At 39.9% G+C, this 256,145-nt stretch overlaps 1 protein-coding gene and 1 pseudogene across 3 annotated transcripts; one reads left to right on the plus strand and one right to left on the minus strand.

Annotated features, from left to right (window-relative positions):
* Window positions 1-66,778: 66,778 nt before the first annotated feature.
* On the minus strand, window positions 66,779-221,345 carry EPHA4 (EPH receptor A4). Of its 3 annotated transcripts, XM_055380551.2 has the most exons (18): window positions 221,169-221,345; window positions 217,688-217,755; window positions 212,692-213,355; window positions 150,025-150,180; window positions 131,352-131,690; window positions 106,876-107,000; window positions 105,624-105,783; window positions 104,560-104,671; window positions 95,104-95,162; window positions 92,479-92,592; window positions 91,818-92,003; window positions 86,054-86,115; window positions 85,391-85,600; window positions 83,124-83,273; window positions 78,950-79,143; window positions 75,456-75,611; window positions 74,194-75,128; window positions 66,779-69,280 (listed from the first exon to the last, which is right to left on the minus strand). In XM_055380551.2, the coding sequence occupies exons 1-17, from the start codon at window positions 221,257-221,259 to the stop codon at window positions 75,014-75,016; spliced, it is 2,961 nt and encodes a 986-aa protein (XP_055236526.1). In that variant the 5' UTR covers window positions 221,260-221,345; the 3' UTR covers window positions 66,779-69,280; window positions 74,194-75,013. The 3 variants fall into 3 exon arrangements, with proteins under 3 accessions (XP_055236526.1, XP_063551308.1, XP_055236527.1); XM_063695238.1 differs by lacking the exon at window positions 66,779-69,280 and having other exon boundaries at window positions 75,034-75,128; window positions 75,427-75,611; window positions 221,169-221,319; XM_055380552.2 differs by lacking the exons at window positions 66,779-69,280; window positions 74,194-75,128; window positions 75,456-75,611; ... (10 more) ...; window positions 131,352-131,690; window positions 150,025-150,180 and adding an exon at window positions 202,451-209,342 and having other exon boundaries at window positions 221,169-221,319.
* Window positions 221,346-238,886: 17,541 nt separating this feature from the next.
* Window positions 238,887-249,299, plus strand: LOC101151396 (large ribosomal subunit protein uL14-like; annotated as a pseudogene).
* The last annotated feature ends 6,846 nt before the right edge of the window (window positions 249,300-256,145 follow it).

Genomic DNA, 256,145 nt, shown 5'->3' on the forward strand with positions numbered 1-256,145 from the left:
GGAACTCAGAGTCGTTGGGGGAGGATCGTCCAAGACCCACATTCCTACTCACAGTGATATGAAGTCAAAGTGACTTGTTAGCCTGGAACAAGGTAGCACTCAAGGTTCAGTGCCAGGGAAGGGTAAGGATGTCAGGTGGGTATGGTGGTAGGCTTTAGGGCACAATTGCTGGGCAATGAAGTATGATCTAAGGAGCAAAAATCAGGGTCACCACTGTGTCCTTAGAAAGGACACAAGAAGCAGGTGTCTCCTGGAAGCAGCAGCCAAGCCTTGTCTTTGAATGTACATGATCAGCCTTCAAAAGAAACACTCTGGGCTCCAAGGGGCAACAATAGTAGTAGACTGATTAGATTCTCATGCTCTCTGCTTCTCCTCCCATCCTTCCCCCTGTTTCTCTTCCTCCTCCCCCTAACTTCTACTACCTTTGGCACTTTAAAAAGTACCAAATATCTTTGGACTAAAGTTCCCAGTGTTCTTGAACTATTTTGTGATGGTAGACCCCATAAAGAAAGTACTAAATTTTATGTGAGTACTACAGTAGTACAAGTGAGCAAAGAAGCAAATAATTTTAGCTGGGCGCAGTGGCTCACACCTGTAATCCCAGCGCTTTGGGAGGCCAAGGCGGGCGGATCACGAGGTCAAGAGATTGAGACCATGCTGGCCAACCTGGTGAAACCCCACCTCTACTAAAAATACAGAAATTAGCTGGGCGTGGTGGCATGCGCCTGTAATCCCAGCTACTTGGGAGGCTGAGGCAGGAGAATTGCTTGAACCTGGGATGCGGAGGTTGCAGTGAGCTGAGACTGCACCACTGCATTCCAGCCTGGTGACAGAGTAAGACTCCGTCTAAAAAAAAAAAAAAAAAAAGAAGCAGCAGCAAATAATTTTAAAACATACAGAGGTGATTATATTTATACCTTGAGTCAGAAGAGATCACACTATTTATAATAGTGAAAGAGTTGTATACGTAGAAGACTTTTGAAAATAGCAACATTCTATACTAAAAATGAGAAGGTTTTTTTTTTTTTTTACTTTCAGTTTTTGCCTGTGACATTTACCCCAGACGCAGTATACTCCAAAATTGTCCCAGGTTGTCTGAAGGGCTCCCAGAAATGAACCTAGATCTAGAATAAAAATAAACCTTCTGAGACACACTTAGATTATTTCTTTTTGAGATAGGGTCTTACTCTGTTGCCCAGGCTGGTGCCCAGTGGCACAATCAAGGCTCACTACAGCCTAGACCTCCTAGGTTCAAACGATCCTCATATCTCAGCCCTCCGAGTGGCTGAGACTACATGTGCTCATCACCATGCCCAGCTAGTTACTGTATTTTCAGTAGAGAGGGGGTTTCGCCAGGTTGACCAGACTGGTCTCAAATTCCTGAACTCAAGTGATCTTCCTGCCTCAGCATCCCAAAGTGCTGGGATTACAGGCGTGAGCCATTGCTCCTGGCTGAACTCTCCTTAACTCTGAAATAAAATATTATGATGCAATGTTTGAGATAACTTTAGACTAAGTAAGGAATACTGTAAGTCAGTCAGCTCTGAGTTTGCATAACAAAAGCTATATCAAGACCTTTGTAACAATTTCCCAGTTCCTATGTAAAAAATAGTAGACAACCACCAGACACCAGTGGCCCCAGGGTCCTGCACCTCACCTCAGATGTGAAGTGGCTGCAACTCCTATGGGGCCAGGAAAGGGATTACACTTTGAGATCTGGACATTTCTGTTCTTAGCCAAGTTATTGGTCTTCAACCAGCTCCTCAGCTCCCTCCTCAAACTGAACCCACTATCCTTATCCAAGTTTCCCTGGCCACATTACACACACGACCTATTCCTTAGGCATCCATTACCTACCCAGCACAGCACCATTTCTCTTCCACGTGACAACATAACTTGAGTCTCCTTTTCATTTTGTGCTTTTATTGTTTTCTTTTCCTCACAACACAACACAACATGATAATCCAACAATTCTTCTCTCCCGTTTTCCATACCCATGATCATCAGTCATGCCTGTTTCCAAATTCCAATTTCTAAAACCAATTTTCTTTACCCTGCAAGGTGATCTAAAATTGCTACCCTGGTCTTCTCACTGTAGTCCACAGTAGTGCCTAGCATATATCATGTATTTCAAATAGAGTCACTCAGAAGAAAGACGATTATTTCGCATTAACTATTTTTCTTAATGAAACTAGTATGTATTTATTTTGTGCCATTTAAGAATATTCAGGCTTGCTGTGACACTAGACATCTTCTTTAGGAACATTTACTGCCTTCATTTTTCTCTCTTTTTAGTTGTACCTGATATTTCTATTATTCTCAATAATATTGAGTGCTGTATATTATTTACTTGATTCAGTTATATGCCATCTGGTTTCTTGTTCTACCAAAGAATTTAAGATGACTTACATGAATACTCAATATACAGCATTATGAAACAAATTTAAAATAAGTAGGGAAAAGTTTTTTTTTTTAAGTACAGATATAAAATAGATTTTTGGAATAAAGATAATATGAAGCTTTACACCATAAAAACTCATACAACTGTTCTGGGTGAATCACTAATTTGGCTCTCAAGTTCCTAGCTATCAGCTCCTAAAGAAAAGCCCAATCAGTTTAACAATTTATAATGTTTGTAAGAGAAATACAAAGGAGTCACTCAGAAGAAGCACAATTATTTGGGATGTTAAGACCAGACAGGAATCTCTCCCATGGGGGCCATTGAGAAGAGTCCAGTGAACCATAAGCCCATAGCAGGCTAACAGGGAGCACACAGAAGTTTCATTGGACATTTGAAGAAGGCTCCCTACTAAAAGCCTGTGGCACCTTTCCCAAGGACAATGGAGTGTAAACATCTTGACATGCCTTTGGTATGAATGATATGGTGCAGAAACACAGATCTGTGGTGACCTGACTTAATCTAGAAGTAAATATAGAGATCTAAAAGAACAGATGCAGTGAATAACTTCCAAGACATTTTCCCTGGAGATGGGTTTTCTCAGCTAAGTTTTGATGGGTGGGTGCCAATCACAACCAATGAGAAACCAGCCACTTGTCAGCCACTATATACATGATCTGAGATACTCATATCAACCCCAAAGGTGGGAATTATTATTCATATTATGTTGATGAGGGAGCTGGGATTCTGAGAAGTGAAATAACTGGCCCCAGGCTACTATAGCTAGAAAGTAAGGTGATGGGGATTTGAAGCCCAAGGCTTGGTTCCAAATTCATCTAATTTTTTTAATTACAAAAATTCTCACACATTCAGAAAGCTGTAAAGATCAATGTAACAAACAAATGAATACTCACCACCCATGCTAACAGATGTTAGCATTTTCCTCTAATTGGTATACCAATATACCAATTTCCTCCTCTTGGTGCTTCTTTGGTGTCTAAGAAATGGAACAGGCTAATAAGGATGGGAAGATTGCTTTTTTTCCAACCACACCAGCAGAGAAATTTCCTGGCTGCTGTCTTTTATAAATCTCTAACTGCCTTTGCCCAAAAATGGATTTGGTTGCATTATTTAAAACACATTGTGCTTTTTTTGTTGTTTTTTTCTTGGCTTACAGGCAGGCACAACTGGGGACTAAAACCTAAATGCTGCCCTGGAGAAGAAAAGATTCAGCTGTTGGCTCATCAGCCAACTTCTGACAAGAGTAGGTGCCAGTGTCCCCATCTCTATCTCTAAAGATCCCTTGAAATTCAAAACACAATGTGTGACTGGTCGATATTTTTTTCTTCAACTTGGCTGAACATGAATAAGACACATTGAGAGAATATTTATTTCAAAGGTACCACATTTTATGCAAGTAAATCTTTTCATATAAGTTCCATTGGGAAAATTTTTAATTTAAACAGTTAAAATGGGTTCAAGATCTCATACTCATGGGTATGTGTTGATTTAAAATATAATTTTCATCTTCTTCCACATCCATTCAGTATAAATTCTGGAAAGCCACAAAATGTAAAAGAAGTTTCCTAAACCAAAGATGGCCTAAATTTCAGAATAATAATTAAAAAATTTACTGTGATGAGGGGCTCATGATCTAGAGAAGAACAGTGGCAGACACTGAACAAATAAAAATATTATATATATATGCAAATATATACACACACAATATGTATGTGTGTAAATATAGATATTCATTCTCTTCAAATAATTGGTATAAAACTGGGCAAGGCTGCCTAGTTATTTGTTATTACATTTAAGTTAAAAAATGGTATATCTTTACTCTTATAACTTTCATTTGGACTATTATGTCTGAATCACCACATTTAAAAATTGTGATGGATATAATGACCATTTGAGTTAGCAGTCCTGAGTTCTAAGTTTTACGCTATTGGTATCCAGATACTACCAAGAAATATCAACAACCCCAAAGAAGTCAATTTACTTGTCAATATTTTATTCATCCATCTAAATAAATATTTGAAGTCCTTTGCTCTCTTCAGCCAAACTTTAAAGATTCGCACCCAGTTCAAATTTTTAAAATACTTCTTAAAGCTCTCCGACATTTTGCTTCTCTGACATTAAATAATTTTTGGACCCCTTTTTTATTCCCTGGCAGCCAGTAAATGCTTATACTTTACACGTAGGAATGATATACAGTGGCAGTCAGACATAGACTGCCTGAGTTTAGTGAAGCAGAGACATAAAACAAATACATGGATCTTTTGAACCAAAAATTCACATTTTTTTGTGATTGTGTGTTTCCTGAAAGTGTCAATTTAGAATCATAAATATTGGCAATTAGATGATCATTAGTGATCTTACTGATCGATTTTCCTTCATTTTTAGAAATTTACACTAAAGCCGGAAAGTTGAAGTGCTTTGTCCCAAATCATATGACATGTCCATGGGGATCAGCACTCAAAACAAATCCCTCGAATCTTCTCATCACTCCACGAAGCCTGTATTGGGTATCTAAATTTCTCAGGCAATATTTCTTTCCATCTTTTTAAAAATTTTTCTATGTTACCCTGTGTGTGGAGACAAAGCTTTGGCTCTGATGTAACCCAAATTGCAATGATTTTTTGGTAGCTGTTCAAAACAAATAAATATTCTTTACTAGTCAGGTTTATTTTTCTAGTTCTCACAGAAGCAGCCATTGCCCTCTTCTCTTTCTTTGACCCAATAAAAAGATAGTCAAACCAGGCCAAATATTTTTAATACCATCCCCCTAAAAAATAGTACACACATACACACACACACGTGTGTGTGCACGCACAGAGGGGCAACAAAATCAATTGTTGGAAAGCCATACAATAAAAGAGAGAAAAGGGAGCTTTCTGACAAGCCCAGTAAAAGTCATTTCATCACCAATTTCACACTCCTGAACTCTGGTTGATCTTGGTCTAACATCCTCCTATTACCATTTCTTGGTGTCCCCGCTCCAACTGGACATTGGATACCGAGCATGAAAATGTCCATTAAGGACACCATGCCTGTAATCAAATACTAAGACAATATTATCTCAGAGTGTACAGAGGGTATCATTTTCTTGCTCTTCTTAAGTATTCATAGCTAAATGATTTATGGGCACACAAATGGATATAATGTCCCATAATATATAACAGGACTAATATTTAATGTGTTTCTTTTTTACTTTGTTTGAATAAAATCCCCCAAAATACTTTTAGCAAATGATCATTAATTATGTGCATTGTCAAATGCTCTTGGGTTCTAATAAGCAGGCCTCAGAATTTACAGTCCCCAGCTTTCTGCTAGTGACCATAAATTCAAAGCGGGTGACGGCACTCAATGAAATACCCCCATCACCGGAACAGAAGCCTCAAATGGTTCACTTTTGGAAATATCATGAATTTTTTTCCAATGTCTATAGCATGAGTTGAAAATATCCCTTTGAATGTTAGTCTGAGGAACCTCTCAGATTATCTGAAGCTGTTTTATTTTTTTTAATAGAACTCTATGACCCACAAGAGCCAAATTTGGCCTTCAGCCTGTGGGTTTTCTCAATTGCTTCTTTTGGATAGATGGACTACCTGGGACAGAGGTAAAAACCACAGTCGCTTCTTGAGGACTATTTGTCACCAAATTTATTTTCCAAAAAATAAAAAAAAAAATTTTAAGGAAAAATGTTTAAATAGAGTTGCGACTTCATAGTTAATTTACTTAATCTTCAATGTCTTTGCAAATCCATTATGCACTTGGGATGTCAGAGGGGTCTACAAATTACCAAGTTGTTTGAAGTTTGCTGCTTTCTGAAGTGGCTTTGGTCATTTATTTTCATAGAAATGTTATTTCTTCAACTTACAAGGTATGTAATAGCAAGGTCTTTTGAGACAGCCGTCTGAATAGAAAATGATTATCCACATTTCTAAAGAAAGGTGACTTGTTTTTTATATGAAGTTCTCTACAGAGCATTTAGCATTTTAAGAATATAAAAAGACCAAACTTCAATTTTCGAAGTCTGTAAGCAGTGTCTATGTAAAAGAGAGAAATGCAGAGAAAATAAAGGAAAGATGTGCTGCTTTGACCTGAGGTGAGACAGAAAGAATGCAGTGTAGTCAGTGTTGGATTCTTCTAGTCTGAAACTCTCCGAATACTTTAGATCAAAAAAGAGCAACGTAAGAAGATACTATCACCTTGTTATTTGGATACCAGACTTGAGATTGAAGAAATATTTGGCTCTTCAGATTATGTGAGAATTAATAATCAAGTATGGCAAACTAGATACTTGGGTAAGTGACAAAGTGTGCCAAGATATTTTTTTCACTTGAGAAAATCTGTCGTGTAAGGGTTTAAAGTATCCAGCTAAGAACAGAAACATGTATACACTACCCCACCTTTAATATGTTGGGAACTGTATAACAGAGTATTAGTGAATATTGCCACTAGAAATTTCATCTAAATGATATATTTCTAGTCAAAGTCTCCAACGAAAACTATATATTGGTCTGTTTTCATGTTGCTGATGAAGACATACCTGAGACTGGATAATTTACAAAGAAAAAGAGGTTTAACGGACTCACAGTTCCACGTGGCTGGGGAGGCCTCACAATCATGGCGGTAAGTGAAAGGCATGTCTTACATGGCGGCAGACAAGAGAGAATGAGAACCAAGCAAAAGGAGTTTCCCCCTATAAAACCATCAGCTCTCATGAGACTTATTCACAACAGTGAGAGCAGTATGGAAGAAACCGCCCCCATGATTCAATTATCTCCCACCAGGTCCCCCCCAACAACATGTGGATATTATGGGAGCTACAATTCATAATGAGATTTGGGTGGGGACGCAGTCAAACAATATCAAACTAATACAAAAAGCAACAATACAATAAAAGGGAGAAAACACATGAAATGCAGCAATAAAAAAGGTGGGGAGAAGAGAACACTACCTGCCAAAAAGATTTGAAGAAAATGAATATGATAAAGAGTAAGATAAATCAATATAAGACCCCCAGATCCAAATGCAACAATTTTCAGTTGGAGAAATTACACCCATGGGGTGCAGAACATGACTTCCTTGATTCCCTGGCCAGTGTTCTCTCCCTTGTGCAGGGCTAAGCCTTTGTAGTGCTTCATTGTACTGCAAACCACAAATAATCTTGCCCCTTATGTCAAGCCTGCAAAACTTTGGCTAGGACCCAGCCCTCCAGCTTCTTTCCTGAATAACAGGCCTTTCCTGGTTCTGTCCAGGTATTGTTTTATCATGGGTATCAGCTTCACCCTAAAAGAAGAGATTCCTATCCCTGAAACAGTGGGAGCTCCTCTAATCCACAAGATACAGTTTACGCATATTTTCTTCAAAGACCCTCCCTAATGTGACAAAAGACTGCTCCTCCCATCCCAGGAAAGCAGCCTGCCCTGGTTTCTAAGACAGGCAAACCTGTTTCTTATAATAGGCAGGGCTATATTACCACGGTTTTCCCTCATCTTCAGCTCATCTGTTATCTGCTATTCCCTTTCTTTTTTCTTACTGGGGGCCAAAATAAGGAGTTTCCTAGTTCCTTGAAATCCTGTCTATTGTTCAGCCTTCTCTGTACACATTCAGGACAATTCTTGGGTATTTTAGGGAAGCTGCTTTTAGAGTCGTAGGTTAACCTTTGTTGCTGCTAATCTGCATTATTGTCTTAATATCTCACTTGGTTTTAGAAGGATCCTGTTAAAGTTATTTGGTACAGTAAGCCTTAAGGCAATGTCACCATTGTTATATATTTTTAAAAAGCATGTTGTTTCTGATCTCTTTGATGGGAGAAGTTATTTATTTGGGTTTGAGGTTGTGCTTTTGGAATGGGAAGAGGGGTTACGGGGGGTCAGGTGTCCCCATTAAGGAAGGAACTGTAACATTAAACAAGAGAACCAGAGCAGGATTTATTATTCTCTGAGTGATTCACCCTTCAGGAAGGAAATATTTGCCTCTCCTGGGCAGCGATTGGTTCATAATGTTCACAAATGAAACTAAGGCAGCGAAACAAGATTAAAACTAGGCCTCTCCAAATTTAGATATCCAAAGTAGTTATTTTTCTATTGATTTGTATGTTAATAATCAAGAGGTGTGTTGAAGAAGAATGGGTTGGGGAGGGCATAAGTAACTTCCAGGAGGAAAAAAAAACCCTAAAAGAAAGTAACTGTGAAGATAAGAAAGGAGATTTAAAATCAGGGTTTTATCTAGCTACCCAAGAAGCAGACAGCCCCTTTTGGTGTAAGTTCTTCAAATAGTGCTATCTGTCCACAAAGCTTGAAAATGTTAATTTGTTTAGAAGGATAAGATCAGAATGGTAATTCAACCCCTACCATGTGCACCCCAAAAGTAGCAACTCACCAACAAAAGCATCCCAATATTTTGGCAAGCAGTCACATCTGGCAATTTCATTAACCCACAAGTTTTTCACCTGGAAATGGATCCAGATGTTTTAGGAAAATTTCTATTGGATCTGAAAGTATCTGGATCTTTTTGGCAAAGAGCTGTTTTTAGACTGATATCAGACCCTTTAGTTACATCTACACGAAAGGGTCTAGGTTCTGTTTCTACGTGATTTAGACCCAAAGGAAAGGCAAAGAGCTTTTGTAATGTGTGTGTTCCATTCCGATGGGTCTGGAGACTGTTGCTCTGCTGACTCCTGCAGACCACCCATAAAAAGAAAGGAAAAATGGCCATCCCCAGACTTTAATGCAGAGCATAAAATTTTACTACTTTATTAGATACTATGTCCTCACAAAAATTGGCTATGTCCATTGAACTAAACTAAAAGAAACTTAGGTGAGTCAGAAAGACCCAACACAGAGAACGATTACACCTCACTTCTCACCTTTAGAAGGGATTATATTTACAACCCCAACCAATAAAATATACAACATTTTTAAAGTCCCCTAGAGGTGCAGATTCTATCATTATTATTGTCAGTCCAGTCTAGTTCTTATAAACCCTCAATGAAAAGGATATTGTGTTTATTTGGGGTTATTAGGCATTAACAGCCCACCTTCCCCACACCGTGGTCTCTGGGATATCCAGGAAGCAACGGTAGTAGGTTGCTCACTCCCCACCTTTCCCAAGTTTCAGGGCTGTCTGTTCCTACACTCCAGGATACAGGGTGATACTAGCTGCCACTGGCTAAATCTAATCCCATTGCTCAACTATTTGCTCTGCCACTTTTGGTGGTTAAAGTTTAGCATTCAAATCAAACTCGCATTTACAAGCTGTGCAACTTGGGACAAACCATGTAATCATTCAGTTTCTTCATCTGGAAAATGGTGATTATAACAGTACATACTCAACAGATAGCTTTAAGATGCAAACAAGATTATTTATGTAAAGTGCTTACCATGGTAAGTACTCAAAAATTGTTAATTATTCTAGTGTGTTCTTTAAAATGACCATCACTAATTCTTTCTTTATTCCTCCCTTTGCCACCTTGTCCTCATACCTCTAACTCAGACCTTTAGATCCTTGGCCATAAAACAGAGATTTCCCCATAAAATCCATTTCAGAGCAAATTATGCTATCTCAGAGCCGGGTTATAGTAACCTTGACATAGCCCTGAACTCAATCATTTAAGGTTAACTTTTTTTTTTTTTTTTTTTTTTTGAGACAGAGTCTTGCTCTATTGCCCAGGCTGGAGTGCAGTGGCATGATCTCGGCTCACTGAAACCTCCGCCTCCCGAGTTCAAGCAGTTCTCCTGCATCAGCCTCCTCAGTAGCTGGGATTACAGGCGCATGTCACTACTCCTGGCTAATTTTTGTATTTTTAGTAGAGATAGGGTTTCACCATGTTGGCCAGACTGGTCTCAAACTCCTGACCTTGTGGTCCACCCGCCTCAGCCTCCCAAAGTGATGGGATTACAGGCATGAGCCACTATGTCTGGCCTAGGGTTAACTTTTTACATTCCACATTCTCTTCTAGTTCTCAGAGCATCTCTATGATATGTAAAGAACCAATGTGATTATTCCCATATTACCAATGAGGCAACTGAGGTTCATAAGAAGTCAATAACTTATCAATAAGACCATACAAAAGATGTGGGGTCTTGCGTGCTGATTTGGATTTTATGTCTTTAAGCTTAAAGCTTCTTCCATCGCCTCACATTGGCTTGAAATCATATATGGAAATTCTTGTCCCCACACTAACTTGGAGTTCTGGCAAACATCAGAGAAGGAGGTCACAGAGGGCCAAGAGTGTGAGCAAGAGGTGGCTCTCACAGGTTGCAGAGGAGTTCTGGTGTCACTCAGTATATGCTGAAAGTTCCCTATTTCTTGGACTTTCCTCATTTGAGAAATACAGCCCAATAGCAGTCATTCCCAATTTCAAGCAGGCATAAGAATCATTTCATGAAATTTGATCAGTGGGTTAAGAACTGGGGCCCAGAGGTTTGATATTTAATTAACACTCTAGTAGATATTGATGTATGTGGTCCCATTTTCCCACTTGAACAGGGGCTGCTTGAGCCCTAGGACATTGGAATTCTCTATGCTTAGTTTCTCTTGGTAGTGACTACACTTTACTTCCCTTCTATCGATTCTGCACCTACTGAAGATATTTTTTCACATTAAATTTGCTGATTTTGTAATATGTATAGGCATAAACATCTGTATTATGTAGATCACTTTTCTGCAATATAGCAAGCCTGACAGTGTCATAAAAGAAAATTAGGGCAGTCTGGCAGGATTTAAGCAGCCACCAGTTATTTCTTCAGGTGGTTAAACCAGATTCATTATCTGTAGGGAACATTGGACGGGTCCTAAATTATTGCTATTTGTAATGGGGAGTTTTAGTTTATTATTTCTTAGATATATGGCTATAATAATATAGTACAGAAGATAGTAACAGACTTTGGTCATTTACAGTATTATAGAATTAGAGGAAAATTTAATTCAGTTCACATTCAAAATCCTTCATGTTTCAAACTTGTCTGGTTACAGCCTTATCCATTGTGCCTATCTTTGTGGACACGATTTTCACAAGCTTCCCTCTGAGTTCTTCAAAATGAACCATAAACTGGGAAGTCTTCTAAGCAACCTGAAGTCAAATATAAAATACAAGTCCCTGGAAGTCTGTGTGGATACCTATTGTGGGTGTCTGTATTTGTGTCTCTGTGTGTTAATGTATTATAAAGCATTAAAATAATATTAAAATGCCATCACAGAAATACCTGGGAAAGTTCTATTTGCTATGTGAAATACAGATCAAATGTCTGTATTTCCTATATCCTATGAGGCTATTTCATATGTGAAATATAGAGCAAATGTCTACATAATATAACACATGAAATACATATGTGTGATGTATACGTATGTATACACATATGTGTACAGTGGTATGCAGGTAAATGGTTAACTTGCTCTCTCTGGGGAAAGACGCTAGTTCATATGTTTGCCAATTTCCATGGTGTAAATACTCCTACCATGGCTAACTTAGAGCTACCAGCATGATGGAATGTGCACAATCCTTTCCTGAGCCAGCAGGAGTGGTCTCTATTATACCACTGTTATATACCTTTTCCATTTTCTCTTTGTCAAAAAGGAGGGTTTTTGACATAGAGGAGGTTTTAACTAGCTGACCTTGAAGATGTTTTAACATTTAACATTGTGCTTTCTCTATTTACGTTTATACACTATAATTAATTGTCATAGCTTGAGTAGGAAAGTAGGTGGTCCACGGTGCCTTTAATCCTCCTGAAACTACAAAGTTTATCAAAGTGGAGATTTAAAGGCCTCTACACAAATGTAGGGTTTCGAAATTCACTGCTTCTCCCAGGGTTTGTAATCCTATGGGATTGCAGAAATGGATTTTCAACTGGCCTATTTATTATTGCAATCACTTCTTCCTATCTGATCTGCATATTTTTATGTATTTTTTTCCTTCAAAATGATCTCCTTTGTTTCAGATGTTAAAATCAGAAATTTTATTCCATGCCCTACCAAAATGAAAAGGGGGACAAAAGTTAATTGTATCTGAACTGAAGTGTAACTGTGGCCCTATTAAAGAGGTGTAGTTATGGGCTATTGATCGCAGCGCACAGGAAAAGCTTGTCATGTAAAGTCAAGAGGTTAATGTAATTACAAGAATGGGCAGCAGGATCAGCTGTAGCCCAGAAGTGGCGAATAACTAAAAGCTGCTTTAGAGACACATAATGTTGTCAAAGCATAAATAATTCATCCTAGCATTCGAGAAGAAATTACTCCTCCGTTCCAGCATATTATTCAGCCATTAAAATCTTGCCTTCTAAAGACTTTTGATGTAGTCATATTTTCAGTTCTAAGTCATTCTGAGGCATGCCACCTTCATTAAGCCTTATATTGTGTAGTTTTCAAAGTATCAGAGAGTATGTGGAATAGATCCGCAATTTGTTTAACAACCACAGTACAGTTCAGATAAGAGGGAAGAAGCTGGGAGGATTTATGCTATTAATACATCCAGTAGCCAAGTAGGAACGAAGATTAAGTAATGTGGGGTAGAATTCTTTATTCCTGAGCTAGGCCAATTTCCGTTCACTGCAGTTCCTTGCTGGCATCAACTCCTTGCTGACCCAATCCCTAAAACATTTCTCCAGTGCCAAAAAAGTAGAAGAGGCGTGAGAAGTACTGACAAGTCTCACTGCCCTTCTTGTAAGTATTCTCACGTGAACTGTTCACTAGCTCTGATAAAAAAAAAATCCTCTGACAATATGGTTTGGAATTGAATTTGCTTTTCTTTGGTTGACATTGTTTTTCCTTCCATTTGTGCTTTTAGTAACAAAGTTTTGCATATCTATGGCAAATTGATAGCTGCAGGCCCCACAGAATCAATAGCCCCCTGCTATCTCTATAGTGGTCAAAACTATCATTTAGACCATGTTGTCCACAGCATGTAAAAGGCAGTACATGAAACAACTAATATAAGCATGGATATAAGCAAGAAATCCTATAACCAAGAGCAACTTTAGGGGACAAACGTTGTTTCTCTGTTCACCTCCAAATTCATTTCCTGTCCTTTTCGATCCTAGCCTCTGCCCCAAAAAAGTGAGTCAGGAACCTTGACCACTGACTTTTCTGGGGGGGGGGGGGGGTCAACTAGCTAGAGACACCAGCAGCTCATCTGAGAGCAGGAAGAACGAGGTGGGGGCATTTCTCCCCTGCTCCCTCTCTGCTGAGGTTCAGTTCTGGAGGTAGCTGTGGCCTCTGGAGCTTCTTTTAAAAGGCCTCCCTTCCATGGTCCCCGGTCTCCAAACACTTTTTCCATCCCTTGTTCTTGTAGACCTATGAGATTTTAGCACTACCACAGCCTGTTCGTACTTCTGCAGCTTTGATTGGCTCTTCATCAACAATCCTTTTATTGAAAGTCTCTGAAACTCTCAACTCAATGTGCTGTCCATGGTCTCCAAGAATCCTGACTGATACATGCAGCTAGGCAAGCCACAGGGGGATGAACTCTCCTTAGTACATTCTCTAGAACAGATCCCTTGTCATTAGTTTTTAAGTTGCTAAAACCATTGATCATGACAGTTGCTAAGACCGTAATAAAAAATTTAAAACTTTCAAGAAAGTAAATAACAAAACAAATAATAACAAAACAAGACTCTGAAACCTCAATTCAATGACCAACAAAAGGGTGGTGCCCCCTTTTTTTGAGACGGAGTCTCGCTCTGTTGCCCAGGCTGGGGTGCAGTGGCACAATCTCAGCTCACTGCAACCTCCACCTCCCGGGTTCAAGTGAGTCTCATGCCTCAGCCTCCGAGTAACTGGGACTACAGGCATGTGCCACCACGCCAGGCTAATTTTTGTATGTTTAATAGTGGCAGGGTTTCTCCATGTTGGCCAGGCTAGTCTCGAACTCCTGGCCTCAAGTGATCCACCCACCTCAGCCTCCCAAGGGTGGTGCCCCTTTCACATGCTAGGTCATATCACCAACCAGTCGACTGTCCTCCAACCATTCCTAAGGGCCTGTGATATCAGTGCAGCATCCATCCTGTCCATGTTAGAACTGGGCTATCCTGTGTCTTAAATACCAAGAAACTCACTCTCCCCACCAAAGGAAACAACTGCATATTCCACTTCTGGCTGAGCCCCAACCCATTGTATATGTCAACTCATTGTATATGAATCATTGTATACATTAAATATTGTATATTTCAATCATTAAAATGTTTTTTTCTGCTTTGGAACTAAAAGCTATGTACTTGTGGATTGTTCCGGGTTTAGGATTTGCAATAAAATGATGTAAACTTTGTATTAGGGAAGAAATAGAAAGTATTTATCCAAAATGACCGAGGCATTTCCCTTAACAGGGCTAATCAGCAAGGATATAACAGGCTGCACTTGGTCTTACATGCTGCCTAGGGACACTGCAGTTCTCTTTAAACTCTGCCAGGCTACTCCCCACAGTACTAGCAAGTATTTCCATGTAGTATCAGCACCTAGAAGTCATCCTTGATTTCCTTCTTTCCTTACCTCCATGCTCAGTCCACTTACGTTTACATCATATTAATGTCAAAAATATATCCCAAATCTCTCATTTATCTCTATCATCATCAATACCTTGTATAATCTACAATGATCACTCACCTGATTAATATTAATGGATAACCTTACTGCTTCCTTTTCACCTCCCTATAATCCCTTTGTACACAGAGCAGCTAGGCGGACGTTTCTAAAGCGTGGATTAGATGACCTCCCTGCCTCCCTCCTGTCAAAGCCTCCAATGTCTCCCTTGATCTGCAAGGGTCCCGAGGTAAACTTGCTGCTTCCCATTCTTGTCCCTTACCCTCATTATACACTAGCTTCACTGACCTTTCTCAGCCTCAAATACAGCTTCTTCCCACCTCCTGGCTTTCTGGTTCTTGTGTCTGGAACAATCTGCCACCAATCTTTACTTGGCAGCCTCTGTCTTGCCATTCAAATCTCAGCTCAAACACCACCCCCTCCAAGAGACCTTCCTGACCACACTCTTCAATGGCCCTCCCCTCCAGCTGGGCTCCATCACGTCTTACTAAGCAGCTTTTTTTTCTAGTATTTATCACTCTCTGAAATCTGCCATTTATGTATTTGTTGGTTTGTTTGTTTCTACCTGTCTTCTTATTCCGAATGTGAACTCCGTGAGATCAGAAATCCTGTCTATACTGTTCATTTTTTCCTCTCCAGTCATCAGAATGGCACCAGCACACAGTAGGACTTCAGGCAGCCTTTGTTGAATTTGATTCACTAGTCTACTGCAATAGAATAGGGCAAAATGACATGGCCTCATGTGTATCACTTTCCACCAAATACTATCAATTAGCTAGTTACCTTGTGCCCAAATTACTCTACCGCCTTCTAGTAGATATCAGCTAACCTTTAACCTGCTCTATTCAGTGTTAGAAAATGCTAGAAGACATATGATATGAAATTGCTCTCATTGTCAATGAATCCTTCATGAATGATTTTTAAAACTTTGGGCTAGGTGTGGTGGCTTACGCCTGTAATTCCAGCACTTTGGGAGGCGGAGGTGAGTGGATCACTTGAGGTCAGGAGTTCAAGACCAGCCTGGCCAACATGGTGAAAACCCGTCTCTACTAAAAATACAAACATTAGCTGGGCATGGTGGCACATGCCTGTAATCCCAACTACTCAGGAGACTGAGGCAGGAGAATCGCTTGAACCCAGGAGGCAGAGGTTGCAGTGAGCTGAGATAGCGCCACTGCACTCTAGCTTAGGTGACAGAGTGAGACTCTGTCTCAAAAAAAAAAACAACAACTTTGGTTCTTAGATGCAACATTAATCCATTAGTCAGGTAAAGAACATGGAATATAAAAATATAGAAATGTGACAAAACGAAGAAGAGGTAAAGAGAACCAAAAGAAGACCCTGACTGGGCACCTTGGCTCACACCTGTAATCCCAGCACTTTGAGAAGCTGAGACAGGTGGATCACTTGAGGTCAGGAGTTCGAGACCAGCCTGGCCAACATGGTGAAACCCTGTCTCTATTAAAAATACAAAAATTAGCCAGGCGTGATGATGGGTGCCTGTAATGCCAGCTACTCAGAGGCTGAGGCAGGAGAAGAGGCAGAGGTTGCAGTGAGCTGAGATTGTGCCACCGCACTCCAGCCATGGCAACAGAGCGAGACTCAGTCTCAAAACAAAAAAAAGAAGAAGAAGAAGAAGAAGAAGACCTGAAATCCAAGTCCTTTCCAGGATAAGCAAATGCTGTTCACACTAGACTCCTGGAGAGGGGCAACACTCTTTTTGTCACTGGGGGAGAAAGAGTATTACCCCTCTCTTTCTGAAAACTTCAAAATCAAAAAGTTGCTGCATACGATTAGAGATTTTCTGATCTTGCTCTCAGTGCATAACAGACTTTAATATATCAGCCAATGTAGAAAATTCAAAGGAGCATGATCTCTGCATTGGACATCCCTGTGGCACTGTTCACTAGGCCTTGAGCAAGTTATGTAACCTCATAAAGGCTATCTATTCTTATCTGAAGGTAATAAAGATGCTTATACTTGCCTACTGTTGTAAAGGCTGAGGCGAGTCTGATGAGCCACTGCCTGTGTAAGTCCTCTGTGACGTGTTAATTGATACACAAATGCTCGCTATTGCAATCACTACTGTTGCAAAAGAGCTAGAGAGATGACTTACAGAGACAAGTGGTAGAAATCTACACCAAGCCTTACTGGAGGATACAAACAATAGTCTCCAAGTGCTGAGCATTTAGAGAGAAAATAGGGAAGAGGGCATATACTTGTGGAGGGGTAGGAGCTGGAAGGGCTTGGTCTAGAAAGTTTTCATAGAGAAGATGGGGCTTGAAGAAAGATCTGAAGAAGCGGGAAGTCATTTAATACACAGAAAGAAGGAAGGGTGGTGTGGTGAACCACTGCCCAGAGATCAGAGATGCAAGAAAGTGAAGCAGGTGCAGGAATGCCAGGCCGGTTCATCCAACAAGACAAAAGCTTGCCATGTGACAAGAGATGAAATAAATTAACCAAGAGAGGAACTGAATGGTGGGAAGGCTTAAAACCCCAGGCTAGGAGATTGAGGCCAGCTCTGAAGGCAGATAAGGGCATTAACAAAGGAACATCCGGGACCACTGAAAATCCCAACACCATTTTACTGCAGCAACAGAAGAGCCATGCCTGGATTAAGGGAACAAGGGGACCCCCAGTGCCTGGATTAAGGGGACAAGGGGACCCCCAGTGCCTGGATTAAGGGGACAAGGGGACCCTCAGTGCCTGGATTAAGGGGACAAGGGGACCCCCAGTGCCTGGATTAAGGGGACAAGGGGACCCTCAGTGCCTGGATTAAGGGGACAAGGGGACCCCCAGTGCCTGGATTAAGGGGACAAGGGGACCCTCAGTGCCTGGATTAAGGGGACAAGGGGACCCCCAGTGCCTGGATTAAGGGGACAAGGGGACCCTCAGTGCCTGGATTAAGGGGACAAGAGGATCCCCAGTACCTGGATTAAGGTCGGGACAAGGAGACCTCCAGTGCCTGGATTAAGGGGACAAGGGGACAAGGGGACCCCCAGTGCCTGGATTAAGGGGAAAAGGGGACAAGTGGACCCCCAGTGCCTGGATTAATGGGACAAGTGGACCCCCAGTGCCTGGATTAAGGTCGGGACAAGGAGACCTCCAGTGCCTGGATTAAGGGGACAAGGGGACAAGGGGACCCCCAGTGCCTGGATTAAGGGGACAAGAGGACCCCCAGTGCCTGGATTAAGGGGACAAGCAGACCCCCAGTGCCTGGATTAAGAGGACAAAGGGACCCCCAGTGCCTATATTAAGGGGACAAAGGGACCCACAGTGCCTAGATTAAGGGGACAAGGAGACCCCCAATGCCTAGATTAAGGGGACAAAGGGACCCCCAGTGCCTGGATTAAGGGGACAAGGGGACAAGTGGACCCCCAGTGCCTGGATTAAGGGGACAAGAGGATCCCCAGTACCTGGATTAATGGGACAAGGGGACCCCCAGTGCCTGGATTAAGGTCGGGACAAGGAGACCTCCAGTGCCTGGATTAAGAGGACAAGAGGACCCCCAGTGCCTAGATTAAGGGGACAAGAGACCCCCAGTGCCTAGATTAAGGGGACAAGGGGACCCCCAGTGCCTATATTAAGGGGACAAAGGGACCCCCAGTGCCTGGATTAAGAGGACAAGGGGACCCCCAGTGCCTATATTAAGGGGACAAAGGGACCTACAGTGCCTAGATTAAGGGGACAAGGAGACCCCCAATGCCTAGATTAAGGGGACAAAGGGACCCCCAGTGCCTGGATTAAGGGGACAAGAGGATCCCCAGTGCACTTTGTCAAGTCAGGCTACCCCTGGAGAACTGGGTTTGTCTCAAGGGCCACATTTTAGAAAGGACATGGATTTCAAAGCACCCAGAAGAGGGTGACCAGTGTGGAGAGGCAACAGAAAATCCTGCTATGCAAGGGAGAATGGAAGGGTCTGGTTATGTGTAACTCAGAAACATCAAAACACGTGATATAGCTTTCTTTTCTGTTTGGGGTGATCTCAGCTGACTTCAAGAGATTTTTTAAAAGTTAAGACTTGGAGATTTTACATGATTGGGAAGTCTGAGAGGTATATGGAAAGCCCACTTACTTACCTGGAAGTCAACAGGCTTGGATTTAGTTAATTTTGCTCCCTGTTTGATCACCCCAAACCCTCTCCTGCTCCACCCCCGTTCCAACATTACTTACTTTCTAAGTCCTTAGTTAATTATTGTGTTAAAATAAAATCTGTTTAGAGTAGAAAATCCCTAAAATGTTCACATAACTAGCTAGTAGCAGAGGTACTAGAAATAGTCTAGTTATTTAAGCCTAGTGGTTACTTCAGCAACTAGAAATACAGATTAATCTTCCTCACTTGGACTTACCTAAAAGGATATACAACACAGTGGTAGAAATAGGAGGACTTTGTTGGTAAAAACTGGATAAAATAGTAAACACTTTACATTGCATTGGGGTCCAATTATCCAAGAGATCATACCACAGTCGGAGATTAGAAAATCTCCTTGAAGATGTGGCTTAGAGGGAGGACGGATGGGAAACTAAACAGAAAAATATCTCTCTCAAACTGTGCTCAACACAATCCCACTATTTCCGGATAGTCTTCTTTCTCTTCAGAGTATAAATCTTTCGCCTTTTACTATTTCTGGATGTTAAATCTATTATATCACAGAAGGAAAAAGAGGGACTTCTGTGGTAAAATAAATTTAGAAAACGGTAGGTTCAACAAAATAATAGAGCTTTCTCTATTGCAGGATTTCTCTGCACCTTTAATATGTCCAAGGGTTCTCTGACTCAATAAGGACCTTGTACAAAGCAGGTTATTTCTTTCTTTTTTTTTTCTTTTAACACAGAGGTGACCTTCCTCTTCACAACATTCCCTACCTCCTCCTGCAAGCATTTTAGAGGGAGTAGTGTTTGTCAAGCATTACTTTACAAAAACCCTGTAGAGCTCAGCTCCTGCATCGAGTGGTCCCAGTGGGGATGAGAAGAGTGCTTAATTCACCCCGTGGGGATAGAGCGAGAATCCCTAAATCAATCATCAAACACTAATTAAGCATTATTATTTGTCAATTGCTGTTGCAGACACAGAGAGTGAAATCTGCTATCACCATTCCCGGAATTTTTCAGGACACTAAAAAATATGCTAGGCACAGTGGCAAGCGTCTATAGTCCCAGCAAATTGAGAGGCTGAAGTGGGAGGGTCATTTAGGCCCAGGAGTTTGAGATACTAACAAAACAAAACTTGTCCACATAAAAAGATAAATAACTATGAAAGACTCTCCTATTTGCTAAGTGTCCAAAAGAGCTGACTGGTGTGGTGAGTATTTTAGGAGGTGGGAAAGCTTGAATTAACTTTGGCAGGCTGAAGAGGCTTCCCCAGGACAGCAATCTGGTGCTGTTCCTGAAAAGATGGGCAGGACCAGACCTGTTTATCAGGAGAGTCAGGCATTTTATTAATAGTAGAGAGAAGTGTGGCAGGTGCCAAGGGTATTGGGGGACATTGAAGAGTCAGTCTGGAAGTGTAAGTTCATCAGCAGTGGAGAATAATGCTGGATAAACCAAGGAGACAGGTTGATTATAAAGAACCGCGAATACCAGATACAGGACATTCGAGCCCTGCCACGTAGGCGGTGGTAAGCTGCTAAAATTTTAGACCAAGTATGCGATGTAATCAGAAAACTAATGTCATCATCAGATTCACAGAAAAAGACCAAAGGGGCCGACTACTCACCGGCTCCCACACCAAGGCAGATAACTTTTATTTCTGTTATCTACAGAGCATTTACTCAGTTCTAGAAGAAATTTAGGGAGGGGAATGAAAGGGGAGGTTCTGTTTTGTCTCTTTTTCTGGTAAATAAACAACCTTCTGATGGAGGAAGGGGCTCAGCAAACTATTTTTAGCCGCCTGCCAGCAGACCCCCGTGATAGAAGACACAGACGTGTTCTAATAAAAGATTCAGATATTCTTCTCAGCCAGCTCTGCACGCTGTTTAAGTAAACATTCTAAAAATAATACAATAAACATATACAACCAGGAGAGACAAGCTGTGAATTGCAAAGTGATTTAAAGTGCTTTCTGGTTCATTTTGGAGATTTCTTTGAATTTCAGCCAAGAAAAAGCCACCATCGTATGTAAGGGAAAGAGCCTTGAGGGAAGTTTGGAGAGACTTCTTCTTGAGTATTTTTATACAAATTGGATTATGACACTCAGAGTCTTCCCTTGCTCATCAGGAGCTGCTCCCTAAGAAAGAGCAGAGCAGGGTGGCCAGGAGCAGCATGTCACAGGCCCTCCACATCCACGTCATGCATCCTTACTCCGCCTGACCCAGAGAGGCATTTCAGTGCATGACTTTGAAGTTGAGGAAAGAAGATGGAAATAGAGCAGAGAAAAAAAGCTGTAGAGTGACCAGCCCTGCCTCATGCACACCCCAGCCTCATCCTTCCTCCTGCTCCGTCGCCAGTTGGCCCTGCCTGCCATCTGCTTTCCCCCCACCACCCCTCCCGCAGACGGGTCTCACTCTGTCACCCAGGCTAGAGTGCAGCGATGCAATCATGGCACACTGCAGCCTCGACCTCCTGGGCTCAAGTGATCCTCCCACCTCAGCCTCCCGAGTAGCTGGGACTACAGGCACACACCATGACATCCCACAATTTTTTTTTTCTATAGATACAGAGTCTCACTATGTCATCCAGGCTGACCCCAATCTCCTGAGCTCAAGCAATCCTCGCACCTTGGCCTCCCATAATGCTGGAATTACAGGTGTGAGCCACTGTGCCCAGCCCCTACCATCTGTTGCTTGATACTGTAGGACCATGGTCTAAGGAGCTCTCTGTGCCACAAAGACTTTCTCAGGTGAGGGTTGAGGGAAAGAGGCCAGCTAGGGTGCCAACGCCTTACTCTTAGGTCTAAATCTGTTAATAGTTCAACTATATTTGCAAGAGTTACTTAAAAACCTTTTTTTTTTCCTATTACTATCCCAAAGTATTATACCATACATTGCTTCCAGTGAAAATACTAGGCACTATATGGACAATTTTTTTTTCGTTTTCAAAATATATTCAAAATTTGAAGTTCTGGACTCCATGCTTTAGTTAAAACTAAGACTTAGATGATCCTTCTACTGACAAGTCTGGTTAGCAATAAAAGAAACAACAAAGAACTGCAATGGCTAGAAAAGTAAAATATGAGACATTCCAAAATTATTTTCCAGGCTCCTCTGCTGACCTCCTACAAAAACCTCCGGTTTCCTTGGAGTGCTAGTTAAAAACCACTGCTGCGCTGGCCTCCTGCTCTTTCTTACGTATGTAGCCAGCCTCCCACCCACAGAACCCAGCCATCCCGGCAAGTGCAAGCACTCAGCATTGCAAATGAATGCAATTAGATGGAACAATAAGTAAAAATAAAGTTCACCTAGAACAGACATGAGACAAATTTTCTGGAGTCACATCCCCCTTTTTAAATGAAATTGCTTTCCGCTGTCCCCTTTTGAAAGAAAAGCCTGGAAATCAAGCACTTTGCTTTTTCGGGGTTTTGCTTACTTTAAATGATGCAATCAATCCAGCCCTGCCTCAGATGACAGCGTGGGGTGACAACATCCAATCCCATCACCGGTCCTGCCAGCTCTATCCCACCAGAAGCCTGACCCTCCCCTGAAAACTCATTTACGGAAAAATACAATCAAGCAGTCTCCAAGGGGCTGCCCCCTAGGGAACTTTTGTGTCATTGCCTTGAGGAGAAAGAAATTCACCTTGAGCTGGAATAAACTGACATTCCCTACATGGTGTCATGTGCCTGATTGAATGCAGAGAAAAATAAATCCAGGCTGCCCAGCATCTCTCCGCTGATGGTTATGTGGGAGCAAGGAGGCAGACAGGAAGGCGTTGTATAGTTACGGCGCATGGCATTCATCTTTCTATGATGATGAATCAAGAGACAAAATATTCACTCTGTTAGAAACAAATTGACAAACCCAAGGTAGAAAACCAGCAGCTCATTATCATCTCAAAAACTGAGCAGGGGTTTGTGCAGGGAATAGAAGAAGCGGAGATGAGAACGCAAGGACACGTGTTCTCCCTGTAAGAGCTTGACAGAGCGAAATAAATCAGCCCCATTGAAGACACAAATCAGCCCCATTGAAGATACAAAGCAGCCCCCAGTGGGCAAGGGAGTAGGGGACTCTAGTTGCTCTCCCTGAAGTTTCCAATGTGTTTTTGAGGCTAGTCAACTGTGGAAGAACCCAGAGGAAAGATGGTCAGGATTGGAGGGGCTGCTGGGAACAACAATGAGCTCCTCTCGCCATGAGTGTGCAGGCAGAGTGCCAGCTGCATGTTGAGCAGAGCAGGGCAATGGATCCTGAAACCCAGTCCTGGCACCTCACAGTAGTCTCCAACCATAGCTAGTCCATGAGCTTGCTGCAAGGTGGATTAGCAGGGCAGATGATCCGGAAGCTGGCAAGAGTCAGCTGCCACCTGCAAGAGCCAATGTGTTAGAGCAGAGAGAGCAAGTTGCTCAAGGCGAAGAAGGAAGAAAGCTGAGAGTAAAGCCAGCAAAGCGGCCATCAGCCATACTGCACAGCAATGGACAGGGCAACCATGTGACTTCTTCTCCATCCAGGGATCTTTCTGGTAATAATTAGACTGGGCGCGGTGGCTCATGCCTGTAATCCCAGCAATTTGGGAGGCTGAGGCGGGCAGATCACTTGAGGCCAGGAGTTCAAGACCAGCCTGGCCAACATAGCAAAGCCCCATCTGTACTAAAAATACAAAAAAAATTAGTGGGCATGGTGGTGTGCACCTGTAGTCCCAGATACTTAGGAAGTGAAGTATGAGAATCACTTGAACTCAGGAGGCAAAGATTGCAGTGAGCAGAGATCACACCACTGTACTCCAGCCTGGGTTACAGAGCAAGACTCTGTCTAAATAAATAAATAAATAAATAAATAAATAAATAACGCTGTATAATTGAGTAGACTGGGGCTGTCCTGGCAAACCAGGATGGAGGCGTCACTCTAGTTATGGACAATGTCAGGAGAGAAAACGGGAGTGGCACCATTTTAGCCCTTCTTTCCCCTAAAGAACATCTAGGCTTCTTTCCCCATCCAACTCTGCGGTCCACGAAAGGAATAGAAGATTCTACCCCAACTGGGCAGCATCTGAGGTCAAAGTCAGCCCCACAAAGATGGAGATTCCTCCTCAAGTGGTGTGACACTGAAGCCACTCCCAAATGGAGACAGAAGGGTGGCTATTGGGTCAGACAGATTTAGGTTTGGGTCCAGACCGTGGCATTTACTTAACCTCTCTGAGCCCCAGTTTTGTCGCACCTAAAATGAGAAGTCGAGATTTGTGTGGGGCAAATGTGAGGATTCAAGAGAGAGTGTATGCTTACAAATACCAGTGTGGCTTGCGCAACGTCATGCTCTCTTCCAATCCCACGTATGCATTTACATGTATCATTTCTGTCAAGGCGGAGTGCCTGGCATCAAGCAAGTTTTCAAAATGTGTTGTTAGCTGGTATGATTTTTCCCTCTCCAGCTACGTTTTTGGTTCATAATTTGCACTACTGTGAGAAACACGGAGGACACAATCATGAGCCAAATACTGTCACTGACATTGCCCTAGAGGTCTTGTGATCAAATTATTTCACAATTAGATACACAGATACAAACTCTGATATATTATGTGGAGGAAAACTATGCAGGGTAGTGTGAAAGGGAATCCCAGGGTGAGTCTCCTTAGACTAGGCATTTGGAAAAGGCCTCAGAGGAGACAGCACCTACACACTGTGTCCCAAACCCCCAGGAGGAGACAGCCCTGGAGAGGTAGATAAGGACCCTCCAGGATAAGGGGAAGTGCGGGTGTAAATATCCTGACCCAGCAAGGACTGCGCACATTGGAGGACCCTGGGGAAAGATGAAAGCGGAAGGAGAGAGGAAGAAAGGAAGAGAGAGGACAGAGGATTGCCCCAAAGTGAGTCCCACCAGTGGGTAGTGGCCACACCATGGACAGCCTTGATAATTACTGACTCGATGCATATTTGTTGTGTGCCTTCTATATGCTTTTCTAGGCACCAAGCGTTCAAATTTAATAAAGCAGAATGCAAAGCCATTGAAGAGTTTGAAGCTCTGAAGATGCATGAAGCATGATCTATTTACTTTTTAAAGTATCCATTCTGGCTGCTGAGTGGCAAATCAGGGAGGTGGGGAAGAAGGAGGTGTAGGAACCAAATAGGAAACTCTAGCTGTAGTTTAAGGAAGAGTGGGTAGTGATGCAGACCAGGGTGAACTTGGTGGAGCTAAAGAGAAATGGATGGACTAAGGATGTATTTGGAGATGGTGCCAATGGGTCTTGGTGATACTGAGTGTGAGGAGGAAGAAAGGGAGGTATCAAGAGTAATTCAATACTTTAAGATTTGGACTCCTGAATACACAAAGACTGGGAGAGACCTAGGCTTGAGAAGATTAAAAGTGCTGTCTGGTATGTAAAATTTCAGATATTTGTCAGATAATTAAGTGGCTAACTCAAGTAGGCAGATGTGTATATGGATCTGAGGCCCAAAGAAAAGAGGTGGCCTAAATGTACATCACTGGGAGCAGTGGGAATATACATGTTATTCAAACATGAGGACGGATGCAACCATATGGAAACCCTGTAGAAAGAAAAGAGATCAAAACGTGCTAAAAATTCTAATTTCTCCATCCCATCACTGACCTAAGAGTTATTACAAAATAATAATATTTGTCACTTATCTTTTAAAATTCTTGTAAGAGTGAGTCTGTATCCTTCCTTGTTTGAGTAGTATCCTTCCTTCTTTGTTTTGTAAAGAAATTTAGACTTTTTCTTCATAATTTTGCTTTTGGTATAAAGTTTAGAAAGTCCTTGCCCACTACCAATGTTTTAGAACAAAATCCTAGCAACCCAGAAGTTTATTACAGCATTATTTATAATAGTAATTTTTATAAAAACTAGAAATAGCCTGAGCATATATCAATAATTGATTTGTTAAATATGTAACTTTACATAATAGAATGCTTTGCAGCCATTAAAAATGTGCCTCTATTTACCAACATTGAACCACCTCTATTACACATTTAGTGACAAAATAATATAAAATATAATTATAGAAAAATTTCCTTTTTGGAAAACTGTTTCCATATTAACAACTATATTTTTCTCTATTGCTGTTTCTTTCTGTAATAAAGGAGTAAACATTTTATTTATGTGTATCTTATCTCCCAATTAACTCTTAAGCTTTTATTTTCTCTTCATATATTACCTATTCAAGAAATTAATTAAATTTTATAAACATTAATAACTGATCACTTATGATTTTTAACATGTATACTACAAATAATGATGACTAACATTTGTTTAGTACATACTGTGTGCCAGAATTTGTCACAAGCATACATCAATACAAAAGAGTAGAGAACTGGTAACATGTACTTCAACAGATACATAATAAAGTTATCACTGCCCTTCGTCTAATTGGCAAGTCAGAAATTTGGCTGTTGACTGCCTTTAATAAAACTGTTCAGCTCTCTTCCTGGAGGCTATCAGGCTGGGAGCTTTCCTCCCTTTCATGGCCAGGGGCAAACATTTAAACAATTCAGTATTGACTTTGACAGCCTCCCTCTTGCCTTTTTGCTCCATTCTTCATGCTGTAGATATCCAGAAACAGCTGATTTCCCTCAACCTCAGATGCTCAATAGACCCTCAGAAACGCTATAGACCCCCTTCTCCCCCCTAATCCAGAGTTCTCATCAACAAATTCCCCTCTCTACTAGCAGTGAGAAGTCTTATTTCCTTTGCGCAGCTGGTCTAATCTAGAAATTATGGGGAAGGCAATTGGATTCAATTAATTTATTCTGAAGTATTAATAACTGACAGTCCTCTGACCTTGCTAGAGTTACTTGCATTGAAAATAAAATTAAGATGTAAAGGGTAGAAAACTCCAAAACCCAAATGGCTGTCATTGGTGGAATATTAACTAGTATGCCAACTGAAGTGAGCCGATCCATGCAGATATCCTTGGACAGTCTTGCTCTGGCTAATGGTCTACCTGAAGGTGGAGGCAGGAAGGCGGGTATCAGGACAAGGAAGGTGAGAGAAGGTAAATTCCTTTTGTTTGTGATGCTCTTGATTTTCATAGCTTTATCCTTTTCTAAAACCTCAAAACCAACAGATCCTCTAAGATCTTTCCATTTTGTCCTGTTTTGTTTTGAGACCATTTTCCCATGTTGGTGACAGTGAGGTTCTGTCAGTAGAAGAGCATTAGCAAGAGGACTGTGCTCCTTGTGCCTGAAAGTGCCTCTCCATGGGGAAGGTCAGGATGATGTGCAGCGCAAAGTAACCCCAAACCATTTCACCCATTTCTCCTCTACGTCCAACCTCCCATTTCCTGTCTCCAAAGAGTCTCACCAGATCCTAAGTTGGCCAGGCCTTGAGAAAACTGAGAAACCACACTGTCTTGGTCCAAAAAAACAGACACAGAGAGCTTACATTTTTCTCTTCCATTAACATTCAAGTATTTTAATGAATACCAGATTTTACCATTTGTTCCTAGGGGAGAATATTTGAGTTTTCTGTGGCTTATTTTATTTTTAATATTTAAAAATCTTTTCTCTCGATGAGGTATAACCATAATTGCATTTTGAAAAGTGGGCAGCATTTGGTTACTGGAATTGTTTTATGAATATGGTGACAAAAATTAACTTCATGTGTCTTTTGTAAGATGCTTTATCATTTTTTTAAATTTATCAAGACCAGAAGGTTTTTAAACCAACCTGGATTCTGTAACATGTGAATGCCAGTGCACAATGACTTATAAGAAGCCATTTAAGCAGATATATATATAGAAAAACTCATGTGCAATATAAAGGGTATTCAGATTGTTTCATCTAACCACAGAGAAGAACAAATCATCCCCAAAGTATAAAGTGGTTTAAAGACAGGGAATTGAAAACTAAATTTGAAGCTGACATCTTGACAGCCTCATGACCTAGTTTCAGGCACAGAGCTATACACGAGTGACAAACGAGGAAGAAAGAGAGGTAGACTTAAGGATCCGGAGTAAAACAAGAAAAAGAGAAAGAGGGTGATGTGGTGGAATGAGGAGAATAAAAGGCATCAGGAAACAATTAAGAATAAAATACTATAACAGAATATGGCAGGTAGACTGATGGTCTTATAGGTGTTCTTTGGTGGGTGGGATCAGTACGTAGAGAATGAATAGTATACATTTGAAAATTATTATATTTGTAAATATAAATTTACATTTTGTAATACAAGAGTGACTAATGCTCTGTCCACTAAAATGACAAGCTGGTGAAAACTGCAAGAGGGGAGATAAGTTTTATGTTAATTTTTTCAGCTAAAATAGCTAACACTAGGCACCACCAACATCTGTACATTTCTTTCAATTTCTGTGTTCCTGTATGGGTAGACATCACATTGGAGAAGATGAATCCCCAGGACTCTAATCTGGAGTTTGTGGTCAGTGGATCTTCTTTTTTCTTTTCTTTTTCTTTTTCTTTTTTTTTTTTTTTTTTTTTTTTTTGACAGAGTCTCGCTGTGTCTCCTAGGCCGGAGTGCAGTGGTGCAATCTCGGCTCCCTGGAACCTCTGCCTCCCGGATTCAAGTGATTCTCCTGCCTCAGCCTCCCAAGTAGCTGGAATTACAGGCACAAGCCACCATGTCCGGCTAATTTTGTATTTTTAGTAGGGACAGGGTTTCACCATGTTGGTCAGGCTGGTCTCGAACTCCTGACCTCAGGTGATCCACCTGCCTCAGCCTCCCAAAGTGTTGGGATTACTGGCATAAGCCACCGTGCCCGGGCCTCTGTGGATCTTCTTAAATCTGTGCCTTTCCTTTTGACATGGAGATGGTCTCAAATTTTGCTTTTTAATCTCAATGTCTTTGGGCTTAAGAGACAACATCAGCGACCCCCAAAAAACTAGAGGAAAGAGAAAGCAGACTGTGGTATTGCCTGGGGTTAGTAGCTAGTCTGTATTGCAGCTTTCAGCCGGACCCAGAGTCCCACTAGTTTTAAAAAGTGGTTCAGCAGAAAAGTACTATTTGAAGTTTTGTTTACTATTATGGGCAATTTCCCTGTGTGTGGGTGAGCCTCGTATACACTATCTACATGGCATCAACCAGTCAGATAAAATCTGAAGAATGCACTCCCTTAGGTAGGTATTTTTAAAACATCTTGGTGTTTTTCGATATATATATATATGGGGTTGTGGGCTTCAATTTAAAATACTCCTTTTGATATGAATTTTGCTAAAATAAATGCTTCAAGAAGGTTAATTAAGGTCAGGAGAGACCCCTTAGGATCATTGTTTCATAGATAATTAAAGGATTGGTTAAAAAGCATCAGGCCTATCCTATAGGATTAACTATGTGCAGTTTTCTAGCAAACATGTATATGTATAGAAAATTGTTAATAATACATAGTCAACCCTCAGTATTCTCAGGGCATTGGTTTCAGGATCCCCTGAGATACCAAAATCCATGAATGATCAAGTCTCTTATATAAAGTGGTGTAGTATTTGCATATAACCTAAGCACATCCTCCTGTGTACTTTACATCATCTCTAGATTAGTTATAATACCTAATACAGTGTAAATGCTATGTAGTTGTTCTGCTGGGCTTTTAATTTGTATTTTGTTATTCTTTTTAATATTTTTGATCTATAATTGAAGTCTACAGATGGGAAGTTCCGACTTTATAGATATATCTTTGTTTAGTACCAACGTTCTCATTAACACATTTCCAGGTCCCACCCTGGGTTGCTGGGGGAAAAGGCAGAGATTGGTACTTTCAGAATGCCCAGGTGATTTCCCTATAGATAGCTTGAGAGCATGTTTTTGATGTAGCCCTCAGCTTTGATCATTGCAAAGTTCAAAAGTGAGTAAAGTTTTTCTGCCTCCACTAACTAGAGTTCAACAGCACAATTTTTACTCCACTCATGCTCAGGTAGAGAGGATATGGGGCTTAAACACGGTGGTCAAAGGCCCTGATAACAACAGCTCCTCCCCAAAGAATCCACTGGTGATTAACGTTTAGATTTTGATGACAGCAGAATTGGTTAGGTCTTTCCTCTTAAGAATCTAATTGTTTTTAAATTTACACAGATGTAAAGGAGTCCCGCTTGAGAAAAACAAGACTATCTTCTGTTTCTGCTAGAGATTCAAATATGCATTCCTGGGTTTTTAGAAGAACCTCGAGGTGGGTAGATTATAGGAAAGACAAGAGTGGCTCTGAGAGTGAGCTCACCAGAAACAGGGAGACTGTACACTAGCCAGATACAACATCCAGATCTAAGGACCATAGGAAGAGAGAACTGAAATGCTGCTGGTACAGCATGCAGCAGGTCCTGGAATCCAGCCTGGCACAGCCCATCAGGCAGCACGTGCACCGTAGGCTGGGAGAGAAAGCAGAAGCAGCCACTCTCCTAAACCACAGTGGCCGGCCTCCCAAACATCGCCGTGTAACAGCAACAGCAACAAGATGAAAGGAGGTTAAGCCCTGCCTCAATGAGGCAAGTTCACAGCATTAGCCAGGTTTGAGCTCTAGGGAGCTGGCGCTGGGTATTGCAGCTTAGTGGGGACTCTATAAACAAACCTGGGAAAACTCTGCAATGTTAGGAGAACGGGAGGCTTAAACAGACTGTATCTCCTGATATCAATCAGGTGAGGTTTTCAAAGCCAAAGAAATTGTACACTAAAGTAAATGTAACCCATTTGTACTCCCAAATAGGGAAGGATAGGTGGACCGGTTCCATTTGCAGGATTTTTTTTTCCTGTTGACTATGACCAAAATCCATTCAACAAAGGAAATGCTGAAGACTTAACTCCTCTGAGTGACTACGTTTGAATGCTCAAAATTCCTTTTGTTAATAGTCTCCATCTATGCCTCAGAGATGGAAGGGCTGTTTCTTTTAAAGATATGCTAGGATTGAGGGTGAAAAAAATATAAACTTCTTCCAGGTAACATGTTACCCAGCACACTCTCTCGTTACTCAAATGCCCATTCTTGTGGCTGGGCCTTTCCTACCACTTAGCAAGGCTGGCATGTCAGGGAGCTTTGATGTCTAACAGCTTTGTGGATGTTACATGTGTATTTCATTGTGGAGGCCCAGCCCTAGCCTTCCCACATTCGGGTTTTGACAAGCAGAACCTCAATGGATTTTGTCCAATGCTTTATTTCAAATTCCATTTAACATCCCTTCAAGGTGGTTTCAGAGTAAATAAATGAACTGAGGTTTTATTTAAATATAACTTGAGTGTTATATTTATTTATTAAATATAACATATATTATATTATTATATTGTATATTAATATAATATATTATATTTATTATTATATTATATATTAAATATAATATATTGTATTTATTATTATATTATATATTAAATATAATATATTGTATTTATTATATATTAAATATAATATATTGTATTTATTATATCATATATTAAATATAATATATTGTATTTGTTATATCATATATTAAATATAATGTATTAGTTATTATATTTTATATATTAAATATAATATATTGTAATATATTATATATTAAAATATATATTAAATATAATATATTGTATTTATTATATTGTAATATATATTAAATATAACTCGTTATATTTAAGATAAAATTTGGCATAACACAAATGAAGTATTGGTGAGATAAGCATTCTGACTAGGGCTTGGCAAACACTCTTTGAACAAGTCAGAGAGTCAATATTTTTGGATTTGTGGGCCATAGAGTCTCTGTCACTCTGCTATGGAACCATACAAGCAGCTGTAAATAAAACATAAACAAATGGATGTGGCTGTATTTCAATAAAACTTTATTTGCAAAAGCAGACACATGGCCCATAGGCTATAGTTTATTTACACCTGTTTCAGGCCCTTATATTCTGACACAGGTGCCTTTGTTTTGTTTTGTTGTGCCTTAAACAGTGGTAGGTGTCTTTGAAATTATAAGTGATGAGTAGTGACAATAGATTTCAGAAGATGAGTGTGCAGCCATTAGAATTGTGAAATGCTTCTCTCTGTGCAAAAGCACGAGATTGCTAAACAATAACAGCAAAAAACTAAATTATTCAGAAAACAAATATTTCCTCATGTCGAAATCGCAAAGGTGAAAATATATACTAACGTAAATTCTTGGTATTAGAAATGTAAAATAAAGATCTGGTAAATATGTAGCCTAATTATAAAATCACACGCAGACACACAGTGAAAAGGGTGATGCTGTACAGGAACAATAAAGGAAGTACATTATTATGTGAATTGGTGAATATTTGAAATGCATAGCTACAATAAAGTCACGTCTCCACATGTAAGCAACAAAGCTGTGTCTCTTGATTGCTGATTAAGTCCATACATTTTGAAAATGATAGACATAAACAGGTAAAGCCAAAGAGAGAAACAAAATAGAACAAAAAATGGAACTCACCTCATTTTGCCGTGATCTCTGTCCATGACAACCACCCTCAAAGCCATACAAGTTGGAGGCCAGGCACGGTGGCTCACGCCTGTAATCCCAGCACTTTGGGAGGCTGAGGTGGGCGGATCACGAGGTCAGGAGATCGAGACCATCCTGACCAACTTGGTGAAATCCCGTCTCTACTAAAAATGCAAAAAAATTAGCTGGACATGGTGGTATACATCTGTAGTCCCAGCTACTCTGGAGGATGAGGCAAGAGAATCGCTTGAACCTGGGAGGTGGAGGTTGCAGTGAGCAGAGATTGTGCCACTGCACTCCAGCCTGGTGACTGAGCAAGACTCTGTCTCAAAAAAAAGAAGAAGAAGAAAAAAAGAAGCCATACAAGTTGGAGAGAAAAACTTGGCTATTAAAGAAGCCAATGATTTTTCCTGAGCAAATGTCAATTTCAAAGATAATATGTTGACTTAAACTTTCCACAGGACATATTTTTTATAGCCTCACATTTTAGTGAAGTCTCTTTTTCAAGCAACAAACATGCAAGGGAAAAAGTGTGGTTTTTCCATAGTTTCTATCATAATAGAAACATAAATTCCTCATGTAATTCTCCATTTTGCATATCAAAAAACTAATTTTATTCAAACTTGAAAAATCAAATGATAAATTCCTAGCAGCTTACCTGGCAGGTATTCAGTGGTTTCCGCAACTTCCTTGTGTAGTTAGAAAGAATTTCCTTCCACACTGGTTTTGTTTTTTGTTTGTTTGTTTTTTTACTGTTGTTTGTTTTTGTAAAAAAATGTACTTAAGTTTTAAAGAAAGACTAATTTGTATCAGACACTCTTTTCTGCCCATGCTTCTTACCTCTTTTTTTTTAGATTTAATTTTTTTTTTCTTTTGGAGATGGAGTCTCACTCTGTCACCCAGACTGGAGTTCAATAGCACAATCTCAGCTCACTGCAACCTCCGCCTCCCGGGTTCAAGCGATTCTCCTGCCTCAGCCTCCCAAGTGGCTGGGATTACAGGCACCCGCCACCATGCCTGGGTAGTTTTTGTATTTTTAGTAGAGATGGGGTTTTGCCATGTTGGCCAGGCAGGTCTCGAACTCCTGACCTCAGTTGATCCATCTGCCTCAGCCTCCCAAAGTGCTGAGATTACAGTTGTGAGCCTAACTTTTAAAATTAATATACAATAGAGTTAATATTATGTATAATTCTATGATTTTAACACATGTATAGATACCTTAAATACTAGAAGATTCAGGATAGAAAATGGTTCTGTCCTTCCCCCAAATTCTTCCTGTTGCCCCTTTACAGTCCCCTTCCTCCACCTCTAACCCATGGCAACCTCTGATCTGTTCTCTGTCACTCTAGTTTTGTCTTTTGAGACTTTCATTTAAATAGAAGCATACAGTATGCAATATTTTGAAACTGCCTTTTTTCACTCAGAGTCATGCCTTTGAGATCCATCCAAGCTACTCCACATATTAATAGTTTATTCCTTTCTATTGGTGAGTAGTTTTCCATTGTATTGCTGTAGCATGGTTTGTAATCTAATCACCATTGACAGACATTTGTTTTTCTTGCAGTTTCTGATGATGATAAATAGAACTGCTGTCAACACTCATGCACAGGTTTTTGTGTGAACATAAGTTTTAATTTCACTTGAGTAAATACCTAAAAATGGGATACCTAGTCATATGGCAAGTGTATATTTTGCTTTACAGGAAACTGCAAAAATAATTTTCTAGAATGGCCATACCATTTCACACTCCCAGCAGCAATGGACAAGAGTTTCAGTTGCTCCACATTCCACATCTTAACCACCATCTGGTATTGGCAGTATTTTTTTTTAAGTCATCCTAATAAGTGTAGTAGGAGCTCATCATCATTTTTAAAAAAACAAATATTTATTTTTTATTTTCTTCCTCTGAGAATCTACTTTATACTTTTACTAAAAATTTCTTCTGACTCCTCACTCTGTTCTAAGTGCTAGAGAATCTATGCTCTAAGGAAGATTAAACTCACTCCTTCGACATGTTTCTTTTCCCCTCATTTTTGGTCATCCCAACCTAATTGTAGACATGATTTCTCTTTCAGAAGGAGCAAACTCGTTTGGGTGGGTAGTGCTGGAGAGGAAGCTGTTAATGGAGAGTGAATCACCTACTTGGAAGCAACACCCCTATTTGCCAGGAATCAGTCATGTTGATGCAGGTGTGTGTGTGGTGTTTTTGAAGAAGTAGAACTGGATTATCCCAGCAAGGTAGTGTACCTACAAATTATAGTACAAACCCAGGCTTGCTGTCTAAAGGAGATTTGTAACAAATAACAATGTATCTCAATATATGTTGACAATCTATACCATAATGGGATTACACAAGTAGCTAAACTTGAAAGTCAAATTGGCATTTGCATATCTAATTCTTGGGCTGAACCGTCTGTGGGCTAATTAATAATGATAATGAAAAGGGGGTATAATTTAGGATTTAATGCAAGGATATATTCTGAAAATTGCCAAGGCAGAGAGGGTGGAGAGGAGAAAAGTACAGAGGGAGATGGTGCTGAGAGACCAGCAAGAAATTAAATCTGGCTGCGGATCCAGTCCCTTGTTTTCCATTCTCTTAAAGTGGGTTTTGCAGTAGCCTAAAAGTGAACACAGGAAAATTGGGGAAGAGGTGAGCTTTGCAGAAGTGTGGAGGTGAAAATGAGGAAATCGCTGTTATGACAACGTGCATGGGGTATTGTACAGAAAGTGTTTACATTTTATTCATTGGAGGCTTTCAAGTTTATAATATACAATTTAAAAATAGTCTTGAAGAGGGACAATTTGACAGCACTGTATAGGATAACTTAAGGGGAACTAGTTGGGAGGCTCTTGAAATAGTCTTCAACTAACCTTCATGCAGACTCTACTTTGACCCTTATATGCAGTCAATCTCAACTCATTTCTTTCACAGTCGCATCCTTCCTACCTTAACTAGCCCTTTGGAGCTTCAATCCTGGGTTATTCATGGTTCTAAATTTCCTAAATTATTCTCTACTGAAGAATGTTTGAAAAAATTATCTCATGTAGACACCATGCATACAGACAGTGAAGGGAAGTGCCTTAATAAGTTTTTCTCAATAATATTTTCAATGTAAACCTTGGTTCCTACACTGTTATTTCCCATAAAAACAAGGATTCAAGTTCAGTGTGATGTGAATCAGTGAAGCCACTCAGGCACAGTTCACTTCTAGGGAGACAAGCTGCTGCTTTTCTCAACACAGCCCAGCAGCCGCCCAAAACCCTTCATACAGACTAAGTACCCTTCTCAGGGCTACTTTTTCTTGATGGATTTGAAGAGAGGGAGCTGCTAGAATCTAGATATTCCCAGGATCAGGACTCTGAGAAACACATAAAAAAAGTCTATGAAAATGATTAGACTCAAAATTCCTGAATGTAGCACAGGGCCTTTTACATAGTTACTTAAGGTGTACTCAATAACTTGAATTGGATCTCACCATCTAATTCGAGGTAACAGTTTTTCATGCTCTATTTTCTTCTTTGCTATCAAAAAAAGTAAAAATGAGAAATTACAAGAAAAAAAGATTTTTGAAAGAGGAAAGCGCTAACAAACCAGCTGTAGAACTCTGAAACAGCTATAAAATGCTTGGCTCATGCAGACACAATTGTCACAGAGCCACATGGTGATGCCCCGCATGGTATGTGTATAAATCCCTGTGGGTGGTAAGTTTTTTGATACATAATCAAATCTACCTTTATTTAGAGTTCAGAGGAAAATTTTCCAACAGAAATCTGCTGATTGGCCGCCAAGATCAATTTTTCAATCACCCTTATTTTCTACCTTTAAGTAGCTAGAAGCAATATGAAAGAGAGAAACATTTGGAAACAAATCTTTGAGCCACCTTATCTTCATTAGGCCCTCTGTAATTACATACACTTGGTCAAGAATCTCATAATAACTTTAAAAACTCCAAAAGTCAGACATTGTTAATGCCCCTTTTTAGTATTATTTGATGTTACCAACCCTCACCCAGCCCGTGACCCCATCAATCAATAACTCAGTTATTCTACATTTTCTGAATGAATCTACCCATCTGACTGATTAAAAATGAATAAGCCAAAATCGATGTATTAATATCGGATAAAAACTGTGTTAGCATGGTCTTTTCAAAATATCCTAATGTAAAAACTAACCCCATCATTTTGGAGGTGGAATGGCAGGCTCAACTTTAAAAAAGAAAAAAAAATGGTATAAGATGAGTGAGTGAGATACCACATTAAGGAATACATTCTATGCCTCCACAGTTCATCTCTCTATCTAAAGCGGATATCACATCCAGTGCTGCTACACAAGATAACCTAACCAGTACCAGATTGACCTGACCAATCCACATTAGTAATGATGTCTAATTTTTCTACTCACTCAAGAGTATGTTTTTAATTGACTACATTTTTAACAGCTTTTACAGAATCAATTCTATCATCTTCAGTGTTTTGGCTACAAGATTGAGGAGGGAAAAAACCCTCCTTTTTGAAAAATTGGAGGATTTCTCATTATGTTTCCATTGTCAAAAACTGAGTTTGAAATTTTAGAAAAGTTGCAAAGAATTACACCAGTCTCATGCATTTCCTCCTTTTATTTAATCTCATTTGTCTCATATAATCATATATCTGCCTATAATTCATCAACAGTGTGATCAAGTGGAACCCTGGTGACGCCAGGGTAACTATACACTCACAAATATTTCTAGTCTTTGTGTCTGAGGCTACATGTGTAGACATTTAGCATTTCCATTTGCACCAAGTCTTAGTGTCTCTGGATTATTGGATTCTAAAAGGAAAATTAAAGAGGGATGGGCTTGAGTCTGCTACTTACTTGATACACAACCTTAGGCAGGACATCTTGAATCACAGTTTCTACTTCTATATATGTTGAGATAAGAGGAAGCTAGGAGATAAGATTACCTAGGATGCTAGGTAATCTTCAATCTTCCTTCCACCACCAGCAGTCAAGACCCCAAAGATAAGTTTCTTTTTTGTTGTCACCAATCACCTGTAGTTATTTACATGATTAGCCAAAAAGTCAAAAGACGGTTAGTTTCACGGCCGCATTCTCTTACTTGTGCTCCAGCTCCTGGTATCTCTAAACGATTTCCATGCATAGTTCATCAACCCTATGATGGTTCCCTAAACAAAATCTCACACTTAGCTCTTTGAAATTGTTGAATTCATCCTTTTTTTTTTTTTTTTTTTTTTTTTTTTTTACCACCCCTCTGCTCCCATTTCATAACCTTGAAAATAGCCAGGTGGCCTCCTTGCAGTCACTTCGGATTAATTAACCACTGTTTATTTGTAAGCATCAGGCCTCCCTACTACCACCATCTGCTTCTTGTACTCAATGTTTCGCTGTCTATCACTGCTCAGTGTTACCGCTGATGAGGGTGTTTGGCCACCGGGGCAAGGTTTCAGCCAAACTTTAGGTCAGGTTTCTTCATGTTGATGCTCTGAACAAATATTTGTTGAAAAAAAGACTGCATTTTTTGAGAGAGGAAAAAAAGTATAGACTCATGTAGAGTTTATGGTGTCTATTAAATTTAACAGAAATTAAATTTTACCTGTTTATATTAACTACCGTTGCACTGACATAATAAAGATTAATATAGCATTTATAGTTCTTTTACTATCAGCTGCAATGAATGACTGTTCATAATTGGGCCAAACTTTTACCTTCTTATCTCCAACTGGCCTTTGTAAATCTGAGAGGAAATTGTGAAATCGACTCTCAAAAAACTTCTTTTACTAGGAGAACACCCCTCATCCTCTCCAAAGAGTTCCTGAGTGGACTTTGAGCTGGTAGACACAGCATGGTGGCTGCACACTGGAGGGGAAGGGTCTGTCCAGTGTTCTCAGAACAGTTTAAAGTATCCTCAAGAGCTGCATGGAAGGATGACCCTCAGGAAACATTAGTCCCGCCCATCCTCAACGTGGCTCATGGTGTCAGTCCAAAAGAATTGCCTTTTCTACTCTCAAGAAACATGAAGCTAGAGTCCTCCCTAAAGGAGAAAGAGGGAGAGAGAAGAAATACTACATATATTTCTAACATTACACTTTTAAAAATACTTGACGGCTGAATATCTTATCCCGAGCCACTGCCCCCCAGATTATAAAACCATTTTGCCAGAAGTTGAAGGACTTAATATTTGCTCTATGTTTTGAGGTGTTAGAAGTTTTCTCTGTAAAGAATCAGGCCTCAGCTAGCAGCCAATAGTGATTTTATGCTGCCTTCCAGAGAGCCTCAGCCGCAGTCCAGGAATTCAAACACAAGTGGAAGTGGGAACACAGCTTGTCTCAATATCAATAAACTTGTCCCTATAATGAAAGACAAGACTTGTTTGCTAGACCTATAAGGCAAACATAGCTGTTTTGTGTACTGAAGAAAACTGGTCCATGGACAGTGTCACTAAATGAAGGCAGAAGCCTTTCATGCTGGAAAGGCCTAATGAGAACCGAGGGTTGCCTGATTTTACCAAATGCTCTCATATGCCTGCCTTCAAAAGATTAACTGTTTTGTATCCACCAGCAGATTGCCCCTTTTTAGCCGGTCCTGAAACCTATTTAAGCTTTGCCAGTCCCCTTGCTGGGGCTTGATACCAAATCAAGACAAGCTGATTGACGCTGATTTGGGGTTTATGCAAACAAAGCAGGAAGAGTGCACAATTTTCCACATGATTTTTTTTTTTACGGAAAAACATCTGACCCTGGATAAGTTCATTTATAAGTGAAATCTTGAGGTTTATTTATTTATGTTTGTCAATTCCTTAAAGAGAAAGAGAGAGAGAAGTTTATTGTCTTTGCTGCCCAGTTTCATAAAACCACTCTAAAATGGAGCAAAATGAGTTGTTTCCAACAAAAACAAAAACAAAACAAAAATGTTTAAGTCTCTATATGATATTGGTAAGTTTAGTTGGCTGACATGAAGAAAATAACTTAATTAGGAAAAGGAACTAGGAAATTGCATTAATTTACTGACTTAAGTATGAAAATTAAAGAGAAACCTGCACATTCTGCACATGTACCCCATGACTTAACGTATAATAAAAAATTTTTTTCAAAGAGAAAAAATATACATCAGCTAGATACATTTTTTTATTCATAAAATATACAACTTTCTCGTTTTCTCTTTTGAAATCTGGAGAGTTTACAAGGGTTAAGCAGGAAGGGCTGACCTTGTTAGAAGTGAGAGTCTAAGTTCTCTGTGATAGGTTTATTCTCTTTGCCCGCTTGCCTAAGACATTCTCTTTAAAATTCAACCCTTCTGTATTTCATCTCTTTTATTAGAGGCATAAAAAGCAGACACCAGATCCCTGAAGTTAAGATCATGATCGTTTATAAGTTCCACCTTGTGAAAGGGCTGCAGTTGGCTAGTGCAGCAGAGTGTCACAGATAGAGCATAGGCTTTGGGAGCGAAAGCCCTAATTTAAATTCGGGCTCAAGCATTACTTTCTGGTTGACTGCAGGAAACTGTTCAGCTGCAAAATGGGAATAATCACTCTCATCTCAGAAAGCCACTGGGAAGACTAAACGAGGTTTGATTTCATCACTTGTGAGCTGTTACATGGTGCCTGATACAGGGGCCTTCTCTAGGCTCTGATTTCAGAGACAGCAGCGAGGCATGTATTGTTTTCTGTCATTTCACGTGGGAGCAAATTAGAGATTCTCCTCTAATCCTCTCTTCCATAAGACTAGTCCATAGATCTTGTGCTCCTCTTCCAGCTATTGTTTAGAAGCAAATAGAGGGGATTTGTCCCCTTAAGTCATAAAAAAACTTATTGGAGGTGCCTGAGAGACACAATAAGAATATAGTAAATACAGTATAGTATTAGCTGAAATAGGAGACATCAAAACAATAATATTTTGAGTTTTTCCTTTGTCCCTCCTTAAAATAAGAAAAAAAAATGCTAGAAGCAGATTTCTCATGAATACAACGATACTCAAGTTTCTAAACCCTCACTTCCTAGACTCCTCCAAATCAGTATACTGCTTTCAGGCTTAAGTGTATATCATTTTCTCTGAAGGAGGGCCCTCAAAATCATATAAGCTTCTAGTCACTTATACAACACCAAGATCCACCCTGCAAAAAATTATCTCTAATTGAGTAACCTCATCTTATTTCTGTTCCCTTTCCATACCGAAGTTTTGGTTCAAATTTTGAATGTGGAATCCGGAATCTGATGTGCAAAGCAAACAAAAGAAATGAGATTGCCTGATGAACTGAAAAACCCTTTGCGCTCCAAAACCACTGTGCACTCGGGAATAATAGATCACGTTTAGGTATTCCTCATTCAATTATACAGCACTATTTTAAAGCATTCTAATTGACAAATAGCGTATACTCAAAAGAGTACATAAACCATATGTGAATAGCTAACTGGATTATTACAAATTGAAGACACTCTTGTAACTCCCACTCATGTCTAAATCTAGATCATTACCAACTCCCCAGAAAGCCCCGCTGTGCTGTCATTTGTGTATCTTCTCAAATGTTTTATTTGAAAAACTTCAACCCTTCAAAAAAGTTGAAATAGCACAATAAACACCTGCACACCTTTTAGTTAGTCATCAATTACTAATATTTGGCCACAGTTGCTAACTCTTGTGCTCCCCTTCCCTGCTCTCTCACTCCTGTTGAAGTACTTGAAAAGTACCATAATGAGACAGGAGAGTAGGATCTGGAGGCAGAGAACCTAAGGCTGATTCACACTGACTTCCTAGAACTAAATCAAAAGGAAAACCCCAACTTTCCATGCCCAAGTAACAAAAGGACCAGAGGCTCTTCCCTTTGCAACCCACCCCTTTTCTGCGTGACAGATGAAAAATTGAAAGTACCTCTGATTGGTCTCCTCCCATAACAAATCAGGCTGGTCGTGGGCCAAGTCTTCGTATAGGAGACTATACATAGAAGTCTAACTTTGCATAGGCGTAATTTCAGCCCCGATTGGTCACTTTCCACAACTAATCAGATGTTTCCATAGGGGGTGACTTTGTAACTTCACTTCAGCCTCTGACTGGTCACTTTCCACAATCTATCAGACTGATCGTGGGCCACTACTTCATTTACGTAGGGTAGGCACCAGGTAACCAATGGGAAACCTCTAGAGGGTATTTAAACTCCAGGAAATTCTGTAACCAGGCCGTTGAGCCACTTGCTCAGCCCACTGCCACTCTGTGGAGTGTGCTTTCGTTTTCAATAAATCTGTGCTTTTGTTGCTTCATTCTTTCCTTGCTTTGTCTATGCGTTTTGTTCAGTTCTTTGTTGAAAGCACCAAGAACCTGGACACCTTCCACCGGTAACAATAACCTTACTCCTAACCTCACTCCTAACCTCACTCCTAAAAATTACATATATTTCCAAAAAGCAGGCCATTCTCCTATATAATCATTATTATGACAAATGTTGATTCAGTGACATTGTCTAATATCAAATCTATATTTAAATTTCCCCAATTGTCCCCAAAACTTTATAGTTTTCTCCCTATCCAGGACCCAATTTGTATTTCTGTATTACTTCTGGTTTTTATGTGTCTTTAGTCTTCTTTACTTTTGAAACAGTCTCGCCACCATTTTCACCTTCAGGGTAGTGAAAACATAAACAATCTTACCGAATGTCCCAGAACTGGATTTCGAAAGTGGATCTTCTGTTTTTCTTTGTTATTGCTTGTATTTGTTTCTATACCTGAGGATGGCTACCTCAAATGTTACAGGCAAGACAAGCCATATAATTTACGGGAGCTGTGCAAAATGAAAAGGCAAGGCCTCTTGCTCAAAAGGCAGGTGGAAATTGCTATTTAAGATCCTAAAATAGGCACGGCACAATGGCTCACACTTGTAATCCTAGCACTTTGGGAGGCTGAGGTAGAAGAATCATGTGAGCTCAGAAGTTAAAGATAAGCCTGGGCAATATGGCAAGACCCCATATATATACAAAAATTTAAAAAAAAAATTAGCCAAGCATAGTGTCACATGCTTGTGGTCCCAGCAACTTGGGAGACTGAGGCAGGAGGATCGCTTGAGCCCAGGAGGTTGAGGCTGCAGTGAGCTATGATTGTGCCACTGCACTTCAGCCTGGGTGATGGGCAAGACCCTGTCTTAAAAGAAAAGAAACGATATTAAAATATAAAGCTTTTACCTTTAAAAATGTTTTCTTACTATAAAACATAATGGACTGGTGGTACTATATGAGTACTACTGTAAACTTAATAAATTGTGAAAAAAAATCTGCTATTGTAATTTCAGGCAATATGATAAATACTAATAAACTCAATACTTTATTAGTAATAAAGGTAATATGATAACTTGATTGGTCATAAGATTTTTCTGGCTATATTTTCTGCCTATTCACTTATTAGGTCAATTAAATGTATGCTTTTAGCAACTTCATTTTCAATAAAATTGACAGCAATCGTTCTTGGCAAATGAAAGATCATAAATTATTTTTGATAATTTTTAATTTTGAGAAGGATATTTCTGAAGCATCTGTTACTAGAGTTATTGAGTATTTTATAGACTATGATAACATTAGGAGAAATCTTTAATAAATTATTTTGAAATACAAATTTTGATACATCTATAGCTGATGATTCTTGAGTTATAATTTTTCTAAAATGTTTAACTCTGTACAAAGCAGTTTTGTATACATGTGAATTTAATTTTAAGTATAAATTTATATAATGGCATTGTAATGTTTCCTCTGACAATTTTTGTAATTCGTGGAGGTCATATAAGAAACTGAAAGTAGCTTCATGATTCCTGACCTGTTTGCAGGTTATATCACTGTAGCTTCTATTATAAGAAAATATTCATCTTAAAATTGTTTTCTTGTTAATAGTTGGTTCACCCCAAACTTCATATGGAAATAGGATTATTTTCCATCAAATGTGATGATCTTTAAATTTAATTTCTGTTTATAAGATTGTGGATATTTGGTTTGCAATGGTACAGTGGTTTTCAAACCCAGTACTATATGTACACACAGACACACACACACACACATACATGTAAAAAATTGGGTCAGAGAAACAATTATCCTATTTTACATTCTGGGATACATACGCAGGATGTGCAGGTTTGTTCCACAGGTAAACGTGTGCCACGGTGGTTTGTTGCACCTATCAACCTATCACCTAGGTATTAAGCCCAGCACACATTAGCTCTTTTGCCTGATGCGCTACTCCCTGACAGGTTCCAGGGTGTGTTATTCCCCTCCCTGCATCTGTGTGTGGAGAAACAATTTTTTAAAAATCCATAGACAGTAGAAGTTGACTGCACTATTTATCCTATTAGATAAAACTGATATCATATTTCCCTATACTCCATCAAAACAACTAAGAATTATGATGAATATATACATGGATATATTCATACTTACATTATCAAATAAAAAGAAAAATGTCTCACAAATTAGGTCAATGAATTTCCCACTGTGGATAGGAGCTATGAGGCCAAATGCAGATATATTTTCTTAGCCTAATTTTTGTTTGCAATATGAAGTGCTTCTTTCACATTATGACATCTATCTCCAACACCTTCATCTTCCTTTCCTTCCAACCCCCAAACTTCCATTTAGCACAAATACTGTACAATTGGCTGCACAAATTCAATATTCAACAGCTATAATTAGGATCAGGAGAAAGAAATGAAGCCATATTTTTCTTAAAAAAACTACAGCTGAATTCATTTTACTTAGCAGCAATTAAAACACATTTGTGAATTTATAAATATTTTGTAGCATGGTTCTGCAAGTGTTTCTAATTTAAGCAATGACAGGTGCTTGTTGTTTAAAATAAATAGCAATCCTGGGGTCTTTTACTTAGGATGCAAAAATGTGGAATAACTAGATTGAGTGCCAGCTAAATTAAAAATAAATAAATTCTGCTATTTCCTGCTTAGTGAACTCTGACATGCGTTAGAGTAGCAGGTGAAGAAGTGCCTACTGCGTGCCAGGTGCTATGTTATTTAGTTGCATTTAATCATCAGAAAAATTCTGAACCTTAGTTGTTAATAGCCTCATGTTATAAGTAAGGAAACTGAGCTTAGAACGGATAAATAACTTAGCCAAGATCATATTGCCAAGAAGTGGTAGAGATGAAGTTTAAGCACAAAGTCAGACCCTTTCCCGTGGGAGTAGCTGCTGGTGTTGATCCTTGTCTTTGCCAGCCACAGCTCAGCTGAATACCTGCAGGAGCTATCACAGTACAGCAATACCAGTCTTACATGCAGTTTAGGAAGAGGAAGAATTGTGGGTTTCCAGTGAATGGTGATCTAAATGTCTTTCTGTGTTCATTTTTAGGAAGCAATTGAAAGACTAAATTTTAAGCTCTGAAGTCAGACTGTTTGCATTTGAATCCCACCTCAGCCACTTCTTAGATTATGAATTTGGGTAGGTTTCTTAGCTACTCAAAGCCTTGGTTTCCCCTTGATAAAATGAGGATGCAATCATCATCTACCCTACAGGACTGCATTGCGGATAAAGTCAAATGATGAGTAGAATTCAGTGAGCACACTGCCTGGCACATTATGAAAGCTCAATAAAACTTGGATATTATGATGCTGTTTAATATAAAGCGATCTTTGGGAGCATGCCCTGCCTCCAAATATCGTATCTGCTCAAGAGCCACACCCGAAGCCACAATAGGACAAATTCAGTCTTAGAAGTCACTAGGTCCTACAGCCTTTTAAAGAATCAGTTCAAGCATCATTTCTCCCAAGAATACTTCCTAGATATTCCATATATGTTTGTCTAGCATTCTGCTTATCGGAATATACACAATATTTAAGTAAACTTTATTCTGTAACAACATATTATGATGTTTCCTCATATGGCTTTTGCCTTACCTAGTCTGCGTGCTTTCTGAGGGCAGAAATTCTTTCTGTCTTACCCATCTCTGGACACAGTTAAGACTTTTGGCCCTTGCCCTAACTTGCTGGCACAGGGTCTTACCTCTGCAGAGCTGTTCCTCTCCCTGCAAAGAATTTCTGAGAGTCCCTAAAGTGCTGTTCCATCTGCTCATCACCGTGGTCTTGCTAAGGTCTGTGGGGCATGGCTACCTCTCTTTCTGGATATCACTTCCTTTTTCTACCACTGGTAACTCCTCCCAAGTGCTGCTAGAACAGCTCTTGGCATCCAAATTGAGCAGTATCCTGTGAAAAAGTGTGGAAGAATCTTCTCTGTTTGTGTTTTGCTTTGTTCTAGGGTTTCCCAAAGTAGTAGTGGAGTACAAACGGTGGAAAAATGGGAGTGGTCCACCCTAGGTGAAGGCAATAGAGGGTATGTGTCTGCAGAGAATTTGAAAATAATAAAACTAACTTGAAGTCAGTCTGCTTTTTACTACCACTATGTGCCAATCAATCAATCAAACAGTGATGGTAGTAAACTACCCCTCCCTGGAAAAAAGAAAACCTTCAGTTGATCTAATTTCTAAACAATTGCTGTAGTTACTGAGCTTTTAATAACAACAACAGCAATAATACAGGCTTCAAATGATCAAGTTTTGTTACTTATACCTTAATATACATGGCATTCTACATGGAAGTTAACTCAGAGCACTCTCAGTAGTACAGTCAGTTTCCAGATATACAGGCTCAGCTATATAATTTTCTTTGAAGAGAAAGCAATGGTTTGGAATAGGTCCAACTCATCTTGGGTGGAGTTTATGTCTCTAATCCCTTGAATACTACATATTACTCAGTGTAAACAATAGACTCAAAATAATGATGGCATGTTGATTGTAAAGATGAAGAGACAGAACCTGACTTACTTCAACTCTGTCATTCTGTATGATCTCTTAGAGGTTTTATGTTTGCAATTTTAAAACGGCAAAGCATAGTACACATTTTGAGTCAGTTCAGTAAGTGCAAATTTTAGTTCATACATTGAATATTTTACTGAATTTTAATATTAAACTGAAATTTTAAAATTCTTTTTAAACTAAAGAATGAATCAAGAAAATAATGGTTATTAGTACATGATTATGACTAGCAATAATTTTTAGAATAGGAAAGAGGAATCTTAAAAAGTAATCTGCTCTGTGCTCTGAGTGTCAAATATATTATATATGCCATGACAAGCATGATCTCTGGGCCACCATATTTTACAAATTTAGAGTAATCTTGCAGATACCAAAAACCCCAGTTGTGATTAATTTTGTGCGTCAACTTGGCTAAAGGATTTGCAGACAGCTGGTAGGTGTGTGTGTATGTGAAGTTGTTTATGGAAGAGACTTGCATTTGAATCAGTAGATCTAGTAAAGAAAATTGCCCTCACCAGTGATGTTTGGCATCAACCAATCTGTTGAGAGCATGGATAGAAGATAAAGGCAGAGAAAGCATGGATTCTCTCTCCTTTATTGAGTTGACACATCCATCTTCTCCTGCTCTCAAACATCAGAGCTCCTGATTCTTAAGCCTTCTGACTAACATACCAATATTCAGACCAGAGACAATGAAATGTAAACTGGAGTCAGAGAACAAAACTCTTGCTTCTAAATCAAGTGTGTCCTGCTCCCCATATTCCTCCATTCTCAAGGCTTTTTAGGATCTAGCACAAAGATTCTTGAGGGGCCTGTTCCACTGTTGCTCCCACATGCACAGATATGTAAACACATGGCCATGTATGCCACTTAGACTCAAGCTGGGACCCTTCCACTTTTGTAATACCAGGTCAGGTACTGAGCCCAAACAGAGCAGATATACAGTGATTGTGAAATGGATAAGTGAAGAGATAAAATGTGTGACATTAAACTACACCAAAACGATGGTGTTTAATCTGATCTGCTCTTGACTGGATGAGGAAAGGGAAAAGAGAAGGATGAGCATCAGGAAAGTAGCAGAAAAGTCAAGGAAAGGATCAGTAAGTGTGCTGCAAAGACTGGGGAAGCTTAGATCGTGTCTCAGGCTGACCAGGCTAGAGCCTGAGTGGAGTTTAATTCCAGACACTGTTCCTCCAAATGCAGGAGTGGAGCAACAGGGGAAGTCCCTTTATTGTTGCTTTTCTATTCCCATAGCACTTTGGGTTTTATGCCTTGCAACCATTAATTATTTTTTCCTCAAGGCACTCTGGTGAGACCTCACAAGCTAGGAAACACACGGAACAAGATCAAGTGCCTTGCCAGGCCTGCAGAGCACTTCCGAGAGCGTAAGGATAAGTGGCCTCATAGTTTCCCCTCCTGTGCTCAGGTCCCCATGGCCCTCTCCTAAGCCTTTCCTGCTAGAGGTAAAGAAATACTGTGTGGCCTCCAGGAGCCATCAAAGATGTGAATCTACTCACTTGTGCTTAATAATAATTGAAGACCTTCCGGAAAATGACTTTAGCTTTTTGAAAGTAATTTAAGGTGAGAAAAGAAAAAAGAAGATTTAAATATAAAATGTTGAGTCCTGACTTAATTTTTCCTTTCTTAGGTAACTGGGGATTAGGCAAGATGGTATTGAACCCATCATTTTGAACCTGAGGATATTTGGTTCTTTAATCTATCAATAGGGCAAGCAGTTAATACTCAGCAAAAAGGATTAAGACTTCAGAATTCTATGGAGACCGCCAACCGTTAGCCTCCCTGTTGTTTGAGCTGTGGCATCACTCACTACCTCCAGAGTCCCTCCTACAATCCTGACGCCACCCTCAGGGGGATTCAGGAAGGCTCAGGCAGCTCCCTGTGCCCCTTTTAGATTACCATGTCTGTAGCCAGAGCCCCACCCACTTCACTCCTACAAACGGACCTAAAACAGTCCCCAGAAATGCTATAATCAGAATTTATGATGTACCTTTATCTAAAAGGCCATCACAGCTAATGTGATCATGCTTTAATATCTCTGTTTACGTTAGCTACTTCCAGGAGTTCAAGATTCAAGGTTATCTTACTACTTGAGTTTTTATTCTTCTGTGGCCCTAATCCTACCTGGTCTTCTATCACTCCCTGGCCTCCCAAACTCATTTGCTCTTTTATCTGGAGTTGAATCTATTAGTGGCCAAATTCTTTAACCTCAACATTTCCTCCAAGTGGAATCTGACTACTGTCTGAGGGCACTACTTCTCCAACAGCCCTCACCAGCAATGATGTTTTTCTACTGCTCCCATGTTCCCTGGAGCCTGGACATGAGGTAGCATTTTCCTTGCTCCTCTTGGCCACTTCCACCCATTTTCCCACTCCTCCTTTCTCAAACTCGCAGGCTTCTCTGAGCCCCATCTATTAGGCAGCACCATTCACTACCCCTCCTTGTGGTGCTTGTCTAACAAGTGTCCAATTAGACCTCCATATTTATTGAAAATGTTAGGACCCAGGTCACTGCCTTTCTTACCAAAATGAATCCGCCTGTCATCATTCTTCACAGCTTCAACATCTGACAAGAGGATTCACCTATTACCCTGGCCTATCACTTTTAGCTACAGTTCTTTTAGTTCACTTTAGCCATCAACTCTCATAATCTTAACAGCTTGGTTCACATAATTACCCATAACTGTATTACCTCCTTTATCTTGATTTCAAGTATTGTACTATCTGACCATCAGCTCTATCTTTCCAGCTCACATATCCTAACACTTCTCCCGTTCTAACATTTCTTTGATCTTCATTGGAACTCTAAATCTATTGACTTTGACATACCTCCTAGTGTCCTCATATCTTTCCTTACCTAACATAGATTCCATAGATCACATAGTTTTTAATGGATCAGGAATTGGAGAGAGGTTGGATAGTTCTCCTTTTGGTCTCTCATGAAGTTGTAGAAAAGATGTCAGTGAGAACTACAGTCATCTGAAGTTTGGACTGGGACTGGAGGATGTTTCCAAGTTGGCTCAGTCACATGGCTGTTGGCAGGAGTCTTCATTTTCTCACCATGTGGACCTCTTCATGACACTGCCTGAGTGTCTCCACAAAAGGGCAGTTGACCTCCCCCAGAGTGAGTGATCCAAGAAGAAGAGAAAGCAGGAAACTACAATGCCTTTTATGCCCTAGTCTTGGAAGCCACGCACCACCACATCTACCATATTCTATTTGTTAGAAAGCACGTCATTAAGGCTGGGCATGGTGGCTCACTCCTGTAATCCCAGCACTTTGGGAGGTTGAGGCTGGTGGATCACTTGAGGTCAGGGGTTTGAGACCAGCCTGGCCAACATGGTGAAACCCCTTCTCTACTAAAAATACAAAAATTAGCAAGGCACGGTGGTGAGTGCTTATAATTCCAGCTACTCAGGAGGCTGAGGCAGAAAGGGGAGTCACTTGAACCCGTGAGGCAGAGGTTGCAGTGAGCTGAGATCGCACCACTGCACTGCAGCCTGGGCAAACAAAAATAAATGTCTAAAAATAAATAAATAAATAAAAGAAAGAAAGTCATTAAGTTCAGTATACACTCAAAAGGAGAAAAATTAGTCTCCACCTTTTGAAGACAGGAGTGTCAGGGAGTTTGTGTACATATTTAGAAGAACCACACGATTTTACAGATAAGAAAATGTATGTACCTGGGGGTCAAATAACTTGGCTGTGGTCATGCAGTCTCAAACACGAAGGAATTTTTTATCTTGCCATGTAAAGTCCTGATCAGTGGATACTTCAAGTAGCAGCTCAAAGACTCAGTATGCGTCCATTTTTTTGGATCTACTATCTTCAGTCCATGGCTTTCAAGGTTGAAATTTTTGTCTGCATCAAGCCCTGGAAGGGAAAAATATGAAGAACTGAACATGTGAAGTTTTTATAGGTCAGGCTTTGGAATGACAAAATATTATTTCTGCTCAAATTCCACTGGCTAGAGCTCAGTCACATGGCTACAACTACCTGCAGGGAACGTTAGAAAATGTACTCTAGCGGTGTGCTTAAGGAGAAGAGGAAATAGGTTTGGTGGGAATTTAGTAGTCTCAGGCCACACACAAATCCCATGCTCGTACTAATAGCCACTGTGATGTGAAAATATGGATATTTATGTGTTCATGAGTAAAGTGTGTCAGATGGAAGTGCAGGTAGGATCACCAGCAACTTTCACAAATAGAAGTTTTGTGACTTTTTAAGATAAAATGGCAAAACAGTATCATACATTCAGATTGCTTCTATGCTTTTTATTGTTATTCATCTGTTTGTTGATTGAAACCACCGCTGGATACACATATTTATTACATTATATGCCTAAAGATATGTTTTGTAGGACATCCAATATATAATCATATATATATATATATATATATATATGGGATTTTTCATCATAACATGGAAATTAGGTTCATTTGGAGCTTTACTTTAGAATTACCTAGACAATGAATCCAATCTTCCACTTCATCTTACAAACAACAATGTCCAAAACCTCTGGATACAAATGAATCTGTGCTAGTTCTCCTGTTTGCTCTGGAGTTGAGCACCCTGCAAAATCTCCCCCAAGTATCTCTTAGATTCTCAGGGGTGGTAGCATCTTGTTGTGCTCAGCAACAAGTATACTCCCACTCCACTGACCCAACCTCTCACCAAGGCACCAAGCCACTGACTGTAAGCAAGCAACCTCTGGAGGAATGCGGTTCCACTGTGCTCATCAGTTCTCCACTGACAGCTACCCTAATCCCTGAGAATGCCAAAGCATTCTAGTCATGGGTCTACTATTTGAACTCTCAAACTCATGAAGTATTTCATAAACACATGTACTTTTTTTCTGGTTTCAGCACTTTGGGTAGATAATAACATTGTTCAGGCAATATTAACTCCTCCCTCCCTCCTGACAGGAGAATATGTTCTCACCCATTGATGTTGGTCTTATACATGTGACTTGCTTTGACCTCACAGTGGGCAGAAAATACCTCCCTCACCCGTTGAACTTGAGCATGACCCTTGACTTGTTTTCACCAATAGGATATTAGTTGATATGACATACACAGGAGCTAGAAATGTGCATGTGTGTTTCAGCTTAGTCTATCACTCGCCTACTTTTGCCATGAGAAGAACACACCTCATGGAGCATCTGGTCGAAAAGGGTTAAGAAACACATGATATATACCTGGACTTAACCTGCAGAGCTAAGTCAGACAAACCCAGCCTACATCACCTGAACTCCAGTCAAGCCATGGGTGTGTGAGAGAGAAATAAATGCTTATTCCTGTATGCACTCCATTTTAGGGTGGTTTGTATGCAGTGTTTATGTGGCAATATCTGACTGTTATACTCTACCTTGGTCTCAAAATCAGCCCCTCAGGCTGAGACGTGGGAGTAAACATCAGTCTCTCCATTCCAAAGCTTTTCCTTCCCCTCTGTGCCCTTCAGACACTCCAGGACCAAACCAATCGAAATGAAACAACGACCTGAATCCAGTATGGGACTCATCTAGGGTATCTTGGCATATTTGGCTAATAGTGACCAGCCCATGTTCCACATGAGTCCTCTTGTAGAATTTCTTTAAAAATAGCATTTGGAAATTAAGCTTCAGAACAAGTTTTCACTACCACCCAAAGATGCAGGCTTAACATTTCCTTTTAGAGAGAAGTTTACTAAAGTGATTTTTTTCTATTTAATTAGGCTCTTGTGAATCACAGATCTTTCACATAAGTGAACTTACCCTGCAGGGTTAGTGGTATCTTTTCTGGCAAATATTTTACAAAGAAGGCATTTGTCTCAGAAATAAACATTTAATTTGGATGAATTTTCATAGCCACAGTGCTTGATTCTGATGAAAATGTTTACTAGCAGCATTTCTGCTTTAGAACGATTTGTTTCTATTATGTTGACAGAAACAAAATTTGGTTGGTTGTTGTTTGGGATGTGAAATGGTTTTGTAAGCATTTCAGCTTGATGCCCAGGCAGGCAGTCACAATATTTCTTCTTCAAATAAATGGGAGCCACCATTTTTCTATTCATTACTTCAATAAGAAAAGTTTAGCTGGTGAAAGGATTGGCAAAAAACTGCATCATAAAAATCCTGAAGTAAATCGCAACAAAACTTAGCACACTGTAAATATTTTTGCAAAGATTTGGGCAATCTTTTCTTTCTATAAATACTTGTCTGCACAACAAAGGAAACGAAAAGTCAAAGGAGAAAATTGTGTTGTCTCATTTATAGTTGGGAACAGCAAATGTTATTGAATTCAGCAGAACCATATTGTGTGCTTCATGGGTTATACATAAGGTGGAAAAGTGGAATAGAATTTCATGCAAACATATTAAGCAACATAGAAGTGACTTCTGTAATTAAATCATATTTTTAATCATCAAAATTGAAAATAAGAGAAAACAACTTCTGAAGAAATCCAGGGTCAATCAGCTAAATAAACTAAAGTCATTCAGTCAACTAGCATTGATTAGATTTTAGCAAGATGGAATTGACTTTGCTCCAACTCCACCCACTTCACAAACTAATTAAAAAAGCACATCAGAGACATCTTCAATCAGCTTAGGAAGATAAGTGGGCTTCAAAGCAATCAACTGCAAAACTCTGTCAAGAATAGCAATAGATTCTCAAAGAACTTCAGAGAGCTTTCCCAAAGTTACTCAAGTCAATCAGAAGAACAAAACCCTCAGGACCACATGCTCATAATTTTGGCGAACATTTTTGGACAACGTATCTGACTGAAAAGAAAGGGAAACACACACCAGCGGAGCATATATTAGCATCCAACGTCTCACTTGACTTCAGTCCACCCAAATATGCATTAAGCAAGAGTAATAACAATGCTTGGATCAAAGGGCTTGAAGGGTCGTTGGACAAATCATTTTAAATGTCTAGAAATGTACAATCACATATAGTCCTTAAATAAAAGAGAGGATTATTAGATTACCTTTTGCAAGGACCACTGTCTGCAGATCAGTAAAAGACCTTGCATCACGAGTGCTTCGTTCTCTTTGTTCTCCAAAGCACCACAGAACATTTTGTTCATTTTTGAATAGAGTGAGGAATAAAAAAAATCACTTTGGTTCATTCCACGGCACTAGAAATGCTTTCTTTCAATGTATTTTCATTCCCAAAGTACTGTAAGTCTAATTTCTCTTTTTTTGTAAAATAAAAATTTCTAAAGTATATGATAATCATACAAATGTATGACAATAAATGACAAGATATGAAAGCACTTAGTGCCCCGTTATATTTGTTATTTTTTGTTTGTTTCTTATTTTTTATCTGACTGTATTTTGTACCCCTTAGCCAACTTCTCTTCATTCCCCACTCCTCCATCTCCTTCCCAGTCTCTGGTAACCATCATTCTACTCTCTACCTCCATGAGATCCACTTTTTAAACTCCCATATACAAGTGAGAACATGCAATATTTGTCACAGAAAGGCTGGCTTATTTCATTTAACATAATGACCTCCCGTTCCATCTGTGATGGGATTTTTTTCTTTTTATGGCTGAACAGTATTCTATTGTGTATACATATACACCACATTTTCTTTATCTGTTCATTCATTGATGGACACAGGTTAAATCCACATTTTGGATATTGTTAATAGTGGTCTTAAACATGAAAGTACAGATATCTCTTTTATATACTGATTGATTTTCCTTGGATGTATACCCAGTAGTAGAATTGTTGAATCATGTGGTAGTTCTATTTTTAGTTTTTTGAGGACTCTCCATACTATTTTTCATAATGGCTCTGCTAATTTACATTCCCACACAGTATGTAAGAGTTTCTCTTTCTCTGCATCCTCACCAGAAGTTATTTTTTATCCTTTCGATAATAGCCATTGTAACTGGGGTGAGATGACACCTCATTGGGGCTTTGATTTGCATTTTCCTTATGATTAGTAATGTAGAGCATGTATTCATATACCTGTTGGCCATTTGCATGTCTTCTTTTGAGAAATGTCAATTTAGGACTTTTGTTTATTTTTTAATTGGGATCTTTCTTTTTGCTATTGAGTTGTTTGAGTTTCTTACATATTCTGATTATTAAGGTCTTGTCAGAGGGACATTTGCACATATTTTCTCCCATTCTGTAGGTTGTCTTTTCACTCTGTTGATGATTTTTTTTGCTATGCAGGCACTTTTTAGCTTGACATAATCACATTTATCTATTTTTACTTTTGTTGCCAGAGCTTTTGAGATCTTACCCAATGAATCTTTGCCCAGACCAATGTTCTGTAACATTTCTCCAGTGTTTTCTTTTAGTAGTTTTCTAGCTTCAGGTCTTACATGTACGTCTTCACTCCATTTTGTGTTCATTTTGCATATGGTGAAAGAAGAAATCTAGTTTCATTTTTCTACATATAGATATCCAGTTTTCCCAGCACCATTTATTAAAGAGACTGTCCTTTCTTCAATGTATGTTCTTGGCACCTTGGTCAACAATGAGTTCGTTGTAAGTGAATGAATTTATTTCTTGGTTCTCTATTCTGTGCCATTGTTGTATGTCACCATGTCTGTTTTATACCAGTACCATGCTGTTTTGATTACTATAACTTTATAATATAATTCAAAATAAGGTAATGTGATGCCTCTGCTTTTGCTGTTTTTGTTCAGGATTTCTTTAGCTATTTTGGGTGTTTTGTGGTTCCATACAAACTTTAGGATTTTTTTTTTCCTATTTTTGTGAAATGACAGATCTCTACAAGGAAAACTATACAACACTGATGAAAAAAACTGAAGAAGAAACACACAAAAAATGAAGAGCTATCCCATGCTCATGAATTGCAAAGCTTAATATTGTTAAAATGTCTATCCTACCCAAGGTGACCTACAAATTCAAGGCAAACCCTATCAAAATACCAATGACATTCTTCACTGGAAGTCTAATTTTTTAATGAAAGATATCTATCTACCTACTCAAAGCTCTATTCTGCTGACAGTCTTAGGTAATAGATTCAAGAAAAACCTGAAAACAGAACTTTCTTTCCTTTAACCCTTAGATAAAAACAAGAAGAAGAGGAAGAAGAAGAAGAAGAGGAAGAAGAAGAAGAAGAGGAAGAAGAAGAAGAAGAAGAAGAAGAAGAAGAAGAAGAAGAAGAAGAAGAAGAAGAAGAAGAAGAAGAAGAGGAAGAGGAAGAGAAAGAGGAAGAAGAAGAAGAAGAGGAGGAGGAGGGGGAAGAGGAAGAAGACAAAAAGAGAGAAAAGATACAGAATAACATTTATGTATTTTGAGGTGTAGTCTTGCTCTGTTGACAGGCTGCAGTGCAGTGGCTCAATCTTGCCTCACTGCAACCTCTGCCTCCTGGGTTCAAGTGATTCTCCTGCCTCAGCCTCCCGAGTAGCTAGGACTACAGCCACACACCACCAGGCCCAGCTAATTTTTGCATTTTTAGTAGAGACAGCGTTTCACCATGTTGGCCAGGATGGCCTCTATCTCTTGACCTCGTGATCCACCCGCCTCAGCCCCCCAAAGTGCTGGGATTACAGGCATGAGACATGGCACCTGACCAGGAGGTGACTTTCTATATCTATATGGTGTTGGTTTCATGCTGACTTGCTGCTTTCCAGTGGCAGTCATTTCTTCTTTCTTCCGCTTCCCCACACACATTGCCTCATTGTATTTTTTTCTCTCTCTGACTTCTATCTTCAATGTCTCTTTATTCACAGATCAAGTCTTTACTCAGGATTATAGTTGCTTTATATGTGTGAAAGTAGTTTTAAACCACTCCAAAAATAATAAATATACTTCTATCAAATACCGTGACTTAGTGATTGTGAGGCCACATCCAGAAATAGTTAGGACAGGTGAGGTAATGGGAGCCACTCAGGATGCTTCAGGACCACAGCCATTTACCAGCTATCATGGAATTACTTAGATATTGTAACAACAGCTACAGCAGTACCAGTGTGTGTCTGCCAAGTATCAGTGTTGCCTTTCTTTTCTGTGTCCATGTATAAACATTCTTGCATTCAGAAACTCATACCTAGGAACCAAAGAATTTAGAGTATATGTTGAATTTGAGAGCTAAAAATATTTAGAGATTACAAATCCCAAGTCCTTGTTTTAGAATAAAGAGTCATGTGTGACATACACTCACAAAGCTTTGTGCAGCAGAGTTCAGGCCAGATCCAATGTCTTCTAAATGTGCCATATTCTTTTTCAACAACATCAAGCAGAGAGTGCCTATTACACTAAGTAGATTTTCTATCACATTGGTCTTCAGCTGGAGGAAAATCAATTTCAGGTGATCGACCAGAGAATTAAAAGTCTTACTTAAGATGTTAAATGTTACTGGTTCTCATGAAAACACAAATCTTCTCTACATCCCGCTACTCCATCAAGACATTTGGACAGAAAGCAATGATAGGCAACTTATACAAAAAGGACTACTGAAACTTATGGAAAGCAATAATTTCACAGGTCTAGTTTGTGGAAACGCCACAGGAAATTAACTAGCAGACCACATTTCTCTCCAGTTCTATATTCACTGCACTTTAAGAGGCATAGTGTTATTCTAGAAAGTGCATCATCTTTGGTAGCAGACAAATACGGCACAGATCTCAGCCTGGAGATTTTGCCAGCAGTTAAAACTTGGGCAAGTGCTTAATCTATATATTTCTCACTTCCTAGATTTATAGAATAGGCCTAATAATACTTACAACCTGGTTGTTTTAAGAAATAAGATGAGAAATCTATGTGTCACCCGTAAATCACAAACTTCACCTGCCTGTGGCCACAAAATAATGTTACATTTTCTTTTCAGGTCTAAACTATCATCATTCAAATTCTCTCCAGCAAACTTCTGGCGAATCTCCTCCTCAAAGTTTTCCAAGTGCTTTCCAGCATTCCAGCATCCCAGCATCCTGCCTCCCATGTAGTCCGGAACAAATCTGTCAGATTCTTCCCCTTGCCTCCCCTATGCTGTGGACCATCATCATGATAGCATTGCTCTTCTGAACACCTATTTTTTAGAACAGCCCCCCCTCCCCCACCCCACTGCCTTCTCCCTGGGCTTTTTGTGAGCTTGCTGCTCAATCCAATTTCCTAAATCATAACTGGGAGATGACTATGGAGGATGTGGTTTGCCCCAAACTTGACTGAGGCTTAGAAATTCAGAGAGTACTTTATAGCTGCTTCCATCCCAGATACCCAAATTCTACCTTAAATCTCCTCAGTAGGTGAATGCCCTGCCTATCTCCCAGCCTGCCTCCTTGCACGGGGGCCCACTAACTCTCACCTCTAGAGTACTCCTAACACTCTCATGCTTAGAGTCCAGGACTAACTCTGCTTCCCTACCTGGGGCCCAAGAGAAGAAAATTTTCTTTCTCTTCAGTGATCCAAGGGCCAGATGTGTAGCCCCTTCCTTCTAGGATGATTGACAGTGATTTATCTTCCATTCAGGGCAAAATCATACCTCATTGCTAATGGTCTGGCCCAATGGCTCAAATATAACAACTACCAGAGCCAATGGGAGATTTCCTAAAATCTAGTTTATTCAATATTCAATTATGCCTTATGTAGGACAAGGGTAGCTCAGTCCACATCCCTAAGACCAGCCCAATATTTTGTTTATTTTTCCTCAAAGTGATTCTTCTGGAATGAAATACAAAAACATGAAAAATTATGCATTGCTCTTGTATTGGTCTGGTCTCCTATTTTGATCTCCTGTGAATAAAGGGTCAGTCCCCCACACACAGACACACAGACACACACATACACACACATACACACACCCATTTGCATACATACAAACACTCATGCATAAACATGTGCACATGTGAGAGATCTAAGAGAAAAAAATGGAGGAGGTCCAAAGACAAATGATAACGTAACCCCGCAAATCAGAAACTTCCTAGAAATGCGCAGTTGATGTGGTTTCAGCTTAAAACATTTTTTTGACCTCCAATCCCCCAAGGCATCTAGTAATATTTATGGCTATTGTAATTTGTTATTATTATTTGGATAAGTAGGACACAGTAGTAGTAATTTGTAATAACCAAACTAAGTAAATGGAGATCAGATACTAAATCTTATGTGGTAGTCCTCAGAAAAAAAAAAAAAAATAGCAAAATATGGCTAAAGTCGCAGAGCATGAAGATACAGAGCTATCATTTCTTACCTACTTATCGCCACACACCATGGCCACTTTACCAACTATTTACTTTACACAGTAACCTTAAATGTTAGGCATTATCCCCATTTTATGTATGAAGCAATTTGCCTAAAATGACCCAGCCAGTAATTTGTGGAACTACAGTCCTTGCCTGATTTATTTGACACAAAGGTCAGTGACCTTCCTAATATCTCTCAATAAATTCTTCCATCTGCCTCATACCTGGACAAACAGTACATGATGTTGAAGAAGATGGTGATGTTGAAGATAAGAAATAAAAAGAAGACAAGGACTTTTGATAGTTTATGATGATTCACATATTTAATGTAAGAATACTTGTCAAGCGGAATGACAGCATTTATTCTTTTTTTAAATTATTATCATTTGAGATAGGATCTTGCTCTGTCACCCAGACTAGAGTGCAGTGGCATGATATCAGCTCATTGCAACCTCCACCTTCCAGGCCCAAACGATCCTCCCACCTCAGCCTTCTGAGTAGCTGGGACTACAGGCACCTGCCATCTGGCTAATTTTCATGGGTTTTTTCGTAGAGATAGGGTCATGCTATGTTGCCCAGGCTGGTCTTGAACTCCTGAGCTCAAGTGATCTACCCACCAGGGCCTCCCAAAGTGTTGGAATTACAGATGTGACCCACCATTCCCGGCCTCAGCATTAATTTTTTTCTTGAGTTTTAATGTAATAGAAACAAATCACAAGGATGAATTCATGCATTCATTCATTCATTCACATAATTCAGCCAACACTGATTGAGCAGCTACCATGTGGCAGTCATCTTCTTAGGCATGAAGATATGCAAAAGAGAAGACTCTTGCTTTTGTTAATCTTGCAGTCTAATGGGGGAAGCCAGCAATAAAATCACTAAGTACTCTACATTGTTGAAAGCACTCTAAATAAGATAAGGGCAAGGTGATGTGGGTAGTCACCCAGCTCAGAGAATGAAGAAAACCTCCGCGAGGCACTGACTCAGGATGCTGAAGGAGGAATAGGCACTAACTAGGTGGACATGGTCTATAAAAACAGGAAACAGCATGGGTCAGGCACTGAGGTGTGAAAAGGCTTTATGCCTTTGGAAAATTCTAAGTAGGTCTCTTTGAAGCTTGGATAAGTAATGTTTGCACTTGTATTAGTCTGTTTTCACATTGCTGTAAAGAACTGCCTGAGGTTGGGTAATTTATACAGGAAAGAGGATTGATCAACTCACGGTTCTGAATGGCTGGGGAGGTCTCAGGAAACTTGCAATCATGGCAGAAGGCGGAGAAGAAGCAAGTACCTTCTTTACAAGGTGGCAGGAGAGAGAGAGCGCACACAGGGGAAACTGCCACTTTTAAACCATCAGATCTTGTGAGAACTCCCTCACTATCATGAGAAAAGCATGGGGGACACCACTGCCATGATCCAATCACCTCCTGTGAGGTCCCTCCCTCAACACATGGGGATTACAATTCAAGATGAGGTTTGGGTGAGGACACAGAGCCAAACCATGTCAGCACTCTAAGGCTTAGTTTCCTCATCTTTGAGTTAGACATTGTAAAGTACCTTCTTCGTAGAGGTGAATGGTTTGTTTTCCCTAAAGTGACTTAGTTCTTGGCACAGTTCTTGGTCCTTGTTAAAAAGCTCCATGAAGGTTAACTGTTATAATTATGTAGAACATTGTTGGCCATGGTGGATTTGCTTTTGGTTAACAGTAACAGAAATACAGAAAGTCTCAGTCAAATTGACTTAAACAATGGTTTCTGGATTTCTAATGTGAAAGGTGAATGAATAAGCCAAACTTTAGGCATGGCTCTCTGAGAGACACATCCTGAGGTAAGCTGGCAAATAGTTAAAAACCAGCTCTGGGGGGACAGGGAGGAAGAGAAAAGGGAAGGAGAAAGGAGAGGAGAAAAAGAAATAGAAGCTCTGATTTTTAGTTTTTGCAAAATTCTGTGGTGTAAATACTCCTACCATGGCCAATTTTGAGCTGCCAAGATGACTTTAATGGGCTCATAAAACTCCTGAAATCTTAATACTCAGCTCTCATGAGGTGGAACAAGGTGGCTCCAGTATCCCACTGGGTCCAGCTGTTTCCCTGAGTTTCTCCTCACCTCCATGTCACCTTCATCCTGAGAATGGCTTTTCACATGATCCCAGAATGGTTGCTGGAGGAAATGGTGTCATGTTTCTATGGGAATGAGGAAAGGGGCAAAAAAAAAAAAAAAATGCTTCTCACATCATGGAAAAGAAGACTCAAGTTTCACTCTGATTGGACCTCTGAGCCAGTCACTTGATCAAGGGCTTACTATGGTTCAGACCCTTTAGGGTAACTTATAGCTGGGGATGGGCCAGTCTCACTCAAATGAAATAAAGAGAGAACATGGGTTCTCAAAATCTGTTAGCTGCCATTAGGAAGAGAATCAAAGGGGAGTGAATACTAGGTGAGCTACTGGCAAAAGCCCGAGATACTGCCTAGGGAGTTTATGCTTTACTGGGAAGATAACATAAGGATTTGGGGTATGTGCATCCTTGGAAAATTACTCTCCCTGTATCAGATGCCAATCCTTACTTTAAAAGCAAGCACTATTTCAGCCGGGTGTGGTGGCTCACGCCTGTAATCCCAGCACTTTGGGAGGCCGAGGTGGGTGGATCACGAGGTCAGGAGATCGAGAGCATTCTGGCTAACATGGTGAAACCCTATCTCTACTAAAAGTACAAAAAATTAGCTGGGCGTGGTGGTGGGTGCCTGTAGTCCCAGCTACTCGGGAGGCTGAGGCAGGAGAATGGCATGAGCCCAGAAGGCGGAGCTTGCAGTGAGCCGAGATGGCGCCACTGCACTCCAGCCTGGGCAACAGAGTGAGACTCCATCTCAAAAAAGAAAAAAAACAAAAAACAAAAAACAAAACAAAACAAAACAAGCACTATTTCTAACATCATGAGAGTTCACATCAAGGAAAAATGTTTATTATGCTAGCTCAGGTTTTAACTTCAAGAATTTTATAAATAGGACCTAACTTATAAAGAGGCAATTTATGAAGATCCTCTTATTTTACAAATGAAAATTTGTTTTGATTCTCTAAGTTCCTGCATATTTTGAGGGGGGAAAAAGATGGACTCAATTAAACCTTAACTGAATGGTAAATGAGGTGGTGATTTTATTATGTCATCCACAAGATAATGCATAAGCAAGAAGAACCTGGGGGCAATTAGCCTCTTGAGAGATTCTAATATTTCGATAAGTCACAGAAATAAATTCTGAGCAATTTAAAGAAGAATTCTATTAATTGCAGTATTCTCTTTCCCATTAAAAAAAAAATGGTTGCTTGAGTGTCTTCTTGCCTTTTTTTATCATGTATTTCTTGAACTTCTTTGCAACTTTTTAGCCCCCTCACATTTGCCTCTGGCTGATTGTAAATTATGCTAATTGGAAGAGGAGAAAATGCTGGTAATGGAATAAAATGGAATGCTATTTCTTATAGCATCTGGTGCAATCTGAGCCATTTAAAAGTGCATCTTATGGAATAGAGCTCTGAATAAGCAGTGCCAGTCTGATTACAAACAACATGGGTCTCATTAGAATATGTCAATCTGATTGCTAGGTAGTGATACACTGCAGATTACTAGGCCATAATTGCCTCTTACATATTATGTGTATAATATATAGCTTCTCTGGGTGTATGTTAAAGCCACTTTCTCTCATGGCTATCTTTTCCAGCTCTACACAAAGAAATGCCTATGTTCCACTAAGTTGATTTTAACTGGGGTCCATAGGTCCTAATTCTATTTTCTTCTGAGTATTCATCAAGTTTTCTACAGCAGTGCTATAAACAAAGAATTATGTCCAGAGCAATTGCCAGAAATAAGATATGTCAGGGGTCTATTACCACTCAACTGGGAGCCATCAGTGGCTCAAGGCACTTCCTCCAAAAGGAAAGGGTAAAATAACTGAGGCTAAAGCCCACTATAGCTCCATGTCTTAATTTGCTTGTTGATTTGTGTCATGCATTTTTTCATTGTCAAAACCCATTTGGCTCTTTACTGTAGCTGGAAGAATGCAAACATCTTAGCCCAGGTCATGATTTTGGTGCACACTGTGCCCTACATGATTTAAAATCACCTATGTGAGCTCTGAAAGCAGGACTTCAACATTCCCACTTTCCAGTAGCACAATCTCTCCAACACTTGCTCTACACCATACATGCCCTATCCCCGCCAGTACTACAGCCACCTAGCCCAGCAATGTAAAAAAGCCAATCTCTACTCAGCTGCAAACCTAGCTAAATACTTGGAATATGCCTTGGGGTGTAGAGGTAGAGGATTCAAGAGACTTGAGCTTTTGTATCGACTGTAGAGCCATAAGCTATGCAACGTGGAGTGAATCTGATTGCTGCTCTTTCAGATTTTTCATCTGACACTCCAAAGAATAGGTTTCCAAAAGGTATTACAGAGAATTTTTATTCCATGGAGATGTTAAAAGGGATTCATTTCCAAATAGATTTGCAAAAGGTTAGGGTAAATTGGCAAAAATTGGTTTCTTTACTATAGGGCTTCTCAGAGTCTATGATATATCAATGTGCCTTACGAATCTACAGAAAAGGGTTGTGAAATACATCACTGTTACTCAATCTTATTAGGCCATAGAGACTTCCCTGCCCTAATCTATCTTCCCCTGAATAATACTCATTGACATCTTATCATCCTAATGTCATATCTAAATACCCACTCTCTGTTGTGCTACATTTGGACGGTATCTCCTGCAAATGGACTCATTCACACGGCCTGACTGGTCCATATAGACATCTGTGTTTGTATAGTAGTTTGTATAGTTGTGCTTTCTATAGTAGTTTTCCATAGAATTGATTACACTGAGTTCTCAGAACATCCTGACAAAGTAGGGAGCACTTTCTGACATTTTAAAAATGAGTAAACAGAATTTCAGGGAGGTTAAGTGATTTGCCCAAGGTCACACAACCAAAAAGTAGCCAAAGCGGAATTCACATGACATATTTTATTACATCATGCTCAGTCTGTACCTCAGTTAATTTTCCTCTTGTCTTGGGATCCATTTTTTGCTTCTATTTAGTTAATAACTAGTCTCTCTTTGTCACAGGCCATCATCAAAGTGAAGAATGGCATTTGACAAGTGCTATCCATGGCTTTTATGCTTAGAACACAAAAATGATAATTAAGGAAAATCACTACCTTCTCCCCAGTTATATATCAGATGGCTGTATCTTAGTGATAACAGATTATACTCTGCTTTTAGTAAAAAGTAGAATATGGAGATGAATTCTTACAAAACACAGTGTGTTAGATGAACATTGTATTTATGTTACAGTTCTTTTCCACTAGAACTTACCAAAAACAAACAAGCAACATGACAAATCAGTAAAACAATAAGCTATTCGGCAACAGGATAGTCAAGCAGTGTTTAGGGAAGAGTGCAATGGCATATAAACCTGCTAACAATGGCATATAGCGCTGTCATCAAACTGAAACATACCCACCTGATAAACTGTTTAATGAGATAGGATGGAGCAGCTTGGGCTCATCACTGAGTACGCCAGGATGGTATAGAGGTTAGGAGCAAATAGCTGGAGTCCAGCAGCTTGTGTTTAAATCACAAATTCTAATCCTTATTAGCAGGGTAGCCTTGGACTTGCTGTATGCCTTAGTGTTCTCACCTATAAAATGGGGATAAGAGTAATTTTAACATAGGCTGTTGTGAAAATTTAGAGCTTAGTACCATGTCTGGTATTCAGTGAGTGTTCAAATACATTAAAAAGAATGAAATCTTGTATGTGTGGGTGCTAACTCCAATTCTTATGAAGCCATAGATCAAGGTTTTAAGGTCTAGCTCAGCTGATAAATGTCAAGGGGCTAGGGTGGTGTGTTCTTGCACATTTTAGTTGTATTTTTATTTTTCAAAGGAAAAAGAATGTTTTACATCTCTTGCCTGGTATTAGGGTTTTTATTTTATGCTCCCCACCCACCTCCTTCCTCCTAGGGAGACTGAGTGGCTAAGGGAATTTAAACCATGAAAGGCAGGCACTTTCATGTATAAACAAAAGATTGTGCCTAGAGAAAGTGTAGAGATCTGCAATGCAGAAAGGAAAATGCAATTTCTAAAGCATCTGGATAAATGAGGATGCAAACGCAAATGTTATAGCAAGTCTGAATGTTGTTCGTGCTTCTCGGCATCTTGGGGAAATGACCATTTGATGCTTGTGGGAGATCACACTCAAAGCTTGCAGATGCATTCACTTCTCCAAGACACTTTCCCTGACTTTCTCTAGGTGCATGATTTTCCTTTGCACTTGTAGAGACTCTCCAGCCACCCAACACTTTCAGTTCCTCTTCCTATGCTTACAAGAAAACAAATTTCCCACCCCTCAGGAGGCTATGTTTGGTTCATGTGATTGGGTTCTGGCCAATGAGATAAAAGGAGTTGAAACAGAAGGCCTTTCTAAGCCTGGTCATAAAGCTTGCAAGAGAATTGTCCACATTCTCTTCCCCTTATGTGGTGCCCTTGGTCACGTAATGAACATGGCAGATCGCAGTTGGGAAGGAGCTTGGATCTATGAGTCACTGCATGGAAAACAGTTGCCAGGAAAATCCTCTGGATATTCATCACACTGTGAAGTAAGTTAGAAATAAATTTTGTCTGTGAAACCACTGAGAATGTGGGGTCAGTTATTAGAAGCTTGCATTCATTAGCACAAATACTATGAAATGTGATGTTATACTACACTAAAATCAATCTCAAAATTACTGTTAAGTTTACATGTGGCTGGATATTGAGTGCAGAAAAATAGACATTGGAGACTTTGAAAGGTAGGAGGGTGAGAAGGGGCTGAGGGATGAGAAATTACTTAACAGGTGCAATGTACATTCTTTAGGTGATGGTTAAACTAAAAGCTCAAACTTCACCACTATGCAATATATCTATGTGACAAAACTGCACTTGTACTCCTTACATTTGTACATTTAGGCGGGGTGCAGTGGCTCATGCCTGTAATCCCAGCACTTTGGGAAGCTGAGGTGGGTGGATCACCTGAGGTCAGGAGCTTAAGAACAGGCTGGCCAATGTGGCGAGACCCTGTCTCTACTAAAAATACAAAAATTAGCTGGGCGTGGTGGTATGCGCCTATAGTTCCAGCTACTTGGGAGGCTGAGGCAGGAGAATAGCTTGGACCTGGGAGGTGGAGGTTGCAGTGAGCTGAGATCATGCCAGTGCACTCCAGCCTGGGCCAGAGAGCGAGACTCCATCTCAAAAAAAAATAATAATAATAGTATATTTAAAAATTACAAGTGGCAATTTTGATACCACCCTACCAGCTCATTTTAGAACATTTAGGGAAAAATGCTTTGTGGGTTGACATTCTGTCTTGCTAAACAAGTGAGGGAGAAAATGCCAAACCTAATCCCTTTCGAATCACAAATATGCTGCCAACTACCATACATATTAATATAGTTGACACTAGAGAGCAGCTTAAGTAAGGCATAAACACAAAGTAACCAGACAAGACCCAGGTTCTGAAGTTCTTTTTAAGACCCATGTTTTACAACGTTGCCGGTAACACTAAAGGCACGCCCCTGCCCTCTGAAGCCAGCTGTTCTTAGGGGCTTTAGCTGAGATACTAAAATAAAACTTAAATCTGATGTTCAATCAATAGGGACTTTGCCAATTGATAATTTAATGAAATAGCATCACGAGGAGATCATTCAGCTTTAAAACAGTGGTCCTTAATATTTTTATATCCCATAGCAATTTAGAATTTGATGAAATTTTGAAAACCTCCCCATCAAAACACATATACAAATGTAATAACTGACATCTGTTCAGTTTTAGGGATGCTGTTGGACCTGCTGGAGCACCAGTGTACCCTCGAGGATCCGTGGATCCTAGGTTGAAAGCACCTGGCAAGGATGGGTAGCTGGTTGCTTGGATCAGTGACAAGGATGTAAGAGAGGGAACTGGGGGTATTGAAGAAGAAAGTTTATATCATCAAAAAAGCTACTGAGTATCACCACCATTTGTTGAGTTCTGGCTGGATGTTAGACACTGTGCTAAATGTTTCAATATATTTAATCTTTTTAAAGCTCTTGCATTGTAATTATCCTACAAGCAAGGAAATGGGCAGAGAGAAGTTAAGAGACTTGCCCTAGACTGTATAATTAGTAAGTGGTGAAGCCTGAATGCCAACCATAGTCTACAGTCTTAATTACAATGGTCTAAGTCAGATTTTTCAAATGCGTTGTTCTCAAGGGTGAAGAATCTTTAGAAGATAATAATTTTTAACCTCTAAGTATGCTCAGTTGGAATTTAAGATTTTTTGTTTTAATTAAATTACAACAAATAATTAATTCATTTAGGCACACCATATATATAGCAAAAGTTATTGAAAGAGACAACCAGATTGCAGGGTTGTATACGGCAACTACTTTATTATTTTCAAATGCAAACTCTTTGCATTTAGTTTGCTATTTTACAATTTTACAAACTAGGTATAAAAGACCATAAATAAATGACATAAGTTATGTGTACCTAAAGTTCATGAAGGGAAGAAAAATACCTTGACAAATTAAAACAAAATAGAAAATCTATGTCTAACTCCAGAAATCACTCAAATTTTGGAACGTGTGAACCGAACAATGTTCTGTTAATTTCTTTTTCAGTATGAACTAAATTATAATATGCCTTATACATTCTAATTTTAACCACAGTCCTTGCATATTCCAACATACTTAGAGTGATACAAAAAATAAACGCACTCTTCAGTGTGTATCAATGCTTGATGTTGTTTGGAGAATGTTATATAAGTGAAAATATTGCTTCTAGAACTTTCCTTTATGGGTCAGAATTTAAGTGTCTTCAGACAAATATTGAGGCTATACGGGTGTATGGATTAATACACATATCCTTCACAGATTGAATACAAGAGGTCTCAGAACGCACACACCAGCAGTGTAGCGAGCACAACCTTTCTTTAAAATAAGAACGTTTTTCAACACACCAGAACATTTCACTCGTAAGATTGCTAAAAAATAACTTGGGGCCTGCATACACAAGGTGAAGCTACTTGATTTGGTGCAGCGGGGTAGTTTCCCACTGCTCTAGAGATCGGCACATGAGTTAGCATTGGAGCTCACTCGGCCAGGGCTTGCCCACTGGCTTAGACCCAGACCCTGAAGTTGGCCTCCTACCCTTACCTCTGGAAAAGATGAACTGCTCAGAGAGTCAACCTCATTTCTTTATACATATTTTTCAGGCATCAATGCATAGGCACATCCCTTAAAAAATATATTAAGGTCCCCAAAAAGGGGTGAATCAACTTTGTCACTCTGGCATAGAACACAATGCCACACACCCTGTCAGAATGTAATAAATATTTATTGATGATTTTCTCTACTTATTCAACAATAAATGGTTCAGAATCTACTTTTTTTCCTTATTTTTCCCTGATTTGATGTTATAAGCTTATATAAATGGCCACGGTTTCTGCAACCATAGCTTAGGATAAGCAAGGCAGCCACTCAGATTATGAAAAATGGCAGTAAGTTGGCTGGAGTTTGGTATACATATCATATTAATACTGAATCTTCACACTCCGGAGCTCCGATTCTAGAAGGCTGATGCTCTTGTGAGGGCAATAGGAGTTAGCTGCATATTAATTACTGTAGAACTTTCCAGGTAATTAGGGAATCTGAAATTGCCTGAGGCCATTTCATCCCAACTACCTTAACCTCAAGAGTCACTGGCATGTATTTTTCTGTGATATTGGGAGACAAAGTATTAATCCAGGACACACCATCTCAAAGCTGACACACATATCTACGTTCATCTCCAAAAGTATATGAATTGCATATATTTGTTCGCATTCAACAAGTCCATTTATGCAGGAAAACAAAGGCTACTTGCACTCCATTTGGGGTTACCAGACACATTCCATCTCCTTCTCTCTCTCCATCAAGGAACTGATGATTCAGATGAGTTCAATCAGAAAATTTGTAATTTTGATGATGGGTTGTCACCTGAATGGATTTATATTTTAAATTACTTCACCATTAAGGTGAAAATGCCTCTGTCCAAAGCTGTAGAATTCTTATTAAGGTTAGTGTGACAGCTACAAAATACACGTGTAGGTACAGGATGCTGAACATCTCTGGGTTGTCTTTCCAAGGGGACGGTCTCCAGGTCCACTGTATCATGTAGTTCTTCATCTTGAAACTGGTGGAAAACCAGAACTCTCCAGGTGTAGCATTCCACAACATTCATGGGTAGTCCTAAGCATGAGGCTACACACATCCACACACCCACACACAGACAGGCACGCATACACACACACTCACACCTATGTACACACATCAAAAGAGATAGTCAGCTCATATTTAGTCTAAGAAAAAAATATATTTATATCACTGCAATGGCACACCCTGGGTAAAATGTTACTTCCTCAATGCATATCACAGGCAGCTCATGGAACTGGCTTTGTTTTGTGTGGTTGCACCTGACCTGGTGTCCATAGTAAGACCTGTAGCATTTGGTCACTTGCTGCCACACCTATGCAGCAGTGACATACAGGAATGAAATATGGAAATACATATAAATAAAACCGCAAAGAGTCTGGGGGCAAGGGCTCTGCAGAGCTGGTGCTGCGAGACAGTGCACTCCTCAGTGCAACTGGAGAACAGATGCTGAATCTTAAGTGTTTGCTGTTTCTTTCACTGCGAAAGGGGATTTGAAAGTCACACATTTATTCTTTTCAGGTATGGGTGTTGTTTCATCAGTGTCTTTGCCCCAGAACTGGCGTAATTGAAGCAGAAGAAACACATTTAGACGGAACTGAGGAGGGTGTGTTCTGTTTTCTTCCACGGGCTTTGTAATCAACAGGAAGGGCTGTGAGGCCAAGATAGCAGAATCTACTCCCTGTAGATAAAAGAGCAAGACTTTAGACAAAACGTCGACCCATATTGCGAGCCAACTGTCAACCACTATTGTAAGAAAGAATATATAGGTTCATAGAAGTTGGTATCCTTCAGTAAAAGTAGTTCAGTGGTAAGATCACGAATTATACTTTCCTTTTCTGAAAAATAGCAATTATAAAAGCAAAAAAAAAACTGCTTACTTACAGCTTAATTACAACTCTGAGATAGGTACTATTCTTATCTCCATTATATGGATGAGGAAATTGAGCATAAGGAGACTAAGTACCCTGCCCAATGCCATACCCTCTGGAGTGGCAAGGCTGGGATTAGACCCCACAAAGTTCTAATTGATATTTATGCTTTAACCACCGTGTTGAACAGCCTGTCTATGAAATGAAAATCCTGACTTGTTTCAGTTCACAACCCACCCATAGTCAACAATAATGATTGAAAAATGCGAACTAAGGGCCGGGCGCGGTGGCTCACGCCTGTAATCCCAGCGTTTTGGGAGCCGAGGTGGGCGGATCACGAGGTCAGGAGATTGAGACCATCCTGGCTAACATGGTGAAACCCCATCTCTACTAAAAACACAAAAAATTAGCCAGGCGTGGTGGCGGGCGCCTGCAGTCCCGGCTACTCAGGAGGCTGAGGCAGGAGGAGAATGGCGTGAACCTGGGAGGCGGAGCTTGCAGTGAGCCGAGACCGCGCCACTGCACTCCAACCTGGGTGACAGAGCGAGACTCTGTCTCAAAAAAAAAAGAAAAGAAAAAAAAGAAAAATGCAAACTAAGAAGTGAAAAAAAGTGGTTGTTTTTCTTAACAAGAGAGTAACTCCTGATAAACAGAAGTATCTAATCTAACATAGCGAAAGAGCCATACTCTCTACATGTAAACAGGCAGGAGAGAGGGAACATGGGACACGGGGAGAGACTTGCTCTGTGAATGACAGAGGTCTTCTAGGTTCAAGCCTCCTTCCACATACCAAGAACTAATCAGCCGCAGGCTGGAATTCTAGACATCAGCCTGGAATCGAACAAGGCTGGCACACAGCAATGGAATCCTCATGGCTCCTCATTGTCCATGTATTTGTCACATAATCAACTCAAACCAAAGGAAGTAAGTTCCCTTCTTTCATTTATAACAACCAACTATCCAGATTACTTATTGGACTATGCCTCCCACCACGGTGACCATGTTTAGCAGCTGGTGGCCTCAAGCAAAGGGCAGTAATTAAGACCAAAATGCACTTTTATAGATTATTTTGCCTATTTTATCAAATCACTTGTTTGTTTTGCATATGTGTACATTTATCGTGTAGAGAATAAAATTTAATTTTTTGTAGTAAACGACCACATTTAAAATTGTAGAAAACACTTTAGTCTATTTAAAGAGAGAGAAATAGTTTTCTGGCCAGGTGTTGTAGCTGATACCTGTAATTCCAGTACTTTGGGAGCCCAAGGAGGGAGGACTGCTTGAGCCCAAGAGTTTGAGACCAGCCTGGGCAAAAGAGCAAGACCCCGTCTTTAAAAAAAAAAAAATTAGCCAGGCATGGTTGTGCACACCTGTGGTCCCAGCTACTCAGGAGGCTGAGGTGGGAGGACTGCTTTGGCTTGGAAGACACAGGCTGCGGCCACCATGAGACTGCACCACTGTACTCCAGTGGCGACTGAGTGAGATCCTGCCTCAAAAAAAAAAAAAAAAGAAAGTTTGCTCATAAGTTATCCAGAAACAAATTTTATTTGAGCAATTTAAAATTATAAATGTGGGTTAGGGTATAACTACCCATATCTTCAAGAAGCCATTTGTTAGCAACTAAGGCTGTTCATGTCGACATTTATGTCGACATGAACATGAATGTTATGTTGACAATTACGTAAAAATGACAGAAAAGTCATCAAATCTACTTTCTAACTATTTCCTCTCTGGAAATCGGTCAAATCCATCGAATGTAGTTTTTGAAACCTGAATGTGAAGGGATTTCATCAGGTGGGCAGGTATTTATGTGAAGTATGAGGAGAACATGAATATGATCTTAAAACGCTAGAGTGTATTCCACGTCCTGCGGACACACAAGGTTGGTGATGGTTTCTTTTGCTACCAGAAATTCTTAAAGGAGAAAGAATGGTCTCATAAACACATGTTGCCTTTCAGTCTGCCAATTCCTTCTCCACTTAACATCTGGATATCAATAGATATTACATAAATATATTTGTAATATTAAGTGGGCGATTTGGGGACTTGGTGTGTATGCAGAAATGATTGGACATTTGAATTGAGATGTAAGGGAATGTGAAGACTTGTATCTACTTAATGCCAGGATACGAGTTGAGTGAAATAAGCCTTCTCCTCACCATTGAATTCAGGCAACTCCTTTATCATGGGAAATTTCTTAAACAGAGACCAGACAAAGCATGTGGTCTATGTAAGGTCATGAGTTAAGGAGAATTCATTGTGACTAAATAAACAAAGGCTTGTTCCTTTGAGTCAGTCGTGATGACATCAAAATGTCTTTACCATCCAGTTCTTTTCATTGCAATAGAATTTTACTTTTGTATCACTGTCTTTCCCATTACAAAACAATAATTTTATAAATGTCAAGGCTAAATAATGCATGTTTATCCTGCCAGCATAACTTGAAAGGTCTACCACCATTGCATAAATATGTATTTACCTCCAAACTCTCATAAATCCATTTAAGTGAAGAAGCTTCACTGCGTGACCCCCCTACCACTGAACTTCATTTCACCCCACTCTGGCATGTTGTAACAAAACAATTGGGGTTACAAGTGAAAGACAGATGAATAATACTCGGACAATGTTGGAGGAAGAAGGGCACCTTTCTTCTGTGGAGCTCACCGCGTTTTACTTAAGAATATTTCATACACACTTGCAACAACACCATGCATTAGGAAAGGTGTTATTATTAAGGTATCATTATCTCTCTAATTTCCAGGTGGAGGAACTGAGTTATAAAGAAAAGTGGAGTGAATTTCCCAGTGTCAACATTCCAGTTGGCTTTAGAATCCATAGCTGTCCGGATGCCAGAGTCTGGCTCTGCGCCCTGGGAAACAATGCATCATTCCTGTTGTTCTCACATTTCTCTTCTAAAACTTCATGGAGGTAGTGGAGAGAGTTAACACTTTTACTGTTGCTGGATATTATTTTAGGCACTTGGGAAGTCCTTTTTTGGCCTTTGCATCGGCCTTGACTCTAATATATGCATATGTTGAAATTTTGAAGATTCAGACGGCGACCTTTGAATAAAATAAGATTTCATACTTCACCTCTCCTTTGATCCTTCCCTGATTACTTCATTTACAGAAATACCTGCTGAGCAGGAACAAAACAACACCAGCACAGTATATAATGTTGTTAGGCTATTTCAGAATGGACATGTTCTCTTTTGAAATGGTCTGCTTTTAATATGTTCAGTGTTTAGAAAATACCTTGTCTTAAGTTGTAGACTTTAAGAAAAAAAAAAAACTTTTAATTATTCAATGTACACAAGGTAACATTCTGTTGTTAGTTAAAATACAATGCCAGCTGGGCGCAGTGACCGACGCCTGTAATCCCAACACTTTGGGAGGCTGAGGCAGGTGGATTGTCTGAGATCAAGAGTTCGAGACCAGCCTGGTCAACATGGTGAAACCCCGTCTCCACTAAAAATACAAAAATTAGCCAGGCCTGGGTGGTGGGTGCCTGTAATCCCAGCTACTTGGGAGGCTGAGGCAGAATTGCTTGAGCCCAGGAGGCCAAGGTTGCAGTGAGCCAAGATTGCACCACTGCACTCCAGCCTGGGCAACAGAGTGAGACTTTGTCTCAAATAGTAATAATAATAATAATAATAATAATTTTTTTTTCTTTTACCAAGCAAGCAAAAGAAACAAAAAAGTCCTACATTTGTCAGCTTTTAACATGAATATCCAGAACTCCTAGACTTCTGCAAAAGTGGTGATAAAACAAAAATTGTTGGAGTAGTTTTAAAAACAAATTTCACATTCCTTCTGAACAGAAAAGCTTTTACAACTTATGTTGCAAAAAAGGTTTTTACTAAACTGTCATGATTTGACAGCATCAAATTTAACATTCCTTGCTCTATAAGAAATAGCTTTCAGGATACAATCAAGGGGAAAGAAAGGTCGTTAAAATCAGCAACTCTTGTTTAAAAGTGATAAAAATGAAATAACTCAAAAAAAAAAGAATGAAAAGTTAAAATGTGTCCAGTCCAAAGTTATGTCCTTTGTTTCTAGGAATGAACAAACTCAATGCTGGTATATAAAAATAGAAGCATTGAAAGCTAATAGGTTTATGGATGAGCAGTGCATTTTTCAGTAGTTCAACTTTCTGATCATGAGGAAGCTGAGGCGAGTTCCAAGTCTCACCACTGGCATCTTGGTAAATCCTCTTTGGCCCTGTTTGGGGATGGAGTTTCCTGGAGCAGGCAGAAATGAGGCTAATGGAAAAGTCTCGCCAGTACTTCTCCATTGAGGTAAACTCTCTAAAGGACGGGATCCATGACCTAACAAGGTTAGAGAGAAAGCCTCCTGTGCTTGCTGCCTGGTGCCCAGAAGATAATAAATATGTGTACCATGAATGAATGGCACCAAAGGACAGGAGGAGCCCTTCGTGATGGAAAGCACACAGCCAACAGCCAGTGAGCATCTAGGACCATCCCTCAGAGCCTGACCTCATCTGGTTCATATGTCACTTCTCCCCGGAAGAATAGCAGGGAAACCACACTGTGTTTGGTCTCCTCTTTCACTGTCAAAAAAGGACTGAAATCCTGAAAAACATCAACACAACCTGAGAGACGTAGAGAGTATTTTTCTGTTTTCAGTATTTCGAATGAGATCAAGCTTAAAACACAAAAGGAGTTTTCACTGGAGAAAAATTCATTCTTGGTTGTTGGACTTACCTTGCAGATCTGGGGTCGCTTCTTTAAAGGAGCGAATTGTGAACGTTCTCTATTCCAGATTGTCACGGCCCACTATCCACAAGATAGTTAGGACAAGTTTGTAAAGTCCCAAAATAAGACTTTATATGGCACAGCCTCAGGCCCAAAGAAACAGACCTCATTTGTCCAGTTAGGGGTTATGGGGCTTGGGTTACGTATATATATATATATTTTAAATCCACTTTCCCTTTCTTTCCAGGCCCCCTGTGTCATAGGAATCCACCAGGCGGCTTGAGCACTGAAGAGGCAACACTAATGAGCCACGTCGCTTTCTCCTAGGATTTTTTTCCCCCATTGTATGAACCAAGACCTAAAAGCCACAGCTGAGTCCTTAAAAAATGTTCCTAGGCATGGTCTTCATTCCAGTGAAAGAGAGATGACTGTAATTTATGCCACAAACAAAATACAATGGTTGTAATTCCAAATGGAGAGAGAATCAGGGATGTCTCAGAAGCTCAGTGTCCGGCAGCAAATACAGCATCAAAACTCAGAGGCAGTGTTCTATTTCTATAGGTACATGTATTTTACAGACTGGTGATGAACAGAAAAGTACTTCTGAGAAACGATTTGTTCCAGGTCTCATTCAAATGACCGGCAGTCATTTCTGTAAGCCCCACAGTTTCAGCAATCTGTACACCAAGCAACGCTGCAGATATTGTTTTTTTTTTCATTTCTTTAATTTCAGAGGGCGAAGACGAAGTAAAAAAAGTGCAGTTCTTCAATTAAAGTGCATGGATGAGGTAAACTAATTTCAAGAGTTTTGAGTTTATTCAGTACTGGCTCAGACGGGAACCATTCTGCCGTGCATCTGCTGCATTTGGGTTCGCATTGCCTGGACACTGCTCAAAATCTTATTCTGGTGCGTGATGGCTGTGATACCAATTCTTGCCAGGTCCCTGTACATAGGGTGACAAAAAAGGGACAGAAGAAGTCACGGGGACTGACAATCTCTTTTCTTGGGCTTCATGCAGACACACGTTTGAATCAGCCACAATTAATACAGCACAACAAGGCAGGTGTATTAAAATGTTTCATTAAGCAATTTAATGCAAGAATGTAGATACTTTATAGAGGCTGTGTAAAATTATACTCAATCAAAATGAGAGGCATTCCAGTTTTTTTTTTTTTTAAATGAGTAGGATGATTACGCAGCTCAAAGCAAAAAAAAGAAAATACTATTAAATCTAGATTTACCCTTTCGTGTTACATCGTTGAGTACTTACTCCTGGTTCACGTGCACCACAGCCTCTAGTGTGGTATAACCAGCAGCTGTGAAGTTATCCTTATACCGGTCCATTTTAATGGCCTGGAGCCAATCGCCCACTGATACCACAGCAGAGAATTCAGGGGAGCTTGGATCCAACAAGGCAGTGTTAGGTCTAGAAAGAGAACAAGAAAATATAAGCAGAACGGAGCTACCAGTGAGACAAGAAGACTCAGAAATCTGATTGCCTCAAATAGGCAAGGAGAACCGAAAAGCTAAGAGAAGGTTTTAAATGGAACAATTGTTGTTAAATGTAACCATGCAATATTTTGCTCTTAACTTCACAAAGCTGCTAAAGCATGTATCAATCATCCTATTTTTTCTTAATTCTATTTCCTGTGCTTGTTTTATGTGGTCCTCTGAGGGCATTCATGCTCATAGCAGGTCTTTAAACACCCTAGCCTGGGGTGAAGACTGGGAGAGCCCTCATGGCCGAAACCTGTTCAGTCTTTGCAGAAAGAGTCCAGTCCCTGCCAGTACTGAATATTACAGACTTTCGTTCAGCAACTATGGAAACCCTAGTGAAGGATGAGTAAGGAAAACTGCGAGCTTGCCACCTGCCAGACTGGATGGAAGCAGAGAAAACAGCAAGAATTCAAGTCCAGCATGCTTCCAGCCTAGTCTGCAGGCAGGCTTGGGGCATTCAAACAAACTTGGGACAGCAGGGAGTTAATCCCCTCTTTAATCAACCCATGCCTGACCAGCACGAGTGCCAAGGCTGGCAGAAGAATGGCCACTTTGATCACTGTTTGGATTGTGGAATGTGCTTCTCGTATTCCCTTGCTGGGGTTCCTGAATAATGATTTCAACAAATTCAAAGCACTTCTTATTAACTTATTTATTAGTTTACTCATTTCTTAGGCCAGGTGTTTTCTATTAGGTCACTGTCACAAGCAATTACAGGCTGGAATTCTGCCTTTCCTAATGATATTGACATATAAAAAATCATTTACTAATAAAAACTATTAAGAGAATTATAGTTAGTTATCTTCACCACCCAATTGCTGAGTAACCATAGAGTAGGCCTTCATGGGGGTATTTTATACTACCTTTACTTATAATAACCTGTAGAAAAATACTGCTCCTTGTTAAGTCATAGTTTTTGAACTTCTGTTTTTCCTAAAAATTACAGAATGTGTTTGATCTTAACATTTTCACCTGATTTTCAACATGATACTATGTTTAAGTACAAACATTTAAATCACAATTATATCATTACTACTAAATTTTCAACCAAAAAACTCTTTCCTTGTAAAAACAAAATTAAGTCGATATAATGCTTTAATTTTCTACATAGCAGAATTAATCCAATTCGATTTTTAAAGTTTTCATTTTTATCTAAATTGACTTGATTTGTATTATTTCTTTTTATATAAATATTTTAACAAAGATTTGTTTTATCAGTCAGTTTCGTTTCCAAATAATACCTTGCCATTGTAACCTTTCTTTTGTGTCCATTATTTCAATATAAGTTTGATTTTCTAAGTGCAATTCTGTAAATGTTTATATCAAAAATAATCAAGATATAATTATTCTTTCAATTTTGAGTCAACAACAAATGTTACCACATAGAATTTTGGACATTTAATTGAGTGTGGATATATATAGCAATAATATTTGTTATTAGACAAAAGCCAGTAGTTTGCATTTACTTCTGACTTTAAGCCAAAAGCATTAATGAGGAAGATGTAGGCTCTGAGCACCGACAAGGTAAAAATGACCTTACAATGAAAATATCTTCACTCGATGTCAATTAACTTTAAGGGTGGTACTAAGCTTGTTCTGGAAGCCTTTGTGCTCTTGGTGGCACACCATGATGTTAGCTAATTTTGTGCTGAATCACATACCATGTTATACTACATCTCATTACAGGTAAGCCATAATAAGCTTCAAAGCTATTTAAGTACCATCAGCAAAAAGAATTTAGAACTGATAATAGTGTATCTAATACCTCAACTTGTTCTGTACCTTGGGGCAAAGCAGATGCTATGTGATAGTAGTGGTTGAATGACTTATGCTAACAGAAGAAGTACCAAACACCAAAAAACTGGCCTTGAATGGACCCTCAGACAAAATACATGGGCTCTGGGGCTGAAGATCTAAAAGGTGGAAGAGAAGTCAGCTAGATCTGGAAAGGAGGCCTTGTAGTCATCTATTTCACCCTCCTGGAGAACAGAAGAACAAGAAATAGCCTCACAATAGTAGGAGACTTTTTTATTTTTTTTAGTTCACATAGTGACCAAGTGGCAGAGGTGAAATGTTAATTCAGCCCTTTTCAGTGTTATTTGAAAAGAGCTGGATAGACCACTGAGCATTTTGTGTAGTGGCTAATGACAGGGATTTGAAAACCTGGCGGAGAATATAGGGTATCTCTACTATCTATTCCACAGTTCTCTTTTTTTTCATGTAATGTGTTTTCCTTCTTTTCTAGAATCTTTAGTCTAAGTTTTCATGAGAAAGATGAGAGGAGAACACCACAGGGCCTGCAAAGACTGGAAGGGCTTAAATATTGTGGGAGAAATTGTCCTCCTATTTTTAACACTGGATCATGATGAAACAGAAGCCTGTGAGAAGCTCAGACTTGGAGATAAGTGAGTGTCTCACCTCTCGTGGGCCTGAGTCACCTGGTCTATTATGCCTGTATTCTAAAACAATTTAATGGATAAAGATGGTCTACACCCTTTCAGATGAGACTACTGATATGTAGGTATCCTGAATCTTATACCAGTAAAGTCCATTCTCCATGTAGAAAGTTCTCACTGAACTTGTAGGACTTATAGTATCTTTATGTTCTCTACAGACTGATATCCTTCTTCATTTTGCTCATTCCAAGAAAATAACTACCGCCTTCAGGTGGTCCAATCATTTTGGTCTTTAAAATCCTTCCCAAACGTTCATCTGCATGCTTTGTAACTCAATCATTTCTTATCTTGGCCCTGTTTCCTCCTACTCTGAAAGACTCAGAAAAGGGAAACCAGAAGAACTGAAAACTAATGAATCTCTTTCTTACAATTAACACTTTATAAATCAACTTAAAATTGCCGTGCTTAAAGACCTGTTTTCTAATCTTTATTTCTTACTATTCCAATGTTCCTGCCCCATTTCAGAATATAGCACCTACTGATCTGAACGTCTTCTAAAAGTACATTTCACCCCTCTTCCTAAATTTCAGGCCTGGCATCCTAAAATAGGCACTTCAGTTATTTCTTTCCTACTATTATTATTTTTTAAAGTTTTTTCCTTATAACTATTTGATGCCTGACAGGTATTAGTTATTCAAAATGCTGAATAGAACTACCTTAAATACTCTACTAATTGAGAAAGAAGCCACCCAGGTTGCAGAGAGCCATGAAGTGGCCTCTGATGAAAAGGCAGGAATTTAAGTGAGTCACCACTTGCCTGCCTCCTCTAATGTGTTCTTTCATACATCACTATTAAGTAAGCATGGCTGACCTGGAGCTCTCCGTCCCTGTCCTCTTCAAGCTGTTGGGGTTGCGGATGAGTTTGTCCAACATGTTGACAATCTGCCCAAATTTAGGCCTGTCGCTCCTCTCCTTCTGCCAGCAGTCTAGCATCAGCTGGTGGAGTGCAATGGGGCAGTCCATTGGAGGGGGTAACCGATAGCCTTCCTCAATGGCTTTAATCACCTATGGAAGACAACAGGATGGTATGTTAAGCTGCCAGGCAAGCTGCTGTTCAAGGTTCACCCTTCCGACTGGCATGTTTCTTGTGCATGAAGCTGCCAGCAAGCTGGAGCCTGGGAACAGCTCCAACTCCTTCACATGAGCCAAAGCTAGACCTGAGTATCACTGGCAACAGGAGAGGGAAGCCAGCTGTTGCATTGAGGTGTACTCTAAAGGGAAGACGCATCAATGTTCTCAAGTGGCTAGAGCCCAGTCAGATCCACAATGTGGTGTCAGTTTTGGTGATGGCCCTGAGAGATCATGTGGCCCTGCCCCCTGCCTCCAGTCCCCTGCCCCGCTCCATTCTGCTATTAGCACACCTAAACACTCTTCGCAAAAGAGACTCTGACTTAGTGCCAAAGACCTCCCTTGAGAAGCAATTAATAGCTGTCTCCAAAATGGAATTTTCTTTGCCTCCTTTTAAGGCCCTGTCCTCTTACATAGACAGCCAGTGTGTCAACACCAGAGTCCAAGTCCAGATGCCCAGCCATTTTTCCTTTTGGATTACTCTACCCCTAGACACCAACTCTGAATTTCTTTCTTGGTCTCAGTTGGCTGTCAGTCGACCCTGTTAAAGGTGTTAGTAAGTAGATTTTTTTTAAAAAGTAAAAAACAATTTAAAAAATTCCTTCTTTCGGGGCATTTACATTTTAAAGGAGACCCTTGCACATCTAAAGAAGGAAGTTATAATGGTACATGGTAATTGTCTTATTGGCCAAGACCATCCAGAGTGCCCAGAGTGGTCTCCTTGCCTAGTAAGTCATAAATAACTCATTCAACAGTCTCTTTACTAATTCTAATTTTTCTAATCTGTCTTCACAGGCATTAAATTATTTTCTTATAGACTTTTCTCTAACATCCTCCCCCTGCTTTGGGGTATAAATTCCAACAAAATAATATGGTAGGACATGCCAAATTTATAGAGGAGAACTACTTCACAGTTTTTTGGCTACTCATTACCTTTGTTTATGGATATCCTCTGAGATTCTGGAGGTGCTTTTATTTGTTTGGGAGTCTAAAAGTTTTATTTGCTTTAAATCACTCCATTTATTTTTCTTTCTAGCAACATGATAGCTGCCAGAGAAATAAGCAGTGGTTGAGCCATCCCAATGACTTCACTGGACTCACCCTGTGGTGGGTCTATTGACTGCTCAGAAATTGGCCTTTGAAAGAAAAGAGTCTGTTGGGTCCAGGGTCCATGGATTAGTATGACTGTGATCTTTTTAATAAGAGCACCGTTTCAGTTTAACAAATCATCTTGTGATTTATTAAGCCCTCTGATCCTTTTTTTCCTATGTATTTTGCCAATATCGTGTATCAGTATCACCTACTTTTCTTTGTAAAGCAGACTTCTCTACGCTGTCTTATTGAACCTTATTCTATTTGTTCTAGCAATTACACTACGTCAGTCTGATCACCTGGGTTTCTTTTATCTTCCCAGGTGCATCGTGTTGACTCTAGACTTGATGAGAACATTTTGCACTGAGTTGAGGAGAATGAAAGCAACACTGAGCTGATGCCAGCGGAACATAAATTGTTATAACCCCTCAGACTGATTAATGCTCTTTCATAAGCTCCCTATCCACTGCCAGCTTGGAAGATGGCTCATAGGTTAGCAAAGCATATTTTCTCAGTTTACTGCTAAATATTTTGGGGGGCAGAGGATTAAACCAAACAAAAAACTTGCTAAGTTTGACATATTTTCAACAGTTACTTTCACTCCATTTACCATATGCCAAATTAATTCTATGCATCAAAGTAATTCCCCAGATACATTTCCTGTTGATTCCTGTTCTACATAGAATCCAACACAGAGACAAATAATAGATCAATATTATTTGTGAGCAAGAAATGGCTTCAGATGCCTTTTAGTGGATAAAGCCAGAGAACTGAAAGTTCAAAACAACAGAATTGTTTATATATATATATTATTTTTATATATATATGTGTGTATATATATATAAAATACATATATATAAACTGCCAAAATTACAGATCTGAACATATTTAGGGTAGAAAAACTGACATCTTTAGATACTCTGCTCTTACGAACATTTGGCCATGATTTCAACGGAAGAAAAAGAAAGCTTAAGTATCGAATAATTACAGTAACTACATTTACTATTTGCTCATTTAGGTTTTTTGTCTTTGTCCCTGTGAGAGTCTCTAACCTGAATCCAAATGTGGCTACAAGAAGCTACTAGAAGCTGTCTGCACAGCATAATCACATAAACAATAGATTACATGCTATTCACCTCCATAGTCTTCTTCCAACCTGTAATTACTATCACTTAGGCTAGCTGCTTTCTTCCCATCTGCTATGAATCTTCTGTTATAATCCACAGATAATACAATGTGAACACTACCATTCCCCTTGATCTGGTTGGTCAGCATAGAGAATTCTTTTTGCCCCACCAGACATGGAGTGCATTTCTCTATTGCACCGAACATTTTTTTTTTTTTTGAGACAGTCTCATTCTGTGGCCCAGGCTGAAGTACAGTGGTGTCATCTTGGCTCACTGCAACCTCCGCCTCCCAGGTTCAAGCGATTAGCCTACCTCAGCGTCCCGAGTAGCTGGGACTCCAGGCGCACACCACCACGCCCAGCAAATCTTTGTATTTCTTTTTTTTTTTTTTTTTTTTTTTTTGAGACGGAGTCTTACTCTTTTGCCCAGGCTGGAGTGCAGTGGCGTGATCTCTGCTCACTGCAATCTCTGCCTCTTAGGTTCTAGCGATTCTCCTGCCTCAGCCTCCTGAGTAGCTGGGATTCCAGGCACGCACCACTATGCCCGGCTAATTTTTTGTATTTTTAGTAGAGACGGGGTTTCACCATGTTCGTCAGGCTGGTCTCGAACTCCTGACCTTGTGATCCACCCGCCTCGGCCTCCCAAAGTGCTGGGATTACAGGCGTGAGCCACAGCACCCGGCCTGCATTGAACATTCTTTAATTGATAAGGCAACCTGCATCCCATTTATTAAGTGCACGTGGCTCTAACTGTCAAGGCTGTGCAACTGCCTGTTGTTGGAGGAAGACAAGGCAGATGGATAGGTAACATTCCACCACAGAGAGAATTTTTGAAAAGAAGTTTCCAAAATATAATTATAACTGATAAACTGAATACCTTGCATTTGTAAACACTCTCTGATAATGGACTACCACACACATAAAAAATTAGGAAAGTTCGAAAACTATAGGTGGCCATTTGATTTTAATATGATTCCCAATCTTACCAGAACTAATGTAAACTTTTCCAGAATTAGCTAAAACGTGTTCTAGGAAGACCCCTTGATCAATGCTTTCTTTTATTTTTTTTTCTTTCTCACTGGAGATGTTTGTAATTAAATTCTATTACTCTGGAATCTTATTAGTGTCATTATTGAATCCTTTTCTGAAATTGCAGTCATTGTGGATACTCCCTTACGAAGTAGTCCAGATGGTACATTTAAAGGGATGTGCATAATTTACCAAGGGTCATTGAGTGAAGCTTTATTTTAGAGTCCTCAAGGGGCGAGCTCTAATTACAACGATGCCAGCTTTAAAATATTCACTAGTTTTCTTTCAATAAGTCTTTCAGGTCCATTTTATCATATGTGAAATTTATTTTTTCATAATCTTTGCATTTTCTTAAAAGTCAAAGTTTAATTTTGTTTTACTCTGGTTTTGAAAGTTCACCAAGTAAAAATACTATCCCATATTTTTTATCCATGAATCTATGTGCGTATGTATCTATCTCCCATACTGTACCATGTAGGCCATTTAATTCTTGTCCTTCAAAATCAATAGTCATTGGTTATAATGTTGAACTAGCTTGCTAGATATATCTGTATTAAGAAATTTGAATTTAATGTATCATTTCGAACCCCGTGCCCACTCCATCATACAGTAATGCAGAACTTCCTGAATCTCAATGTGAAAAAATATATTTCAGAACGTAGAGACTTACATCTTGATTGGACATATCCCAATAGGGCCTCTCCCCGTACGACATCACTTCCCACATAACGATTCCATAGCTCCATACATCACTTGCTGATGTGAATTTACGATAGGCAATTGCTTCTGGCGCAGTCCACCGGATAGGAATCTTGCCACCCTGTGAACATTTGAGCCGTAAGTTATTCCTTAAGTACATCACTGATGTGCCATTTTAGATTCTGAATGTAGTTCCTGCTAGCCAAGCAGGACAACAGCATTCTTGAGATAGCTCTCAAAACAATAAGACACTTGTTCTTTTTAACGCAAGTCTTCCAGGTTAACACAGTTCTCTTATGTTTTCTTTACTCACAGGGAAGTGACTAAGTAATCTAATTATGTTTTTAAAGCCTACCTATTATCTGAGCTCTGCTTAAGGCAATATTCTAGAAAAAAAGAAATCTCAGGTTTTACAAAATACATGTTATCTACGGGGTATCAGTGATATGTAGCTGACATTTGTTTGATTTTTTGTTGGATTCTCTCACCCAGGAGCACAAAGGAAGGCAATGCTTACACTGCTTCAAAAATCATGAATGAAGGAATTTAAATATGAACATTTCTATCCATCACACAAGTCTACCTCCCCTTATACAGCATGAGAAATATGTCCAATAGCTAGGGGATGATATGATAAATAGGCCGTTAGAGAAAGCCAAATAATACCAGATACTAGAGCTATTAATGACTTTAATGGAGTAAGGGCAGGATATTAGTTGTTATTAAATTAAAAAAAAAAGACTTGTAAAATGGTAAAGCAAGTGAATATTACCCAGGAAAAGTTTCAAAACGCACTTTTTTTTTCTGCCTCAAATGTCTTGTTTGTTTATGCTTAGGTATAAGGTGTTTTCAGTCAGGTTTTCAATGTCCTAGGGTTCCACCTGGGGAAATTAATTCAAGTCTAATTCAGACCCTTGAGGTATCCCCAGGGCTATCATTTAAAAGGTTTCTTTGCTTTCTTAGGTAGGGCTACGAAACAGGACAATAAATTGTACTGGAAATTGCTTTGATACATTGCAGTAAACTCTGAAAACCCAGTGTATTGCATTCATCCTTGTTACACACAGAAGGACGCTTGTACTGCATTCCCCCCTGCTTAAATATTTGGCTAAGGTTTTATCTATGTAAATGTATCATTCTAGAAGCCTCCTTTAACTTTTCTTTCTCCAACTACTGGGAAAAAATAAAAGATCTTCAACATTCACAAAGATCTATTCTTTTCTAAATGAATGGACTTGGAATTCAAAAGAGGACAAGCATAAGAATCAAAACTGGAGCCAAAGAAATAGAATACTATACCCCCTGCCCCCACCCCCCCAAAAAAAGCTCAGCCAACCAGCAACAAAAAACCCCCATTGCTTGGGATTGCAGATGCAAAATGAGGAGTGTCAAAAGGGGAAAATGGCTGGTAACTGTCAGCTTCGTGTTGATTTTAACAGTGTCAGTGTTAATGGCCAATAACTGTTTTATGATTCTGTGTTTAGTCCATTAGTATTTTATATTCAGATAGTGGAGCTAAGATAGCATAGCCATTAACTGTGTACTTAAAACTCTTAACTGTGTCCTAATCCCCGCTTATCTACCAGTGGTGAAATGAAGGCCATTAGATACTAGAAAACCTTGCATGGTATAAATGTTTTATAAATCCTGTATATACGTTCTGAGATTTGGTAGCCAACCAACTAGAAACATTGCTTTGTCTCATTTAGAATGAGGATTTTTTTTAAAGAATAGAAAAAAGGCAAATACAAAACCTAAAACAACAACAAAAAAAAAAAAAAAAGGAAGAAAGAGGCAGGAAGACAGGCAGGCAAATACAAGTGCAAAAAAATAAATAAGTGAAGCTACCTCCCGATTTTCTCAGTAATTGATCATTTGTTGTGTAAACTGATCCTTAATGCTTGCTTCTCAGTTAGCTCATTTTTATTTAATACACCATCTTATTGTTCATTAGCACTTTCTTCCCCCTGCCCTCCCCCCCCCAAAAAAATAGAGGGAAAGATAATTCATTTTGCTTCTAGTTTGTGGCTGTTAATATGGTCATACATCTACAGTCAGCTTCAAAATCCCTCTTTTATTGGAAACATGGTTTAAAAATGGATGCAGGAATATGAGGAGGCTTCAAGGGATGAGAAAACTTAAAAAATAAAAAAAATTACAAAGGGCTTCAATCTCAAAGTGAGAAGAGAGGAACAGTTTCACCAGAGTGAAAGCCCAGATGTCACCGATCTTTCTTACCCTGGTGGTGTAAGCTGCTTCCGGATCATCCTCAAGCACTCGGGACATGCCAAAATCAGACACTTTGCAGACCAAGTTGCTGTTCACCAGGATGTTCCGTGCGGCCAGATCACGATGCACATAGCTCATATCAGATAAATACTTCATCCCAGACCCAATGCCACGAAGCATGCCCACCAGCTGAATGACTGTAAATCTGCCATCATTTTTCTGCATAGAAAAGGAGTGAGGAACAATCCCATTAGCATTAGGCCAAGTTAATTCTCACCAAACATTTATTACTTGAATCTTTTTGGGTATCTGTATCCGGTATGCAATGAAACTCAACATTATTTCCAGGCCTTTCTGACCAAAATCACTAATTCACTAGTAGACTGTACCCTAGGAGCTGGGTTTGCTTCCTGTGATAGATGGAAATTATCCAACTGTAATGAATCTACGGCTCCAACAGCTCCACATTACAGGAATAAATCAAAAACTACCCTTGTTGAACATGGATTATTTAATAGCCTTAAAAATCACATCATTCTCCGTTTCTCCTCTTCTTTCTTTGCCCATTAAAAGAAATCCACGAATACCACTGAACACAACAAATACAAGGACTCTTGTTAGGAGTTTTCTAAATACCAACATTCTTGGGTTTAATATAAAGTAGTCACATACCCTGAGGAATGCATCCAAGGAGCCATTCTCCATGTACTCTGTTATGATCATTACTGGTTTACCTAGAGTTTTCAGAAAGAAAAACACAAACCTTTGATGAGCGCTGCAGTTAATGAGATAAAAATGGGCTGTGCACAATTTTACTGCCAAGACACCTGTCTTGTGTGATCTAATTTAATTAAAACAAGCCAAGCTTATGCCTCAGCTGTGGGGAGCTAGGAATGAAATATTAAAAGGACGAGTAGGTTTAAATTCCATCTGGATAGTTAACCCTTTGGGTGGCTTGTTGACAAGGTCTTTAACTAAAGTGGCCTCTGGTATCCAGGGAGCATATGAATGGATAATTGCTCTCTCAAGCAAAAGGGGAAAATGATAAATGGGGAGGCCTGTTTCAATGCAGAAATAATCTTTAGGATAATTAATTTATTTTGTCCTCAGAAGAGCCACTTGTAAGAAGCTAAGGAGGTCAATAGGCAATAAACTTCTTTTCTTTATTTAGAGAAATCCATGTTTCAGGGAGCAGTAGCTATGTTGAATCCTTCCTTACCCAGACAAGTCTTAAAACCAAGCATGCAGCCGGGTTTGGTGGCTCATGCCTGTAATCCCAGCACTTTGGGAGGCCAAGACAGGCGGATTGCCTCAGGTCAGGAGTTCGAGACCAGCCTGGCCAACATGGTGAAACCCCGTTTCTACTAAAAATACAAAAAAAAAAAAAAAATTTGCCAAGCGTGGTGGCAGGCACCTGTAAACCCAGCTACTCAGGAGGCTGAGGCAGGAGAATTGCTTGAACCCGGGAGGCCGAGGTTGTAGTGAGCCGAGATTGCGTCATTACACTCCAGCCTGGGCGACGATACAGAGACTCCGTCTCAAAAAACAAACAAAAAAACAAGCATGCGACTTCTCTCCACTGTCTTGCTCAGCTCAGGGCCTCTGTCCTTTCTCTTCACTTTCCCTAGCTATGAATAAACTTGCTTTGGTCTGATTCCTTAAACTGCCTACCTCAAAAAACAAACAAACAAAAAACCCAGAACAGTCACAGGAAAGGTTCAGAAAATTATTTCATCTGAGACAGGAATTTAAATTCAATACTAGAACATCCTTATTTCCCCCATTCCCCTCACCTATTTTTTTTTCTGCAAAGAAATAAAAATGATTTTAAGCTCTGAGCAGAATGAGGTGGAAACAAGATTTTCACAAAAGTCCTCTTTCTGAGGACTTTAGGACATAAGAACCATTCTTTACCTTCTTGATCACAGGCAATAGGCTCAAGGTCTGAAATTCCTTCTTTCTAAAGGGTATTGTTGGCAAGTGGAGGGTGGGAATCATGAGGTGTTTTTTGTTTTGTTTTGTTTTGTTTTTTCTAAGAGAAGGATAAAACAGGTCCCTAAAATATTCCTTTGGAAGCAAATAAAATGTCAGTTTGACATACCAAAAATATTCACACTGGCAGGGCACGGTGGCTCACACCTGCAATTCCAGCACTTTGGGAGGCCGAGGCAGGTGGGTCACTTGAGGCAAGGGGTTTGAGACCAGCCTAGCTAACATGGTGAAACCTCGTGTCTACTAAAAATACAAAAATTTGCCGGGTGCAGTATGTACTTGCAGTCCCAGCTTCTTGGGAGGCTGAGACAGGAGAATCACTTGAGCCCAGGAGGCAGAGGTTGCAGTGAGCCGAGATCATGCCACTGCACTGAAGCCTAGGTGACAGAGTGAGAGTCATTCTAAATAAAAATAAAAATAAAAAAATCACACTTTTTGTTGCTGCATTTGCTGATTATTTAGACTTCAGTCTAGAAAAATGGACAGAAATATTTCACCGCTGAAAAGCACCCATAATTATTCTAAAGAAATACATTTTCCACCCAGTGATTCCATCAGCTTATAATTTCTGGCATATAGGGGATGGGGAAATTTTTAACTTTAGGGGCAAAAGTGTTGAAGAGTGGGTTTTTAATTCCATGAAGTCCAATATATCAATTTGTGATATTTCTTGATTGCTTGAGTTTTTGGTGTTGTGTCTAAGAAATCACTCAGAGGCAAACACTTTTGCATTAGAAAATGGTACCATGGACATTTTATTTTCAAGTGAGGAAAGAAGGCTGGTAGAAAAAGTGGGAATCTTGGTGCAGACCAAAGGTGCATAAAACCACTTTTAAGTCTTTTCTCTATGCCAGCAGGGGTGTGTCTGCACATTCTCTATCAATACAAATAGGTAATGCTTAGTTCTCAGATTCATTTACCCTCTACGTGTGTGACCAGGGTTTTCTACTCAAAAAAAAAAAAAATTTGCCGGATGCAGTGGTGCACACCTGTAGTCCCAGCTACTCGGGAGGCTGAGACAGGAGAATCACTTGAGCCCAGGAGGCGGAGGTTACAGTGAACCAAGATCGTGCCACTGCACTCAAGCCTGGGTGAGTTTTTTTTTTTTTTTTTTTTTTTTTTTAAGAGACAGGGTCTGGCTCTGTGGCCCAAGCTAGAGTGTAGTGACATGATCATAGCTCACTGCAGCCTTGAACTCCTGGGCTCAAGGGATCCTCCTGCCTCAGCCTCTTGAGTAGCTGGGATTCCAGGCGCTAGCCACCAAGCCCAGCTTGTGACCATAGTCTTCTGACAGAACAAATGTGCCTAAATGAGTTTTAATCAACCTGCCTCAATCAAAAGATACTTTGTCAACTAACGAGAAAGGGCAGCCTCTCATGGCTGTGCATTAACACCTCCTTGCATTTCACCAGATCCCTCTGGAGCTGTGGAGACGACAGGAGAGGATCCAAAAGTGAGGGTCATGCGGAGAATTTATGGTCCTCCTGCCAATTTAAAAAGTTACTCAAGTAACTGCTGGTAATGAATTCACACGCTTCCACTCTACCCTTTCACCCTCACACCTCCCTAGTCGGACTCTTGGCACCATCTTCACAAATTTTCTGCATTCCATTTTCTGTTTATTAAAAGTATCCATTTGTCAGATCCTTTATGAGCTCTACAAGGGAAATAAAGATGAATGTCTCCATAAGCAAAGGGGCTTATAAAATAGGCCTGGGCTGGGCTCTTGGATAGAGGAGTCTCCCTCCCTGCACTAGGCAGGGATGCAGTGGGGAGGAAAGGGTTGGGGGAAGGGAATAGCTTCTCCAATAGAAATTTTAAATCATTTTAATTCAGTGACAACTGCATTATGCAAATGCATCCAGTCGTTTATAACAGTTACAGCTGTAATAGCTACGCGTTTTAGAGGCGCGGTGGGACTTTAATACAAAGATCCCCTGTTTCTTCTCTCTTCTGCAGAGGTGCTAGGAAAATCACTGTCTGCGACAGGAAAAACACCCTAAGCTGAACAGAGCCTCCTTTTTAGAAAACGGACCTGCACAAGTATTTAAAGGGAATGTTATCTTTTAATTAAAGTAGTGAAGGGCTCTGGGCGGCCCTGAAGGCCACAGGCAACAGAAAAATATCCTGTCTGTAAAACTAATCTCAAAAAGCAAATAGAGCTATTCTATGCTAATTATAGCCTTCACCTTAGGCAGAAAATTATATACCCTTCTCACCAAGGTTCCTTTTTTTTTTTTTTTTTGAAAGATTCTGAAGATGGGGAAAGATGTACCTACTTCTTAAGACATAATAGCACCACTGAACACATACGAGGTATTTTCTGAAAAAATTTGCTATCGTGCTAACCACTCTAAGTATTCTATTTCATCCCCAAAATAACCTTATAAGGCAAATGCTCTTTTTACCTCCATTTTACAGATGAGAAAACTGAAAGAGAAAGATTGAACAAGTAGTCCAAGGTCATAAGCTTTAGAAGCAGCAGAGCTGGTACGAGGTCATTTGTCCCCAGGCCAATAGTTCTCAAAGCATGATTCCCATACTAGCAGCATTGGCTTCACCTGTGGTGAGCTCTCTAGCACTCCAAACTTGCGGGCCGCACACCACCTGCTGAATCAAACCTCTGAGGAGGAGGCCCAAGAAACTGTCCTAACAAGCTTTCCAGAAGATTCTTATGTTTGAGGACCCCTGAGCTGCATAGTGTGTACTTTCTCTCCCATTTTAGTAACCACCTCATTTCTTCTTCCTAAAGATTTTGTACTTTGTGTCCTACTAGCCACCTGCCCCAGGCCTAGTGTCTCATTTTTTCTTTTTTTTTTTTTTTTTTTTAAGTAGAGACAGGTTTCTATTAAAAAAAATAGAGTCCAGACGCCTCTGTCACCTGGACTGGGGTGCAGTGGTACTATCATAGCTCACTAGGAATGATATGGACAGGCGGCAGGGAAATACTGGGTAGAAGAGGGTGGTTCCCTGCAAAGGCCCCACCTTCAACCCTGGAAACCATGGGCGTTCGCTTAGGAATAGTCAAACTCCAGGGGAAGATTATCTTCCTATTCCTTCCCCTTTCCAGCTCCCCATCCCGCTGAGAGCCACCTCCATCACCCAATAAAACCTACACATTCACCATCCTTCAAGTCCATGTGACCTGATTCTTCCTGGACACCGGACAGGAACCCAGGTACCAAGACGGGAGGGTGAAAAAGGCTGTCACCCCGACTCTCCACTGAGCTGGTTAACACTTAGCCATCCGTGGATGACAACTGCTAAAAGAGCATTATTTGTAACATACACCTGGGGCTCCAGAGGTCACTAGCAACCACTTGCCCAGGCTCCTGCAGGTGCTAAACTGTGTGCTCCCCCTCCTACAAGAAGTTTGAGCTTGGTGGCCAAGCAAAACAAGTCACACCCCATTACAAGTCCCACGAGGGGTCCAGGAAACTTACCCATCTCAACTGCAGCCTCAAACTCCTGGGCTCCAGTGATCCTCCTGCCTCAGCCTCCTAAGTAGCTAGGACTACAGGTATGAGTGATTATACCCAGCATCAGTTTTTCTCTTTAACCTACCCTCCTCCGACTGCTCCCCTCCACTGGGGTGGCTATATTGCCATTACTCTGCACATGCTGACTGAAGATGCTTTCCACAGACACCTTGAATCAAAGAAGAAAAGCCTTGGCTTTCCAGGGGACACAGCCCCAGGCTTACGAGATCCTTGACTTGTAGTAACTGTAGTGTGTATGAGGGCTCTTGGAACACAGCCACCTTAAACAGGGACTGCCTCAGCTGTGCTGTCTATGTGGCACTTTATAAGTTGGTCTTAGCCAGCCTTACAGATTTATTCAGGATTTGCTTCACAAAATGCATCTGTTGAGCTGTGTCGCATTTTAACCGAAGCGTGGTTCACAGGCTCAGCGAATGCTAACGGACTAAAAAAGGAAAGTTCAACCAGGTGTTACTGTAAATAGGTGCTGAACTGCAACAGCCATAAATCAGGCAGAGCAGACAAGCAAATCCCGCAATATATTCAAGATTCCCAAGCTTCACTCTCTGCATCTGGAACCAAAGATTCCAGCACAAGGTGTGGCCAGGTTTTGTTGTGCTTTATAGGAAAAGTACTTAAATTTTATTTTGCTTACCATCTGCTTGAGCCTACCCTATGACAATCAGTTTGGCCTAGCAAATATCTGAAGGATGGCATGGCATACCAAAAATCTGCAATATTAATTTCTCTAAAATCTCACACAAGCTGCCTTGGAGATAGGGTATCCAGCCAAAACCAAAGACCCATTTAGAGCTGACTACAAGATTAATGACTTGTCCTGCACTGATTTCCTCCTATTAGCAATCAGTGGGTCTGCGCCATCTGTCATTTCCCTGGAAAGAAAATGTGTGTTTAATTTCCCAGTAACTTCTAGCTTGGCTTTGTAAAGGGGGTGACCCACGTACATTTAGTGACCACGCCTTCCAAGTGAATGATGTTCGGATGGTCAAACTGTCCCATGATGCTGGCCTCACTCAGGAAGTCTCTCCTCTGTTTGTCTGTATAACCAGCTTTCAGAGTCTTGATAGCCACACAGATCTCTCTCTTGCCAGGCACTTTGAGACGCCCACTGCATACCTCACCAAATTCACCTTTGAGAGAGAAAAAGAATCTATGATGGACCAGAAACACATTCAAGATGAAAGAATACTAGCTAACATTCCTTGAGTGCTTGTTACATGCCAGGCCGTGTGCTAGTGCTTTGCATAGATTATTTCACAAAATCCTCCATGCAACCCTGAAGTAGATGCTACTATTAGCCCCATTTTATTAGAGAAAACTAAGGCTTAATGCAAAAAACCTACACAAAATCTTAGTAAGAAACAGAGTAAATCTTTTGAATGCAATCAATCTGATTTCAGATCGCATTAAGTTTCTCTCTAAGAATAAAATCAAAATTTGTACTAGAGTTCTTTATAACACATGATATTTTATACTCAAAAAAAGGAAATTTCATGTATATACACACATATAATATACTCACAAAAGCATTTACGTAATCCACACACATATTTAACATCCACCAAGAAAACAGACTCATTAGCAGATGGACACTCAGACACTTACCAACTCCTATAACTTTTTCAATCTTAATGCAGGATGCGTCAATTTCTTTGGCAAACTCTCGAACTGCTTGGTTGGGATCTTCGTATGTAAAGGGGTCCACATATGTTCTTACACCTAAGTGATAAACATGATAAGTTGGCTGAATACTTCTAAGGAACCACTAGTAAACATAAATAGTCTGGGTCTAAAATTACCAAACATAGGAAAAGTCAAGTTAGCTGTACGGTCTTGACATAGGAAAACGGTTAAATTCTTGCTCTGGTTTTCATTAGTGGGTAAACAAAATATTGTTAGCTACTTAAGAGGCTGCAGCTTTACTGACTTCCTGGAATGTCTTCACACTTCAAGGACAAGATTTTTAAAACAACCCATCCCATGGAGGAAATTTGGATTCTGTTAGCTAAATACTATTGTCCCAAGTAGTTGCTCATAGCTCCCTTGCCTTTGCATGAAGTCCTACCCACTACTTTCAGTTATCCTCCCTTAGGGAAGGAAATAGAAGCATTTTAATTTCAAACAGCTCTTTCCACATGGTGTCACATTTTGCCCAATATCTGGATGAATTAAATATGTGACCAACAATTAACAAAATTAGATTAAACCTAAGTTAAAGTAGACAATAAGGTTAATATCAGCTAGTTGATTTGAGAATACAGACTCTGTAGTGGACCTCCACTTCTTTTCTGGTTTGGAAAGAAGGTGTCATAAGCTAAGATACTCAAGTTTGCCAGAAAGTTTCAGCTGGAGATAACCATTGTAGCCTAGACATCAGGAAGTACGATTCAGCCATATCTCATACTACTCATAAACTAAATTTAGATGTGTTTGCCGGCAGCCCAGTGACAGATATCTGGGCCAAGAGGCAGAAGTCATTGTAAAAAGCTTTGTCCTGGCATTTGCACCTCTCCCTCCTGGAGCTGTTGGGGCACTGGGGCACAGAGGGTATGAAGGACACCAGTTGGCCCAGTCCCTTTGACTTTCCAAGCCTGTAGGTCTTGTCCTCATCCCAGCACCATTGGTTAGGAATAAGCTCCTTAAACTGGCAATTTCTTGCTACTTCTTTTTAATAGATCAGCTTTTTAAAAAAACATATATCCCATGTAAAAATTTAAAAAACATGATTTTAGGAGGAAACGAGGTGAATAAATGGAAAGTTGTTAGACACTTCATCTCCCTCATCACTTTATAAGCTATAGCCAAGAAAATCTTCAAGATGAGTCTTGTTACTCCCAGTCCTTCTCTTTCTTCTATTTTTTTTCTTTTTTTTTTTTTTTTTCTGGAGACAGAATCTGGCTGTGTCACTCAGGCTGGAGTACAGTGGTAGGATCTTGGCTCACTGCAACCTCCGCCTCCTGGGTTCAAGCAATTCTCGTGCCTCAGCCTCCTGAGTATCTGGGATTATAGGCGTGCATTATCATGCCTGGCTAATTTAGTTATTTTTTGTAGAGACGGAGTTTTGCCATGTTGGCTAGGCTGGTCTCGAACTCCAGATCTCAAGTGATCTGCCCTCCTTGGCCTCCCAAAGTGCTAGGATTACAGGCATGAGCCACTGTGCCCAGCCAATCTTTCTTCTATCTTTCTGCACTAACATGTGAGTGATTTGTTACATGAGGCTATCTAAATATAAATAAGTTAAATAAAAAAATCACTTTCTCAGTCATATTAGCTACATTTCAAGTATTCAATAGCTTGTGTGGCTATTGGCTTACATTTTGGACAGTGCAGATATAGAACAATGTTATCTCAGAAAGTTCTAGTGGACAGCTCTCCTGGATAGTCACCAACCACTGTCCATTTAAAAGTCTTCTACTGGCTGGGTGCGGTGGCTCACACCTGTAATCCCAGCGCTTTGGGAGGCCGAGGCGGGCGGATCACGAGGTCAGGAGATCGAGACCATCCTGGCTAACACGGTGAAATCCCATCTCTACTAAAAGTACAAAAAAATTAGCCGGGGGTCGTGGCGGGCGCCTATAATCCCAGCTACTCAGGAGGCTGAGGTGGGAGAATGGTGTGAACCAGGGAGGTGGAGCTTGCAGTGAGCTGAGATCATGCCAGTGCACTCCAGCCTGGCCGACAGAGTAAGAGTCCGTCAAAAAAAAAAAAAAAAAAAAAGTCTTCTACCTTGCTTAAGTCACTCTAGAGCCACTTTTAATGTCTTCTTTGACCTCTTTGGAACATCGAAATTAGAATCCACTAAAAATTTATTAACAGTCACTAATTCTATATCACATATAGCCATTCCCTGGGAAGTAGCAATTACTGTTACATTTCTTATTCTTTTCCTCCTCCTCAAATTTCCAGCTTAGATTAAAAAAAATACCCATTTAATTTTGCCACCCAGCTACAAGAATGAGCCAGCTAGACTGATAACTTCCTTAGGGTAGAGGATAAAATAAGGAAAAGTAAAAATCTAAAGAAACTTCTCTACCTCATCCCACATCTTTAATCTCACCATCCAAATCACCCATTTCAGTTTGATACCCAGGAAGTACATTATTGGGATAAGGAATAAATATATTATATTATATAACATTAATAGCCACGTAAATATTATTTGGACATGTTTAAACTAGAAAACGTGTGACATTCTCTAAAAATACAATTTTTTAATCCAATTTTTTGTACCTTGATTCAAATGTTTCTCTTCATCCGCTTCTTGTTTGGCTTTACTGTATTTACTGCGTCTATTAAAATTTTTTTAAAAAAGAGAATTATTTTCCTCAAACACCTAACCTTTAACACATGCCATAAGACAAATTCTTTGCTACTGTAAGTCAAGCAGGTATGCTATGTACATTTCAGAGATGAGAAAACTGAGACTTACAAGAGATGAAATACTTGTCACCTGGGTAGTGAGTCATGGTTTTAAGCTCAAGCAGTCACAGACACCTCTGAACCACAATTTTAAACTGAGGTGTCTTACAATAGGTTAAAGCAAATATTTTATAATATAATTATAATTTAAAATCTCTCAGAGAAAATTTATCTTATTGAAGATAAGTTTATTGGCTATTTTTCCATTTATATAAATATACATGTGTGTATATATATGTACATGTGTGTATATGTATATATACATTCTAAATTAAATTTCCATGAGTAATTCTGCGTAAATCAAATGGCAATAATGTTCAGTATGTGATAGGTAATAGTAAATATTATTGCTATAACCAGATAACTACTACCACAAAACTTCATTATCATATTACATGATACTCTTGAAACAATACTTTTGCGGTCACTGGTTTCAGTTGCTGCATACAAATTCCCAACTTATTAACAAAATGTTTAAAAGTAAGTATTTGCTTTGTACTGAATTATGTTCCCTAATTTGTAAAAAAATGAGCAAGGGTAAAAATGAGAAGCTTTGTTTTGCTTTGCCTAATTTGCTTTCAGTAAAATGGTGCATTGTCTTAAACCTGGCATTCTGCTCCTACAACTTTTAATAGCGTAAATTTGGCTTTGTTATAAAGCTTTGTGGATTAGAAATCTTCAGTACACATAAATCTTCAATCAGAAATGTATATATCTCTCTTATACAAACTGGAAAATCAACTCAAGCCTTGCAAATCAAAAATCTTGAATATATATACATAGTGAGTCAGGAGAATATATATCACTTAAAGGAATCAGAAAGTCAACTCCGTTGATATCACAGCTGTCTAAAGCTTGGGAAGTTGAGACCAAATTAGTAAATAAAATGTATACATTTATGTTTCTGTCAGAAAGGTACAATTTACACTGGAATTTACATTCTATGTTTTCTTAGAGCTTCAAAGACAAGGTAAGGCAAGACTCTTACAGAAAAAGAAACAGAGTCTGAGATAAGGAAAAATTCCCCCAAAGCCAGGTGTCTTGGCAGTGTGGTCCTGTCAAACTCCTATACCCTGAACTCTTAAACTTTGAACAGGTAGAAAGGCAGATGATTACGAAAAAGAGAGAATAACAGAGAACCTAAAGGAGCCAGGCAGTGCAACCAGAGAGGCAGCGGATCCTGGTCACACGCTCCAACCTTCCCTCCCACATTCCTCTCCCAATTGTCAGCAGCGCAAGAACCAGCTCAGCAATCAGACCCTCAGAGCCTACAGATGTTTCTCCGTGGGGATAATTACCTGGCAAATAATAATACCTTGCACTTTTACACTGCATTTAACTTTTCAAAGTGCTCTCATCTCATATATTATCTCCTCCCCTAACTGTTTGAAAAGCAGGAACCAACTTAGCAAAACAGAGACCCAGTGACTACAGCTAACTGTGAAGTACGGTATTTCAGTCCCAAATCATAAGCTTGCATTTTCCTTTGCATTTAACTTTTCAAAGGGTCTATTTTTATTTATTTATTTATTTATTTATTTATTTATTTAATTTATTATTTTTTGAGACAGAGTGTCACTCTGTTGCTCAGGCCAGAGTGCAGTACCATGATCTCAGCTCACTGCAACCTCCACCTCTAGGGCTCAAGCGATCCTCCTGCCTCAGCCTCCTGAGTAGCTGGGATTACAGGTACCCACCACCCATGCTCGGCTAATTTTGTATTTTTAGTAGAGCCAGGGTTTCACCATGTTGGCCAAGCTGGTCTCAAACTCTTGACCTCAAGTAATCCGCCCACGTAGGCCTCCCAAAGTGCTGGGATTATAGGCATGAACCACCACACCCAGCCAGAATCTATTATTTAATTGCATCTTCATGACAACCCTTTGAAAGCAACCAGGCAGACAGACACATGCTCAGTTTCCCTGTAGATGAGGACATGGAGCTGGGGTGGGGTGGGGGGTGGGGAGCAAGAGGATCACCACGTGCTCCCCTAGCAAGTACAGGACTTTGTGAAAGCCCTGATCCAGCCCACGACTTCATAGAGCCTCTCTTACTGGAGATAAGTTACATAAGGATACCTGGTGAGAGTTAATTATAAGTAGTATTACATTTTATATCAGTACATTCACTTAAAGTGAATTCAACTGCTCTTAAAATCCATTGCTTCATTGAAGTAACTAAACAGGTTTAAATACCCTGAAGCCAAACAACTTTCTATAAAAGATGAAGTCTCCTCCAATCTTCTTCCTCTCCCTCCACCCCCGTCCTTTCCCTTCTTTTAAAGGAAATATAAGAGTGTTAGGTCAGGGACTACTAAAATAACATTTTATGTCAGGAAAATGCCATCGATTGGTCCCAAGGGTGTGATATGGTCCTGCCAGCCTGAAACATTGTCTTATCAGAGCTCCTAAAAGCATTATCTAAAATTACAAGTATCTCTTTTAAACCACTTAAGATCTCGAATACTGATTTGAATTTCTTTCCTTTGAAGAAGGAAAAACAAATGCATAGAGTGAGAAAGCTTTGGTACCAACTTAAAATTGTTAATGAAACAAAAACCTGGAATATGCCATAGAAACCCATGGCCTGAAGCTGCCCGGGAAAGCGTTTATCTGTTTTACATCAAGCACGTTCATTAAATATGTGCAAAGCCAGAGGAAATACAAAATGACAGGGGTCATTAATTATAAGGTCGACACGCCCGTCCCTTCCTCAGACTTCTAAACATAGAAGGAGGAATTAAATTAGTGGTGAAGGTGTGTTTTTAAATGAGATTTTTTTACGTGGAGTGTTATTTGGAGGAGAGGACCCTTAAGACTGCAGGAAATGGCTGAAAAAAAAAACACAAGGATTACTGTTGAAAGGCTAATAGTAGTCTGTTTGCTTTTTAAAAATACCTGGAAAACAAAAATGCCTGTGTCCTGTTCTACCTTTAACACCTGATGGCCCTTTTGCCTTGGCTCAGTGTAGGACAGTGTGGCCCATTATCATCCCAGGGAAGAAAGCCCATTGAAGTTCACCACTGGGGCAGCCAGCCTGCAGGAAGCCACACTGCCTGAAGAAGTCCTAACTCAAAACTGACATCTCAGGCTGATCACTTGAATGACAGAAGGAAAACTTTGTTGAAGGTTTTGTAATTATAGAGATGTGGACAAGCTGATTAAAACTGGGAAGGAGTGTAGTGTTTTGTTAGTGAATGCTCCAGAAGGAAACATGGACCCTTTCAGCCGCAGGAGTTGGAGAAAAGAGCCCACATTGCAGGTGAAACTTTGAAAGAGTGTGAACTAAGCCCTCCTGCAGTCCAAGGGACACGGTAATAAGGGTATTAACAGACATTGTTGCAGAACAGCGTGAGCCCTCTCAACCAACGTGCTGTTCCTGGCACCTTGACTATTCAATATAACAAACAAAATAGAGAGGGGGAGCAAGGCAGGGGCCCAGCATAAACCATGCTTTTACTAAATTACTAACTTTTCTGGTCAAGTGGACAGATTTGATTGATGTGGTTCACTGTTCCAAAACTAATTAGTAAAAGGTAAGTAATTTATTCAGCTAAAGTGCATATTAAAAATAAAGCAACGTAACTAGCATGGCTCTAGGAGGTCCCTTTCCAGCACTTAACGGCATCACCCATGAAGATTCACAGCAGCCATTCTTCTTTTTCCCCTTCTTTAAGCTGTCATTGTTCTTGCACCGAATGATGTCTAAATGGTTTTCATGAGTAGCATGTTGAAATGGTTGCACACAAGTTGTTTAGAAATGTTCCCGAGGTATCATCTGCCCCCAGTTGTGTGAATTTACATGACTTCATCAGAGCTGAATTAGGCTAACATTTAAGTGTTTTCTTTTTCACATGATTGTAATATTCCAGGGAAGGAAATTAGGGCCCAGGCTGACCACCTGAGGTCAGGGGTTCGCGACCAGCCTGGCCAACATGGTGAAACCCCATCTCTATTAAAAATACAAAAATTAACCAGGTGTGGTAGCACAGGCTGAACCTGTGTGTGTGAACACACAATGCTGTTTCAGCATTGTGTGAACTCTTAGCTCCAAAGTGGAATATCTTAACCTTCAATAGGAAGAGAAAATTAACTTGCAAACTCTGACTTTATATTGTGCAATAGATTTGCACATTAATTCACAGATTACAAATCTTACCAACATCACTAGCAGAGTCTTGAAGCTTTGGTTCCATAGAACTGCCAATGTCAGCTTTTTTATGTAGGTCAACTTTGTCAGTTAAGAAGATATTAAAATAATATATCTATCCCAGTATTGGAAGTTAGAAGAGCTGAATTCCTGTCCTGATCAGCAACTAACTCACCATGTGACCTTCGTTTATTTGTTTAATCTCTTTAGGCCTCCAGTACCTAATATATATATAAATTTTGCCATAACCACTTCATTTTTTTCTTAAAATCAATTCACTTCTTTTTCCTTATCCAGGTAAAAGGGGTACTTTACAACCCTAACATAAATGGAAACCCACTGTCACTAGCAATCATTAGAAGGTTCGTATAAAAACAGCATGTGCCTGGTTATCAGTAATACCTTCCCTCACTACCAAGTTATCCTTTAAGAAATAGGGGCTATTCTTGTATTCTAGACTTTTCTTAAAATTGTTTTTCACATTTGAATAATAAAATACTGTTTTGGGGCCGGGTGTGGTGGCTCACGCCTGTAATCCCAGCACTTTGGGAGGCCAAGGTGGGCAGTTCACCTGAGGTCAGGGGTTTGAGACCAGCCTGGCCAACATGGTGAAACCCCGTCTCTACTACACATACAAAAATTAGCTGGGCGTGATAGTACATGCCTGTAATCCCAGCTACTTGTGAGGCTGAGGCATGAGAATCACATGAACCCATGAGGCGGAGGTCTCAGTGAGCTGAGACTGAGTTATTGCATGCCAGCCTGGGCAACAGAGCGAGACTCTGTCTCAATCAATCAATCAATACTGTAATACTGTTTTGGAAAAAACACTGCCCTAAAATAATCTGAATTAATACTAGTTTGTGATGCTTTTGGAGATAACCTGATGAAATCATTACTATAGAAGGGAAGAGGGTGTCAGAGAAAATTAGCATAGATTCAGTCATTAGTCTTGGAGGTTATGACCTTATAATTGTATTTTAGGATGTCATTGTGAACAGTCCTTTTAAAGATCACTTTAAAAAAACAATATAGAAAAGTGGTTATGTTGTGGAGATCACAAATATATAAATATATAAATGTGGAAATGTTGACTTGCTGCAGAGAATGTACAAATAGAGATTTGTTTGTGGTTTGAAATAAAATTTATAGGGACAGCATCACATAGGTACAAGAAGTGTTCTGCCTTAAACTAATCTAGATAACAAGTACAATTATGTGCTCTGGAAAGCTGAAAGAATTCTGAAATTATATCTTGAGTGATGAGAAAGACACAGATCAAAGATGCCTACAGAAAATATAAAATTAAGTTGCTTAACATAAATGTGGGTGGTAAAAATATACAATATAGCTAAATCAATGTGCCTCGTATAACATCTCATTTTAGGTATTTTATAAATTTAGTAGTTTGATTCTTTCACCGCGATCCCTAAATGCTTACATGTTCCATTTGGCCAAAAGAAAAAAGTAGATCTCGCTGAAAAAAGTGTAGATTATTCTGGCTTGCCTTAGGCTCAGGCTTCTCCCTATAAGCTGCATGTGTACAATGAAATAAATGAAACAATTGCAATAAAAAAAATCTAGCAAGATACCAACTGTGAGCCTGAGGCTGCTTCCTCTTAAATGACAAATTAGCACCAAGCCGATTTTCTCTCTGAGGTCATCAGAAGGACTGAAACTTTTCTTACTACGTGAGTTTCTGTCCATTGACTTCCTTAGGAATCTTGCATGCCATGAGCAGAGTGGGAGTCAGTTCAAGGGGACCCCCATAAGGGATCTATTTGTAGCATCCATTCCAGCATAAACATTCAGTGATTCTAAGAAGCACAAAGCCGCCCCATCGTCAAAGGACATGACTCAGATTTCATAGGCTAGGATGTTTAATCTGTTGCTTTCTCATACTACTGGCTGAAGTCTGGCAAGATTATTTCGCCAGCACCATGTACTACCTTTCATTTGTCCTCTCACGAAAAGCCTGGGCCAGGCTTTCATCCCCACTACCTGTCTCCTCTCTGTTCACCTGTTCTTGTCCCATTTAAACATTTATAGTCCGAGATAACAGAGCAGACAATCTGCGTGAGGAGAAGAATTGGCTGAGTGTGCATGAGCCGCTGCAAGCCTGTCAGCTACCTGGCTCCAGGCGGCCTTTCCCATGACAGCTTTACGGCCGACACTAAAGAAGAATCAATATGAGGGCAAGGGGTTGACATTTCATTTTCTAAAAAGTGATCCATTGAGGACCAATCACCAGGCACTGTTTATCAGCCTTGGGAAGTGACATTTTTTTTTTAATGGGGGAGAAGGGACAGGAATCATCGCTAGGTAACTCGACAGGCTCAATTCTCTAAGGTGGGGACTCATAATTGGAAATCCGATGCATCCTGCTATCAATCCTGCCTTATATAATAAAGTGATCAATAAAAGCAGAGAGGAAATTAAGTCATCAAGCTTAAGGATGCTATTTTCCGTAGTCACGGCTTTTAATAAACTTGTCTCCCCGCATTACATTTTCATGTGTTTTTCCTTTCTTTTCATCAAAGCCAATGTTTTAAGCAGAACATTCAAAGGAAACTTACAATGAGGTAACTTATTTCTCATTACTCCAGTTTGACTGCTGTATTTAGGGCCACTTATACCAAAAAACAAAAAAGCAAAGTAAATCTAAAGCAAAGCTGGACTACAACTAGAGAATGTTTCCAGTCAAGTCAAAGAGATGGTCAAGACACAAGGCAAGGCCCACTTTCTGCAGAGAAGTGCTCTGAGCATCCTAGGGTGCTGAATTTTTATCAAATATTTTTAGAGGTGGAGGTATTTAATGAATTGTATCTGTTTTTAAACATCTTTATTTTCTAACAACCAAGATTATTTCTGTATACTGTGAACATTTCAGACACAGAAATATGTAATTATAAAATCAAAAAAGCACATATAATTCCTATACACTCCCCCACATGCTCCTTGCTTCCCACCATCAGATGGCTATATACTAATGCATACAGTTCCCGGTGGTTATATGCACAGCATGCGTACATATACAAAACTAAATGGCAATGTACAAGAAAGAGGGCCATCTTGATTGGCTTTCAAAATCAAATACCAGGGAAGGAAAGAACAGTGGGAATTCAAAATCTATGCAGGTCAACCTTAAGTTTCCAAAGGTTGAGATATTCTGCTGTTTAGAATATAGAGGGCATGCCAATGTCTATATGTTTTTGTATGTGTGTGTATTAAAGAAACAGAAATGAGAATTTATTGTGGATTTAACATCTCAAGATTTGACTCATCACTCTAATCAAACATACCTATTCATAGATTGTGCATGAAAAGCAATGAACACAGTGTAAAACAGATGCCTGTACAGAACGTGTTTTTCTATACTGTGTTATGTTAGAGTGAACATAATTGGTCCCTGTATACCAGGACACTTTGGAGAGTGAGGATGGGAGCATGATATTAAGAAATACATGGCCGGGCATGGTGGCTCATGCCTGTAATCCCAGCACTTTGGGAGGCCGAGGCAGGCGGATCACTTGAGGTCAGGAGTTTGAGACCAGCCTGGCCAACATGGTGAAACCGTGTCTCCACTAAAAATACAAAAATTAGCTGCCAGGTGTGGTGGCGTGTGCCTGTAATCCCAGCTACTCAGGAAGGTGAGACAGGAGAATTGCTTGAACCCAGGAGGCAGAAGTTGTAGTGACCCGAGATCATGCCACTGTACTTCCAGCCTGGGCGACAGAGCAAGACTCCGTCTCGGAAAAAAATAAATAAATTAAATAAATACATGTACCAACTGGGACCATTCAGGCAAACTAGATTATATGGTCACCACTCTAATTATAATGTATATCAGAGGAAAGTAAAAGCATAGTGGCTTGCCCAGGCCAGTGGAAATAGCCAAAGGCATTGCTATGACATTGGTGAGATCATCAGTAGGCAGAGAGGGACAATGCAACAGACACTGGCCTGAGGGCCAAGCACAGCTACTGGTGGGGCCAGAAGCAGCTCAGCCTACCACTATGGCAATGCGACCAACTTGGGCAAGAATTACTTCTTTCCTAGGACTACTTCCCTCTTCTAGAGAATGAAAAGCTTTACATTTAAGAGGATCCTTTTGACAGCCCCAGGCTTAGCCCTTTTTTTCACCAACAGCCCCATCTTGTGAAACAGTTGATGGTATATGGGGATGCCGATCAGGGAAGAGGCAGATTCTTACACATAAAAGACAAAGAAGGCCCAGATGTGGGGCACATATCAACGACTACTCCTCTGGAGCCTCTGGGCAGACGATGGGAGTGAGTAAATGGAGACAAAAACAGTAAGAAAAACTGGTTCAAAAGAAGATGCTGCCAATCTGTTGTTATTTCTCTCTCCTTTTTAGGTTATTTTTTAAGTATCAAGTCAGATTGTAAGTACTTAGAGGATAAGGGCTCAGATGTTTCAGGTTCATTTCCAAGAGCAACGCCATGCCCGCGATTTGCTCAAGGGATAATCTCTAGAAATCCCTTGATTCTCTGGAAAGGCTGATGGCTTTTCCTGGGGGAGACTGAATGTGAAGTACCCATTTCTTTGCTTTAGTGACCATTACTGTTAACCAAAATCATGCTGAAGCACCTCCTGTGTGCTGTATTATCTATTTTGCGTATCAAAATTCTCCTGTCAATAACCCTTTGAGGCAGATAATAATTATCTCTATTTTACAGAATAGAAATAAAGACTCAAAAAGGTTTATATAGTAGTAGCTGGCAAATGGCAGAGCTCAAAATTGGGGCCTAAGTTTTATAGGGCTTTTTCTTGCCTTTGGCAGTGAGTCCAGGCTTAAGAGAGGGATAAACGTAACACCTGGCAGCTTAAAGCATCTAGAAATCTCCCACTGGCTTGCTCTTCAGCTTTGTTTCCTACAATTAGCTGGGTCCTTCCGGACCTCTCAGCCTGCCACCAGGGTACAGCTAGCAGCTTTGGTAGGGGTGTGGGAAGATCAAAGCAACAAGGAGGAAACTTGGGATGCAGATGCCAAGTTTATGACGCAATCAAAAGCCTTAGCTTTGTGTGGAAGAGAAAAAAACCATCATAAACACTGGGAAGGTCGGGGGCTGCACAGTGAGTGGCTTCAGTGCTTACCTCCGGCTGATGACAAAAGCTGCAATGAGAATTACCACCAGCACCACACTGCCCGAGACAGAGACCAGAAGGACTGTGGAGTTAGCCCCATCTCCAATGATCCGGGAAGGCACTGGGAATGACAATTGCATAAGGGTCACCTTTGGGAAAGTCTTAGGAGGTAGAACTTCTGAATGGGTCACAGTTTTCAGTGTTCTGAAGCCACTTGGAGAGAGAAAGACACTTGAACATTTCAGAAAGGGCAGCAGTTTTGAATGTACCTCCTTCCCCGAGAGCTATCAAAAACCTGCCTATTTTTGCCTAGTTCAAAAGCCACTTCCTCCTTGTACCCTTGCTGGATAATTTCAAAGGATGTCAATTCCCTTCAGATTCAACTCTACTTTCTCTTCTGCTTTTCCTTTTATTCTTATTTAATAATTTGTGAACAACATTTCTTTCTTGAAGTCAAAAATCTATCATCTTTTTATCAAACATGCCCAATTTGGGTTCATTGATTACCGGGATGGAGGTATCTGACACTAATGCTTGTTCATGGGTAGGCCCCTCTTAAGCACTTTAAATTTAGTCAACCAGTCAGTCCAACTCACAATGCTTAAAGATTTGATATGTTTGTCCAAAGGGTCTTTAAAAAAAAAAAAGCTTATGTAACTTGATTTAAATGATTCTTAGAAATAAGTAGGTAAAAAATATTTTTGGCGCCTTCTTTAATCTTCTCAGGGAGAAAATTCCCTATATTAATGTAGGGTAGCTATGTAACCCTCAATTTGTCAGTTTAGTAATCCTATTTTTCATGCTTTCTAGAAGGCTCAAAACAAGAGAAAAATAGGCAACACTTTTCATTCATAGGAAAAGACAAATCAGTATTTCGAAAATGCTTTTCTCTAAATCACATGAAGTTTTCTAAGTTACAGACATTGGCTAACTTATTTCAAGCCATATTCATTGCAGCAAAATGTTTGCTGAACCAAAAATTACAGACAACTCCTTAGATTTCACTGTAATGGGATTCACCTGTATTATAAAAATAGCCTCAGAAGTGACTGAGTCTGGGTGGTCCTTGTTACCTGTGTTGGTTGTGACCTCCAAGGGCTCACTGAAGTCTCCATAGCCAGCTGCTGTCCTGGCTCGCACGTGGAAAACATAGGAAGTGAGAGGGTTCAGGCCTTTGATATCTGTGTTCCTGGCAGCTGTCCGAACTATACGATAGCTTCGCTCATTCTGATCCTACATCATGGCAAGATAAAATTGGGGAAGGTGGCAAAATAAATCTCCTGCTTACTTACTAGGTGCAATATTAAAGGAGTCAAGCCAGTCGACTCAGAAACTGAAAGTAAATGGAGATGAATAAACTCTCTGGAGCCTGTATTCTCTTGGATGTTATAAGTACTATTGTTACTTCTTACTTGTTGAAAGAAATGCAAATTCAGTATGATTGTTATTGACGCTGACCATATCCAGATCTTTCCTCCTACTCTTTTTTTTTGAAAGGAACATTAAATGATGGTTGGTGGCTTTTCTAGCTCCACACCCAGCAATTTAAAAGAAATAACTGTGAGAAGGTCCCTTATCTTTTTCTATTTTCTGTCTAGAAAATGTAAAATGTGTTGTAACATGGTTTCAATGGAAAAATCCTGTCCCTTTTCTACTTTTAATAAGGAAGCCAATAAGTGATTATCTTTAAAAAGAAAAAGAAGACAACTGTTCATTTTCTAGACAACCTTGAATGCAAATAGCTCTCTTCAAAATTCTGTCCTGTAAGAGAGACAAGTTATTTGTAAAAATAATGCCTTTCTATAACTTTAAGAGGCTGAAGAATGTGATTTTCCTTCCCTGACTTTCTATTAAAAGTCATCAAAACCCACATCTTTATTCTGAATAGCAGTGATCTACTTAAACAGATCATTATTTCAACTGTTATGAGTCACTCTCCCTGATAGAAGGTTCATAGATTAGAACTTCTTAGCTATCTTGATTTCCATTACTAGAAAGTAAAGATATAGTTATATTACAATACAATGTATTATCATTATTGTTATTTTCTACTTTTCAGGATAACTAAGTAAATGATAAATTTCATAATCATACTTAATTGGGAAGCAAAATGCATTTGATTTGAGGATTCACTGGTACTCCGTGACTTACAACTGGCTAGCACTTAAACAGAAGGGAGGGAGCAAAGGAGGATGGGAAGGAGTTGAGGAAAGAAGGAAGAAAAGAAGAGAGGGAGAGAGGGAGGGAAGGAGAAAGGAAAGAAGGAAACAAAGAGGGAAGGAAGGAAGGAAGAAAGGAAAGGAGTGTTGTTCACTCAAGTAATACCTTCTCATAATACTTGACTTCATATTCCAGGATTACCCCATTGGGCCGATCTGGTTCCAGCCAAGCCAGTGCCACACTGTATCTTGTGACTTCTTTAGCCTGGACCAAAGCAATGGATGATGGTGCTGTTAGAAAAAAACAAAAGACAAAAGATATTTTCTTTAGGAAAATAAATGGTTTTGGTGGTAGCCAGAAATAATTTCATCTTATTTAAGAAAAGTGTGAAAGATTGTCTTGTCTTCCCCTTGACCATTTTACTCTTCAGTATAGAAGCTTATCATTTTCATCCTTCTCTCCAGTATATTTTTGCATGTGTTTGTCTTAAAAAGAGAATCTCTGAAGTAAAAGCCTAGTGGGCTCACAGGCCTGTAGTACCATTTCCACAGCACGTAGAGACATTTCTCATAAAAGGCTGTAGGTACAGAGAAGGCTGTCTGGTTTTTAACCTTTTGTAAGCCATAGCAGCCTTTGGAAGACCTCATTTTAAGCTCAGTAAAGCTACATCTAATCCTACCTCCCAGTATTATGAGTGCCATCTTACTGGACTTTAATTTCATGCAAGCAAGAGAATGCACAAGTCTTCGGTAAGTACTGTAGGGAATGCCAAAAGGCAAACAATTTACATACTTTCCAATATAAATAAAAGTACTGCCTAATCACAGTAAGAGATCAGTCTGAAAACAACCATGTAAATAGTGAATACAAATCAAGCAGTTCTGGTCTCTCTGAACACGCGTGGCATTTTGCAGCTATTTTACAAGAGCTGACATGTTGCCTTTGCCTGCTCTTTCCACTGCGAAGGACACAAAGGCAGCCCTCTAGTGGGTGTGTTATGGGGGTGGAAGGAGGACACACTTTAGATTTATACACCCAGGCTGCCTGATGCTCACTTCTCCTCTGCGGTGGTCGCATCTCCAGCCAGCTGTTATCAGGCTCTGCTGACACTGACAATGGCTGGTACCCATGCACAAACTCCAGGGAGAAGAGAAAGCATTCATGAAATCCTTAATCTTATCTAACAAAGCTGCCCTGGAGAGCCAGAGATTAGGGAGCTTCCTAACTCCAATGTATATATTCTTTTGTTCCTAAACTGGGGAAACAAATGTCAAAAACTGGCCACTGAGGAAGAATAAATTAGTGCTGGGTCATCCTTCTGCCCTTTTGCAATACATGAGTATGAATGCCAACCCCTAACTCCAAGGAACAAAGATAAAAAGTGAAATACATTGTCACTGAAAATGGTATGGGAAAAGCTTCAAACCTGCTTGACCATGTCTGACGGGTATACTGATGGCAGGGAAGCCAAGCAGACACACCATAGTCACACAAGGGAGTCTTCCGGCTAAATCCAGTACAGTAGAGACTGTCTCCTGGAGGGGGTTATTTGACAGCCCGGCATCTCTGTTAGGGATGGTAACAGGCGCACACAAACACACACACACACACACACACACACACCCCTCTATTTTTTTTTTCCTCTCTCTCAGTCCCAAAGCTATTCCAGATTGGATCTCAGGCAAAAACACAAGGGAAAGATACAGTAGATACACATGTCCTCCATCAAAGGCAATCCCAAGGTTAGTAATACCAACCCCAGTGAACAAAGCTGCATGCGGCAGACATATGGAAGCCACTGAACATCTAAGGAAAATGAAAAACGGAAATGTGCTCATTACATTCATTAAGGCCCCCTTCTCCCAACACACACACAGGCACACACACACATACACACACACTCACATTTACTCTTTCTTTCCTGGTTGACACAAAGCCATTGTCCAACAAAATGCAAAAAGTGACTTTGTAAAATATAGAGGTAGCAAGGGGGCTAAGAAAACTGCCTGGCTGTGGAAAGTCATTTCACTCCAGGTAATAAATATATTGCCTAACAGACCACTTTAGCATACACTCCATAAAAAGGAGCTCTTTAAATTCTGATGTTCAGGATTGAGAAATGAAACAGAAAAGTGAGGTCATTAGAAAGAAAGCAGGAGGGAGAAAAATCATAAAATTATAAAATGAACTTTCTCTCGGAAATGGTCTTGGTCAGATCCTGATAATCGACAGATTCCTTGAGAAAGAATTGCCTGCCTGCCCTTGGAGTGCTCTGATGAACTAAGACAGCTTCTCTCTGGTTGGGTTATCATTAAACTGCTGCATATGGGAAATGAGCTTGATTTCTATTTTAGAAGTTTGAGTAGCAGTGTTCCTGTGACCATTTAAAGGGAATATGAACTCAACTAAGGTGCTCAAAAAATCTCAAGCAGGGAGTTAGCAATATAATCACGTTAACTCATAGAGTATTTCTAATGCAGCCTTACTTGGGAAGCTGATATGCATAAATGTGAAAATAAACCAACAGAGTGTACCTTGACACAGCTGTCATAAAAATGGAGAATAAGGAGAGATTGAAAGAGAAATGCAAGCAAGAACGAAGGATTAAATGAAAATAGAATGCTAGGCTGAGGACAGTCAGAAAACTGCTGAGTTGACATTTGTCTTTCATACGTACTAGAGAAATAAATTCAACCAAGGAAAAGTAGAATACATAGATCTAATTCACAAAAAGTATTGCGTTGTATGGCTGCAAAGTCTAAATTCTTTATTGATCAGATGTTCTTCAGAAGAGCATGTTATCAGGGCACAATGACACAAGAAATCCATGACCAAGTGAGGTTGGGAAATGTACCTAAAACATACAACTGCATTGTATGTGGAGAGCTTACCTTCTCTAGTAAGAAGGAGTTTGAGAACATCTGGGCTTTGCCATACTGCCACTTTGGAAAGGAGGCAACTTGGATGTTCTCCACATCATAAGCCACATACGGGCTTTTCCCTCACCCTTTCTACCCCATTTCCAAAACAGCCTTCAACTTTACATCTGGAAGGCATCACCCTACTGTGTGTGCCTGCCTATGGGTCATTTCCCTAGATGAGGCATTTGCCGATGACATTTTGCAATTTTCCCCCTACCGCAGTGTTTCCCAAGCATCAGACTTCCACGCCACACATTTGCTGCCACATCCCTCTGCAGCTTGTAAGATGATTTAAGTAATATTTTCTTTAATAAATGCAGTATCTTTAACTTCAACAGTTGTATTTGAAAGAAATTTCCCATTTACTGGTATCAATGAAACCCTGTAATTACTTGAAATTAAATGAACATTGCATGTAAATAAAACAATGTTATCAATGTTTGCTGGACACTCTTACTTCTCCAAGGATTGTTAAAAATGGAGATTAGCCAGTGCTAGAGAAACAAAGGATATATGGGCACCCACTTGAGATTCTGACCTTGGAGTACTCAGAATTACTGAGAAAGAATTGAAAATGAACTATATTGTACACAGGGCAATTCAATATTACATAACATCTCATCGGTGTGTTCCCTAATATCATCTCTGATGCCACCATTGGTATGTTTCCACACTTTGGTAAACAATGCCTAACCCAAATGTCTTGAATCCTGATTTGCAATATTACAGGGCTCTGCCTTTTGCTTACAGAATTAGAAGAGGAGATAATAGAATTTTTTAAAAAAGATTGTACATCCCACCCTTAAATATATGGTTCAATAAGAGCTCTGACCAATCAATGCCTAAGTTCAAAAGAGAGCTTCTAATCATAGTAGAAAATTTGGTCAGCATAAAAAGACCAAGTGGAAAAAAAGATTCTCAGTGGCCGCTCAGTTCTTTGATTTACATTCTGAAATCTCATAGAGACAAGGTTCTTCCTCAACATCAACTTGGCCACTAGACACATACTTAATGAGCACCTATGGAAAAAGGCCGAGAGGGGGAATGGGTAAGCATGGCCAGACAGAAAATAATTCTTGGTATCAGACTAAGTACCACCAAATACTTTAGCCTCTTCTTAACTAAAAGAACTATTGGGAAATTTTTATAGTAGTCTTAAAGAAAAAATACTTTCTAATGTCAAGTCAGAGGGCCCATTTTTTCTAGAATTTAAGAGGAGACGATTCCTACTGCCCCTCTTCTTATTCAAGTTCTCTCATGGGTGATGGGGAGGAGTAAGTAGAGGGCACTTTCTCGCACATTCTATCTGTAGACACTCAATACACCTGCTGAGTGTCAGAAGCAAAGCCAGGAAGAAGCTGGGGGGCTGATGAACACATTCTTTTTTGTTTTTTTACATTCTTACTACAAGAAAGAGATGCATCATAGATTGAAAAGCATTCCTATCTACCCACGGACTTCTTTCATAGAGGAGATACTTGTTTTAAGGACAGTTTTGTGCCTCCAGACAAATGCAGGCATTCTTTAATGGCTAGAATTCAGACATGACACATAGCAATGAGAGCTGGTCATGCTAGTTGACAGTAGCATGGTTAAAGAAAGATGACTATGTAAAAATCATAAGGCAAGCACTCCTAAAGGGTAGCTCTTTAAAAAAGATGTGTGATTTAATTCAATGGAGTCCTTAATTTTCAAACCTTTACAGCAAAATCTCCAATGACTCATAGATGTCAATTTTCCTGGTCTAAGGTGCCTATCCCCGAGACGATCATTTTTTATTACCCCTAAGGAGATTTCAGCAGTTTTTAACCCAAAACTTGTCTCTCATTTCTTCTTCTTTTTAACTTACAAATCATGGTGACACATGCATTCAGTGGTGCTCAATAATTTTGTCAAATGAATAAAAGCTTTTACATATTAAAATTCATCTAAAAAATCTTTACTGTAGACAGCAAACATTTTCTAAACATAAAGTACCAGAAGTAAGCCATCCTTAAAACAACTTTCCGTCTGCACCTGTTTCAAAGGACCTTTTGTGGGGTTGGTTTTACTATTTAGGTTAACTGAGATATTGACAATTGGGGTGAAGCAAATGACAACTCTAATTATAAATGGAGTCTCTGTTTCTAAGGTCTGTGTGATGCTTCTGAACATTTTTCAAACACAGGCTGTAGAATGTCATTCAAATGTAAGTTAACATTAAAACTAAGCATCACTGCACCTGTTACAGACAGCATTTTGAGCTTCTGCTCTTTAGGCTGATGAAGGTGTTGACAATTTGCTCTGCATTTCTCCTCTGTATCTGTAGGGCATACGCAAATAGTTCTCCTGACTTCCTAACTGCCAAGGTGGAGTGATGGTAAGACTCCCAAGTCATAATGATAAATCGAGAAAGGATCCTAAGCCTCCAAAGCTGGACTAGGGCAAAGCCAGTCACTGCCAGCAGAAGCCATTAGTTACTACATATGCAACAGCCACGAATGGACATAAACTTGAAACATGGGGGTAATAGGGTGGTGAGCCCTTTGCAGTCATAGTGTGGGCAAGCAGCACTATTAGGAACAGACTCTGTTTTTCCACATACCCAATGGACACAAGTGAAATTGTAGCAAAATACCATTTTTTTAAAAAATGATGAAGCAAAAACCAAAAGAGGAGGAAAGGAAAAAATTCACCAAAGCTTTCCAGTTGAATGATCTGAGCTTTCCAATAGAGGTCCAAGATAAATTTCACTCCCAAAGAATGTTGTATTCCCAGTTCTACAAATCCCTGAGAAACTGAGAATGCTTTCTAAATAGAATCCCCATTTGCTATGTACCTGTGGTTACATTTGGTTTGAGAGCAGACCACAATGCACTGAGAAGGTACATGTGGGTTTTCTCTCTGTGTGTGTTTTTGATAAACAGAAACAGCACAGATTAGGGGGCTCTATCATGACTCTCTAACAGTGGTGCATTTCACAAGGAGAAATTACAGGAGATGCTTTGATGTCAAACAGAGGTGTCTCCCTTTAAGAAAATGGTAAATTTAACTTTCTTTGGTTCAAAGCTCAGCAGTTCTCCTTGCTCCCCACTGACGTGAATGCTGCAATTTTCTTTTATTCACTTCCTCAATGACTTGCCATTAAACACCTACAAGTCACTTTACTGCAGCAGTTTGGTCCTTGTGACACCCAGATGGGATGGAGAAGAGAAGAGGAGATACGGAGAAAAGAAAGAGAGGAAAGCTTCACATGGTTCCTGAGCTAGAAAATTGTTTTCTTGAGTCCAGTATCACAAACAGTGAATTAAAAACAGTTTGGGGGGAACTTTGGAGGAAAAAGAAAACAGCTGAAGTAGGCTGACTGCATTTCATTACTGGTTCAAATTAGAGGGTGGAGGAGGTGAGCCAGGAAATAAACAGATGCAATGAAAGGTCTCCAGCCTGTGGGCAAGGAGGAGTGAAAACAGCCCTTTATGAAAGTCAAGACACCTGAAGCCATGGATGTCAGTGGTACACAATGGCCAGTGTTTGCAGGAGAGATGGCTTCTTAACCACAGCAGGGTTACCTTTCCCCTCCCCAGGATCTGGATTTAAATAGATGATATTTACTCAAGGGGTCTTTCATTGATAGAAAAATATAAACCCACCATTTATACATATCTCTGCTTAATGCAAATAGCATATTTAAATTTAATTACTTGGAGCTTAAGGTGGTTTTTGCTCCCACTTCTTTCTCAATTCAACACCCCAGCTCTGATTTGCTTCTTATCAAAGGTTTGTGCATTTTAAAATGCTGTCAAGCATCAGAATTAAATGCTTCAGAGCACTAATGATATCCTTGTGATTAAGGGTTTCGCGTCTCTGAGATGCTAAGAGCTCTGGTGCTAACATTAATTGTTTTCTTCTACATTCCAGATGGAGAGAAGGATTCCTCCTCTCAAGCTAGGCAATACCTACGGCATCAAACATCACTTAGCAATATTTATACGTCCTTTTTCTTACTATCATCATTACAGTATTTTATAGTACAAGAGTTTACAAAGTGCTTTCACATACACATGATTTTGTTTGTGGTACATTCGATCAGCCAGGTCAACTCCTCTGCCATCTTTTAGGCAAAATCATTAAAATCCCCAACCACCCTCGCTGGACGCATCATCAAAGTAAAAAGTCAGCTCCACCCCTAACAGCTTTTAGTTGCTACATCATGCATCCACACAAGCACAGTTTCTCATAGTCAAAAAGTGAAACTGTTTTTAAAACAAACCGGCAAAAGGTACAGAAAAAAAACTTGATTATTCTGAAATTGATATATGATTTTTTCCTTATTTGACACAAAAACATAGAACCAAATTCTCACCCAAAATCTTCAGAAGACTGTGAATTAAATGAAGTTCATTTATATTTAGATATGTAAGTATTCATATTTATTAAGCTTAAATTTAGAATATATGAGAGATGCATTTTTTTTCCATAAAGTGATTTCCAAGGTCAGACCAGAGTCTATTTTAAACACATACTATAAAATAAAGCAGTGCACAGCCACATTATCCTTCAGCAATATTTACTGAAGGATACAATTGACTCATGCTGCCAATGATTTTAAGAGTCTGATTTTGGAACACTATAAATACTTGAACTAAATGATTCCAGAGTAAGACTTTGCAAAGTCTGTGATTTGGTTTTTACTTTTGGTTTAATAGAAGACGAAAATTTTATAAGCCTTATTTCCCAGATAGATGGGAGGGCACGTCATTTTCTTTAAGCCAGAGAGATGGGCAACAGATTATTTTCAACAAATCCTTTACAGAGAGCTATTGGTTAAATTTTAAAGGATAGAATGTGATGCTATTCTTAGCCTTCACGTTAATTGTTTGCATAGGGAAGTTGAAGGTGTTGGGTTGGCCTCTTTGGCTAAGGCATCCAAAACTGTGAGATCCCTCCCCTTCTAGATAGAGCTGCCCAACCAAAGACTACCTTCCTAGATTCCTTTGTATCTAAGGTAGTTCATGTGACTGAGTTTTGGGTAATGGAATGTAGGTTGAAGTGATTTCCCCTCTTCTAGATCTGGCCCATAAATAGCTCCCTGTGACTCTCCATTTTCTTGAACCCACAAGCCAGAGGGAGGTTAATGACCCAGGCCCATCTTGGAAGCCCCACACCCAACAACCCCTCATCACCACCAACTGGATGCAATTTCAGCAAGAAAATAAATTTCTATTGCAATAACCCATTGAACTGGCATTTGGGGTTAAAACAGGTACTCATTCAAGTGAAGTGGAGCCTTCTGACAAAAAAGAGGTATTTGCATATCACAATTAACTCAGATAAACTGTAGAAGTACTGTGGCCCACAGAAGATTGGTCTGTGGTTTTGCAGCTTCCTGAAAGGCCTTTGGGTTCCCTCCCGGAAACTCCAGCTGGTCATGCACGATGAGCAGATATCCACTCATTTGTGAGAAACTGGAATGCGCTGCCCTGAGGTCAGCAAAGCCAGTGACAGAGGCCGCGTGGCTTCCCACGGACAAAATCACGGCCACCAGTCTTCTAACAGTGAATGAAATCGGCAGAATCGCAAAACACTGAGCCAAAAGATTCAGCTGATCTTATGTTAATGCTAAATGGGAAAAGACAGTGGGGTTCTCAAAATGGTTTGGTTGAGTTTTCTTTGTAGAAAAGAGTTAATTTAGTTTTCAGTGAATTATTAACTGCTTAAGCAGATGAAAACTGAGGCCCTGTGAATTGCCACAAAACAAAGAATGGGGAAAGGAGCAAATCAGATGCCAGTAAACTCCTGGGCAAGGCACATGCACATACACGCACACCTGACATCATTTCATCCCTACAACTCTCTGAAGTAATTATAATGATCACCCTTACGTTTCAGACTTGGAAACTCAGGCACAAAGAAATTAAATAATTTGACCAAAGCCGTAAAATGAGATTTAAAACTCAAGTCCACCTGGCTCAAAAGTATGTGATCCTCCCTCTATGCCACATGTCTGTAACAACATACACACTAAACTAGCATTTATTGAGTAATTATGATGTGCTGAGCATTGTTCTAAATCTCATGCAGGACTTAATTCATGTAAACCTCACAAAAACTCTATGAGACAGGTACTATTATTATCCTCATTTTTATAGATCAAGAAGATAAGGTACAGAGAGTTTGAATAACTTGCTCCAAGTTATAGCTTATATGTGGTCATAATTCAAAAGTCTGGTCCTAGAGCCCTCATTCTCAACCACTGATCTACAGAAAGTGGCTGATCTCTGCCCCTCCTTTCCATGGTAAGAAATAGGAGACTTGAAGGTTTAAGTGACTGTTTTCCCACAGCAGTAGCGGCAGCAGCAACAGGGTAAATCTTTCTAAAGTCTGCTCTGTTAGGTACAGGGGTATCTGTGTACATTGTCGGCTGTCAGAAACCCAGGGGTAAGTTAGATATGATCCCTGCTCACAGACAAACCTTAAAACTTTTGGTGCAGAATGAACTCACATTTGAACTAATCTAAAGAGCTGAGACAAGAATAAAATAAAACAAATTCAATTACCAAATAAAATAATAAGTCTTTGGAATTAGAGAAGGGGTAAGGATACAAGACAAGCCTCTGGAAGACTGGCAATGTTCTATTGTTCTGTTCCTTGGCCTGGGTGATGGTCACATAGGTGTTTACTCTGCTATAATTCAATGACTATACATTTGAGTCTTGCCCACTTTTCCATACGTGTATATTTCACAATAAAAAGGTTATAAAACAAACACAAATATTAGGAGTATTAAAAAGGAAGTATCATACTTATTACTAGAAAGATCCATACACAATATTTAGTATACCTCCTGGGTTAAGCCCTAAAGATGTCATGAAAGATGTAAGGTTTTGCAAATTACAGCTTTTGCAACTTTTTAATCATTATATTGAAACATACATCAATCCTTGCTCTTTGTAGTAAATAAAATGCATTACTTAAATGTCTGTTTTACTTTTTTAAGTTAGCTAGAATCTTGAATTAGCATTATTACAGGTACAGTCATAGGATCGGTTATAAAATTACAAGTGGGTAACAGCTCAACTGGAAACCAAGGCCCATGTCCACCAGAATTAGCAGGGAACTAACCTCAGGGGCACCCAAGTGTCTTTGCTGCAGTTCAAGTGTGTCCTGTGTTTCGTCTGGGAGCTGCTTGTTTTACTTTCTACTTGCTTACTAAGAAATTTGTTGGCAGGTTCTGACAAGGATAGCTCAACACTTGCCAACAGAAACATGGCAGGATTCAATGTGTGTGTTTCCTGTTATAAGTAAGAATGCCAGTTTGAGGCAAACAGGAAAACAAGTCTTTCCACTGGAAGGCAATTTAGAAGAATTTGCCTGAGCAAGATGATTGTTTTAAGGTAAGAAAATGGGGTGAAACTAGCAAAAACAACAAAAAATAAATATACATTTTTTTCTCTGAATGCTTCTAGTGAGATGAATCTTCTCACTGGGCCTAAAAGTGGTGTTGACAGTTATCTAGTGTTTCCACTCTTAGTTGAAATTATTTTATGTGTAACTTGGTTAGACAGGATGGTGAGCCTTCACCAAATGGGGGTCTCCATGACCTACAATGCCCTCCAATCACTTCCTAGGGAAGATCAGAGAAAAAAAAAGGCCCCCAAAAATTATTTTTTAAACAAACAACCAACAAAAAAAATGCTCTCCAAAATTAATTTGGAATATGGAGAACAATGTAAGGAAAAGGTTCATTTTTACTGAGCAGAATACAGGAAAGAGAAAGGAAAGGATTAGCTGCTGTGAATCAAGGCTTCTATTCCTTTTGCTGTCAACTCCACCAGGGAGCTTCAAGCATTCCAAATCTGGAAAATAAAAAGCTAAGCTTGTAGGCTTCAGGTTCTCTTTGTTACTCAGACAGCTGCTAATCATCCTGCTGTGTTAGGAACCCATGAGACAACGCTGTAACATTTAGCTTTCTGACATCCAAAGCATCTAGATCAGTCCCCAATTAAACAGGTATTAATCACAAAGACTCTAAAAGCCAGGGTGATAGATGCACCCAGTAAATCTTTGCTCTTGCCTTTACTTTTCACACTCAGATTTCTACATTTACAGGCAGAAATACTTAAAAGCCTGCTCCAGAAACTTGACCAATCAAAAGCCTTGTTCATTACTTTATATCAGATGCTTGATGATTTCCTCCCTCTGAAAAGCCTTTCAGAAAGAGGTAAGACATTGATCATTCCGCTAAAAGAGCCTGTCTGCTTCAATAAATAGATTCACTATGGTTGTTGTCATCTTGACTTTTTAAGTGTGATAACTAATTCAGAAGTGTTGTGGCTTTGCCACTTGCTACAGGGAAATCCAAATCATCTGTGAAGTTAAAGAAAAAGTCAGTGGATGAACCCAGAAAACATCAATGGGCAAAATATTAATATACTAGTAATACTAACAATCTCTTCCAACTCGGGCCAAATCATCTTCAGGTCATGAACCTGATTAGAGTGAATGAATGAAGTGAAGTATATTAATCCAGATAATAGAAAAGAGTATGTGTTGGATGAATCCTTCTGAATTCCATCTTTTGAAATTTATGTTGATAAAAGGTACTCAGTGTTACATTTTCGTCAATTTCCATTTCACAAGGGCATGAAGATAGCCTTATTTAACTCTGTCAAAGAGTATCGTTTACAGCTTTTGTTATAAACAAGTGACTAGGTAATCAACCCCCAAACACACAAACAAATGAAAAGTAATAATTTTCATAGCCAATAGCTAATCACTGTAATACACAATGAAGAGAAAAGCACCAACACGAGAGGCTCATATGACCTCAGAGGAAACCAACATTAGCTATTCTGAGTTATTAGAAATCCTTTTAAATTAGATTTCTATTTTTTATTTCTCAAGCTAACAGAACCCATGAGACAAGTACAATATTTGCAAGGTGCCAGCTCAAGGGGCTGAATTCCTTGGCTTTCAATGGAGCCTCAATATATTATAAATTACTCCGTCTTCATCACTATCTCAATGATGGTCCACTGTCTTCCAAGTTGAAAGAGTTGGGAGTCAATAAATGTCACTTATGATATGAGCACCTGTCGACTAAGACCTGGACTGAGACCAATTCCATTAACATAGTCATTCTACGGCTGCCAAATGGCCAGGCCTTGGACCACTTATGATATAGTCCCCATTCAAGGAGGTGACCTAAAGACAGAAAGGTCCAGAATCCCATTAGTCATCTTCCAAGCCATCCAATTCTCCATCAGATATACTGTTGGAATGGGATACCTAGTTTTTTAAACGTCATTTAAAAAGATCACGTGAGCTGCTCAAAAACATGTCATGGTGACCATAAATTGAAGATAGATGCTCTTTAGCATTGTTATCAGCCACTGTCCTTTAGATCTATGAAATTATTTTTTAGCAACTTCTATTTCTTTCTCTTATTGCACTTAAAACACACAGGCAGAACAGAGGAAAAAATGAAACATATTTGACAAAGTATAAATTATAGCATGAAATTATAGGCTACCAATGATTCCTGACAAGGCCAGAGAGTCAGAGGAAACATGGTGGTAAAAATTCAGTTGCAAATCAATGTGTTCTGTGCTATTTGGAATTTTTCCAAGTCCAAACGTTGCTTGGCTTAAAGCACAATGTGTAAGGACTGAGAAGTGATGATCACAGACAGTATAAACTAGAATGTTACAAATAGGGGAGAGAGACAGAGAGAGAAAGGGTGGGGGGGAGAGAGAGAGAGAGAAACAGGAAGAAGGCCATTGGGGTGAAGTTCTGAGACTCCTCATGTTTCTTATTGCCACTTTGGTTCTACTGGATGGAAGTCTAGGGAAGTTCCAAACACAGAGGATCAAAATATTCTGAGGACAATATTCATGATCCATAGAATGCTGAGAATGTGGGTTTTAGTATCACTTTAGGGAACCTCTGCTTTTCCCTAAAGTATCACTTTAGGGAACCTCTGCTTTTCCCTAAAGTATCACTTTAGGGAACCTCTGCTTTTCCCTAAAGTATCACTTTAGGGAACCTCTGCTTTTCCCTAAAGTATCACTTTAGGGAACCTTTTTTATAAAGAAGAAATCTTTCCTGCCCTGTTTCTTGCTTGCTATGTAGACAAGTGTAAGGAAGTACCTGGTGAGTGGAAAGAAGTAGGACCTTTGGGTTAAATTACAGTCAGAACATTTTGAGAATGCATCTTACACAAATGGTCACCACATGCTATGCTCTCTGAAAATGTGGCCATGAAATTATGTTCTTGCAGACCTCATATTTGAAAATCTGTCTTTTTGACAATTTTCTTAAAAGCTATGGTACAGGTTAGGAACAGGATAATCATTTAGGAGAAGAGGTTTTAAGCTTGGAAATCTGTAACCCTAGAATTGTATTTTTATTTTATTTTTTATTTTTAGAGTATCAGCCAGAAACTAAGTTCTATGTGCTAGATAGTTTAAATTTCTATAGGCATTATAAGAATGAGGCAGAAACAACTGAGCTATTAAATTTTAAAATGTTATTAAGGTCAGTAGATATCTTCAACTGGATCTGTGTTTGAGAATTGAGAATTGAGATGACTTTTATAGTCATAAGAAATAATAAAGAATGTATTACGAAAGCTATTACTGTTTTAGGACTTGTTTTTTGTTTTTGTTTTTATTTTTTTAAAAAAAGGAAGAAAGAAAGAAAACCAGGGGGTTCACAGCATGTCACAGGGGCCTCTCTCATGAACTCAATTTGCTGAAGTGTGAAATTCAGCATAACTGGCTCCACCCAAAGAAGTCAGTATTTAGTCCATTCCTAAATACTGGAGGAGCTTATTAGAATTGCATCTTACCTAGAAATAGTTCCACAGCATGATATCTAAGAAAGACACTGGAGCAAAGCTCCTGCACACTGTGGAGGAAGTTATTGGAAGTTAATGGAAATTATTTTTGTGTTTTCTGAAATAGGTAGAGGAAAAAGAAGTGGAGGGAAAGAGAAAATGCTACCCTCCAACAAACACGTACAGTTAAGGTGAATCCTTGAAGAGTTTACAGTGAGATTGAAAGGGCTCTCATTGATATTTCTCCCCAAACAATACATCTTTACATGATATAAGGGTTTCTTAAATATATTACCAGCCTCTTGGAGCCGCACCTGAATTAGTTGACTGTTCTGTGTTGGAGTGTACAATGAAGGCTGTAAACACAGTGTATGCTTCTTAAATTTTCTGTCCACTGTTCATGGCTACAAAAGGATACTTTCAGAGGGGGTAAGGCTCTGCTAAAGTTGTTCTCCTTGCTTCTAATATAAAACAAAACAATAAGAACCTTTATCACAAACCTTAATAATAACCCTACTCCTACTGTAAATGGAGAGAAATGAGATGATGTTAGCTCCAAGAATTTCCAAGTCTCCTAAGAAATTTCCTAAAATCACACCATCCTGGGAACCCTATAGGATTGGGATTAGATTCAGTGGGTTTCAACATGAGCCTCATCAATAATTTTCAGATAAAATAAAAGTCTTTGGTTATCTTATTTCTTTATCTTTAGATAAAAAGAAGTCTTTAATTACACTTGAGAGTATAGAGAACACTTGATCAAGCTTTCTGCTGGTTACATATTAAAAATCCCTGGCTTGCTTATATGTGTGGTCCTAGCTTTGAAAAAGAAACATGAACAAAACTGTGCTCCTATTTAACTTCACGTTTATGCTCAAAATACGCACTTATTTTACAAAAAAAAAAAAAAAAATTAGGGTTGATTCAAGAGGCAGATTTCCAGCTTGCAGTATGTTATCTAGAAAAACACAAATTCTCCAGGGAGCCGTTGTAAGCTACCCCCTTTTCAGTGTTTGTGCTAATGGATGGATCTTACCCAAGCTTGGAACACACTGTGAGTCTATTGGTGGCAGGTCACTATTTAGCACCCACTGAGAAGGTGAAGCTACATATTTAAGTTTTGTTTATATGCACATGTCACAGACAAAAGGTTCCTAGACAAGAATTTTTTAAAAACTTATCTGTCCCACAGCCTTTATTAAAAGGATTTTTTTGAAAGTGATAACCAAACTGCCTGAAAAATTTGTGTACTGGAAGATATGAATCAAAAAGGGATGGACCATAGTTCTTTATCTTTTCTCCCCTTGCCCCTCCCAAGAGTAATAGCAAGAATAGAATAGTAATAGAAAAAATATTTCGTGTCTCTATAATTTTACGCATAAAGTATTTTAGATAGATTTCAGGGAGTGGCCCCTGTACTTTTTCATAACAAAACAAAACCCAGAAGATGGTCAGAGGAGAACCACAGTACAGTTCGTTTAGATCAGGCCTACCAATTTATCAGAATAGAGAAAGAAGAAATGTAATCTAAGAGTGATTTCTTCAGCTCTGTGTCTATATAGGCGGACATTTTGATGACCATTCAGCCAGATTCCCACAGTGCTCTGGGTGTCAGCCCTTACCTATGGAACCAAATCATTAGTGACATTTCCCAATGAGGAAGCCAAGGGGTTCACTAGGCAAGCGACCACACTGACTGGCACCATCTCTCGTTTTTATCATTGCAGTTTTAGGGGAGCCTGGGGAACCTCCTTCATTTCTAATTTTGGCAGAAGCACAGAATGAGAAAGCATGAGTACAGGTTGTGGGGGTGGCGGGTGGAAAGGTGGACACCAGAAGGAGGCTCATTAAATAAGAGAGATATTTTTAATACTGACAGAGAGACCAAAGGTTTGCTTATCTTGACAGATTAACATGTAAACCCTAAAAAACATCCTCACCAGTCTTTACCTGAAGAAAATATACAGGATACCCTCTTATTGTATACCCACATCACAAAAATGCCACAGGGATGTTGAGACTCAGAGGAATTCTCTATGTATTTGGGTGACATGGACAGACATTTCAATTAGTCCCTGTAGATTTAAGATCTCTTAATGCAAGATAAGTTCTGCAGCATGGCTTTTGGGTTTTCAAGGTGTTTAAATGAAAAAAAAAAAAAACTATTTAAAGACATCAGCAGGGGGTTAATGGAAGCTTTGATAAAGTTTCTCTGGATCTTTTCATTGATGTTCAGTTGCAGACTGGTTTCTGGAGACCCGTCTGGCTCCTCTGGGGAGACAGTAATTAATTGAGCCAGTTGGAGTGACAACTAGATAATTTAGAAGCCCATTGGAAACCCTTGCTAGCCCTGCCCTGCCCATTTCTCATCTCAGCCAGGCACTTATTTTTTAAATCTCTTGATGGCTTCTCCAGAGGGTGTAAAAGTTGGTGCTTAGTGTTCGATGGAACAAGCACAACACTGAGAGATGAGAAACAAACCAGAATTAGGCTGTCAAGTGATTACTGGTGAATGAATTTCCCTTCTTACAAATGAATATGCATATATCTTTCTGTAGGAGCAAAAGGAAAGGACTCAGGAAAAATAGTGTTCTCAGTCCTGGGTGTATACATAAAGACTTCATTTTCTTAGAGTGGAATATTCACATCTTTTTTAAAAAAATGCAATCTAACTTTTGCTTATATGCAATAATTACCACTACGCTCTATAGACATACTATTTGTCTGTGCTATTCAGTCGACCTTGAAAAGTTGGATAATTTAGTAGGCTCTTTTGGCAGGCTTTTATTTTTTTTCTCCTCACCAGGACTTGTGGCACCCACCCCGAATACAAATTCACAGACACTGGTGCCACACACAAGAGGCTGAGCCATTGTATATCTGCTGGTTTATTTTATTTTTAATTAAGATCATAATTAGTGAGTATGCTTATTAATTATAGTGGTAGCAACAGTATTCTGGAAATGAAATTCTTTTCAGTATAAGGTTAGAATCAAGAGACTGTTTCTTAAAAAAAAAAAAAAAAAGTACCGCATGTTGTTTTTAAATGTGCATTTCATAGGCCTTATGAAGTAAACCAGTATCCCACGGCTAGACCAGAGCTATTAATGAGAAAACCACAGCCTGGCTCCTCTGAAGCTCACTGTGTGCTTGCTTGGGCCTATAATTACCAGGCACAGAAAGGACTCTCCAACCAGCTACCGATTCCCTACTAACAACTGAGGATGCGCAAACAAAGTTTCAGCAAAATCTCTCAGTGGAATTGCTTTGTTGTCTGTTTGAAGGATTTCAAAATGAATCTCTAGGAGTCCTTCATTTTCTCGATTTCACTAGTACCATCATTTGTTTTTCCTTTAAATTTCTTAGGGGTAAGGAAAAATAACACGATTTACTGGAGATTGAAGGCAAGCATGAAATCATCTCGGAGAGAAGATAAGGCACAGGAGCAGAGCATAGAATTATTATTATTTTGAGATCGAGTCTCACTCTGTCGTCCAGGCTAGAATGCAGTGGCAAGATCTCGGCTCACTGCAGCCTCCACCTCCTGGGTTCAAGCAATTCTCGTGTGCCTCAGTCTCCTGAGTAGCTGGGATTACAGGCGTGCACCACAACACCCATCTAATTTTGGTATTTTTAGTAGAGATGGGTTTTTGCCATGTTGGTTAGGCTGGTCTTGAACTCTTGGGCTCAAGTGATCCACTCGCCCTAGCCTCCCAAAGTGCTGGGATTACAGGCGTGAGCCGCTGCACCAGGCTAACATAGAATTATTTAAAAAGAAAATTGCTGTCAGCAACTATAGGACCTAGGCAATAGTGTGAAGAATGCATACTTTAAAGAGAACCAGAATATCAGTGAAGCATGTCCCACATAATCCATTTAAATCTGAGTGCCAATGGGAAAAGATTTGTGGTTCAAGAAAGCAAAGTTATGACTGAAATCCTAATTATTTTAGTTAATTTTTTTTCTGAGTCAAAATCTTTACAAAATAAGGTGTCTTGCCAAATGGAAAGATTGTTTCAGATGTGAGATTTACCTAAATGTTACCCATCACATCCTTTGCCAAGCAATGTTCCACAAATGATACCAGTATTTCAATAGCTTCTCAACCTTGTTCTTACTGGTCTCCTTTCTTGATTTAATACTCCAGAGCAGATCAGCAAACATTTTGTGTCAGCAGTGAGATAGGGCCCATGTTCGCTTTGCCGGACATTTGCCCTCTGTTGCAGCTACTCAACTATGCCATTGTCACGTGAAAACACTCTTACACAATATATAAACACATGAGTGGGAATTTGTTCCAGTAAAACTTTATTTATGAATGCCAATACTTGAATTTTATATAATTTCCAAATGTCACAAAATATTATTCTGTTTTTTATTATGTTGAACCCATTAGAAATATAAAAGCCAATATTCGTGGGTTGTCCCAATCTGGAGGATTGGATTTGGCCCTTGGGCCATAGCTTGCTGACTCCTGCTTTAGGGCACTAAAGGAAGCAAACATTTGTGCCTTAAAAATATCATCATTTGGCCAGGCGAGGTGGCTCACACCTGTAATCCCAGAACTTTGGGAGGCTGAAGCAGATGGATGCACTTGAGGCCAGGTATTTGAGACCAGCCTGGGCAACATGGAAAACCCCATCTCTACTGAAAAATAGAAAACTTAGCTGGATGTGGTGGCACATGCCTCTCATGTGGAGGCATGAGAATCACTGGAACCTGGGATGCAGTGGTTGCATGAACCGAGATCACATCATCTAATTTAGGTTTAGTATTCCAAAACAATTCTCAGAATCAGCAGGAATGTACTTTCTGCTTGTCCCTTTGATCTCAGACCACAACTCAGGTCCACTCCAGAGGTGCCCCTCATACCTAACTGTGGGCCAGAACCACTCACTGTCACAACCTGTCTTTCAACACCTTCATTTCAGGCCAAAACTGGACTTCCCGACATCTCATCTTTCTCCCTTGTCCTTTCTGTTTTTAGGGATGATTACACAATAGTCTTGTTGTCTGACAATTGCATTTATCTCAACATAGTCAGAGGCAGATTTTTATTTACCGAAGCTAAAGAAGTTTGTATGGACCCTTTCTGAAGCTCTGTTCCTAGTCTGACATTTGTAATTTTGTAGGGTTTTATGTTTTCACCCTTAATCACACAGTAGTTGTTTAAGCTTTAAACTCCACAAAGTCTGGCTCTGCCATGCCTACAGCATATTACCTAAATTGATTGCTGTAAGATTTTCCCCTTTCTCCCACCATTTTCTTGAAGCTTTCCTCTTACTATCTAGAAGACAGGTAGCAATTATACCCAGTGGGGATGAGAATTCCCACTGTTCTCCATTATCCCACTCAAATAACATAATATGTCTAATTAAAAGATGGCAGAGAGAGAAAGAATGGGAACTTACCAGTTGAATAATAAAAGACAGTGTGCCTCTTACACTTAGTTATTTCTTTTCTTTATTCATTATTTTGGTTTTATTAAATTTATCATTACTTGACAAAGAGAGTTAACTGATTTGATTTTACTGTAAATAAATGTTAATCAACAAACAGATGGAACTGTACAATGACTACATGTGGCACAGTGGCATTATAATGAGGTGTAATCCCACTTGCTATTTTACTATTATTTTGCAGTTAATGCTTAATTGTCCAACCCTAGAGAACAAGGTCAGCCTAACAAGCAGCTCCCGTTCATCTGATGGCAAAACAGCTACAACAGGATTCATGAGGGGCCTTGAAAGGCCCTTTACAACTGCCTGTTCTCTCAGAACAGTAATGGGAGCATCATGCTCTCAGCAAGCGGCAGTGGAGCCAGAGAAATGTGGAATCTTCCCTATGTGTTCAGCCACAGGCCAGCTCAAGCAAAGGCCAGTTGGCTATGGAACCCTGAAATGGTGGGCACTGCTATGAAGTCTGTTCTTAAAAACTATTGCTAGAACAGAGTTTTTCAGCCTTAGCACTATGGACCAGAAAATTCTTCATTGCGGAGGATAGGGGATGCTGTGTTGTGAATTATAAGATGTTTATCAGCCTGCCTGGCTTCTACCCACTAGATGCAACCGCACCAAAAATTGCCTCTAGACATTGCCCATTAGGGGTAGGAGCAGAAATCAACCCCAATTTAGAACATCTGTTCACTATCTTACTGTTTTCCCCCCGCAATGTAAATCCCTTGGCAAGGCAAGGAATTGGAGAGAAGGAGGGCAGGCAGAATTCAGGTGATAATTCTGCTGAAGCATTTTGAGAATGTTTTCCCACTCTTAGAATTGCATTGAGAGACCGTTTCTAAACATGTTAGAAGAATAAGCCTTACTTCTTCAGGTTCATAGCCCACAGCTCAAGGTTACATACTTAGAATCATAGAATTTTGAAACGGAAAAGATCTTAGAGATTAGCTGGTTTAAATAATTATGTAATGCATCAAATATTTTAACTCCTCCAAACTAAGCATGCTACAGATGTTTGTTTGTCACTAGGACACCATAGCTGTGCTAGAGAGAGATGACCAGATCTTTCCATTATGAAGTATCTAGAATAGCATCACATGCAAAGTAAAAATAAAAAATGGACAACACTGGCCCTGGGTGCAATTTGGGGTGAGGAGGGAACACCATTCATGGGGGTTGGGTCCATAATGATTTAAAACGCCAGAATATGGTCCAGCCTCACAGCTAGAAAACCAAGCAAAGGCGATGGGAGATGAACGGCAAAAAACCGTTCAGAGATATTAAGCTACTGCTGGCTGCCATCACAGCCTTTTTAACAAAAAAAAATATTCACAGGTCTGTTGCTTGGCCAGAAAACCTTGTTTCATTTATACAGTATTTCTCCCTCCTAGTGACACATCCTGTATTCATTTGCCTGAGATGGTCCACTTAAGTAAAAGTAAACCAAAGGAAAGCCATCCAGAAAACAAATCACCCAGCAGTTTGCTTATCCATTTTTCATAAACATCAGGACTATCTGCTTCTAAACAAAAGACAAAACAGTTGCTACAGGATGAAAGATGAAGGAAACTGGAATCTCATTTTCCTCCTTGTGGCCTGTAATGTAGAAAAGTAACTTTTGGGGGAGCTCCAAGAGCCTCCTCTTCTCCAATTTTACTGGGTACGACTTCAGCTGGAAAAAGTAACACCCCCACCCTTACTCTTTTCCCACCTCTTCCCTTCATTGTTTCTGGCATGGGGGTGAGGCTGGGAGTGACTCATCTCATTAGAGAATTTGGGAAAAGTACTGTGTCCTCAGCTCCACCCACTCTCAGACCTGTCTATCTGCCTATCTGCCTATCTGCCTACCTGTCTGCCTGCACAGAGTGTCCTTCCAACAACCTTAGCAGGGCAGGCAGAGAGGCTGCAGGTAGCCAGCTGGGCTGCAAGTGTCACTGAAGCAAGCCCTTTTGGCCACAGATATAAAACTCACATCCTTACATCAGCTTATCAGCAAAAAGCTGACAGACATTCAGATTTCCTTTGTCTTCTGTGTCAACTGGTTTTCAACCCAGAAGGGGAGCAAAAGGGTATTTATTAACCCCCTAAGACCCCAGGAGTAAGATTTGGGTTAGGATTGTTTAAATAACCTTGTGAGAGCACAGGCCCATTCACACCACATTCTACAATTAAATGATCAAAGCCCAGTTCAATCTCCATCTCCATGCCCAGATACTCACATAATCTGGTCTCATAAATGGGGAGAATGCCAAGCTGAATACATGAATGCTATTCATTATCTCCCAATTTTAAAGGAAAGCAACTTTCTACTTTCAGGAGTAGGATTCTCCCTGCTTTTTAGTACTGGCTCTGACATTAGCATGGGTGAGTCACCTCACCTTCATGGAGCTGCTCCTCAACTCTTAAAGTCTCAAAGGTGGTGAACATAGGACCCAAGAATTCTAGCAGGTTTTGCGTGATTGATTTGATTTATCATTTTTAACGTATTACTGATGAGAGAAAGAACCCTGTGAAAACAGAGCAAAGATGGAGAACCACTCACTTTTGTAGCCTCCAGGTGCTAAATGCTAACATTCATTAATTCTATGTATTCCTTATAGAGTGAGACACCATTGCCTATAGTGGTCCTCAAGGAATTTAATTTAATGAAATGATAGGAGCAATTGCAATTAGGACATAATTGTGTGTATGTAAATATGCTTAGGGGAGCTTTGATAGAGTTTACGGTTGCTACATTCACCCGAATTTTGGCCTGCATTATTAATTTGCACTACTATGAAGAAAGGGTTTGTTAATCAAAGATAAACTATCCTGATGACTTGAATTAGAGAACTTCAAATTATGATAGGATAATGAAGCAGTGCTCTGCACATATACAATTCTCTACTAAGTGAAAGCTTTCTGGCTGGCCACATAGGAGGTCTCCTTATTGAAAGATTTATTTTTAATTTTGAACAGCTTCCCAGCATTACCCTTCATGAAAATTAAAATAAGGAGCTGGAATTTTGTCCTGTTCAGCAAACCTCCTTGGCAGGACTACATGCCATGGCAAAGAAAACCTTATTGTGTCAGAGTAATTCTCTGTCTGCTTTTCTCCTAAATCTAGAAGAATTATACCTACATTTAAAATAAAACTTCATCCCACCCCACCCCACCACGCCCCCGGAAATGTTTTTGCATTTTCTTCTTTTGGAGGATTTTAGTGTGTCTTCTTTGTGCTCTCTGGACCTTTTGCCCCAGTAGGTGTTGACATAACTTCTTGGCTCAAATCCCTACGTGTACAGGGAGTCATAGAAGTCTCCCCCAAAATCTGCGGGAGCCAAGCCTGTCCTCGGCACGTCTCCCACAGGCTTTTCTCTGCCAAGGAGAATGACTTCACCTTTTACAGATGAGGCTCCAAAAGTCCATCCCTACTTTTAATTCGGTTAAGAAAATGATGTAGTGCTTGCGAATGAATAGCCAAAAAGGTAGAAGGGGGCTGCACGTAAGAATACTGATTGGATCATCAACCAGATTCTCCAGACGGTGCAGAAATCGTTCTGCATTGCATCAGCTCCTAATTCAGAGAGACCAGCAGCACCGATGCGTGTTCCCAGGATCTGTATGTAATATTTCCATTGCATTCTTCCAAAAGAGAACTAATAAAATGTTGGCAATCACAGAGTACTCATGTTTCTATCAAAAACTCCTAAATCATACTAGTCTTTGTAGAAAAATAAAACTAATGACTGCTAACAGTGTTCACAACCTAAAAATTCAGAATTAAAAGACAAAGGCCTAGCTGGATGACCCATTCACATTAGATATTTTAAAAGACTGTTCGCATTTGCAGAGCTGAAGATACATTCCGGTAAGCCTTGCCATTCTAGCCCCTGCTCAAAACCTTCCCCAAGTCTTCACTTTTTATTTATTCCAAAGAGTTCAGGGCAAAATGGAAAAATAATGGCTTTGGATTGGGACACTGGAATAGTTTTCACTTATAGGATCAATTAGTACAGATATTTTACTAAACTATTGAGTGCACTTACTGAAACATTCATTTAAAAGAAAAGTGCAGTTAGAGGCAATAGGATTGTTGGCAATTTATAATCCTTTTCTGGCGATGTTTTCTATCCCAAGAGCCTCACAAAGAATAAGCCACTCTAACTCTGTTTCCCTTCTCCTCTCTAACTCTCCAGAAATAAAAAAGCCGGCAATGTAAAACTCCTGGAGGGGTGGTAACTTTTTCAGGGAAGGAATACAGATGAGTAAGTCAGAAGTGAAAGCCTAGAAACCTAGATTTTCAAAATATTTGATACTCAAGATTTCATGACAGTTCTGCGATGAACTCAGTAGAAACACTTCATGAACAGGAAATGTTTTCTAGTCATCTGTATTAGCAGAAAGTGATGTAGGAATTGGAGGAGACTGGCCGCCCCACCCTCCGCCCCACCCTCCCAGCCCCCACGTCAATCAAGAAATCAACTATAAAAGTAGCTGCAATCACGCCTGTAATCCCAGCCCTTTGGGAGGCCAAGGTGGGCGGATCACAAGGTCAGGAGTTTGAGACCAGCCTGGTCAATATGGTGAAACCCCATTTCTACTAAAAATACAAATAAAAATTAGCCAGGTATGGTGGCACCCGCCTGTAGTCCCAGCTACTCAGGAGGCGGAGGCAGAAGAATTGGTTGAACTCCAGAGATGGAGGTTGCAGTGAGCCGAGATCACGCCACTGCATTCCAGCTTGGGCGACAGAGTGAAACTCTGTCTCAAAAAGAAAAAAAGAAAAAAGTGGCCGCAAAACTATTAAGTGTCTTAAAGTAAACTTTGTTAACTATAGACACAAAGATGTACATGGAGGTTCTAGTATAGGTCCACCTAGATCATTTATAATATTTTACATTAAAGCATAAGATCAAAACTATTGCTGCTAATGCTTTTGTTAGAAAATATAACAAATACCAAAAGAGCACTCTGTATTGGTAAAAATCAATTTTATAATTGTACATAATCTATAAGTGCTCTGATGTCCAGCCATGGACATCATAATTCAAATGACTGAGATGAATCCCAAACAGCATGGAGTGACTCAGCTCACTTCAACCTCTGACTGCTGGGCTCAAGCAATCCTCCCACCTAAGCCTCCTGAGTAGCTAGGACTACAGGTTTGCATCACCATGCCTAGCTAATTTTTGTATTGTTTTTGTAGAGATGGGGTTTCATCGTGTTGCCCAGTCTGGTCTTGATCAAACTCTCAGGCTCAAGTGATCCACCTGCCCTGGCCTCCCAAAGTGCTGGGATTACACGTGTAAGCCACCGTGCCCAGCCCCTAAGTATCTTTTACATTATAACGCAGCTCCTAGGCTTGATTGATTCTATTTCAATTATAGCAATTTATTATAATTCATTATTTTAAGCCTTTTCTCTATATACATTCAGATCATACAATAAAGTAGATTCAATTCCTACCTGCTTGGTTGGTGGTCACAGTGACAGAAACTGATTGGTCTGGGTTAGGGTTATATTTGGACACTCCATTCACAGCCCAGATTTCAAAGGTGTAATTGGTATGAGCTAGGAGGTCAGTGATGGAGACTTTGGTGGTCTTCAAGCCATTCTGCTGTGGGGTGTAGTGGACCCCACTTCCACAGGGTCGGCACTTGCTGGGGTCACCAGCTCCACATTTCTTGCATACCACATTATAGGAAATGTCCTGGCGGCCACCTGTATTCTGAGGGCTACTCCATTCCAAGTTCACAGATGTCTCGTTGACATTTGAAATCAAGTTCAGGGGAGCAGATGGTGGACCTGGAGAAAGAAAACCACATCATCACACCAAGAACCGAGATATCCTTTTGGAATCTCTCAGAGTTTGTATTATTTTCTGCAGCTCTCCAAAGCAAGGCAAACCCACTTGGCAAAGAAAGCAAAAAGCAAATCAAGCCAGCATAAAAGATCTTTTAAAAGAATAATATAATAGAAGGCTGTTACGTGAGTGTCATTCTCTTTCCCGCGCAAACAAACAAGGCATCAGCTGTCACTTTGAGATGTGAAGCAACTCTTCAGCAAATGGGCTCCAAGCCCAGGCTTTCCCTATGAAGTGGCAGAAAAATATCGTAATTTATCTGTTCCACCTTATCATCTAAAAAAACGAAAGTGATTCTAGTTCCCAGGGCTGTTGTGAGACTCTGATAAATTAATAGTTATATACCACTTCTGAAGGTAAATTATAATTCCTAAGTACAGCATGTCATCAATAGCAAATAAAATTAACAGAACTGTAGAAATGTGCCTCTGCAGTTCAACATGGCAGCGGAGGGTTAAGCTGTTTATGGGTAATTAGTAGGAACTGGTTTAACGCGGTTGCAGAGATGTTGAAGATACAGCTGTGGCGAGATGGCAGGGGTTTTGTTCAAGGCTCCCAGACCCCTCCTCCTGCCCTTTAACTCGTGCATTCCCAGCAACATCAAAGAGTTTCTGAAATATGGGTGATGGCAGCGGTTGTTATGAAACAGAACAACTGATCACCAACAACACAATGGTTGGTTAAAAAATAATATTAATAATAAAAAATAAGACTATAGATCATGATGAAACTCTTGTTTCTTGATGTAGATTTGTGTGTGTGTGTGTGTGTGTGTGTGTGTGTGTGATGGAGTCTCGCTCTGTCATCCAGGCTGGAGTGCAGTGGTGTGATCTCAGCTCACTGCAACTTTCACCTCCCAGGTTCAAGCGATTATCATGCCTCAGCCTCCCAAGTAGCCGAAAATACAGGTGTGTGCCACCACACCTGCTATCTTTGGCGGGGTTTGGCCATGTTGGCCAGGCTGGTCTTGAACTCCTGATTTCAAGTGATTGGCCTACCTTGGCCTCCCAAAGTGCTGGGATTACAGGTGTGAGCCACCATGCCCGGCCATGATTAGTCTTAATATGGCAAAAAAATTGTGACACAAACTGCCTTCAAGTGGAAGAATCAGTCTGGGAGAAGGGAGAGGGAATTTTCTCGGTCTGAACCAGTTCCAAAGGCTTAAAAGGTAGCTGCCACACTCAAATGAGACATATCTACTCAGTTTGACAGTTGGAAAGCTATTTCTTTCCCATTTCAGTCTTCCAAGAGATGAGCAAAATGAGTTTTAAGAAAAATTTGAGGTTTCTAGATCACTGTTATCTATACTACTTCTAATGTAATTGAAATGGCTACTTTGCAGGAAATTAGTACAAGTTTCTCAGGAAAAGAAAGTTAACAGGAGGCTTGCATGAACTTGGATGAGCTTTACCTAGTCTACCACAATGAAATATACTGTTCAAAATGCTGTTGAGATAGAATTGGAAGAGGTAACCTATAAATAAGAAATTATATTCAATATTTATTACATAGCTTGCAGTGATTAATGGCCAATTATTTTTTAGTGGTAACATTTAATAAGGGTAATTCACTCTCCTTTTCTCTTTATCCCACTTATTGAAGACTTTATTTTAACAAGGTAAGCAGGACTTCCCAAACTCCCCTCAGGACTAATTACCAACAACCTCTTTAAGCATTAAGATCAGCTCCCCATCCTGTGAAACTTAGAAAAATGCAAACCTTTAAAACATTTCACAAAAGTACTGTAAAATTTGTATTAAAGGGAAGATTACTTCACATAAGTCCTCAGAGAGAAAATACAAATTTCTTTCTTGTTTAGATTTCAAAACTGCATTTACAGTTTTTAGCATGGTAACTGGAATATAATGACAAATGAATGCTTTTTGAATAAATGAAGTATATAAAATCACCGACTCTAAGAGCTACATAGGATGTTAAAATCCTTTGGACAAATACCCTTATTTTAAAGATGAGGAAGCTGAGATCTGGAAAGCAAATCTAATAATACTGAAAGTTCATGCAATCTAATTCGTGACAGAATTTGACTGAAATCCAAAAGTACTATCTGCCATTTGGAGTTATTTTTATTCCACCACGTGATCCTCACTAAAGGTATAATCATAACAAAATGAAAAATTTCAGCCAGTTTGAGAAGGCAAACATGGAGGTGGCAGTGCGCTATCTTCAGCCCTGTTTTAATTCTGTAATGCTTGCCACCATAGTGAAATCCATTACTAGTCTGCGGCTGAAGCTGACCATGGCTTGGTTCATAAAATGGGTCAGTCATTGGTTCTTCTTTTGCTGTGACTTCCAGGGTTAAATAAGAGTGACTCTGAAATCCATTAACCTCCTTGCCAAGGTTCCTGGTCCACTTTCACATGGGAAAATGTGACACAATGAATCAAGCACCACAGAAGCAAAAAGTCAGTAATTAGTATGTAGGACGGGGCACGGCAGTGTCTAAACAGAGAAGAAATGGAGCAGAAAACTAAATGGTTTCAGGACTCAGAGATATAGCACTTCCACGTGGAAAAAAAATGACAAAGATGCTGCAGGATTTCAAAATGGAGGGCTGGCACGAAAACACGTGCTAAGCTAGGGCAGCCTTCTTCCTGTGGGCAGCGATTCTGAAGGAAGGCTCTGGGTTGGATGCTCAAGACTGAGAATTAGGCAAATTCAAGTTCAGTGCTGGTGAATCGCACTGCGTATGTTTTATGCTTTGCTATCATAGAGAGTGACAGCTTTGTGGGGACACCGTCGCTGCCTCGAAATTGGAGTATAGCGAAGTCATATGATAGAGGGGAAAACAAAGCATAGGAAATCCATCCAATATGACTATGATGTTGGTCTGGAAAAAAACCTGGGAGAGGACACATGCTTTACAAATTAAAATCATAATGGTGGTATGCTGTGCTTGTGGGATTGTGGTTTCTTTTTTTTTTTAAACTCCTGCCAATTAAAAGATTACAAATATATAAGTGTGTTTCTCATTTAAAGGGAGGGCCCATCTCCTCTTTAGGAATAAAAGTATTCTATTCTCAAGACATTGAGAAACAAATGTGGGCTTGAATACAGCCAAAAGCCAATCTGGGCCTGTAGTTATACCGAACTGCAGCATCTTAGTAAACAATTACCTACAGAGATGGCTAAAAAGAAGAGAAAACTGGTATTCTGAGTAATCTGAGCTCTCTTTTAATAAATACAAGGCATCCAGAAGTAAAAAAACCTAACTCCGATTATTTTCTCTTTCGTTTATGTAAGTATTGTGTCTGGCTATTTAGAAGCAATTAAATTTCTGACACAGTGATTGCCTTTGTCATCAGAAATATGTCCACCTGTGAGTAAGTCTCCAATTACAAATACGAGGTTTATAACAAAAAAGGGCTAACTGTTCTACTTGTTCTAATTTTCTAGTCTCCACATCTGAATCAACCTACTGAGTACATACACCCATCGCGTAGCTTGAGGGTCATTGTGAATGGCAAGATTTTATTGTTTTCAAAACTACCCACTACTAGCCTCAATACAGGACTGGCATAACACCAGTCCTTATGCTTATGTCATTGTTTGACATTTCAGTTCCTTATTTCCTTTCCCGCCTTGTTTGTAACGTATAATGGTGTCTTGCTACTTAGACACCATTCCACGTCTGTTTCTATCACCAGTATATGTGCTCCTCAAGAATTGATGTCTTGGCCGGGCGCAGTGGCTCACGCCTATAATCCCAGCACTTTGGGAGGCCCAAGTGGATCACCTGAGGTCAGGAGTTTAAGACTAGCCTAGCCAATATGGTGAAACCCCCGTCTCTACTAAAAATACATTTAAAAAAATTAGCCAGGCGTGCTGGCACACGTCTGTAGTCCCAGCTACTTGGGAGGCTGAGGCAGGAGAATCGCTTGAACCTGGGAGGCGGAGGTTGCAGTGGGCTGAGATCATGCCATTGCACTCCAGCCTGGGTAACAGAGTGAGACTCTGTCTCAAAATAATAATAATAATAATAATAATAATAGATGTCTTTATCACTTCCTGTTTTCTACCATGGTTCCTCGTTCAGAAATTTCAAAAAATGTTTGATAAGTCAATGAATGAATGAATGAAAAACTAATGAAGTCCTTTAATGCATCTTATACCCAGTGTTATGAAGTGTGTGAACTATGCAGCCTTCTCCGAGCCAAAGCTGTACTAGTCAACTTTTCACATACAGATTCATTAGTTTTATACCTGTGAAGTAGTAACTCAGTGTAACTAGTTTGTTTCAATTGCCTCTTTTTTTCATGGTTTAGAATTACTTTGGAAAAAGTAGAAAGGGCTATATATAAAATATTAGTGGTTACTTCTGCTGGGAGGGATTGTGAATCATTCATTTATTCAAAAAACATTTATGGTGTATCTAGTGTTTATCACCTGCTTTAGAGGAGAGAGGAAAAATATTCTTATTCATTTTGATGACTTCCTGATAGTTGCCTAGATAGTTGCAGGAATGGATAGGGAACCTAGGGAAAAAGGCAGAGACTCAAGGAAACTAAATAGGGATTATATGTGCAGTGGATGTCAGAGCAAGCACCTGCCTTGTCCTGTTTTTACAGCTGTGTAACCAGCGACGGCTGGGAATTTGAAATGTGGGTTCTATCAAATAAGGTTTTATTAAATTGGGATTGGTTATTACACTTTTCTTCCTCCACCTCGATTTCAGGAGGTGATTTACTCAGACATGAAAGCTTTATCTCTGGGGGAAAACTTTATCTCTGAAGAAGCTTAATTTTAACATTTCTAAAGGTAGATAGGTATTTTCCATATTAGTGTTTATGGAACAACAGCTTTTGCCTTTAATTTTAATTTTTTCACCCAAATCAAGACATTCTAAAATATTAGATTGGTACAAAAGTAATGGTGGTTTTTGTCATTACTTTTAATGGCAACTACTTTTGTACCAACCTAATATAAATTAATCAAATGCTGAGGTGTATTTAAGGGAACATAAACATCCTTCCTTTACGTTTTTGGTTGTATTTGTAAATTTCCCATGAAATTCACATATAAGCCCGGGATTCTCTCTGTGCCTGCACCCAAAAATGAAAATAGCATGTTCAACTAATTTAAAGTTTTCATATTTAGTATGCCCTTTACATTTGTAATATAATTTAGTGGCCCAGATATTAATGGTAATCCCAGAAATAGAAATCAAATGCAATAATCTTTAGTTTATAAATCTTTTGCACAGGGGCCAGCATAATTTCTCTGTAAAGAAATTTTATGATCTGGCCAGAAAATAAATATTTTAGGCTTTATGGGCCATCTGCTCCCTGTAGCAACTACTCAACTCTGTAATTCTGTCTCCAAAGAAGCCATAGACAATACCTTAACAAATGAGCACAGCTGTGCTCCAAGAAAACTTATTTGCAAAAATAGGTGGCCATTAAAATTGACCTTCAGACCATTTCGTGCTATTGAAAATATGATGAAAGCAAGGCATCTTCTTTTTAGGAAGATGCTCTCTGGCACCCTCAGAATTCTGCATGTAATTCTAGGGACGAAAAGCATACCCTGAGCCTATCTAAAAAGCTCAGTCCAGGAACCCCTGATTAACCTATGTATATAGCCCAGGTGACAACTCTGGCTGCTAAAGTCCAAGTTAGACCTACCTTTATTGACTAAGGAGGGAATAAAATGAGACATATGGCTTATTTCTTGAGTTTCTCATTGCTCTGAAAGAAATGGGCACTGAATTTCTTGCCATTATAGATACATTTAATGAACATCCATTCACTTCACTGGTGTGAAATACTTTCTGCATCACACAGCAAGTACCGGAGAAAGGTGCTACAATGGGTAATTATTATTTTCTAGTGGGATGTCACCTCACATTCAGTTGACAGAAGTTTGACAGCATTAAGCCCCAAAGAAACTATAGCCACATGATAGTAGATACAAAGGACTATCATATCATATTATAAAATATCACGTCATATCATGCTGTATTATAAAAGGAATCTTGATCTTCCTTTACCAACCATGTGCTCTTCTCTGGGAAAAAAAACAAGCTTCTGGAAATGAACCACATACTGTCAATGTGACATTTAAGAACGGCAATATTCCAAGCATAAAAGAAAATTCCAGTAATTCCACATATCTTAATTCTTTCCTCCCATGGATTAGACTAAAATTTAATTCTTGAGTAGTTTAGAGAACACAGTTGCTGGCTTATGTCAGGATTTAAAGTAGGCCCTTTAGGACAAGCCAGTATTTACATATCCACATGAAATCTGTGTGAGCCTTAATAATGTCATTTAAAAGCCGTCAGCCAACACTAAACCTAAAGTCAGAAATGTCTCCAGTGTGTCTATAAGTTTGGTATGAACCATTCCATGGAAAGTCCAGGTACCCTATGTACTCTACCTCACACCCAAAGTCAGAGAAAATGCATTTCTTTATTCTTACAGGAAGCAACTGAAACTTCAGTAAAAGATGAAAACCTGCTATGATAATTGCGTTTTGAAATGGGTTTGGCAGAAATGGGTTCTGCCAAAGGGCTTAAATATATGTGGATATATGGTGTAATGTGCCATATAAACCTAAAAATTCTATTTCTCATAATGACTGGAATTAAAGTGCCAACAGAATGCAAAACTGTGGAAAAAAGTAAGTCAACTTTAAAACTCACATTGTTAGCAAAATTTTGCACATGCAACTCAAAATACCTTGGAGCTGGTAGTTCTGCTCGGAATTCTCACTCCTGGCCCTTTGACTGACTGACTTCTTATCCCTGGAATAGTTCTCATTCCTGACTACTCCATACAAACTGAAATCCTCCCTTTCCCTGTCCCAATGCACCCAATTGCATCACATTTTTAAAAATTTCCTTCTTATGAGAACCTTCAATTATCTTATTCATTTGTTTGTTGTTTATATTCCCATTAGAACATAAGCTCCAGGAGAAAAGGAATCTTCTCTTTTTCAGGTTTATGAGAATATCTACAGCCTTCAGAGTAATACCTGACATCTAGTAGATACTCAATAAATATCTGCTAAATGAACAAATGAATGAATGATGATGCTTTAGCCCAGTCCAGCTCACTAATCAGAAGCATCACTACCATAGCACTATGGCTGAGCACAGTGGCTCGTGACTGTAATCCCAGAACTTTGGGAGGCCATGGTAGGTGGATGGCTTGACAAGCCTAAGAGTTCAAGATCAGCCTGGGAAACATGGTGAAACCCTGTCTCTCCAAAAATTATAAAAATTAGCCAGGTGTAGTGGCATGTTCCTGTAGTCCCAGCTACTTGGGAAGCTGAGGTGGGAGGATTGCTTGAACCTGGCAGGTGGAGGTTGCAATGAGCTGGGATCATGCCACTGTACTCTAGCCTGAGTGATGAATTGAGACCCTGTCTCAAAAAAACAAAACAAAACAAAAAAAAAAACCCACTGCCATAGCACTTTTGTATGTCACAAAAGCTAAGCAAAATAATAATAATAATAATAAAGAAAGAAAAAATGGCAATCACATGCTAAAATGTAAAAAAAAAAGAAAAGAAAGAAAGAAAATCAAGTCTGCAACCAAGGCAAGAAAATAGTTGATAGAAAAACCAAAGTCTCTGGTCTCATGTGATAAGAGTAGTTTCCAGAGCTATCACAGACATTTAATACTTAACTGATTTTTAATCGCCATTTTAAAATTCAATGCCTGGGCTATGAAATTCATTCTGGATGGGAAATGGAGCATCCCCCAAGAGCATGGGCAGAAAGGTAACTCTCCCATGATCAATGTATTTAAGCACTGCTGTCACCTCACTAAAATGCTAAGGCAACCAGTCCAACACATATCTTGGAGGAAGCAGCACCTTGGGTCTGTAGTTCCATTTCCTAAGGCTTCATTAATCATGTACAACTTTTGGACTGTCAATAGCACTTCAGCGTCTTAGCTGTAAAACCCTTCAACCCTTCAGATAAGCCTTTGTTGTTAATCTCTCTCCAGCTGAAAGACAGGTTATAAGGCAGAGTCAACAGTTGGGATGCATTACGTTTTGACTCTGAAATAAAGCCCATGCTTCCCCCGACATTTGTATATGTTGCCACCACTAATTGCTTTCTCCCACTCCTATCTGCTGTGGGTTAGTTTACATAAAGATGGCTGTTTTAAAGACATCCCTCCTGACATATATGAACAGTGCATAACCTCTTATCATGGTGGTTTATGTGTTTTTACAACAAAGACAGCCAAGCAGGGCTGTCCATGATTAAACCAGAACCTTTTGGATGCATCAATCACTTGCTGCTGTCATGAAAAATTCTTGGCTTCCTATAGAGGTTCATTTCTTGTTGTGAAACTTTCCCATAACCTATTTTTCTGGTTCTATCTCTTTTCCCATTCTCCTCTCCAGGGATCTTTGTCTTTTTTTTACTGGGTTAATTAGGGGTTTGGTTTCTTTTTATTAGGATGACTTGTTTATGGCTGAAGTGCCTTATAAATTCTCAGTTATACATAAGAAAGCTACCACGCCAAAGACCAAGAAAAGTAGAATTGAGTATTTCATTTTTAAAATTATCTAGCCTGTGCATTAATTTACTTTCCTTGCAAAGCACTTTTTTGTATCTTATTTAACAGCTGCAATCAAATCTGACAGAAATTTATTGTTCACACCAATCTGATCACCAAAAACTAAGATAAGTTCAGCAAATTGCCAAAATTAAGACAGCCAACATGCACAAAGCTGTGATCAGAAACCCTGAGTCCAAGGCTAAACAACCCTGCTTCCCTTTCATAGAGATACAAATAATATAAAGAAAATAATAACCCATAATTACAAATTCTTTTTGAGAACTGGATAGAAAGTTTCCAACTTTCTCAGTTCACCCCAGAGTTCAATTTCACCTCACTTCCCTGCCCTTCATGATGATGATGGCTAGCTAGTATTACTTCCCAGATGATCCTCTTTTATTATTTTCATGGGGATTATCTTTTCTGCCTTGTTCCTACCTTCTGTGCAAGAGAGTAGCTAGGAGTTTCTATTAAAGGTTCTTTTTCTAGGTGGAAGATCATAGGAATAGGGCGAGGGGCAATTATACCTCTATAGCAGAATCTCTCATAAATCTAAATGTTGATAGCAAAGAAGATACCCTGGGCTGAGTGTGGTGGCTCGTTTCTGTAATCCTAGCACCCTGGGAGGCTGAGGTGGGAGAATTGCTTGAGCTGGGAGGCGGAAGTTGCAGTGAGCTGAGATCGCAGCACTGGGAGACAGAGTGAGACTCTGTCTTAAAAAAAGAAAAAAGAAGATACCCTGTTCTCACCCCAGGGGATCTCAGAAAAATGTGTAATTAACCTTGTTTCATGGAAGCATGCTGTGAATAACCACTGTATGACTTCCATGCATAGTGTCAAAAATGGCATCCAGAAATGACAGGACTCGGTCAATGACAAGCCACTCTTAATTATTCAGGGTGGTAGAAAAATTGTAATAACCTGGCTAAATGGCATTGGCAGATTATTCAAGCCTTCCACTTGGGCATATATTAGTGTCCCTCGAATCTTTGCATTTTCCAGTGGAATCCATAATGGGCTGTTTATGACTATAAAATGGGGAGTATGTGGGGAAAAAAAAAGAGGAAGCTAAAACAGCATTATTTTTTTAAAAGAATTCAGTGAGATGATACCTGATCTTTATGAAATATCATGAGGCTCTTAAAATTTTGCAAACAACCAAATGGCAAATGATCAGTCTGGGGTCTATCTAGTGCCTTCGTTGAAGCTCACCTGGTGATCTTTCTCCCTCTATCTTTAATTTTCTTCAAACAAAAACCATCCACTTGGTTGTCTAGAGGCACTTTTTCCTTTTAGTAGCTAAAATGCTGAAAGGCAATCCGAAAGGAAGAAACAAGAATGTGGTATACTCACTAGCTAACATCAGATGTTGAACTACTAAGCTCTAACTGAAGCAGCAGCATACTGACGGCTGCATCTGAATCGTCCAAATGTCTTTGGTTGCTTCGATCAGTTTGTACAGTCCATGGGACAGACACATTAGCTGGCTTACCAACTAACAGGCAGCAAGACCATATGTTCTGAACTAAAAACCAATTATGTAATCTGGCAGTGGGGGAGTTGGTGTCTCAATCTGAGTTTTTGTCCTATGACAAATGGAATGCAGTATGAAACTATACTATTACGTTGCAAATTTGACAAATGACATGGAATGAGAAATTCCCCTGGAAAACTTGGATTTGAGATTTTTCATAAAAATATGTTCACGAAAATGATTGATTGCATGAATGATAAAATGGCCAGAGATCAACCAATGAATCTTCTGAAACACTTCCATTTACGACACTTTGGGAATCTTTGGCCTTTGTTCTCACTTTTCTAACTAGTCTTTCACTAGAGCTAACTGCACCCTCACTGACCTATTTCATAGAATGTATGCCTCCCCCATCATTATATGATTAGTTACTTGCAGCTCTAAAGCAAAAAGAAATATGCTTTCGGGTAGATAAAAAAAAATGTAGTTTACTTGAAACTGAAGGCTGCATTTTATCCTATGGTTTATACATCAAAGCCTCGCTCTAGACATCCCTCCCCAAATCCCTTAGCCAGACTGCTAAGCATGTAAATCTTTGGGGTAGAGAATTGAACAGAATAACAGGGGCACCTTCAAGAGCTTGTTTGAAAATGGATGTGAGATTCCCAAAATTAAAGCACTTAAAAAAATAAAAAAATAAAAAAATAAAAAAGGAAAAGAGTCCCTCCCTTCTCCTGACCTTGGAAACAAGTAAGGATGATGTTATTTTAATTTGCATTCAAATTTTCACAACACAGTCACACAGCACCGGTGGAATCGACATTGGGTTTCCACCGAAGATTGCTCATCATTTCATTATGGTTCATTATGTTGATAACTGTCAGAAAGCATTAGCGGCGAGGGCTTTGAGTAATAGAACTGAAATGGTAATTTTAAAACAATACACTTTCTGGGAGGAAATACAGCAGTGCACTAAATTCAATTAGAAAAGGCAAATGTAGAGGCAAAGTAAGTGATGTTTGTTGTTTGGAACTTGGCTGTTTCAATTTCTTGATAACGTAAACCTGGAGAAAGCTTTTTCAAATCAGGACCTCTGGTCATAGATCTTAGTAAATCTGCCCTCATTAGCTCTGAGCTCTCCTAGTATAAAATGTCTTAAAAGCTGCAATTTTGGAATATTTTCGGCCACGTCTAAGTATCGATCAATCACTCTTTGTTTGTTTGGCACATTCGAGGCTGTTTACTTGGAGACAGATTCGTGAAGGCCCTTCAAGTTGGCAATCTAAAATAATAATCTCTCATTTACAGAGTGTTCCCAATCGCCAGGCTCTAAGAAGTTTCATCAAACAAGTTAAATAAAGAGCACCCAAAAGCACAGGGACAGATTTCCAATTGAAAAATAAGAAAAACTACTCTGGTAACAGTGCTCAGAAGTCAAGGTGGCAAAATGACAGATGAGCTACATTTTTCTAGATATGCAAAGCCAATTTACTACCTTTACAAGGTACTTTTCTAGCACATTTTGAAATACAATAAGGGGTTGGAAAAGAAAGTTACCCTAATGCTGGGTGCAGTGACTCACGCCTGTAATCCCAGCACTTTGGGAGGCCTAGACGGGCGGATCGCTTGAGGTCAGGAGTTCGAGACCAGCCTGGTCAACATAGCGAAACCCAGGCTCTACTAAAAATACAAAAATATTAGCTGGGCATGGTGGTGCATGTCTGTAAATCCCAGCTACTTGGGAGGCTGAGGCAGGAGAATTGTTTTAACTCGGGCGGTGGCAGTTACAGTGAGCCGAGATAGCGCCACGGCACTCCAGCCTGGGCAACAGAGTGAGACTCTATCTCAAAAAAAGGAAAACAAAAAAAGAAAGTTACTTTAAATATAACATTGATTTAGCTTCCCAGTGGGGGAAAAGAAGATCTTGCTCACTACAATCATTGAACAAGCAAGTACATGACTAAGACCATCAGAAGTCTTCCTGCAGGGGTGTGCAGTTGACCACGCCCAGTCCTGCTGATAACCAGACTGCATTCCAGAAGAAAGAGGCAGGGAAACAATGAGAAACAGATCTGGAGAAGGGAAAGAGCTAGTCATTCGTAGAGTTAAAGGACATTAATTTCATTAATAAAAATCACATCAAAATCCCTATTAAGAAAAGATTCATAAAATCAAAATCCTGCCATCGGCTTTAATGGCAGCCCTGAATGTGCAGAAATAATGGTGCTTGTCCTGGCAATGTTGCCAAAAAAAAAAACAAAAACAAAAACAAAAAACTTCTTGCCTCTCTTGACTGATACAGGTGTCTAAGGTGAACATTTACATTTCTACTCCCTGGCAATAACTTAGTGAGGATTCTGGAAGAAACTTAAAAAGAAAAATAATTCCACAGTGAGTGCATTTGGTTATATGACTCTACCCGGGCTGGATTTTCTTCATACAGGAGACAGATGAAGTATTCCATTTCCATGAAGGGAGAATGATCAGAATCCATGAAATACCTTTCTAGAGTCACCACTGAGCTGAAGAACAGGTCTGAAAGTTACAGGCATCAAAACAGAATCTCCTGTCTCCTGACAGCCGTGGGGCTCGGAATCTAAATCCTTGCTGCCTAAAGACGGTTTTACAGATCAGTAGCTTCAGCCTCACCTGGGAACTTGTCAGAAACAGACTCTCAGGCCTAACCTCGCTCCTCCTAATCCGCAGGTGATTTCCATGTGATTTTTGTGCATGTGGATATTTAAAAAGCTCTGTTCTAAACTCCCTATTCTAAATAGTTATGGGCTATTTTCCAGAAAATGTTCCGATGGTGCTTCCATAGAAACATCTCAGCACATCTCACAGGCAGCCATTTATGTTAACCTAACCAGAGGCTCCATCAAAAGTATTCCCAAAGGTAAAGTTTGTTTACGATTAAATTCTCTTAAGCTCTCCAGCAGCGTCAATGGTGCAAACTTCCTAGGCAGTTTCCTTCTAAATTAGCCAATGCTACTTGTATTCACCTGGTCTAATCGTTCTCCAAGTGAACAAAAACCTGATTTTACAAGCCAGTGGAGCACAGTCTCTCTTTGGCTAGAAGAATGAGGCTCAGATAGTGTGTTTTATTTCTTCATTAGTGTGCCGTCACAGTGAGCGATCACTAAATGCGAGGCTGCATAAGAATGCTGGGGTTAAAGACAGCATAATGAACAAAGAAGGTGCCTGATTATCATGGCTGTCAGCACAAGGGAATTGGGTTTGTCACCTGGCTTAACCAACTGGGAAGAACTGATTAGAGGCTGGAATCAGTTTGAAAGGACCCCTGATGTTTATGCTCCTTCCCATCCCCACATCTTGTCAAGAGAATCCGATAAAGCTGGGGGCAGCGTGCGAGTGGGGAGAGTTACTCTGTGGATCATCTGAACAAGAGGTTCTTTGAGAAACTCCTACTGTCTTCTCTGTTGGAAGGTCTACTACAGTATTGTCCAATAGAACTTTCTGTGGTGATAGCAACGTTCTCTGGGTCTGCCGTCCAGTATAGTCTCCACTAGCCGTATATGGCTATTGAGCACTCAAAATGTGCCAAGTTTAAATAAGAACCTGAATTTCAATTTAATGACTTTAAGGTTAAATAGCCACATGTGTCAAGTGTCTACAGTACTAGACAATACAGGTCCATTATATTCACTAGGAAGGGAGATGTCAAAAGGAAGAGCCATAGGCTAAGAATTAGAATCCAGTTCTGCTGCCTGACTTACGACTATATCTATTATCAGCAAAGTATAGTCACTTCCCTGATTATCCCTATCTCAGAGGAAGTCTTCAGAGGCTTATGCAGTTAACGTTTAAGTTTAAAAAAATACTTACAAGTTTAGTTCTGTTGGCCAGGTGTGGTGGCTCATGCCTGTAATCCCAGCACTTTGGGAGGCTGAGGCGGGTGGATCACCTGAGGTCCGGAATTCAAGACCAACCTGGCCAACATGGTGAAACCCTGTCTCTACTAAAAATACAAAAAATTAGCCAGATGTGGTGGCGTGTGCCTGTAATCCCAGCTACTTGGGAGGCTGAGGCAGGAGAATCACTTGAACCCAGGAGGCAGAGGTTGCAGTGAGCCAAGATTGTGTCATTGCACTCCGGCCAGGGTGACAAGAGCAAAACTCGGTCTCAAAAAAAAAAAAAATTTAGTTCCATTGGAGGGGTCTGAACCTTAACTGTACAATAAATTAACAGACCGATTTTTGAAAATACTGATGCCTGAGTCCTACCCCCCACCCCCGCCAGAAATCCTGGGGTACAGGGCAGCCATCAAGTAATTTAATTATGCACTCGAAGGTAAAAATCACTGATAGAGAGGCGGTGAGATACGCTGTCAACCTGCTGTGGAGGCAGTTTGGGGAAGGAAGTGACCAGCTGGAAATAAAAGAGGAAGAGAACAAACATTGATTAAATCCCTACCAGGTGCCAGAACTTTGCAAATATTTTTTTATTTCATTCTTAAAACAGCCCCAGAGGTAGATGGTGAGAATTCCAACTTACAGATGAGGAAATTGGGGCCTGGTGAGGGTAAACTCTCTCTGAATGTCACAGTGTTGGTCAGTGGTTACAGCCAAGGCGATCTGATCAGCAAGTTGATGGCGTCGCCATCAGCACTTTGTTTCCTCTTAACTGAAGTGCTGCATATAAAGTAAGTGGGATGTGATAACCATTAAAGTAATGCACAAGGCTGAGTGCAATGACTCATGCCTGTAATCCCAGCACTTTGAGAAGCTGAGGTCCATGGATCACATGAGGTGACGAGTTCAAGACCAGTCTGGCTGATAGGGTGAAACTGTCTCTACTAAAAACAAAAACAAAAACAAAAACAGGTGTGTTGGTGGGCGCCTGTAGTCCCAGCTACTCGGGAGGCTGAGGCAGGAGAATCACAAACCCGGGAGGTGGAGGTTGCAGTGAGCCGAGATCACACCACTGCACTCCAGCCTGGGTGACAGAGTGAGACTCCATCTCAAAAAAAAAAAAATGAATAAATAAGTAAGTAAAGTCATGCACAAGACCTTGAAGTAGTAAAGTATAGGAGAAGGAGTTCCAAGAGCAGGTATTTTCATGGACCTTTTAACAATCACACAAAAAGCCACCAGCCTTCCTTCCTTTCACCTTGTGGAAAATGACTTCTGAAACATGCAAATGTTACTTTAATTTTTAGATTTTTTGGTCCATCCATATGCTAAAATCAAATTTTCTCTTCTTCCCCTTTGCATCCTTAAGATAAAGCTAACAGTTAAAAATACAATTCCAAGGGCTCAACTACCACAGCCTTATTACACATACATCAAATGTTCCAGCAACACAGACATACGGCCATCTTTGGAGGTTTCCTAAACTCCCAAGTAGCAAGACTTGGTAATAAAGTGATGGGCACATGGTCCCCTTAAAGGCTAAACAGGTCAGCATCATGAGACTGAAAAATACCTGGGAGAAAGAGCCAGGACCTCCTGCCATCAGAGATACATTTCATGACACTCATAATACAATCAAATCTCAACCTAGAGAAGGCTTTATCTGCATGGAAAGTAAGTGGGGGAGCACATGATGCAAATTGAGGGCCATCCTCAAAATGTCAGCCTCAAACACTTCCCCTTGAGTTTACTATTGTGCCCCAGATTCCCACAAGAAAATTGTTGGTAGCAGGTGTGGATAAAGATGGGGAGTTTATTATTAAACTAATCACACAAATGGAACATAGCATGAAAATATTTACATTGGAAAAGAAAAAGGTTGGGACTGAAGAGTTCAAACAAAAGTGGCCACCCGGAGAAAGTTCTTAGTCTATGGAGGAACAGGAAAGAAAGAAAGCAAAAACAATCCTTGCCTATTTACAGTTTTTCTGTTTTTTTTTTTTTTTTTTTTTTTCTAAGACAGGGTCTTTTTTTGTCACCCAGGCTAGAGTGCAGTGATGTGAATGCAGCTCACTGCAGCCTTGACCTCCCAGGCTCAAGCGATCCTCCTGCCTCAGCCTCCCAAGTAGCTGGGACCACAGGTGAAAGGCACCAGTCCTGGCTATTTTTTTTTTTTCTTTTTTTCTTTTTTTTTTTTTTTTGAGATGACAGAGTTTCCTCTGTCATCCAGGGTGGAGTCCAGTGATGCAATCTCGGCTCACTGCAACCTCTGCCTTCCGGTTCAAGCAATTCTCTTGCTTCAGCCTCCTGAGCAGCTGGGATTACAGGCTCACACCACCACGCCTGTCTAATTTTTGTATTTTTAGTGGAGACAGAGTTTTGCTATGTTGCCCAGGCTGGTCTTGAACTCCTGACCTCAATAATCCGCCTGCCTCGGCCTCCCAAAGTGCTGGGATTATAGGCCTGAGCTACTGCATCTAACCTTTTTAACAGTTACATCTGAGACTGACCCTAGGATTCTCCCTAACTCTGAATGTTTATGCTTGACTTGGGAGAGCCAGCAAGAGAATCTCCCAGATTCTCTATAATAGAATAATATAAAATAGAAATAATATAAAATATAAATATAATAATATAAAATAATAATAATATAAAACAGAAACTAGGTGAGTCTTCAGGTTGTACAACTCTGTCCAAGGTAGGGTGTGATCTTGAGCACGTTCCTTAACATCTCTGAGCTTGCAGTTACCTTTTCTATAAAATAAAGATTATACCTGCCTAACAGATTTCTTATAAACCACGTATTAAGATTTTTTTCAAGTACCTAATACATTACCTGGGCATAATTATAAAATTGTCATCATCATAATTATTATCTCTCATTATGAAAGAAACTCTGGAGGTTACAGCAATGTGAATATAAAGTCAGAGAGACCTGGAGTCTCACTCCACTCATTTTAAAGATAGGACTTGATTGCCTGGTGGCCCAAAGTGCTCAAATACCCAAAAACCTTTTATTTGCAGGGTTGTTAGCTCCAGATTGGCCAAAATACCATTTATAGTAGTTAGGAAACAAAATAATAATAGCCATAATGATAACTAAAACTAATATATATATATATATATATATTTTTTTTTTTTTTTTTTTTTGAGACAGAGTTTTGCTCTTGTCACCCAGGCTGGAATGTAATGGTGCGATCTCGCCTCACTGCAACCTCTGCCTCCTGGGTTCAAGTGATTCTCCAGCCTCAGCCTCCCAAGCAGCTGGGATTATAGGCACCACCCACCATGCCAGCTAATTTTTGTATTTTTAGTAGAGACGGGGTTTCACCATGTTGACCAGGCTAGTCTCGAACTCCTGACCTCAGGTGATCCGTCCACCTCAGCCTCCCAAAGTGCTGGGATTACAGGCGTGAGCCACCGCTCCTGGCCAAAGCTAAAATATATGAAAGTGGCATCATCCTATGCGATGTACATAGCACATAAACAACATGAGGCTGTTTAATACCAACAACCATTAGGAGGCACTGTTATTAACTCCATTCTCCACGTGAGAAAACAGACTGAAGAGACTCAACAGTCACCCAGCTACACAACAGGCTGGGAAACAAACTCAAAACCTGTGGAAGGTGTCTGACCTGAGCCATGAGGCTAGCCCTCCAAGCACAGATTCACCTAATGGAAATTCATGGGCCCAGTGCTCCCCATTCCGATCAAGGTCACAGCCATTGTAGGGTCTGTGAAGGCCCAAGTGTACATGAAACGAATGGTAACACCTAGGAACATTGTCCATATAAAGTGTGAGAAAATATTTCTTCATTCCTGCTCTTCATACCAAGCTTCCCAGCCTCATCCATTCATTAACCCAGCATTTATTAAACGCAATCATTAAACAAGCATTTATTAGGATTTGGGCCTAAGTCTTATGAACACAAAACTATGAGTAGAGAAGGAAGAGGTGTAATGACAACATAAGCAATGATCTCAGTGCACACTGAGCTGTCCTTTACAGACTGAAACCACATTCCCAAACCCTGCCGTCTACCTGTTTCTCCTGCCAGTTGTCAAGCTTCCCTGAGTCCTCAGTGCAATGGCAAAGCCACTAATAAATTCCAATCTCAGCTCTAATTACACTGTCAGACAACCTCTGAACACTCAATCTCTTCTCCACCAAGTAGTCTGTAGGCAGCTGTGCACACTGAAGGCAACCAGAAGCAGTGGGAAAGACCCTTTCTTTTTACAAGCATTTCCCCTGCTATGATTGAGAAAGGATGAATGTTTGATCTCAAGTGCCCCCTGCATGATTATCCCAGGAGAAGATCTGGCAGTGCCTTGCTAGGTGGTAATGAAAGCTGTTGGCATCCCAGGAATGAGAGACAAGCATACAACTTACGGGTGCAGGGCATAGAGGCAGCATCGTTGTCAGCTCTGAAAAAGCCTCGGTCACAGGTGCACGAGGTGGCTCCTTCCCAGACAGAGTAGCTGTGGGGTGGGCACTTGGCACAGGTGGCATCCGTGGAGAGAGCCTTGTAATATCCAATTTTGCAAGCTGCAGGGAAGAAGAAAAAAAAAACAAATATAAACCACTGCAAATAGAGCAAAGCAAAAATGCAAAGCCACCTCCTTGTTTCAGAAGAAGGGAGACATTCTTGCTAATCATTAGCGATCATGTGGCTTGAAATGCAGGTAATGCAACCAAAAGCATTCATTGAGTATAGTCGCTCTTTAAGGGCCATTAACATTCCTGGTCAGGTGTCAAGAAGTCCAAAGGAAGAAATTTTCCTAAACCTGGCAGAATCAAGGAAAAGCACAGCAAAGTTTACCAAACGCCTTTCTATGTGCCAGATACCCTTTATACACATTATGCTGCTTAATTCTTACAGCACCCCTTTTCTACAGGCATTATCTCTACCTTAGAAGTGAGGAATTTCAGCTTTGAGCAGTTAATTGCGGGCACAAGACCATACATCTGCTAAGTGTCAGCACCCAGCTTTGACCCCAAGTGTTCTGCCCTCAAAGCCTGTATGCTTAGTCACATGCTATGGAATTTCAGAGTGTAGCCTTTAGCCAACCAGTGGGAAGTGTATCCAAGTGCTAACAAAAAAACCGGGTGGTGATTATTTCCTAATTACAACTACAGAAAGAACCAAATTGAAAGATCAACAAAGGCAACCAAGTAAAAAAGACGAGTTTGTAAGTCACGGGTCACAGTTTCAGGGTGAAATAATAAAAACTATCAACTAGAGATTTTGGAATATAGTATGCTAAGATTTCTTTTTTGATCAGTGAATATTTTGTGTCTATTTTCAAGTTCATAAAACCCTCCTGTTTTTCCCTCTTTCCATTTTTCCAGCACCCTTCCCCTGCAATGCACACACCTCCCGAGAGCCTGGTGTAGAGAACACGGGCCATATAGTTTTTTATACACCTGACATCCTTTCCATGACTTCATCTTCATAAACATCACACTGACACTGTCATCATACTGACACTAAGGACCACTTTTAGTAGTGTGGAAAAACTCACTAATTCTGGGAAAACTCATAATAAAAAATAATGACTACTTGCTCCCCACTCTTTTTTCTTCCCCCATGGCCTTTCATGATCGCCTCTCAAATCTGTCTCAACCCCAGATAAAAATTGACCAACACCATCAGCATTAAACCCACAGAGACAAGGCCATTAAGAGTAAAGTTATTTCATAACACCAGAGGTTCAAAGAAAATGTGCCAGTAACCCACAATCTTTCCAGCATGATTCACTCTCGTTTCTTTTCATTCATCATGTCCTTAGGACTTGTCTATACTATCAGAAACAGCAGTGGGGAGAAGGACCTATCAGCCATTTTCCATCAGCCTGGCAGCCAAAACGGAACAACCATGCAGCAACGCAGCAGATCTTACTGAAATGAGTACTAGAAAGAGATCCATGAAACTGCTTGATTCTCTCTGGAGATAGAGCCATCATCTCACTGTCACTACTCATCCATCAAGCATCTGTATGGCTTCCAGCTGAAGTCTGTTCCACCCACTCGCATATCCTGTTGGCATTTTCTTAATCATACTCTTGTAATGGCAAGCGGAAAGGGAATTTAGCAGGGGCTCAGGAAGGCACACAGTTACTTCACTCTTACTAACTAAAGTTGTTTATGGAATTTCCTTTAACTAGCCAAAACTTTATGATGTGTGGAGCACCGACAATAAAAGTGCTGGGAGATCAATCTCTCCCTTATTTGCTTTCGTCTTTCACTGGACCGGAGCATCTTAGAAAAACAAGTTGCTCCAATGACTGAGATTTATGTGTCTCAAGTTTATACACATTGCATAATTAGATAAGGTTCAACTTGCAAGGTGCTTTTTTGGTCATGCTTAAGATGGCCCTAGGGTTTTGATTAAAATCAGAAACCCTGACTTTAGCAGGAAGAAGGACTGGGGGTCAAGCCCGGCTTTCTCACATCAAACACAATGAGCCTCTGAACAGGAACACAAACCCACTGGGTCCCACCTGTCAGTCAGTCAGTCGCAGTCGACAAAAGCAACTTGTGGCAACTCAGGACTGCAAAGAAGGCACAAAATGCTTTCATTTTTTTCACATCTGAATGTTTGCAGAAAACTGCATATTACTGACTGATTCTCATGCACCCCTCAATTTCAGCAAGCATCAAAAACGAAAAACTCACAGTGGGAGTGGAAGATGGACAAGGACAAGAAACTGTCCAGTGACTGATCATCACAAAGTCCAAATGGCATATTTGAAAAGCTATTCTGATAAGACTACTTCCAGCTAAAAAATTAAACTCATCTTTTGCAAAAATCAAAATGGAAAATGTTTCCTTCAATTTCATTAAATTTCTTACAGTGCAAAAACCTGTTTTATATATTATGTGAATTTAACAAAAAAATGCATTTGCAAGTTTACATTTTTTCCTATTTTTCCTCGAAGCTGGTATTAATATGTCACCAGGAATAAATATATGTGAATTCATTTGGGAAATACAGTTTTATACCAATTTGGAAAATTGAAGGCTGCTGTTCTTTAAACACACACTCTTTTCCTTTTGCTTTTATAAAACACAGGCAGAAAATACAAAATTGTCATTGTGCTCTTCTCGGCAGCCTTACTACCCTTAACACATTCTTTTGTCTCCAACTACATTAAGACCATGTTATTAATATTTCAGGATTCTTAGAAAGGCTCTCTCAAAATATAGTAGTGGCTTTTCACGCACATAGCCATTTTGCTGCCTACATTTAAAATGACCTAGTAAATTGATGGTTTAGTACATTTCTTTGCTCTATGTGGTGCACAGCCTTCCAGCATTTGGTACATAAATGTGTAAGTACATTCTGCATTTATTCACTACTTACTAGCATCTGAAAACTTTCACTATCTCTTTTATTCTAAACAAAACCCCTGTGAAAGATGTACTTGGCATAACAAGCATTGACTGTTAGTATTTTTTATCCTTCTATTTTAGGTGAGAACTGCTACGCTGTATTTTTGAATACTAATGACTTTGTGAGCAAGAAACTACTTCCTCCTGCCCTATTTCCACTGAAGTTTCACTAGTTAATGAACCATCTGAATGGGTGTCTTACTTGATCTTCTAGATATGCCATGGAGAAAAGATTAGTTCACATGTATGATGCAAACTTTGCATTCAATTCCTTTAGCTTTGCTTTAATTATCTCTTTCTGCTGGCTTTAAATAAAAAAAGATGGAGGAGGAGAAGGAGGAGGAGGAAAAAGAAGAACCAACTCTTCTTTCATTGGCTCACCCACTACCATAACAAAGTCGAATTTTAAGATAGTCTTGGTAACGTAGTATGTTCTGGATTTTTGATGCATTGATGTGTGTACATGACAGTATAATGCCCAATTTAATGAGCTGATTACACCTACTATTTGAAAAATTTTCTATATATATATATATATATATATATGGCTATGTCATTTTTCTGCTTTTTAAGAAATGTAGAATAATTGATAGTATCTGATTGTCTTTATAGTTCATTTTAAAACTAAATTAGTGCCTAAGAGTAGCTAATAATAGCAATTGTGAAAATAAATATCAAGTATTCATTGAGTATTCATTGGTTTTATGCTCATTGATCATTTAATTGTCACAATAATTCTGTGAGCTTGAGGCATTATCACTGTTCCCATTTTGCAGATGAAGAAACAGGGTTTTCAGTAACTTGTCCAGGGTCATCCAGTTAAGTGGTAAGGCCAAGCATTTAACTCCAGTGCTTATGTTTTTCTAAAAGTTTTTAGTGAAAAAGGTTAAGTTACCTTGAGTTAGGTCTGACCTTCAGCAAAAATATGACTTGGGTATAATGGAGGGGTAAGGATCTGGGCTGGTCCCAACTTCTATCTGTTCCCCCAGCCCATCCTCTTGCTGCCTTTATCAGCCACAAAGGCAGCCACACTTTGCTCTCTGTGACCCACTTTCCAGTTCAAGGCCCCTCAGAGCTACACTGTCCATTAAAATAACTGCTCACCCCATGTGGTTACTGAGCACTTGAGATGTGGCCGGTCAATGAATACTGGCTGTGAGTATAAAATATACACCAGATACCAAACACTTAGTATCCCAAAAGTAAAACACCACTAATAATTTTTATATGGATTACATGTTGAAAGCAATAATGTTTTGAATGTATACTTAAATTATTAAATTTAATTTCACCTTTAAAATTTATTTATTTTTTAATTTTTTTTGAGACAGAGTTTTGCTCTTGTTGCCCAGGTTGGAGTGCAATGGTGTGGCCTCAGCTCACTGCAAACTCCACCTCCTAGGTTCAAGCGATTCCCCTGCCTCAACCTCCTGAGTAGCTGGGATTACAGGCGCCTGCCACTAGGCCCTGCTAATTTTTATATTTTTAGTAGAGATGGAGTTTCACCATGTTAGTCAGGCTGGTTTTGAACTCCTGACCTCGTGATCCGCCCGCCTCGGCCTCCCAAAGTTCCAGGATTACAGGAATGAGCCATCACACCTGGGCTAAAATTTATTTTTCAATGTGGCTACTAAAACACTTAAAATTATCTATGTGGCTTGCATTATATCTCTATCAGACAATGCTGCTCTAGAAGCTAGAGTATTAAGTATTGCGTGTGTGCTGCCGTGTGCACACACATGCTACTCTTGCAAACGCAGGGTGCTGAAAGTGAAAGAGGATGTATCACAATCCCCCAAGGACCTATTTTCAAAACTTACCCTGAACCTACTTAGAAGAATCTGATACACTTCCTGAAGAACTGCTCTCAACCAGCTAGGTAATTTTAAAAACCTAATTTGGGCTAAAGTACTAACAAATGGACATTAATGGGGGGTTAAAAATTACCTTCCCAGGTAACAAATTTGCACCTTAATATAGAGTCGCTTGAAGGTCTAGAAATTCCAACACTGATTCTAAGGAGAATCTGAACGCTTTATGCACGCTGGTCTCCATACAATATTTGGCAAAGAGAGGCTTATAGGTCTCTCCAACCCTATCTTGTGGGCATGATACTAGGCACACATGACCAAAAAGTTTCCATGGGAACTCTGCCTTTTGTGCACTGGATACATAATATATCCAGTATGCTTAGGAATCTATGTTAGAAATATCAAAGTCTCTTAATGGCCATTATTAAATTAGTTCTTCAATAAATTTTTCATTTGTTAAACTACTTCTTATGTTAACAATATAAGAAAAAATGATGGGAAAGAAAAAATATCTGTCAAAAAGCATTACAGCTTTTGAAGTTTTTGTGAATATGTGCAAGCCCCAGCCATCTTTGGGGAAGGTGTGAACATTAACCAATTAATTCCCCACAGTACAGATGGAATATTAAGGCACAAAGGTTAAGGGTTTGCCCAAGGCAGGGTGGATTTTCTAACACAGACAATATGGCTTAAACTAACATGCTATAGATCTCTTCTCTTTCTTTTCAAACATGCAGGGTGAAGATGGACAATTGGAACTGTTATTGGACCCATCTGACTCTCTTCCATTCATGAACAGCCAAACGCTGGCAAATCCATATTGTCCAAATCACCTGCATTCTACAAGTGGTTTGACTGCTATCTGTTGAGCATAGTTAAAAATTAGATTGTTGAAGGGACCTTCAAAATCATCTCATCCAGGAATGGGCAAACATTTCTGTAAAGAGCCAGAGGCCAAGAGGAAGACCAAGGATATGATGAAGGTATTTATGTAATAAGATAGAAAACAAATTTTTACAATTTTTTTTTTAGTGATAGAATTCAAAATATAATAGTAAATCATTAAGTACTTTTTTGCAATATAAAGTTATTAGTGAGGAGAATGGAATTCTTTGTTGGAGAGAGAACATTTCATTTAATTTGGTTTCAAAGAAAATGTTCATTATTACCAATTCAATTCCAAATGTCATCTATTAAAAAACATTCTTAGCTGTCAGATCATATAAAAACTGGTGGCAGGCCAGATTTTGCCCATGGGTCATACTTTGCCAACCAGTGATCTTGTAGGACATGTTCATTTTTGAGATGAATAACTTGTCCACGGGTCCTTTCTGGAGCATACTAGGATTGAGCCTCTACTCCATGGTTCCTCTGTTACTCTGCAGTGCCTCCCTAAGTTTTGAATGACAAAGCGTAATACAGTGCATGTTCTTGTCATCGCTGCAAATGAGTAAACTTTTCATCAACTGTCTTACTGGAAAAGCTGATTTTACTCAGTATCATTATAAGTAAAAACACTTTTCAATTGATTTTCTTTTTTTGATTAAATGGTATGGCCTGATTTGGAAGCTATTCCTATACCATTGTGGGGACAATTTCTTTGAGTCAGTTCAAATTTCTGCCATTATATATTATGATTAATTTTACATTTACATTGTTTTAGGGTTTTTCTTTCCTGAGGATCCTGGGCTTAAACTGTTTTCGTCTATGAAATGAAAGAATGATATTGATTTTTTTTTTAATTTCTGAGCCACTAAGTTCATGAAACAACTACAATAGCAATTGAAATGCTTTGTGTTGATGACTGATGTAGAGAAATAATGCCTTAATCTTTTGCCTGTGAAAAGGGTTTACTCTCAATCCCAAGACTGAGATAAAGACAGAGACAACAGAAAGTGTTCAAGAGCTTTGAAAGATGTTAACAGGTCTCTCAGGTGTGGCCTAAGCTCTAGTCTGGACATTAGCTAACTAAAAAAAGAGTTTTTAAACTGGAGATTACCTGAATCCAAATTCAGCAAGAATACCAAACTTCTCATCTCAGAAGCTTCTAATCTTGGAAGATCAGTAGTTTCTAATCTTTCTTCTCAGAGTCTAGCACGTATCAGAATGACCTTAACAAAGGACTTGTTAAAAGACCAATTGCTGGTCATCACTCCTAGTTTATGATTGTCTGGTGAGTCCTGAGAATTTGCATTTCTTATATACTCCCAGGCAAAATGTGTCCCTGGACCCGATGACAACATTGCTGGTCCAGGGACATGTTTTGAGAACCACTGCTTAACTGTAAATAGACCCCTGTCTAAGTAAAAACTTAACAATGCAGTTCATCTTAAATAGGTTCAAACCACCTCATCCTTTCTCTAATACCCAAATGCTAAAGGGACAAATCATTATCAGGAGAAGAATAATTGGTTTTGGAATTCATTTTGGAGTGGGGAGAGGGCATGCCAGAAATCTGACATGTTTGAGGCGTGGTGGCTCACGCCTGTAATCCCAGCACTTTGGGAGGTCAAGGCAGACTGATCACCTGAGGTCAGAAGCTTCAGACCAGCCTGTCCAACATGGTGAACCCTGTCTCTACTGAAAAATACAAAAATTAGCCAGGCGGCATTGTGCATGCCTGTAGTACCAGCTATTCTGGAGGCTGAGGCAGGAGAATCACTTGAACCCGGGAGACTGAGGTTGCAGGGAGCCAAGATCATGCCACTGCACTCCAGCCTGGGCAACGAGTGAGACTCTGTCTCAAAACAGAAAAAAAAAAAAAAAAAGAGTAAGAAAGAAAAGAAATCTGACATGTTTGAAATATAAAATTTAAATTATTTCTCAAACCAGTATGAATGTGCCCTGTATTGCCCCCCAAATTATGGGACAGAGCCTGGAGTGAAATATCCTTATAGAAATGGGTTGCTGCCAAAGAGAAAGGAAAAGAGATGAAGCTCTCACACAGAACTCTGTTATGCTAAAAATTACACCATGAAATTCAAAGGAAACTTACCAAACTATTACTGTGTCAAGTAAGTAGTTATCCTCTCACATCAATATTGTGAACTGATCATTGTTGTTTTTTGATACTGTGTTTCACAAGTATTAAATAACACAGTTAATTCTTACTTATTTTATTTCAAGTATTTGTTTATTTGATACTCTTCTGTTTTCTGGATAGTAAAATCAGAATAGTACAACCTGATTGTTGTTAAAAATTACTAAATAATTAAGGCCGGGCCTAGTGGCTCACACCTGTAATCCCAGCACTTTGGGAGGCCTAGGTGGACGGATCACCTTAGGTCAGGAGTTTGAGACCAGCCTGACCAACATGGAGAAACCCTGTCTTTACTAAAAATACAAAATTAGCCAGGCGTGGTGACGCCTGCCTGTAATCCCAGCTATTCAGGAGGCTGAGGTAGGAGAATCACTTGAACCCGGGAGGCGGAGGTTGCAGTGAGCCGAGATCGTGCCATTGCACTCCAGCCTGGGCAACAAGAGCAAAACTCTGCCTCAAAAAACCACAACAACAACAATTACTAAAAACTTAAACTTAGTTATTTCGAGATTTTTTGTGCACTCTGAGGAGACTAAATTTCAAAACACAATTGCATCACCAGAAATTCAAGTTTATTTCATTCATACAAAGTTTTACTTTCTCTAGTAAACCTCTGAGAATTCTGAAAAGATGTACTGAGTTGTTTGGCTCTGACCTAATCCTGGTCTTTGGTTGCTTTAGAATATTATTTTAAAATGGCTGTAGGGGAGAGAGTAGATATGTAAATGTTGAAATAAAATTGAAATATATAATTTTGGTTACCTTAATCAAGTTTATAAAGGAATATACCAGACATCCATTTAGAAAGGTTAAAATATTTAGGACAGAGATGTTTCACAGACAACAACAGCAAGAATGTAAGTAAAGAATGACAAAAGCAAAAAATAAACTACAAACAAATCAAAGGTGATTTTCTGTCTGACATTCATATTCACTGTCTGGTGGTCTCTTTTTGCCCTGCAGAATAATTGATAGCAAGGACAGTGGGAGACATAACGGGAAAGGCCTGAACTTGGTTTTTAGCTCTGCCCCTTATTAGATATGTGAACTTGAACAAACTATGTAACTACTCTGAACTTCAATTTTTTCATCTGTAGGGCTGAAATGATGATGAAATGAGATAATACACAGGAGGATAAAAGACAGTGTGTTCTGTGTATAAGCTACTCACTAAGAGTAACTCATTATTCCTATAGCACAGTGCATGGCTACAAGAGGGGAAGATGGAAATGACCAGTGGATTTTCAGAAAACTTCAAGTTTTTTGTTTTGTTTTAAAATAAGATTGGATATAATTTCTAAAACACTATGGGATAACTTCTTCATTATTTTTATTTCTTCCGTTATTAACATGGGGTAGAAAACCCAAGATTGAAGTCTAACTCATAGCATCTGCAGTTTAGTAACTATAGACAAGATTGGAAGTATGTAAAAATTTATTTTTATTTAGACAATTTAAACACCATTCCTAAAGTTAAATAAATTATTGTATTGGCTTTGGAGGTTTCTTCCTTCAACCAATAGTTTCTAATTCAGATCATCTCCTCTGGCAAGACACAGTTCTATCCTATTTTCTACGTTCCATCTCCTCCCATTTTTCCCCTCTTACCTTGGAGGTAGTTTTCAGAAAAACAGACAACGAAAAAAAGTGACAGAAAAAAACTATGCTGAAAATCGATTTGCTCTTTCAAGAACAGAATGCAGTATAATCCCATAAATAGGTGAGTAATTCTAAAATGTCAGATGAAGATGGTTTTCACAAAAGATTCAGTAAATCTTCCAGAAGAAACTTTACATAAAGCCTGCTAAATCTAAATTAACTCTATAAAAAATATTAAACACAAACAAAAAGAATGCAGTGGGGGAGATAACTTATTATTTTCCCTTCTTGCCTTTAGAACAGATCATCTGATTATTTGAGGAGCTATTTCTCTTTGGTGAGTTTGGAAGGAGTAAGCTTAAACAGTAAAAGTTCCAAAGTAAGTAAACTAAACACATTCAACTAAACTCTCTAATTTACTTCTCTGAAGAGTAACTTCCACTGTCATAAACTCTACTTAAAAACAGCTCTGCTTCATATATGTATAAAGGGAATGGGAATAAAGATGGCTAGCTCCAATCTCTAGTTGATAATCCCGGGGTTCTCTCTCATTAGGGCTCCATACAAAAGCAATGAGGCCACCAAATTTCCATGGAAGTAACTGGTAAGACAAGTGATAGGCTTCTGTATTTTTGGAAAAAAACATAATGCATTCTGTTTTAAAGTGTAGACATTGCTACCAGGTTTGATAAAAATACTCTTAGAAACTTTTACTTAGTTTGATCATTGCAGTTTTCCCTGTTAAAGTGAACTAAAAACGGCCTCAAAACGACTCTGTACTTCTATATTTGAGTCCTTGTGGGAGAACTGTAACCTAACTTAGTAGGTAGACAAAATTGACAATCTAATTTAGGAGTATGCACCTATAACAATGGCTGAGTCTTGGCCAATCCCGGCAGCCATGTTTCAACCTCTCATACACTACTAACTGTTCAAACTGTGTTCAAATAAGGCAAACACCAACCTGTAACCAATCCAGCTGTTTCTGTACCTCACTTCCGATTTCTGTATGTCACTTCCCTTTTTTTGTCTATAAATCTTCTTCCACCACATGTCTGCGGGAGTCTGTCCTAATCTGCTGATTCTGGGGGCTGCCAATTCACATATCATTCATTGCTCAATTAAGCTCCTTTAAATTTAATTTGGCTGAAGTTGCTAATAGGAATTTTTGATCAATCACAATAGAGCATTGTTAGAAACAAACAAATATGTTATTTCAATTTGATAAGAGATGACAATTTAAAAATAGAAGGCAGTACAGCAACCTATAATCACAATAATTCCTTTTTAAAAAACATGTTATTTCCTTAAAGATCCCTTATTCTTACTCTAACCTTTGTTCTAATTCTTCCATTAGAGCACTGAAAATTTGCTATCTGAAAAAAAAAATATGGTTTTCAATATTGCCTTATAAAACAGCTGAAGGAAACAAACTAATATCTAGGGCTCTACAAATTTTTAGGGTATTTTCCTTTTTTTCCCCTCATGCCTGAAATAAAAATGATTATGACTTTAGTAAATTTTGAGATTAAAGAAATATTAATTTGATTTTCAATAAATTAATTCTATTGGAGATATAAATTCAAGCAGATTAAGCAGAACTTAATTGAATGACTCTATAATAATATTTTTAAGTCACAAAAGCCAAGTAAACTTGTTTGCCTAATATGCTGAAGTTTATATTAGGAACAGAAACAAATGGATACTAAAAATTAAAATGACCACCATGTAAGAAAAAATCAAGAAAAGCGTATATTTTAGATGAACTAAATGCAGAAAGTAAGTAATCATATTTTGTAAGAAAACCCCTGCCTTTAATTTGAATTAAAATTACTGAAAATATCTGAAAATACTTTTGAAAGATTTAAATAATTGCTGCCATATAAACTATCAATCCTCACCACAGCTAGCACATCACAGCCATGAAATGCAAATCAGGAGACACTAACACCTAACTTGATTGCCCAGGACATTTCACACAGGATCAAGCTTTTTGATGAGTTGCTATTGTTTTCTTCACCCTTTGATATTTGGGGTACATAAAGATGAGTGGCTCATTATACATCCCCTGATTACAGATAACAGGTCAGGGCACTGAATAAAGGAAGCAGCTGTTCTTTTCTTCTTCCTCTCCTCACACTAGCCCGTCTGAATTTAATACATGGGTCTATGCAGATTAGCGTCATTATGTAGAAATTTTATCCCTTATTAGGTATGTGCATTTATTCATCCATTGGGCCATTTATGTTTTAGCAAACATTTATTAAGCCTTTACATAATAACAGTAATGGCAATAATGAGAGCAACTATTTATTGAGCACATACTAAGAGCTAAAAGGCTGGGAATATGAGGCTGTTCCCTTCAGGAAGGAAGCAGACCACTGCTTCCTCTCACATTTTAAGGAGTGATCTCTGGCAGAGGTGCTTTGAGACTTTCCTGGGGACCTCACCCACGCACCTAACCCAGGCTGTCTGCTTGCAGAGGTAATGGAATAGAAAAACCACCTGAAAGAAAAGGTGCCCCCTGAGTATCACCTGGAGAAAAAGAGTTTAACCAGGAAGCTGGCTTCACCCAGAAGAAGCTAAAATAATAGTGACTGCTAGCCTGGAACAAAACACTGAGGTGGGTACTGTGGGTATCACCCAAACTAATTTAGACAAGAATCCTCTTTTGAGGGAGAGCACAGTCCAATAGGAGACATAAGTGATTCTGTCATTAACTTTATGCATATCTTATACTTGCTCAGCTCCTCCATTTATTTAAAAGTAAAGGCACTACAGAGGCCTGGGAACGAATGAAATATGTTCTGAAGCCAGGGCCAGACCAAGAGAAACACATGTTAAATAATTATTTGATTAACTCCTGCAGCGTTGCTAGTCATTGTCATCCAAACGACTTTACAGCCTGAGTTGTCAGGAATCATGATTTACGCAGCTGAAATGACTGCAGTAATAAGTGCTCAGTGCACCTCTTCTTTTTTGTTATGTTGATGGGGCCTGAGAATCACACACACACAAAAAGCAGAACCTTTAAAAGACTGAATTCCCCAATGCTACAGTTATTAGCAATGTATTACGATTCTCTGCTGAGGTTTTTAATCCTGGCTCCTCTGATGGGTCACCTTTAAAAAAATGTGTATATTAAGAATTTTCTGAAAGTTTTTGAGCACACAAGATTTTTAAAAAGTGTTTTATATTTAACAGATACGATCAGGTTAAACATCTATTTTTGGTATTGCGTGTAGTGGACTAATGATTTTATACAACTTTCTGCCAGCATTTAATATCATATGTGTTGGACTCTTTCAACATTGCTTATGTCTGAGGAGCACAAAATAAAAATTCTCAAGGAGCTCCCTGAAGAGACCTAGTCTAGACTAAGTGAAATTTATGGAGAATTTGCACTGTCTGTTTTTGGTACAGTACAGAGAAGTCCCAGGGATGGTAGCAAAGATGAGAGCCCCAAAAGCTTGGGATAACAGACGATGATCTTCCTCTTAAAAGTACAAAAGGGTGCTGGCAAAAACCCACCCTTTCCCACAGACTCAATTATACTCCTGTAAGCCGGGGGGGTTTGAAAATCTACTTAATGCATTTTGAACTCTTCAGCTTGATGGGTCATTGTCCCAAGAAATTGGTTTGAATCGGCAGCCGAAATACAGTGTGACAGTGGAAGGTCCTCTGCACCCACTTTGACAAGGATGACTTGGCAGTTTGTCCAGCCTTACAGGTGAGACTTTCATAGGACCACATCCACAAAAGGGAACAGACGAGAGCCGCACATCCCCAGACCTGAATCCCAAAGGAAGTGGACCATTTTCTTGCTTTCGCGTGATGCACTCTTGTAGGGCACAAAAGGTTAGTGTTTAGTCCTTCTCACAGCATGGCAAGTGGAGCTGGTCCCAACCTCGGGGATTTTGGGAGGTTCTGTGGGAAGTGTTTTGGCAGCCTGAGCATTCTCTGTCAACAGTTCAAATTCATGGGAAAAGGCATGAAGCCAAAAGTGCTTGCAGGTGAATTATTTGTCCCTTTCAAGTGCATCTTACTTACCCTGATGACGTGTAAGTGTGTTTGTCTTTGTTGGGAGGGACTATCAGGTAGGTCAGTAAATCCTTCCATGTATAAATTATAAATCACAAATGGCATGCAGGAGAAATACCAAGTCAGAATCTGCTCATTTGTTTGTCTGTTTCTCATCCCAAATATTAAACACAAACGATGGGTGAAAAATTGATATTAATCATAATAAAAACAAGATCATGATGTTGACATGTTCCCAAAGTGTTTGATCATGAGAGAAGAAAAAGTGGAACAACTGTTCTTTGTAAAACATGGATGAGCTGGAAGCCAGAACCGACCCATTTAAAGAAAGCAAGAGAAACAGATCAGGCTTATTATCAAATACAAAAGAACAGCATGTCACTAACAACCTAAATTTATCTCAGATGTACAAAAAAATCTTACTCATCCCAAGCAGATCTCTAGACCAACATTCAAAAATGACTATAAAAGGCATGGGAAGTTGAAAACTTTTTCTAGGATTCTATTTACAAGATGCTACCTCAATTTTTGTTTATTTGTTTGAGACGAAGTTTCGCTCTTGTTGCCCAGGCTGGAGTACAATGGCACGATCTTGGCTCACTGCAACTTCCGCCTCCTGGGTTCAAGCGATTCTCCTCCCTCAGCCTCCCAAGTAGCTGGGACTACAGGCATGCGCCACCATGCATGGCTAATTTTGTATTTTTAGTAGAGATGGGGTTTCTCCATGTTGGTCAGGCTGGTCTCGAACTCCCAACCTCAGGTGATCTTCCCACCTCGACCTCCCAAAGAGCTGGAATTACAGGCATGAGCCACCACGGCCAGCCAAGCTACCTCAATTTAAGAAACATTGTTTGATATCTCATTGTTAATTAGTCTTCTTTTTCATATATCACAAAACAGTTGAAAATTACTTAAAAAGTACTCTTAATCAACAATCAAAATTAGATCCTGGCCACACCACACACAGTGGGTGGCTTACCATGCCTGTAATCCCAGCACTTTGGGAGGCTGAGACAGGAACACTGCTTACATCCAGCAGTTTGAGACCAGCCTGGGCAACATAGTGAGACTCTGTCTCTACGAGAAGTTTTTAAAAATTAGCTGGGCATAGTGGCATGCACCTGTAGTCCCAGCTACTGGGGAGGCTGAGGTGGGAGGATCCTTTGAGCCCAGGAGGTCAAGGCCTCAGTGAGCCGTGATTGTGCCACTGCACTCAGCCTGGGCAACAGAGCAAGACCCTGTCTCAATAATAATAATAATAAAAGACATAGATCTCTTTTGTGTCTGGAAAGCAGACCATAAGAAGATCTATGTTTTATTTTTTAAAATAGGATTTTTTCCCCCTAGTCTTGAGGCAGGATCATTTCTAAAGAGGCTCAGATTTGAAGGGAAAAAAAAAAAAAAAAAAAAGATGAAGTCATAAATCCTTCCCCCAGGAAAAGAAAAGAAAAACAAAACATAGCATTAAAAATTTTGGCAGATGGATGATCACCTTCATGTTTTCCTCAAGGCTGTGTTAAGGTTACATTTCTCCTGTCAAAAACACACCCAGGAATCCGTTCCCTGCTATGTAGAAGTGGAGGAAGTGAATGGCTGAAATACAACGACTGAGAAGAGGCCAGGCTCTGTGAAAAGGGGACCTGGATTCCATTCCTAACATTTAACAATTTAAGGTTTCTAGGGGTCAGTTTCCTCTAAGAGTACCAGACAAAATAATTTAAAATATCTCTTTTTAATCCTCAAAAATTCCAAGTCTATACGGTTCCCATGATCTGATAGATTCAATGATTTTTTTTTTTTTTTTTTTTTTTTTTTTTTTTTTTTTTTTTGAGACACAGTCTTGCTCTGTCCTGTAGGCTGGAGTGCAGAGGCACGATCTCGGCTCACTGCAACCTCCGCCTCTCAGGTTCAAGTGATTCTCTTGCCTCCGCCTCCCAAGTAGCTGGGATTAGAGGCGTCCGCCGCGACGCCTGGTTAATATTTGTATTTTTAGTAGAGATGGGGTTTTACCATGTTGGTCAGGCTGGTCTTGAAGTCCTGACCTCAGGTGATCGGCCCACCTCGGCCCAAAGTGCTGGGATCACAGGGGTGAGCCACCATGCCCGACCTAGATTCAGTGATTCTGAAATAACCTAGGATGCTTTGATAAACCCCAAAGTCACTTACAATTCAGTTCAAATGCCATTGAGCACATTAGTCCAGTACGTTTATCTTTCCTTCCAGGACTGGTGCAGACTCATTTATGGAGCTTGGGAACTCAGCTCCAACACTTTCTCAGCCCTAGGACTGTCAGCAAGGTCCTTTTTTTTCCCCCAAATAAATCCACCCCTCCAAACTGTTTATTGAAATTTCTCTTACCTGTCTTAGCAGAGATTCCCAAGCACTCCTGTACTCTTTTTGTCACTTACTAAAAATCAGATCAGAAAAAAGAGGGAAAGAATGTTCAAGGGAAACAAATGTCTTTGCTCTATGGTGTGGAGGTTCATTCATCCACATGTATTGCTGAGCGCTCCTACGTGTGCCTGACATAGGGAAGGGATGACTGGCATGGCCTGTGTTTCCACAGAGCACACATTCTACTGGCAGGGATAGAACTGTACAGGAGAATAAACCCGGTAATATGAGAGACTGAGGATGGGGCTGGGAAGGTGTTTCATAGGGGATCTCAATTAATAAAGGGCCAGCAATTGTGAAGATTACATGGGAAAGCATGCCAGGAAGAAGAGAAAGTTGCAGAAGGCCTACAGTAGGCATGTATTAGACAGACAGAAGATTACTGATGCTAGGAAATGTTGCAAGAGGCATGCCAAGATTGAGATCAGAGTGGTCATCCTGAGCCCACAGGCCCTTAACTCAGTGAGGAGTTTAGTTTTTATTCTGAGTCTGGCAATATGATTTGATACAAATTTTCAAAAGATTCATTTGGCTGCTGGTAGAACGTGGATGACAGGAAGTATGATTAGAAGCAGGGGACCTGTAAGGAGGCCCTTGAGATCCAGCAGAGAGGGCATGGCCACCTGGACCAGGGTGGAGGAGGGCGAGCCGGGAGTCGAGAGTTCCAAGTAAGTGACATAAAGGACTAACTCTGCTCTTCCTCACAGTTGCAGGACATTTTTTTTTTTTTAAGTGGACTTAAGATTCCAAACAAGTGACATACAAAGCAAATTTTGATTTTCCCCTTGGCTGTATCCTTCCAAATGAGTCATGTCTGCATCTACTTAAGCAGACTGGGACACCACTTCCCAGCTCAAGAATGCCACCCGCATGTGCTATCACAACAGCTTTGATGAGGCTTGGCCACCAGGCCCTGGGTCCTGACCACTTACAAGCGGGCCACACCTTGACAGCAGCTGCATGACAGCACCCACTAACTCGAGGAAGCCAGCCGAGGGGCCAGCTTCCTGAGCGTGATTCAAACCGGAACTAAGGGTGCAGCTGACAAGAGTTTGTCAACAGCCATTGAAGTAAATGAGTTATGAGGTTTCAGGTTGACATTAGGTAGCTGCTGGTGTGGGCAGCGCAGCGTTGTTTTACAAATGAGGTCTTTACTTTCCTGTTTCCTCCCAGAACAGAATTTCATCTAATTGGGAGGCAGAAAATAGGTAGCTGGTTTTCAGGAAAACTGAGAAATTGAGTGGATTTATTCAGATCTGAAACTGTTCATGCTTCCCCCTCCCCCCTGCATGGCTTCTGTGGTTAAGAGCTCAGTCCTTATCCTCCAATGCAAAATGGTCCTCACCTCCAGCTTGTAAGAAACAAGAATCCTCTCCTGATGCCTGTAGTCTAGGTTAGGAAATCTCTCTTCCCTAGACCCCGCTCTTTACCCGCTCCTGCTGCACAACTGTAATCCAGTCATGAACTGTGTGTTTCCAGGTTTCATGTCTATCACCCTTTGCAGAACACACTCTCAGATCCATAGCAGCCGCAAATACGCCCATCCTGTTTACTATTACATCTCTAACATTTAGTACAGGGACCTGTAACGATGGCTACTCACCACAAACATGTAGACTAAGTACATGAATGAATGAATGAATGATGACACAGTTGCCTTTAGCATCTAAATGTCTAGACACAGAAAGCAACTCAGACCACTCCTTGCTGTGAACCAAGCTGTACGAAGATCATTTCAGATTTACTTTTCTTTTTCTGTTCCTATGTTTTCTGTTTCTATGTTTCTTGCCATTGTGACTTACATTTCCCTTCAAACAGCCTTGCAACATTATGGGCTTGGCTGAAGCTTGCCAAAAAGGAAACAGCACAATCCTAACAGGGGTAAGCAAGCAGGTCTGCTGATAATACTTAAAAGGTGGGAGGGAGGAGCAGGGGAGGCAGAATTGTAATGCTCTCTTGCTTGGGAGCACTTGTCTCCCAGAGGAAGGGTTAGATCACTCAACAAAATATGAAACCAGAGAGCAGAGTAGTTTTGAAAAGTTAAAATATTTAGATATGAATAATTTTCAGAGGAAAGATAGCAGTAAAGGTTGGAGGGGTGGGGCTGGTGCAAAAAGAAATAAATCTTATCAAAGGCAGCCTTGGGAGCTCAGGCAGATAGGATAAGCGATAAGTCCCTTTGCAGAGTTAGTCACACCCTCCCACATACAATTCACTTGGCAAAGGTTCCTTTACTAACAAAGCAGGTGCATGTTTTAACCAAAAAACAGTGCAGTGCAACAGCTAGGGTGGCTATAAATGTAGTTTTAAACATTTTTTTTTAAAGCAGGATATAACAAAACATAGTCTATAGGAAATCTGAAAATATAGGGTCTTGTGGCCACAAAGCAAGTCCAAGTTTTCTCGTCGAACTTTAAATGATGGACAGTTTCTGAAAAGGGGCATTTGGACCTTAAGTCGGAGACAACAGAGCTGACATTCCTCCCAAAGCTCTGTGGAGTGGAAAACAGATGGTGATTCCAAAGCAAGAATCTGAGGAAAGGAGCCAGGTTGAGATGAGAAAGGGGCAATTAACAGTGAGAAAACCCAGTTCCTTTCCTTCAGCTCTTCAGACGAATCCAACAGAACTTCTTTTCCTCTGCTCCAGCTATTAGGTTGGTACAAAAGTCATTGCGATCTTTGCCATTACTTTCAATGGCAAAAACCGCAATTACCTTTGCAACAACCAACCTAATGTAAGGACATGCTACCTGGGAGAGTCTGCTCATGGATGATATTAATGCTTCTGCCTCTGCCACTCAAAGTCAGCCCTACGACTTACTATCCCCTAGCAAGGGAGCTACTCAGGGTTTAGAAACAAAGAACATTAAAAAGGTCTGTACATAGTGGTAGAATAACCAAATCAGCCTTTCAAATGCAAGGCAAAGAAGCATTCTATACTCACAGCCCAAATAAACAAAAGCAGTTTACCTCCAATGCAACCTAGAGTCCTAGCCTCGCCCTTTCTCTCCGTCTGGACTGAGACCTCTTTATTTCCTCTGTAGTTTCTCGGTGTCTCTTCTTTTCTCTTTTGCTTCCTCTCCCATTTTGTTTACTGACCATTATCAAAATTTAAAATTAACTTTTAAACACCCATTTTGTGTAATTTTTAAAAAGTATGATGTTCATGCTGATCATGTCATTCCTGTATTGAAAATCTCTCAATGATCCCCACTGTATATACCACAGGATTCAACCAGAAGAACAGAGAAGCTCAAAGCCTCTCATAGCCAGCCCCAATTTGTCCCTCAAACATCCTGCACTTCAATCAAACCAGACAGAGTACCAGTTGTTCTCACTTGGATTGTTCTTTAAACACTTCTCATCACCTACAAATAATGAAATTTTATCTTCTCTTCACAGCCTAAAATCAGCCACTACCTTTTCTATCAAGCATTGCTACACTGGGGAATCAGAATTCAAATGTTTTCTGTATACACAGCACTTCTGTATACAAACACATATATGTGTCTTTGAACATATATTTATTTACTTTATTATCCAGTAGGCAACTGGTAGACCCAGAGTGTAAGACTTATTTCCTCTAACCACACACACACACACACACACACACACACACATACACACACACACACACAGAGAGAGAGAGAGAGAGAGAGAGCGAGAGGGGGGAGAGAGAGAGAAACACAGACAGTGCCTATTATCTTATCTTAAATATAACAGATGTATCTTTAGGAAGTACAAGTTTTAAACTGAGTAGCCAAGTGTTTCGAGACTTTCAATTTTACTTTCTCTTCCCCCACATCCTATTTTTGAAAATTCAGGTAATCTCTGATTTTGTTTTGTATGAGCTGGTGACGCTGAACAAATGAAAATCATCAATTATTCTTGAAATTCATATTTCATAAGGTAACATCATAAGAGTTTCATGAAACTCCCTTGCCAGTTGCACTTTTAGCATGAATTTTTAGAAAAAGTATAGAATGACAAAAGGCTACTACACATTCAATAAGTCTTTAAAATATATTTGCATTTTGTTAACCATGGTAGGATCTGCATGCATTTGAAATTGGCTATAACTTATGTTTTGTTATATTGTGCCCCCTTTGATGCTTTTTAGAAAACAACATTTAAAACTACTTTTTGAAGAAACAGAAATTATGAAATTCTGATTATTTCATACACAATAAGGCTTGGACCATATAGTGTTAACCCAAGGATAATTCTTGTAAGAATTCTTCCCTATTCTCAACCCTCGGACTCTATTACCTACGGTTGTGAATGTCAATGAACTAATTATTGCTTGGCCTAACTTCTAGAATCCAACTTCATTCCAAACCTGCCCTTGAGTAAGGAAAGGAAGAAAGCTCTATCTAAGACCAGTGCAACGGGAGGATCTCATTTCCATTTAGATGTTACAGGATATTTTAAAAAGTAGAATTGAAACTGGACTTAAGTTTCCCAGACCAAATGCCAGAGACAGTAGAGATGCTATAACCAAAATAGGGAAGACAGGAAGACATGTCAGTTTCAAAAGGAAGGGCATGAGGTCAGCTAGTGGGTCATGATATGTTTGAGTTGAGATGTTCAGGAAGCAATTGGAGAGACAGGTCTGGAGGTCAGCACTACTAGAGGCAGAGATTTGGAAAATATCTGCCAAAAGCGTAAGTGTCACAGGAGTGCATGACCTGTAGATTCAGAAAAAAGTTTAAGAAAGAACCTTGTAAATACCATATGTCAGAGGTAATTGGAGAATACGGAATTAAACAAACAAACAAACAAAGCCAGAAGCAACAACTCACACCTGTAATCTCAGCGTTTTGGGAGGCTGAGGCAGGCGGATCACCTGAGATCAAGAGTTCAAGACCAGCCTGGCCAACATGGCGAAGCCCAGTCTCTACCAAAAATAGAAAAAAATTAGGTGGGCATGATGGCACACGCCTGTAGTCCCAGCTACTCGGGAGGCTGAGGCATGAGAATCGCTTGAACCCAGGTGGCAGACGTTGCAGTGAGCCAAGATTGTGCCACTGCATTCCAGCCTGGGTGACAGAGCAAGACTCCATCTCAATAAATTAAAAACAAACAAACAAAAAAACAAATAAACAAAAAAACCAAAATAGACCGGAAATACAGAGCAAAAGGGAACTAGCATTTACTGAGCACTGCCTGGGACTAGGCCAGGCACTTTAAATATGCATTCTCATTTAATTCTCATCATTTTCTCTTGATATAGACATTGCCAGTTATGCCCATACATGTGAGGCACCAGATAAATTTGAGGCCCAGTGTTACAGATAATGCTACATTCATCGTTGAAGAACGGGGAAGGTGCATGAAGAAACCCAAGAGAAAGCAGAATTTCCAGCCATCAGATAGAGTATCAAGGAAAATGAGGCTTGGAAAAAGAGTTTTGGATTGTCAATATCACACGTTTGAATTCTCTGAGAACTGCACAGGGAAGTGACAAAGACGAAGTTAAGCTGTAGGATTGGTCCAGTGCATAAAGGCACGATTAATCAAAACTTAGCTAAAAACACCTGTTCAATGACCAACCTATAAACGATATACGGCAACAGATTCTTGACACGACACCACTCATTATTACAGAGATTTGAACACTAGGTGAAACTGGTGTCTCTGAAACCAAACTGGCTTACCTAATAAATTCCCACTCTCACCCCAAAACGTGTTTCAAACAAGGTTTCCCACACTTCATTTACTTATGCTTCATTTTTATGAGTTTTACCTTCTGAGAGTTCTATTCTTGATATGTCAAAAGCAACTTGCCATAAATCAAAGGCAACAATAAAAATAAAATCCTATTATTATTATTATTATTATTTTTTTTTTTTTGAGACGGAGTCTCCCTCAGTTGCCCAGGCTGGAGTGCAGTGGTGCAATCTCGGCTCACTGCAACCCAACCTCTGCCTCCCAGGTTCAAGTGATTCTTTTGCCTCAGCCTCATGAGTAGCTGGGATTACAGGTGCGCGCTACCATGCGCCTAATTTTTGACGGGGTTTCACCATGTTTGCCAGGCTGGTCTCGAATTCCGCCTGCGTCGGCCTCCCAAAGTGCTGGGATTACAGGTGTGAGCCACCGCGCCCAGCCAAAAGATTTTTTTAAACTGTCTGTCCTTATGCAGCATTTGAAAACCCCAGTACTGCCAATATACCTTCCTCACTTACAAAAGAGAACACTGGCGATCAGTTGGGTAATAAGAATAGCAAGTAGTTACTGGGGCTCTCTATGTGCACTTTCATTAATTCCTTTGATCCCCCCAACAACGCTAAGAAGTAGGGGCTATTGTTAATTGGCTAATATATTCAGTCAATAATTTTTTTTTTTTTTGAGACGCAGTTTCCCTCTTGTTGCCCAGGCTGGAGTGCAATGGCATGATCTCGGCTCACCGCAACCTCCGCCTCCCAAGTTCAAGCAATTCTCCTGCCTCAGCCTCCCGAGTAGCTGTGATTACAAGCATGTGCCACCACGCCCAGCTAATTTTGTATTTTTAGTAGAGATGGGGTTTCTCCATGTTGGTCAGGCTGGTCTCGAACTCCCAACCTCAGGTGATCTGCCCATGTCGGCCTCCCAAATTGTTGAGATTACAGGCATGAGCCACCGTGCCCGGCCAGAATATTTTTTATTAACTTTTTTTGAGACAGAGCCTCCCTCTGTCACCCAGGCTGGAGTGCAGTGGCGTGATCCCGGCTCACTGCAACCTCCACCTCTGAGGTTCCAGAAATTCTCCTGCTTCAGCCTTCTGGGTAGCTGAGATTACAGACGTGTGCCACCACGCCTGGCTAATATTTTTTGCATTTTTAAGAGAGACAAGGTTTCATCATGTTGCTCAGGCTGGTCTCAAACTCCTGAACTCAAATGACAGCATGATTACAGGCATGAGCCACCGTGCCCGGCCCTCAGTAGAATATGTTTTGAGCACCTGGTATGTCCTAGGTGCTGGGATAAATTCAAACCCCTTTTGTTAAGTTGATGGAAGAAGAGGGGAGTGGAAAGAAACAAACAAAGCAAAACAGATATATATATAAAATGCCTTGTGGTGAGAAACGTTCTGAAGGAGAGGAAAAAAAATGACATATATTCCAATGGAGAAAACCGAGGCACCCAAATCATGCTGGACTTGCAGAGGGCAATGCAAAGTTCATGAAGTAGCGGAGCAGAAGTCAGATGCCAAGAGAAAACTCCAGAGCAAAGATGTCCAGCCATGTCCGTGTGCTGCCTCCTCTCCTGCCGGATGCTAACTCCACTTCTTAGCACCAGTATCCAACCCATCAGGCACTGCCTGAGCACCCTTTAATGCTAGGCTTCGGGGTAAAAGAAAGAACAAGTGAAACTTGAGAAAGCATAATCACCTATATACAGTCAAGAGGGAAAGTGGTAAATGACACGTCTCTGTGGTTCCTCCAGTGTTTGCCTATCTTTTCAGGACTTTTTGCTGAAATGAGAATGAGAATGAGGATGTAGGCAGTGGTTGGTCCATGTTAAATCTTAGTAGAAGTCATTAGAACCCACCTAGTTAGACTTACAATCAGTGTTACATGGGGATGAATGTCACCTGGGAAGAGCGGCTGTAATTTCCTAACAAAGCCTATGTCAAATGAAAAGGCAAATTGGGGAAGACAAGGAAGTACATTGTACTTAGTGACCTTTCAGAATTTACCAAATGCTTAATCTTCTACATAAGGTGCAAATATGCTTTAACGGCTTTACTTCACCTGGGAAGATACAACATATAAAAACATCTCACGTCTCCATTCACATTACTAAACACCAGCTGGATTAGTTGCCACACAATTGATGCTTATTAGCACCCAAAAGCTTGATGTGATGGCTACGGCACGGCTACTGCTCATGAATTAAAATGGAGGTGCTCATACTTAAGGTATGTGTTTCCCAATTCAGGGATTTAAAATGAAGTTTTCCAAGTAACAATTATATTTTTATAACTCCTAAGTTCTCAAAAGTATCCTATTATCTTATTTACCTGGAAGGAGTGCTGGAGAGAGAAAAAAAGAGGCAATTTTTATAAATCTATAAATATGTAATTTTATAGCCTTTTGAAAGAGTTTACTATTTGCAATGCTCACCAAATTACATGCCCATGATAGAAATTTCTATTTCATAAAAGAATGTGATAAAAATTGACGATGCAAACTAGACCAATCTGTCAGGGACCTCAGTGTTCACAATGGCCTGAGGACAGAGCAGCTGCAAGTCATCTGTCCCCGGCAATGTGAGCACAGAGAGGACACCCATCACGCTGCGTGGAACTCCCCATTTAGGCAGATGAAAACAGGCGTGAGACTCAATGCACAACATGTAGACTAAGTTAAAAGGTTAATTTTCTGACTCGTGGTCTGGATAGTAGAGCTGTGGAGGAAAACGAGTTACCATATGCTCCGTAAATTTCCTTTCGGTTAAAAAAGATAAGGGAAAGAGAGAGGGATATGTCCTTGATTCCGTGCCATTAGTTCCGGCAGTGAGGATGCTCACTGTCACGCCTTTCCCAGGTTTGATCTGATGGAGGACGAACGACTCAGTGGTTAAACACGGGCTCGACAGTCAGACAAACACATTGAATGATGTTGCTGCCACTTGAGAGAGCAGGCGAGATGTGGCTCTTAACTCTCAGCTGTGGCTCTTAACTCTCAGCTGTGGCTTCCTCAGCAAAATGGGGTTGATATTAAGTGAGGAATAATAATAAGAAACTGCCCACAAAGTACTTGGCACCAGCACTCAATACATCACTACCTGAGTCCTCTCCAGGAAACAGAAAGTTGGAGCCTGTATCCCTTACAGGGAAGAACTGAGATTCTCTGAAAAAAAATAAAACGTTGCCAAGAAAAGAAGCTGGGAGGATAGGAAAGGGTCTACCGAGTACTTTTAGGGACTGTGTCTCCAGAGTGATAGAAATAGTGTATAATTCTTTTATAACTCTCTATTAGATACTGTGTTTCCCATTTTATTTTCTAGATAAAAAAAATTGAGGTTTAGCAAAGGTCCAACTGGTTACACAGCCAAAGCAGGAGTCCAATTGAGGTTTATCGCATTTCAAAAATAATTATAATATTTATTGAAGAATTATGGCTCAGCACTTTATATACATAATCATACTAAATATATAAGACACTCTTATGAATAAGGAAACACATTATTCCCATTTTAAGCTAAGGAAACTGGGGCATATACAGTTAAGCAGTTGCTTGAGTAAATATGGCTAATAAGTGACAGTGTCAGGATTTGAAGCAAGGCAGTGTAATTCCGGCACTTTATATACATAATCATACTAAATATATAAGACACTTATGAATAAGGAAACACATTATCCCCATTTTAAGCTACGGAAACTGGGGCATATACAGTTAAGCAGTTGCTTGAGTAAATTTGGCTAATAAGTGACAGTGTCAAGATTTGAAGCAAGGCAGTGTAATTCCAGGTCACAGCCACAATACACGTGTGCCTCGAAGGTTGCAGGCAGGATACATGTGTCCCTCGAAGGTCATGAGCCTGATATACACGTCTCAAAGGTCTCCACCTTTCTCCTGTGTGCTCAGGAAACAACACAATCTAGTGTAAAAAAAAAAAAAAAAAAAAAAAAAAATTCATGGCTGGGTGCAGCAGTTCACGCCTGTAATCCCAGCACTTTGGGAGGCCGAGGTGGGCGGGTCTCTTGAGGTCAGGAGTTCCAGACCAGCCTAGCCAACTTGGTGAAACCCCCTCTCTACTAGAAATACAAAAATTAGCCAGGCGCAGTGGCGAGGGCCTATAATCCCAGCTACTTGGGAGGCTGAGGCAGGAGAATTGCTCGAACCCGGGAGGCAGAGGCTGCAGTGAGCCGAGATCGAGATCGCGCCATTGCATTCCAGCCTGGGCAATATAGCGAGACACGGCCTCAAAAAAAAAAAAAAAAATTGACACACAATCACGTTGAAAATGAACGGTATTAAAATCTGAATCTACCCCCGTCTCTACTAAAAATACAAAAAAAAAAAAAAAAAAAAATAAGCCGGGCGTGGTGGTGGGCACCTGTAGTCCCAGCTACTCAGGAGGCTAAGGCAGGAGAATGGCGTGAACCCGGGAGGCGGAGCTTGCAGTGAGCCGAGATCGCGCCACTGCACTCCATCCTGGGCAACAGAGTGAGACTCTGCCTCAAGGAGAAAAAAGAATCTGAATCTACTACTTTGTCCTTACAACAACATAAGAATAAACTAGAACGTTGTGGAAATTGGATAAATTCAACATGCTCCATGTTCTCTTGGTTTAGAGGATTCTTATTAATAACCCTGTTCAGCTCTTGAGGCCTCTTCAGAATGACAAGTGCCTCTGATTAATGTCCACGTGCACATATTCACCTGCCGAGTCTCTCATCAGAAAATATTAAGAGGAAGGGAAGAGAAAAAGAGAAATAGAAAACTAAAGAGGTAGCTGAAATAGATACACACAGTTCCTCAAAAGGTGCCCCGGACAGACCTTCACAATCTCCAGATACAGGACAATGATTCAGCCCCATATGACAGAGGCTCCTGTGGTGAGGCCCACTGAGAGTCCACTCTCATTGTCACCTGGTCATTTACAGCTGAGTATGGAGGCCCCAGCCCCAGCAACCGGGGAGGTCCACAGGGGTCTGCCCGACACTGGGCAGTTACAGACAATGGGGCAAGAGCGGGTATCTGTGCTTCCTCAGGGCCACCTTCTCAAATCCTTCTTAAGGTTTCAACATAACATTGGCCTGGATCAGTTCTGAAGATATCATGGGTTTATATTTATCTCACAATAGCCCGATGAGGTTCATTGTATTATTATTACCATTTTACAGAAGAGGAAATTGAGGAACAAAGAGATGAGGGAACTTATCTGTCACATGGCTAAGGAACTGTCGGAGCAGGGTGGAGTCCAAGGCAATCTGACTCCAGAGCTCACAAGCTGCCCTGCAAACCCCTCCTTTTAATATTTCGCCAATTTCTGAGGCTCATGAGCAGAAACAAAGACATTCTTTCACAAGTTAAAAGTGTTTATACATCTTTCCCAGGCCCCACCCCTACCTAACCACCCCCCACCCCACCGTTTTCCCTCCCCTTCCTTCTCTGTGCACACAGCAGACAAACCTTATCTGTTGTTTAAAACACAGAGTTATGCCTGTCTCATTCTCTCTTGTGTAAATGCAGCAAGATTCCTGATACAAAGGCCTGTAATCCATAGTAAAAGTCTGATAAGTGTCTCTTAGGTGAAAGAGCAAACATATTAGCATTGCGGGAGAATGTACTCATTGAGTAAAAAATACACAGACTCAAGAAGACAGGGTGACCAGCATAAAATAGCAAATACTAGCCTTGCTACGCTGCCTCCCTAGTAATAATCCAGGCTCGGTAACCATTTAAACAGGAAGTGTATATTAACCATTAGATGCATCAGCAACAGCAATAACAACAAAATTCGAGCAGCCAATTCAACGTTTTCTCTGCTCGTGGACATAAGACTATAAATCCCAGCCACCAACTGCTCACCTTAATCTTATTCCCTTTGAATCACCACAGCCAAGTCTGAACAACTTTTTCATTATAATATTATTATCTGAGTCTTGCAGTGCTTGTTTATAAAGCATTTTCCTAAACAGCACCTCATTTAATTAACTGAATCATCAATACAACCCGGTAAGGTAGGAGTTCTCCTTTTTCCCAGATTAGGAAACTGAGTTTCAGGGAGATTACCCAGCCAGCAGGAGCAGAAACTGGCTTTTCTGATTCTAGGTCCTGTGCTGCTTTCCTGACACCATTTCCCCATCCTCTGATGCCACTTCTATACATTTTTTAGGCTTGGCTTCTGGGTTCCATGCCCTCCTGTGCCATCACCAAATAGGCTACATTCCAGATTTCAAATAAATAAATGGCCCACACAACAAAAGGCATGCTCTTATCCTCTATCCGACATACTCTCTAACACAACCAGATAAAAGATCAAAGTGGCATTTACAGGTCTCAAATACATCAAATGCATGGATCATTAAAATAAAACAAAACAAAACAAAAAAACAAAAACTACGTATATGCCAAAAAAAGTTTTAAAGAAAATCTTTAAAAATTACTCCAAGAGTACATACAATATAGTAATAGATGTTTTCCATGAGTAAGAGGATTGTGCATGGTTTCCTTTACTGCAATAGTCTACTCTTTCTAAATTTTTTATAATTTACATACATGACACTGTTGCTTGACATCAGAAAAAAAAAAAAAAAAGATTTCAGAAATGTTCAGTAGTGAAAGCACTGAAAAATTCCAGGTCTCCAGAGGAAGGAAGGAAAGGGACTTTGCTGCAGGAGGCTGATTTTGCCCCACCTTGAGGAAGGCTGGAGAGGCTGGGAGAAGGGGCGGTCACCATTCACAAAGCACAGGAGGGAAACTGAGTAGACAGTTTCCTCTCTCCACCAGGAATTGTGACTTCTGGGAAACAGCCGCCCCTCCCTGCATGCTGCCAACTCTCTCCACACCTAAACACGCTGACTTGTACCAATGGAAACGCCTAGCTTTTAAAACAAGGTTACAAATCTGATGCATCCAGGCAGAGATTATTCTGTAGTTGATTATTCTACAGACAGAGCTAATTATTTTGACCTAATGCTTTGAGATCCTCCGGTATCAAATCTGTGACTCCAAATAAATGGAGAGGTCATTATCACATGTTATCTTTACGCCTGGACTTAAAAACAAAATTTGAGACAATGCTGAAGGGCATAAGCTCGCTCACTGTAGTAGCTTTAGTACAACACTTTCTGCAAAGTTGCTGACAATGGAGTATGAAGCACCAGTCTCCAACACTGAGGGTTTCTAGGTGTGACACCATGGAACTTTTAGACACAAAGCAAACAACTTTTGTTTTTCCCCTACATTTGAGGAAACCCACGAGTCTATTTTCCTGGACATGAAGACAGAACACTGATAACAGAAAAAGGGCTCTCTAGTGAGTATTTTCATCTGAGGATGTCCGACCTACCACAAAACCACCAAAGAAAAAGAGAGAAGAGCAGATTCAGAAAGCGAAATTATTTGAAGTGTTATGTTAACCGAATATCCAAATAACAAACACCCAACGCAAACAGTCCAGTAGGGGCAGGTAATAAATCATAATACTTGTGGGGATCAGACCTCATTAGATTTGAAAAAAGGAACATTGTTGCACAAACTGGCTATTAGAACAAGGTTCTCTCTCCCTGCTTTTGTTTTTCTCTTAAAAAAAAATTGGGACAAAGCCCAAATCTTTTACGATGTAATTTCTTTCCTTATTGTACATGTCTCAGCAAGTCGCCATCAGCTGTTATTTGTTATTAAGGATCTGTATAAACATTAAGGCAAAGAGACTGACTCATGCCACAGAACAGGAAGAGAAAGGATGTGATCACACTGTTACTTTCATCTGCAGTCATGTTCGGCATTAACCATTATAGAGATGGCAGTTACCATTCTCTAACATGAAACATTTGCGCGCAGTAGGAAGCAAATTCTAGAATAGAGCAAACCAGCAACGGGCTGGAGGACTTAAGGATGGGTGAATCCCTGCAGCAGGCATGAAGCTAGAGGTGGCTCTGCCACAGGGCAGCACCCTGCAAGAAGTGGGGGGACTGGCGGCCCATGGACCTCCTGGACATCCTTCTTGGGAGCAGAGAAACCACCCGAAAAAGCTACTAGGCTAGGAATTCTTAAATCTGAGGGCTGAGGGCTTTGGGTATATGATTTGGGTTTGGGGGACACAGGAATTCTGTTCTCTGGCTCCATGGGGTGGATCTGTAGCCCTGCCTCAAACAAGGGAAGAATCACAGCAGGACATCGTGGTCTGCAGGAGGTCAGTGCTTTTTCAGTCCAAAAATCAGCACCTCCTACACTCAGCCCAGATCACACTCCTCCACTGTGCTGTGGGCAAATGGGATTCTTGAAGCACCACCACCTCCCCCTCCAAGTACCCTGGAGGTCCTTCAAATATTAGCTCTAAGTGGCTGAGGACAGAGTTGACACCTCAAAGGCCTGGGAATTAACTTATAACAGCTAATTTAGAGAGTCACATGATCAGCCAAGTGTACCCAGTTACAATCAAGTTAAGAAAATAATCAGACTACGGCTGCTTTAATTGCAGCAAACAAATACGCTCTAAGACTACTCAAGAAAGCAAGGACAAGTGAGATCTACAATGAAAAAAATCTAACCCATGATTAGTATCGAAACTGCAGAATTAGGTTAAACTTTCTCTCTAAGGTAAGGTGAGAGCTCCAAATTCTAGTTAGCAGATGTTTGTACTGGTAGGTTTATTACCCTAGTATAGATTAATAGATTAACCACCTCAATGCCTCTGAAATACTGATTATATTTTACATTCTTCAAAGCATTAGGACTTGCTTCTGCTTGCAAAAGCCATGCGTACTTTTTGAGCTTAAAAAGTCAGCATGCCTGGGACTCAAAATCCTCTTTCAAAGAATTTTGTATTGTTTAATTTTTACAAAATTCCTGGCAGCCCTTAGGCAGAAATTTCATAGTAATCACAAATGGAAGTAGAAAAATAAAAGACAGTTTAATTCAAGATTGAACCATAACAAAAAGGAAAAGTATGCAAAGCTACTTCCTATATAAATAAGCACACTTGTTTTTCATCTCAGGGCTGATTCTAGATGATACCTTTTTCTTCATTGGTGTAGTATCTAAAAAGCTTTTTTTTTTCTTTGAAGAACAAAGCCAATATAAATAGGATGAAAACAGTTATACTCATCTATCTGTTTCATATGTATATTCGGCCTAAATAATTTCTACGTATCTAGATATAGATAAAATATGTAAATGTCTATTTTATTTTTATTGTTTACATTAGTTATTTGAATCTAAATAGAATCTTCTTGTTTTTGTGCAAAGGCCATGATTTTCTTCTCAGAGAACGTGAGAGTCTTTAAAGACAAATATTTGCTGAGCAAAGGGATGATTGAATGAGAGAGGAAATACCTTGTACTGAATTTCCCAAGGAAAACGTGTCAGGAACAAGGACCTGCAGCCCCATCACTGACCCCTTTCTTTTACCAAGGGAGTAGCCAGTGCTTTTTCAAAGGAGAGCTCACTGAGACAAACCAAATATGCTGGGATGTTTGAAAAGGGGAATTTCAAGCACCAGGCAATTGTCACACACATCTTTCAATTTATTCTTTTTTTTTTTTTGAGACAGGGTCTCACTCTGTCGCCCAGGCTGGAGTGCAGTGGCATGATCTCGGCTCACTGCAAGCTCTGCCTCCAGGGTTCAAGCAATTCTCCTGCCTCAGCCTCCAGAGTAGCTGGGATTATAGGCACGTGCTGCCATGCGTGGCTAATTTTTGTATTTTTAGTAGAGACGGGGTTTCACCATAATGGCCAGCCTGGTCTAAAACTCCTGAACTCAGGGAATCTGACTGCCTTGGCCTCCCAAACTGCTGGGATGACAGGTGTGAGCCACTGTGCCCAGCCAGATAGTTCAGTTTATTCTATCAAAAGATGAGAAAAACTCAGATCAGTTGAGATTTAACATTCTAGTTCTGATTACTGGCCATTTTAATTTGCTAAGCAGGCACATGAATTAACCAAATTCCTAGTCATCACAAGGGCAGATATTAACTTTTAGTTCCTACTTAAGGAAACAACATTTTAGAACTCAGAAGACCAGAGTGAAAGTCAATGCAGTCATGTCAAAATTGTCTGTTATAGATCCACACAGCCTTGGCCGGGCCAGGGGCTGCATTCTGCCACCTGGGCACCTTGTCTGTAGCTGGTGCCTTAGGCTTGGCCTCCTAAGGGGTGCACAGCACTCAGTTCCTGGATGCCTACTGGAAGGAGCTGTTTGACACGGCCAACACCCACCAGTTCTCACATAGCCTAGCCCTTTTGAGGGGGCTCCATTGCAGAAGCCCTCTGGGCCAGGTGACTGTTTGCCTCTGAAACCACCTTATTCTCAGCAGTTTTACTACCAGGCTCTGAGTGAAGACTGCAGTTGGCAGACTTGGCCTTCTGTAGGGGGAGTCGGCCACTCTTGGGCAGACTTGCCTTGGCTCTTTGAACTCGTGTTTAATGACTGGCTTTTGGGGGTGATTTGTTGAGAGTTGGAACAGGGAGATGATTAAAAGAGAAAGGTAAATAAAGAACAACAACAATGAAAAATTGCCAGTTACATTTCATCTGAGCCATACATATGGCCTTGGCATAAAAATGATGGGAAAGTTACATTGAACAATGTACATGCATTATAATAAACCCAGTATGTATCCTACCATCAGGCAGCCCCATAGCTCCAAAAACTTTTTTGTTGTTGTTGATCAAAATGTGTTACAGCCTACCATAAATACAGTCTGTCCTCTCTAATCTGGTTTCTCTATTTCTGTTTGTGGACCTTTGCTAATATTTGAATGAGAAAACAGAGGCAGCGGCAGTAACTGCCCTCACCCCTGCCCCCGTATGTATCAATAAAGGATGCAGATGCGCAATTCACTGAGGTGGCTGATGACTCGGAGGGAAGAGGAAGCTGATATGTTCCAAGCAGAATTTCAAAGGTGTGTCCCTGAAAGAAAAATGTTGAAACATGGGTCTACACCCATCTGTGTGACTCCTGAAGTCAATACAGCTTCTAAACACACAGATTACAGCACGCTGAATGAGTTCCAGTCTATGGAGTTTCAAAACATATATAATAATGATGGTACCGGGGGCTGTGCCTCCTCCAGGGAAATTGTTGATTTCAAAAGCATCCTGACTGTTAATTTTGTGACTAGTGTCAAAAAAAAAAAAAAAAAAAAAAAGCCTGTGAGGGTAGGATTCAGATTATAAAGATCAGAGAGAGAATCTCTCCCTTATGAAAATCCAAACAACCTTCTCCAGGGCTATCCCACTGTCACTTCTGGATACCACTGACAGGCAGACTCTTTGCCACCTTGGGTGCATACTGGAAGAGCCAGCAGCGCCCTACCAGAAGAGTTCTGGGCAAAAGATCCTTGTGAGTTACCTTTTCCCACATCTGCGTGACACTCCATGTGCTTCACATTTAAGGAAATAAAATATACATATAAGAACAGCCCTAGGTAATTATCCACTGATAATTCTTATTTAATCTGTTGAATCTAGGTAGGCAGGGACTCAAATTCAAAAATCATGCCAACTACTTCTCTTGAGGGATAACAGATGGGATTTTTAACTGATGTCTTTATAAGGATTCCCAAAAGAATGATTTAAGAATGGCCTGCAAGTAGCATAAAGCATATCTTGTTTACTAAAAAATGAATTTGTGCAAAAACATGCCTGTAATTAGTAAATCATTGGTGTTCCAGTTACCCATAAGTGGCTCTGGAAAATTTGTCTGCTCTGTTTCTGCCCTGGATTCTATTTTGATCTGTGGATCTTCTTGGCTAATCCACATCCAGTACTGCCCTAAATAGGTTTTTCTTGTATTAGAATGCGTTCTCATTACCTGCAAGTGCTCCAAGTTCTAACACAGGCACCTAGAAAAGGTCTCACCCCCTCAGATGAAAAACTGCATCTTGCACATGCTGGTAAATGCCTAAATTGGCCTTCTTCCCTGGCCTGGCTACAGTGGCTGCGGTTGTGTGAACTTCCCTACCTTTTAGAAGAAAGAGAATAAGAAACTTCCAGGCTGTGATTATCCCTGGAACTCATGATCAATTTGTTAGCTCTGTCTAAAAGTCTCAATAGTCAATAACTTTTTGATCAGTTCTTCTTTGTTCTACTAGGGCTGTCATATTTAGCTGAAAATTTAATTTTATGCCCATAATCAAACTGAATAGCCTTTCAGTTCTGTGTAGTTGTACTTCCAGTTGCTTTTCCACCTCAAGAAATAGTTTCTGGGGGAAAAAAGGGAAATAACTCAACTCTTTCCAGTAGACAGAGGTGCTCTTCACTTGAGCATCTACACGATTTAACTTTTTTGTTGACCAGAAAGCATATATTCACAGCATCCAATCTAAGCATATGTGCTACTGGCTAATTTCTAGCTGTCTGGGATTAACTTCATCGGCAATTCGGGGTGCAGCTTCTGCACTTTCTCCATTGCTATTGGATCCACAGACCTTTTCAATCTTATCAAGTTAAAAGAAATAAGCAGCACTATTATCTCTCTTGGATCTTTTACTTAGCAAGGGGACCTGGAAATCACTTTCAACTCGGTGTCATCCAGAGTCAGCCTTAGTGGTGTGGGCAATACACAAGTTTACCTGTGGCTTCCAAAATGCTATTCCTCAACCTAAATTAATCAGAACCACCTAGGAGCTTGTGAAAAATTCAGATCACAGACTCCAAACTCCAAAGTCTTGAGGCTTGATGTGAAAAGTGTACATTTGTAATCAGTACCTCAAATGATTCTAATGTATAAACTCATTTTTGCAACCACTAGGGTTCATCATCAGACAGAAAAGCTCAGAAAGCACTCACCTTCCACTAAGTTATCTTATGCCATTCTTACAGCTACTAAAAGTAACAACCATATATTGACTTTCTAGAACAGTCCCAAATCCCAAATCTAAATAAACATTATCATCTCTTGTCCAATGCCCTAAACCACCTATCTACAAAGCAATAAAGCATCAATCATGCCAAATCAAAGGCACTTCTTTTTTTTTCTGTTTTTTTCCTCTTCAAACAACGGATTTGTTATTTTCTCCTTTTGTTCAAATAAAGACAATCATCCTTTAAATATAACCTGCAAGTCAACTTTACTGTGAGGCTTTTCTTATCTTCTTCTTCTATGCCTAAAGTGGTAGAACAAAGATTTTTTGGTAAACATTACAAATCTTCATATCAAGGGCACATTCCCTTTGGTTGGATGAAATATCTTTCCCAACTCCAGTAGGGAAAGAATCTTACATGATCAATGGCTCTCAATGGCTGGAAGATAGATGGCAATCAAGAAATATCTGATGAACGAGCCAGGGGTAGGGACCAAACTCTTCCCCTGCTCTTCAAAAATCTTTCAAAACTCAGCTCCACCTACCTAGACAGTCTCTTCAACCCCAGGGTGTGGCAGCTAACTCCTGTTCTTGGCTCAAGGGATATTCATTCCTCTTTTACCAGCTTTATTTAACTACAGTTTACCAAGTTCCTCTTCTTGGAAGCCTTTCCAGATAACTGTCAACAAAGATAGTCCTTCTTATCTTTGGCAAAAGAGCACTTTATCTTATCACTCATTTTGACACTTAAGAGCTACGGGGCACTCTGTGGATGACCTTGTCCAGTCAGCTATTTTCTAGATGAGGAAACTAATGTGGCAGCCTAAGGAACTTGTCCATGATCAGATCAGATAATTATTCAGAATAAAAATTAGAAACAGTCTCCCACCCTCTTGTATTGTATTCCTCTGAAGATTATAAGCCTTTTGGAAATGTGGGCTTTAAATGAGAAATGGTTTCTAATCCCTGTACTAGAGTGCGAACCTGCTCACTGAAGGCTGCCCTCCAGATTACCGGCCTTAGGATGCTCTGCACTAGACCCTGGCATTCTTGAAAGATGTTTCCCCAAATCCTCATTAATTCCCAATAATTAAGCCCTAACTCCCAATGTGATTACATTTGGAGACAGAGGCTATAAGGAGGTAATAATAAGTCCATGCTTCATCCATGAAGTCATTCTTCAGAAAATCCCTCTAAACAATGTACTTTGGTCAATTCCCTTGTCTCTCAAAGGGGGCTATTATATCCCCAGTTTAGAATGATTGAAACACAATGTGAGAATATGACCAAATCAGGACAACGAAGATGTGCTGAAAAGCAGCCCAGATTTGTAGTTAAGGGTGAAGTCTTGGTCAGTGGCCAGACTTTGCAGGTTGAATCCAGACTCCTCACCTATTAGCTGTGTGACTTTGGGCAAGCTGCTTAGCTTCTCTGGGCTTTAGTTTCCTCATCTATGAAAAGAGGATAATGACAGTCACTATTTCACCAAGTCGTGGTGACACAATGAAATACTGAAAATAAAGCGCTTAGCACAAAGCCAAGTTCTCATCAGGTAAATACATAGTGACCTTAACATAAATTATTTTAAATTAATGCCATAAAGGCTAAAACAAAGAGAGAGAAATCTCTATGCCGTGGGACTTTGAATGCATTTGTGAACTGTTGCATTTAATCCATTCATTCATTCCTTTCAATAACAACTGTGTGTCAGGCTCAGTTTTAGGCTCTGAGAGTCCTGCCAAAAACAAGCAAGGCCCAACAAACAAAGCCTTCTCCCATGGAAGTAGCATTGTAATTGACAGCTAAATCCAAGGATGCTGGAGATCTTCCACATTCTTCTTCCACTTATGTTCTCAGTGCTCCAAATACTTCTCTTGAAGGTACACTCAAAGCAAGTTAAAAGTCACTCCTAAAAATAATCTGTTACTTTGCAATCACTCATTGTTCTTGAGTAAAACCCAATATTACCCAGTATGGCTGATCTCATTTATCAATAGCCTGGTCAGTGAATTATTTGATTTCCAAAAATTAAATCCACCTTAAGGGACAAAATTGTTCAGAACTAAGCACATTTAAAAAGAAGGCCCCAGGCCTGGCACAGTGGCTCACACCTGTAATGCAAGCACTTTGGGAGGCCAAGGAGGGGAACAGTGCTTGAAGCCAGGAGGTCAGGACTAGCCAGGGCCACAAAATTAGACCCCCCATCTCTACAAAAAATTAAAAATTTAGCAAGGTGCAGTGGTGAACACCTGTAGCCCTAGCTACTCAGGAGGCTGAGGCCGGAGGATCATTTGAACCTAAGAGTTCGAGGCTGCAATGAGCTATGATGGTGCCATTGCACTCTAGCCTAGGCAACAGAGTGAGACTCCATCGAAAAGAAGAAGAAGAAAGAAGGAAGAAGAAAGAAAAAGATGATGATGACAAAGAAGGAGGAGGAGGAGATCATCAAAAAAAAGGTCCAGACATTTTCAAGAAGACAGTTCCAAAACATTTCCACAAAAGCTGTGGCAGCCTTACAGTTATCCAGACTATCTTTTTCAAGGATTCATTTGCATGAAAGTCTCTGTATTTATTTGCTAAAAAAAAAAGGGAGGGTCATACTTTAGAATTGTACAGACCCTTTTGTGTAAGTATACTGCCCAGCAAAACTGACGCAGGGCTGAGTGTGTAGCAAAATGAGTAATTTATTGAATTGAACAAAGAGCCTAAAACATAGTGGGATGAAACAGATGTATGAGTAGGGTTATAAGTCTTCTGTTATAGGACACAAATGAAAATCTCCTTAGGGATACTGCTCTACCTGTAATTTATTTCTACATTATTCTTGTGTGTAATATTATTTTTGGCATGTTAATGTATTGTCAACGAATTCCAATCTGGTGACATGACAAAAGTTGTATTTCATTTTGGAGTGTAAAAAATGTGAAAATCAATTGAATTATATATCAATGACATGTAATAAGAGTAACTAGTATATTCTGGGTAATGTCACTTTTCTGGAATGACTAGCAGCCTAGAACTATTAGATTAATTGCTAGAGTTTTATTCTTACTATTATAGTCAGTTGGATTTGCTGAAGTGAGATAAAAACTCAAAGCTCTCTCTTTTTTTCTCCCCCAAAAGAAAGAGAATTTGCCAGAATCTGCATAATTTAGATTATTAACTTATTTTCTTGGCATTTGACTGAACCTGTAAATTTATGCTGGCAAATAAAATAAGCACTGAAAGTTGAAGTCACTCTTTGATCTAGTAAATAAACCTGCAGAAAATTCAGACTCAATTAGTCTTTAAATTTATGACACTTCTAGTATTGTAACAAGATGGTGACAAATACCGCTTTCTCACTGAAAATACATGATGTATTCGGTGAGTACGCTTCAAAAATCAATGGGCTGCTTACAAATAAAACCATATTGACATTTTTACATTTTCCTTTTTACATTTGTTTCTTCGTTCATTTCAATGATCACATGTGGCGTGCAAGGACTGAATAGGACTCTTGGTACTGTATTGTTTTAGGTGCTGTAGCGAATGCAGAGATAAATACAGACTTAGCCTGGGAAGTGCATAGATTCTGGTACAGCACTGCCATATATAGTTGTACAGGTTGTTCACTGAACAAGAGTATCCAACTGAAGGGGAAAGTGGGGTCTAGAGCCCAGCCTACACTCCTTTTACCAAGTTCAAGGTCCTGACACAGGGCCATGACAATCCAGGAGTAGCAGCAGCAGTAGCAGGAGTAGGAGTAAGCGCTAATATTGATTGCAGGATTTCTGCATCCCAGCCACGGTTCATGTGTGTTTCACGTATTTACTTATGACGACAAGCTGATGTTGTAGGTACTATTACTACTTGCATTTTATATATGAGAAAACCAAGTACAGAGAAAAATTATTAATTTGCCTGAAGTCAAACAGCTAATAAGTGGCAGAACATTTACTCACTGAGTAATACTGTACTCTGTGCCCTAACAAGTCCGATAAGATGGCATTACACAGCGTAAGTGACATGAAGGAATGCAGTCAAAATGCTGGTGGGAGTTAGAAGAGAGAAGAAAAAAATGATGCTTCTGTAGAACCCTGTGGAATGTGCAAAATTGTGACCAGCAGGAGGGCCTTTGGGGCAGGGTACATTGTGTAGAAAAAGGCACAGCAGCTAGATTCTTAGAACAGTGAAGGAGCTTTGAAGAAAGAGCTTGGAGACCTATCCTAAAATACAGCGTAAACTCCTCTCACCAACGTTAGAGCTTTGACACAGGGCCCCAGTAACGCGGAATAGTCACGGGAGTAGTAGTGGTAGAAGTAAGAGCTAATATTTAAAAGCCAATGGTGGTTTCAGAGTAGGAGTGATCACAGGATCAACACTCAGATTTAGGAAGACTTGTAATCCCCCAATACAATGAAGGCTGGAAGGGTGTGGAGGAGGGGAGCAGATAGAAGAAGAAAGATGTGTTGGTACACTCATTTATTGGCACTTGGCACTTGTGCATCTTTATAAGCCAGTTTTCTTTTTTCTTTTTGTTTTTTTTGAGATGGAGTCTCACTCTGTTGCCGAGGCTGGAGTGCAATATATCACGATCTCCACTCACTGCAACCTTTGCCTCCTGGGTTCAAGCAATCCTCTCACCACAGACTCCTGAGTAGCTGGAATTACAGGTGTGTGCCACCATGCCCAGCTATTTTTTGTATTTTTACTAGAGATGGAGTTTCACCATGTTGGCCAGGCTGGTCTCGAAATCCTGACCTCAAGCGATCTGCCCGCCTCATCCTCCCAAAATGCTGGGATTACAGGCAGGAGCCACTGCGCCCAGCCCAGTTTTCTTGTTTAATTCAATGAATTCTCTCTGTTCAAAGAAAAATATCCAGTTGCTGCTGTTGTGGTTACTTAAATTTCCACGTGCAAAACAAAACAAATGAACACCCAACTAGTCTGCACTGCAGCCAGTGAATCAAAGCATGTCCTCAGTTGTCATACCATCTCATAGAAGGAAACAGGATTACTATGTAACAAATAATTTGGCCAATACAACTTAAATGATCAAATACGCCAATTTTGATCAACTCATTTTTTCCCCTCTTTTTGTACTGATACAACCTTTTTCAAGAGATGAATACACCACAAAACCTGTACCAAGTCATGCTCTGCACGGGACTGGGAACATAGTAAGAAACTTTTCATTGCCTGTGAAGTAGGAAGGGCAATCACTGTTGAATTGCAATAACCTCAGAATTATAAGGGACCAGGAGTTATTCCAGTCCCTGCAACTGGATAACCAGCCAGGGGTAACAGCTGAAGCTCCTTTTATTAAGGACTCCCTCTACTAACGACTCCCTTTTATTAAGGACTCATCTTTCCATGACATAGACCTTACTGTTTATCTTTGACGGGATAGCTGTACAGGCTTGTCGAAACCTAACTGACATAGGCAACAGAGGGAGATGGGAAGAAGCTGGAATTCGGGGGATTACATTAAAAGAAACTGATGCAGGGCCAAGTCAGTGTCCAAAATGTTGTGGAAAACTGTCTTTTTTTTTTTTGAGGGTATGGCGGGGAGAGAGTCTTACTCTGTCTTCCAGGCTGGACTGCAGTGACACAATCATAGCTCACTGCCACCTCAAACTCCTGGGTTCAGGTGAGCCTCCTGCCTCAGCCTCCTGAGTAGCTGGGACCACAGGTATGCACTACCACGCATCACTAATTACTTTTTTATTTGCCGTAGAGACAAAGTCTTGCTATGTTGCTTAGGGTGGCCCTGAACTCCTGGATTTAAGCAATCATCACATCTCAGCCTCTCAAAGTGCTGGGATTACAGGCATATGCCACTTTGCCTGGACTGAGAACTAAGTCTTGCTGTGGGATGACATCAAGCTCTCAGGACATCTAGGCAGAGGGCAGAGAACCGAAGCAGCTAGGGGATCCCCTAAGAAGGTACCATATTAGAGTCAGATCAGTAAGCCAAATTCAAGCTCCTGGTGATTCAGAACAAGATTCTGTGGGATTGAGAAACAGGGTGCAGCACCCTAAGGGAAGGGAATGGCAAGAGCTCATTCATAGAGGATTTCAGAGTTACAGCCGAAGGTGCCAGTCCTAATGGGGAACTGGAATGTTGAGCCGGGGAGGCAGACAGAAGTAGCTGTAGTTTGTGGGCCAATAAGGTGTGTGGGAAGCTGTAACTCCACAGGCACATAGATGACAGTACTCATCCCAAGCAAAACAGAAATGCAATCTAAAACAGCAAATGAATGCTTTACCCAGCGAGGTAGGTGATTCTGACGTTACCAACAAACCACTTTCCTTGGTCTGGACCAGCAGTAGAGAGGAAAAGGGGAGCACCACCACCCAAACAGAGTAATACTCTTTATATTTTGTACATTGCATGTATACTTTGTACATTACAAGTACAGCAATGAGACAGGGGATAGGCACCCAGATGTTACCAAATCTGATTTCAGGTTTACTTTGCATGGGGCAGCATTTCTTTCTCTGCATTTTCCAAACATTCTACAATAAACAGTATTTGTTTCATAAATAAAATAAATAGAAAAAAAATCAAAAAATAATATGATTTTATACTCTTATTGCTGAAGAGAAGAGTTACAGAAAGCAGAATGAATGCTTTAGTTTCAAGAAAATACATCCCTGGTTTCACTGACCTTGGAAAGCCTACTCTGTTTCTAAATGACAATGTCTTCCAGAGCAGAGCCAGGGTAGGCAGGAGAGAAGAGAGAGGCAAAAGGACTAGGAAAAGGTGAGAAAGAAAGAGTGAAGCATTGTTCAACAATCTGTGCAAACAATTGGAAAAATAACTTGCCAAAAATATTTTTAAAGAAGAAGGTGCAAAACTTCACTGGATAATTATTCATAATAGTCCATGGTGTATAAGTTACAGCTGGGAAACAAGTTTATGGACTGCTAGCACAGGCATTTAGATGAACCAGGTTCAAGGTGATAGAGCTCAGGAGTCTAACAAGATGAATTTCAAGGTCACAGAAACAATTGATTACGCAGCAATCAATGCATTGAACTCATAAAGAAAGGGAATTAGGCAACTCTGCAAGGATTTGAACTCCTGGTTCTGTATGGGGAAATATTTTAAAGTCCATGCTTCATCCATGAAGTCATTCTCCTTTCCAGTTGGTGAAACCCTAAAGGCATTCTGTAAAATTGTAAGACAACAGTGTCCAAGCCATTATATAAAAACAATCAGCCTCATCAAGCTCACTTTAACAATGCCTTTTTGAAAGGGAGTTTTGCTTTGGGTTTCAAAAGCAATGATGTTCCTGAAATAGTGGGAAGGAAAACTTGCAGTAGAGTTAGAGGCGATAATTTGCATCAGGAGACTAAAATACATAACCCTTTATGTTAAAGGGCAGCTGCCAACAGATGTAGCGAAAGAATCCTACATTTGTTTAAAACAAGCGTTAAAATTAATTGATTTTTTAGAATGAAAAGAAAGGCTTTGATGGCAAAAAACCTTGAGAAAGTAAAACTTTAAAAGAAGTTTTGTCACATGCAAGTGCTAATGAGTAAAACTACCTCCGCTTTGGAGTTCATTTCATTAACGAGTATTGCATGGAAATTAACATATAATGATCCTATATGTATGCTCTTTCTCGTTATGTTTGTTTCAAGCTCAGGAAGCATGTGTCTCAAAACTGAGCCTTTTTCAGTATGTACTGAAGCCTTTTTAAAAAATGCATATTTTTCAACTTGGCAATTATTTGAAAACAATTAAGGCTACATTTTAAAACTTTGGCCAAGGATATTAAGGGCAACATTATTGAAAGCATCAAACTGAAAGCATCTTAAATGTCCAACAATAGAGGATAGTTGAAGAAATTGTGGTACATTCAGGCAACAGAAAACTCTGTAGCCATTAAAAATAATGTTATGAAGTTATATTTACTGATCTGAAAAGATTTTATGATCATGCTCCATGATCATTAACTCATTTTGTGGTGTGTGTATATGTGTACATGAAAGAAAGTCTGGAAGCATAAAAAGCAAAATAAGTGTGGCTCTCATTATGTGGTAAGCTTATAGATGATTTTGCCTATCTTTATATTTGCCTGTATTCCGCATTTTTATACATACAAAATTAATTTGCGATTTTTTACTAAACCTGATAACCTTATGATAAATAAGTTCGCTTCAACATGGCTATAAGCCATATTTAGGTACCTTACTAAGAAAGGCTTTCTATGCTATACTTAGCAGCTACGCACACAATAAAACCACAGTGCAATTAATAATAAATCTGATTATGTTAAAGTCTAGTGAAATATTAATCAGCTAAAACACATAGATGATTGATAGATATCATATGATCTCCATTTCACAAACAAGGAATACAGGGCTTAGAAGGATAAAGTGACTTCTACAAGATTCACACATCCAGAAAAGTCCTGGTCATGGGGGTGGAAGCTTTAGGATGCCATGTGTCTTCATCTGTTCGGGCTGCTATAATAAAATATCATAAACTGGGTAACTTATAAATAACAGAAATTTATTTTTCACGGTTCTGGAGGCTGGAAAGTATGAGATCAAAGCAAAGTCAGTGTCTGATGAGGGCTCGATTTCTGGCTCCTAGACAGTGCCTTCTTGCTATATCCTGACATGGTAAAGGGGACTAGCTAGCTCTCTGGGGTCCCTTTTATAAGGACATTAATCATATTCATGAGGGCTCCACTCTCATGACCTAAACGCCAACCAAAGGCCCTACTTCCTAATACCATCACCTTGGTGGTTAAGATTTCAACATATAAATTCGAAGGGGGCATAAATATTCAGATCATCGTACCAAGCTACACTGTCATCACAAGAAACCCACACAGGTGTGAACACAGAAACCTTCATACAAAGGCTAAGTCTTATAGATCTGCCACATATTCACAACCTTTCACTTTTTCATGTTTTATTTATTTACTTTTTTTTGAGATGGAGGCTCACTCTATCACCCAGGCTGGAGTGCAATGGCACTATCTCAGCTCACTGCAACCTCCACCTCCCAGATTCAAACAATTCTCCTGCCTCAGCCTCCCAAGTAGCTGGGATTACAGGCATGCACCACCATGCCCTACTAATTTTTGTATTTTTAGTAGAGACGGGGTTTCAACATGTTGGCCAGGCTGGTCTTGAACTCCTGACCTCAGGTGATCCACGCGTATCAGCCTCCCAAAGTGCTGGGATTACAGGCCACCACGCTACAGGCTACAGTCTTGTTCACAACCTTTTATGAAAAAAGAAGAAATACATGAATGTGGGGGGAAGGAATTGAATCCCCCCTCCAAAATGTATATGTTGAAGCCCTAACCCCACAATGTGACTGTATTTGGAAATACAGCCTATGAGGAATGAATAAAAGTTAAATGAAATCATAAAGGTGAGATCTTATTCTGATAAGGCTAGTACCCTTACAAGAAAAGGAAGAGACCCCAGAGATTGCTCTCTCGACTCTACCCTAAAGAAAAAAGACCACGTGAGGACAGAGTGAGAAGGCAGCCTGCTACAAGCCAGGAAAGAGGCCTCACTAAAAACCAACCCTGATGAACCCTTGATCATGAGCCTTCAGCCTCCAGAACTGTGAGAAAATAAATTGCTGTTGTTTAAGCCTCCCAGTCTGTAGTATTGTATTTTTTGTTATGCCAGCCTGAGCTGACTGATAAGTCTTCCAAAGGTATCAGTCTAAAGCCTCTCAAAACTTGCTTTTCTACAAAGTCAAATTCAGAATTACAAAGCAAATAAAAAGGTATGGCCGGGCGCGGTGGCTCACGCCTTTAATCCCAGCCCTTTGGGAGACCGAGGTGGGCGGATCACGAGGTCGGGAGATCCAGACCTTCCTGGCTAACATGGTGAAACTCCGTCTCTACTAAAAACACAAAAAATTAGCCAGGCGTGGTGGCAGGCACCTGTAGTCCCAGCTACTCAGGAGGCTGAGGCAGGAGAATGGTGTGAACCCAGGAGGCGGAGGTTGCAGTGAGCCGAGACTGCACCACTGCACTCCAGCCTGGGCGACAGAGCAAGACTCCGTCTCAAAAAAAACCAAAAAACAAAACAAAAAAAAAGGTGACCACCCTCCTTTCCTGGATCAGTACTCTCACTCGTTTATATATTCTACTTTCAGCAAGTATAAATTAAACTGACCTTCTATCCTGCCATGCCAAACCCCTACCCCTTAAAAATTACCTCCTCCTCAAGGATTTTCTGAAACTAAGGATGGAATAACCATACACCAATAGATCAAGCCTAAAACTTAGAAGTTACAGCTTTCCCTGTCACTCATCCCCTAAACCCCAATGGCCACTGTATCCATTGGTGGGCTCCCGGCAGTACACACATTCACATACACACACCACCCGCACACAATGTGTCCTTCTTCTGTTGACCTGGAATGCACTTGCTTAATCCACAAGATTCTACACTTAAAGGCCATGTCAGGCATTTTTGCCTTTCCATTGTCTGAGCAGATGCTTAGGAAAGGTTTATAGTTGAAAGTCAACTGCTGTTCAACATTGTTTAATTTTCCAAAAACCTTCCTTTATACCTCATCCCCAGCAGGACTCAGCATCTCCCTCCCCCAGGGCTTTACCTGAACTTAGTTATAACATATTACAATCATTTTTCTAGGTCTGCCCATCACCTTAGACTGTGAACTCTTGCAAAGCAACAGTTCAGGGAAAGGCATGGAGACCTCAGAATGTACTGGCATAGACACGATATATCCAGGCATTCAAGCCTATATGGGGCTGGGGGAGGGGGGCAGCTGAAACCCCAGTGATTGTGGTGAGGGAACAAGTTTGATCTAATTCCGAAGGCTTAAGCTGGGAGTAGGTTTGGGTATATGAGACTTCACTCCTCAAGGCCTCCTTCAAAGATACACAGACGCAACTTTGCCTTCGGCTGCCCATGTGTTTTCTGAGCTTATCCTACCTTTAACACTACCAAGAAAGCAAGACTCAAAAAATCCGGAATTAAAGCACCAGTCTTTAATATTTATTATTTACCTTTTTCTTTTTTACTTATTTTTATCAGTTTTCTTTTATTTCCTTTTTTCCCCTCCACATCTTCCCATCTGATATTTATTATATACTTTATTAATTTAAGCCTCAGTTTCCTCATCTGTAAAGTGAGAAGCATGAACTAACTAAAGGATTTCTAAGGTCCTTCCCATTTAAATATTCTCCAAGGCTATAAAGAGAGATTTTTTGCTTCACTAAGCTATGGCTTAGAAGAGGCTTTCCCTCTGCCTCTGTCAGTGACTCAAACTGTTCTATCTTGCCATAAGGCTGAGAAAAGACAATAAAGAACCATTTAAGATGTCCCCATTGTTTATAGTACTATAAAGAAATCTTTTGGAAAAACAACTACTCACCCTGGGCAAACATCGTGTTTCATATGTGAAATACTTGTATGTAGATAACTAGTCTGCCTGTTAAAATAATGCTGCCTCCTGTATTAATTAGGGTTGTGTTACAAGAAACAGAAAATCTGACTCTGAATAGCTAAGAGGCTAAAAAAAAAAAGGGGGGGAGGACAAATTTTTGTGGCTATCATAATTCAGGATATACTGGCTCTACTGAGCTGAAAGGTGAGTCATTTCCACTGAAGCCACAGGTAGCAATACAACAGGGGAAGGTGAGAAAGTACTTGTGGATGCTACAGGAAGTGACAAGTACCTCCAACAGCAATTGCTTCTTCCATCTTTTTTCCCTTTTCTTCTTATCACTTAAATGGATTGCTTTCCAAATAGGTTCATTGCCATTGTTTTATTCTGTAAAGGTTTAACAAATATTCTACCTGAATCAGCTAAAAATCACATACCCAACATTTAGATTATTAAAAGTTCACTCTCATTTTAAGATTGATTTTCCTTCTAAATCTCTCTAGATTTATTACAGAAGCATTAGAGAAATCCAAAACTTCTCATTTGGTTAAGCTGTCCTCCTGCTAAGATGAGATGATGTTCTGTCTTTTCTCAAGTTGGGTCTATGCTTGTAACTTCCCAATTACTTAAGTTGAAAAGAAAAGGGATCATCTGTTTCTGCTGTGATACACAGTCAAAATAAAAATAATTTGCCCAGTAATATACTCTTTGACAAGGTCTCCAGCCTTGCAGCTGCATTTTGCTCTTTGTAAGGCCATTCAAAATAACACAAGGGCCACCCATTGGCAGGTGAATATCTGAAAAATGTTAGAATAATTACGGGGCACTCTTAACAAGTCAATCACTCAGGCATTTTTAAATACTCTTCTCACCTTATATAAGAATGCAAGGCACTGGGGGAAAAGTTTCTTTCTAACAGTTCTCAAGTGTGTAAGCTGGAGCCAGTCTATCTGGGTTCAAATTGTCAAGCAGTATACACGGCCAAACACATCCATCATTTCGTGCCCTGGCCTTTCCATGTGTAAAAATGGGGATAATAACAGTACCTGACTTACAAGGCTGTTTAAGGATGAAATAAATTAAAACTGGTAGAGCACTTGGCTGATGGTCATCATTCCAGATACTTTTGTGAAACATTAATAATTTCTTCCAAAAGATATTTCCTATCTTCTTCAATTTGTGTTTATTGAGTGATATAGTTTGGATGTTTCTCCCCTCCAAATCTCATGTTGAAATGTGATTCCCAGTGTTGGAGGTGGGGCCTGGTGGGAGGTGATTGGATCATGGGGGCAGATCTTTCATGAATGGGTTAGCACCATCCTCTTGGTGATGACTGAGTTCTCCCTCAGTTAGTTCACACAGATCTGGTTGTTTAAAAGGGTCTGGGACAAATTAGCCAGGCGTGGCGCCGCATGCCTGTAGTCCCAGCTACTTGGGAGGCTGAGGCAGGGGAATCGCTTGAACCGGGGAGGTGGAGGTTGCAGTGAGCCAAGATCACAGATCGCACCACTGCACTCCAGCCTGGCGACAGAGCAAGAGTCTGTCTCAAAAAAAAAAAAAAAAAAGAGTCTGGGACGTTGTCCTTCTCTCTCTCACTCCCACTTTCACCATGTGAATGCCTGTTCGCCTTTGCCTTGGGACATGAGTAAAAGCTTCCTGAGGCCTCACCAGAAGCCAAGCAGTTGCTGAGGCCATGCTTTCTGTACAGCCTGCAGAACCATGAGACAATTAAACCACTTTTTTTTTTAATAAATCACCCAGTCTCAGGTCTTTCTTTATAGCAATACAAGAACAGACTAATACATGGAGGAAACATGATATTGATTTTGAAATATTATGACGTACTCTTAGATTTAGGGAAAATAAAAATAAGAAAGAGAGATGGCTAGCTGGGATTGTTGGAAGAGCTTCTCCATCTTTTCTATGTTACAAGATCTTAGACCTAGATTGTCTACCCAAGGATATATGAAATACCTAAAGCAGAGTACTCAACACTCTATCTTAGAATCTTAGTAACCTCATAGTCTAGAAGTTCATAATTGAGATTAGCATCCATCCCAGGACATTTCAAAATGCAAGGGCAGGTTTTGGCCTGTCGAAATGACTGAGGACGACACCGGGATTTAGCGCTCAGGGACTACTAGGGCTACTAAATTCTCTATAACTCCTGTAGTCCCAGCCACTTGGGAGTCCTGTAAAACTCCATTCTTCATGGAGTTTTACTGAATGAAGAATCATCCTGTCCAAAATGCCAGTGGTGCTCCTTTTAAGAAACATAGGACCTCCAGTCTTTCACTGTTAGGTACCCTGGGGTCATGCAGCCAATGTGAACACATCCAAAAAATATGCCTCAAAAAACATCACACTCTACTCTTGCCTAGTTCAAAATGCTAAACAGTTCTTCTTTATACTGAGCCAGTGAATGTCTGTCCTCTGGTCTTCATCCTGCCTGCTGTGGCCCACAGAATTTGTGTGGTTATGTGAAAAATGAAACTTGCCAATCCTCAAAACCAATGTAAAGTATTTACAAATTGCTGTGTCAAAGTTGCTGATCTAAGGAGCACCAGATGTGTCTCCAAACAGTTATTTCTTGGTCTCTCTCTCTCTTTCTTGCTCTCACTTTCACTCTCCCCTCTCTCTCTGGCTGTTGGTCTCTCAATAAAAAGGAGAGTAAAGCACCACAGCTCAGAGGGGCTGCATCCACATTCACTCTGCAGTGAAAAGTAGCTTCCCCTAATGGGATATTAAGTATTTTCTCAACCAGAATTCTCATTGGCAGCCAGGGCTCCTGATTAAAGAGTAGCTCTACCATGCCTATGAACTAACTGAGTTTAACAAACCCATTACCTTTAATTCGCATGTTTAAGATCTACACAAAGCCGGGCGCGGTGGCTCACGTGGCTCACACCTGTAATCCCAGCACTTTGGGGGGCCCAGGAAGGCAGATTGCCTGAGGTCAAGAGTTCGAGACTAGCCTGGTCAACATGGTGAAACCCCATCTCTACTAAAAATACTAAAAAAAATTAGCCAGTCATGGTGGCATGTGCCTGTAATCCCAGCTACTCGGGAGGCTGAGGCAGGGGAATTGCTTGAACCAGGGATGGGGAGGTTGCAGTGAGCCAAGATAGCACCAGCCTGGGCAGCAGAGTGAGACTCCATCTCAAACAAACAAACAAACAAAAACTACACAAGTAATGAGAAATTTCAATAATGTAATTATGGATGAGAACAATGTGTCATCTTTGCTGTTCACCGTAAAGGAAACAGAGGCTGAAAAGATATCAAATCAAAGAACTTATCCACTACGCTGGGCTGGAAAATCTACATACGTGATTTGAAAAGCAACTGAACAAGGTCTGAGAGATAGTTTCTTTGTTGTGGTTATTGTACTTTTTATTAAAGTCTAGCAAATATAGAGAAGAGTGCCCCAATTCAAAGTGCACAGTCCAGAGCCAGTGTTAATGGTGGAATCTTTCAAATTTGCAAAGAAAAGATAGTTCTCATGCACATTAACATTCCACAGTGCTAATTTTTTAATGTAAAACTATTTTAATTTTATAAGTCAATTACAGTACCAAAACCTGCTGAGGAAAGGAGACAGAGAGAGAGAGGGAGAATGTAGACTAATGTCACGTGGATATTTATTAGAAATTCAAAATAAACAATAAAAATTGTGACACTTACTGAACACTTAATAGACACCATTTCCTTGTTGAGACTTAGAGATATTACCTTACTTAACACTAAGTATACCCACGCAATAGGTATCATTATTCCCATTTTATAGAAGAGAAAGCCAAATTACTAAAGTTTACTACCTAGCCCATAGTCACATAGTGAGTGGCAGAGCTGAGATTAAAATTCAGTTGGTATTCCAAAGTTCTGGCTCCTAATCACTGTTTTCAATTAACAAACTGAATTCAAAAGAATTTGTCAAAATCCACTGCTATCTAATAAGGCTTTTTTTTTTCCACAAATGCAAAGAGAGTTTATGGTTTATCACGAGAAAAAATCTACTAATATATTAGATCTCATAAATACAAAATACAACAAACCAAAAAAGCAACATAACCAAGATAAATATGCAAACTTAACAAAATTCAACATTCACTCTCTCTGAGAAGTGTTTAAAAATTATTAATATGATATTAAGAAAATAGATCTGATATTATAGTTAAGTTATATCCACTAAAATTGGTCATAAGGATGTTCACAATCTACCGTATTATTTATTATTGGTCTGAAAATTCTGACCAATGTTGTAATATAAAAGTTTGAAATAAGAGGCTTAATTTTTTAAATAAGAGAAAAATACATATATGATTGTTTGCAATGGAAACTATTTGCTCTCTAGAAAACTCCGGAGAATTAACTGAAAACTTATTAGTATTCACAAGATAGTTCAATAAGAAGATTGGATGTAAGATAAACATACAAAAATCAATAGCTTTCCTGTAGATCAGTGATAACCAGCTAGAAGATATAATTGAAAATATTGGAAAAACTCAACGGGTTGTGTTTTCTAATCACTATCTCTTGTAGAAGTCAACAATCCTTTTTGGGGAGGGGTTCTTTTTAGTGTATCTAGTTTTCAAAGTTGCAATAAAAGTTATGATTTTCATATGGTAAAACATTACTTCTCTTCAGTAAAAGATTTTATGGTTCTCTAGAAGAAAGATCTAACAATGCTTTTTAAAAAGTTTTAGTACAATTGCTGAAATTATAGTGTAGGATTCTTGTCATATTCAGTAACCATTTAAAATTATTGAAATAGTTGTAGCTCCAACATGTTGTACAAGAGAATCCCAGAATCATGTATGAAGGCTAGAATAAATTAGGTACTTGGGCTTATTTTAGTTAAGTACACTAACCATTCTTTATCCTATGGAGGAAAACTTCCAAAAGTCAGATCATTTGAGACCATTCAGTGGTTGATTCCAAATCTTTTAAAGACGATTTTCATTCATGCAAAGATAATGTTTTCACTTTTCCATCAACATGAGTTTTTTTCTCTTACAAAAACAACCACACTCTTACCTTGTTTTAGTGTATCAGTGCTAATTTCAGACTCTAGGATACAAGCAGAGAGGCAATTCTAAAAGAGGGTTTGAAAAAGAAACCTGAATATTCATATATTACTTTCAACTGCACTTCTTTGCTGGCACCTCCTTAAAGAACACAGTAATGAAATCTCAATCTCTCCCATTAGTTAATTAGTACCTTTGCACCTTAAGGACTGGAAGCATTACATTGTTAATTATCTGCAAGTCCACGCTCAAAAACCAGCGGCTGCTTATGTCTTCTTTTTCTTATGCATAGGTCTACACAGCCCCTAAAAAAATAAACAAGCCTATCAAACATTCTTCTCTAAGCACAGGCTAAATATTACAAAATGGAGTGCCCTAACAGCTAAAGGTGAATTCAGTCAACTAGTGCCCTTGTATTGATCTCTTATGTCACCCAACACTTTTCTTCTAATCCTCTCCATAATTACATGAACTGCTAAAGCTTTCCTGAAGCTGTCAATTCCTCTTGCATCCATTTTCAAATGGCCAGCGGAGAAGCGATCTGGGCACTAGATCAAGCTGTCAATGTTCCCCACTTGGGCTACTGACAGTCCTCTTGAAGCCTCCTGGCACCTCTGTCAAGGGCCTCCTAGGGTTCTTCAAAACTCTTCTCCCTTGGAAGAGTGCGAGGAGGGTAAAGGAGCCAGAAAGGTATTGATCCATTCTTTTAACATGTTAATTTGCCTGGGGCTGCTTCAGCCATTGCCAAGCTGGGCACTTCAAAAGGAAACTGTTTTTCAAAGTGGAGATGTCTTTTTTAAACACTTACATCTGAAAACAAATGAATCCAAGCCCCAAGTTCACAGTGCAAAGCAAGAGAGGTTGGCCAAACACAAACAGGATAGCTAATATGTAAAAAGATGTCCTAAAATTAATTGATGAATTTTGATCGAGAAATTTGAAAGTTTGAAATGTATTTTAAATGTCTAAAGCCTGTGAATGCATCATAACCAATTAAGATGCAACCTATTTAGTAACATTAGTCTACGGAAGAAAAATTAAGGCTGGTATAATTAAACTGATGTAAAACATTAATAACATTGATATTGATGAATACTTGGGCCTCTCCATAAGTGATGAAAATGGAAAACAAAACTGATTGTTCATTTAATTGCACCTCTAACTGGCAACACATCATGAGGCTAGACAAGAAAAAGGAGGGGTTGGGGAACTGCCACATTATAAAAGTATCTTTGTTTACTGCCTTTGTTATCAGTTTATTATTTCATCAGTGAAACACACAGTAGGGATAAGACTACAAGACATAATTAAGGGCCTAAAGATTGCAAAGTATTACCATATTCAGTTTGTAAAATTCATTTATCAAAAGCAATAATTTGCTTGTAGTTTTCAGCTCAGGTATTTCTGGGGATAGTTAGTTGCGAACGGTTATTAAAGGAAGAAGTCACATAAAAGAGACAGCTGCAATCCTAATGAAGAATCCACTGTGGAAAGCAATAGCTGGGAAACGTGAAGTCTTAAATCAGGGAAGTTCTTGAGGACAAAAGCCCAAGAGAAAAAGCATTCCTAACTGAGCCGAGTCTTAACTGATCATGAGGTTGGCCCATATTTACCTGCCATGGTATTATGGGAGGAAATCAGTATTCTGTTAACCTCTGACCCCTCAGATCTGAAGCAGACAAAGGCCCAATCTGGAGCCCTGGGAGAACATAGCCAAATGTCAAACAGCAGGGAAGCGATTGTTACAGAAACATTTGGCTTGGGCACAGGCAGCTTCATTGGGGCAAACTGCTATTCACAGAAACAAGCCATGAAGAGATAACGCCATAAAATATGAACAACATGGAACCTTTTTCGCCTTGCTTCTAAATTGTTAGCTTTATGGGACTTCATGCTGAACAGTATGAAAAAAATCCAATTTGCTTTGAAGCGCATTAGTCTAACATCCTAATTATTGTTTACATTGCCATTTGCCTTCTATTAAGAATTGAATAATTACCCAGCACTTCATAGTTTAAAAATACAAGCAAACAGGATTATCTGGGTAATTAAGAAACTGTACCACAGCTTTGTACTGGTGCAGAAAATATCTGTAAACGGAAGGGAAATGATAATTATCAATCAACTTACTTCAAATGGTATTTTAAGGATTTTGAGCAATTTGAGATCTGTAACTTATTAAGAAGAGGTTAGTAAGATCACCTTTGAGAAGTGTGGGTCTGTTTAAATCCATCCTGAGAAACAAGAGCCAGATAAGCAGCTGAATTTTCTCATCCGCTAATGACACCAGGGAACACACCATGTAGAGAGAGCATTCTGCTGCTCTTTAATCCTAATAATCCATCCCAAATGGACTTTGAACAGCATCATCAAACTTTGTCAGACCATGTGGAGCAAAACCAAAGCTCTTCCACGTTTAGATGTTGTTTTAACTGACCTTGCTTTTACTTAATTAGACTGCAACGTCTAGCTATGCCCGTTTTCTGCTCTGTGAAATTAGTTTGAACTCAAGTCTAATTGAACTTCAAAAACATTTCATGCAAAGTCCTCTTCTTCTAGTTTATAGAATGCATATATGATCGTGGCCTTTCAGAAGACAGTGCTGGTTTCAACCAGAGTTAAGTTTGTTGGGTAAAATATGCAGTACGCTTGCCTTCCCATTCTAAAAGGAATAAAGGTAAGGTTAAAAAATAAGTAAATTTGGAGACACTGGGGGGAGTGGGGAGGAGGGAGACAGAAACAAAAGACAATATTCAACCAAAAGTGAATCCACAAATATAATAAGAAACAGAATTATAGTCAATACACATTTTAAAGAATTTTATCTGGGGACGTAAGTGAAAATATGAAATCTTAATTGTGATTCTAGGTATGAAGATTGATGTATTCGTTCATAGATGAAGAAACACAGATGAAAATCCCAGTGGTGATTTGTACGTCATAGACTTTAAACATCTACTCACTGATGGCATGAATGGACTCCAGCCCATTAGTGACCTAAGGCCTATTTTCAGAACTTCCTGAGCTCTGACAATTCTTTTTCAAAGAATTGTATCTTTTACTTTACAATTTTTTAAAGCCCTTTGTTGGGACACTTCTGAACATTCCTAGCATAATCTGAATAGTGCCATCCCCTCCCACCTCAGAAAGAACAGCAAGATTCCAGCTGAAGCTGTCACTAAACAGACAAGCCAAGGGATTCACCAAGGCTGGGTTCCTTTTCCAAAGGTCAGAATGAAATGAGCAGCAGGGACTTGGGTTATTTTGCATGGGGCAGGGGGGCCGGAGAGTGACAACCAGCCACACTGGGGGCAGAGGGTGCATAAAAAGAGCCCTGTGCAAATAGTCTCCTCTCTGCCTCCCACCCCTGATCTCTGGAAGCATTCAAATCAAAACCGAATTAATTTGCATGGTGTCTGAATCACTGGGCTCTGCATAAACAGAAGGAGATTTTGGCTGGGGTTTCCAAAGGAAGCCCTCATTGCCTTTGTGAAAGGGGGAAATGGGTGTGCTGTTTTGCATGAGGGCGAATACAGAATATGCAAATGAAGAATCTGCTGCCTGGAACTGCAGGGCTGGGCAGACAGCTGACGACCTGCATTCACCCAGAAAAGGCTGGGGTCTCCAAAGGGAGTTGTAAGCAGTACCAACATGTGTGTTTCCCAGGAAAAAGAAATAGACCCTGAATATTCATAAAATGTTCATTTAGTCATGGGATTCTTAATCACCCTCCAGATCATGGAACCAAGTGACCTCACCTGTTCTCCCCAAAACAGCTCAGAGGTACCAGCTGTAACAGGATACAGGGAGAAAGCTTTTATGCCTTAAGTGAAAAAGATACAGTCTCTCGGGGTCCAGGGGACAGCTGAGGCCTTCTTTAATCATTCCTTCTCACGAGCACAGTAAAACTAAAGGGAGCACTGAGCCATGTTATTGGACACAGATAACCAGTTTTTAAAAAGCCAAGAGCTATAAATTGCTGCCTAATTTTATAGAAACGTCTAAAGGGTTGAGTAAATAAAATGTCATTCTTCTAAACTACCTAAGTCTCCCAGATTATGAAAAAGTTTTTAGAGCTTTATTTCATTTTCATTTTTAAAGCCTCTCCATGACCTGCAGAAGTGCAGTCTGTGTTACCTTCCGAAGAAACTAAAAAGTGATGGACTAGGTGCAGTGGTTCTCAACATTTTCGGCCTCAGAACCGAACTCTCAAACATTTTATACTCTCAAAAATTATTGAGAATGTTTTCGTGTGTGTGAGTTATAACTACTAATATTTACCAATACAAATTGAAACTGAAAAATAAATTTTTAAATTATTTTTAATTCATTGAAAAATAACAATTAATGCATTACATGTTAACACAAATAGCATATTTTAAACACTGTTGTCCAAAACAAAAGTAAACTTAGTGAGAAAAGTGACATTGTTTTACTACTTTCTTTCTTTCTTTTTTGAGACAGTCTCGCTGTATCGCCCAGGCTGCAGTGCAGTGGTGAGATCTTGGTTCAATACAACCTCCACCTCCCGGGTTCAAATGATTCTCCTGGCTCAGCCTACTGAGTAGCTGGAACTACAGGCTCACACCACCATGCCCAGCTAATTTTTGTATTTTTTTTTTTTTTTTTTTTTAGTAGAGATGGGGTTTCAACATATTGGTCAGGCTGGTCTTAAACTCCTGACCTCCTGATCCACCTGCCTCAGCCTCCCAAAGTGCTGGGATTACAGGCGCGAGCCACTGCGCCCAGACACTACTTTTTTTTTTCCTATTCTTGAATGTCTGGCTTAATAGAGGACAACCAGATTCTTTTACAGTAGTCTCCTCATATCCATGATTTGGCTTTCTGTGGTTTTGCCTACCGAAGGTACAGTACAGTAAGATATTTTTGAGAACGGGATAGAGAAAACGATAGAGGCTATATTCATATAATTTTTATTAAGATATATTGTTATAATTGTTCTATTTTATTATTGTTGTTGGCATTCTCTTACTGTGCTTAATCTATAACTTAAACTTTAGCATAGGTACATATGTATAGGAAAAAAACATAATGTATAAGGGTTTGGTACTATTTGAGCTTTCAGCATCTATTGAGGGTCTTGGAACATATCCTCCAAAGTTAAAGGGGATCACTGTATTTGCTTCTGTATTCAACTTAATAACATTATCATACATCAGTTAGCTTCTGGAAAACTCCACTGTTCACTCATGAGAGAATTAGAAAAAAAGGCAAATAACATCTTAGTGTTATTAAGAAAGTTTTGACCTTGCAGACCACATGAAAGGGTCTTGGGGAACATAGCTGGACCACATGGAGAACCACAGTGACTTGGGGCACAGAGGATTGGATCAATGTAGACAAGACCAGCCATTTGGTACCATCCCTTCACTCTTCCCTGTATTTGTCACCATTGCCTCCTCAAAAGATCAAAACCAACCAAACAAAAAACTCTCTACTCTAGAACCTAAATGAAATGGTTTCTTTGTTGGATTGATCAAACAGCTCATATTGTCACCATATTTCTATCTAACAACAATAAAAATAAGAGTAACAATTTTCACTTTCTAAGCATTTTAATGATTCTAGGCACTGTGCCAGGCCCTTTATACATTCATGCATATATGTGTGTCATATATAATAAGATACTATTGCCACCAATTTGCAAACGTGAACTTGAGTTTAGGGAAGCTAAGTTAGTGTCTACGATTGCACATCTGATTAAGTGGCTCAACTCCAAAGGCAGTTCTTGGCCATTTTGTGCTAACTGTATATTAACTTCATGTGCTGCAGAGAATTTTGAAGGTTCAGATGTAAAGAAGATTCATAAACACGATTTAAAAAGGACCCAATTGAGGAGAAATCATGAACAAGGACCTCATTAATACATTAGTCACATGCAAAGATTTTAACATATCATATTGATTCCGTGAAACATAACTCCACCAAATAATCGATGTTACTACTTTGGTTATGCCTAATGCTCCCCCCACTGACATTCTCATAAGGAAGTTCTACTAAATTCATATGTCCAAGATAAAGGCAGAAAAATAGCAAAGCAAGGTTAATCATTCAATGTTTTAACAAAAATATACATGTATGATTACACATTAAAGTGTTAGTTTAAAAATATTACTAGGAAATACTGAGACAACCTAGAGAGCTACCAATAACGAAAAGATTAAATAAAGCATGGTATACTTATACTACAGAATATTCATCTTCAATGAAGGAGAATTAAGAAAAGCTATATTCTCTAATATACAGTGATACCTATGACAGTCAAGCATCATAAAAACAGGATGACAATTACAAGGATGATTCCACCTATTATTTTAAAAATACATGTATATGGCTATATTTGAGTTGCCTGCCAAATTGTGAAAAATGGTAACTTGTAAAATGTTGGAGTAAGCTTTTGAAAACTGTGTGTGTGTGTATGTATGGGTGGGTGTGGGTGTGTGTGTGTGGGCAGGGAATGGTAGACTTACAATTTTTACTTTATGTAATTCTATATGAGAAATTTATCTGACAAGCATGCAGTCCTTCCCTAATGTTAAATTTACCAATTACCCGTTCCCCCCCGCCGCCATTAACTAGTAAAATTCAGTTATGTGAAAGTCAAACTTCTATCCTGACCACCCCTGCTTTGCACAGCAGTAACTGAAAAACCACTTAAGAAGGCTTTTTCCTAGAGGCTCAAATCTTAACAGAATAATTATGTCTTAATTCATTTCTGAAAGATACAAGGAAGCTCAGTTAGACTAAAATAAGTCATCAAATCTTGAATACCATATTCAAAAATCCCTAACTGAGATAATTTCTATGTGATGCTTTGGTGAACCCCAAATAGAGACTATTGCATGATTCACACTCGCAAAGGCAGCCTGGTCACACAAAGAGGAAAAAAAAAGTATATCAGAAAAAGGACAATAATTAAACGCTGCTCTCTTATAGATAAAGAATTACATTTTTTCAATGATCACAGCCATGCTTCAAAGCCGAAGATAAAAGCAGCCATGTGATTCAAGCAATTGATTCTTAATGATACGATTCAAAGGTAGAGGAAAAATTTCAACAGTGCAAAGGATATGGAAGGAGCATCTCTGTGAACTAGATTTTAAATATTTCCTTTCCATTACTTCTTTCTCCTAAGCTCCTTCTATAGTATAGTTGAAAAAAGAAAGTAATCATTTTTTTGACATAGCTCTCATCCTCTTTTCAGAGCACAAGTCTGTTTATTTTAAAACCGTTGGAACAGTTCTATCTTGTTCTTTCTTTAAAAAGCTTTTAATATGATACCTTTTGTTGATATGAGTACATTTTAATACTGATGACCTCAATATACAACAAAATTGTATACTTCTGCAAGGCTTGATTCTTACCTAGCTTAATTTTGTCATAGTTGTAATTGGCCTTAAGAGTGACTCCAAAAGAATGTTTTTATTGGTATTATTTTTTATATGTATGCTCTGAAAACTGCTGATTAATATTTCCCAAAGAGAAAATCTGGAGCTCTCCTTTCATTTTTCAGCTTTTTAATTAAGCAAAAAATACGCTAATAACGAATCTTTTTGGCTGGGTGAGGTGGCTCACACCTGTAATCCCAGCACTTTTAGAGGCTGAGGTAGGATCACTTGAGGCCAGGAGTTCAAGACCAGCCTAGGCAACAGAGTGAGACTTCATCTCTTATGTTAAAAAACAAATAATAAAAAATAAATTTAAAAAAATTTAATGGAATATTTTCCTCTCTTCCTTCTGCTTACTATTTCTAAAGTGATGAAAACAGTCCTGTAAAACATCTGGAACATTTCTTCATTAGGGGTATGTCTGTCCGGAAGGAGATGTCTGAAGTGGATTTTGTTTCCTTTTTCCAACAGTCTGATGTGGCCTGGAAGCAGGACTAACTAGAATCATTATATTATCCTCTGCATCCAATCACTAGGCAAGTTCAAAGGGCTGCTAACTCCTGGGATACATTCTCCTTAAGAAGATGGGTAAGTAGCTCACACACATTGTTGTTCTACTGAGACCAAGCCAAATCATTTCAGAAAATGTTATTCAAGAGCAGAATGAACTTGCGGCTGCTTCAGAGGGCAAAGCTACCATCCCCCTGCCCTCATCCTTCCTCTCCATTAGCATGTACTGCTGGGGGTAGGAACTGCAAGAGGAAGTGTAGTTCTGTCCCCAAGGTCCTTTGACGACTCAGTGGATGATCAGGGTTAGAGTCAAACAACAGCACACCCCAGGCCCCCGCCCGCCCTGCCCATTTTTGCCCAAGGATCCTTTGTCAAACATTTAAGATCTTAATCAATCTTCCCTCTGACCTCCTGGACCCCAAGGAAGATGGATGAGGAAGTAGGTGACCTTTCACCTGTTCTTCTATTTGTCCTGCCACAGTAGAACCATTGAAAAGACAATTGGGGAGGAACCTGCTGCCAGAGTTCTGAAGACTTGGCCAGTTTTCCTTTATATTCCTTCTTAAGCTTTCTTTACACCCTCTTTCTTGTCCTACCCACAAGTCACTTTTCGCTCGTTCAAAGGAAGTTTCTCTTTCCTATCGAGGAGGAAAAAAAAATGACATACTCCATATAATATTTTCAATACAAAGTGTGAAAATGTATATTATTATTTGTTAGGGCAAAGGAGAGAGATGCTTCCTATCTTTAGCCTTGATATCAAGGAGTGGTCAGGGGATGGATTTTCCTTCTACTATTTCAACTCAACGCTCTTAAAAGTCAATAGCTATGACCTTGGGAAGAGCACAATGACAACAGAAATGCTAGTATCAAGTTGTTGCATGATCTATGAGGTGACTTTTACCAATCTTACAACCCCAAGTCCTCATTGCAAGTCTGTAAACTAAATATAACTATTATCATCCCATTTTATGGATGAACAAACCAAGGCTCACAGGGCTTAAGAAACATGCTCAAGGTCATCTAGCTAAGTGACCAAATTCATACATCTTTCCTTGTCTCTATATTATTTCCATTGTGCCTGGGTGCTACTCTTGATGCCTGTCATGATGTCAAGGATAGGGCCAACTGTTTTTATTACTCCTAAGACTTTTAGAGTCTCAAGTCATCTTTTAAAAGTCTCACTCTGGCGGGGCGCGGTGGCTCACGCCTGTAATCCCAGCACTTTGGGAGGCCAAGGCGGGTGGATCACGAGGTCAGGAGATGGAGACCATCCTGGCTAACACGGTGAAACCCCGTCTCTACTAAAAATACAAAAAATTAGCCAGGCGTGGTGGCGGGCGCCTGTAGTCCCAGCTACTTGTGAGGCTGAGGCAGGAGAATGGAGTGAACCCGGGAGGCAGAGCTTGCAGTGAGCCAAGATCGCGCCACTGCACTCCAGCCTGGGCGACGGAGCTAGACTCCATCTCAAAATAAATAAATAAATAAATAAATAAATAAATAAATAAATAAATAAAGTCTCACTCAAGCTTGGAATCCTTTGTCATTCAAGTTTTTTCTTACCTAACTACATCAGAAATTTTTACATGGCAATAACAGAAACAAACAACCAAAGTGCAAGGTCTTGTGCAAAAAGTGTCTTGAAAGAGTCAATCATTTTATTAGCAGAAAAAAAAGCAAAATAACAAAAACAAAAAGAAAACAAAAAACAAAAAACAAAAACAAACCTGGTTGACACACCCGAAAACACTGAAGTTTCTCAAAAACGACTCAATCCACCTTCTGCTGTGAAATATCTGGCCTCATGTTAGGAACAGCTTGCTCGGAAGTGGACTAGATTTGAAACCCTAAATTCCTCCCCTTCGAGGACCCACGTGATTAACTGGATCCCCCAAGACTATTTCCATAAAGCAAACCAGAAAAATGTTCGATTGCTTTTATATCCACTTTGCCCACCATCTTTTTCTCTTTTCTTTCTAATTTTGGTTGTAAAAATGTCAAGGAGTTTCACAATGTAGCAATGTATGAGTTACTAGGCTCTGTGACAATTGAAAATCAATGACATTAGATACACGAAGATGTGCTAATGCTGAGAGTGAACATTTTAGCAGGAAATGGAAGCCAATGTTGTTTTTTTAAAAATATATATAAGAATCTTGACATGTGAAGATGTGCAACTCCTGTCTTACAAAATGGAAAAGGCAGAATAATTTACTCTAAAATGTGATGGCATGTCATTGCCCTGCTCATTTCACTGTTCCTATGATCATAGTAATTTAGTTGCCAGTAACAATGCACTCACATATTTTCTTATATTAATACCAGAATATACTTTGGGTTATCAATTCAGTACAGCTTATCTAGTAGTTGCTAAGTCAAGAGCAAACCAAAAATCGAGGCCTTAATCTTTATTTTAAAAATCCTTAAATTCCAACTTGTAAACTTTTAAATTTACACATTTCCTTTTTGTTTTTTTTGAATTTTTAACACTGAGTCAACAGAAAAGATAGCCACTCTTTTTTCTATTTACCACAAAATGAAAGAACATTCACTGTTAGTTACTCCTAGAAATAACTATAGCTAAGCAGGAATGCCACTTCAGAAAAGTGTAAACTATGAATGGAGTAACGTGTAACTTTATGACACTAAATCACCAAAAAATGCAATTTTCTTCAGGTTCTAACTGGATTTTCAGTCAATCAAGTGGATTGCCCCATAGTTAATCCCACCCTGTCATTAAAATGGTTGAAATGCCAGACAAATTGTTTGGCAGTCAGTTAATTCAGGCCCTTTAACCACCAAATCAGATGAACCATGTGGCAATGCCATCTACAGCTCAACAATTACCCGGAGAAAAGATTAATCTGATTGTTCCATACATGAGACCAGAATTACATTCCAACTATTTAGTAGTAACCATAACGGGATTGGCAGCCGCAGACTGTTGATAACTACATTATAAAAACAAGTATCAAGCAAGACAAAAACTTGGAATAAAAGATATTTTTGAGTCTTATTTCACACATGACAAACAATCTGTATAAATAGGAATTACTCTCATCTCTTACTCAGATATAAAGTTTCTGTAAAGCAAAGGACTTTATACACTCCCCAGTATTCTGACAGGAAGGGGTAAAAAAGCAAGAATCAATCGCATACACTGAACCTTAGGTGAGAAAAAAAAATCCACTTAGTAATATGGTAAGTAGTAATTAATATGATAAAAATACATAGATTTCTTCAAAAACTCAATAACTGAAATCAATACCAAATTGGGTCACAATTTGCTAGTGCTTCTGACCACAGATCAAATAAGAAGACTCTTGCTTGCTTAATTACCACCTCCTAAGAGAAATAAAGAGGTCTTTCATCAAGATTAATTTCATTTAGAGAACCCATCGGTGGGTGCTCAGGGAACAGAATGTACTTGAAGCAATGTCACTCCACTTTGTTGGGTCGTATCTCCACCGGTCCACAAGGCAGAAAGAAAAAATGGACTTCCTTCACTCGATTTTAGTCAGTGGGAGGGAACTGGAACAACTTAATCCTAATTTCACATTTAGATCATTCACGCACTTATGCAGAAGACGGGAGATATTTACAATCTTTGTCATTTTACCAAGTCCATAGACAGGAAAACTATGGCTCAAAAATGTGTCCGCCCTCTTTAAGTAAGGATCAATCAAGGCTGTTTCTTCAGCTTGTTCATTTACATTTCAGAGGGCGCATCAAGCCAGTTCAGATATAAGTGCCTGTTAGCAAATGTGTTTGGCTTTCTGCTGATTACAGCAGCATCATTTATTTTGTCAGTATTAGAAACGTCTTAGCTTTGCCACCTGGAGCTACAGCACTTACTCATTAGACCCCTATGTCCCACCACATCCCACAGGGGCTACTAATTACTGGCTTTACTCCATTTAGTCTCATCTCTGATTTAATTACTCGCACTAAGCCCCAGTGAAAAAACTACAATATGGACCCTCTTACCTTGGCATTCTCCGCTCCGCTCCTCATGCCCAGCGTTGCATAGGCAGTTGCCAATGGGTACCAGCCATTCACCATCTGCCCCACAGTACATTTTTGGCACATCCTTCTCTTCTGAGTTGTTGACACATGAGCCTCGAACTTCCACCAGGGAAGACGTATCAGCCCCTGTGATGGTGTCAGGAAACTGGGCCAGATTGCGGACTGTGAGTGGACACTTTTTATAGAACACACGGACTGAGACCAGGGCGATGCAGGCCCCCACATCCTGAAAAGCCAGGTAAAACCCCTTTTTGCTTAATGGCCCTACATCCCGGATCTCGGTGTTCAGCTTCATGATTCTGTCACCAATGTCCACTTGGGTGAAGCTCTCATCAGCAGCAATGGTGTCAATTTTGACAAACTGGTTCTCTCTGATGAAACGCTCTTTGTCGTTGTCTGATTCATAGTAGTACAGGTTAAACGTCTCCTTGCAAGTCCCCATGACGCCCGGAAGACTATTGCAGTCCCTCAAGGTGAATTTAATCTCAATATACACCCTCTGAGCCCCTTCTCGGGTGATCCAATCAGTTCGTAGCCAGTTATTCTGGCTGGGTTCCATCACATTGCACACTTGGTAGGTTCGGATTGGTGTATTTTTTTCATCCATGATACTCACTTCCTCCCACTGCAAAGATCCAAAGCAGATGTATCAACTACAAAGTTTCATCATGCAGTGATTTGTCAATCCCATTTTATTCTCATAGGACACCTGATTATTTTTCTTTCAATAATGAAGCAAACTACTGAGCACCAATCATCACTAATAAACGATCTTATGGGAGATAAGACAATATTTTATTGAGGAAGTTTTTTTTGTTTGTTTTTTTAATTGTTTCAAGCTTTTGCCTGAAATCCAGAGGCAATGGTGGATTTACTGCTTGTGAGTTCTCGGCAGTTCCTTGTGGTGGTCCAACAACCTCAAATTCACCTATTACAACAGCTACAATTTCAAGTGGCAACAGTTCAAATTTACTCATAAAGGAAAAACTAGTATGTGTATTGTTTCAACCACTGAGCAGAGACCTGCAAATTAAGGGCAGGAAGAGCAGAGCTTGCCAAAGGAAGACAATTATCAGTTAATTAGTAGTGCTCCTGTCAGAACTTTGCTCTCTAATACCTTAAAAAAAAAAAAAAAAAAAAGGCAATTGATTTTTTTGGCACCCTCACTACTCTTTAAAGGTGAAAAGAAAATCCCACCATTCTGGTTTCAGTAATCCTAGGAAGACAAGGAGTAAATTTTATGGCTGGATTTCTCAAATATGCTATCATTTATAACAGTAGACAACTTTTCAAGACTGTGTATTCAATTAAAAAATTTGTACGTGTTCTCATTTTTAAAACATAGACAAATAACAAAACTAGAAAACAGACATGCTTTGCTTCTAACTCTTCCATGGACATTAAAAATAAAATAGCAAGTGGTGTTTATGACTGAAGGCCCAAGAAAATGAAAGGAGATGGTACCATTTTCTTTGCATTCCACTTCCTAACACAAAGAATCTAATGGTAGGACAACTTGTGTCTACCACTGTGACTAAAAGTTTCACTGTCATTATAGCTTTTAAAAATAATCCTAAAAGCAGCAAAACTTTTGGGACTCCTACTAAGCTGGTAGGCAGCCTCAAATTCTTCATTAACATATACAGTAATGCATTGATACAGATCTGTTATAAATCAGCTTAAGTATTTAACAAACATATGAATATAATTAGAAGGAACAAAAGATAGTTTTTCTAAAAAATTGTATTCTGTAATAGCTCCACGTAAAGCTCCATGCAGTCCAATGAAGTACATAGAATCATAATGTATCTTTTAACAGGTTTCCCAACTATGCACTGGCAAACTATTAATGGATGGAAATGTTACTATGTGAAGGACCATAAGCCATAAAATTCTGTATCCTTTTCATCTGCTACCATTATAAAAGCTGAAACTAGCAGGGGTAAGTGCCCTGTGGTGATGAAAATTTCTTTTTATCCAGTAAGCAATAAAATCACCAGTAATTTACTTATTTTAGGAAATTCATGTAAATCCAAAAATAGATTCCCATCTTCAAAAAAACCTACTCAGCATGCTTCTCTTCTCAGAACAATGGGAATTTGGAAAAACACATTTATCAATGAAGGCACATAGGGTATCTCTACAGAGTTCATGCAGGATAATTCAGGTCTAATATGAACTTTGCAGCCTGAACGTAATTGTCTAACCACACTGATCAATTCACTAGAACAGTGACAAATCCTGCCTTAGTTTTATATTTCACAGTCAGTGTCAGCAACCAATATACTCTTTTAAGTGAATATTACCAAGAAAGTAGCTTTTTGCTACAACGATGTTATCAGGAGCCATCACTTTCCCTAATTCTCATGTCTTGCTTAGTTGTTCTTATAGACAAACAATGGATTGTCTCTGATTCTAATTTATATTTTCCTTGGTGGTATTGTCAAATCAAGTTGTTTTTTTTTCTTTTTAAACATAACAACAAGAAATAAATGTCATTATCAGACCAAATTACTATCTCAAGTTAACAGTGAATAAAGACATTAAATGTCCTAACTGCAAGCAGATTTTAGAATGATCAAGACTCAATATGTTTTACTCTCAGCTAGAAAGAACTTTTTAAAGACAATCAATCCATTCCTCATTGATAGAAACCCAATTCATTCCTTTGCTCTAATCCTGAAAAAGTCCTCGTCAACTATAAAATCTAGAGATTAATTAAACTTTATAACTTGACACAATTTCTCAGTGGCTACTATGTATTTTGGAATGACTAATTCTTTTATATACAAATAAAATTATTTATCTTACAATAATGCTTAAAATGTTACATGCCTAATATTTAAGGAAAAGAAAAAAAAACTTGCTTATATCCAGCCCATTAAAAGTACTGGGTCGTATACAGTCAGCTCTGCATAGTTTTAAATAGACTTCAAGTCAACCAAGATAAGTTTTGTGTCTAGAAAAAGTGACCAGGTGCTCTTTCAGCAGCGGAGGAGAAGGAGGAGGAGGAGGAGGAGGAGGAGGAGGAGGAGGAGGAGGAGGAGGAGGAGGAGGAGGAGGAGGGGGAGGGGGAGGGGGAGGGGGAGGGGGGAGGAGGAGGGGGAGGGGGAGGAGGGGGAGGGGGGGAGGAGGAGGAGGAGGAGGAGGGGGAGGGGGGGGAGGAGGAGGAGGAGGAGGAGGAGGAGGAGAAGAAGAAGAAGAAGAAGAAGAAGAAGAAGAAGAAGAAGAAGAAGAAGAAGAAGAAGAAAAGATGTCTGCAGCATATTAAATTGCAACAAAAGCTTTCCAGAAACTAGATAGACTATGGACTGTACCCTAAAATGTGTCAGTCCTTGCTGTCATATAGCTCACACATATATTTAGTGAAACAAGTCAGGTTCAAAATTTGATTAGATGTATATACTCTCTTCAAACTTAAAAGCAGCCAGTAAGAAAAATAAGGCTCACTGAATTTATTAATACAAGTACTGACACTTTCCATCCTTAATTTTACCAGCAGTTCTAATACATTTTAACCTACCAAGCAATACCCCTGGTACATGTAGCCTGGGAAAGCCTCGCCTGAATCAGTGACCTTTCCAGGGTATAGGATTAACAATGAGTCTGACTCTCACCAAGATAAAGCCGTACCTTTCTTCACATTCAAAGGATGAGGGCAATTGCCTGCAATCAGTGGTGAATACAGCCTGTCTACACTGCCAGAGGCCTGCCAATCACTCCTCCCTCCTTTAAAAAGATGGTTTTAAGGGCAGACTGGAATTTTTCAGGAGAGAACAAACCAATGGCAGTCAAGTTCAGGCAGAAAAAAATAGGAAGACAGGGCAATCTGTTTTATTTCAGGTGGATTACAAAATCCGTTTGCAACAAGACAGCCTAAAATTCTCCATTTTCATGATTATTTTCTTGCTTAGTCTTAGTTCTGAAATATGTCCTTGATAGCAGACTCTATGAATCTTTAATTTAAAATCCTTCATTCTTTATTCAATGGACCGGTGTGGAGCCCACGCCTGGTTCTAGCATTACAATTTTTGCCTAGTAAAAACTCCTAATCTTTCACCTCCATTGTTTTTAATCAATGGACTCAGCCATAAACTATCAAGCCTGTGAAGGTAGGATGATTTGTTTAATTTTAAAAGGATTTGAGAGTTATTTCAGTTTGGCAGAAGTCAGTTGCATGTTGTACTGTTTTCTTTCCAAAGCTGATTCATTCTGACTGGTTATTTAGGGGGAGTAGGAGAATGTGGCCGTTGACCTAGTAAGATGGAGGCAGTAATGACAAGTATTACAAATTTGAGAATAAATGAAGTGATGCTTTTTTCAGACCTTATAATCCAGCCTACTCAATCCCCAAAGATTCTTCAAGATTACAGACACATAAACTTTTCATATTTAGCACCATTAATGCACAAGCTTAGGGTTTTTTGGACACAAGTTCACATGGCTGTCTCTCAGTGTGCAAGAGAACAGCAGCTGACTTAAGAGTGAGAGCAAGGTACAGAGCCTTCCTGCAGTTCATGCAGGTACAATTAGAAATGTCTTCTCTCTCGTATCTTTATTTATTCTTTTTTTGTTCATCTGGAAGCAGGACAATTGCTCTTAAATTAACCTTGTCAGGACTTCACGGCCATCACAGTAATAGGCATAAATTCTAATTTGGTCCCCGGATCATATTTCCTGTTGGTATTTTAGTTTTAAATAGGCATCTAAGTCTGTGCCTCCACCAGTCTCCTAATTTTGAAACCCCTTTCTGCCCTTTTGGTTTCTAGTTCTTCCATGACAGAGTTATCCAAAGGGAGTATAGGATTTCTCCAACAAAGCGTAATTCACTTCATAGGCCACAGCGGAAATCTGACCCCCTCACCACAATCAACAAGAATCAAGCCATTAGGACTCTCAGAAAGTTGCTAATCACTCCTTTTTTACCCTTTGGATCAGAGAGCAACTCAGGACTTACCCCTCCTTCCAGAGGGCTTGCTATCCACCCAAGTTCTCCCTGAACAGATCTGGAATCCAATAAGGTAACTGCAAAAAACAAAAGAAAAATAGATGAATTTCCAGTTTCAAAAAGCCAATAACACAAAAACCATTTGCCTGAGCGTTTCCATATGTGCTGAGGGTGCGCATATCCAACACTGATCAAAACCTAAACTTGGGCTCACTTATGTAAATAATCATTACTCATTTGATCTTCTCCCCCTCTTTAAATCTGCAGGTTCTTATTTATTTAACTTGCTTAGCATTTAAAATTCCATCCTAGGACTCACTTGATTCATTTTTCTAAAAAGGGTGAATAGAGAATCTGAAGTACAATTCAAAAAGATAAATACATCTATGTAGAGCAGTTACACTCCAGAGCAAAATCTGCATTCATCTCTGTCTGGTAGCTACTAGAAATATTTGTTTTTGCAAGTTTCAGATGACCACATAACTCATCAGGGTAACAGAGCCACTAGTGAATTCTCTCTTCTATCAGAGAGTATCCTATCCAAAGGGTCAGGAAAAGGCTCTCCCTAACATTTTCCCTTCCACAACCAAGTAAATAGTCCCTGAATATGGTATCCGCTGCTTTTTTAAATATCAAAGTTTCAGAAAGAGGGAATGCCAGACGTGCAGAATCAGAAGGCAAATGTACCGAAAGTATTCTCTCTTTCTCAAGATGTGTTGGGGACAATCAGAGACTCGTCTTCCACCCGTAGGAAATCACTGGCTTGAATTTTAGGTATGGAGTGCTGCCTAACGGCTTCAGTGTGCTTGTGCTACACCTAAGAGTGCGTCAAAGCTTGGGGGGAAGGGAGGACAGCCTACCGAGCTGCGGTACCCCGCTCAGGCTAGAAGAGCGCTAGGTAAGGGGAACATCCAAAGGGAGGCAATGAATTCAAAACCTCTCTTTCCCACCGAGATCTGCAGTCCTGGGGGTCGAAAGGCCCACCTCAAAGGAACCACTGGGTTATTAATTTGATCAGCCAGGCTGGCTCTTCAGGCTGGGGGAGGGGTGGGAATAGGGAGCCGCCATCCGTGCTCATGCGCACCCCAACACTCAAGCTTACCCCCAGGCCCGTGGATTCTGCCCACTTTCCCTCTCATTTCACCTCAAAGTCAATGGAGTTAAAAATCAGTCTCTTTCCCCTAGTTTTCCTGGGGAGTCTGAATTCCTGGGGTCTGTTAATGATTTTAAAATGTAGAGCCTTCCCTGGGTCGCTCCCGCCTGGAGTTCCCGCCCCCTTCCCTCCTCTCCTCTCCCCCCCCGCCAACCCCCACCGCAACCATTCTCTTCTCTCTGTCCCTAGAGAAAAGCCCGCTACATCCATTTGGATTTATGTAAGGTGGATTAGGGACACAAAGGAAACAATAAGACCCAATTTACAAAAAAAGGGAGGGAGTAGAAAGGGAGGGTAAAAGGGAGAAAAGGAAACGTGATGGGAATAGAAAGCAACAAAGTGAATTACTTTTTAAGGGGGAGGTGGGGGAGGGGAGGGGAACAGACATCCCTCCCTCCCCTTCAACATTAGCCTAGGGCTCTCAGCGCCTTTTTGTCTTGGGCTCCCAAGTTTTTCTCCCCCCCCCAAAAAAAGGGGGTTTAAAAAAAAGAAAGAAAACAGTCTCTACATCTGGGGCGAGAGAGGTCTCAGGGGACGTCCTAACAAGTGTGTGAAGTGGCCAGGAGAACGCGGGATCCACGATTCCTCTCAGGGGAACGAATAACCCTAGGGACCGAGGGGCGGCGACGGCCGAGATGGCACCAGAACCACCAGAAGCCACGTCGGAAGGAGAGGGGAGATCCAGAGGGCGAGAGAGCGCCCCTTTCCTCCCAAGCGATGTCTGTGGGCAGGTGTATAAATCTCTCAGAGCCTCCGTCTGGAGAGCTCCGGGTACCGGCTGCCCAGCCAAGGCTAAGTTGGTTTTTGGCTCCCTCCTTCGGAACAGAGAAAACGATATATTGCACAGGGATGGATGGACGGATGTCTGGAGAGATGGAAAGATGAATGGATGGAGAGATGGGTGGATGAATGGATGGAGAGATGGGTGGATGAATGGATGGATAAATGGGTGGATGGATGGATAGATGAATGGGTGGATGGATGGAGGGATGGATGGACGGACGGACAGATATATGGATGGATGCATTATGGATGGATGCATGGACGGACGGACGGATGCACGGAGAGATGGATGGATGCATGGATGGATGGATAGACGGATGGACGGACGGATAGATAGATGGATGCCGGAAAGCAGAAGAATGAGAGACGGATGTGAGACTAGATGCACGCAGGCCGGAGCACCAGCATACGCTGGAACAGAGCACGAGCATACACTCGAACACACGCGCACACACTCAGGACATCTGCGCACATACAATCCTCCGCGTCCGCTTCCACGCAGGCATTCGCGCACCTACATACACGCAGTTGCACGCGCGCGCACACACACACAGGCACACACACGCAGACATGCACACACACGCAGACATGCACACACACACCACACATGCAGACATGCACACACACGCAGACATGCACACACACACCACACACACACACACAGTTCGCCTCTCCCTGGGTTTCTCAGAAACTAAATGATCACCGCCCCCCCGCCCCGCCCCACCTCCCGACACAGACACACAGGCACATACAATCCTCCCAGCACGTCCGAACGGATGCACAGAAAACTGAGCACCTAGACGGGTCCCGTCGATCCCGCACGTTAGCTCTAAACTGTGTGCAATTCTGGGGCGAAAAGCTAAAACTCGACTGCGTTCAACTTGCCGGCGGGTTCCCCAAGTCTGTGGGGCGAAGAGCTCGGGCCCCTCAGGCCCGCAATCGCACCCTCGGGGCGCTGGGCTTGGCGAGGAGAAAGGTGTCTGACTCCGGGTGCTAGAAATCAGGTCACTGGCGCCTGACGAGCGGCGCCACGACCGCTGTGCTGCGGAGCAGGCCCCGCAGCCCGGTCCCGAGAAGCGCAGGGCTCGGGAAACTTTGCAGAAACCAGAGCTCGAAAGGCTTTCGCTAGAATCCGGGAGCACCAAGCCTTCACTGTGCTTCAGGCTGCGTTTTCCCCTAGCCGCGGGCTGGCTCAGGAGAGGACGTGGTTCTTGTAATTTTTTTTTTTTTTTTTTTAATCCTGGCGTTGTCTCCCGTGCATCCCCTCGGGGCGCCTCGAGCGGGCCTCTCTGGCGGATGCTGATAAACTTTGGCCTTTGGTTACAAACTTGGACAGACCCGCCGCGTGCACGGGTCACCGCCTCGGGGCAGGCTGTCCTGCGGTTCCCCGCTGCCCCTTCGCCGATCCCCTCGCCTCAGCCCCCTTCTCCCGAATCGGGACGCACCATTCACACTGGGCTCCCCCCGCACCACCTGGCCCTGCGCTCCTGAGGACCCCTCACCCGCGATGGCCCCTCGCTGTCCCCGACCACAGAAAGGCCGTCCCGCTCTTACCTTCATTCGCGGGGTACACCCTGGAACCTGTGACAGCGTCGCAAATCCCGAAGAGACACGAAAATAGGGCGAAATAGAAAATCCCAGCCATGGTTCGCCGGTGCCAACGCTGCTCCTGCCGCTTCTATCCCAGTGGAATAAATGCTTAAGTTAGGAGAGCAGCGGGCTGAAGACATTGCCAAGGGGGCGGGCCCGGCCGGTGACGTGAGCCCGCCAGTCCGGGGCCCGCGGCCAATGGCGGCGCAGACAGGGCGGCCGAGGCCCCGCCTTCACCGCGCAGGGCCCGCCCCAGGGTTCCGCCCCCTCCGGGCTCCACGGGGCGCGCGGTCTCCCGGGGCTCGAGAGGGCGAGCACGGCCGGGTCCCCGCCTCCGCCTGCCGGAGGGAGCCAGCGGGATCCCCCACGTTACCTCGAAAGTCGAGCCCCTGGACGGCGGAGGGACCTTCGAAAAGCTCGGAATTGACCGAGGGGAGCCAGAGAAGAGGTTGGCAACCTTTTCTCCCACCACGGGCGGTTTAAGATGGAGGAAAACGCTCTTTTATTGAAATAAAAGAAGCCTAAGCTGACCTGCGGTTGCTTCTTTAGGAGGGTCGACGTGTCTGCGTCCAGCGCGCCCGGGCTGAGCTGCAGACGCGCGCCTGCCACCGCCAACCTCTGCCACCTTGCCCTGTTTTGTCTTTATGGCGTTTCCCCCTCTGAAATACTCTTTGCGGGGAGTTTTGTGGCTCTATCACTCGCTTCTTCCCTGGCTCCCCAGATGCTTGGAGAGCGGGGACCTACTTGGTCCCCAACGTCCAGCCCGCAGCAGGACTCCGTCACTGTCTCCAGAGACAGAACGAATGACTTTCTAGCAGTAAGGAAGTCCCCGCTGGCCCCGTCCCCCTGCACACGCCGTGGACCTCGCCCAGGGCCCAGGACGCCCCGAGACGGCCTTGGGCTGCAGGGAACCAGTTCTGGATTTCTCGGGGGCAGGGTTGGGGGGAGTCCCTGGAACAGGGCCTAGCCCGTCCGGGAGCGGTGGGGTAGAAGTGAAAGGCTTAAGTGTGGGTGCGGGGACTTGCAGCCGCACAAACAAGGCAGACCCGGACTGGGAAGCTGCCCGGAGCGGCTGCTGCGACTCTCCGCTCCGACCTAGCCGGGGCAGCCCTCCCAGCCCCGGGAGAAGACGGCGAGCAGGAGGACCCGCAGAGCCCCGCCCGGCTGCTCCGGCCCGGGGGGCACTGGCACCATCGGGCTGTGGTCTTTTCCCGATGCCCGAGCCGTGGACGCGGCCACCTAAGAGCGGTCCGGCGAAGGCAGCGCAGCCGGTGTCCCAGGGACCGGTCCCCAACGCCACTCGGTGCATTTCCCCAGGCGCTGGCAGGAGCACTGATTCCTAGCAATGAGGCCTCCCTTCCCCTTCCCAGGCCGCCCCTCCTCTGACTCCCTCCAGAGCAGGGCCGAGTTTTCCTGGGGAGCCTGGGTCCCGGCAGCCAGGCGGCCGCTGGGAGATGGAGGAGCCTCTCCAGCCCCGGCCGCAGCTCATCGTGAGCCAACCGCGCCACCTGCCGGCCAGATGCGGGAGTGTGCGGCCCCGGAGGAAGGGCGAGCGGACAAAGACCGCAACCCGCAATCCGCAACCCCGCAGAGAGGTGGTGCGTGCGATTGGGCGAGCTTTTCAGCCACCGCCAAGTCTCGTGCACTAGGGCTACTCCTACCGTGGGGCTGCGGACAGCGCTCAAGAGGTACTGGAGTCTGTCGTGACTCTCGCCTGCTGGATTTCAAAAGATGGAATCGGAAAGCGTTTCAAGGAGAAAGTCCTAACAAACCTTCCGGGGGTTGCCTGAGTGGCTGCTCTCGGAAAAGCGGATCCTAAATAAAGCGGGAGGGTTGTAGGGCGACGTCGAGGAGAGGACAGGTCTCGAGTCACTGCTAGTTTCAGGTCACTGGGCTCCGCAGCAGATCGTGTTTTCTCCCTTTGCTCGAGAGCTGCGCTGGTTTCTCATGCAAACTCAGAGCCGAGCTAATGACATGAGCAACTTTTACTTTTACACAAGATGAGCACGCGTGCCGAGGCGCTGGGCGGCGGCTGTGTGAGTTGGTGGCCCAGAGGAACAGCTTGTGTGAGACTCTGGGCATTTCGTTTTCTAGATACAAGATTTGCTTAAATGTCACAGTCCAAAGAAGTGGATTTCAGTTATTGTAGCTACTGATTGCACACAAGTAAAAAGGGAAAAAATATGTACTCGGGGGATATATGTATGTGTGTGTGCGTGCATAAATTATTTAAAATAACTGCACTAAATCCCTTTAAGAAATGCATTTCTAGGTTCTTTCATGTGTCTTTCTGAGTTTTACAGAAAAAGAAGACGAATATTGGTCCCTGTCATTTGGCACACAGATTCAAAAGAGAAAAGAGCAATCCGAATTCTTTTTGAAACCTTTTTAAACAATAGATGCTGGTTGCCTCTCTGCAGGAGCTTGAGTGTTGCATGTATCTATCTGTGGTTGAAATGGGAAACTGACTGCCTGCATTGTTATAAACAGTAAAATTTCTAAAACATGTACCATTTTTTTCCCCAGGATATGCACATTGAATATTAAACAAAGTCTTTCCAGACACAGCTGCCTGAAAGCAAGGCATCATTTGCTAGAGTACATTCACTGACTTTCCCTTTTTTCTTTCTATGTTTTAGTTCAGGACCCAAGGCAGCCCGATAATCAGGAGAACCAAGAAGCAGGAAATGCTAACTTGGAAAAACTGAACTATAACTTCCTCTTTAAATCATTTCTGGGTTGCAGAACAGAAATGAGCTGCTGAAAATTCCTCTGTCCATTGTGACTACCTAGAACAAAGGTGTTCTAACCTAGCAGATGTGATTCCTTGAAGAGTAACGCAAAATTTTAAAAATGATGGTGGCCTTTGTCCACCATCAATGCAGAAAACCACCCACATTATGGGAAGACAACCTGGAGTTTTCAAATGTTGGAGACTGTTTACAACACATCAACGGAGTCATAAGGATACAATGGAATATCATACCTTTAAAAAAGTACCTAAAGTCACCTAATTTTAAAATAAAATTGCTTTACTCTTGAGTAAGACAAGTCTCTTACTACAGTAAAAATTTGGGGTTATTCTGAATCCACTAAGAAACATGTCAAAACATATCTGCTTACACACTTAATGAAAATAGTAATTGAATAATCTGAAAACAATGATATGCTTTTTTTTATACAGTGCCTACCACAAACGTTTGAGCTACGAAGTACCTTGTAAATGCTGAATTGAATTAAGATTGAATTCCAAAGGTGTTTTTAATCTGTAAAAGACGTTTGTAAGTAGCACCAAGCATCCCAGGGTTTCCACCTGTATGTGGAGGGCCAATTTCACCAAAGTAAAGAGAAAGGAGCCTTTGACCTGTAGACAAATAATGATAAGGAGGGTGTATGAAAGACTGGAGAGACAGAATAAGAAGATGAATCCACTCTGCTTTTTCTAGGCATCCTGGTGGATTTTTTGTGAAAAAAATGGAACCTGCCCATAGTGCTCCAATGACTCCCTGAGTTCTCTTTTAGAGAACCAGAACTTTCAATTCAGACAACCCCAATTTGATACTTTAGCTGGGCTTTTTCTAGCTGTGTGTCTTTAAGTTCCTTGACCTCTCTGAGATATGGTTTTCTCATCTGTAAATTGTAGATAGTTAACATTATATGGTTCTCCTAAATACTGAATGAATGTTATAGAGCTTCTGGTATAGTACCTGGCGTGTGTTAGCCAGCTGTTATTACTCATTTTTATTTTTATTTTTATTTTATGAGACAGGGTCTCTCTCAGGTCACCCAGGCTGGATTGCAGTGGTGTGATCACGGCTCACCACAGCCTCACCCTCCCCAGGCTCAGGTGATACTCTCACCTCAGCCTCCCGGATACCTAGAACTACAGATGTGTGCCACCACACCTGGCTAATTTTTTGTATTTTTAGTAGAGATGGGGTTTCACCATGTTGCCCAGGCTGGTCTCAAAATCCTGGGCTCAAGCAATCCTCCTGCCTCATCCTCCTAAAATGCTGGGGTTATAGTCATGAGCCACCATGCCTGGCTATTGTTTCTGTAAAATAATATTTAATTAATAAGCATTCACATTTTGAAATGAGAAATCATTTGTTCAGCTTGAATTGTTCCTTCCAGAAGGAAACCAAGCACTGTGATTTACCTTTCGTGCTCCATGAGAAAAAAAGATGCTTTATTTTATCAACTCCTAGAGTAGGGAAGGGAAATAAATTATAAATTCTTCTCTACTTTTATTGTTGATTTATGACAGCTGACATCCAACTTTTATATTCCTAGGTAATTCCACTGGATTTGGACTTAGAGGCTATGCTTGTCTTCAAATAGAATAGTGTAAAAAATAAGTGAAAGAAGGTGTGAGGAATCCAGAGTCCCACAACCAAGTGGTAATGAATAACCAAAGCTCTACCTAATGAAATTCCCACCGTTGTTAGAAAACGCTTCTACCACAAGCTACTGCATCTTCAATATACTAATTTGACACAACAATTGGTGGGCTTCCGGAAGCCCCCAGGAAACCCAACTGCAGAGTTCATCCTTTGATGTCAAGGCTTTGATGCTGTTTGTTATGCAAATAAGAAGCAGGACACTTATGAGCCCTTTACACCTGAGTGGGAAAAAAAAAAAATGGCTGCAGAGCTCAGGTCTTCATGCATCAAGAGGATGAGAGAGCAAGACAAAGCAAGAGGCCTTTTTTGTTTGTTTGTTTCGTTTTTTTTTATAAGTTGTTGGGGTATAGGTGGTATTTAGCTACATGAGTAAGTTCTTCAGTGGAGATTTGTGAGATCGTGGTGCCCCCATCACCCGAGCAGTATACATTGCACCGTATTTGTTGTCTTTTATCCTTTGCCCCCTCCCATCTTCCCCCCAAGTCCCCAAAGTCCATTGTATTATTCTTATGCCTTTGCATCCTCATAGCTTAGTTCCCACGTATCAGTGAGAACTTAGGATGTTTGGTGTTCCATTCCTGAGTTACTTCACTTAGAATAATAGTCTCTTTTGCATCACTGAGGTGAGGAGGGGCAGACAGGAAGGTTGCAGTTCTCAAGGAAGCAAGGCTTTTCTAAAACTTCATTTGATGCCGTCCGTGAATTTTACTCGGTTCTAACAAACATTTCTTCAGTGTCTACTATGTACCAAATCCCACATGAGGAAGAGGTCAGGAGATCAAGACCATCCTGGCCAACATGGTGAGACCCCGTCTCTACTAAAAATACAAAAATTAGCTGGGCAAGGTGGCGGGCGCCTGTAATCCCAGCTACTTGGGAGGCTGAGGCAGGAGAATCGCTTGAACTCGGGAGGCGGAGATTGCAGTGAGCCAAGATCGAGCCACCGCCCTCCAACCTGGCGACAGAGTGAGACTCCGTCTCAAAAAAATAAATAAATAAATAAAGAGATTTCTTCCTAGTCATGACCATATGTGATATCCACCGCACAGGGTTGTGGGGGCCAGAAACCATCAGGGACCTTTCCACCACCAGGGGCCCAAGAAGGAGGAGGAGAGACAGAGAAGGCATGTGCCAAGATGCTCAGTTCAGTTCTGTAATAACTCTAGATCCCTCTCAGGAACATTTTGCAGAGACAATGTGTCCTTCTGGAGGAGAAATTAGAGGAGATAATTTGCATTTCTTTTTGGCTGCATTGAGAAAATGAGTTAAACATCAGAACAATTTTATGTTTTAGGCATGAAAGCCATTCCCCAAAAGAAGTGTGAAATGCTTTTTACCTGAAACCTTTCAATATAACACCTCTGAACTGAGGTTCACTCATTCTAACTCAAAATGCCAACACAAAGCTGCAAGCCCCAGATATTAAATATTTTAGCTATTAAACACTTTAATATTTAACAGCCATGTTACTTTGTGGTTATCAAAAGAGTTGGAATTATAGTTGTCTTATGATAAAAAATGAATAATATATGTGATACATGTGTGATATACGTGTGAATAAAATAAAGCTGGCACAATTTTTTTAGCCACTTTTGTTTTTTTGTGTTTTTTTTTTTGAGACAGAATCTCACTGTGTCACCCAGGCTGACTGGATTGCAGTGGTGGGATCTTGGCTCACTACAACCTCTACCTCCGGGGCTCAAGCAATCCTCCCATCTCAGGCTCCTGAGTAACTGGGACTACAAGCACATGCCACCATGCCCAGCTAATTTTTAAAATTTTTTTGTAAAGGTAGGGTCTTACTGTGTTGCCCAGGCTACTCTTCAACTCCTGGTCCCAAGTGATCCTCCTGCCTCGGTCTCCCAAAGTGTTGGGATTACAGGCATAAGCCACCAGCCATTTTAGCCACTCTTAAGAGAGAAATAATTGTCCAATCAGAGCTCCAATTTATAGAGGTATTGCAATAGTATTCTGAAAAACAATGTGTAATTATGATACAATGTTGTAAGAAAGAAAATAATATGACTATGAACATAATTTATGATTTACTACATAATGACAACGTAAGTTTGGAAACCTAACTTTTCCTTTCCCCATCATAATCTAAAGCATTTACAAAGCACTTATGTTCCAAACAAATATTTTGTAATTTCAGAAGATCTCTGAATATTCTAAAGATGTCTAAAATGACAGATAATGCATTTCTTTATGTACAGTCCAAATCCTTTAGATGCTTGCTTAGATAATGGAATAAGTGTACTTATAAAGAAAATGTTACTTTTGAAATCATATTTATATCTTATTTCTTTAATCTAACCATTTGTACCAGTTAGTAAATAAGAAAAAGCCTTTTCCCTGCTAAAGATTATGCCTTTTGACCATTTATTCAAATGGACTAAAGAGGGAACTCAGTGAAAACTCCAAGAACAATAGTATAGGCTTTTCCCTAAGTTATATAGTATTTGGCTCCACAGTAAATTAGTGAAACCTTATTAAAATCAGTTGGACACAAACTCTGTAAATACAGAAATACCAAAGTGACATTTATAAATATGGTTTGGTTAAAACTGACATTTTTGGGGGACTTTCTGGACATATTACATTTAAAAACAATGAATAATTTATCTAAAATAAGTGTTAACTCAGGAGTCTATAGACAAAGATATGTCATACAACTTTACAATGTAAAGTGATATGTGGAATCACTTTCTCTTCGACCTTGACTATCTCTGCACAAATGGGCTTAATTCAGGCAAACAATGTGTTATTTGAAGTAAGAAGGTAAAAAGAAATTCAGTTAGTAACGGATCATTTGACTCAAACTGACATTTAAGGTATCTCAATTCAACCATTTGTTTTTCTTCATATTCAACTCCATATGTACATGCACCCCAGGTTTTTCTTTTGCAGAAGAAAGAGTTAAAAATAAGGCATTAAAATATAGAGGATGATATTTCCACACCATTGATTATTTAAATCTGTGGCTCTATATAAAAGTAGCTTTTTTTTTTTTTTTTTTTTTGAGATGAAGTATCGCTCTTGTTCCTCAGGCTGCAGTGCACTGATGCGATCTCAGCTCACTGCAACCTGCGCCTCCCAGGTTCAAGCAATTCTCCTGCCTCAGCCTCCCGAGTAGCTGGGATTACAGGCACCTGCCACAGCCTCCCGAGTAGCTGGGATTACAGGCACCTGCCACCATGCCCAGCTAATTTTTGTATTTTTAGTAAAGACAGGGTTTCACCATGTTGGCCAGGCTGGTCCCAAACTCCTGACTTCAGGTGATCTGCCTTCCTTGGCCTCCCAAAGTGCTGGGATTACAGGCGTGAGCCACTGCGTCCAGCTTAAAAGTAGCTTTTTAAGAGAGAACACCCTTAGCCATCTCTGGCTGAATTGGAGGTTATGTTGTCCCAGTTTAGTATAAGTCTTTCTTTGTACATGATAACTATTACAGGATTTATCTCCTGAAATTTAATGCTTCTCTTTGACATTCGGGAGTAACATGTATAGAACCACCCTTTTCATCTCTATCACCTTTCTCTCCTACAGCTCTGATTTAAAATAAATTGGAACCAAAACATACACAGGTGATTATGAGAGCGATTCCAACATACTTTAAGAGTAAGGTCCCACGGCTGCAACTTCAACTTGCCTATTTATATTACATTAGACGCCTATCAGAGGTAATTGAACATTGGCAGAAAATTAATCAACTCTGTTCCATTAAATGGTCAGTTTGCTGCAGCTCAGGAAACCTGGCCCCATTTCCTTCGTGTCTCATTATGTTCTCAGCTTAAACTTGTATAGTTTTCATTCGGATTGTTGCAATTTAAAATACTCTGATAAATGCCTAGTTGTGTCTGTATTATTTACAGATCACCCTGGTTAAGATACTGAGTGAACTAAATTTGCAATGCAGAAATCATTGCACAGGTAGAAATCACAATGAATTGCAAAAGTAGTGAGGATCTTCAGGGTGCTTTGGGTCTTCCCACCTCTAGCTTTCTTTAGCAATACACTTCTTTTGGCACTTTACAATATGTGTATGTATGTGTTATAGATAGCCATCTATTTATAAACTAGGGTACTTGTTTTAAAAACCTGATTTAGATTAAGAATCAGATTAGCCGGCTTTAAAGCTCTTATACATAAGTACTTCACATGGTTAACAATCACCGTGGGCTAGCTCTAAGTCGGGAATGATCTGTGATTTAGAACCTTCCTCTTGCTGTATTCTCACTTAATCTGCTCAGTTCTTTGCTTTTTCCATGTCCACCTACACACCACTGTCCATTTTCCTGCAACCTTTTTGCTGTCAGTCAAGTGACAGCCTTGGATAGAATCTTTGTGTGCCAAGACCTCCTGAGGCCCAGCACCACATTTAGATGGAAAAAGCGAGGGGTGGCAGAAACACAAGGGATTCTTCAAAAGCTGGGGGTGGGAGACTATTAGTGGGAGGGTTTTGGTGTATAGCTCCTTCAGAAACTGCTTTCTCAAACACACACAAAAATGCAAACACATATACCAAACCCCCACATCTGCAGCCTAGCACCAGTGTAATGTAAAATCATTCTGGAAGTCAAGCATTCCAAGACTTGTTGAGGCAAAGAATAAAGCACCCTTGCTGTACTTTAATAGGGGTTGGAGCCCAAGAATAGCCCTAGTTTCTATCTTAATGAGAGTGATCCGATGTGTCTAGATTTCCCTTTCTTGGACTGACTGACTCTTAGCTGACCTGTAAGTACTAACATCTCTTCCTAAAATTACTTGGGAACATTTGTTTTTGCTAATTGGAGAGAAGCAGGAGGAATGTTCTGCTTATTACTTTGTACAGATTTCACCCTGTATAATTTAATGTCTTAATAGTGAAGGGAGGTTGCATCTTATAATACGAAGCCACACTTTTAAGACCTTTCTATTTGTAACAGTGCATTACTTCCCTGAAAAGTCAGATAGGTCATTAATACAAATTAGGTTTTGATCTCTAGAAAAAGAGCCTGAATTGAGGCATAGGCCTTATTTTAATTACTTTGTTTTTAGTTGGTGTCATCTGCATTCTGATTATAGAGTCTCTTAAATTTGACTTCATATTCCTGATCAGCTAAAGTTATAGGATCTTTATACAAAATGTTCCAAGTTTTTTCACTAAAACTAGCAGCAACCTGATATTCTCTAAAAATAAAGAGATTATTTTCACCTTGTCATTAGAAATAAAATATATTTGCTTCTGTCTCAATTAAGGCACATGTCACCTGAAATATGTAATATGTTATAAGATAATAATATACTAAAATGAACTTTTTACATTAGCCATACTCAAGTTTTACTTTTCTTGTGTTTCTATTTCTGGGTTTCTTTTATTGGAGATAAGAAGGTATGAAAGTAAAAACTGTGAATGATATAAATTTGAATATTATGGTTTATCTACCTATATAAATTATCTGTTTTGCCGTCTGTCTCTTGCAACAATTGAGTTTCTCATCTAGCAAGGCAAAAGGCAAGCAGCAGTAGTTATTCAGGGGCAAGAGTATAACCAATAAACCTGAGCAAATAACTTTATAACCCTGGAGCTTATTTGAGATGTTAACACAGATGCTTGGCAAATCCATGGGGAATGTTTGGCGAATGTTTGATTCACCAATGCCTTAAACTTGTTAAGCATAAAGCTAATAATTACCAAGAAAATAATTTTGTGATTTTTTTTCTGAACATAGTTAATCTCTAAAAGCAGTGCTTCTTTTTAATACTTAGTATAAAAATAGAAAAGGCTATGAAATGCAAAGAAGGCAAGAAGGCTGGGAAAGTATGTGCACACACACACACACACACACACGACTGAAGTGTGGCAAAGACAGTGAAGCTTTTAACATTTAAAATTAAAGCCATATTATTGATTACTCAGTTTACACAGATTCTTTTTCAAAGATAATTTACCTATTTATAATTCTGTAATATGTTTTGCTATTCATATTCTGATAAAACACATGCAGAATTTAAATCTAGTATCATTTAGTGTTCAACTTTTTTGACGGTTGACTAATTTTCAAAATGATGAAATTGTTGAGAATAAATGAAATAGTACTCGGAATTAGTATTTTAAAGCTCTGGAAACTCCCAATAAATTATGCTTGGTTATGGATAGATATAGGCTTTTAGTAAGTTGTCTTCTTTAGTAAGATAACACCAAGAATAATATTGGTCTTTAGAATTCAATTTGGGTTGGTTTGGTGTATTTCAATACAAAGTGTACCCGGAGATTATCTGTACAAATATCACACATGTGCACACACAGACACAAACTCACACAAACCCAGAAATACTCTATAAGCCACAGAGGTTCATTATTTCCAAAGAATATGCCTGCTAAGTAATACTTCTTAGCTTCTAACTCAGAATGAAAGCAATTTATATAAAGGAGGGAGAAGGATGTTGGTTATTAAAGAAAAAATAGACTTAATTAAAGTCAGCACCTGTATACAATTGCCTCTTTAAGCCTCAAGATAAGTTATTGATTTTCTTTTTTAAATCCATATTATTAAATTTCTCTTTAATTCTTTCTTTACCGTGGAATACATATATTTTTTCCATGTATGTTCAGTGTATTTCATTTGGGAAATAATAATCATAAAAATAAGTTTCTGAATGTATGCAGTATAGAGGGATATTTCCCTATATATATTTTCATAAATGATTAGTCTGTAACTAATCCATGAAATAAAATTAAAGTAGCTGATGGTGAAAAATTTCCCAAAACTTTGGGAGGTTTACTTTTTTTCTGTGCTCACATAGAATTTGCATTGACTTTCTTTATGGAGTCCAATCATTATAGCCATTGAAGGAACAAATTTAGATTTTTATGAAGTTACTTGCTTGCTGCCACACGAAAGTGAATGGACTTGTGTTATATCATATTGGACAAATGTGCTCACTTCTGTAAACAGAATATCTCATTACATTTCCTATTGTCTCTGCAGTCAACTTTGGATTTCAGGAGCTTGAGGACTGTTTTCCAAAGCTGCAGACATTTGCTGCTGCTTCTAGCTGGTTATTTGCCCCCAACAAAGAGAGGAAAGGCATAAATCCCCAAACAAACACAAATAGCTTAGCTGATTGTTAGCAACTGTGCTTAAAAGTTTGATGGTTTTGAATAGCCAATTGGTGGTTAAAATGAGGTTTAGAGAAGCTAGGGCTATTCCATTTTTACCTTTGTTCTCACTTTTTCCAGGAATCAAAGATAATTTAAAATTGGCTGACCTTTAAAAATACTCTCAGAATTAAGCATTACCTAAAAATTGATTTCTTCTTGGATATGGCATAGAAGACTCACACACAGATGTAATGTTGGCGGTTTTGACCATTTGAGAGTAGCCTTGATTGCCCATGACATGTGATTTGTAACTTTATTGAGACTCACATTTGATTTCAGTGCTTTAAGGCCAAAATAGGGGAGGGAGTCATTTGGAAGACCCTCATTGATCATTTGAATTCAGCTCTTCTCAGCTCTCATGTTCTCTGCTTCTCATCTCGCACACAGTAATTCTCTTTACTTTTATTACATTCTAGGAGGGAAATGTATGTCTACATGAGAGTTTCAGTTTCTTCATCTCTAAAATGGGGCTAACAATAGTGACTAACTCAGGACTGTTGTAAGAACTAAGTGAGACACTCTACATAAAGTCATAAACAGAGTGCTTGACACAAAATAATTGGTTGCCGTTAATATTTTTGCACCTTAATTTGTGATTCAATGGGTGAAGTCACAGGTAATTTCAGTAAATCATTAAAAAAAAGCAGCATACATTTTTATTATTTAATATAATTGAAAGTTTTTTAAAAGAGTCTCACAAGTACTTTTCTACTGAAGAGTACTGTTCCCATTTGTCACTAGTCTTTTTTCTTTGTTCTTTTATTATAAATTGACAATTTATAATTGTATATATTTATGGGGTACAAAGTGATGTTATAACTTATGAATACAATGTGGAATAATTAAGTTAATTAACATATCTGTCACCTCAAATGCTTATCATTTTTTGGGATGAAAACATTTGAAATTTACTCTTGTCATAATTTCAAAATGTGCAATACATTATTATTAATTATATTAACCATGCTATGCAATCAATTTAAAAAAACACTTATTCCTCCTGTCTAACAGATTTTGTACCCTTTGTCAAGCATTTTCTTTTTTTTTTCTTTTTCTTTTTTCATACAGAGTCTTGCTCTGTCACCCAGGCTGGAGTGCAGTGGCACGATCTTGGATCACTGCAACCTCTGGCTCCCAGGTTCAAGCGATTCCCCTGCCTCAACCTCCAGAGTAGCTGGGATCCCAGGCACACACTACCACACCTGGCTAATTTTTGTATTTTTAGTAGAGACGGGGTTTCACCATGTTGGCAAGGCTGGTCTCGATCTCCTGGCCTCTAGTGATCCACCTTCCTTGGCCTCCTAAAGTGCTGGGATTACAGGCGTGAGCCACCGCGCCTGGTCTCAACATTTTCTTATTCTCTCCACCCCCCAGGCTCTGTAACCATCATGCTACCCTTTGTTTCTATGAGTTTGATTGTTTTAGATTCCACATATAAGTGAAAATATTCAGTATTTGTTTTTCTGTGCCTGGCTTATTTCACTTAGCATAATGTTCTCCAATTCCACCCACATTGTTGCAAATGACAGAATTTCCTTCTTTTTAACGGCTGAATAGTATTTCGTTCTGAATACATGCCACGTTTTCTTTATCCATTCATCTATTGAGGGACACCTAGGTTGATTCCATAACTTGGGTATTGTGAATAATGTTGCAATGAAGATAGGAGTGCAGACATACTGATTTCAAACCTTTTGGATAAATACCCAGAAGTGGGATTTCTGGATAACATGGTAATTCTAATTGCAGTTTGTGAGGAACTTCCATACGGTTTTCTATAATGGCTATAGTAATTTATATTCCCACCAACAGTGTAAAAAGGTTCCATCTTCTCCACATTGTTATCAGTCTTACCAGAGATGGCTGCAATGTTAGTTCATAGGGAATCATCTCCTTCCCATGCACTGTTTCTTGCAGAGATTAATTTGTTTTTATATTTAGGTATTTTATGTTAGACTTTACCTGTTGCAGAATGCATGGGTGTATGTGTGTACATGTGTGCAAGCCGTCTCTTTGCCTGGCTATCAGCGTGAGCCACAGCTTCTTTTCACATCTTTTCACATCTGAAATTTACATTGAAATACAGACATCAGTCAAAATTGCTCTCTTCCAAACAAAGACAATACAATCTTAATTAACAGAAAGTGTATTATGCTTAAAATATAACAAAGCAGAACATGGAAATCAAACAAATTAGCTCAGGGTACTACAAAAGCATGCTAAATAATGAAAGGAATATCACATCAGAAGGCAAGAGCCCTAGATTCTGTATTGTTTGATGTTGGACAAGTAGATGCATCTCTTTAAGCCTTACGTTCTAATCTAGATCATCTTGATGGTCCCTTTCAACTCTAATAAAATAACATAATCTTAGCTCTATCAATTTCCACATATTTTCCTTGGGGAAGAATCAAGTTTCATATTCAATCACTTCAAGGTAATTTTCTACTATTTATAAAGAAAGTAAAAATTGAACCAGGTCATATGCAACTTCATGTTTTTGTATGTAAATCCCTTATTTTCTGTAAAACTTCTATAAGGAGAATAGCTGAATCCTATTTTATATTTTATATAAAAAGGTCTGTTCTCCAAAATTACTTGTTTAAAAACTCAAATTTATTAAAAAACACAGACTACTCTGTGTATGTAACTTTTATTGTAATGTTAACCCTTATTATGTTTATGAATGCAAGCTATGGATTCATAGCTCTCACAGCTAGAGGGTCTTCATAAATAAAGCAACCCACTCAGATCTGCATGTTTCAGATAGCAAGGCAATAAGCAAACCAACAGATGGATGCATTTTTAATTAGTCAACCCATTGCTATCTTTTGGTAAGAAAATTCTCTTGCAGGTTGTAACAAAATCTTTCACTGGGTGGAAAAAGAAGTACAATCTCAGAATCACATGTTTTCTAAGAGAATTATATATTTCAGTACTTTGATAACCTATTCAGATTTTGTATAGTGATAAATTAAACTAAATGATTGGTGTAAAAACAAATCAAGCAAAATAATTTAAGGTTATTGTAAATTTGAGAGATGAATAAAATTGCCATCAGTATCTAGTTTCTTTTTTGTTTTAACTGAGTTGAGTAAGCCCGTATGATCCAATTCAATTCAAGGCTGTTTTTGAAATATTGTGAGAAAAGAATCTACAATATTATGCTTCAATTTTTAATTTGTATTATACTGACAAATAAGTTCGGAAAAAGATGCTCTTTGCTTTGGAAAAACTGCTATAAAAGTGAGAAGATAATATTTATCAAAAGAAGCCAGATGCAAAACTGTGAAAGGTTTTCAGAGATTATATTGGGTAGTTCCCAATATTAAATGAATATCTTTTCCTAAAAAGAAAAAAAATAGTCTATCAGATTATCTCTTCATACGCACAGAGAAAAGGGAACGGATAAATGAAGTAATTATTTTGATAATCCAGGCACTTAAAACTTTTCTCTGAAATATCCACATGATTGATATGATAATTTTGACTGAATTAGTCAAATTGCTCTTTCACAGTTTGCCTTCTCATTACAGGAGTAGATACAATCTAAGTGTGGCTGTAACATTTATAAATGCAGAACACTAAACGCATAGCTTACAGTACCTTTCAAGATTCAACCGATTACATACAATCACTCACCTTATGGCAACATAGGTAGTCACAATTTATCAACCTCTTCTTCAAAAGCACATACTTAGGACTTTTCCTCTGGAACCCTGTAGCAGTGCCATAGAAAACATTTCAACGTATGACACTCGACCATTCTAACCACTCAGTTATTGCCAACTACTGTGGCATATACATATATGAAATATAGGTAGCAGAGCAAACCCTGAGCAAATAATTAAATGAATAATGTTTTCCACCATAATTAGTCCATTTAATAAAATCTGTTAATATCAAAATAGTATATACTTCTGCAGAAGCTACAAAAATGCCATCAGTCCTAAATTGAGAGTTTAATGGGATGTTTCCATGGCAAATCTGTTAACAATTTGCTAAAATTTTTATTTAATATGACTACATTTTTATTTTTTTTAAGTTGGAAATACAGACTAGAGGGGAGAAACAGTTATACAAAGGCTCCAAATGATCTATTAATATTAGTAAACTCACTGTAAGAAACTGAAAGTGCCTCCTGGAATCTATTTTCATCACCTTGATGAAAATTATGTATATAAAACTAGATTTACCTTTTGTCTTCAGAAAATGAAGGAGGAACAGATTTGTTGATTATGGCTAGAAAGATGAGAAAGATGCTTTAATGTTAATATTAAGTGAGAGAAGGCAGAAGACCTATATAACTTAATTTTTCTTCTTTTTCACTGAGATGAAGAGATGGACTTTCTAACTGATAAGGAACAGGAAGGAGGCCGGGCGCAGTGGCTCATGCCTGTAATCCCAGCACTTTGGGAGGCTGAGGCGGACAGATCACAAGGTCGGGAGATTGAGGCCAGCCTGGCCAACATGGTGAAACCCCGTCTATACTAAAAATACAAAAATTAGCCGGGCGTGGTGATGGGTGCCTGTAATCCCAGCTACTCAGGAGGCTGAGGCAAGATAATCACTTGAACCTGGGAGGTGGAGGTTGCAGTGAGCTGAGATCGTGCTACTGCACTCCAGCCTGGGCAACAGAGCGAAACTCCGTCTCAAGAAAAAAAAAAAAAAAGGAAACAGGAAGGAAAAAAGATCGAAAACTTAAGCAGTCAATAATCGGGTAGTGTGTCAGATGCCAGGCTATGGTGTTGACTAAAGCAGAAAAAATTTCTCCAGGATGAAAGGAAAAAAATGAAAATAAAGAGAAATCTTAAATGATTATAAATCTCTGAGTACAATCCAACTCTCTCTCGAGAAAATAAGGCAACTTACATGTGCAATTGTGGAATCATGATTGATCGTCTTTAAAACACATTGAGAATGAAAAAGATATGAAAAAACTGGCCAGTGACAAACGGCATCTTGGTATTTGAAGAGTGAAAAGGCTAGGCTATAGAAACTACAAACTGGTAAGATTAATGATTATCTCTGGGAAAATGTCCTAACAATCCTAACAGATTATTAAACAGACAGTTTGGCAACATGTAGAGAAGGAAAAGGTAATTATTAGACATCAGAATTTTTTTTTTTTTAATTTTGAGATGGAGTCTCACTGTGTCGCCCAGGCTGGAATGCAGTGGCACGATCTCAGCTCACTGCAACCTCCACCTCCCTGGTTCAAGTGATTCTCCTGCCTCAGCCGCCGGAGCAGCTGGGATTGCAAGCATGCACTACCATGCCAGGCTAATTTTTGTATTTTTAGTAGAGATGGGTTTTCACAATGTTGGCCAGGCTGGTCTCGAACTCCTGACCTCAAGTTATCTGCCCACCTTGGCCTCCCAAAGTGCCAGAATTACAGGCGTGAGCCACGGCGCCCGTCCAGGCACCAGAATTGTCACACTAAATTCAACTCGTACCTTGGTACAAAAAAACAAAAAATTGGCCCACATAGTAGGCCAATAAAGAGTTGTTAACTGCTATTATTTTCTGGTGGAATAAGTTGATCAGATAACATCATCATCTATCTTGATTTTAGAAAGAGAGTTGACAAAATCTCTCATATCTTAATGGGCAAGATGGTTCTGTCTAGTTCAACACACTTATCAGTGACTAAGAGGACATCAAAAGCATGTTTATCATATCTTTGGTACACAACTGAGAAGAATAGCTAATTCACTGAGCAAGAACCAGACTTCAAATTCTCTTCATGCACTGGAAGAGTAGAATAAAGCCCCAAAGTGAAATTTTACTAAGATAAACATAAAGTCCTGGATTTATATTTTTAGAAGGTCAATTATATAAGTCGATGATAAAGAAGCTGTGACTTTATATCAGTTGATGTGAGAAAAGATCTGTTAAGTTTAGTGGATGAAAAGCTCAACATGTTTCAACAACAGGATAGAGAAGATGATAAATCAAATGCAGTTTTAGGTTCACTAAACCAAACCCTAGTGTCCAGATGGAGAGAGGGGATGGTCCACGGTAGCTCCACAACTGTAGCTGGGGCTCCACTTCCGGAGTCCACATTTTTACAGAGACATTGACAAATGACAAAAATCTGGGGGAGGGCCACAAGAATGGTTGAGCCTCGAGGCCATGTCTTATGAGAAACTGTTGAGGGGAGTGGGTAATATTTAACAGAGAGAAGCAAAGCTTGGCAGACCATGACGGCAGTCCCCCAGTGAAGGGAGAGTTGTCATCTGGAAGAGGAGCACACTCACTCAATTTTGTTCCAAGGGCAGAACTAAAAGCAGCAGGTAGCTTTCAAAAAAATTTGTTTATTTATTCATTTTTTGAGACAGGGTCTCACTCTCTTGTCCAAGGTGGTCTTGAACTCCTGGGCTCAAGTGATACTCTTGTTTCCAGAGTAGCTGAGACTACAGGCATGCGCCACCACACCCAGCCAGCAGGTAACTTTATAAAAACAGCAGATTTCTTGTCAATATAAGGAAAAACTGTCTTAGAATTTGAGTTTTTCTGTATCTGCTGTTCTGTTAAGTAGTGGCCCCCAGCTCTGGTTAACCATCTATTAGCACCGTTGTACGAGGGAATTCCTGTGTTGATAGGAAAATTGAATTTCGTAACCTCTAAGAGTCTTTATGAAATGATGGCTGAAATAAGCAAATTGCAAGGCAATCCGGAAAGAATGAGCGGTGGAGGCTCTGCAGAGGATGACAGCTATTGAAAATGTCTATGTGAATTAAGATGGGAGTACTGATCATAGGAGAGATTGGCAAGAGGAATTAATGATCTAGGACAGTGCTGTCTGTAAGAATATAATGTGTAACATATACGTAAGCCACATTTGTAAGCTTAAACGTTTTAGCACCCATATTTAAAAAGTAAAAAGAACCAGGAGAAATTAACTTTAATAATATATTTTATTTTACCCCATATATCCAAAATATTCCCATTTTAACATAGACTTAAGATTAATGAAGTTATTAAGGAGATATTTTACATTTTTTATATTAAGTATTTGAGGACCTTTGTTTATATTACACTTATAGGACATCTGAATTCACACTAATCTTATTTTGAGTGCTCAGTAACCACATATGGTAAGTGGCTACCATATTGGACAGCAAAGATTAGGGGAAAAAGTCTCTGAGCATGGCTAGTTAAAATAAAAGGGATTATTAGCAAAATCAAGCTGAACTGTACAGGTTACCAAGAAATTCTGGAGACACGGCCAAAATAAAGAGGGTAACTGCGGAATGTTTTCATTTTGGCAGCCGCAAGAGTGATAAGAGCCAGGAATACAGGTGGAGTTTGACCAAACTGAGCAGAGAATCCAATTGAGGCTGAACTGCACCTGCCCCACTCCTGGTTGCTCTGGCAACCAGACTCCCTCCCCATGCTAATGACATTATAATGAGAACATCCACATGCAAATGAATTAAGCAGTAATTACAGGCAGATCCTCACTTGTTCTACTAGCTCAGCTTAAGAGGGTGGTGGTTGAGAGAGGAGTTGGGGAGAGTTTGATACCGCACAGGGGAGACTGGGAAAGGAAAGAATTTGAGTTACAAAATAAAACGGTTATCTGGAATCTATATAACAGGCAATAAAGTCGTGTGGTCACATATTCACATTGTTACTTCCGTGGCTTTTCTTGCTGTTACCATTACTCATGGGAGAGAGACCACCCAGGCGGAAAAGGGGAAAGAACAGAGAAACAACAGTAACTCTATAGGAAAGGCACAGATTTTGGGAGAAATGTCGTCTTCCTCCCCTCCTTGGTCCTCCCATTTCAAAAGAAATTACTTATGGTTTGCTCTCCCTTCCAACCCATCCATGCGGAGCTACAGTGAAAACATCGAAACTCTGGAAAAAGATAAAAAGTAGAAAGAAAGCTTGTCTTTAATTCTTGGTTCTGATTTTTTCTTAATTGCTTTTTGTAGTTTTCCCCAAGTTGATCAGAGCCACGTTGTAATTAATGATGAATAAGTTGAATACTGAACTTCAGAAACTTGATAACCCTGGCCACATGGAGACCTTTACTGATGTGGGAATAGTGTGTATACTGAAGTTTTGCATCTTATAGGAATTTTTAGGTTTCCAGAATCATGCTAGGTCTCTCATTAAATATATATATGTATGTGTGTGTGTGTGTGTGTGTGTGTGTGTGTGTGTGTGTATAATGCTTACGTAAAGAAAGAATGGTTAATGATATGCTCAGAAAATATTCAGATCAAACTATTAGACATGCATTGGGGGTACATCACTTTGGCTAGCATACCAATAGACATGATAACATTATTTACACTACACATCAATATATGGCCTTTACTTTCCATCGTTCAAGGTGTTGAAGTGGGCCAGGCGCAATGGCTTAAGCCTGTAATCTCAGCACTTTGGGAGGCTGAGGCGGGTGGACCTCCTAAGGTCAGGAGTTCAGGACCAGCCTGGCCTACGTGGTGAAACCCCGTCTCTACTAAAAATGTACACACACACAAAAATAGCTGGTCATGGTGGCAGGTGCCTATAATCCCAGCTACTCAGGAAGCTGAGGCAGGAGAATTGTTTGAACAGGGGAGGCGGAGGTTGCATTGAGCCGAGATCACGCCATTACATTCCAGCCTGGGCAACAAGAGTGAAACTCCGCCTCAAAAAAAAAAAAAAAAAAAAAGATGTTGACGCGACGCGAGGACGTGGTGGGTCCTCTGGTGCAAAATTCCGAATGTCCCTGAGTCTCCCGGTAGGAGCTGCGGTCAGCTGTGCTGACAACACCGGAGCCAAAAGCCTGTATATCATCTGCACGAAGGGGATCAAGGGACGGCTGAACAGACTTCCCGCTGCTGATGTGGGTGACATGGTGATGACCACAGTCAAGAAAGGCAAACCAGAGCTCAGAAAAAAGGTACCTTCAGCAGTGGTCATTTGACAACAGAAGTCATACTGGAGAAAAGGTGGCATGTTTCCTTATTTTGAAGATAATGCAGGGGTCATAGCAAACAATAAAGGTGAGATGAGAGGTTCTGCCGTTACAGGACCGGTAGCAAAGAAGCGTGCAGACTTGTGATCCCAGATTGTGTCCAATGCTAGAAGCATTGCATGGTTCTCCAGGATTATTTTTTTGTTAAAAATAAAAATAAAAAACTTTAAGCCAATTAAAAAGTATTTGTTCCCAAAACAAAACAAACCCCCCCCCCAAAAAAATATGGCCTTTAAATATGCATTCATAAAGGAAATGATAATCGCCTAATTACCTAGTGCTTACTGTATTCCAGGGACTATTGTAAGTTGCACAGCAACCCTGTGAGATAAGCATTATTGTCAGCCCATTTTACAGATAGGGAAACAAGGCAACTTGCCCAGGTTCCTAAGTGGCAGATCCAAGAACTGAATCCAGTTAGCTTAGCTCCAGAATCCACAGATGTGTATCATAAGATATCAAGGATAGATCCTTCAAAAAGATAAACCAATCTTTGTTAACGTTTCACTAATCAACTATTTTGCTATCTAGTAGAACTACTAATACAGTATTGTAAAATTATTTATTATGACTATTACATTTAGAATAAAAAATGGAACAAGTAGGCCAGTTTGCCTGGAATGGAAGGTTCACTTAGGACATAAGAGGAAGGTGTTGATAAGTGCCCAATTGTCAAGGAATCCTGAATAAGAAAGGCTCCAGAAGGATGCCACTGAAAGTTTTTGATGTGAGGAAAACAGTATTTGAGGAAATGTAATTTAACAGTAGAGTGCAAATATAGCAGGGAAAGGAGATGAGTTATTGGGATCAGTTAAACTACATTTTTTACCCAAGTGCATGCATGTAATAATGGTAGTAGTAGGGATGAAAATAATTAACAAACAGAAACTTTCAAGGCAAAAACCCAAATGAAACTCTGGATATTGGCTAAAGTGAGATAATTGAGGAATTAGGCTTAAATCTCAGACTTTCTGCCAAAGTTTCTTTCTTTCTTTCATTTTCCTTTTTTTTTTCCCTGAGATGCAGTCTTGCTCTGTCACCCAAACTGGAGTGGTGTAGTGGCACGATCTCAGCTCACTGCAACCTCTGCCTCGGGTTCAGGTGATTCTCCTGTCTCAGCCTCCTGAGTAGCTGGGATTCCATGTGGGTGCCACCACATCTGGCTAATTTTTTTTTGTATTTTTCAGCAGAGAGGGGGTTTCACTATGTTGACCAGGCTGGTCTCGAACTCCTGACCTCAAGTGATCCACCTATCTCAGCCTCCCAAAGTGCTGGGATTACAGGTGTAAGCCAATGCACCCAGCCAAGATAAGGGGAAGTTTCAGTGGCAAATGGATTCAGACACGATTTCAGTGTGGACATCTATGACTCTTGGGGCCAGATTATTCTTTGTTGTGGGCACTTCCCTGTGCATTGCAGGGTGCTTAGCAACACTCTTGGCCTCTACTCACTAGAAGCCAGTAGCACCCGTCCCAGTGCAACAGTGTCTCCAGACATTGCCACATGTGTGCTGGGATGGGGGTGGGCTGTGGAGGGAAAGCAATAAAATCACCCTTGATTGAGAAACACTGGTTTAGGGAATGAGAGTGTGAGTTTAGTAGAGGAGTTTGAGGCACTAGGTGGGACAAACAGGTGAGAGCATCAGGAGGCCTGGGAAGGGCAAAACTGAAATTCCAGAGATTAGAGAGAGAGAGAGAGAGAGAGAGAGAGAGAGAGAGACAGAGACCAGAGCTGAATAGGAAGATCTGAAGGTTTTGTATTATCTCACAAAGGAGCAATAGTGGATAAGATATCCAAAGTGGGGATTTAGAACAACACCAACAAAAAAAGCGTAGAACTCTGGAAGAAACAAACTCAAAGGAAGAGAAACTACCCATGAAGGAAACATAGGCAGTGTCCTGAGGCGAGAAGAAGCCAAGGCTTGGCAATGAGATCAATCCCAAAGGTGAGAGCCGTGCAAAGGAGGGAAACCTTCAGTTCTCCAGGAGTAACAGAGAAGTCATTTGGACAGACACTGTTGGTTAGGGCCAGGCACAGTGGCTCATGCCTGTAATCCCAGCACTTTGGGAAGCCAAGGCAGGTAGATCACTTGAGGTCAAGAGTTCAAGAATAGCCTGGCCAAAATGGTGAAACTCTGCTTCTACCAAAAATATGAAAATTACTTGGGCTTGGTGGTACATGCCTGTAATCCCAGCTACCTGGGGGTGTGAGGCATGAGAATCGCTTGAACCAGGGAGCAGAGGTTGCAGTGAGTCAAGATTGAGCCACTGCACTCCAGCCTGGGCAACAGAGCGAGACCCCATCTCAAAACAAAAACAAAAACAAACAAACAACAACAACAAAACCAAAACTGTTGGTTAGGATGATGAACAGGTCCCCAGGAAAGACAAATTACATTGAGGTCTCTGTGGGTGGTGGTAGGGTGATGGTGTTGAACTAGATTTCAAAATTGTAAAGAGTGAGTGGAAGGTGAAGAAGAGAGGGTGGCTGGATTATTCTTTGGGGGACGTTTGGCACCGACAATTAGAAAATGGCAAGGTCAATTAAACAGGAAGAATTTGCCTTTTTAAGATATAGAATGATACGGGGAGTTTTATGAAAAGCAGGCAGGGAGAAATCTCTGAGAAACCGGGGTCTTAAAGAAAGTTCAAAGGCCCTGTCTTTTTGTTTTTGTTTTTTGTTTTTTGAGACAGGGTCTCACTCTGTCACCCAGGCTGGAGTGCAGTGGCACCATCTTGGCTCACTGCAACCTCTGCCTCCTAGGCTCAAGCGATCTTCAGGCCTCAGCCTCCCTAGTAGCTGGGACTACAGGCACATGCCACCATGCCTGGTTAATTTTTGTATTTTTTGTAGAGATGGGTTTTCACCATGCTGCCAGGCTGGTCTTGAACTCCTGAGTTCAAGCAGTCTACCTGCCTCAGCCTCCCAAAGTGCTGGGATGACAGGCATGATCCACAGCGCCAGGCTAAAGGCCCTGGTTTGATCTTCAAACAAGAAGGCAAACTTTTGGGATGAACATAGTGCTGTAAGCATCTCTTCTTAGAAATCTCAAGAGCAAAACATGGAACAGAAAATAAAGTTGCCAATTTACTTCTTCATGAAACAGGAAAGCCAACTTAAAAAAAAAACTTTGGGCAGGGCACGGTGGCTCACGCCTGTAATCCCAGCACTTTGGGAGGCCAAGGCGGTTGGATCACGTAGGTCGGGAGTTCGAGACTAGCCTGGCCAACATGGTGAAACACTGTCTCTACTAAAAATACAAAATTAGCTGGGTGTGGTGGTGCATGCCTGTAATCCCAGCTACTCGGGAGGCTAAGGTAGGAGAATCACTTGGAACCGGGAGGCAGAAGTTGAGGTGAACTGAGATCACGCCATTGCACTCCAGCCTGGGCAACAAGAGCAAAACTCCGTCTCAACAAACAAAACAAAACAAAAAAACTTTGTAAGAGAAGGGGGTCATGATATGCCTTTAGTACTTTTTCATGTTTGACTCCTATAAATATGTATTACTTTTTGCAAAACAATTAATAAATTTTGTCCAAAGAAAGGCAAAATCTGGAAAATAAAATATCACGCTGTTTTGGTCTTCTCTCAAAAAGAGAATTCCAGAATTACATAGTGCACAATTTTTAAAACGCATCACTCATGGGTGTGGGACTGTGTAACACTGGCTGTTTGCCAATTGCCTGATTCAGTTGTTAGGATGTCGAAGCCAGAGGACTGTAATAGTCTTAAGTAAGTGCAGCTGAGGGGGAATATCTTAGACAATTTGTATGAAAAGTGTATTTTAATACACTAAAAGTCTATGGAATCATCTACTTTTAAAAGTTTGTTTGATGTATAATCTTGAGTCCCTTAGAGGCAAGACTTTTCAACAACTAAAATCTTTCGTTTTTGAATTTACTTTCCATTTTAATCAACATGTCCATCTGTCTATGCATTTAGGGCTTACTAGAATCAGAGATAATTACCAGGTACAAAAATTTCAGATTGTTAATTTATTCTACATTTTATTATAAAATTTTATTTTTAAAATTTGTGTTCTAAAATTACACATATTCACTGCAACTTTTATTCTAAAAGTTTTATATGCTACTCTCTTGATCACAGAGAGTAGCATATATCCTGCTTTTTGTTTGGTTTGTTTTTGAGATGGAGTTTCGCTCTTGTCGCCCAGGCTGGAGGGCAATGGCACTATCTCAGCTCACTGCAACCTCCACCTCCCAGGTTCAAGCGGTTCTCCTGCCTCAGCCTCCTGAGTAGCTGGGATTACAGGCATGCACCGCCATGCCCGGCTAATTTTTTGTTTTTAGTAGAGATGGGGTTTCTCCATGTTGGTCAGGCTGGTCTCAAATTCCCGACCTCAGGTGGTCTGCCCACCTTGGCCTCCCACAGTGCTGAAATTACAGATGTGGGCCATCATGCCTGGCTATATACTGTTTGAAAAGTTTCAGTGAATGTGTGTAATTTTAGAAAAAAGTATAAATTTATTCTAAAGTACTCTAAAATATTTTTAAAGTATTTTATTCTAAAATTACACACATTCACTGAAACTTTTCAAACAGTATATATGCTACTCTCTGTAATCAAGAAAATCTCCCCTTTCATTATTGTAGTTGTTACCATAAGCAAATTTAATGCAGGCATAAATAATACATCCATGTTGGCAAACAAACTTCATATAAAATTCAGAAAATCTAAGTATCGAATACAATATGCTGAACTTGGTTTCATTTAATTGATTTTATAGGCCTTTATTTTGTGAGTCATGGAATAATACCTTGAGGATTTCAGAAATTTTAATGATAAAGCTTTATTGTGGTTTATCTAAACCTCCTTTCACGTTCCCTTTTCAGTTGCTCTATGGAAAAGTACTTATTGAAAAGGATTCACTGAAAAAGATTATTTGTGAAATGCATACTAAAATATTTCGTGAAAAGCATTTAATTTGAATGAAATATTTTACATTATTACTGACATTATAAGATCACAGATCTTTATCTTTTCAGAAAAGAGCATGTGCATTCCACATATATTCAAACATTCATACGCAGCTTTTGAGTGCCATGCATTGTGTTATGTGCTAGGAATGCTGTAAGGTCCAAAGCACTTAACACAATGTTGTAAGGACCAGAGCGACAAAGTCTCTGTCCTCTTAGAGGTAAACTTCGTGAGAGAGGGACGAAAACACAAATGAACAAATCACATAATGTAATAAATAAGATGAGTGGTTTCTGTTACAGGAATGGGGTGTCAGACAAGGCCACTTGGATGAGGTGGTATATCATATACATCACATGCCCTGTGGTGTACCCTTGGTGTTTATATATGTAATATATACATTGCATTGCCATGTATATTTTTATCCTGAGTTCAAACAAAACTTGGCTCTTCAAAATTAGAATGTCAGTTTCTAAGTGCCCGATTAAAAAGGAACAGATATTCAAAACACAAATTAAGGCCAGGTGCAGTGGCTCATGCCTATAATCCCAGCACTTTGGGAAGCCGAGGCTGGTAGATCACGAGGTCAGGAGTTCAAGAGCAGCCTTGCCAGCATGGTGAAACCCCATCTCTACTGAAAATACAACAATTAGCCGGACATGGTGGCACACACCTGTAATCCCAGCTACTCAGGAGGCTGAGGTAGGAGAATCGCTTGACCCCAGGAGGTGGAGGTTACAGTGAGCCAAGATCACGCCACTGCACTCCTGCCTGGGTGACAGAGCGAGACTCTGTCTCAAACAACAACAACAACAAAACCCCACAAATTAATTTGTTTTAACATAATTTCTTGCCTGCATTTAATCTAGTTATTTAAATCATAGTTTAATTCTAACATGTAAACTTTGTTTATTGGAAACACACATTCAATAAATTCTTATTGTCCTTAGGTTATATTTTTTGTTTGACTTACAGTTTAAGAACCAGGTTCAGATATACTATAATTACTGTGTCTTAAATAACTCCAAATTTGTTCTTAATAATCACTAACAATCATATACTTGACTTTGTTTTTGTTCTCTTTCACCACCCACACTTTGGTCCACAATTTATATATACAAACTAAATGTAAACTTTCCATCAAAAAGAGGAAGAACCTGTTATATCCATCATGACATCTCTCTACCATTTGTATATATAGTAAATATGAAATATTTTTATTGCATCCATGTCCCAAATAAATGTTGTTTTAAATGCAATATGATATTAAAATTGTAGCAACATATAGAACTCAAACATGAGAATATATTCAGTAACGGATATAATAACTTGACCAAAATATAGTTTAACTCTTTTTATGTGTATTATTAAGATTCATAAAATGCTAGAAAAAACAATAATAATAAGATGTAAAAAGTAATTAATATGGACAAGTTCAAAGGACATCAGTGTAGACATAAAAACAGTACACTATACCTAGGTAACACGGATTTTCCCTGATCATCTTGAAGCGCCAGCTTCAGGATATGGCTGGCATTTTTCTAGGGTTGTTTCTAAACACAACAATTTATTCATTCAGCAAGAGTTCCAATTATTTTATACTCAGTGAAGTTACTGCTCTGGAGAAGTGTCTTTTATTTGCAGATTTTATAGATTTCTATGAGTTAGTAACCAATACCCCTAGATGCACCTACAAATGGTTTCTTTATACTGTGGTTATAAACAAGACTGGATCATGAAATGTTGGCACAATTTTTAGGATATTAACTTGAAAAATCATTCTGAACTTGCATAGGAATTTCAGGCTCCTGATATCCTCAATTCGAGTGATAAAATCTAACTGCTTGGCCTGATCATTTTTAGTATGGTCCAGGCCAGCAATTTCCAAACCTTGGTTTTCTCACTCTGTAAGTTGTCTTCAGTTTTCTTACATGGCCTTGAAAATATTTTTAAAAATAAGAACCAATCGACTAAACAAAAATAAACTGATCAGTCATTAAGCAACTAGTATGTGTTTAGTATTGTATTAGGGCCAAAGGGGAACCACTGCCCATGGTACCTGCATTTGGAGATTGTCATTTTGTCAAGAAGATGAGATAGAGACAAATAGTATGCAGAGGTTAAAGTAGGAGAATAGAATCCAAATTTAACTATAACACATCCTACTATCACACATTAAATGGGTGAGTGCCTGTGTATGTGTGTGTATATGTGCCATGGGGTTCTCTGAAATCAAAGGAACAACACTTGGGTATAAGTTACAGGTTGTTAATGCATAGTGATGTAAAAACATAGCTTGTATTTTTGTTCTTGCTGCTCTTAACCCAATCTGTATCCCATTTTTTTGAGATAATTACTTAAAAGGGAGGCTTCTAAGGAAAACTGAAAGGAAGTGGATGGACGGCTTGGCCCATTCTCTGCGTCTCTCAGCAGCTGCCCACATGAGAGCGTCCAAGCAACCATCACCTTTGCCGGGCTGCATTGTTCTGACCCTCTCAGACCACTGTAGTTGTGCTACCCCAATTTATGAGATGCAGCAACATCTGGTGGCACTGGCATCCTTGTTCAGCGCCGATTGTCAATCCGTGTCACCAGATGAATGTGTACTAAGTGCCTGTTGGCGTGTGTGATAATAAAGCCTGCATTAGCAAATGTTGGGGGCAGGGTCAGGCGGGGGCATTCTTGAGCCCCCCATGCAGTGCAGCGGATTGGGCAACAAAGGGGAGGTGGCAGGATGCACAGAAGTGCTGATGCAGAAGGCCTGACACGCCGCAGGCGGTACGTGACATGTCGTGGCTTCTGGCTGTTGTTGGGTGTGATGAATGTCACAGACATGATGGATGACTTTCAGATCTTTCCCATTATATCATATCTGTAAGAAATTCCCTCTTCCTCAAATGTCTTTTTGTTTCCCCACCCCTGAGCTGCAGATGGCATCTGCCCACGCATTCCCATTGTGTGAAGCTCACAGAGAACCTCTCCATTCTTCTGGGATCCTGCTCATGGTTGAATTGCTAGCATTCAATTAAGACTTGAAATTATGGCTTTGGGCAGTTTAACCTCTTTTAACACAGTAATGGTAGCTACTCTGGACACTTAGGAATTTCCTGAGGTGTCCCCAATATATTTCATTAAGATCTGAAAAGATAGAATCAGTAAATAAGATAAAGGCAATTGTTTTCTTTTACCTGCTTCAGAATTAAATTATTTTTACAAAGAAAAAATATTCTTTTTGTGAATAAAGCCATTTGTATACATACAAGAATTCCTAACAAAACGTGAAGTGATGTTTCAGTTGCAAAATGCAGCCTGACAATATAAGAATTCCTATTAGGTGTAGAGGTTAAATATACATGAATTGATAGCCAAAGCTATAGCTTCTCCTTTATTTTCTCCCATTAGCTTAATGACATAGATTTTACATGTCTGATTTATGAAGTAAATGTTTTTTTCTTCAGAAGAGCTGCAATGATGAGTAATGTGGAAAAGAGCAGATTGGTTATACACAGCCTTTCCTGCTCCTTTCTAATGATTGTTCCAAACATTATGCTCAAAGAGAACATAAGCTGCAGTTATAGATAAGCCAGTGAATGGGCACAGGGATTTTCTTCTGAATTATAGAAAATGCAATATGCCATTCAGGTACTCCCGGTTCAACATATGCTCCATGATATTTGCAGCATGTAGGTGCTTTAAACTACTCAAATGAAACACTCCAAGCTAATGTTTAAACATTTATGGATTGAAGCAACACTAGTTATAGAGGGTAAAAGCCAGACTTCTAATCCTTAGAAGTCTCGGATTAATTGTAAATAGTCAACCTCACACTCCAGGTTACAGAAAGATTGGGCTTAGAAGGTAGGATCAAGGCGCATACCTTGATGATTATCAACGGAATGTTGGAATTCCCAGGAAGGACTCCTTGTGTGCAGGTAAAGAATTATAAGACTCTTGGAATTAGAAGAATGAAAAGACTCTTGGAAAACTCAGTATCAGGAGGAACACTCAGTTAACGAGAGAGATAAGAAAGCAACTAAAAATAGGGGAGTTAGTGAAAAACAGAAAGGAATTAGGAAAAGCACCTGAGGAAAAGGAGAAAAGGAGTTATGGACCCAATAAACACAGGCCTCTGGGCCATTGACTGAGAAGAGCTAATGGTTTTTGAAGGTTGACTTAGGGAAGTGACAACCCTAATCTACACTGAGGCATGACAAGGGAAAACAATAATATCCAACACTTATTAAGAGCTTACTATGTGCCAGACACTTTTCTAAGTGCTCTATATGTATCCAACAACTTTTCAAAGAACAGATACCCAATCCATTAATAGTTTAAAATAGTGTCTGTTCAAGTCTTCTATATACACGCATTCTTTCTGGGCATTCTCAACCTAGCAAGCCACATGAATCTCTGGGTCCCATGCAGCAAACCACCATGGCACATGTATACCTATGTAACAAACCTGCACGTTCAGCACATGTATCCCAGAACTTTAAGTAAAATTAAAAAAAAAAAAAAAAGCAGATTCCTAAGACCCTCCCACAGAGGTCTTGGGCTACAGAGCCTTTTCTTTTAATAAGCCATCCAGATAATTCTTTATGCTCAGGATATTTTGGAAAACACTGACTTAAGAAAAAATAAAAGGCTTCCAAGAATTTTTGCTTTATAGATCATACTGCCACATTCAGAAGTAAACAGAGGAAAAAAATATATATACATATTAGGCAGTGTACACTCAATACATATTTTGAATGACTGCATGACAACTTTGGATTATAGAATATTATTAAAGAAACGTAGCCTAAAGTTCCAGAGTAGTCTGACAATAGATAAGAGAAATTTTCAAGTAAAAGTAGTGCTTAACTTGTCTTAATTAGAATTCTTAGAAGTAAATAACTTATAATTAGTACATTGCATGTTACTAAATTATTCATGACTTACTGCACAATAAATTTTGTCGAAGTGTGTGGACCAAGGATGGACTCTGTAGCCATGATACTGTCTGGTGCATTTCTTTCATTGGACTATAAACATCTGAAAGAGGATATTGCATTCTAATGGGATGCCCTATGAAACCGCACAGGCAAAATTCAACAGCCTCCTTCTCTGTCAGTTCCTAATCATGCAGCATTCTGACCTCAACTAGCAGAACTCTATGAGTCAAAAAGACTCCAAAACAGGACATTCTTTTTTGGAAATTTCTACCATAGCAAGTGTCTTGTTCAAAAAAGATATTTGAGCTTTCTGAGAAAATCGCCAGTCTGCCTTTGTGTTATAGCAGAAAATAGGCTACAAAGGTGGTTGAAATTACTTCTTCTTTTTCTTTTTTTTTGTAAAAGCCATAATTTGTGAAAATCAAATAATTTCCAAAGTAAAAATGCTATCTCTAGTAAGGATGGCTTTCAAAAAGTCCTCACACAAAGGAAAATGTGGGAGTCTGGGCTGCAGAGCTGCCAAGCCCTTTCTGGGCACCAGACCCCAATTCATGATAGGAATGCAGAAGAGAAGCGGTGTGGAGAACTACCTCATCACAACAAAAGGTTTGGGCTTAGGTCCAGTCACTAAATTATGAGTCCAAAAATCAAGCTGAATATTTATAAAACTTTGAATTTTTTTAACACATGAATTAGAGGCATCATAAGCATCACTGCTATGAATGGATTATGAATATGTAGTAGACACCTAAGCAAAGTTGTGAAAACTCAAATTGTTTTCTGTTTTTTGTTCTTTTTAGACAGGGTCTCTCTCTGTCTCTCAGGCTGGAGTGCAGTGGCACAATCATGGCCCAGTGCAGTCTCGACCTCCCAGGCTCAAGCAATTCTCCCACCTCAGCCCCCCAAGTAGCTGCAACTACAGGCACACCCCACCACGCCTGGCTCATTTTTGTATTTTTTGTAGAGATGGGGTTTCACCATGTTGCCTAGGCTGGTCTCGAACTGGGCTCAAGTAGTCCTCCTGCTTCAGCCTCACAAAGTGCTAGGATTACAGACATGAACCACTGCGCCTGACCAAGTAAACAAAAACTTCATATCTTTGTCAAAAACTGCTTCCATGAAATGAAAGAGTGAGTGGTGGGAAAATGGAAGGGATTCTCAACTTCAACACCGCTACCATTTTGGGTACAATAATTCTTTCTTGGAGGTAGCAGGCTCTGTCCTCTGTGTTGCAGGATGTTGAGCAGCGTCTCTCATTTCTACTCAGTAGGTGCCAGCAGCGCTCCCTACCCAGTTGTGTCTATGAAAAATGTCTTCAGACACTGTCACAAGTCCTGTGGTGGGGCGTGGAGGGGAGGTTCACCTCGGGTTGAGAAACAGAACCCCAGTGTTAGCATCACTTACAGGCATGCAATTCCATTTTACCAGACCTATTTTACTGGTATATCAAGGAAATGGTCCAAAGGTGTTACTGATCAATGTTAGTAAAACACTGTCTTTTTTTGGCTATGGAAAAGTGTCCTTTTTTTTTTTTCTTATACTGACATTTCTAAACTTCCAGAAAATACAAAGCAGGCTGCTCATTGTAATGTTAACATGAACAGATGGATTAGAGAAAAGAGTGTTTCCCTTAGAAACTCTAGAAGCTGAAGGAGGTGCAATCACTTCATCCGTAGTCCACGCTTCTTCTTCCAATCAATGTTACAAGGATATTGCCAGTGGGAGGTGGCTTCCTTCCTCTGGACAAATGTGTTTGTCTCAAAATGCTTAGGGCTAAGGAGGCACAAGCCCCAGTGTCACTCAGGGCTTGCTTACAACATCCTGGGTTTATTTATAACGTTTTCTATTCTCCTTCCACCTTATATTGTCTCTTGCAATATGTAAGATGTAGCAATAGTTTTCTTTTGCTTTCACACTGCGATGGAAATTGCTGTGGTAAGGAATCCTGTGTCCTTGAATAGTGCTTTGTTTCATGCAAGTGAAGGCTGAATTTTGCTTTCAGGTGAAATGAGTCTAGGAAATTAGCTCATTAAACATGTAAAGATCTTGGGTCAAAATAAAAGTCAGATAAGACTCAGGACCTAAAATGATATAAAAATACCACTTTCCATAATAATACTACAATATAATAAATAGTCTCAAAATGAATGTAAGTGCATTTGTTGGAGACATTACCCTCATAGAGACAGATTGCCAAAAATTTGTATTTTTTTTAAAAAACCCATTTCAAATGGTAATACCTGTATTCTAAGGGTAAAAATGTATGTGTATGTTAATGTAGATATTTAAGGCTAAATACCACGAGGAAGTGCATTGTTTAGGTTCCCCAAATGTTTTTTGCTTCAAAAACAAAATTCAGAAAATTTACTTTCAGAGTTGACATCTGATCAAACTTTACCTGAGTTATAAGTTTGTCTTCCCCTAGATGGCTACGTGAAATCATAGAGTATTAATTTACTATTCCTCCTCTTTCTGCAGAAATGAGCTTGCATTTCTGATCAGCACCTGTTCTCACAAGTTGTCTCTCTGTTTCTGTTTCTTGCTCACTCTCCCTCTCCTCCTTCCTGCATCCTGCTACTGTTGAGTGGGTAGAAGAGAGTTAGGTTCATTGACTTGAATGTGATGAAAGTTCTATAAGGTCAGAGACAGAGGCACATTTTAAAAAGACTGAATTACTTAAAATTAAGTACATGCAGTAAGGCACTATGAAAGAGCAGGGTCTAAGAATCTCAAGAACTTTTTTTCCCAAGAAATCAGCAATCGTTATTTAGTGTAAAGCACTACTTAACATTCACTTCAATCAATGTCCCATCTCTAACGACTGCTTCTCTGAGTGGCATCCACCCAAGGCTCCAGTGATAAATATTTAATAAAGGAAACTCCCTCTACTTTTTTTTTATTTCTCCCATAAGCATTAAATTAATTACTTCATTTTAACAAGCAAAGCTGCTCTCTCAAATGCTGCCTCAACATTTCACATTCTTGAAAACTGTCTCTGTACCAGGTTGATTTACAGAGGAAGATTTTGAAAAATTAAAAATTTGGGGATGGATTTTTGGCAGGAAAAAAAACATAAAAAGGTACTTAGCCCACAAAATGGCAGCATTCTGATATGCTTCTCTCTTTTGGATGTGGTAAGCATTGCCCCATATTTGGTCATTTCAGTTGGATGGCATAGAAATTTTGCTTACTGCTAAGGGAAAAATAAAGACATTTTACTTGCTCTGTGGAGGGTTTGATTTCCCAGAGACTTTTTTCCCCTCCTTTTATTCTTTTTCTTTTTTGGGTATAATTCTCTGTGCACCGAAGACATTCTGTTCTGGTGAGCTCTGCACTTCTTATTCATGGCAATTACGTTCACATCTTTGATCTTGGATGAGATCTCTTGTGCATATTTTGTTCTATTTATGTCTTTGATCTGGTTTCTTGTGATTTTCTTAAGGTTGTGTTTTTATTCGAAAGACGTTCAGCCTACAATATTTAAAAAGGAAAAAAAAGGTGACATTTAGTTTATCCATATGACATTGTCTTTTTAGGCATATGGATAAATTAGACTGTCTTTATACTCCTCAGTTCCTTCTTCCAGTATACTGAGAGTTTGTTTTTAGCTGTCATAACAGTGGAAAATTCAACAATCAGATGGATTACAGCATGGTGGATCAAATTCAGCGCAATGGTTTTTAAATAGCATTATTACATTTGTCTTAAAAGAATCAAATCGGTCTTCCAATGAACTGGATAGTGATATAGGTATAAAATAGTAAGGGAGTAAGTTCATAGAGCTCCTGCTTATGGAAGGTTAAGTAGTCTAATTTTTTGTCATTCCTATTATCATTTTATTTAGTATACATTTTTTTGTTTGTCTAACATATCATTTATACTCGGGTTTCAAGAATTCACCTTAAAGGTGACCTGTATTACTAAGGGGAGATTAAATAATAACATAACAGCTAGCGGTCGCTGTCGTGATGGCAAAGTGCTCTGAAGAAGGGGGCTGCATGGGACCTAGGAATGTACATGACAAAAATTGGTCACCATGGCAACATTTGAGCAGTTGGAGACAGGGAGCTGAACTGAGCAACACAGAACCACAGTGGCCTGATTGAAAAGAACTGCCTATAATTTAGCTTGACTGACTTCTTATGTAATATGTTTTTTGTACTATGCAAATGACTATAGAGATGTGAGAATCCAAAACAGTCTATAAATCCAGACTGCAATCACTAACGTAGACCTTTCTTTGAAGATGCAATTGGGAATTCCAGTGTGTAGCAAGCTAGAAGGTTCTCTGTCCTAATGATCTTAGACTGTGAGCATTATTTCAGGTGTTTCTATATTAAGCCATGTCTATAAACAAGATTTTTGTATTTTAGAAGCCTATTTAGGCAACCACTACATATCATTTTGTAATAGCAAGAAAACCAAAATTAGAAGGCCTAGAAAGGTGGTAAAACTATAAGAAATTGGTAGTTGAACAGTTCCATGGTGAGCCTCATCATACAAAATATAATTCAATCAAGTTTTTCATTTCTTTTTTTTGTT

Source organism: Gorilla gorilla, chromosome 11 (assembly GCF_029281585.2).
Source record: "Gorilla gorilla gorilla isolate KB3781 chromosome 11, NHGRI_mGorGor1-v2.1_pri, whole genome shotgun sequence".
In the NCBI taxonomy this organism is placed as follows: Eukaryota; Metazoa; Chordata; class Mammalia; order Primates; family Hominidae; genus Gorilla; species Gorilla gorilla.

What these genes read in the sequence shown, in the direction of transcription:
- EPHA4 (XM_055380551.2), bottom strand. Translation starts at nt 221,259, where the DNA reads ATGGCTGGGATTTTCTATTTCGCCCTATTTTCGTGTCTCTTCGGGATT. An exon ending in AAGTCAAGTATTATGAGAAG is followed by an intron (nt 105,784 to 106,875) that starts GTATTACTTGAG and finishes GCCATGATGTAG; the next exon opens with GATCAGAATGAGCGAAGCTA. An exon ending in CCTTGGATGCATTCCTCAGG is followed by an intron (nt 85,601 to 86,053) that starts GTATGTGACTAC and finishes TTTTCTATGCAG; the next exon opens with AAAAATGATGGCAGATTTAC.